A 252,385-nucleotide genomic window follows, 5' to 3' on the forward strand; every position below is an offset into this window, starting at 1 on the left:
GCTACGAATTCGGAGGTCGCGGGTTCAAATTACGTCGTGCGCAAGTAAATTTTATTTGATAAATTTCTATAATTTCACAATACTTATTAGTTTTAAATAATTCGTTCGTACCTATATGGTATATTTGCGGCAAGTTCAAGAATGGTAGATAGGTACTTTCAGTATCGCCCTGTTACGTGAATAATGCAATATTTTAAATAACTACAAAATAGTTGTTAAATTTTTCGCCGTGGAGATTGAGATTACGATCCTTGGCTACGAATTCGCAGGTCGCGGGTTCAAATTACGTTGTGCGCAAGTAAATTTTATCTGATAAATTTGTATAATTTCACAAAATTTATTTGTTTAAATAATCCGTTAGTACCTACATGGTATATTTGCGGTAATTTCAAGAATGGTGGATAGGTACTTTCAGTATTTTACGGAAATCAACAGGCATAAACCAGTTTTAAAATGAAAATGTTATCTTTATCAAAACCGTAATAATTACTAGTGTTTAATTTTTTATCAAATCTTGTATTATAAAATTCTAAATAATGGCCGAGACTCGCCAGAGCTTACCAATTTAATAAAAATTCCAATTCCATCAAGATCAACCCGCCAATCCAATTTATTCCATTTGCCCACATGTAGAACAAACATTAGAAAAAAATCCCAATTCCTGGAATATGTACGCAATATAACAAAAAAATTCACAGCATAGACATTTTTAAAAAAATCTTCAGAAATATCGAATAGAAGAAACGCGTACGATAAATTAATACGAAAGTATGAAATGTATCGGGAGCATCTTATATCCTTATCCTATATTCCTCTCCTTTTTCTCTAACCAAACATTAATTTTAAGATATAATAAAACTCCATCTCCAAACCAATATTAGCATAAGAAACTTTTTTGGCTTGACTGCAATTCACTTGTGTGAATGGATTGCAGTCGTATTGTAGGTATTTATCTCTGTATTATATATTATGTATACTGTAAGCTGTTTGTTTCTTACAAATAAATACATATTAATTCCTTATCTCACTTATTTAAGTATCGAATAAAATAGTTAATATTTATTCAGTTGTTAGATTTGAAGAGGTTTTAATTAGGACGTTTACACAGTAATTAACTAGGTTTGAACAGCTAGGATTCGATTGTATTCTCTTTACACTCTTTTCTCCATTAATCCGTGCAATATGCCTAATCCATATAAAGCGTCCACTTCTTTATCGTGTTCATTATAATAACTTTAGTCTTGCTTGGTGACCAGATATAAATACCTAGTCAGGAACCTTTACCGCTCCATTTCCTTCTCCTCGTACCTACAGTACCTAGTACGAGTAATCGTTCGTTTCGGGACACCGACTGGTTTCTGATTTGGTAGGTACCTAGATAAACAAAATACACCAGAGATTTTTCCGAAAGGCGAAATAGCGAACCTATTAGTATTGTAAGTACTGTAGTAGGTATGCGGTCTATCTTCTTTGATCTTACGAATTCGAATCAATTTACAGAATGCAACATAATTATATTCCTACCTACTTTGTACATATCTTTTCATAAATTATCGTAAAGTCCAAGTAAGTAGTGACCTAGGTAGGTACCTGCCTACCGAAGTCTAAAACATCAAGATTTGATTTAACTATCGATATCAAGCATGAAACTAAATTGTTTGTTTTGTGTATCCCTTGCCGCTGTATCTTTCTTGTGGCGTGATACATTTTAGCTATCATTGGTTAGTGGTGTTATGTCACACTATCGCGTAGGGATATATAATAGTGCTATTCCATGTGAGTTCGATTTATATGCACCACTTCAAAATTTTCAACACTCCTGATGGAGAAAATTAATAATGTTTGTGGTAAGGTTTGGTCGAGGGATAAGGCTCTCAACTAGCAATCCGGAGTTGCGAGTAAATTTTATTCAATTAATTTGTCTTATTTCACAATCAATTCATTTAAATAATCTGTTGTGCACTTGCGGCGCATCGCATAGTGAAAGGCGCTCTGAGTAAAACCACCGCTCAAAATTGAAACGTTGCTTTAAATAGTTTTAGCTATATTTAGTAACAAGATCTGAATAGCCAGTTATTTTTTTTAAAGTTTTCTTGAGAAACTGTTTTTTACCTTCCATACAAATTAAATTGGTGTGGCATGGAGTTATCAAAATCACAAATAGTTATCACAAATAAATATATTTTCTTTTAAGCTATAATATAATAAAGCATTGTATTGGGTTTTGGACATTTTGAAGTCCGTTTCTACATTAAAAAATATATTATGTTGCCCTACGAAAAGTTCCGGTTTCGGAATTCGGTTTTGTTACCGAAATATACGAACATTCTTATAATATCATATCGATTGTAACATTTCGATATTTATGATATTGTGATATTTCTACAAACCATAAAAAGTGTTTTAAGGGGCGCCCACATACTTGTCTCGGCTCGGCAAGCGTCCGCAAGCGTTTGGCTTGGCTTGAATAGGCTTGCGATAGCTTGCTGCCGATCAGGCCGGGGTCCGGTTGGTATTCTGTCCACAAGGCGCGGCAAGCGTTGCTAACTTGCGCCTTGTATATGGCAATTAACCCTGAGAAGAGTACAACTCCGAGCTGTTTATAGTAAATATCGTAAAAATGTATAACTGGACAAACGATAATCATTTTTTTAAATTATATCAAGCAGGGTCCTATGTATGGATTTATTAATTTAAAAACATATATAATTAATTCAAGTAAATTAGTTAATTTTTATATGAAAAGGAACAAGTCACAGAAAAATAAATAAAGTAACGGTTGAAACTGGGTCTCTCGTATATCCGGGACGAATGCATTATACCACTCTTTTTGTGTGTGAATACCGCACAAGAGTCTCAACAGCTCCAAGCCATCTGGAGCCAGTGAGACTATGGCATCCCCAATTGGGGTATGTTGTGATGCTGGAGGTAGTGGAGGGGGGGTAGTAAATGGGGAAGAGGAAGGTAGGGAAGTACATAGCTATTTAGATCTGATCACTAATCACGGCTACAGCCATTTCAAGCAACTTTTCTGCTAGCGAGAGCACTTATTTTTAAGTTGTTTCTGACGATTTCAAATTTCAAAATTAACAATATTATCTTCAACTATTTTTTCCCATAGTTTTGGCAGCAATCTTTTTACATTATTTTCAAATTTCTTCTCAAATTATCAATAAAATTAATTTGTCTTTTTTTTGGGCAATTTCTTCGTTTAGCTTTTAAATAGAAATAGGAAAAATGACATCTGTCACAGCTGATGTCCTCGACGTCCGCCAAGAGCGTAGATGCCAACGTTTGGCTTGCCTACGCTTACCTAGGCTTGCGTTGCCACAAGTGTCAAGTGGCAAGTGTCTGGGCGTAGCATTCACTTTTCGTCGGGACAGTTTTTTTTTCGAGCTTGTTGCCGTGAATTCAAGGTAAAAACTTTATTATTTTAGGTGATTTTTAAATTACTAAGAAAGCGGTGTAAGTGGTGTAAACAAAGTGATTTGTTTTTATTTAATTTGTTATTATTATTAGAAGTGAGTGCATATAATAAAGGCTTCGCATTTATCGTTCTCGATGGTAGTCAACGCGCATGGACTTGGCACGCGTGAATCGAATGTTACCTACAGGCTGTTTCAAAGTTCGTTCGTCGCTCAACAATATTAAAATATTTAGGTACTACTATTTCGGATTTTCGTCGCTCAACAATATTAAAATATTTAGGTACTACTATTTCGGATTTCTTTCGGAAACTGCTTCCTTGAACCCATTATTAGAACCATTTAGCGCCCTTGAGGTGATCTTTCACAAAAACGGCGCTCTACAAATTATCCAATTATTATTATTTTTTTTATTTGCCTGTGATTAATTAAGATCGTTAATTAAGCTAGTGTGTGTCGGAGTAATGTAAGCTTAATCGATAAATACTGAAAGCATGTCTTCCGTTCGATGTTTCCTGCTTTAATTAAGACAGTTACTATTGGCAAACTGCGTTAATTGTATCATTTTGTGGAACAATAAAAGAAATCAGTTTTAATCGAATACTAAATGTTGTTTTATTAATTTAAAACCAGGAATATTTCTGTGTCATTTATGAAAATGAGATGTAGTATATGCAGTTCTATTATAAAAGGTAAACAAAGTGTTTTTATTTTATTTAATGGTGTTACTAAGGTTAGGTAAAGAGATGCAACTCGGTGAAAAAACTTAAGTATTTAGAAAATAAAATTGGTATAAATAGGTATTTATCAAAATTAAAAAGTAATTATGGGAATAGAGGTAAAATCTTTTTTGTTATTTGTTTTTGGGGTGTTATGCCGTGTTGCGCTAACTCATTCTTTAGCCAACGTTTCGGACAGCATTGCAGTGTCCATCATCAGGGCAGAACCAAGAATCAAGGGCAATAAATAACACATCTGCCCTGATGATGGACACTACAATGCTGTCCGAAACGTTGGCTAAAGAAGGAGTTAGCGCAACACGGCATAACACCCCAAAAACAAATAACAAAAAAGATTTTACCTCTATTCCCATAATTACTTTTTAATTTTGATAAATACCTATTTATACCAATTTTATTTTCTAAATACTTAAGTTTTTTCACCGAGTTGCATCTCTTTACCTAACCTTAGTAACACCATTAAATAAAATAAAGCGCAACACGGCATAACACCCCAAAAGCAAATAACAAAAATACTTTTGGCCGTGAAAATCTTAAATCATATTTGAGGTATAATCTGATTACTATAACATGACGGCCACTTTTGTCTAAACATTGACGTAAATAAACTAACGTGAAGTTGACAACACGCCGAAAATGTTAAATGCTAATGAGTATTGGCACGCTAAAAAAATCGTCACCAATATAATTAGTCAAATCTTCTTGTAAAAAATTTACAATCCGGCAGGATCAGTCCCCTCCCCAGAATAGCTAGTACGATGTTGAAGCGTCGTTTTAGGGAATATTTATGAGTAGGGCCGTAGATATATTTATTTTCAAATGTATTGACTTAATATTTAATATACGTAATAAGTGTGCAAGGACATTTTGAGAAATAAAGGAAGTGAGAAATAAACTTTATATCTCCTAATGGAGAATTGTGATAAAAATTATTCATCTAAATGTTACAGATTTAAAATTTAATGTGTTTTTGTTGCTGAAGGTAAATGCTTAATTTTTTCTGAATGTTTAGTCGAATTACACATTTTTTGTCGAAATCATAAAAATATATATTTTCAATTCATAAACGTTTCCACTTCTTTAGTAAATCCTTTTTTGGTTTGCGAAGGATTACCACGCACAAGTTTCATCATGAAAAAGATTTACGCAAAAAAATTACTTTGCGAACTCCATATATTATACTTTTGCATCAAATATGCACTCACTCATTCAAGGCTTCGGCCAATAGTGTTATACGAAAGAACTCACACAATCACAGACCAAGTTTTTCTCCCCACACGATGCAATCTCTGAGAACAGGAATTGCGTAGAAAATTAGTGCGAGAAGCAACTACATTAAATGGAGCATGGAGTCTAGTATTGTATTTATTGGGTACGTACTAGGTCAGGGCTGCCTGACCAGATCTGAATAGCCAGGTACTTTCCTCTTCCCCATATCCTTCCCATCCCCACTACCTTCAGCCGCAGAACATAACCCAATTGTGGACGCCATAGCCTCACTGGCTCCAGATGGCTGGGAGTTGAGACTCTTGTGCGGCATTCAAATATCAACTGAAAACAATACAAATAACTCCTCGATTAATATTTTTTTTATGTGGATACATCACAAGAGTCCCGAGTGCTCCCAACCGCCAGGAGCCAGTGAGACTATGGCATCCCAAATAATTGGGGTATGTTTTTATATACATATATGTGACACCTCACAAGAGCGTCCCTGCCTGTGCAGTGTACCGACAGGGGAACTATGTCACCACCCGGTTGGGCGGCGTTGTGAGGCGGATTAAGGTAGGGGCTGTAGGAAGGGATTTATTAATGCGGGCCTTGAAGAGGCTCGGATTATAGGAGGGAGGAAAAACAGATGCCGGTAGCTCAAAATTGCTCGTTGATAAGCTAAAAGTATTGGAGAGAGGAAGGAGATGTGGAAGAAGGAGGTGGGGAAGTACCTGGTCACCAAACACGGCTAAAGCCATTTCAATCAAATTTTCAATTCTGGATGATGGTATTACACCAGGGCAATACTGAGAGTACCCTCCAATCTGGAACGTATCGCAAATATACCTTATATTATTTTTAAAGATAAATTGTGAAATAATACAATGCCATATCTGCTTTGTTTCTTTATCTATGGGTAAAACCATGTAGGTGCCTACCTAACACAAAAATTTAAATTTGTAACGGAACAAGGAAGATAGGCCATTAATCGTTGTTAGTTTGTGTGTAGTGTCGCCAACATCATTTAACCTAACAATGCCCTGCATCTACACTCCTACATAGTCACCAAACGTACAACCCGTGCAGTATAGTCTAAGCTCGATGACAGTTGGCAAACTTCCATGCCATATCCGCTTTGTTTCTATTATCTATGGGTAAAACCATCTAGGTACCTACCTAACACATAAGTTAAAATGTGTACCGGAACAGGGAAGATAGGCCATTAATCGTTGATAGTTTGTGTGTAGTGTCGCCAACATCATATAACCTAACAATGCCCTGCATCTACACTCCTACATAGTCACCAAACGTACAACCCGTGCAGTATGGTCTAAGCTCGATGACAGTTGGCAAGCTTCCATGCCATATCTGCTTTGTTTTTATTATCTATGGGTAAAGCCATGTAGGCACCTACCTAACACATAAGTTAAAATGTGTAACGGAACAGGGAAGATAGGCCATTAATCGTTGATAGTTTGTGTGTAGTGTCGCCAACATCATATAACCTAACAATGCCCTGCATCTACACTCCTACATAGTCACCAAACGTACAACCCGTGCAGTATGGTCTAAGCTCGATGACAGTTGGCACGCTTCCATGCCATATCCGCTTTGTTTCTATTATCTATGGGTAAAAGTTTGTTGGTACCTATAAAAAAGCTAAAATTAACAATAAGTATTAAAAATGTTTTTTTTCGAGATGGATGAAATTTTTCACTCTTACCTTTCGAAAAACTCAACGAAAAAGTTTCATAAAGGATTGGACTTGAAGACGAAACATTACTTTATCATAATGTACCAAATTCACAGCGCGTAAATATCTACATATTTGATATTATTATTTGTGCCATCTGGCGTCAAAAATATTAATAATTACACATTATTCCTTTGGAAGTTTCCTACTTACCATAGGTCGAAAGTATGCTTTATGTACACGAAACACCTCTCTGTGAAAAGCATTGTTTGAGACCACGACGGGAAATTATATATAACGCATACATTGAGGACTGTCTTCAAACTATCGTCTGTACAGAATAAAAATATGTCTTCAAAGTATGCTCTAGATGTATGTATCGATATATATATTAAACGGTACATCATAGACGTATATAGCTGTGAGGGGGTAGTTTTTAAGGGTTGATTAAACAAAATGGCATTAAAAAAAAAGTGTATATAATGTGGCTCAAAGTATGCTTTATACAAATATATATATATATATAAATTATCTTGGAATCTTAATAAATAAAAATGTTAAATGGAAAGACCACATTAAACTCACGCCTCGCAATGGAAAGTATAACAAAACTTATCTACGTCTTCTCATACGTAAGATATTAAAAACAAGAAAACTATAAAAATTGCCTCTTATGCAAATACATTCCATATTGCAATTACAGCCCATAGTTACAATACAAAGAATATTATTAAAATTATCCTTAACCATACGACTTCCCAACTTTAGAAATATTTAAGAAATTTAATGTACTAACTATTAGAGAATTGTATAAAAGAAACGCTTTATTTTAAACTTATAAACAATATTTCGTCAATAACATTCACCCCTTAGATAGCATAAGCAATCCATTTACAACAAAGGGCCTAATGGCCATCCCAATGCTAAGAACGACCATTTTTCTCACCGCAAAAATAAGACAATGTTGGTAGTTCTTATTCGAAGTATGTTACAGTTAAATATGACCGAAGGAGATAGGGTCCCATTAGCTCAGTTGGTAGAGCGGTGCCCCGGCAAGGCAAGGGTCCTGGGTTCGAGTCCTAGATGTGACCGTATCTTTTTCTGATTTTCTGTTTCAGATTTTCATTTAGGAACCGCTAATATTGTCTTCAACAATATATTATTGTCCAAAAAGAAAATTAAGGTAACAGAAACATTGAAATTTGAATAATTCAAAAAGAAATTTAACATCCCGAAATTGTATAATGATATATTGTACCTTTAATATACGCACACAATCTACACTATCTAGCAATAAAAAAAACCTTGACTATTTGTAAAAATACTATGTTATAATATTATAATGATTATTGTTAAAATACCTACTAGTTATAAAACTTGTTATAATTATGTTTGTAGTTAATTTGAAGATTGCATTATGTACGTATATCGAATTATGTTTGTAGCTAATTTAAAGATTGAAATATATTAATTTGTATGTTGAATTACGTTTGTAGTTTTTTAATAAGACTTTGAATAGGTACTGTTAACACATCACTTTTAAAACATTATTTTATTTGTGTATATACTTACTCCTTCCATACACACGAGATCCTGTAGTAGTAGAATAATAAGGATTTTTTATTTATTTATTTTGCACACTGTTAAAATTTGCAACCATGTTTTATTTTGTAATAAATAAATAACTATCTAATACGGATATTTATTTCTTTGTATTTGACTTTGGGAATTATTTCAGTGTTAATTATCATTACTAAAATTATAATTTTGCCTTATTTACTTTGTTAGTAAGATGAATTATCGAATCAATTTACAAAAAAACGACTAAAACTCGTTTTGACAGGCGTAAATTCAAATTACAAGTGACTGATTTAAGTTGGAACTCGTGATACACAAATTAAGATATATTTAAAAAAAATAATTAACTCTAAAAAAATGCAAAAGTTTGAATTATTTAATGGCTTCTACATCATAATTTAGAACAAAAAGAAATAAAATAGCACATATTCGGATTAAAAATATAATTATTCAGTTTGGTTGGGTATTTTGGAATCAAACCCTAATTTAAGGATCGTACAGCCGTTTCTCTTAGCAACGTACTTACATGTACGTATATAAATCGGGAACTTGAATCAAACATATTATGACTTTAAAAATATATACAAAGTCACGTAAATCAACGGCCGTCGATTCTGAATAAATAAGTATTATTATTCATAATTACATTATAACATACTGTCACGATTAAAACTTAAACCGATCCCTCACGCCAACCCGTGGGAAATCCACAGCGCTCTTGAAAACTCAGGAAAAGGATCAGAACGATACTTATCGAGCGTTGTGCTCGGTAATAGCGAAGGGAACGCAGAGAGTGTTGACATAGTCTCCACTCTTGAGACACTTCTGGGCAAGTTAGTTCCTCTAGACTCAGTTAATGGGGAAAGTGTTCACCATCAACAGGTAAGAAACCTGTCACGGCTTCCACCTAGAGACCTCGCCCAGGGGGACGGCGTACCACCATTAAGTCGAGCAGAGGTTGAAATCATAATTAAGGGTTTGGGTCCGAAGAAGGCACCGGGATTTGACAGATTGAACGGCATAATAGCGAAGAATGTTTGGATCCACGCTAAAGAGGAGCTTTATCAAGTGTTGGAAACGTGCTTGCGTAGAGGAGTATTCCCTACAGAATGGAAGAAAGGCGTGCTCCGGATTATACCAAAGGGGAACAACAAGCCGAGAACAGATATCGGAGCCTACAGACCCATCACTTTACTTCCAATCTTAGGTAAAATACTGGAAAAAATCATCAAACATAGGCTCCGTCTCACCCTGTCTCCACCCTGCGACCGCCAATTTGGGTTCATTCCCGGTAAGTCCACTGAGCACGCCATTAAGTATGCGCTTGAATGGGTGAGGGTTTGTACCAAGAAGTATGTAATTGGAATATTTTTGGACATCTCGGGTGCCTTCGATCATGCGTGGTGGCCGATGATTTTAACTAAGTTGAAAAGTCGTAATTGCCCGCCTTTACTGTTCAATATTATTAGTGATTATTTACGTAACAGAAAGGTTATTGTGATGTATGGTGATTTTTTCATCATACGTGACGTTAACATGGGCTGTCCACAAGGGTCAGTCCTCGGGCCTGACCTGTGGAACATCCTTTTTGACGACTCATCTAGGTTACCCTTGCCTGAAGGATGCATATCGGTCGACTACGCAGATGATAAGTTTCTTTTGGTCTCAGGGGACAGCAGAAAGGAAGTGGAGAGTAAAGCAGAAGAGGGTCTGCGTGAAATTCTTGAATGGGGTAAGAGAAACAGGCTGAACTTCGCTCCCCATAAGACCGTGGGACTCTTGATGAAGGGTATGCTCAGTCGTGCCAGAAACCCTACCATCAGAATGGGAGGCTCCACTATTCGTTTCGTTGAAAGCACCAGGTATTTAGGCGTCACTTTAGATAGATCTTCTTCGTTCCTAGCGCACGTCAAGAGCGTTTCTAGCAGGGCCCAGGCCCTATTCTTGAAATTGAGAAGGCTCTCAACGGCTGAGTGGGGATTGCGGACTCCGGCACTTCGCCTCATATACAGGGGTGGTTACGTGACGCATGTCTCGTATGCCGCTTCTGTGTGGGAGCACCGGCTGGGTAATGCATTGATCCACTTGGCCCTCAAACGGGGCCAACGGACTCCCCTGTTGGCTCTTTCGGGCGCATATAGGACTGTGGCTAGTGATGCATTACCGGTTCTGGCTGGTACACTGCCGATTGACTTGGAAATTAGGGAAGTTTTGACAAAAAAGGCATTGACAAGAGGTAAGGCCGCTGTCCACCTGGGAGTCGAACTGACACCCGGTGGAGCGGTGTCCCTTCCTGGCTTATTGAAAGCCATGCGAGATAGAACGCTGAGTGTATGGCAAGAGCGATGGGATAGGTCGACGAAGGGTAGATTGACTTTCTCTTTCTTCCCTTCAGTTAAAAGCAGAATGGAAGGGGCGCACATAAAACTGGATCACTATATGACGCAATTGGTGTCCGGTCATGGGGAGCTCAGGGGGCGGCTACATAGTCTCGCCTTGTCTCCTCATCCGAACTGTTCATGTGGTGACACTAACCAGACAGCCGAGCACATTCTGTGGCACTGCGAGTTGATGAAGGATGCCCGAGAGGAAATGTTGGATGGCTTGAGAGGGATTACAAGACCGGCATGGAATGCCGATCTCGTGTTGAACAGAGAGAATTATGAATGCTTCAAAAAGTTTGTAAAGTCCTGGGTAGAGAGATGGCCTGTGCTTAGAGTTGCTGATTTAGATTAAAATCATCTTTGTTTCAGGTGCCAAGCGTATTGTTCCTGTCACTCCACGGTTACTCCTCTATAACAACTTTAATATTGTTTATGCGCGATTGCTTTGTGTTTTATTTTTATTTTCATATACTCATTGGTTTTACTTTCTTTGTCTTATAGCATGATCGCAATGCATTTATTATTTTATTTGTTTGTTTTATTATTTCTTATTCATTTATTGTGTATATTGGCTTTTTACACCGTTTTTGCCAGTTCTTTACATTGTTTTTTTTTTTTTTTTTCTATGCACATACTTCCTTTTACTTTTGAATTTGGGCCTTATTTATTAGGAACGCGTTTTAGCTCTTTAATACTATGTTAATCTTTTTTCCCTTCTTTTTTTTTCTTTCTATTATGAACGGTCAATTTGTTGTTGATCGCAACTTATTTTCTACGTTTGTTATTTGCCTTATTTGTTACTAACAAATTGGTTTATGAATAGGTTGTCGAACTGAACTCTATCGTACTGTATTGTTCATTTCCCCACCATGGGGCGGATAGACCCTGTTCCTGCATCCAGTAAGGTGACATTAATCCGGGGCGGCTGTCCCACGAACCACGGGTGCCTCCCCCGGCATCATGAGCGGGCCTGGGGAATGTTTGCGCGAGCCCGGTCCCCTTCCGTCCTGCCTCCGGTGACCTGAGGCTCACTTCATTCCCTAGGGTCTTTGGGAGTATCTCCCCCCCCCCCTCCCCTCATTTACATTTCTTCGAGGGTACTCTCGGAAAACTGGCTAAGGGACACGAGTGCTTGGGATCGTTGTGGCCAGGCCGCTTGCCACGCTCATTCTTGCCGGGACCGCCCTGTGATAGTGGGTTAAACTGCCCTCGATACGCGGCTTGTATATTTTTATGTTTCAATCATACTTCCACTTAAAAAATTTTTGCTCCTTATTTATTATTTAATTTTAGATGCCAAACCACCAGGCGAACACATTTCATATGTGTTCTTATTTTGTGTTACTATTAATGTAAGTATGTTTACATTATTTCGTACTAACAATCATGAATGCAGGGACATTGGAGGGTCTAGAATCGTTTTAAAATAAATGTAGCTTCTTTTTACAAAAAAAAAATTAGAGTCCTGACGTGTGCGGCTAAGGAGGTTAAACAATCAGTTTCCTCACACAGCCGTCGGGAAAGGGTGGGTCCCCTCCAATGGTTCGGTCGTCCGTTCGACTTGTTTGGCTCGCCGTACTTTTTAATATAACATGCCACCACCAAATATCAGGCGAGATATTTAATAACAAATGGAATACAAGAAGGTGCTGCAAAATAATATGTGTAAGATGATGTCGTTTCTCACCCTGCATGACGCATGAAGACCCGAAAACTCTTCTCGATGGAGACTGAAGATTCTTAGCTCTCCCTCCAGAAGATAGTGTTCTGATCGACTGACGTGAGAAATGCCAATCTCAATAAATACATTTGATAAAATATCTTTGAGATTGGCATTAATAACAATCAAGTTTAATTTGTGGAACTCCATTCTAATTTTAAGTTTAGTAATTTTTCAGGTTTCGCCTTCATAATAATTACACGGCAGAACTTGTTTATAATTTTTCAGGTTTCGCCTTCATAATAATTATATGGCACTACTTGTTTATCTCCACAATATTTTTTCATCTGAAACGTATTAAAACACTTTTTTCGAACTATAAGATATTATTATTTTAATTTGGGAGGTGCCAAGCACTCTACCTACCAATAGCGTGGCGAGGCGGGTCGGAAAAGGTCGGTTGAGGAAGATCATGTAAACTGTCCAGCCGAACTCTCTCGACCCATCGCCTTGCACCGCAGTGAGAGGTAAGGATTCAAACGTCCGTCACTCTTAGGACGGGTTGTTTCGGAGAATCTGAACAATTCATCAAATTTCAACGTTCATTTTCAAGTTCTGTGAAAGATTTTTTCAAGTTCTGTTTTTATTTCAGTTTTGTCAAGCAACTAGCCTACAATGATATAATAACAGAACTTGAATAGGACTTTCACAGAACCCGAAAATTAACGTTGAAATTTGATGAATTGTTCAAATTCTCCGAAACAACCCGTCCCCTTAGATGCATACCCACCCCTCATGCCCTTTTCCTTCCCAGAACTTCCTCTTCTTCCTTGAATAATAATAACATAACGTTTATTTAGCGCCGCTTTGTGTAATTTAATCACAAGTTCCTTCCTTAAAACTAACCTTTATACAGCATACTCTAAGATGAAATAAGTCCTGAAAGAAATTATTTTTTGGAAATAACGTAAAAAAATAAATGATTGACTGTTAAGAATTTAATTCCAATAAATGCAAGAAACAGTGCGCAGTTCGTAAGGTCCCTTTTATATTGCTATTCTATTTGTGAAACTTTTGTATTCGTTGTCAGGCCAAACAGTGTCTGTGATCCATTCCAGGAACGTAGACACTCTGCTGTAGATTCCGGGGATATTGGCTCCACACGTCGGTCCGTATGACGTCACACCGATCACTCGCGAAAGGGTAGATTTTTCTATTGGTGACTGCAGTGGACCTCCTGAGTCGCCCTGGAAAATACGACAACTGCTGTTATTTAGTCAATTATTAACGGTCGATTAGACCATTTAAATAACCCATCACTTAAAAGTAAAACAAAATCTGATTATTCCGTACATATTTATATGTAAAATCCATTAGTAACAGATCATAATAGTGCAAAGGTGGTGCCAATCTAATATATTAATTTGTCTATAGTATGTATGTTTAATTACTACACATTATCGCAGCACTGGAATGAGATACGGGGTTGTATTGAAGTCAATTTTTAAAAAGAAAATATGGTACCCATATTTCAACTACGCCTTCCAAGTCACCGAAGGCGCAAAATGTAAAAATTGCATTAAAATAAACGTAGTGGGAATAAAAATGGAGCATCATTCGTCTTCAGTCACAACACGTCCAAATTTAGATCTCCGCGCTTCTAGTTCGAACGTTATTCCCTATGATTTGGTTTATGCCGCACGTTCTAAACAATCTATCAAAGTTTAATTTTATGTACAAAAATTGTGGTCCATTGTGTAATTTCTTCAATTAATAAGTTTAGATACTTAAAAATCTTATATGAGGACTCGACCAGTGTCTGCACCGGCGTTGTTCTTGGCTTCAGCGGCAAGTATATTTGATACGCAGTTCCCTGAGTATCCGTCCGTACCAAGATTACTAACTACCAACCTCGCATGTGTCTGCATCGGTGTTGTTCCTGGCTCCCTGGGAACATATTTGATACGGCTCAATCCCGTTGGGGTAGTTTTTAACCCATGAGGATTTTTTGTTGTAGTACGGAGCGCAATCGTTGGCGGGCGTCACCTCAACGTAAGCTTTGAGCATCACATTACTGGTGTTAACTGTAAACACCAAACAATTTTCAATGATCGATAAGTTTAAAAAGAGAAGTTTTTAACAAGATCCCTAAAACATTGAAAAAAGATAGTTAGAAGAAAGAGTCTTATTACGTCGTCTCCTACAGTGAAATTTCATGCTTTTGTTACTATTTACGAAATGTTTCAAATTAAGGTTAAACGTAACATTTGTTATAATCTACGGGTTCGTTTTTTTCCCGATTTTTGTTAATTTCAAGATTTTAGACATACATTTAAATAACCCTAGGGTATTAATGAATACATATTCTATATATACATATAAAATAGGAACAAAACAACTTTACCGCTGCCTTTCATATGTTTTCCCCATCCAGCAATGGACATTATGGTAGTCGGGTCCAGCTTCTCGTGGTCCAGGCAGGCCGGGAATATGGTCTGAGTGAATTTCTCCACCGGTTTGGATAACCTATTCAAAATGAAGAGCACAAGTAGACTAATTATTGTAAAAAAAATATTAACACTGCCCACCATCGTTGGCAGAGATCAGCAGAATCGGAGGCATTACCGACATTAACAACATTGATAGATGGCCAGAACTCTGCGCCACATTGTAGCGCCGATGGTGGTTAATTGATATAGGTACTATAAACTCTACTAAAATATCCGATTAAAAATTTAAACAGGTTTTCAGAATTTTGCGTGCAACAGCAGAACACTGCATAAATTAATTCATGACTACAAATCGATTCTGAGGTTTTGGAAATATTAATTTTAAACATTGTCAATTTCTTGAATAGCTACACCGCGTCCCGTCGTACTAGCCATGGAATTTGGAAAGTTTCAAATAAGTACATTTTAATGTTGATCTTAAAAGCAAACAGTTTTTTCTTAAATATATTAATTCTATTTACTGATGTCAAGCTATTGGGAAGGATATTGTATATCCTAGTGGCCTATGTTTCTTTTACCACTTTCAGTCTTTGCTGAATCTATGGATAGTTCATTATGTTGTCTTGTGTACTGTTCATGTATTTGTGATGTTTTTATAAATGTTGTGTTCGTGTGTATAAATCCATTTTGGATGTTGTAGATTAATAAGCAAATGTTATATTCGTTCACTTTTCTGATTTTCAGTAATTTCGTTTATGGTATACTTTTTTGGTGAGGGTTATAATTAAAAAGTTTTTTATGACTTTATTCTGTATTATTTGTAGAAGGTTTAAATATGTAATGTAAGTGCTTTCCTATATTTCAATTAAATAATTTAGATAGAACTGGATTACACTAAATTATAATCTCCTCTTTATTTGTGTTGGTAGATGATGGGCTATTCTATCAAATACACTATGAGTGGGTTCATTTTTTCTTTAAGTTAATTATTTGTTTTATTCTTACATTTTAATATTTAATCACCGCAGACAATATTTACCACTCTAAAAAATGTGAATCGGAAAAGACAGAAAAAAATTGGGTCGCACCTGAGAATTAAAGCCACAATCTCTACCTTTGCTCTGACCACTGAATAGATGCAAACTGTTTCACACTTGAACTAAGAACTACTCGCACCTGCGTAATAGTTACGAGATAACAACATCTTTGCTTTCAGTCATGAGGGATCTGATGTCCACTGTATCCGGTTAACTTGTATCTTTTCTATTATTATCTTTTACCTAGTAGAGAAGTTTCTCACCTCAATAGAGCGATGTCATTGTACTTCTTAAGTCTATTGAACTGCGGGTGCACTATATTCTCAGCGACCAAGTAATCAGTTATTTTTTCATCGTACGGAGCATCCTCAGTGGGCCATTTGTTGACGACACCCAGGCGGACCAGGTAGGGAACTTTGCTGAAATTATAAAGAAGTAATACTTTTATTATAACTAAAAAAATCGGTTAAACTACTAAAATACATAAATTAGCAAAAATAAAAACGAAAACACCAATATTAATAGTTCATCTAACGACTATAGACTCGGTGAGTCAATGTTATCCTGGCGGTCTAGCATGGATGATCGATAAAGCCATATGTCAATAAGATATTGAAAAAATTTGTCGTCTATGGGTAGCGATATTTGCGAGTACGGTTAACGATTGATAAGATATATTACCGACGATAGACAATTTTTAGCACGGCCTTCATTGTATCAGATAAGCTTAAATTCATTGTCAATAAAATGCAAATAAATGTAAAAATCTGGCTTATCGAACGGAGATGAACTAACGAAGCTCTCAGAATTGAAAGAATTCGTATACGCGGCGAGTTGAATCCGTACAGGCCAATGACGCAACATTGGTTTGGGCTTGCAGAAATAAAATTTGTTCACATAACAAGTGGTGAAAAAAAACTTTATTGACCAATTACCTACCTTTTCAGTGTCAAAAAGTGAATGCGGACTGTGAGCGCATATTTATTTATTTATTCGTTCACGCCCAATTAGGGCTTTTACATATAATACAATTAAAAGTACATTTGATATAATCCGAGAGTAAAAGAGATATAACAATTAAAATATGTACCAAGTATAAAAATATTAACTTAAAAGCAATTAAAAGAGTAAACTATAGGATGCACATTCCTATAAATTTAGATACATTGAAAATGTATAAACATTACAAAGCTATCAAGATACAGATTTAATAACAATGTTTTTATAGGCTGATAGACATTCAGTACCGTTGGTGTTCATGTGATATTTATTCCCTGCGTTGTGCAGTCGGTTCATTACTGAATATATTTCTGCTTTGGCACCTGCAATGTTACAATGGTAAGGTATTTTTTATACCTTCTGACGAACCGTTCTACTAGACACATGAAAGTCCATCAGTCTAAGGAGTTCAGGGGAGTCAAACATGTTATTAACAATTTTATAAAGAAAAAATAGATCAGAACATATTCTTCTTTCTTTTAATGTGGCAAGGCCCATGACTTTCAACAGTGGGGTTTCAATAGGAATTCCTAATCTATAATTTATAAAATAAAATACTTTTTTGTTTTAAAACCACGATATTTATTAATTTAAGAACCGACCGGTTTCGCTTTACTTAAGCATCATCAGGGTAAAAATTAATACTAAACAAGAAGTACATAATGTGTGTATATATATAACAAAATATAGAGGGAGACAACATGATACAAATATAAGCAACACAAAGACGGTCATAAAATATATTAACATAAGTGCACAAGTAATGGAAAAACCGCCAGATAATTATGTAGACAAATGGGTTATATCAATAAATCGGGAGAAACAAAGCATCAACTGGCATGGTGGTAAGGAAGTAAGGAGAACTGGGATTTTTTTATGGGTTTATTGGAAACAGACCTAATATTGGACTACTTGATTTGTCTAATTGATTATTAAGTATCTGACTTTTGGTTTTTACAGCTTTTTTAATTTCTAGTGCCTCTAAGTTGTTTAGTCTGTTACCATGCCCGTTTTTATGTAAGATGTTAGCACCGGTGCTATGACAGAATGTATGATCTTTATCGATCAAATGATTTGCGAATTCGGAAAAACCGTTATTATTGAGGCAACGAAGATGCTCCTTTATCCTAATATTAACATTACGTGATGTCTTACCGATATAGAAAGCCGAAAAATTATTACAATTTAATTTATAAATCCCCGAATGACTTAATTTATCGTCCTTATCTTTAGAATTAATTAGAAATTTACCTATATTGTTATTGGTATAAAAGGCCGGTTTGACTTCGGAAGGAAGGTTTTTTACACTTAAGGTAGAAAAGTGATTAATGAATAAAATTCGCCGCCATTGATAATTAATATTATTATCATTGATTTGAGGACAAGGACTAGCGAAGAGGAAGCGATTAATGGCTATTTGTTTTAGTTTTTTATTTAAGATTAAATCTATAAAATTTGATTCATAGCCATTATTTACTGCTATGTTTTTAATTAGTTTTAGTTCACTATCAAAATTACTATCGGACATTGGAATTGTGACTAAACGATGGATCATTGAATGGAATGCGAGTGCTTATGTGAAATAGGGTGATTGGAGGTGCTGTGTATGACAACGTCAGTATAGGAGGGTTTACGAAAAATGTTAAAATTAATTCTGTTATTGACGATCGATAAGGTAAGGTCTAAAAAATTTAAGGTTGAATTTATGCCTATTTCTAATGTGAATTTAATCTTATTATGAAGAGAGAAATTTATGTTTCGTAAAAAATTATGTTGGATTCGCTCCATAGATTTTTCATGAATATTGTAAAATGGATTCCAAATAGTTGAGTTGAATTCTAAATGGCTTCTGCCAATGCATGAATACAATATTTTTAAAGTTTTTAAATTCTTGAAATCTTTTGAAGTTCTTAATATGAAACCCAACATTTGCATCGCTTTAGTGGTTATATTGTTAATGTGGGAGATAAATGTTAATTTGGTGTCAAATATTATCCCCAGGTCTTTTATTTCGGGTGCAGATACTAAGACTTGATTATTCATACAGTATGTGAAAATCAATGGGTTCTTCTTCCTATAAAATCTCATGACTTGACACTTTTTTACATTAAAGGTTAATTTATTTAGGATACACCAATCAGAAAAGCTAATGAGATTTGATTGTAATAATAAGCAGTCATTAATATTGTCAATAATTCGGTAAATTCTAAAAAATATTTAGGTTAGTATTTCACTTCAACATCGCCAATTTATTAATATTTTTAAGAAACTGTGTTTTAAATGTTTGTTCGGGAGGATCTCATGTAAGATGTCAACTTGAATCAGTGCCTTCAATTGATTTGAGATGGTTTTGATTTGACAGCTATTCGATGTAGATACAAACCAATCCAGGCACCAGTTCCCACAATAAACCGATTAGTTTTGGCGGGATTTAAAATTGTCATGTACATTAATATACCTACATAAATTTTATCATTGACAGAATTCTTTTCAGTTGTAACATGAAAATAAAATAAAATCGGTACTTGGTAAAATGAGATTTTAATAATATATCGATGATTTCGACGCCACCTCCTCCGCCTCTCAAATCTAATATAACTGCGGCCAAAATCAAATGACCAATGGAGTATAAATTCAAAAACAATTTACTTAATTGAACATCTATATAGAACCAAGCGCAGAGAAATAATAATACTGAGGGTGTGTTTACATTAACGTTTTGTAAACCCCACAAAAATGTGAATATGGTCATAATTTTTTTATTTGAAAAAAATTTCAGTCAAGTTTTTCACGAATGATCACCCCCAAAGTTTCGCGATATAAGTGTGGAAACTCGGCGTATTAATATTATATATTACCAGGCACGTACCTAACGCTTCTCAGATATTATTCGAACACGGGCATTACCTAACCTAACCTAACGCTTCCCGGATGTTATCCGAACACGGGCATTACTTAACCTAACCTAACGCTTCCCGGATGTTATCCGAACACGGGCATTACCTAACCTAACCTAACGCTTCCCGGATGTTATCCGAACACGGGCATTACCTAACCTAACCTAACGCTTCTCGGATGTTAACTGAACACGGGCATTACCTAACCTAACCTAACGCTTCTCGGATGTTAACCGAACACGTCAAATAAGACTTGCAAAAGTAAAGCGAGAGTAATACACTAGAGAAATTTTAATATCAATTACAATTTTAATTGTTTAAAAAACATTAAGATTTTTTTTAGAATATCATGAATAACCTCCAAATTTTCCGATTTCCTCTTGCTTTAAGTAAAAACGACCTCTTACCTTTCTTTATTGAGAACACAGTGGGCGGCCGTCAGAACGAATTTGTCTGAGATGAGGGAGCCTCCACAACTGAAGTCCAGAACTGGGGGACGTCCGGGCAACATGTATCCAATAAGTGCCTAAAATAAAGAAAAACCAATAAAATTTAATTATTTTATTGATGAAAATGATCTTTAACGCCGAAACAGCTGTCACAAACATTATTAAATTTGAATTACATTGAATAAAAAAAAATACGAATTATATAAATATATATGCATAAAAATATTTTCAAAATATTAACACGAAAAAATAAATTTATTTCATTAATACGACTAATTTTGATACTGTCACAGGACGTACCCGAAGGATTTTAAACAGCAATTCTTGAGCATATTTGGAGTTAAAAAAACAGATATCGTCCAATGATTTTTTTTCAATTAAAAAATAAATCTCTTTCTACAACTCCCTTTTTTTAAATTTTATACAATTTGATGGAGCTTGGCGAAGTCTGTTTTTTTTATTTTGGGTTCCGGTTCAAGATGGTGGCCGTTTTAACCTGAAAGTCCTTGTCCTTTATCGCAGTAGCCGATAACCACAATAAAAAAATCTCTGAATATAAATAGATACCAGCTATTCTAAGAAAAATAGTTATTTTAGATGGTATGCTATTTTTATATAAACAATGTATAAACTTATGATAATTTACAAAATTCACGTTAAAAAACAAATCAGTTTCAACGAGAGCTTCATCCGAGTGGCGACATAGCTTCATTTCCTGTACACCACTGTAACATTAATAAACCACAAATAAACAAATAAAAATGACGCCGAATCGGTTGGTGCAACTTTACACCAATGAAAAACTCTGAAAGTTTATTCAAGAGACTTTCGGAGTTTTTCATTGGTGGATATAGTTGGTAACATTATGACGTCACAATATTCACGGTTCCAATTTTCGATCGGCGTTATGCAGTGGAGCATGCACTGTACAGACAGGAGCGTTATTGTGAGGTAAAACATTAAAAAATACAAAGCTGACTATTTCGTTATTATTTTTTTGGTAAACTAATGTTTTCAGACAAGGTTTTTTATGCATAGCACAAAGGGTAACAATTATTTTACAAGCAATAATTATTCGCCTGAAACACTCATCAATAAAAAATGTTACTAATATAGAGAAAATTTAGGTTTTGATTTAAAATAAAAGAAAATAAGAGTTAGAGAATATCTCCTTAGAGCTAGGTCTACCTCTCGCGGAACAACTAGTTTAAATGTTGTAATAAAGCCTCTGTGTTTCCTACCTCCTACAACATGGGTCTCTTCCCGTATTGATTCCTTCCTTTCTTCAAAAATACATCCCCAGAGATGACATAGGCCCTGAGGGAAATTATTTTCCTCGGGTTCCACTGTGTGGAGGTAATGTAAAAAAAGGTAAGGTTAGTAATTCAAAAATTGAAGCGTGAGATTGATTAAAAAGATGGATAGTAATAGCTCAGTTAGTAGAGGGCCAGTCCCCGTAAGCGTAGAGAACCTTGGCTCGAGTTAGTAGAGGGCCAGTCCCCGTAAGCCTAGATAACCTTGGCTCAAGTAATGGCTCAGTTAGTAGAGGGCCAGTCCCCGTAAGCGTAGAGAACCTTGGTTCGAGTAATGGATCAGTTAGTAGAGGGCCAGTCCCCGTAAGCCTAGAGGACCTTGGCTCGAATAATAGCTCAGATAGTAGAGGGCCAGTCCCCGTAAGCCTAGAGAACCTTGGCTCGAGTAATGGCTCAGTTAGTAGAGGGCCAGTCCCCGTAAGCGTAGAGAACCTTGGCTCGAGTAATGGATCAGTTAGTAGAGGGCCAGTCCCCGTAAGCCTAGAGGACCTTGGCTCGAATAATAGCTCAGATAGTAGAGGGCCAGTCCCCGTAAGCCTAGAGAACCTTGGCTCGAATAATGGCTCAGTTAGTAGAGAGCCAGTCCCCGTAAGCCTAGAGGACCTTGGCTCGAGTTAGTAGAGGGCCAGTCTCCGTAAGCCTAGAGAACCTTGGCTCGAGTAATGGATCAGTTAGTAGAGGGCCAGTCCCCGTAAGCCTAGAGGACCTTGGCTCGAGTTAGTAGAGGGCCAGTCTCCGTAAGCCTAGAGGACCTTGGCTCGAATAATAGTTCAGATAGTAGAAGGCTAGTCTCCGTAAGCCTAGAGAACCTTGGCTCGAGTAATGGATCAGTTAGTAGAGGGCCAGTCCCCGTAAGCCTAGAGGACCTTGGCTCGAATAATAGCTCAGATAGTAGAGGGCCAGTCCCCGTAAGCCTAGAGAACCTTGGCTCGAGTAATGGATCAGTTAGTAGAGGGCCAGTCCCCGTAAGCCTAGAGGACCTTGGCTCGAGTTAGTAGAGGGCCAGTCTCCGTAAGCTTAGAGGACCTTGGCTCGAATAATAGTTCAGATAGTAGAAGGCTAGTCTCCGTAAGCCTAGAGAACCTTGGCTCGAGTAATGGATCAGTTAGTAGAGGGCCAGTCCCCGTAAGCGTAGAGAACCTTGGCTCGAGTAATGGATCAGTTAGTAGAGGGCCAGTCCCCGTAAGCCTAGAGGACCTTGGCTCGAATAATAGCTCAGATAGTAGAGGGCCAGTCCCCGTAAGCCTAGAGAACCTTGGCTCGAGTAATGGCTCAGTTAGTAGAGGGCCAGTCCCCGTAAGCGTAGAGAACCTTGGCTCGAGTAATGGATCAGTTAGTAGAGGGCCAGTCCCCGTAAGCCTAGAGGACATTGGCTCGAATAATAGCTCCGTTAGTAGAGGGCCAGTCCCCGTAAGCCCAGAGAACCTTGGCTCGAGTCCTAGTTGTGACTGTCACCTTTTTTTTATATTCTGTTTCATATTTTCTCTGAGAGTTGTTGATATTATCTTTGTCAATGATCAGATATTAATTTGTTTCAATATAAGTATTGTGACGGCCTATGTGGGCAAACAGTAAGGATCTCAAAGGTCACGGGTTCAAATCCTGACGTGGGCAAGAGAATTTTAATTGTTTTTTTTGTGTTCTTTCACAATTAGATGATTAAAAACTAAGGTAGTATATTTGTGGCACGTTCCAGAGTGGAAGATACTCTCAGTATCGAGCTGGTGTAAGGCTACCGTTCAGAATTGAAACATTACTTGAAATGGCTTTAGCCGTGTTTGGAGACCAGATCTGAATAGTCAGGTTCTCTCTCCCATTTCTCTTCCCCATTTCCTTCCCCTCCGCACTACCTTTAGCTCCACAACATACCCCAATTGGGGATGCCGTAGTCTAATTGGCTTTGGAGGATTGGTAGTTGTGAATCTTGAGTTGTATTCACATGAAAAACAATGTTTTCTAAGTTTTTTTTTGTGATGTTTGGTTTTTGTGACTTTGGTGATGATTTTTGATGATGATGATCCATCCAACATCAACCATCAAATGATGTCATATATACATACACATAGGTGATATAATACTATAGGTACATGTTTTTGTGGAAACGTACCATGTGTGGGAACTCCCCATCTGCGACGCTCGTCCCTCCAAGAATCTGAGGTGTCACTGCGTTGTCTTTCCGTTTATCCACAAGCTTTTTGCACACTAAAAATTGTTGAAATAAAACATTAACGTACATTGAGCGATCGAAGTTTAGTTTGTCGAAGAACTTTGTAGTATAAAATCCATGCGTAACCGGTCCAGCTATCAAATTAATTAAATCATATCTGTTAAACAGAAAAAAAAAATATGTTAGCATAGGAGATAATAACAGTCAGCTAGACGGTATAAACTATGGAGTTCCGCAAGGATCTATCCTTGGGCCCCTTCTATTCCAAATATATATAAATGACATCTGCCAGTTGAAACTACATGGTAAAATATTTCTATACTTCAATATTTTACTTCGGAAAAAACTTAAAAACTCTATTAGAACTATCTCAGAAGGATCTTAATATACTGAACAGTTGGCTAGTAAAAATATATATTAATAAAACCGGCTACATGATCATAAGCACACATAAAATAATAATACCGTCGCATAAAACTTTAAAAATAGAAGAAAGAGACCTGCTTATTCTAGACAGCGAAAATTACTTTGGCTTACGTATTGATAAACATCTGACATTTAAACAACACGTAGAAAAATTAAAAGCAAAAATCATCCATTAATTGGTGTATTTGGTAGAATTGCCCATCTCCTACCAACAGAGGTAAAGAGGGGCTTATACTTTAGTTTAATCCAGTCCCATCTAAATTATTTAATAGAAATATGGGAAAACACATACATTACATACCTAAATGATTTACAAACAATACAGAACAAAGTTATTAAAAAACTCAATTATAACCCGGACACTCCCACAAAAAAACTATATCAGGAAATGAATCTCTTGAAAATAAGAAAATTGTACGAATACAACATATGTCTCCTAATCTACAAAATCCAAAATGGACTTATACACACTAACATAACATTTAAACAAACGTCACAAGTACACGAACATTATACTAGGCAACATAACAAATTGTACACAAATACTGTAAGGACTGAAAGTGGCAAAAGAGGCATTGGCCACGAGGGTGTACAAATATACAATCTCCTTCCAGATAACCTTAAAACGGAGAGTATAAATGTATTTAAAAAAAAAAACTTTTTAATCTTAAGTTATCAGAACAAAACTACTTGTATGTACTTATTTAAGATAAAAAAGTGAAATGTAAATTTCTTTTAACTTAATAAATAGAATAAAAAATAGTTATAAATAAAAGAGTGTCCTTGAAAGCAAATAAAACAACGCGCACATATTTTAGTATTACAAATTGGCATAAATATGCAATTAAAAATAGTAATAATTTTGAACGCGCACAAAATTAAAGTTTTCGCTTATCGATGGTTTTTATTCATTTATTTCTGTTATCAATAAAATTGGCAATGGATCTATAGAATGATTTATATATTAACACAAAATTAATAAACCTTTTGAATTAGACAAGTTATTGTAACTTCGCTTTTTTGTTTAATATAAAAATATTTATTTTGATGCTTGCAAAATTTGACAAATAGGTACTATTGTTTCATTGAATTATTTCAAAATTTTAGTAACGTTTGTTATAATTTTTAAAAATTTGAACTGAAATCGCGAAATTCCCTTTTTCTTAATATTTTTTAAATCATATTTCTCACCGTAATACTCGTACATAATGAGATAGGTTTCGATAGGTTTTTCTCTAGGTTTGTTATGTGAGAGGGATTTCTCTAGGGGTTAAGACTGCTCAATGCAATAATATTTACCGTCTTTTACAACGTGGACAGAATTTTTCCGACAGCAGAGAAAATTTCCACTCGTTATGGGTTTGGAGGGAGGTCCAAAACGGCTCACAATTCTATCAAAAGAGAAAAAACTTTTTATTTAATCATCATCCCATGATATCACAATCCAATAAAAATACAAAGATTAAAATAGGGACTAGCGCAGATCCGTGAAAAGTCACGGTATAGTGGAAATTCTTGTGTGTAATTTGTGCACGCATTCACTACAATGTTTATGAGAGATGGGAAGGCTGATAGAGATATCGAAAGAAGGGTAAATGCAGGTAACTCCATTAATATAGGACTGATCGGGGTTGGCGCTAATAAAAAAAAAATGTCAAAAGAAACTAAGCTAGTAGTCCATAATGGAATGCTGGTCTGCTGGTACCTACCCTGACGTATGGCAGTGAGGCATGGAACTGGCAGGGGAAGGATGAAAGTGGATTGAATGCTGTCGAAATGAGATCCCTGAGAAATGTATGATAGTGAATGAGGCAAGGAGTGTGTGCCAAGACTGACTTCGCCTGTTTGGTGGTCCGTCCTCTCAGCCTACCTCTGCGGGGAATCAGCTTGATGGTTAGTTAGTTAGTTTAGTTAGTTTGAAGGAGAATGATTACTATCCATCATCTTTCTCCAAGCTGATCGTTTGACTTCTCAACATGTAGTTTAAAGCTGTTAGAAAGGACCAGATCTAGAAGGTGATCACATACATTGTACACAAAAGGATGCTTGTGCAAATATAAATAGTTAGTCGTATATGTTGGATTCTCCACTCGATCTGATTTGCAGAACCCAATATGTCGGGTTTCTGAAAGCCGGATAGTGTGTAGGCAAAACCGACGACTGAATTATTTTAAATCCCTTTGTCGGACTATCGGAATAATAATAATTCGGTTGGCGGTTCAACATATTGGGTCTGCAAGTCAGATTTTACGTAGGGCTTAAATGGTCCGTAAGAATTTTCATTAGTAAAATATAACCATTGCCATTTGAGGCAGTTCAGTCGGTAGCCAGCAGGTATTCGTCAGTCTTTAGGTTGTCAGCATCTGTGGCTGGTTCAGTCGGTAGCCAGGCGGAATTCCTCAGCCTCTAGGTTGTCAGCATCAATGCAGCAGGGATTGGCCAGCCTCTAGGTGATCAGCGGCAGTGGGCAGTTCAGTCGGTAGCCAGCAGATATTCGTCAGTCTTTAGGTTGTCAGCATCTGTGGCTGGTTCAGTCGGTAGCCAGGAGGAATTCCTTAGCCTCTAGGTTGTCAGCATCAATGCAGCAGGGATTGGCCAGCCTCTAGGTGATCAACGGCAGTGGCAGTTCAGTCGGTAGCCAGCAGGTATTCGTCAGTCTTTAAGTTGTCAGCATCTGTGGCTGGTTCAGTTGGTAGCCAGGAAGAATTCAGCGGCGGCATGGTCATTTGATTATAAGAGCCGATACACGGAGACGCCCCATTATTGTAATGATGACAGATGCGTCTGGCTCAGTTGAAAGAGTGCCGGCCGTATACAGCTCGTTGCAAATAGTTGTAATCTTTAAAATTGAACAGTTTGCACTCAGGAATTTATACTTTTTAATTATAATTAACAGATCGTGATTTAACTGGAGGTGTTCCGTCCACTCGTGGTAATTTTTAAACTTGACTGACCCAATATTTTGTTTTAACTGGATATTTATAATTTCTCCAACATAGCGTTCTTGTGATATATCAATAACATGAAATAAAAAAAAAACTTGTTTACTGTTCTAAACGCAGGTGTTTATATGAATCAGCGTCAGGTGTTCAATATTCTTTTTTTTCGGCTTGAATCGCCTAGTAACCAACCTAACCTAACCTAACCTAACCTAACCATTGCCATTTGAGTTCTATTTTAAATTGTGAAGATTGTAATAGCCGACGATAATTATTTGCGATGTAGGGTATTTTGACGTAAGAATTTTAATGTCTTCACTATATCGAATATGAAAACACGATTTTTTCGCATTTAATATTATAAAATTTGCTAGTTGAAAAATTCATCAAAATAATTGGTTACTAGGCGATTCAAGCCGAAAAAAAAGAATATTGAACACCTGACGCTGACTCATATAAACACCTGCGTTTAGAACAGTAAACAAGTTTTTTTATTTCATGTTATTGATATGTCACAAGAACGCTATGTTGGAGAAATTATAAATATCCAGTTAAAACAAAATATTGGGTCAGTCAAGTTTAAAAATTACCACGAGTGGACGGAACACCTCCAGTTAAATCACGATCTGTTAATTATAATTAAAAAGTATAAATTCCTGAGTGCAAACTGTTCAATTTTAAAGATTACAACTATTTGCAACGAGCTGTATACGGCCGGCACTCTTTCAACTGAGCCAGACGCATCTGTCATCATTACAATAATGGGGCGTCTCCGTGTGTCGGCTCTTATAATCAAATGACCATGCCGCCGCTGAATTCTTCCTGGCTACCAACTGAACCAGCCACAGATGCTGACAACTTAAAGACTGACGAATACCTGCTGGCTACCGACTGAACTGCCACTGCCGTTGATCACCTAGAGGCTGGCCAATCCCTGCTGCATTGATGCTGACAACCTAGAGGCTAAGGAATTCCTCCTGGCTACCGACTGAACCAGCCACAGATGCTGACAACCTAAAGACTGACGAATATCTGCTGGCTACCGACTGAACTGCCCACTGCCGCTGATCACCTAGAGGCTGGCCAATCCCTGCTGCATTGATGCTGACAACCTAGAGGCTGAGGAATTCCGCCTGGCTACCGACTGAACCAGCCACAGATGCTGACAACCTAAAGACTGACGAATACCTGCTGGCTACCGACTGAACTGCCCACTGCCGCTGATCACCTAGAGGCTGGCCAATCCCTGCTGCATTGATGCTGACAACCTAAAGGCTGACGAATACCTGCTGGCTACCGACTGAACTTCCCATTGATGCTGAAAACCTAGAGGCTGGCCAATTCTTCCTGGCAACCGACTGAATTAGCCATTGATGCGGAAAACCTAGAAACCGGCCAATTCTTTCTGGCTACCGACTGAATTAGCTATTGATACTGACAACCTAGAGGCCAGCCAATTCTTACTGGCTACCAACTGAATTAGCCATTGATGCTGATTACCTAGAGGCCGGCCAATTCTTCCTGGCTACCGACTGAATTAGCCATTTATACCGAAAACCTAAAGGCTGGCCAATTCTTCCTGGCTACCGACTGAACCAGCACTGATGATGACAACCTAGAGGCTGGCAAATTCTTCCTGGCTACCGACTGAATTAAACATTGATGTTAACAACCAAGAGGCTGGCCGATTCCTGCTGGCTACCAATTGAACTGGCCACTGCTGCAGCAGTCGCCTACGCCATTTGATGTATCGTATGGAGCGATGATGCACAATGTGCCCCAACTGAAATTATCGCTGAAAGATTTCCAACTGTCTCTGTTTTCTATCTGTGTATTAAAACCCAGTTGTTTTTTTTTTTTTTTTTTTTTTATATATACAATAATATTATTATTGGGTTTATAAAAACAGTTTATTTTTAAACAAGTTCTGCTGTGTAATTATTATTACGCGTGACAGCTGTTTCGCCCTCTGAAGGCATTATCAAACTGTCACCCGTAATAATAATTACACAGCAGAACTTGTTTAAAAATAAACTGTTTTTATAAACCCAATAATAATATTATTGTATATATAAAAAATAAAAAAATAAAATGGAGTTCTACAAATTAAACTTAATAACAATAAACCCAGTTGTATTGAAATCCATATAACTATTTCTTGTGAATTGGGTTGGCTGTAAAAAATAGGAAGTACCTATAAGCTAAACCCCTTTGTACGTTCTGTATACCTGTACAATACTTGTAATTAAAATTTTGATTTGAATCATCTTTCTTTTATGATGGTTTGGATAGAACACCTCACGGTGTTTTACTTAAATCATTACCCAGGTTGAGGGCTGATGTGTGCCGGTGCTTATTATTTACAGTCTTTTCTTGTGCAGGCAAACACGTCCCGTACACTTCACAGTGTTTCTGTTAAGTCGGGTCTCCAGCAACCAAATGTTTTCAAAACTTCGGTTAAAATTTTTTTGATTTCCATCGGCCTCGAAAAACAATAACATTGTGGCCCTGCCCCAATGTTTCATGTTTACACAAGCATTTTGTTCAAAGTTTGTGGCAATATTACGCTAGAGAAGCTGTTTATATTTGAATATCAGAGTATGTACCTATAATGTCATAACACGGGCACTATCAACATTTGGAGAAATTAATAAACCATTTATGTAACCTACAAATCATGCCGTGGCATCAATTTATATATAAAATGATAAATAATGCATATACATCTATGTATACAGTTTGATAAGCAAAAGAATTATGGAAATTAAAATGATTTTTTAAAATTATTTTTACTATTAATTTAGTGGAATTCCAGGAAATGATAAACTGAGTTGGACGTACAATTATCATCAAGTTTATTTTATCTCCACGGGTTTCATCCTGATGACTCATTTTAAAGAGTGGGAGGCGCGGTACCAGCTCTATATTTTTGTACGGCTCATGGAGTCAATCAATTGAACGACGCGACGGCTCAATTGAATGGGAGCCGTGAGCTCAGAGCGTATGAGAAATGAGAATACTGTGTCCGCCAGATACGACTAGCCCGATTCTTCTTCCCTTGTACGGTTCCCCCGATACGGCTCCCATCGTAAGCATATGAATAATCGTACGACTCGCGGTAAGCGCCTCTTCTGAATGCTTTAAAAAGTTTGTCAAGTCCCGGGTAGAGAGATGGCCTGTGCTTGGAGTTGCTGACTTAGATTAAAATCATCTTTGACATATTTTATCTTTATCTTTGTTTCCGAACTTTTTGCTCTTGTCCTTCCACGGTTAATTATCTATTACAACTTTAATATTGCTTATGCCCGATTGCTTTGTGTTTATGTCATACTCTTTGTTTTTACTTTTCTCGTCTTATGGCATGATTGCAATGCATTTACTATTTTTCTTTTAATTATTTTTTTGTGTATATTGGCTTTTTACACCGTTTTTAACGCACTGTTTATTTATGCATTTGCTGTGACTATATATTCTTCTTTTTACTTTTACTTTTGAGCCCTATTTATTAGGAACAAGTTTTTAATTGTTAAAATGGTTCTTTTTGCGTTTTTAGCTTTTTACTAAACTACTTTTCTTTTTCTCTATTACGATCGGTCAATTTGTTAATGATCACAACTTATTTTCTACCTTTCTTATTTGCATTTTTACTATGTTACTAACACCCTGGTTCATCATTAGGTTAGGTTAGTTTACTTAATGTTGTAAAAGGCCCAACATCTTGCACACATCAAAAATGTACATGGATATACATACTTATAATTCCCATAAAGCAGCATGCGAAGCAATGGGTTTCTTGAAAGATGACTCTGATTGGGACAACACATTATCAGAAACTGCTTTTTGCAGTTCAGCTAGGTCTTTGAGGTGTTTTTTTGCCATTATCGTAGCGTTTTGTCCAGCGACCTAGCAATTCTGTCACGTACTAACAAACCTAACGAACAAGTAGGCAATGTAAATAACTTGATTCTCTCGAAGATTGATCCACCGATGCAAGCAAACCTTGATATTGCTTTTCATTTTCCTACAGTACTTCTTTTTTTCACACGGACAATTAACTATACGTAGTACTTTTGCGTGAAACATCTACATCAGTGAAATCCTGTCACCATATCTAAAGGAACTACTATGGAAAACAAAACAACAAGCCATCACAAAGGGATATGCATTTGTATGGACCAAAGATGGAAAGGTTATGGCGCGGAAAGCCGAAAAAGATAAAATAATTTATATTAAACACTCCGATGATATAATAAAGATGATCTGATTTACTATCCCAAAATCGTACACATCCATCCGATAATTTTAATCTTACCATGGCTAAACAATTAAAAATATTACACCAAAACATACGCAGTATCTCAAAAAATTTTGACAATTTCACTGTCGTACTTCAACAATTGGAGACAGAATTTGACGTGATAATTCTCACAGAATGTTGGCTAGATAAAATCTTCACACCAATACAATTACCTAATTATACGGTCACTCACTCCAAAAATATTAAAAATCAAAATGACGGTATTGTAATTTACTGCAAAAAACATCTGCATTCAATTTTAACGGAGGTAGATATCACAGACGCAAACGGCTATGAAATAATCATAAATAATGACATATGTATTTTAGCTATTTATCGATCACCTTCTATAAAAAACATATTTCCCTTTCTGAGGTCCCTAGACAGTCAACTTATCAAAATGAAAAAACAAAAAAATATCTGCTTAATAGGAGATATGAATATAAACATTTTAGAAAATAAAAAACATCCACAAAGTGACGATTACTTAAACCTTTTGTTATTCCATGGACTCTTTAGCACCATAAATGAACCCACAAGAGTCAACTTTAAACAAAATAACCTATTACCCACGCAAACTTGTATTGACCACATTATGTTAAAAACAAAAAGATCATACAAATCCACAATCCATCACTCGACAATTACAGACCACTATACACTTATCCTGAAAATAAACACTACAAACAATTCACAAGAAATACACTCCAAAACCACAAAAACCCACAATACAACTGATATTTTAAAACTAAATGACATACTACTTAATAAAAAATGGGAAGAACTCGTAGAAAATAATAAAATTAATGAAGCATGGTCACTTTTTATAGAATGTATTCAAGACGAATTAAAAAAAAATACCATCACGTCCGAACAAAGTTCTCCAACTAAACATAAACTTCTAAAACCGTGGATATCAAAAGGACTCATAACAAGTTTCAGTAAAAGAGACAAACTCCACAAACAATGCAAATCTAACCCATATGACATCTATCTCATTAATTTCTATAAACGATATCGAAACTTATGCACACGTCTTGCACGTATATCGAAAGAAATATATTATAAAAATAAATTAGATAAATGCAACAAGGACCCCAAAAAAATTTGGCAAATCCTAAAAGAAATATCCCACACATCTTCAAAGAAAAGCGATTCCATAACCGAGATTAAAATAGATAACGAGATTATTAAGACATCAGAACAACCACTAAAAGTATGTAATTTTGTGAATAACTATTTCGTTAACGTCGGCAAGGTATTAGCAAACAGAATCACTACAAATGACGATATCCCAGAATTCTCAACCCACTATACACACACTAGTGTTTCTTCCTTTAAAATTCCATACATTACCCAAATACAAACACTAAAACTTATAAACGAACTAAAAAACACAAACTCTCAGGGTAGCGACAAAATATCACCGATGACACTAAAAATAATAAAGTCAGCACTTCTTATCCCACTTACTATACTTATAAATCGGTCCATTAAAGAAGGAGTGTTCCCAACTATTTTGAAAACGGGCAAAGTAATTCCAATCCACAAAAAAGGAAACAAGGAAGAAATTAAGCGCCTTAGTAGGTTCCCATTATTCTTATTGATTTATATAATATTGTATGTAATTAATGTAAAAATTGGGAAAAATAAAGGAATTAAAAAAAAAAAAAATAAAATTAATAATTACAGACCAATTACAATTCTAAACACGCTTTCAAAAATTCTCGAGAAACATATCAAAAACCACCTTTTAATTTTTCTTAACAAAAACAATATACTATCACCAAATCAATTTAGATTCAGGGAAAATATGAGTACCTCACATGCCATAGCCTCAGTAACAGACTTCCTCAAAACAAATATAGATCAGGGTAAAAAATGCCTTGGAATATTCCTAGACCTGGCAAAAGCGTTTGACACAATTCACCACCAAAACCTGTTCAATAAACTTAAATATTTCGGAATCACGGGAACAGAACTCAAATTAATTGAAAGCTACATGGAAAATCGCACCCAATATACCTCAATAGAAAACACATGTAGTGACAAGGAACAAGTATCCTACGGAGTACCACAAGGCAGCGTACTTGGCCCAATCCTATTTCTTATTTATATTAACGATCTATGTCACCTCCAAATAGACGGGGAAATTATAAGCTTTGCTGATGACACTGTGTTACTTTTTAAGGCCACTGACTGGAACACACTAATCACAAAAGCTGAAGTTGGCCTAAATATTACAAAAAAATGGCTTGACTCTAACTTATTAACTTTAAATATAGATAAGACTAAATTCATAACCTTTAGCATAAACTCGAGAGGCCAACCCGCCAAAAACATCTACCTTAAAATACATTCCTGTCACTCAGCGAGCACCCCATGCAATTGTCCTCCAAACACACAAACCGAAAATATCAAATATCTTGGTATATACTTCGACCGTTATTTAAAATGGGACAGACATATTGAATCGGTTAAAGGAAAGATAAACAAGTTGATTTACTTTTTCAAAAACGTGAGAAATATACTAAACATATTTGATATTAAGAATATATACCTCGCAATAGCACAATCTATAATGGAATACGGCATTATTGCCTGGGGCTATGCCAGTAAAAAATACATAGACACACTATATAAAACTCAGAAAACCTTAATAAAAGTAATACTTAAAGTACCAATACTAACACCCACTTCAACCATATTTAAACAATTCCCAGTGTTGAAGATTCAAAAACTATATTCAAAACAAATACTTACTTTCCTTTACAAGAACCTAAACACATTTAAAACTTCACAAACTTCTCGCAATACCAGAACAAGACATGCACACCAACTACTAATACCAAAAACCAACACATCCTTTGGACAAAAACACTACAGATTCCAGGCTATAAAACTATTCAATTCACTTCCAACACAATATAAAACATCTAATCTTACAGAATACAAAAAACACATATGTAACTGGCTACAATCCTGTTAATATTTAATTTTTTTATATTTCACTTTTTTTGGAATAACTATGGAAAAACTACTGTTATAACTATGGAAAAATCGATTTTATATTTTAATTTTTAATGTTTCTCTGTGTAACCAACTCCACTGTATTGTTTTAGAATTATATAACTTTACAATTGAAAAAGTCCTCCACAACACAGGTGAACTCCTAGCGTGGAGGACAATATACTATACCATTGTTTAACAAATATATTAAAGAATAAATAAAAAAAAAAAAAAAACTTCTAATCAAAATATATTTGTAAATGAAAAACAGCTGTAAACATTGTACGTAAAGACATTCTGTAGTTACTGGCAGTATAGTCGGACTCAAGATAAAACTTTAAAATTTACAGTTAATATAATCTAATAAAAGTCGATAAATCATTAAGCTATGTAAAAAAAATATGTTAATCGAAAAAAAAATAACTAAAATCATTATGTAATGATTTTTTTTTTAATTATTGCTTAACGCACTTTTTGGAACTATAAACTGTCAATGTCAAATGGATCGGATTGTTCATGTGTCTAAATCACTCGGACACGAAATCATAACGCCACATTACACATTGCACCTATAACTGTTTACTTTTATTAAAGTGTCATTTTAAAAATTGGAATCAGTTGTGCGAAGAACTCAGACAAAGAAATAAGTAGGTTTGAATTTTGAGGTATTGAATTAGGCAGTCACCTCTGGTGTGGAGCCCCAAAATACCTGAAAAAAACCCTTGTCATTGTCACAAAATACAGAAACGGGCGGTCCGTTTAATGGAAAACAAGCGAATTGCAATCCTTAGAACACAGACGTCAGGTAGGTATACTGTCATTGTTCCACTGGTATTACAATGGAAGATGCTCTAAGGAAATAGCGTCATTGATCGCTTCAGCACGATAATCGTGCACGGTTGACTTTGATATTATTTTGGGATAATAAGCCATATTCACTTTCCTTTCCTTCTTGAACTAAAGTTCCTGATAGTCTAGATGCGAATATTAGTTAGAATTACTTACTCCACGTCATCTTCACAATCTTCTGGGAGAACGAACCGTCCAATGGCGCCTCCTCGTAAGATGCATTCATTCCCTGAAAATAAACGAATGTATCCATTAACATAAAATATCCATTAACATAAAATTGTAACGCAAGAAACAGAAAAAAATTCTATTTTTAACATAAAAGCAATAATTAAAAACAAATACAATGACACCGCTAACTACATAGTAGAAGTAGACAGCACAACCAGGAAGATTCTATTAAATAAAGAAAAAATAAACATTGGCTACCAGCGAGTTACGGTTGGCGACGCCTGCCCAGTAATACAATGCTACTTCTGTCTACGTTACGGACATACATCAAGAAACTGCAACCAGAAAGAGAAAAACAATTCGCCTTCCTGCTCGCACTGTGGAGCTGCTCACTTGTTCAAAGAATGTGCCTCAACAAATCAACCGAGATGTGTAAACTGCACTTTTCAAAATGACAGATTTCAACTGTCATTTCCTACCAATCATAATGCGAATGATAAAACCAACTGTTTATATTATAAAAAAATGCTGGCATTCGCACAACAGAAAATTGAATACTAATTTGGATTCAAGGTATATTTTTCATAGTAACTCATGTTTATTGTCAATATATTATGCATGTACCTGCACTTTCAAAATTTTAAAAACTAACAAAATTAATAATGCTATGACATATTCTTTAAAAAAACATGATGTTCCCTATCAATCTCCAGTATATAATAAAACAAGTATACTTACTATTAAAACTGAAATCTTATATCATAGATTACGCATTGTCCTTATTGTGACATTCTTGCAATTTATCCATAAAAATAAATATCTAATATCATGGATTACACAATATCCGTATTAGGACATTCTTGCAATTTATCCATTAACATAAATATCTTATATCATGGATTGCACTATATCTTTACTGTGACATTCTTGCAATTTAGCCATTAACATAAATATCTTATATCATGGATTACACAATATCCTTATTGTGACATTCTTGCAATTTATCCATTACCATAAATATCTTATATCATGGATTACACAATATCCGTATTGGGACATTCTTGCAATTTATCCATTAACATAAATATCTTATATCATGGATTACACAAAATCCGTATTGGGACATTTTTGCAATTTGGGAATTTGTACGAACTATTTATTTTATAATCAACACCTCTGCCATAGGTCACCCTTAGTGGTTCAGTACGTTTGGTGACTTAGCAGGGGTGCCAGGGTTCACCTCAGGATGCGCCTGCCCGCCAACCGCGTGGCGTGCCAGATCGGGAGAGGCTGGTCTGGGGAGACCCTTTGACCTCTCCGACCGGTCTCTCGACCCATCGCCTAGCGCCGCAGTGGGTGGGATATGTTCACCCCCTAGATTCCTACCTTTCCAGAACTTCCTCTCCTTCCTCTACTTACAAAAGACCCTCCACACAGTATCCCAAAAGATAAAATAAGCCCAAAGGGAAATTATTTTACTTAGAGCCTCCTGAATGAGGTTAATTTAAAAAAAAACATGATGAATTAAAATATTATTACTCTTAAATAACCTTTTTTGTATAATTATTTCCCAGATGTTAAGAATGTAAAATAAATAAATCTTTTACCTTCTGAAACTATAGAAATACAAAAAAAATAGAAACGTGAACTAATATCTCGTCGAAACGTGTTCCATTAGCGATAATCGTCTACCGAATTTTGTAGTTTCCAGTCGTTCGGGGTTAGAGCGTTGGAGGCCAAATCTGACTAATTGGACGTACGAAACCTATTTCTTCGCTCATTGTCTCATCAAAATATAATATATCAATGACTGTAACCAATGACGTAATTTGTAATGTCATTGACAGAAACCAGATAATTAATCAGTCGCACAGTAAAAAACAAATACAGAATTTAGGCCATCGACAAATAGAGGTAGGTTCTTGGGATTGGAGGTCTAGCACAGATGATCGATAAAGCCTTATGTCAATACGATATTGATGAAATCCGCCATCTATGGTCAGATAGCGATACTCGCGAACACGGTCAGAATATGATTCCGACAGTCGGTAGACAAAAGCCGGATAAGCTGTCAATATGCACAACTTTTTGCATAATGTCGTTAGTTATACAAAATCAATGGCTTACCATGAACTAACTAAGCTCTTAGAAGTAAAAGATATCGTATACACGATCCATGAATTTAATTCATTCATCTCAGACTGCTTCAGCTTCGAGAAATAAAAGTTTGTGGTTATGACTAATGACCTCACGAACTAATTAACTCCCTTTTAGGGTCAAAAAGTACATGAGAGATGCGCTAGTATTACTAACGCAAGTAGAATTTTGATTTATTGCGTTATCAACATCGGTCGGGATATCAATCAGCGTGACCGTGCTCGGAAAATAGGCATAAAATCATCGGTAGATCATCATCACGCCCATCGATCCGATATTTTAAAGTTATCGATTTTACTGCGCTAGACACCCAGCCATTTGTGTTTTTTTAGGTCTATATGGTATAGAAGCGTGCGACCTGGCAACAGAATGCATATGTTTTTTATTTCTAGCCAAAAGAAATCATCTATCATCGCTGCGAAAACTAATATTTTGAGTCATTTCATTTTTGCTGACTGCCGCCAAACTACGACCAAGCTGTACGGACTGTCGAAGCTGAGTCAATAAAAGTTATGCATTTGGCATGCAGAAACAAAGCTGGGCACGCCTCCATGAGATGCGATTTGCACAGGTATGGGTGTAGGACAAATAGTCATGGATCAACCCTGTTTCTATTATCTATAGTAGCTGCTTTTGTTATCTCTCTTTACACCTTTATATTTCCGGTCATTTGGCTTTCACTGCAGTACATAACCTAATTCAGGTATCTCCCTTTACGCCCTATATATTTCTGGCCATTAGGCTTACACTACATAGTACATAAAGTATTTCAGGTATCTCCATCAAGACCCTGTATATTTCTGGCAATTTGACTTACACAACGTATTTATTTGCGTTATAAACAATCTTAATACGTAACTATTTATCAGTGTCAGGAAGATTATATCATTAACCAATGAAATAACGACATTTAAAATTAAAGACATAAAAAACGAGATAACGCTACAATATAAAACAGTTCAGATTATAAACACATACATAATTAATAATAATTTAATAATTAATTGCTCTACGAACGTTCAGAGATACATCATAATAAATAATAACACTTCAATCGTTTCAAAGTCACCACAAAAAACCAACATGGTGATTACTTACTCTTTCAATAACATGAATAAGTATTTCTGCATAAGTTAAAATAAAGATTTGTCCAGATTATTAGTTGTACCAACCATATTGCTTCAAAATGGCGTGAATTTCGTGTTTTTACCATCCATATTTATATAAATTTAACGTAAAATAAAATAATATATTGAACATACCATAGTCTGGCGGATCTTCGGATTCTTCAGCATTTAGATTAGAGATCAACAATAATACGCCGACAATCAAAAATATCACATCCCTGGCCATCTTGAAGATTATGCAAATATTAACTGAACGTAAAACTTAAAATTAATAATGTCTAAATGACTCCTGGCAATAATGATTGGAGAGGCCAGTACAGCCTTCACCAGAGAGCAAACTCGTCGGACTGATGACGGTGTATCAATTATACAACAGTAACTGGTAGATACAGAGACGTATTTAGGTTTTTGCAATTTTTAGGGTAAAACCCATTTTGCATAAATAATAAACATTTATATTTTATAATGAGTTTTGGATTATGAAATCCTTGCAGATTATGAAATCAATTTCCTTGTTTGCAAGAAAAATGTAAACATGTAATTTATTTTTAAAGATAATTTTATGTACTAAATTATTTAGTAACTTCATACATTTTGTCTATATTATCTATATTATCACTGGTTAGTGGCAGTTTACATCATAATATAATAAATTTACAGTCAGTGGCTGAGTTGGCATCAGGCGTTGTGAGTTCAATTCCTCGGCCGGCTAAGTCTTCCATTGCAACACAAGCAACATTTTCCACTTACTGTGGTGGTATTAAGAGATTTAAACATATTCTCAGGTTAATTGTAACCCGAGATTTTTTTTTTCTTTAAAATACTTTTCCTATTTTTTAATGTGAATATCGCACAAGAGTCCCAACTGCTCCAAACCATATAGGGCAAGTGAGACTAAGGCAGCCGCAATAATTGGGGTATGTTTTGAGGCTGAAGGTAGTGAGGAGGGTAAAGAGATGGGAAAGAGGACGGTGGGGGAGGACTTGGCTTTTCAGATCTGGTCACTAAACACGGTGGAAACAATTTTAAACAACGTTTCAATTCTAAATGGTGGTCTTATACCAGGGCGATACTGAGAGTATCTTTCATTCTGGAACGTGCCGCAAGTATACGATATATTATTTCAAACTTATAAGCTGTGAAAAAACACAAATTCATAATTAAATTATTTTTTTAACTTACCAAACTTATGAAATTAAATATACTGCCGCCATGCTGCCGTCCTTGTGAAGAATGTCGCATCTTCAATTTAATATACTGCCGCCATGCTGCCGTCCTTGTGAAGAATGTCGCATCTTCAATTTAATATACTGCCGCCATGCTGCCGTCCTTGTGAAGAATGTCGCATCTTCAATTTAATATACTGCCGCCATGCTGCCGTCCTTGTGAAGAATGTCGCATCTTCAATTTAATATACTGCCGCCATGCTGCCGTCCTTGTGAAGAATGTCGCATCTTCAATTTCATATACTGCCGTCCTTGTGAAGAATGTCGCATCTTCAATTTCATATACTGCCGCCATGCTGCCGTCCTTGTGAAGAATGTCGCATCTTCAATTTAATATACTGCTGCCATGCTGCCGTCCTTGTGAAGAATATCGCATCTTCAATTTAATATACTGCCGCCATGCTGCCGTCCTTGTGAAGAATGTCGCATCATCAATTTTTCGCAAAATGTATATAATAACAACCTAAAAATATATATTGTATTACCGTATTTTACCCTTAACTAATCAATTAAAAGCGTCATCTAAACAATACTACGTTAAAAAGTGACATATCCCTTGTCGTCGTCACCTTTTAAATATGTACAAAAATCATGCCCCTTTCTAAATATGTATTTACGATTCTGCACCTTTTTGGTATTAATATTAACTCATGTTTCAACCTGTTTGTTCCAACCTAATTGATTTTCCATTTTAATTGATTTTCTTGTTCAATATGAAACAAACGCGCGGCAGGTGGGTGTGTTTGGATCGGTTCAAACTGATATATGGTTTACATAACAAGTTTACCTTTAACCAGTTCCAGTTTTGATCCAGTTCCTACCAATACCTAACCATAAACTTGCTGGAAAAGTATTTTAAATTGGAAAAAATGCAAGAACAGTTTTTAAAACAGAACAAGGATTGGTACTATCTTTAAAACAAGTTGTTGTGAAAAGTAAAATAGGAAGGAAATTGATTATCTTGGAAGTGCTTAATATCGTTTAAGCACTCATTCGTTTCGTTGTGGCGATAATTACCTCGAGGTATCACGGTGGAACTCACTGTATCGTGATTGTGTTGTGTGCTCATTTGCTTTGATACAGTGGTAAGTGATTGATTATCCTGTTTTATTTTTTTCCATACATTGTTCATTCCTTCACATACTACACCTAATTCTAACAAACACCATTATATTCATTTGGTTTAAATTATGTAGTCTACATTAATGTACATCTGAAGCTGTAATTCGTAAGCAGTTTTGGATGTAACACCTATATTGTTAACTTTCAATGATATTGAAAATGATTTCTTCTCAATAAAATGTTTTTTATTTCTTTCAGATGAATCATTAGTATTTATTATCTCTTTATTAAGCCAAATAATCTTGCATTAAAAGTGGCAAATCCTCGAATGCCACTTTTTAATTATGAAACGTATGAATTTTTTTGTCTAACCAAAAGTTGCAAATCCTCAAATGTCACCTAATGCTATTCAGAGATGAGGCCGATTTGTTTACTCACGCTTTGATCAAGGAAGTGATCTCGGCTGCTCCCCACCATTGCCCCGATATTGCCTTCGATTGCAGGGAGGTGTGTAACCTGTAAGACCAATTGTTATAATTATACTGAAAGTCCCTGTAAAAACTAGCATTGACGAAATCTTTACAATTAATAAATACTCCTTTATATTCATAAATTCAAACACAAGAAATAACAGCTAGCACGCACATCAATCCATCAAACAACCACAAATACAATATGTGGAAAAAAGAAAAGAGAAAAAGCTTCTGGTTCTATGATATTCAAATCTTCATAAAATGCCACACTCAACTAATAAAACTCTAATAAAATGTTGGGTACGAAGCAGAAAGAGATTAGAAATAGAAAACATACTGATACCAATTATAGTACATATTATATATATATATATATGTAAACACCTCAGTACGGGAAATTCCAGTGTGGATATCAATTATCCACTTGCAAAGAACAAGAAAGAAAATAAAAAATATTATTACTACACAAATTTATAACATTTAAATTACAATGGGCAATGATAACTTCGAAGTTCGCCCCTTGTAAATTGACCCCAAAAAAAGATATGTTGTCTTTGGTTATTAGCAACAGATAAAAAAGTGTTCTTTTGCTGCAGTATCTACCTACTTTACGAGTTTTTGATATTTTGATCGGATACCGAGGCTAAGCTGGATGTGAAGGTATCCCACTAAGGTCTCCCGGAACTGGTTTTCCTTGACAGGATGAGTGAAGGTTACGACGCGAAACACAGGTCATCCAAAATACTGAAATCTTCTTTCGTTTTTTCTTTTTAATTTTATATATTTTTAATAAATATTTTTTTGAGTGGCCCAGTCACGTCATAGTCATCTTTGATGAAACAGTTATAATAATAGTTTTTAGTGTTTCTCCGGGTTATGAAATCTTCAGAGAATTTATTTAAGTTGCCTTTGTGCTATGCATAAAAACCCTTTCTCGTAAAAATTAGTTTAACATAGAAAAATAAGTTGATTTTTCAGCTTCTGTGTAAAATGGAACGCATATTTTCAAAATTCTTTCTAAAATGGCAAGCATATTTTACAACTTCTATGTAAAATGGAAAGCATATTTTTAAACTTCTGTGTAAAATGGAATGAATATTTTTCAACCTGCCATCCTTGCCACTATTAAACTCCATGTGCCGACTAGGAATACAAGACAAAATATAACATTCTTCTGCAATACATACACGACCAACTATCAGACACACTCACTGACCAATAGGATGCATGATCTGGGCAACAAGTATGGGGGTGCTATTGATTTTTTTATTGACTCCATTTATAGAATCAAGCGAAATCTATACCAACACTTTGTCGAATCCTACAAATTAGAGTAGCGTTGGTAAATTAGTTTTAATGTTTTGTCTTACATGTAGTGTTGTTGTAATTTCTTTTTTACTTTATGTTACTCTTACGTTTTAATAATATTGCTTCATGTTTAGTTTTTTTTTCTTTATTTTGTTTTTCTTTTAATTATTTCTTAATATTTTCTCATTATACTTGTAATAATAATTCTACAATTGTGTATTTTGTACCTACTTTACAACGGATTACATCTATTTACTGTCAGTATCTCCTGTATAATACAGATATTCTCTTATGTACACTGCATCATGTATCACTTCTATGTAAAAGCCCTTTTCGGCGTATATATATATATATAAAGATATATAAATAAATAAACTTCTGTGTAAAATGGAACGCACATTTTTGTGTCTGTTATCTTCACGAGCCAGATGACAACGTTTCTGTAAACCAAATTATTGTCCTCATTTTATTTTTTTAAACCAACAGTTTATTAGAAAACGTTTGTAAGATTTAATTTTAATATAAAATTGTGGTACTTATACCACACGAGCTTACAGACTTACACATCAGGAGCCTCGATATATAGGTAAACAAACCATGTTTTTAATATTTTACGCATATTAATTATTCAATTAAATATGCAATATACTGAATGCAATAGATTTAAAATATTCTAGAATCTCAAGGAACTGGTTTCCCCACCTTTAGTATACTTTTATAGGTTACCGAACTTTATCCTCTGGATGTAAATACTAAATATACTACACTGAATGCAAACTTTTCCATAATATGTTGTTATATTGAATTTAGATACTTGAGGAACATGTAGGCCCCCTCTCCCCTTCACTCTTCACTCTCTTCCAGGTTCTCGGACTAAATCCCCCAGATGAAAATACGTACTATCTGAATGCAATTCGTTCCAAATACTGCTTATTGAATATTCCAGAATATCCATTCCAAGTGTCCTTAATAAATAATAGACTTAGGACGGGTTGTTTTAGAGAATGTGAACAATTCATCAAATTTCAAAGTTAATTTTCACGTTCTGTTAAGGTTCTATCCAATTTATGATATAATCTCAGTTTTGTGAAGCACCTGGCCAATAATGATATAATAATAGAACTTGGATAGAACAGGATTTGACCGGTCAGTGTTTCGGTCCCATCGCGTTTGGGTCCCATCCAGGCGAAGTGTGTTCGATTCCTCGGCTGGCTAAGTCCTCCATCACAACACAAGCAAAATTTTCCGCTTACTGTGGTGGTAGTAGGAGGTTTTCAAATATTTTCAGGTTATCCGTAACCCGGGAATGTTTGTCTTTCTTTTTTTAAAAAAAGAAGCTTCACAGAACTTGAAAATCGACTCGATGAATTGTTCAAATTCTGTGAAACAATCCAACCTCAATGTTCATTCGTCTCCCACCGTTAAAAACAAATTAAATTACTTAAAGGTAATGATTTGAGATTTTTACGGCCAAAAGAACTATAGTGATTTGTTTTTGGGATATTATACCGTGTTACGCTACCTCCTTCTTTAATATAATTTAAAAATTTAATTTTGTGCAATAATTACACATCTGCCCTGATGATGGACACTGCAATGCTGTCCAAAACGTTGGCTAAAGAAGGAGGTAGCGCCACACGGCATAATACCCCAAAAACAAATCACTATAATAAATTACTTAAAGTTTGTAAATAACAAATATCACACAACAAGGAGAAAGAAGAGTTAAGGTTTAAAGGAAAAAAAAGTGTTGAACTCCATATTTATCGATTTTAAGTATATTTATGGCATTAGTATTTTAAGTACCTAAATGAATGGCTTTAGTATTTTGGTGGGTACTTGTCATAGTTTGAAAAATGTTTTATTTTTATTTATATTAATATAAATTTTAGAAGTCATCTGCGAAGCTGATGTCTCCTTCCGGCCAGACTGTTTTTGTGATCCAGGGCAAGTACTTTGTCACTCTGGTGAAAATATCAGGAGAACCCATTCCACAAGTTTTTCCGTAGGATTGTAATCCTATCACAGTATAAAGCGAGGAAGTTTTATCTACTGGAAGATGGATTGCTCCCATAATCTGAAAATAAAAATAACAATTCCATTTTAAGACTCATTTTTAAAAAGCAAGATTACCGGATAAAAAAGAACATGATACGATTTTGTATGAATGCTTAGTTTCATCGATATAAAGTTTAGGTTAGATTAGGTTAGGTTAGGAAGTTAGGTTTGTTCTGTTTTATCATGAAACTGGTGTTGCGGAAACTCTCCTCTAAATTTTATGGAAAATCTTGGCTTGTCCACGGAGAAAAATGAGTATTGCTAATTTTTTACAATTATCTTCGTATTATTGGTCGTTGAAGCTTTTAGTAAATTCAAAGAACACGTGTCCATGAATTTTCATTTACGTTGATAATATATAATGACAAAATGCGAAAATATTAGGATTTTTACATTCGTTTTTTACTAAAAGTTTATCAGGCCGTTTCCTGATAAACTTTTACCAAATTTCTTACATATCGGAACACGTGTCTATGCACCTTCATTTACCTTGATGCACCTATGCACCTTCATTTATATAATGACGAAATGCTAAAATATTAGGATTTTTACATTGTATTTTAATAAAAAATTATCACGAATCCTATCAATTCATCAGTCAAAGGCCTACAATTCTGTTTTTAATCGGATTACGAATAATTTGAAGAGATTCTCAATAAATTATAATAATACTCATTTTCTTGGTGTTGGATTATATGAATTTTTTAGTGCAAACTGGCTTAACCCATAGCACTGCAAAGGATTATTACTATTAAATCAAATTATTATTATTTTTAATTTGTAAAATACACAATTTACACACCATACAGTTGTTTTTCCAGTCTTGACTTTGGGTGATCGAAGCGCACATTTGAGTCTGTGGTAATCCCTTCGGGTTATGACGCCTGAAGATTGCGCTAGTATTGTAACTTGCTACGCACTCCCTATGGCTCACTGTCTCCATCGAGGATTTTCGCATAGCCATCCCTAGAAAAAAAACTTATTATGTATGCAACACACAACAGGAAATATTTACACAGTGTTCGGAAACTCTCAGTACAAGCGGAATACTGAAGAATCAAAAAAATCACAATTTTTAAGTCAAATTTAATAAATCAAAATGATTTTTTTAATTTAATATTTCTTTAAAAGAAGAAAAAAGTTTTGGGCAAAATTATACATTTTAAATAATTTACAAAGTTGCCGCTAAAATCATGAAGAACCAACTTTTTAATGGCCTACATTGTATAATATGAATCACAAATAAAAAAGTAGTATTAATCCGTACTAGATATGCACCTATTTAGTGGCCTAAATTGTATAATATCAAACACAAATAAATAAGTATAATAAAAAAGTATAATAAACAAGCCCCCAAAGGGCACACAAACTCCAACGGCTCGGAGGGCTTTGAAGCAGAGAATGGACGGTTATCTCGAGAGTATTTCCTCCTGGGGTAAAAGTAATCTCGTCGAATTTAATGTTTCAAAGACCCAATCCTGTCTGATTACGTCTAAAAGGGATCTAAATGATAATCTAGTCTCCTTCAACGGAAGCAATCTTCCGAACAGGCCTTCCATTGATATGCTTGGTGTAACTATAAGTGACCAGCTCAGGTATGGGGGCTCCATCGAAGCCAGAGTAAAGCTGGCCTTTCAGAAGCTGGGCGTACTGTACAGGGCCCGCAAATACTTTAATAGTACACAACTGCTGACCCTATACAAATCGCAAGTGCGCCCTACTGTCGAATTTGGCAGCCATCTCTGGTCCGGAGCCCCTAAATACCTGAAAAAAACCCTTGACTCTGTGCAAAAACGGGCGGTCCGTTTGATAGATTCCCCAATCTTAACAAGCGGACTGCAATCTTTAGAGCACAGGCGTCAGGTAGGTATGCTGTCCTTGTTCTATCGGTATTACAATGGAAGATGCTCTGAGGAACTAGCGTCATTGATCCCTTCAGCACCGGTGCGTAGTCGGGATACACGCCAAACGCGCGCCCAACATTTGTACACAGTTGACACTTGTCACATGAGAACGGGTCGCTTCTACGATTCGTTCTTAAGTTCAACAGCTCGGCTGTGGAACGAACTGCCGGCCTCTGTGTTTCCTCCCTCCTACAACATGGGACTCTTCAAGACCCATGTTCACTCCTTCCTCTCCACAAAAAGACCCTCCACACAGCATCCCCAAAGATGACATAGGCCCTGAGGGAAATTATTTTCTTCAGGGCCTCCCGTGTGGAGTTAATATAAAAAAAAATAATAAATAAAATAAAGTAGTATAAATCCATAGTAGATATGCACCTTTTTAATGGCTTACGTTGTATAATATGAAACACAAATAAATAAAGTAGTAAAAATCCGAACTAGATATGCATCTTTTGATTAAAAATGATAATTTTTCAGAGTGGTTTAGTATTTTGGTCCCAAATTTACGTTTTGTACGAAAAGTAGTGCGTTTCTCTAATAAACTAGATTTTTTTGTTATTGTATTGCATATTTTTAACTTTTAAATTTTTTATTTCAAATTCCCCCCATTTTAATGATTTGAATGTCAACTAAATTGGGATACAAAGTTGTCATTAAAAATAACCAAATGCTTACTAGCTGAGCGAAAAGAAAGAAATCCTGTTTTACTCGACTGTTTTGCATTAAGTCTGTCTGTTAATTTGTTTATGCATTCCATTCCGGCCAGAGTTCACATTGTTTCTGAATTTCTCATCTAAATTATCAATCATATATGTTACCCATCTTAGGAAAATTAGAAACGCCTGCTACTTTGTAAGCGAGGTGAATTGTTCACGGAAGTACTATATATAAAAGTATGGTAATAAATTGTTCTGTTTGAAAATAAAATTTTACTTACCGATTGGCTCAAAGCCAGCAAGAATCATAGTAGTCCGTGGATCTTCCAAACCAGAGTCCAGACAAGCTGGGTGGATGGTCTTGCTAAACTTCTTCACCTTTCTTGCCAACCTGGAAAAACCATCTTATTAGTGCACTGTGTTTTACATTTAGGTCTTTATTTTGTTTACATTTAGTTCTTTATTTTATTAGCGAAAATTTACACCATCACAATGCGACACGTCGATTGCGTTGCACCGGCTAAATAAATCAAATATTGAACGCAATATTTTAAGCTTTGAAGTTTGAACTCAGAACTTTGATCTTTGAACTTTATAATTTCTATCACACTTCGCTACTGATCATATTGCCATGTGAATATGTGACATGTAATCCGTCCGGCCTAAGGTGATGCTGGAACGAGACGGGTGCAGATCACGTGGTGCGCTAGGTTGTACCCAATTGATATAACAATTTTTTTTTTAAAATTTCAGTGTTAGTATTTGAAACGTTTTAATACGTCTGGTGTCTCAAAATTTACGCATTTGAATGCTGATAATCATAGATTTATAATAATATGTTTTGTTTTTATTATTGATTAGTATTAAATTAACATGAACACTACTTTACCTTAGAAGGCCGATATCATTTCTCTTCTTAATTCTATCGAACTCCGGATGATGTATACTTTGAGCTATCAAATAGTCAGTGTAGTTGGTGTCAAATGACCCCATCAGGTTGGTGGTCCCGAGGCGGACCAAATAAGGTTTTAGAGAACTAAAATCAGAAGCATTTGATGTACAACCTAAGAAAACAGCACTTTTGGTCGTAGAAGAAACAAAGTATGTAGGGCACGTCATCGAGAGTAATTTGACGGAAGACGATGACATCGACCGGCAAAGATGAGCGCTCAGCATAAAGTCGAATATTATCAGTAACAACGCCTACTGCATGATTATAAGCCTCCCCAGATACTGAAGTGCTTCCAACATGCTCATGGAAGGGCAAGTACCAGGTTTTGCAGCCCTCATAAGAGTCCGGGAAGCAAGTTTTAAGGGAGAAGACAAAAACTCCAAAAATATCCTTATCGAGGAATCCCGCAATAGTCCAGACTCAAGAACCGCAGCACTCTGGACAAGTTGTTGGCCCTGTCAAATCTAAAGCTTAACTTAATCTTTTTTGTTGTTGTTCTCATTATTTATTTTTTATGGGATTTGTGAGATTACACAAATCTCCACACATTTTGGAAAAAAGTCGTTATTTTATTAATAATGATACCTATTAGCATTTTTCTAGTAAAATAATGCTACCAGTTGCGAGGTTTACATAAAAGAAAGAAACAATTTTAATTTCAAGGATTTGTTAGGAGCAACGCTGGTCAATTGCGGTAAGTATCAGCTAGAAAAATAGTATTAATAGATTAAAATATAAAAAAAATTTCTTACCGATCACCAGGGAATAAACAATGAGCTGCTATCAGGACAAATAAGTCGGACACGAGAGTACCCGGACAAAGAAACTGTAATTTTGAATCCGATTCAGACTTGTACCCTACAAATGCCTGAAAAACAAATTATATTAAGTAGGTAATGTATATAGTTTCGACACCAACCGGGTCTTCTTTAGGACAAATACGTATTAAGATAATTATGATTCTAAAATACACATCACCGGGTCCACTCTTTAACGCATTTAAAAGACATTAAAAAGCTGATATTAAACCACATTTTATAAAAATAAACTTTCCTTTAATATCTAACTAAGCTCTACAACAAAAACCCACTCTCATTCAATACTTACAAAAATATTATAACATTCAAATCTCAAATAAAATGATGGATGCAAAACATAGGGAGATCGGAAACAAAAAATATACTGACACCAAATACAAACGGAAACCAAAACCAATCAACTGAACAAAACTAAAGGATATTGAAAATAGATAATATACTGACACCAAATACAAACGGAAACCGAAACCATTCAACTGAACAAAACATAGGGATATTGGAAATAGATAATATACTGACACCAAATACAAACGGAAACCAAAACCAATCAACTGAACAAAACTAAGGGATATTGAAAATAGATAATATACTGACACCAAATACAAACGGAAACCGAAACCATTCAACTGAACATAAGATAGGGATATTGGAAATAGATAATATACTGACACCAAATACAAACGGAAACCAAAACCAATCAACTGAACAAAACTAAGGGATATTGAAAATAGTTAATATACTGACGCCAAATACAAATGGAAACCGAAACCATTCAACTGAAAAAAACCAAGGGATATTGAAAATTGATAATATACTGACATCAAATACAAACGGAAACCGAAACCATTCAACTGAACAAAACTTAGGGATATTGGAAATAGATAATATACCGACACCAAATACAAACGGAAACCGAAACCATTCAACTGAACAAAACTTAGGGATATTGGAAATAGATAATATACTGAAACCAAATACAAACGGAAACCGAAACCATTCAACTGAACAAAACTTAGGGATATTGGAAATAGATAATATACTGACACCAAATACAAACGGAAACCGAAACCATTATACTTAACAAAACATAGGGATATTGGAAAAAGATAATATACTGACACCAAATACAAACGAAAACCGAAACCATTCAACTGAACAAAACAAAGGGATATTGGAAAAAGATAATATACTGACAACAAATACAAACGGAAACCGAAACCATTCAACTGAACAAAACTTAGGGATATTGGAAATAGATAATATACTGACACCAAATACAAACGGAAACCGAAACCATTCAACTGAACAAAATTTAGGGATATTGGAAATAGATAATATACTGACACCAAATACAAACGGAAACCGAAACCATTCTACTGAACAAAATATAGGGATATTGGAAAAAGATAATATACTGACACCAAATACAAACGGAAACCGAAACCATTCAACTGAACAAAACATAGGGATATTGGAAAAAGATAATATACTGACAAAAAATACAAACGGAAACCGAAACCATTGAACTGAACAAAACATAGCGATATTGGAAAAAGATAATATACTGACACCAAATACAAACGGAAACCGAAACCATTCAACTGAACAAAACCTCGGTATATTGGAAATAGATAATATACTGACACCAAATACAAACGGAAACCGAAACCATTCAACTGAACAAAACATAGGGATATTGGAAAAAGATAATATACTGACACCAAATACAAACGGAAACCGAATCCATTCAACTGAAAAAAACATAGGGATACTGGAAATAGATAATATACTGACACCAAATAAAAACGGAAACCTAAACCATTCAACTGATTAAAACATAGGGATACTGGAAAAAGATAATATACTGACACCAAATACAAACGGAAACCGAAACCATTTAACTGAACAAAACTTAGGGATATTGGAAATAGATAATATACTGACACCAAATACAAACGGAAACCGAAACCATTCAACTGAACAAAACTTAGGGATATTGGAAATAGATAATATACTGACACCAAATACAAACGGAAACCGAAACCATTCTACTGAAAAAAACATAGGGATATTGGAAAAAGATAATATACTGACACCAAATACAAACGGAAACCGAAACCATTCAACTGAACAAAACATAGGGATATTGGAAAAAGATAATATACTGACAACAAATACAAACGCAAACCGAAACTATTCAACTGAACAAAACACAGCGATATTGGAAAAAGATAATATACTGACACCAAATACAAACGGAAACCGAAACCATTCAACTGAACAAAACATAGGGATATTGGAAAAAGATAATATACTGACACCAAATACAAACGAAAACCGAAACCATTCAACTGAACAAAACATAGGGATATTGGAAAAAGATAATATACTGACACCAAATACAAACGGAAACCGAAACCATTCTACTGAACAAAACATAGGGATATTGGAAAAAGATAATATACTGACACCAAATACAAACGGAAACCGAAAGCATTCAACTGAACAAAACATAGGGATATTGGAAAAAGATAATATACTGACACCAAATACAAACGAAAACCGAAACCATTCAACTGAAAAAACATAGGGATATTGGAAAAAGATAATATACTGACACCAAATACAAACGGAAACCGAAACCATTCAACTGAAAAAAACATAGGGATGTTGGAAAAAGATAATATACTGACACCAAATACAAACGGAAACCGAAACCATTCAACTGAACAAAACATAGGGATATTGGAAAAAGATAATATACTGACACCAAATACAAACGAAAACCGAAACCATTCAACTGAAAAAAACACAGGGATATTGGAAAAAGATAATATACTGACACCAAATAAAAACGGAAAACGAAACCACTCAAATGAAAAAAAAAAAACAATAATAATATATTTGTAAATGTTCAAATAAAATATTCCTTAATTTTTTCATAAATACTCATCATCTATACTACTAAATATTTATAGTTTGTAAATGAAATCCTCAGCACGGGATATCCCAGCGAAGATATTTTATTTTATTTCTCTATTTGTTACAAAAAGGTAGATATTAAAACACTTATTATTATTATTGCTAAAATTTTTTTTTCAAATTTGACTTTAAAATACCAACGTAATGTTTCTTGGAAAACTTACAACTTTAGAAAAGATTTATTTACGTATCTGTTTAATTAGAACATATATAATTTTAAGTTGCTTTATGATGATCATTATTTATCGAAACAATTTGAATGATGGTATTTATGTATAGGTAAAAAGAATAGTGCTTCCGGATTTTGAGCTCTGAATATATTCGACCTTAATACATTATTTTGTTATGATAGATAGAATCTATTTAACAGTATAATCTTTTCATTCTGATTCTCTTAATCTCTGGTAAGGTTATTATACTTTAGTAATTATAAGTCTTAAGGCATTAAAGAGGAGTATTTATTCAAAAGCACTATTCCTCGTGTTGTTTATGTTTTTTTTCTTATTTAATTTTTTGTTTAATTACTGTATTATTATTTTTTCACAATAACCCCACACATGAGGAAAATGATTTCCGTCAGGGCCTATGTCATCTTTTTGGATGATGTGTGGAGGGTATTTTTAAGGAAAGGAGGGAGAGGAAATTCTGTGAAGGTAAAATATATGTTGGGTAAGAATCTAGGGATTAGTGTGTCAGGAGTGAGGGACATACGAATATATCCCTCCCACTGCGACGCAAGGCGATGTGTTGGAGAGGTCAAAGGGTCTCCCCAAACTAGCTTCTCGTAGCGAACCACTTGGGTCGATCTATGGTGGAGGTGTTGGTTATCCAATAAATGGTTCCCAGGGCGGCGGTACCCAAGCCCACATCCCAAATTGAATAGTGCTAGAACATCTGTTCTGCCGTGTGGTATCTTGAAAAAGTCATAGCGACGACTACGCTGAAGCTTTCGGGCATGTATAGGACATAGTATTCCAACTGGTTTCTAGGCTTAACCTATTTGTTGCTTCAAGTAAGTTTGTATGGTACACAAACCTCGGATAAGTTCCACGCGTCCGCAAGTAAGTCTGTATGGTACACGAACCTCGGATAAGTTCCACGCGTCCGCAAGTAAGTCTGTATGGTACACGAACCTCGGATAAGTTCCACGCGTCCGCAAGTAAGTCTGTATGGTACACGAACCTCGGATAAGTTCCACGCGTCCGCAAGTAAGTCTTTATGGTACACGAACCTCGGATAAGTTCCACGCGTCCGCAAGTAAGTCTGTATGGTACACGAACCTCGGATAAGTTCCACGCGTCCGCAAGTGAGTCTGTATGGTACACGAACTTCGGATAAGTTCAAGTAGACGTAGCTGAGATTTTTTTATGGATTTGTTCCAGCATGTTTAATGTACCAATGTATATTGTAAATTGCATGTTTGGATTCCATACTTCGCCATTGATAATAAAACAACTTCAGTTCTGATCGGAAAATATTTTTAAATTACAGTTTGAACTTAACAAAATAGAATAATGTACACTTAATGGTGAGTTTATGCCGTAATCCGTCGAGGCTAGTTCAACCTTATTGCCACAATCGTAAGGGGTACGTGGCCACTGGTCATTCTTTGGCCAATGAAAGAAATTTAAAGAAACTAGATGTTATACAGAATAGAGCTATGAGATTAATCAAATGAGAGAGCAGCTTAATTGGATTCTAATAAAAAATACACTTATTTAATGTGTTAATTTTTGTGCATAAAGTCATGATCAACCAAATGCCAAAATATTAAGTTTTTATTAAGTAAACGCACACTACATCGGAAGAAGTCACCAAAATTGTGTCCAGTTCACTAAACAAACAATGTGCTTTAGACCCAATCCCAACGTGGCTTCTGAAAAAGTGTCTGAAACATATAGTACCGTTCCTAGTTTACTTATATAACAAAACTTTTGACCTAGGCGAGGTACCCCAAGTGCTTAAGAAGGCCCTTGTCTCACCAATTTTAAAGAAACTCCAACTAGATTCTGAGGATTTAAGTAATTATCGTCCAGTGTCAAATCTACCGTTTATCTCAAAAATCCTAGAAAAAATTGTGATCAGGCAGATAACCGCCCATCTGGCGAAAAATGAACTACTGTCAAAGTACCAATCTGCTAATAGGAGGTACCATTCTACAGAGACTGGATTACTGCGCGTGTTGTCAGATTTGATGCTTGCAAATGAGTCAGGTAAGCTAGCTTTGCTATCATTATTAGATCTGAGTGCAGCATTTGACACCATCGATCACAATTTCCTGATCGACAGACTGGAAAAAACTTTTGGACTGTGTGGTGAAATTATTAAGTGGATAAAATCATACCTCTGTGGCCAAACCCAATCTGTACAAGTGGGCGGTAAAAACTCTCCCTACGTGACCCTGACTTCTGGAGTCCCCCAGGGTTCAGTCTCGGGGCCCCTACTTTTTATTTTGTTCATCAATGATGTTGCCAAAATTATAGATTCATTCGGACTTCTTTCCCATTGCTATGCTGACGATCAACAAATCTATTTCTACTGTGTACCGAATGAGAAAGACAAATTAAAAGATATCACTGTTAAATGCATTGGTGCCATAACAGAGTGGATGTCTTCGAACAAACTTAGACTAAATCCATCCAAAACAGAATTTCTCTGAACAGCAACAAAAAAGCGCCAGTCAATGTTAGACAAAACTCCTCTCATTACCTCTGGCTGCAACATCATCCCTAAAAATGACATTAAACTCCTAGGTGTTCATCTAGATGAAGATCTCTCACTCAAATCCCAAATTAACAAAACAGTAAGCGCAGGTTTCTTTCATCTGCGTCAAATCAAATCTATATAAAGAAATATTCCGGCTAACGGCACAAAGATGTTGGTAAACTCCTACGTTGTATCACGACTCGACTATTGCAATGGCATATACGCAAGTCTCCCTAAAATATACACTGACAGACTTCAGTCAGTTTTCAATGCCGCAGCAAGGCTGATAACTGGCGTGTCCAAATATTCCCACATCTCACAACATTTGCGAAACCTTCATTGGCTTAAGTGCCCTGAGAGAATCCAATTCAAACTCTGCTGGATGGTTTTTAAAGCCTTACATGATATGGCGCCAGCCTACTTTTCGGAACTCTGCATTCCAAACGATGTTAACGTTAGGCAAGCAACGCTTCGATCAGCATCTTCAACAGCCATAGGTAGACTTTCAGTACCTATGCGCAATCACAATACCAATTTTGGAGACCGAGCTTTTGCAGTAGCAGGCCCAACAGCTTGGAACAAACTCCCTTCATATCTGCGAAAGATCGAAAGCTCATCTGAGTTCAGAGCAAAACTAAAGACTCACCTTTTCAACTTGTCGTATCCAGAATGATGACCTTTTTTATTTTTTTTTTCATCAGTAGTATTTCATTGCTCAGTCCAGGGGATTTTTCAACTTGACTTTTTTTTTCACCGTTTTTAACCGTATATTACGCGTAAACAATTTTTTTAATAATATTTTATAACTGACACCACGGGCAGAAATCATAACAATCGGTATTTGAAAATACAAATTAAATATGTATGTTAGTCGTAAATCTCTAGTTTAAGCCGTAGTTGTAAGTCGTATTATAGCGGTATTGTGTAAATGCCCACTTGGTCATAAAAATATGTATAGCTTAAGTAATTAGTTAAAAGTCTTAGTTGTAAATGACTCGACATTAGTCTTAGTTATAAGTCTCTCTCTATCTATGAAACTTAGTTATAAACCAAAAGTAATTAAGTCTAAGTGATCAATGCATAAATTAAGTTGTTAAGCGCCCTTGAGGTGATTTTCTCACGAAAACGGCGCTATATAAATAATCCAATCATTATTATTATTATTTTAAGGATGAAATTATTTTTAATAGAGATGTTCATAATTACGAAACCAGAAATGTAAATAGAATTCGATTGCCACATATGAAGAAATTAAAATCACAGAACTGCCTAATGTACAAAGGACTAAAGATGTATGATGAAATGCCCGAAAGTCTGAGAATGAATGTATTTAAAAAGAAATGTTATGATTATTATAAAAGTTTCAAAAATGCAATATTATCTTGTTTATATTAGTTACCACGTGAGGAAAGTCACCCAATTCGACGTGGCTGCCTGCGAGTGTTTGTACTCTAACGTTTTGGTCCTTTTCGGTGAGACGTTCACACACTAGAAAATAAGTAGGTATTATAATATTACACAATGTATAATCTATAATATGTCAACATCGTTTAAGTTGGAAATGTATCAGTACCCTTTTCCACCATGTAAGTGGAATAGTTCCCGCAGCAAGCAAATTGTCCACTTTTATCCATCAGTGGTTGCTCCGTTTGACTGTTGAAAAAGAAACATACAATGTAATTGTGGTTGAAATTATAAATGTAATTGTAATGATATTTGTAATTTTATTATATTTACAATTTTAATTGCGATTTAAAATAAAATTATAATTATGAATTTATTTGAAATTGTAAATTAAAATACTGCAGCCTTGAGTGCAAGCACAGTATACTCCTTGAGGAAGATGCTGCATCACTTATGACGGCATGATAACACTTTATATAAAACATGCGCGGACACCCAGTACAGGTTCTAGTGAGGTGTTTACTAAACGCCACCAATAACCTATAAAGTTGCTGATTATTACTATTTTTTGTATTACTGGTACTTATTATGTAAACTGTATTTACGTGAATAGAATATAAATAATAAAACAAAAATTATACTTATAATTATAGTATAAATTTTATTGAAATTGTAATATTAAATTCAATTGTAATTGTAATTACAAACTATTATTATTATATGTAGCTGTGCAAATATAAAAATAATATTTTTTTATTCCGGGTGAGGAGGTTTGTGCAATCTCATATATAAAGTATACAATAATATCAAATGCACTTGTAATTGTTGTAGAAAGTAGTCGTTTTCGTCAAAGAAATGATTGAAAAAAATTGTAATCAATTTGATTGTTTTAAGTTAAAACCAAATAATGTCTCAAAATCAAGCAAGAACTGAAACAAAAAAACTGTAAAAAGGAACGAGTTATGAAGAGATGGGTAATTTATTATAGAACTTTCTACAAAACTTTTGACTTTTTAATTACAAATTATAAGCCATAGAAAGAGTACGCAAGTCAACATAACTTGTAAAATTCAAAGAAATCATTCGTCGTCGTACTCAAACACAACAACGAACCCGCTAAATTTGCCACTAATCTGGCTAGAAGGAAATGAACTACTCGTGTTAAATACCAGCGACACATCCTTACATAAGATATATTATTAAATATCTAGAAGATATGGAACCACAAAGATTAAAAATTAGTGTAGGGGCCGGAACGCTCTCAAGGTGATCATAGCGCTGTAGCAAAGATATCAGGTAACTAATTCTTAAGACACTTTTTCCTTTCTTTTTTATATTTTTCTAATCTTTTTAATGTGGGTAAAAATTTTAACTTTGACAAATGGTTGTTTTTTTTTGTTTTTTTTGTTGTTGGTTTTTTGGTTATTTTGTTAAAGGAGTTTTACTTTACTTTTTAACTGTTTGATGAATCATATTGAGTCTTGGATAAATACCATTGACACAAACATTTACTTGCCGTAAAATCCGACCTGCTGTAACATCTGACCAGATGTAACTTAATTTTTTTTTTTTAAATATTTTTCAATCATGTCTTTTGAATTGTAATTCAGTAAACATTGTTTATTTTTTCAATTTTATTTTCTAATCTTCTACAAAGATAATGTATGTATGTGAGTAAAATTTTAACTGTTAATAAACACAAGTATACCCACAAACTGGCGATGCCTATGTGGGATTTTTTGGATAATCTGCTAAATGTATTATTATTTACTTTTTAACTGTTTATATAAAAAAAGTTGTTCCTTTATTGTAAAATTATACCAATGTATGTACCAGAAAAAATATTGATAAAAAAATATTTAAAAAAATATTTTGAGTAAAAATGTAAACAAAACTTTAGAATCCGGTGACATGTTTTTTTTCCAATTTAAAATATTAAAAATCAGTTAAGTAGTATTGGGCAGTTAGGATTGGGTTGAGGGATTGGTCGGTTACTAGGCTGAGTGACCAGTGATGACATGATGAAAAAAAAATAATTTGAAAAAATCAATACGTCCCTTAGCAACATGTATATTATATTGCACTATCGACCCATGTTTCCTGGATCAACATAGACATAAAATAAAATAAAATAAAGATTTTACCTTTTATAAATCGTTTTGTTTATAAATGATGAAATGTCACGAAAAACCCAAGAAGTGAGTTTGAAAGAGAAAAGACATAAAAAAATATCACGTTGGCAGTTTGGAAATTCCAGAATAATGTTTTCTAGATATAGTTAACAATATTTAATATGAAATACAAATATAATAATAATAATATAATGTTATTAATAATATGTGTTATTTAACCTCCCTTATCAATCTTCTTCACCTTTTCACATAATACTGATAACATTTAAGCTATTGATGAAAATAATCACGAAAACAAATAAAATGAAACAGCCATTGATGTAACATTATATACCACAGTGGAAACGGCCAACTGCTAACATTAAAAGCGCTGAATAGAAAGTATCAATTTAAAAAAATATATCTTAATGCAGTTGTTTTTAATTATGAGTAATTTTCAGTTTGATTGTAACAAATCTCTTTAATTTTTACACTTTTTATACGTAAATATTATCAGTACGTTTTGTTTCTAATTCTAATTCTAATAGTTTAATGTTTCACTTGTTGTATGTTATATTTTAGTTATTAATATTATAGATACCTAGATATTTGTTTTCATGATCTACTTAGACAGAAAGAAAAAAAAATATAGAAAAATTTGCATGTCTCGAATTATCGGTCCAATATCCATAAAAATAGCAAAAGAAATAAAAAATGCGGTCTAAATATAGCTTTCAAAACCAATAATAACATAGGAACAAACCTTAAAAACTTTAAAAGTAGAAATCCTAAACTTAATAATAGTGGCACATATGAATTAAAATGTTCGCACGCCCACTACAACGCTACTTATATCGAACAGACGGGAAGGGCTTTCTCAACTAGATTCAAAGAACATATAAGATGTTATAATAATAAAAGCACCTTTTCAAAATTCGCAGAACATCTCTTAGTAATAAATAACGTCCCGCTTGCCAACAATGAACTTAAACCCTTGCACATAGAAAGAAAGGGCCTTAGATTAAATTTACTTGAACAATTAGAAATTAATAAAAGAACCAATAACATTTTGTGACTTATTAATTTGAAACATTTGTCCTTCTCTATACCTAGTAAAAAATTATGGTTCATAGGGCTTTTGCATTCTGTGTTCCAGAAATCATCCAGCGTTAATTGGTAATCTACCGTACTATGAATGTGGAGAAACATTTTTTTCAAAAATCAATTTTAGAACACGGAGTTGAATCTTTTCTATTTTATTTAATAACGTTTTGTACGTATGTTATTCATAACTATTAACTCGGTATCCTATAATCGATTTGCTAAAAAATTTGAGCAACCGCTTGCCTTAATGTTCCAAATTTATGAAACCTAAAAATATGGCATTAACGGTGAAAACTAGGTGGATTTATTGACTTTAAGCCACAAGACCTATCTACACCTAGACCAGAAACAGAACAATGAATTTAATTAACATAAGACCTAACTACACCTAGACCTCAAACAGAACAATGAATTTAATTAACATAAGACCTATCCACACCTAGACCAGAAACAGAACAATGAATTTAATGACTCAGTGGCCATTTTTTTTACTAAATTATAATATTGACACTAAATTAGAAGATTTTCACTAAATTAGAAGATTGTTTCTGGGATAGTTCTGATATAATAATAATGATAAAGACAGAAGATTGTTGCTGGGACAATTCATTATACTAATAATAATATTTGTCACTAAATAAACACAGAAGATTGTTGTTGGGACAGTTCAGATATAATAAAAATAATATTTGGCTGATATGCATCGTCCTCAAGGACGGTGTACACTGTGTACAATCACGTGTGTCACATACGCGGTGCATGCAAATTCGTGCGCGACTCACCTTCGCCTTTTCCTCATTTCTATAGTGCTTTAGGTTGTCTTGAATCCGGTGTCCGTGGTCGAGGGGTAAGGCTATCGACTAGCAATCCGGAGGTTGCGGGTTCAAATCCCGTGGTATGAAAAAATTGAATAATTTGTGATATTTCAAATTTTTTTTCATTTAAAATAATATGTAGGATATTTGAGGAACGTTCTAGAGTGGAAGATAATCTTAGTACCGCCCTGGTGCAAGACCACTATTCAGAATTTAAACGTTGCATAAAGTGACTTTAGCCGTGTTTGGTGATCAGATCTGAACAGCCAGGTTTTATTTCACCAACCTTTCCCTTTACAATACCTTCAGCTTCTAAACATTCATCATGCCATAGTCTCACTGGCTCCAGACGGTTGAGAGCAGTTGGGACTCTTGTGTGGTATTCCATTAAAAAAAAAAAAAATTGACACATAAACTAGTCTTTTATCATGGTTTTCTTATTCGTTTCGCCTCTATTTCAAATGGGTGCTATTGTGTATGTAAATGAAAATTAAAAAAAAGTAAATAAATTTGATTCAGCAGGTTTTTGCAAACTAATTTACAAGCAGATAAAATGCCAAACGTTCGATTTGAAACAGAACCTTGCTACTCTTAGCAAATAATAACAAATAATAGCTGAGTTGATAAAAGCGTCAGGTTACCGCCCGGCTTAGTGGGTCAATGATAATTTGTCTGCTATCTAATACCTTCACTATGGAACATGCAACATTTCTGCTTACTGTGAGGGTTCTTTGTAACTCGGGAATGTTTAACGAAAAATGTCGGGAAAAATAAAATAACCATCACGCTGTTTCCCCACCAGGGTAGGCAGAAAGGATGGACCGCCAAACAACTCGGTCTTGGCACACGCTCCTTGCCTCATTCACATTTATATATCGTCTCATACATACTCTTATCTTATTGTAACTCTTGACATGGCCGACTCAAGTATCGGATTTCCTTGATCGTGCCAAGTATTCCTGAGGCGTCCCCGGCTTCTTCTACCATTGAGATTTCAAAAATTATATTTAATATTTTTAATACGAAAATTTATAGAGTCGTTAATATTGTCTTCATTGATTGAAAAATCAATCATTAATTTTTTCATAAAAATAAAAATATTTATCCAAGACTTATGAAAAAGTCAATAGATGTCGCACATTAAAATAAAAAAAATGGATATATATATTTATCTAAGACTATAATCTTACAATCATACATAAAATCAGCAATAAAAAAATAAATGTTGTTAGCTCGCAGTCAGAGTAAGACACAGTTAAAATGATGTAGGTTTATATTGTCGAATTAGCTCAGAGGTCAGAGCACTCTCCCGGTAAATGAAGAGGTCTTGGGTTATCTGTTTTGCAATTTTCGTTTGAGAGTAGTTAATTTAGTCTTATTTTATTAGATATTAAAAAAATAATAATTGCCTCACCTGAGAACATCTTCACAATTATCGCCTGATAAATACGTCCCGCGTGACCCGTCTTTCAAATCACAGGACTTTCCTTCTTCCGTTGTGTTGGTAACGTGGATTGTACCCATAGTATCTAAGATTCAAATTCAAAATTAATATAACAATCATTTTCTTACAAAAACAATAGTTGAGCTGCTCGGGTGTAGACTATGTTAACTGACAAAAACAATAGTTGAGCTGCTCGGGTGTAGACTATGTTAACTAACAAAAACAATAGTTGAGCTGCTCGGGTGTAGACTATGTTAACTGACAAACACAATAGTTGAGCTGCTCGGGTATAGACTATGTTAACGGACAAAAACAATAGTTGAGCTGCTCGGGTGTAGACTATGTTAACTGACAAACACAATAGTTGAGCTGCTCGGGTATAGACTATGTTAACTGACAAAAACAATAGTTGAGCTGCTCGGGTGTAGACTATGTTAACTGACAAACACAATAGTTGAGCTGCTCGGGTGTAGACTATGTTAACTGACAAAAACAATAGTTGAGCTGCTCGGGTGTAGACTATGTTAACTGAGAAAAACAATAGCTGAGCTGCTCGGGTGTAGACTATGTTAACTGACAAAAACAATAGTTGAGCTGCTCGGGTGTAGACTATGTTAACCGACAAAAACAATGGTTGAGCTGCTCGGGTGTAGACTATTTTAACTAACAAAAACAATAGTTGATCTGCTCGGGTGTAGACTATGTTAACTGAGAAAAACAATAGCTGAGCTGCTCGGGTGTAGACTATGTTAACTACAAAAAACGATAGTTGAGGTACTCGGGTGTAGACTATGTTAACTAACAAAAACAAGTTTTCAGATATAGAAAGTTTGGATGCATAAAATTTACATACAACTTTAAACGATAGTATTGGAAGCTTTTGTGCCAAAATATTGTATTTGTAGATACTCGTTGGATATATTTTTGACCCTGAGAACTAGCGCTTTTAACATACGCGTTAGTTGTTATCTTATTGTGTTTTGTATTTATGTATGCAAAGGTAAATTGTTTTAGAATAAGAGTTGAAATTAGAGTTGTTTAATTGATATGACGTTAAGTTTGTTGAATTTTCGTCACTGGAAGAATTTGAAATGATGGCCTTGAACAGCCTTGAAGGTTGAAAGTCAGAAACAATCGAAAATAAAAGTTTTCGTAATGCAATGAAGTAATTGAATTAAAATTTTTAAGCCATTTAAAAATTTCCCTAAAACCTTTGAATAGGTTGCCAGAAAACGATTTGAAGTTTGAGCACATTTTTGAAAACCTTTAACACATTATCGTTTATTCTACTTAAGTTAATGTTATAGAATAAAACATAATTGGTTATACGTGCATGAAAAGTTAAATATTCCTGCCTCAAGTTATTCACGTTCAATGAACTGAAATTGGCTTTGAATTTCAGTGTCATTTTGGAAATAGGAAGGTCCAGACAAGCTGTATAGTAAATTTGGTCCTTGAAGTGTATTTCTTTTAAATAAAATTTTGACAGATTTCGTGATTTTCAAGTTCTGCTATTCATTCGAAATGTACGTTTCTATCTATCTATCTGATTTTTCAACCAAAAATACATATATTTTGACAATATTTGTTTTTGAAAGAACCAATTTTTTATAAATATTTTCAGCTTCACAAATCCTACAGTTATAATATCTCATGATTTATAATGACTGTTAGTTTAACAAATTCGACATTTATATTAACCCGTGATTTATCACTGGTCTGCGCTAGTATTTATTACAAAACACGACAAGGAAAGAACAATCTTACATATCCAGAGGTTTTAAGAGGATAGATAAAATGATAAACTTGTCGAATTCCTTTTTATTGTTTTATTGAAAAAAAAATGTTTATAAGACAGTTGAAAATATCTCCCGAGTAAAAATAAATGCCGCCGACGGGAATTGAACCCGCGCCTTCTGATGTCCGGTCAGACGCTCTGAACCACTGAGCAACGTCGGCTTATTCAGGCGGCATTTATATTTTACTCGGGCGATATTTTCAATTTGTATTGATATTACAGGCGACTAATTATTGCTTATAATAATTTGTCGAATTCCGCTGCACGATTGATTCGTAAAAATATATAAATAGCACTTGGTTTCAACTTATCTATTTATGCGGTGGCAGACGATTAATGTTCCATTTTTTCCCAATCAAAGTTATGTTTGAAGGTCAGGAAATACGAATAAATTATTAAAGAAAATAAAACTATCACCATAAAAACCCGTTTTCTACATGTTTACTCAAACCCCCGACATAAATAGTTGTCTCCAGTAGATATTTAAGTTGAAATCAAGTGTAGTGTTTCCAGAGATTTTTGGTAAAAATTAATAAGTATGTATAGCATTAAAAGAAGTTAAAACCAACATTATTATTTTGTGCATAGGTTTACGTATATATCAAAGCACCCTACATTACATATATTAAACAAGATATCATTAATAGTAACTGTGAATAGCTACATACCAATAGAGTCTTCGTCCAACTGCGCATATATTCTCGAGACTAAAAAACACATGACAAGAAACAAACACCTGACATTTGTGCCCATCTTGAATTGTTTACAGGTAACGTTTAGACTTTGTCTGAAGGTATCACCTTGGTTTCAAAGACACACGTCTGACTCGAAGAGCGCTCTGCTTGAAAACATTATAACTTATATATTATTATTATTATTATTGTTGGGTTATCTCAGAGTAGAACGCTGCTTGACCAAGTGGTCGACGCAGAGGTGTAGCTAACATCTGGGCAAATGGGCAATGAGCTACAGGCTGCTCTTAAGTCCGGGAATGGTTGGGGCCCGCATTGGTTAGTAGGGGTATACACATTTAAGGCGAAGCACTAAAACGAAAAAACACAAAATGATGTGTTTTTGGTTTGAAAATTTGATCGCTTAGAAATATTAAAGATGCTTTGATTAAATACTGCGAATATAACAGAAGAGTTGGCCTTTGAAACAATCGAAAAATTATTTAGATAAGTCTTTTTGTGAGCTTAGAAAAAAATAAAGCATCAGGCCAATAAAAACTATTTTAAAATTCAAAATCTCCTTCTAACGAACTTCTTTTCGGTTATGGTATTATTCTATGATGTAGAAATTTTAGTTCTTTAGAAAATTATCGTAAAAGATTTAAATAGTTTGCCCGAACATCGCAAAATAAAATAAAAATAAAAATTTTGGCGAGGTCTTTTTCTTGCATAATTTAAATCGGCGGCAGTTTATCTGTTTAGCCATCTAAAAAAGTAGTGTTATTGTTGACGGCCCGATTTCAAATGTTACACTAAATGGTGCGTTGGGTGTGACTTCATGTTTTTTGCGAATTTTTATGTTTTGTTCGTATTGTAACTTTATCATTTTGGGAGGCGGTATGGGTACCACTTTCTCGGGAACTATTCGTTGGATACACCTCTCCCATGGGTGATTAGGGTGTCTGGGTTCTTGGGGTAAGGTATGTCCAGGTGTTGGAGAGGGAGCTGGGGGAGTGCTTCTCACCTCTCTATCCGGACTCTTCCTTCCCATAACCTCCTCTCCTTCAATTCTTTAAAGGACTTCCACAATATTCCAGAAAGATAACATAGTGACACAATTTTTTTAAATGTTATTAATGCATTTTAATAGAAATGAAACTGAAAATCTCTTTAAGGCGAAGCACCACGTCGCATCGGAACATTTGGAATCGGGCCTCTAACAATAACACTCGTTAATATGTGTTTAATTTACCGCTTGAAGACGTAACGCATTACTTCTGCACTGGAATGAGATACGGAGTCGAATTAAAGTTGATATTATGAAGTTTAAAAAAAAAATAGATATAGACAAATATTTCCGGGTTACGATTAACCCAACAATATTTGAAAATCTCACACTACCACCAACAGGAAAATATTGCTTGTGTTGTGATGGAGGACTTAGCCAGCCGAGGAATTGAACACATTACGCCTGGGTGGGACCCAAACGCGATGTCAACTCAGCCACCAACCGGTCAAACGAAGTGGTTTACAGTAGTGAATGGTAGAAAAAGTCGCCCGAGGAAGACTTAAAGCATTATCTCTGCACTGGAATGAGATACAGAGTCGAAGAGTTTTTTAACAGTGTGGCGTCGAGAATAATCCATTGAATAATTAATAATAAACCACTCGACCTACTTAGGTACGTACTCGCAGTCGAAATCAAAACAGAGCAACCTACGTACATCAAGCACCTACTTGCCTATCGACGACAATAACATCGCAAGTCCGTCTTTCACATTACGAGAACTCGCCAGAAGGTTTGAGTCTCCCGCCTAGGCATAATTTCCGCGCTGTCGAAGGTTCCTGAAACATACAGTCTGTGCGAGTGCCTAGGATTTAGTTGCCATCCACCTACCTACTGCTGCCGTCGGCCGTGTAGTATAAATATGCCCGACGCAGCGAGTCAGTCAGTCAGTCATCTATCAGCCGTCAGTTAAATCAACGAGTGATCACTCGCGCTCTTCTTACTAGCGCGAAGGCCAACGTACCCGGCTTCGCCCGTACCACTATGGACTCCATCGGAACATCATCATAGCGCCTTGTCCAGATCGCCGTTCCTGGCAAGCGCTACTCGGATTACAAGTGCCCTGGTTCCAGTGTCTCTGACCAGCGCTTTTTCCACGCCATCATGACATGTACACGTCAGCTAGTGATTTATAAGGATGTGGAGCGCAGCTAATTTATGTTTTTATTCTTGTTTGTAGTCCTTTAATTCAACTTTACGTATAGGGTTGCCAGATGGTCCAGATAAAAAAAAACCGAACATTTTTTATCAAAAGGTCCCCCTTTTGATTTTTTTTTGGTAAAATTTGTCGAACATCGAAGTGTCCTTTAAATCAAAAACCCCTTTGATTTTGGCCAAAAAAAACAGAGAAAGTTACCGAAAATTTCTGAGGGTAAATACAATGAAACACTTAGTAAACATTAAAACTTATATTTATTATTGGTAAGCATAACATCACTTTTTAACATATTTGCCACTAGATGCTACTGCTTTAAATAATCGTTTATTGCCTGAAATTGTATCTTTAAATTTAGTGCAACTGACATTTTAATTGAAGATAACATACGAGTATAATTTATTATTCTTCATTCTATTTTCACACCTAGTAGATTTCTTTCGTCAATCCATACATTACCCATTACACTAAAAACTCTTTCTACGAAGGCATTAGAGGCGGGAGCACTGCACACATATTGTACCATTTTCAATAGATTTGAGCAAGTCTTACCACCAACCGCCAGAATCGCTCACGGCTTTTGCTCTGTTAATTATCTCGTGATTTAGATATATATGTCGCGTATTTTCAAAAAACCGCACATTCTATTGTCCGGTTCTCCAAAATGTTGTAGACCGGGCAGCCGTTCAAATAACCGTACTGTCCGGTCCACAACATCTGGCAACCCTAGTTACGTAGCGTCACGCCTTTACTTTATAAGTAGGTATAATATTGTAGGATAGAAAAACATCAAAGAATTCATTGTTTGAACAAAATTATACATGAAACCTATTTTAAATGAGTCAGATAATAATTTATTGTGGAGTAGATACGACAGATAATCCATTGGGTTTTCAAAAAATTAACATAAGATTTATGAAACGCTGACGGGAACACAAGGAAAAGAAGCATAATATATTATGTAATGTAGCCTTGATTTAATACTTTAAAATAAATGTGAAAAAACACACCCAGGTTGTCAATGTTGATAGGAATAATACTATAATGTTGAACTATAACCATATTAACTTAACCCATCAGGCCTCTGGCATATTGACTGTTTTATTTCTTAAATATGCTGTCAGAAAGTCCGAAAATTTGTGTGTATTTCTGCTTCTCTATAAAATCAATATAAATGGAATATATCTGAACGTATCCGAAAACTAAAATCTGTTTTAAAGGGTGATAAAATACGCTTTAAAATTTTATTAGTAGAAATAAACACAATATTTTAGAAACACTAACATTTTAAAATCAAACATTGACAGATTTGGCATCGTGTTTGGGTCCCACCGGAAAGTGTTCAATTCCTCAGCTGGCTAAGTACTCCATCACAACACAAGCAACATTTTCCGCTTACTGTGGTAGCAGTAGGAGATTTTCAAATATTATCAGGTTATTCATAATCCGGGAATGTTTGTCTCTCTAAAGTAAAAAAAATAAAATGAAACGTTTTAGAATAAAAGTTTAAAAAATTGCTCACTTTACGTTTTTTCGTCTAAACACTGAATTGAAATTATGATAATTAAAAGAAATATCTATTTTATTAGACAAATGTATTATAAACATTACAGTAATGTAATTTTTGGTTGTTTCATATAAAAATAATTATTTAAGAATTCACAAAGTTTCATAAATTTTTCTCAAATTACGGTCTGAACCTTTGGTTTTATAGAGGTTTACATTTTAATTATTCTGTAGTTAATTTTCATATTTGAAGCTAAAGCTTAGTATTTTCTCTTTCTAACACAAACAATCTTTAAATGCTTACTACGGAGCCTTAGAGGGACTTGGTTACTGTTAAAGAAAATGGTGAAGGTTTGGGTTAAAACTTATAACAAAGCTATGTAAACAGTCCGTCGTCTCAAGTAGCCTACCAATATGCTACAATTTAACTTAGACTAACCCAAAATCAATCCACGCCTTTTTCACTAAATCCTTTCTAACGTATTCCGGTAAACGGGTAGCAGATGCGAATGCAACTCGCGTAGCGCGCTACCAGCACTGTCAGTAGCGTGTGACTTACGTCAAACCCGTTGTCGACGCGTCGCGTCGTATATGAACACTATCAAATTAGTATGGCAGATACTCACCAGCGGCGCGTATACTACGCGCACAAAACTCCAGTCGCTTGTGTACGAATGCTCCGTGTACGAATGCCCTTACCGTAATTTTTTTTAAATACATATAATAGTTTTTTATAATCTAAAAACTATAATTTTAAATCAAATGCGTAATTGCGTTTCTCTGTAAAAACAAAAGATTTATAAACAATACGTATTTAGAACTCTTAACCATCACGTTATCTGTTAACAAAACATTCACTCACCTGTAAAAACAAAAGAAACAACATTTAAAGCCCTTATTTCAGGTTTCTTAATAATGTGAGATATTATATTCAGGTGTATTCGGTGTATTTAATGAAATAATGATGACCCTTTTACTTTTATATCTCGCTTTAATTCGCAAATGTCAAAGCTGTCAGCAGTGACATCTAGTGGGCCACCAACTAACTTGTCGGTAACGCGGCAAATTCAAACTTAAGGGAAGCACTCCTAAGTGGTTTTCTTTACATCTCCCCCCTAGGGAGAAACATTTGCAAAAGAGTATGTACGCGAATGTTCATTTACTAACAAACACTGGACACAGTTTTGTAATGTGGTAGAGGTTTGATTCTGCTTTCCTGTGTCCGGCATCAACTTCATAGATTGAATTTGAGATCTTCTTTCAAATTTTGTATGGTCCAATCCGCAATTCCTCCAATTTCTTCCTATTTATTCGATTTCGGTTTTCCACGCAGACTCTGTCTCCCACTTCTAATTTATATTCTTCCCTGTGCAGGTCGAATATTTTTTTATTATAGTTGTGTGATTTTATTGTGTTCTTAAGAGCTAGTTCCCTATCTCTTTTCAGGTCTTCACTTGTATGTCTTGATTTCAATTCAAGTGGTAGAATATTCACATTTTCGCCTTCCAAGGTATTTTGGAGCAAACTTGGTGACTGTGTGTTCTGTTTCGTTATATTTTTCTACACATTTCTGTGCAATCGTAGTCCATGCTGTTTTCTTCACTTTCATTTATTTTACATCTTATCTTATTGACTAAAGTTTGATTTAGCCTTTCATTCATCCCGTTTGAAAATGGTGCATCCACAGCAGTGAAAACCATTCTTATGTTCTCCTTCTTCAGAAATTCTTTAAATTCTTTGGAATTTATACCAGGGTATTGATCCGTTCATACCATATCAATGTTGTATCCTTGTGTCACATTTTTTATTAATTTTATAAAATCACTGGAGTTTTGATTTCTTGATGTGACAATATAAGCATATCTTGTGAAATGATCAACCAGAAGATGTAAATATTTCTTTGTTGAGCGTGACCCTCCAAAGCCTCCAATGGTATCAATAGAAATAATTTCAAATGGGCGTGTTGCTGGACCTAAATATGACATTAAACCATATTTTGGCTTCCTCCTTGATTTGTTTTTTATACAAATTTCACATTCAACACAATTTTTTTTAATGTTTTCCATGATATTCTTTGCTGTGTAGAATGGTGTTATTTTATTTGTCATCTGGGTTCTCCCAATGTGGCAGTAAGTATCGTGGACATTCGTTATTAGACTTTTGCTAAGTTTTTCTGACAGTACATTTTTTTTCCTTCTTTTAATCTTTTTGTAGTATATTTCATTCTCCAATATAAGTTTTCCATTTTGTAAGTCTAGATTGATGTGTTGGTCTTTTTTTATATATTCTAGGTTTATTAAATTTACTACTTTTAAAAAGTCGTCAGTATTTTCATAAGGTTCTAGAACTGGATTTCTGCTTAAACAGTCTGCTTCTTGGTTTGATTTTCCTGGGTTATATTTAATTTTAAATTGATATTGGGATAAATAATACGTCAAATCCCCTAGTTCTTCGTCATTTCTAGCCTTTATGTTCATATTTTCTAATGGTTTATGATCTGAGTAGACGGTAAATTCTTTTCCCATAAGCCAGTGTTGCCAATATTTCACAGCTTCTTTTATTGCCAGACATTCTAGGTATATTGCTTTCTTCTTTTTTTGAGCTTCAGTCAATTTTTTTGAAAAATAAGCAACCGGCTTACTGACCCCGTTTTTATCTTTTTGTTTCAGCACTGCTCCCACTCCTTTGATACTAGCATCCGTGTAAATGCTTATTGGTAGTTCAGGGTCAAAGATATTTAGAAGTGGCTCTGAACATAGCAATGCTTATATTTTATCAAATTTTTCCTGACATTCTGTGGACCATATGAATTTCACGTCTTTCCGTAATAAATAGTGTAATGGGTCCAGGATAATCGCGATAAATGGTGTGCCACAAATTTATGATGAAAATTAATTTTTCCTAGGAATTGGCGTATATATTTTTTTGTTTCCGGGACTGGAAAGTTTTTGACAGCGGTTAAATAATCTTTCAGAGGTCTGATTGAATTTTTTTTCTATTATGTGACCTAAATATTTGGCATAATTTTTTGCAAAAGTACATTTGGAAAATTTTAGTCTAAAACCTTCTATTAGAATTGCCTCCATTAGTCTTGATATATGTAGCATATGTTCTTCAAAAGTTCTTGAAAAAATTAATATGTCGTCTATAAAATTTACTGCAAAACTGGAGAGTTTGTATTTTCTTATGATGTTGCTCAACATTCTTTGAATAATGGCTGGGGCCGTCCATAATCCAAACGGGAGACACGTCTATTGAAAATGACCTTCTTGTGTAACAAATGCAGTTTTGTATCTGTCTTGAATTTTCAAAGGAATTGACCAAAATGCCGAATTTATGTCAAAAGTAGAAAAATATTTACAGTTTACGGTTTTAACCATCAAATCCTCAATCAACGGAAAAAGTTGTGATTGAGGGACGACAATTTTGTTCAATTCTCTGAAATCTATACATAGCCTTGTTTTTCGTTCATCTTCTTTTTTATATGCCATAGTTACTGGAGCAGCAAATGGGCTATAAGATTCCTCAATTAAATTCTTCTCTAATAGTTTTGATATTTGATATTCTATTTGTCTTCTATCTTCCGCTATGCATCTGTATGAACGTTTGTAACAGTATTTATCCACCATCAAGTCAATATGAGCTTCATAATGTTTTACGGTACCGACGTCATATTTGTCTTTGGCGAAGACTGGTTTGTATTTTTTTTATCAACTTATCAATCTCTGATTGTTGATATAAATCTAGATGGTTTATTATCAGTTCAAATCCATCCGTGTTTATATGTTCGTTGAAATTTATTTCACCTTTGTTTATGTTTTTGGTGTCTTGTTCCTCAGAATGTAAAAAAAAAATTTCATCATTTTTTTCACCTAGTAAGTCAGGAATTTTGATATTTGTTATATTTGAAGTATCATTTTTTGAGTAGTTATTGTTTTTTATATCCTTTTCATTTGAGGTCACTTCTTCTGGGTTGTTACATTGTATGATCTTTAATTCTTCGTTTTGCATTAATTTGAAATTTTTGATACAATCCAAACCAATTAGAAAATCGTAATTAAAATGTTCATTATCTACTACAAATATATCCACAATTCTTTCTATATTTTAGATTTTTTTAGTGTTACCATACCTTTTGTTTTCTTCTCACCATTAATAGTCTTCAAGTTAACTATTTGTATATCACTTGTACATGCTCTTGGCTGTATCTTAAATAATTTTGCATTAATCAATGAAACATTTGAACCCGAATCATAAATTCCAGAAACTTTTAAAGTATCATTTAATAGTAACTTGACTTTTATTAATGGTGGCACCTCTAGTTTTTTGGATTCTTCTCATTCAGTTCAATTTCTAATTCAGAGTTATTTACCGTTTTCACAACCGCTTTTTGATTTTTCTCCCTAAACCAGCAATTTTCCTCACGATGGTAACGTTTCCCTTTTTTCTTGTTAACACAGATTCGGCATGGTTTTTTTCTTCAATTTCTTTAGATTTAACGTTAGAATAAATATTACTTTTTTTCATACTTATTCTTCTCAACAAGATGTTCTAATTTTCCTATTTTATTGTAAAGATCTTCCGTTCCTTGTAAGATTTCTCTGTCAAATTTATCAGTCACATAATTAGGTAAGCCAAATGCTATGAGGTCGATAAGTGTCCCAGTATCAAATGATTTCCTTACTTCCAGCAATAATTTTTCTTTTTTTAAAGCATACTCGAGCAACGAACCTGCTTGATATTTAAAGGCAAGAGCATATCTAATGGGTGACCATCCTTTGTTAGCAAACGTATCACAAATTTTTTTCTCCCATGTGTCCCACTCCGATTCCACTGTAAGTTTAATTAGCATGCAGCTGTACCACTCTACACCGGAGTATTCCAAAAAATGTTTTAAAATTTCAATTTTCTTTTTGTCTTCGTTGATTTGGAAGCGTTCACATTCTTTGTTAAAATCTTCAATCCACTGGTTTGCATTTGAGCTTCTGCCAGTGAATTTACCAATCATGAAATCCTTTGCAATTTTCCCTAAATTTTTAGTTTCAGATTTTGTTTGTTTACCTTCAAGAAATTTCTCTAACAGTTTTTCCAGCGTTTGACTTGATCCACTAGGTATAGACTCAGCATTATTTGTGTTTTCCGTATTTTCTTCTAGGTAAATATCATTAAACTGTAAGTTTTTTTCTGTATCTAAATATATTTTTGACATATCATCCGTCAAGGTTATCCATATTTTCCTTGTTTGATGTCTTTTATTTAATGTTTTTTTACCTTAGCATAGTTTGGAGTGTTTGTAATTTCTTGGTGTAGATTTGTAGGTTGGGATTCGAGTGGTATTCCAAAAATCCGACCATCAGGTGTAGCGATTGAGGTTATGCATATGACGTTTGATTTTCTATCTGCCGTCGGTCTTACAGCAAAATCAAAATTCAATTTTTCCATGTTTCGTTAAATAGTTGCAGTAAATGTTGTTTTATAATTTTTTTTTTATAATCTAAAACATATAATTTTAAATCAAAGGCGTAATTGCGTTTCTCTGTAAAAACAAAAGATTTATTAACAATACGTATTTACATCTCTTAACCATCACATTATCTGTTAACAAAACATTCATTCACCTGTAAAAACAAAAGAAACAACATTTAAAGCCCTTATTTCAGGTTTCTTAATAATGTGAGATATTATATTCAGGTGTATTCGGTGTATTTAATGAAATAATGATAACCCTTTTACTTTTATATCTCGCTTTAATTCGCAAAATTCAAAGCTGTCAGCAGTGAGCCACCAACTAACTTGCCGGTAACGCGGCAAATTCAAACTCTAGGGAAGCACTCCTAAGTGGTTTTCTTTACATACATTGAATCAAGCTAGTGGATTGCCTTGATTTCTTAGCTCGTGCTTGTTGCATCGTGTTGTTGCGATATGCGATGAACAGTTATTATAATAATAATAAAATCATAAGTTTATAACATCATATAAACCTGTTCATATTTTGCTGACATTATCTCAGGTCAACTATCGAACTATGCTTGTATCACGAAGATTGGTCAGGGTCGGATTTACAATAAAACGGCATCAAAAGAAATTTAACTTTTCATGTATTCTTTCTGCTAGTACTTTATTTCGCTTCTTTCGTTAATTTGTATTTATTGTTCATGTTATGTATCTTTAAGTGAGGTAACAACTCGGCATAGTAAATTTAAAAAAAAAAAATTGATGTAGTTACTTTTTTTTACTGTTTTTTTCTTTCACAAAGCCGTGTATCACTCTTTCAAGGTTAAATAATAAATATTAGAGAATTCTTGATAGTAAGAGCAAGTTCAGAGAAGATTTTTTTTTGCCTAATGTCATTTTCTTTTTAACCCCTCGGGCCTCAAAATAATATCATTCCATCAAATATTCCCGCTTGACGTTCAAATCTCAATGGATTCGCTGTTTTTTAAAGTTTTTCAGAATAAAACACCTTTTTTGAAAGCAGAAGATTCTTTTAGTATTAAAAATTGGTATGTGCAATTAAAAATATAAAATTTTTGCAAACATAAATAAAGTTTTTAAAGTGGCTTACCGATGGTTTTTATCTTGTAAACTGTAATTATCACTGTGCGCCAATCTAAACACAGATTTAATTAGTTAAATTTATGACAAAAGTTGTGTCATTTTACATTAAATATATCTTTTATTATATTTGTAAAGCCTTGGCCAATATTTTAAAAATGCTGAATGTTGCTTCAAAGAATTGTTTAAAAATTTTCAATTTTGTTAAATTCTTAAAAGAAAATACAAAGAGTGGTGTTCCTCTCTTTTCAAGACTATTTAAATTATATATTTCACCGTAATACGATATGAGACAGGATGACTTTTTTTATCTGTGTCAGTCTGGGAGAAATATTTACCAAAAAGATTCTAGGGGTTAATATTTTCGTGACTACCCAACACCACAGCATTAAAAAAAATCTTCGCAGGTTTAGGAAGAGATGGTGAACCACCACATAAATAGCGATGGGCCATGACACGTTTTATTAAGAGCGGGAGCCACGGTAACAGATCAATATTTTCGTACGGCTCAATGAGTCGAATCAATTGAACGACGACGGTTCTATTGAAAGGGAGCTCAATAATAATGCTGTGTTCGCCCGATACGAGTCGCCTGATACGGCTCCTCCGCTACGGCTCCCCCTATACGGCTCCCCCGATACGGCTCCCAGCTCCTAGCCGTGTACGCCGCCTTATCAGGTGTAGGTACATAGTTTTTCCAGATGTCGGACTACCTTTATATCTATATGTCAGACGCCGTTTGTCTCTATGTCTCTGAGTATGTAATGGCAATTAATATGTGGATAATTTTAATGGCAATAGTATTTATTAAATATAACAACATGTAATATTAAAAAAGTAGGTAGTATATAAAAATAAAATAAAATCATTTATCAAATAAAATACATTCAAAACAATAATAAGTACCATTTATAACAAATCACCTAGAAATAACTTTAATGCATAGTTTCAATTTAATCTAAAAACAAGTCGTCAGGCCAAACAGTCTCTACTATCCAATCCAGGTAATAGGAAACTCTTGTATAAACTCCGGGATTTCCAATATCACAAGATTTTCCATATGAAACGATGCCAATCACCTTGAAGAGGGTATAATTTTCATTTCCAATTGAAACCTTCATTGGACCACCCGAATCTCCCTGAAAAAGATAAAAAATATGAACAATGAAAACAAAATTTTCCAAACAACTTGAACTCACAGAAATTGATTGGCTTAGAAGCTTGTCGACATGAAATGTTTGACCTCAGTATCGAACTCCCGCTACTCTTTATAGAAAACTCAAAGATGAAATTGACAATATATTCAAAATTCCAGAAGTAGAATTTGCGCGAAGATTGTATTCATTATTGCATTAATATTGTGTAAATCGATTTTAGTTGAAAGTTGGGGGAATATCTTTGGTATTTTCCAAAATTGATGCATTTGTAAAAAAATATGATATTTAGTTGTAGGAGACGACCTCATTCCAAAATCGATGGCACAGTAAGCCAACAATAAGCTGACATTGCTTGTGTCATGATGGAGGACTTAGCCAGCCGAGGAGTTGGCCTGGGTGGGACCCAAACTCGAAGCCGACTCAGCCAGTGACCGGTCGTTTCAAAGATTATGTTTAGAGCGGAAAAGTACAAACCGGGCAAGCGTCAGCGTGGCTGATTTTATTTTCAGCGCAGATCTGTCCCTCTGTCGGAAAGGGTTGTGGACGGTTCAGTTTTTCAGAACATTCTTCCGGGGGCGTTTTAAACACTGAAGCTTTCAGCAGAGAATTTGACCCCACTCCTAAATAATCAGAATAGTGATTTTTTAACATGAAATAATGTTTTAAGATTTTCACGGACAAAACTATTATAGTGACTTATTTTTGGGGTATATGCCGTGTTGCGTTACCTCCTTCTTTGGCTAACGTTTCGGATCGCATTACAGCGTCCATTATCGGGGGAGATTTGTAAAAAAATGTGGTTAAGCTATGTAGATGCGATATCACGTTGCCAGCCCCAATCCTTTAAGGACTTTAGAGGGGACCCCACCACTTTCCTAACGGCGTTATAAGGAGACATAATAACCTAGTTTTTTTTGTTGAACGAAGTTACATTTTTGATGAACGACTCTAGACCCTCAAACAGTACGCAAGTACTTAAATTAAACATAAACAAAGAAAAGAAAAGTTTAAACAGCATTCCATTGAAGAATAATTGAAGATAATCTCGGAGCCCTGTCAAATTTCAACTGAGTAAGTTACGAGAGCGAAGGGAGTGGAAAATTAGTTAATCCAACAAATACACGGAAAAGCACTGCAAAAATCACCGAAATCTTATAACCTACGCCAAAATAAGGCAAACTTTGTACGCCACTATACCAAATATTTGATGCCACGTAAATAGTTTACAGTAAATTTTTATTTTATTGATCGTGTATTTCTCTAACCGTTCGCTTTTAATTGCATTTATAAATCCATTCGTAAAACAGATTTTGTCTTGATTGTCTTAAGTTACTAGTAATGCAATATTGTGTTGCGAATTCTATAGTTTAGTTTCGGCTTTTGACTAGAAAGTAGTTGCATTTATTGATTTTTCGCAGTTATTCTTAGTTATACCCAATATTGTAGAATAGCAAAATATTGTGTTTTTAACATTTTTTAAATGCTGCTGAGTTGGTGTGAAAAAGGCCTTGAATATAAAAATGAATTTGCGATATTGCCTAACACTGATATATTCGTCTGCCGATATTATAATATATTCACCTTACACAGACTTAAAAGTAGCCCCCATCGCTAAAACCTTGTGCCGTGGGTTTCGTATACATTTTTTTTGTTTTTAGGTTTTGGCATTTACCTTGAATTTTTCCGTCTGTCTGTCCCCACCCGGCAATTTGCATTTCCGTCTGTGGATCTTTAACATCTGTCTGCAGGCAAGCCGGAAATTGTTTATAAGGCTTAAAACTGATCTCTTCTGCCAGTCTTAAAAAATGGTGGTTATTATAATATTACATTATATATTTTTTTATTTAAGTTTTTATTCCAGCAGGACTAGGAGGGTTGTGCAATCACAGTCTGCCATATTACATGATATTTATACAAGAGAACAATAAAATAATGAACAATATAGCTAATTGATATAGATATAGATTAACAAATTAATATAGATTAACAAAAAATCATTATAGGTAGGTAGGTTTCTAATAAATAAATTAAAAACTGAGAGAAAATATCAAAATATCAAATATTTTGAAAACAAATTCGTTTTGTTTAGGGAATTTGTAAAAAAACTGTTTCTTTACTTTTGATCTCTCTCATGAATTATTCACTATCGCCATTTTTCGAATTTTTTTCATGGCATCATGTAAACATATTTGAGGCAAGCTGGAAGGAACTATTATTTATCTTTCTGAAGTCGAAAAAAATATATTTCCGCACGAAAGAAAAAAGACATATTTTTTTTATAAAATATGGATGCCCGGTCATATATGACCCTAGAATGCTGGAGGTGTTAACCCACCAACTAAGTTTTTTTTTAAATCGACTCCAAATGTAATATAGATATTATTTATTGTTATTAACTTTAATTTGTTGAACTTCCTTTTATATATTTAATAATATTATTATTGAATTTACAAAAAAAACAATTAATTTATAAACAAGTTCAAGACAGGTGTTTTGCCCTCTGAAGGCCTTAATTCTCTGAAGACAGTTTGATAATGCCTCAGAGGGCGAAACAGCTGTCACGCTCAGTAATAATTACATAGCAGAACTTGTTTGTAAATAAACTTTTTTTGTAAATTGAAAAATATTGATAATATTGAGTATATAAAAAGAAAAAAAAAGAAAATTATTTAAATTCACCAGTTTTCCTCTTGTACCACTAGTTTCCGAACGGCGTATATTAATATTTATTAAGTAACGATGATTTTTTTTAAATGATGGAAAACTCCATTACGAATAATCTGTGAGTGACATTATTTAGAAATATCTTTTAAAGTAGTTTTTTTTCATCAAACTTTTCTTCAAATGTAATTTTTCATCATTTATAACTTCATCAAACAAAAGTTTCACTTTTAAAAAGGGAATTATGTTTTTGTTTGAATGCTGGAGGGGGGGGGGGGGGGGGATTTAAAAATTATAATAATAAATACCTGAAGAGAGCGATATCATTTTGAAAATTAATTCTATTGTATTTGGGATGTTCGATCACTTTATCGACGGGGTGGTCTGAATAATTGTCATAAATCTCATCGATTATGGTGGAACCAAGGCGGGCGTGGAATTCTCTGAAAAGGTAATATAATACAAACACATTTTTAATGTACCTAAATAATACCTAAACGCACTCTTATAGAGATCTTCGACATCTAAGTACATACATAATCTGATAGCAATTTAAATAGGAATCATAAACACCATGCTTAAGAGCCTATCTTTAAAAAAAGGGTTTCATCACAACATCAGCTGGCTATTATTAATGGTAAAACAGTTTTTAAATAAAGGGCTTCATCACAACATCAGCTTGGTATAAATGGTAAAAACAGTTTTTAAATAAAGGGTTTCGTCACAACATCAGCTTAGTATTAGTAAAAGTGGTAAACACAGTTTTAAAAGTGTTTAAATTGGTCATTAAAATGTCTATTTTATTATTAGAGCAGTGTAAATTGTGTGCATTGTGTTATTAGTGTACATTGTGTTATTAGTGTACATTGTGTTATTAGTGTACATTGTGTTATTAGAGTACATTGTGTTATTATTTCTTAATGTTCGCGGTAAAGGGGAGAAATAACCGGTATTTGTGTGATAGGCCTTCATATTGAACATTTCTTTCATCCTCCTTGTTGATTTTCTTGATTGCGTGTTAATGCTTATTTGGGATAAAATATTTGGTGTATCAACTGATGCATGTAGAAGCAATATATCAGAAAGTTTACGTCTAGCGGTCAGAGAGTATAGTTTAAAGTGCAAAATTCGGTCATTATACGATCCAAATTGATCAGATAAACCTTCACGATAAGTGATTACACTGCGACTGTAAAACGTAAAACAATGTAAAAATGTATCAGATGTAACACAAATATGTACCAAAAATATAATACTTAAACTATTTAAAAAAATGCAACCATCTACTAGACCGCGTATACATCACACTAGATCAGCGGTTTCCAATAAGTTTTTTCCTGAATACCCCATGGAGAAAGAGACTAAACTCGCGTACAATAACAAGTGCAATTAAATCTGCATAAGTCAAGAATTAAAGTCTGGGTGAAGTATGTCAATGAAATAACATTAAAGCAACCCTAAAACGCCAAGGAAGACGCATCCAATTAAATGAAATTACATAACTTTAGTTCACCTCAGCACAGGATCTCCCAGTGAGAAGAGCTAAGAAAAAACCAAAAATATTTAACCTAATAATAACTTGATTAACAAGATTTTAAAATAGTTTTCTAGTCGGTCCTCACGTTGGGCGCCAGTTCATAATAATATTTGTTAGTAATAATTAATTTATATGCGGGTTCGAAAACAAATACCTTTATTCAGTAGTAACAAAATAGTAATAATCAATGAACGGTGTAACGTAGTTACTTCAAGAATATGTAGATGAACCTTGTTTTTGTTCGATGGCAAGGTGAGTGTGGCGCAAGTGGACACAGCAGAGGCTGACGGGGAGAGGGGAGGCAAGGTGGTAAGGGATGTTTATTTGTATGTCGGTCCTGGTGGTTGCTTTTTGCGACACTGAAACCTGATGTTGCCTTGAATATAGACGCAGTGCAAAAGGAGTGTTTTATTTTTACCTAGCAATGTGTAATTAGAGGAGTTTCAAACAAGTTCGCGGATCCTCCCATTGACAGCGTGATCTCCTGCGTTCTCTTTCTGGTTTTATATTGATAGATGTTAGAAGCCTTTATTCTTATTTAACACTTTCATTAATCAAGGAAATGAAATCCTCTCCCCTCTGACTGAAAACAGTATCGATTTGATCCACGAATCCTGAGTTCAATTTGTTCATGATCTAGTTATATATATCACAGATAAAAAGGTGAGTGACATTTTTCTTTGTCACATTATTATACGTGACAACAGTCATAAATAAACAAAAGATCTACACTCGCGGAAAATGCGACACGGCGCGTTATCTCAGCCTATATTTGGATGACAAAAATCTTCTAGGTACCTTTTGACATCGATGAAAAGGACGACACATCTTGCTATCAGTGTCAGATATGGAGCCTAGGGATCGATCTGGATACTGCTCGTTCAAGGCCGTGCGTTCGCTTATATTGGCCGTCCATGGTACATCATTCGGTGGGTAGCGGGGAACCGGTCACTGTTTAGTTGGTTTATAATTTGCGTGATCAGTACGAGATCTACAATGTCCGGCGTTTGTAGATAAGGATACCGTATTAGTTGAGAGTGAGAAAATTTTCGAGTAAGTTCGGTTTTCTTCCCGTCACACTTAATTACCAATTGTAATTTAAATTATTTTTATGTCAATTGTGTGTTAAACGAGTTATACGGTTCGGACAAACGACACCACTTCAATATAAATGTGGCTGCTGCCTTAACGAGTACCTAGCCAGAATCCGATAAAAAAATAGTTGCCGAAATTAGAAAACGAGTACCCACAATTTATATTCACTATTAATATGAAGAAACAAATATCCAATATTTTTTATTTCAACTATACACACGGTCCAAAAAGGATTAAATGACATCCATTACTTAGATGAGATTTATTCATCTTAAAAATAAATACCTCTATTGAAAGAAATTTGCAACTATAACTACGGTTGGGTTGTTTTAGAGAATTTGAACGATTCTTCAAATTTAACACTTAGGACAGATTGTTTCGGAGAATTTGAACAATTCTTCAAATTTCAAGGTTCATTTACAAGTTCTTTGAAAGATTTTTTAAAGTTCTATTATAATGTTAGTTTTGTCAAGCAACTACCCTATAATGATATAATAACAGAACTTGAATAGAACTTTCACAGAACCCGAAAATGAACGTTGAAATTTGATGAATTGTTCCAATTCTCCGCAACAACCCGTCCATAATTGTCAAGTTTTGTGAAAGTTCTTTTCAAGTTTTGATATTATTTCAGTTCTGTCAAGTAAATGGCCTTTAGTGATATATTAACAGAACTTGAAGAGGACGTTCACAGAACCCGGAAATGAACGTTGAAATTTGATGAATTGTTCAAATTCCATGAAACAACCCATTCTAAGAATACAACAGAAGTCTACATATATACTATTCCCCCAATAAAAACCTCAATGGCACAAAGACAATTTAACTTTCTTGCTCCAAAAATATTCAATAATTTAACGTTATAAATAAAATCAATAGCCAAATACGACAGTTTCAGGAAAGCGCTCGGGGATTTTTTGATGTGTGATTGTTATAGTGTTAGTAGCCTATTCCAAGTACTCAGATAGAGGTGTATATATTGTTTATATGCGTGAGGATGCGTCATATGGGTGTATGTATACATGTGCTGTTATATGTATATAGGTATGTCTGCTGCTATATACACATGTGTGCTTGCATGCACACATATTAAAAATTATATATATAATTATGTACATTTTTACAATCTAATGCTAATTTACTTCTTTCTCCTTTCTAATTTCTATCTTCTACTTTTTATTACAATTTTTCCAAAATTTTAGCTTCATCTATAGTTACTTATTTCATATGTTTACACTAGATTTCATATTTCATACAAATTAATTACACTCAATTGGTCACCATGAAACAGGCAGCCGCCTAGTATGGTGATTCATTATATCTACTTTATGTAAATTTCATAATAATGTAACATGTATTAAATAAATAAAATAAAAAATAAAATACAGACATTAGATATAAATAAAATTAACAATAGAAATATTATAGTATATAAACAATAGGTAGTATGTAATAAATAAAATTTATGGTTTCTTATAACCTGCCTCACTAGGCTAGCCTGTGTTGAGGCAGTAATTTTACAGGTTAATTTAAATGCATATGTGTAGGGAAGTAAGAGCTTTACAGATGTACTCATAGAAGGCAGTGCATAGAGCTTGCATGGAAGTCCGCAAGATAGAAGCCAGTGTCCAGTAGTCGTCAGGGCCAGTGGGAATGCTCCCAGACAAACTTACTGTTTCAGATCTCAATTAGCCAGCTTCTAGTAAGATTGAGTCACCGTAGTCGAGTAATACGAGAGGTATTAATAAATCCCTGATTTATCACAAATAACCATTAATTTATATTCTTCTTCTACGACGAGTTGAAGAACTGTTTATGTGAACACAACAATATGGATATACCCATATTGTAATATAAGACAATGTAATCACTCAACAGTTTTGTTGTTCATCATCAATCATTTTTGGTGAGTGTACCGGTAAAGTCCCCATCATTACCTTTGATCCAAATTCTAATGTTATTTTTTAAATTTGTTTGTGCGTGAATTTTTGTTATGCTCTTTGTCTTGTCGATGTATCTTGTCTTAATCAAATATCCTCTCGCAATGTACCTAACATTTATTTGACTGAAAGTAGTATGCATTACAGGAATTTGGAGTATATCTTTGTCATTGTTTCGAATACAGAGAGTATTTATATAGGGTTTTATACAGGTGTATGAGGATTGTCTTCGTATACCTGCCGAACGTCAAACACATTCATAATATTCAAGTCTGTAATAAGAGATAGCCTAAAGATATAATTTTTGGCTTACGGATCACGCAGTCCAACGCAGTGAGCAGCTGTCAAAATGAATCGGGAAGAAATGAGAGTTCCTCCGCATATAAATTGAATTGATTTTCCAGAAACAATACCCAACGCCGCCTGAAAATTTATAAAAATATGTTTACGCGTTCCTAGATAGTGACAATAAATTAATTTATTACATGCTTATGCGTTCCTAGATAATAACAACAAAATTAATTTGACAATTACAATTTATATGCCCTAAACTGAGAGAATATTTTTTAATAAACTTAATAATTTTTATACACTTAATTTAATTGTTTTTTTTGGTCCGACATCTTGAAAAAACATCGATATTTTACTTAAAGTTCCACAATTTTAACAGCAATAATTAGTCGCTTGAAATATCAATACATTTTAAAAATATCTTACGAGTGAAAAAAAAATGCCGCCGACGGGAATTGAAACTGCGCCTTCTGATGTCCGGTCAGGTGCTATATAAATAAATCTATCCGACAACTTACAAATGAAACACTAAAGAATCGCCTAAAAACATACAAAAACAAACTTACTAATATAATAAAAAACACAAAAGAAAACTATTTTCGGAAAAAATTAGAAGCAACGGAGAGCGATGCAAAAAAAGTCTGGCATGTTATAAATGAAATCATAGACAAGAAAAAACATTAAATAAATGAAATAGATAACATCACACATAAGACTATCAAAATACAATGTATTTAATTTATTTATTGTTATTAAGTTTAATTTGTAGAACTCCATTTTATTTTTTTATTTTTTATATATACAATAATATTATTATTGGGTTTATAAAAACAGTTTATTTTTAAACAAGTTCTGCTGTGTAATTATTATTACGCGTGACAGCTGTTTCGCCCTCTGAAGGCATTATCAAACTGTGGGTAGCCCACTTACAGACGATAAATTTATATTATTTCTAGGTAGGTATTTTAATTTCATTTACTGATTTCTTAATTGATTTCTAAGTAAAATATCAAAAATTATTAATGGTTTGCTGGGGTAATAACCATTAATAATTTTTGATATTTTACTTAGAAATCAATTAAGAAATCAGTAAATGAAATTAAAATACCTACCTAGAAATAATATAAATTTATCGTCTGTAAGTGGGCTACCCACAGTTTGATAATGCCTTCAGAGGGCGAAACAGCTGTCACGCGTAATAATAATTACACAGCAGAACTTGTTTAAAAATAAACTGTTTTTATAAACCCAATAATAATATTATTGTATATATAAAAAAAAAAAAAAAAAAAAAAAAAAAAAAAAAAAAAAAAAAAAAAAAAAAAAAAAAAAAAAATACAATGTAATGAAAATCCTTTAGATGCCGCCAACATATTCAACAACTTCTTTGCAAATGCTTTTGCAAATCAAATTCAAAAAATACCGTCCAATGACGTACAGAACCTTAACATTAATATCTCAAACAAAATTGACATGTTTCACCTTACTTCAGCCCAGGAAATCGAGCAAATCATTTCAAGCATGAAGGGAAAACCAGCACCAGGTTTCGATGGAATTACTGTCACACTAAATAAACAAACTTGTCTGAAACACTAAAAGCTATCAAAAAACAAAATCTCAAAACCCTTAACACATTTGATCAACATTAGTCTCCAAAGCGGAATATTCCTAACTATATATATACAAACCATCATCACTCCAATTCTTAAATCTGTCAACCCAGAAGAAGTGACAAATTATCGTCCAATATCGCTGATCTCAAACATTGCGAAAATCTTTGAAAAAATTATCAAAAAAAGATTGAATGACTTTATTGACAAAAATTACGTAATTTACGGCAACCAATATGGATTTATGAAAAATAGAAGTACCCAAGATGCAATTGCCAAATTATCGAACATAAACGAGGACAAATTAGACAAATCTTTGAAATGTCTCGGAATCTTCATAGATCTTAAAAAAGCTTTCGATAGTATTTCTCATGATAACCTTATTAAAAAATTGAATTGTGTTGGGATAAACGATAAAGCTCTAAAATGGATAAAAAGTTATTTATTTGAACGATACCAAGTAGTCAAGATAAACAACTCACTTAATCAACCACTAACAAGTAATTTCAGGATACCGCAAGGCACAGTCCTAGGCCCCCTACTATTTATAATTTATGTCAACGATATTTTAAAACTACCACTTAACGCAAATATAATATTATATGCCGGCAACCCAGCTATCATAGTGAATGAGATCGACTGGAATGTAGTAAAAGAACAAGCAAATAATAGCATGAACACATTGAAACAATGGTTTGATAAAAATCTTCTCTCATTGAACACTAACAAGACATACTATGTACATTTCTCAATTAACAAACTACAAACACTCCCTAACACTAACATAATTATTCACAATAACAAATGTAATAAAAACACATATATCTAAGGCTGTTCAATATTGAACTCAGTATCAGAAATTAAATATCTCGAAGTGATAATAGAACAACATATGAAGTGGAAAAGACATATCCGTGAATTGGTTAAGCTTATCAAAAAGTGTGTATATATATTCATAAGATTAAGAAATATTTTAAAAAGAAGTAACCTAAAAAGAGTATACTACGCACTAATCCAGTCGTTAATTCAATAGGAATTATTGAACATATAACATGAGCCTTGTATGATACTAGTTGAGAAAATCACCGAATGGTAATTTTTTAAAGTTTATAAAATAAACATAGACGAACGAGATTTATGTTGGGGTGAAGGGTGTTCCACTCATTGTCTGCTCTGTTCATATTCATAATGTCACTTGACACTTTTCATAACTAATCATTTTACTGAGCCACAGGTTAATCCAGTTTGGTTGAGTTGGAAAGAGCGCAGTTGTGCATTTGAGAAATATTAAGTCATCATTTTGGCTCAACAGATGATCAGTAGGTTTGGGAACAACAGCCGTTAGAGAAAAGTCGCAACAAATATTTAATAATAACAATGTATAAATTTAATGTTAAACATATTACCATGTGCGGATATTCTCCTTCATTCACTTCATCTCCCATAAAGATTTGTGTTGCTACTTTCTTGGTTTTGTCGTCTTCGAGTTTTTCTACATATCTTCTACACACTGCAAATATATCAATTCAATTTCATTTATTTATTAATTTTTAAAACACTACAAAACTGTTCATTTTAATTCGATTTAAAATCGTTGGTTAAGGAAAATTCTTACGTAAATAAAGACAGTGGGGTATATCAACTATATTAATAATAACAGAGCTAGCCTTTATAGGCAGTTAATGCTAAAAATGTCGATAACCGAATTGATTTTGTTCAACAGCAAGATTCCTCTCCCCGCCGGTATGACCATTGACACGTCAGTCCTGCAGGCTGGGAGATAGGGAACATAGAAATGAATGCTCTCCACGATTGACAAGTTTTCAAGACATCCACGAATCAATCTGACTGGAGATGGTTCATTACGATCATACCCAAAAAATCTTGATCGGACGATGGGAATTGGTTCAATTTCTACTTCATAATTTTTATTAATTCATTCATATAAACCAAATCGAAATTCAAAGAGATGTATTTAAAAAGGTTACGGTTTCTGGACTTTTTTCACTTTAAACCCAATTCATTTTTTTTAATAAAATAAAATACTTTTTGTTTTAAAACCACGAGTTTTTAATAATTTTTAGAACCAACCCGAAGATGCTTGAGTAAAGCAAAACCGGTCGGTTCTAAAAATTATTAAATACTCGTGGTTTTAAAACTAAAAATATTTTATTTTATTGAATATGTCAAACCAAAAAGTGATTGCTTTCTACAATAATAATTTTTAATAATTTCATTTCAGTTTTCGTTAACAAATGAACGCAAATGTTGGGAGTGAAAATTAACTTACTTCGCGGCATCAGATAGAGCTGAAACTTGGCAGATAGACTCATTATCAATGACAATGCCGTACACATGCTGTATCATACGTATCCAGACTATCCACCATTTTCCAATGAAATTCATATTTACGTAAAAACACTCAAACCCCGAAACCGCTTGATACCGTGTCGCCGACACACAATTACTCTATCAAATGCTCTGAAAATAAACATCCACCACCTCACTCGGAGCCACCAGTCAATGAAATGACCACCGCTAAGGAACGGACTTAGTATTTACGTTAATCCTCCTCCACTACTCACCAGAGGGAATTCCAAGATGGCCGACACCTCCAACCAATCACAGCACAGCATAGCCCATTGATATTTTCATCGAAAATGATTACAAATTCAAAAGTGACTATTTTTGATAACATCGGACTCAATTTACGGGAAAATGGTCGTAAATATAACCACGAAACAAATATCCACACCAAGAAATGATTATATGCTAACATAATAACATGAAAAATCACATCTAAATATATTTATTGCTCTTTGGGAAATGTTCAAACCAAAGATGTCTAACTTCAAACCGTATATGTAAATTTTGTATATTTTATTATAAAATAAACAAACGAGACTTGAGGTGATGGTTTAGGTAAATTGAACTGACTTGGTTAACGGTATCACCCCACAATATTAAATTCCTCTCAGCAAGCCAACCACTGAGAGGAAAAATACCTAACCAATTTACTCCTCACTAAAGAGGGGAACCTCGTCCGGGAGGGCCCGATTTGTATTTGTTCTATAAATAGAGAACCGGATTCGATGAAAAGTCAGTTCAACAACTACCTCTGAAAGGGAATCCTCTCCACCGAAGAACCATCGCCAAGTCTCCAACAAATATTTTAAAGTGTTTTACTTGGTACTAAATTCAGTTTTGCCAGTATTAAATTCCTTTCTTCATAGCCCAGTCAATGAAGGTTTTGTGTCGGAACTAATTCCCCGGAAGCTGAATTTTTCACAGATGTTAGAAAACTTTTAGACATGTATTTTTACAAAAGTCCCCGACTTTCCCCTTTGTGCTTCCTTCCCCACCCCCCCTTGAATATATTTTTCAAAGCCTTTCGGAATACGCTAATATCTCCTTAATGGTTTTATAAAATCAGATTATTTATTTTTTGTTTAGTTTCTTATTAGTTATTCTAAAAAAATGTATTCTTTCATTTTTGCAAGAGAAGCTATACAATCTCTACAATTTATTAGTAAAGGAAAAATATCAGTTTTTAAAATAGTATTTCAGAATATATTTGCACATAACTTTTTTCTGAGCCTGTTAACGAAAAAAAATAAATCAACAAAACTTGTAGACAATATTTCTAGCTACAAAATAATGTATATAATAATGGGTTTTAATTTATAATAAGGCACATAGGCTGTTAATAAGGAGCACGGCGCGCGGCGGCTCGAACGCGCAGCGGTTCGCGGCGCAGCGAGAAATTACAAAAACCTTAGGAAAGTAATGATTAATTCATGTGTTTGCTTTTTTTATAACAAATTCATCTAACTTTGAAGAGTTTTATTCTTATTTACCAGTTTTAGTTCCGAGGGGAGGGGGGTAATATAAATATTTTTCCCTGCCCAATGAAGCGCTTTCATTATCCACCAACCGCCGTGACCCGGTCTGGCTAAACAGTCATATAATGTTGTATGATTGTTTGAACTTATTATTTAAATAAGCCAAAAATACCTACAAAAGCGTAAGACTACCCTTTCACAACATTAAAATATTGCAGACCTTATGTTATGGCGAAGTTCTAAAAAATCTTTTGTGGAAATTCTCACTTGTTTTATTATGAGCACCTATCTACAATAAAATACCGAAACAACAAATCACTTAAAATAGTGCATAGATCTAAAATGGTTTACTTTCAAACAAGCTTCTTAAAATATACCTCAAAAAATATTATAATGACAAAACGGTTTGGAAAATATATTATATACTTATCAATATTATCTATGACAAAGTTAGGCAAATATTTAAATAATTTTCTAGTCAAGAGAGTCTTCCATTTATTCGTCATATTGGGGTGTGTTCAGACATGATAATCCGTTACGGTTGTAGCACATGGCAGAGAAGGTAAATCCAGATTTTCTGCAGCCACAGTAATTTCCACATCCAGACTTGCAGGAATAGGACACCAGAGAAAGAAGGTCATCAGGAGCAAATGGTTTCAAAAATTTCTTCTTTCCACCATTTTCATTTACATTTTCATACCTCCATCCACAGTTGATAGGGTTTAGTTTGTTTCGTAACCAAAACTGTACTTGCAAATAAACTGTCAACAAATGTTGATGACACGATTCTGAAGTCGGTGGTAGTTTTGCAATTTGCAAAGTTTTGCAAATTTAGATTTAAAAGCTGATTTTGTCGTTAGTCTGGTAAACTTATAGTATCGAGCTTCGTTTCAATTAGAGTAGCTACCAAGACCATACATGGCGAGAGCGAATTTTTTTCCATTTTGCAACAAGTTCTCTTCAGTTGCATCTTTTTACAGAAATGCCTCAGCTGCGTGTTTTGCTTCGGGATTGTTTTTCATCATGTCAACAACTTTTATCTTTCCTAACCCATATAAAGATGGGGTCGTATCACAGCCCGTAATGGCATGGGTAAATAGCATGTGTTTTCGAATATCTTTATGGTACATTATAGGTTTCTCTATGATGTAGAAAGTTCTTGAAGGGGCCTTTCCACCAACATCTTTACAGAAAAAAATAGATTTTCCTCCAGGAGCAAGACTTACAAGTAATACCAAAAGATCACTATCCGTGCCAACAACAATCACTTTTGAGAAGATGTTGAGTTGTTCGATGCCGGTTAGTACAATGTCAATATCGGCATCACCTGCGGCCGTGACTGTTTACAAACCAGATTCACTAAATTCATGACACAGTGCTTCAATCATTATTTTTGTTGTTTTTCTTATTAGATAAGAAAGCTTCCTTCTTAGTCAAACAACGTGTAGTACAGTTTAATTCAATATCGCACGATGAGTTGCTAGCCGACCTTCGTCTTTGCTCTCCATATTTTACAGTTGGTTCTTCAGGGTATCCATCGAAAACGACAATAGAATGTTTGCCAAATTTAGTATGGACGAAACGTGAGTATGATTTAATGATGTCTCCGTAAGTAGTTTAAGTTTGCCAAACAACAGAGTGTAGGAGGTATCCCCCATCGATGACTATTGCAGCATTTTCCAAATCAACTTCGTCATGAATACTTTCGATAAATACTTTTGCCATACATGATTTTGTTCCTTTACGAAGGGAGACTTCATCAAAAATAGAAGGGGTCTTGAAGCCAATTCATATCCTTAGTAGGTCTAAAGCTTGCTAGGACTATCACTAATGCACAGTATTCTGTTAAATAGCTGCTGAGGGTTTACTGCAACTTGTCTCGTCCTAACAGTTGCGGATTTGAATCTTGCTGGGTAGTCACCATGTCTTTCCTTTTCAGTCGTATATCTCCAAAATTACATCCTTTCATTTTTTGCATAGCTGCCAGGCTCACCTCATAAGCGTTATCACAATTGACACTATTATCTGAAATAAACCCTGAAGATAAATACACCAGCTCCCCCGAGAGCTTGGTGAACGGGCTGTGCTGTCTTAGCCATGATGTATATTTTCCTATATCTAGCTCATCCCTTTTCTTCCGTGATTCGCGCAGCTCAACATGCTGTTCAGTAAAATTAAATTCTATTCCGATGAATTCTTCAATGCTCTGTTGCACTTTCACGCAGTAAGTGGTTCCAAGTTTCCACTTTGACAAAGCGCTGTCAGTGATTCCACGCCCATGTGTCAAACCTCATACTGACTTCATTGGTCGCATGAGACACTGCTCGATGATTATGCCCGTCCACGTACCGGACCAATATCTGTCGCTTCTTCTTATTGTAAAGTACCCATTTTCAGTGAATAGTTTATATTCTTCTTTAGTGATTCTTGATTCGAGTTGCAACATACTTTGAACGTACATATATGCTGATTTTGCGTATGGTAAATGTCCTGCTTGGTGGAAAAATGGGAGCATATTAACAATAGTATTTAAGTGCATTTTCCGATTCCCGGACTTCTCTGCAAATATAAATCTAAGCATGAGGTCGATGCAATGTAGAAGGTAAAGCCACAACTTGGCAGTTCTACTCGATGATTCCTTAATCCTGTCTTCATTTGCTTCAGTATATGGAATCGTCTCTTTTAGATTGTCATCATTATTAACCTTCTCCATATCTTTTTTGTACGTAACACGTAAAATCTTGATACATATTTTCTATTTGTCTTAATTTCCCATCAATATCTCGGTATTCTTCTCTGATTACGTGGACAAGAGACGCTGCTGTTAAAGTGTAGGCTCTGTTTGCCCGAGAATATTCATGTACCTGGAGCATCTGGGTTACTGTTGAGGACGCGTAAACTGATTCCCATAAATTTCCCACATACCTTTATTTAAATAATAAGTTACAAACAATCATACAACATAATATGACTGTTTAGCCAGACCTGGGCACGGCGGTTGGTGGATAATGAAAGCGCTTCATTGGGCAGGGGAAAATATTTATATTCCCCCCCTCCCCTCGGAACTAAAACTGGTAAATAACAATAAAACTCTTCAACGTTAGATGAATTTGTTATAAAAAAGCAAACACATGAATTAATCATTACTTTCCTAAGGTTTTTGTAATTTCTCGCTGCGCCGCGAACCGCTGCGCGTTCGAGCCGCCGCGCGCCGTGCTCCTTATTAACAGCCTATGTGCCTTATTATAAATTAAAACCCATTATTATATACATTATTTTATAGCTAGAAATATTGTCTACAAGTTTTGTTGATTTATTTTTTTTCATTAACAGGCTCAGAAAAAAGTTATGTGCAAATATATCCTGAAATACTATTTTAAAAACTGATATTTTTCCTTTACTAATAAATTGTAGAGATTGTATAGCTTTTCTTGCAAAAATGAAATAATAAAAATTTTTAGAATAACTAATAAGAATCTAAAAAAAAAAATAATTTGATTTTATAAAACCATTAAGGAGATATTAGCGTATTCCGAAAGGCTTTGAAAAATATATTCAAGGGGGGGTGGGGAAGGAAGCACAAGGGGGAAAGTCAGGGACTTTTGTAAAAATACATGTCTAAAAGTCTTCTAACATCTGTGAAAAATTCAGTTTCCGGGGAATTAGTTCCGACATTGGGTCTTTTTTTCCCTTCATTGACTGGGCTATCAGTTCAGATTTGGAAATAAATTCCTTTCTGAACTTGGCTTCAAATTTCACTCCAAAATTTCGCCACACTCGCCGAGACTGAAACGTTGACAAGTGTACCCAGCCTCCTATTCATATACAGTAATTGTGCAGACGGTTAATTGTCTCGTACACATGCGAACATTTACGCCCTTCTTTAATATTCGATGTTGTTATAGCAGTTGACAAACGAAATAAATGTCGGTCCTACCCAATAAGAAATCGGTCACTGAGGAGTATGGTTCAATCCTCAGTCAAACTAATACAAAATCTATTTAAAAAATATACATCTATTATAAAATAACAGGGACATCCTAGCATAGCAGGTGAAATAATACTAAAAAATGAAACTATTACATTTTTTTTTTGTAGAAATAAAACCAAAATAAACATAAAATAGTTTGTGTTATTCTACAAAATGCAAACCAAAATGTATGTGAAAGGTGAAAACCGGTAGATTATCTTCGAACCTCCTAACTAATTTAATATGAAATCGTTAGATTAGTCATTCCTATTTGTCTTGATATGTATTACCCGCTGAAATTTAAAATTGTCGAAATAAAACATTTCAAAAGTTCACAGCAAAGTTAGAACCCTATCCAACTAAAGTGACGCACAATCAACTGTCAGATTTAAGGTTGATGATAAACATTCCCAGGTTACGAATAACCTGACAATATTTGAAAACCTCCTACTACCACCACAGTAAGCGGAAAATGTTGATTGTGTTGTGATGGAGGAATTAGCCAGCCGAGAAATTTAACACTGCGACAAGGTAGGAAAACCTACCCAAACGAACTGAAAGAACTGAGCAAAAGAAATGGTTTTGCACTCAAAGGTAATTTTTGAAAACAATGTCAGTTAGAAGCTTATGTAATGACGAGTTGATGAATTTATAGACTTGGCCAGCTGAAAGAAATTATTGTTTGTTTTCGATTATATCTTTTCCAAATTTTTCAAGCTTTCACATCTTTTATACACTAAACAATTTTTTTTTACCTTCTTTTGCAACGTAAGTCGGAAAATGGCGGCAGCATACTTTATTATCAGAACACACTATGGGCTCTAGGGCATTCTCGGAATAAGGTGTAGATATATCTCTGAAAGAAAAAAAGTTTTGCTATATCGCTGAGAAAAAAATGTCACATTACGAGGCTCAACAGTTATTCGTTATTAACAATATAGAAGCTGACAAAAATCTTAATACAAGAACAGATCTCTCTCATATAGAGATATGAGCTGACTGTGACGGCCAAAATAATTACTTATGGAGGGTTGTTTCGAAGAATATGAACAATTCATCAAATTTCAACGTTCAAGGTTCTGTGAAAGTCCTATTCAAGCTTTTATTTTACAACATTATAGGCTAATTGCTTGGCAGAACTGAAATAATAACAGAACTTGAAGAAGTCTTTCACAGAACTTGAAAATTAACTCCGAAAAAACCCGTCCTAAGGGTCCGTTTTTTGAGTGACCTTTACATTTGACACCTCAAAAATAGACCATCAGCACTATTTTGCAATTAGAACGGTCCCTGAATCGACAATTTTTGGCTTAAATGCGGTTTACAATATTTTTTTGTTGGGTTGTCTGATTAGTTGTAGATAAAAAAATAAACATATTAATTTGTTTGAATGGTTTGGTGAGCAATATTTTGAGGATGTAAATTCCAGTATACCAGAAAACTGGGTGTAGTTTTAAAGTGGAAATAATAGTATTATTAAGATTTGAAAAGCTTATTTTTTAAAGTATATATTTAACATGATCTCGCCATTTCTTACTCGGGAGTCCTCCACTTCTGCTACCACCCACTTCCTCGTAATACATTTTCCTTACACTCCGTTATTCGTTCATCACATACCCCCTCTTTTACCACACATAAGTTTTTGATTCACTTGATCTTGCCATGTTTTTCTCAAGCGTCATTAGTATGATGAAGAATGCCACATTGTTAATTTTTTAAAAATACAATATATTTACTAAAATTCGACTCCATATCTATTTCCGTAATCCGTAATAATTAAATAAATAAACGTACATTGTTACAAATCGAAAATATCGAGAAATATAAGATGGTGCTGATTTGTGACAATGTCAAATGTGACAATGTCAAATGTGACAATGTAAAATGTGATAAATTCAAATGTGACAATATCAAAAATGACAATGTCAAATGTGACAATTTCAAATGTGACAATTTCAAATGTGACAATTTCAAATGTGACAATGTCAAGTGTGACAATGTCAAATGTGACAATGTCAAATGTGACGATGTCAAATGTGACAATGTTAAATGTGACAATTTCAAATGTGACAATGTCAAATGTGACGATTGGTAAAACGTGTTTCGAATTAAATATCATAATTTATAATAATAAGCGAATATTTTTTAAAGAAAAATATGAGTACCTTGCTGAACAACACACCTACACTACAAGGACGAAATCCTCAAATCTACTAAACATTCCAAAATTAAATACATCTTTCGGCCAGAAGAACAACTATTTACATGCTATAAAATTATATAATGCCCTTCCTATTGAAATTAAGAACACCATGGATATAGAAAAGTTTAAAAAAGACATCAAACTATGGCTAACTAAACATGAGGGAGAAGATGAGGAAATCATTAAATTTATGAAGTAACCCCAACGCAACCTACAGACAACAAACATAAATACTTTTTGCTTAATTTATTTTATATTTTGTGGGAACCAACAAATTAGGAAATGAGACAATCATGATCAATACACATACAACAACCGCCTCGGAACAGGAATACCTAGTGAGGAGGACTGAGAACAAACTAAGAAACGAAGAGCGCGTGATACAACAGAGATATGTGACGTGTGTATTCTCTGCCTAGCAGTGCTGAGAAATGGCGTAACATCTAGTTAAATTTTATCAAATGGTAAGGTAAAAAAATCAAGATTATATTTACTTGTAAATATTGTCACATTCTTTGACATGGACGCATTTTCCTAGAGCTCCGCCGGGCAAGTAACAATCATCTAGAAATAAAAAAATGATAGCATATATTTTTAGTGTGGTTACTATATGGTTAGTAAAATAAAAAAAGAGTCGATGGTATCAAACATAAAAATGTATTGTGTAGACAATAACACACTCTTAAACAGTTACTGTCCACAATTGCATATTGCTGACGCTGGAGGTTTGCCCTTTTTGATTCTTGAAAAAAAAATTAATGATTATGATATTGAAAGATTCTATATTTTATTATTAACTTGACAAAAAAATATTTTATGAGATTTGAGCCATTTTCAATTTGTCCCCAAAACGACATGTTCGGTTTTAATCGTGAATTCGGCGATTTTGACTTCACGCCGGGCGACGCTGGTGACTGCAGTCCTACCAGTTATTGGCGTTTTCTATATCAAAATGACGTTGTAGCCAGTTGGAACTGTTTCAGAATGTGCGGTTTTAAATCGTGTATCAATAATATTATAATTGAAAATATTAAAATTACATATTTTTAATACGAGAATCATAATCAGAAAAATAAACTTTAAATCTTCAATTCGTAATTTATAGTGTGGTGTGGGTGTGTAAATACGGTCCAGCGTATGTCGTATACGCTGGGCCGTATTTATTGTTCCAGCGCCTTTGTAGTGTGGGCGTGTAAATACGCCCCAGCGTATGTCGTATACGTTGGGTCGTATTTATTGTGCCGGCGCCTTTGTAGTGTGGGCGTGTAAATACGCCCCAGCGTATGTCGTATACGCTGGGGCGTATTTATTGTGCCGGCGCCTTTGTAGTGTGGGCGTGTAAATAAGCCCCAGCGTATGTCGTATACGGTAAGATATGTCTATTAAAAACGTTTATTCAAAAACATATTGATATTGCTGAAAAGCATGAATACCTCAGTTACATGTGAAGTATATTTGTATAATGCCATAAAGCAATTAACTCCTCGGGCTAATTCGTTCGCTAAATTGGTAATCAAATGTTGTTAGAAAGAGAAAACACAAAGCTTTATATTATAAAACAGTTTACCACAGAATAACTAAAATGTACACCTCTATGAAATCAAAGGCTCCGACCACAATTTGAAATTTTGTGAATTTTCAATAAATTAATTTTATATGAAATGACAAAGAAGCGAGGTGCCTGTAATGTTTGTAATACATGTTTTTTCGTTATCAATCATTTTAAACCAGTGTTTCAAAGGAGTATACGTTTGATTTCAAAATTTTAACATTAGAAAAATTAAATGTTTATTATTAATAATAAAATTAAACAGCGTATTTCATCACCTGCTTCATGAAAAACTGTTTAATTTCAGATATATTCGGAAATTTCCCATTTAATTGGGAAGCGGAAATACTCACAAATTCTCTGACATTCTGACAGTTTCTTTAATAATATTCCAGAGCCCTAAAGAGTTAAGATATTTATTTATTTACTAGGCACATCCACATAAGTAAGGTTTAAACATATTTTTAATGTGCCTGTCTCACTAGAGATATCCAAGGCTAGTTTACAAATGTTTTATTTTACTGTGTCTGTCTCACTAGAGATATCCTAGGATAGTTTACAAATGTATTATTTGAGCATAAGTTACATTTAAGGTTAATTTCAACAGTTACATTATTTGATAAATTAGAAGTAAATATATTTGATAGAATGAAATCAGTTTTATTTTGAAAATACCCTAGTATTAATAATACGTTCAACTTCAGTAAAATATTGGCAGTAACAACCGCTGGAGGCGTTGGTGTAGCACATTTATGTTGAAATTCCTTTCAACGTCATCATATTGAATTTATTTAGTACTTGATGGCATTATTTTGGGCTGCATTATTTAAATTTTGATAAAAAAAATCTATAAAAGATCCAAAAGAGTAAGTTCTCTGTGTGCATTCTCTGTACGGATGTAATAATCACAAACACCGATAACTTCCTGGTGCCAAAAAGCTTATTTAATTTGCAATGTGTGTAGTTCTCATTAAATTAAATTCATTTAATTAATAAATAACAAACAAGTGAAATCTACAAAGAAGAAATTAAAGAAAAATTCTCACAATTATATAAGTATTTTATTATCTTTTTAAAACATCAAAGACAGAGTTAATATCCGTTTTAGTATTTTTTTATGTATGACCAAAAAAGAAGTAAAATGGTGTTGAATTTTCTTTTTTGATTTCTATAATTTATGAACGTAAAATAATGTAAGAATTTAGAGGTATTATTCATATTAAAGGGTATTGGTATTGGTGTATGTTTCAATAATGGTATTAGATAACTTTTATTTCAGACTAGTAGATACCGCAATGCTTCGCTGTTATTAATGTATTTCTCGAGCGTCTCAGACTTATTCCACTATTAACTCCTCTATACTACAATGTTACTGTTAAAAACTACATTACATCGAATTTAATTCCACTCCGTATCTCATTCTGGTGCAGAGATATTGCATTATGTATTCGTCGGGCGTCCCCGACTTTTTGTACCATTCAACCCACTCTTTTAACACTCCTGGAACTAATAAGAAAAAACTTTCAGCGATATCCTGAATATACTGTTCGACGTCCGGAAGCACAAACATACGCAGGATGTATTTGTATATATTAAGAATTGAGTGAGATGACTAATTATTGCACTACTGATATTGATACCACAATGATATTTATATATTGATACACGTTCAACAAAATCATATCGTAATCTCTTGTTAGTAAAAATGTATACTTACTTTCCACAACGGCAGCAGATAACATAATCATTCCAAAGGTTATGAACAGGTAAAACATGATTCACGTGACTATAAAATAAAGTTGATTTGAGTATAAAGTTATTTCGCATAAGCTAATTATAAATAACGCTACCAATAATCGCTTAAGTGTTTAAGGTGTTTTTCAAGTGATCTGCCACTTTTAACTATCGTCTATCAACTGCCAATAAGCTGTTTGCACAATTTGTCAAGGATAAGGTTGTTAGTTGATCCGACATCTCAAACCGGTTAACATTTATTTTCCTCGTTTGAAATATTTACAGTGATCACTTTTCCCCTCCTCATTTTCAATCGTTACGGTGTATTATCTAGCTACACGAAACGTAACGTAAGGTTAAACGTAACGTAAAGTCAAACGAAACGTACGTTATAATCTACGCGTTCATAGTGGCTTTCATTTACATGTTTTAGGAAATACGATTTTGGAAGTTATGCTTTAAAATATTATGACGAATTATTTATTTAATATAGGAGATTATTTGATGAAGCCGGTCCTGTGCAGTAGTGTTGAGTACGTCGTAGAAGATTCACTACAAATGTCCCATAGAAATTCGCAAAATGTCCCACCTTCTCACAATATGTATTTGTCCCACCTCTTTGTATTACTACAAATGAGGTGTGAGGTGGTTGGTGTGTTAGCACTACATTTCGTGTTTGGATTATTTTTGTACCAGAGTCGTGAGGTGGTTGGTGTATTGGCAGTACATTTCGTGTATGGGACATTTTTGTACCAGAATCGTGAGGTGGTCAGTTGCTTGTTGTATTGGTACTACATTTTGTGCACGGGACATTTTTGAACCAGAGTTTTGAGGCGGTGAGGCGGTTGGTATATTGGCATTACATTACAATCACATCACATGGGAGGGAGTTGACTGGTGGTGAGGGAGGGTTGAGGGAAATGGAGAGAGAAGGACGTTGAGGGAGAGTTGGAATGAATGGGGTTAGTTTAGAGAGGTGTGGGGGGAAAGGAGCGGGTGGTAAGTTGGTTTTTTTATTATTATGTGAATACGAGTCCCAACTGCTTCCAAACTCAGAGAGAGAGGCTCAGCATCACTCAAACAACAGTAATACATGCATAAGTATGACGTGTTTGACGCTTAGTATCCCTCCCCCCCTCGGATACGAAAATATTGCGACATCTCACGTTATTTAGGTGGGACACCTCAATACCCCATTTCCGTATTTGAGTACCTCATACAAACTCATTCTGATTTTGTGTCCTACCCAACAATTTTGTGCAGACGCAATTGGAGCTATGCGTTTCGTGGGGCAATTTACCAAGAAGCCATGACGCCATAGACTAAATACGAATAATACATCAATGCATGACGCTGAAAATACCATAAAACAGAGCTTTGGAAGTATTAGTATCGCCAGTCGCAGTTTGATTCAGGGCTGGCCCTGGAAGCAGTCAATGATGTAGTGATCGGTTTGGCACATTCTAAAGTTTTAGCTCTATAACAAAATATAAAAAAATAAGTACAATTATTTAATTTAAAATATATGTATATTTAGGAAAGTATAGTACAGAATCTGTAGTAGGTGGAAGCGGGAAACTGATAAATCTACATCACATTTGAAGTAGATTTTGTGGAAAATATAATTTTTTTGTTTCGGTTTTGAATTTTTTGTTGTGAAATTTTAAATATTCGGTGGCTATGTTTATTTTATGTATTTAGGTTTATTTTTTCAGTTTGTTTAGTTTTTACTACAAGGCGTTTATTGTCCTTTAAAATGCCACCCGGCTGCAATCGTTTTTTTAAACATTTTAGCTGATGAAAAAAAAAGATAAAATAAAAACGTTTTTTGGGTTCCCGACTTTTTTTTTATAGACTAAAATACACAAAGTTACAGTAAATAATAAATGGTTTAGTGAAAATCTAGATGAATGAGAATTTAATAATTACAACAAGTACAATAATTACAACAAGTACAATAATTACAATAAGTACAATAATTACAACAAGTACAATAATTACAAAAAGTACAATAATTACAACAAGTAAAATAGTTACAACAATTAATATAAGTAGAATAATTGAATTTACAAAGGGATACTAGAAGTATACAAAATATGAAATGAAACATTTGAAAAAAGGGAAATTCCCGAAGAAGTATACAAAAAAACAGATTTGGAACTATGAACCAAAAAACTTAGAACTGAACACCCGTAACATCATCAACAAAGGCCGTAACTTCAATATTTCATACAAAATTTTTGTGTTTTTTTTTTAAATGCATCATCATACTTAAGATAAGTTATTATTGTTTACTCTATAATATTGCACCAAACTCGGAGGCTAGTTCCCTTCATTGACTTCGTACTGACGGGCCGCATAACGCATTCCCAACTATCAAATAAATCAAAAGGGCAACATGTATGAAATCAATTATTGTGAATATAATATTGTAATCGGGCCCTCCTGTCGAGGGATCAGACCTTTTGACGGCGTGAATGTTTCGTATAATGATATCATTATTATTATTTGCAAACTTGAGCAGAATTATTCCTTGCGCCAAGGTATCACTTGAGCATTTATAAAATAGCCAAACTAATACATATCGGTCAAACATCACCTCATACATTACCTCGACCCTTTGCCATAAACGCATGTAGCCTGGGTCATTCAGGTAAGGAAACAATAAACCTGGGTCTTTTGAGAAAAGAAAAAAGTTAATTTTGGTACATTAGCTAAAAAAAATAGTGATCCTAGGTTTTTAAGAAGGGAAAAGAGTTAACCAAGGTTCTTCAAAGATACAATAAGTAAAGGAAGAAATGAGTCTGGAAATTTCAACGAAAAGAAGAAGTGAATAAGTGGCTTCAAGGGAAGGCAGAAATAAGACTGGGAGTTTTAAGGAAAAAAAGAGAACCAGGGACTTTCAAGGAAAGGAACAAGTGAACCTGGGACTTTCAAGGAAAGGGAGAAGTGGACCTGGGACCGTTAATGAAAGGGAGAAGTAAACCTCGGACTTTTAAGGAACGGAAGAAGCAAACCCGGGCCTTTCAAGGAATGGAAGAAGGGAAACCGGGACTTTTGAGGAATGGAAGAAGTGAATATGGACCTTTTAAGGAAAGGAATAAGTGAGCCTGGGACTTTCAATGAAAAAAAAAGTGAACCGGGACCTTTAATGAAAGGGAGAAGTGAACCTCGGACTTTTCAGGAATGGAATAAATAAATCTGGGTCTTTTTTGGATGGAAGAAGTGAACGATATTTTAAGGATTGGAATAAGAGAAATTGGTCATTAGGAAAAAAATATGAGACGAGGAGAGAAACAGGATCTTTTATAAAAAAAGAATAGTGAATATAAGTCTTACAGGATGAACGGGATAAATAAAAGATCATTTGCATTTTAAGGAATGGAAGAACAGTTGAGATAGGGAGGTATTTATCCAACTACAAATCCAAACAAATAACAATGATTACTTGACCCCTTCTGGCCATACTGTCTTCACTATCCAGTCCAGGTAAAATGAAACATTCGAGTAAACACCAGGATTTCCGATTCCACAAGATTTTCCATAGGAAGTCACGCCGATCACCTTGTACAGATTATAATGTCCGTTTCCGATTGAAATTTTCAGCGGACTACCGGAATCTCCCTTTAAAATACAAACAGTGTACAGTATTTAGTAACATATTAAAAAGCAGTACAAAACGCGTAGAGTATGTATTAGAAATTTATACCACAAAAAGGATTCAACTTGGCGAAACAAGGCCCTTTTCCATCTTGAGGCCTACAGGGAAACAAGGAGGAGTGAAGAGGAGAAATAAGGTCCTCAAGCTGGTGGGGCCTTCAAAGAACCAAAGGGAGTGGAAAGGAGAGGGGAGACCTGGGAAGACAGATTGTGGAACCAGTAGATATAGTCTCATATTTAATGAAAACCCCGGTGAACTTTATAAATGCCACCGGGTGATTGTTAAGGGAGTGCGGTAAATTGGAAGATATTACAATGGGTCTATAACCTAAGTGCTCACGGGAACAATATGTAAACCGTTTCCGTTCTATAATAAATAATAATTACGAAGAAAAAAATACACCTTCACCGTATAACACTTTCTTGTATATTTGTTTCGTTACGTAATTTATGCTGTGTTTAAGCTTATCATACAAGTTTAATTTATTTGACACACACCAACACCAAAACAGCCTTTAATTCCGACATTCATCAGCGCAAAGCATGATCATAAAATCAAATACACTCATCATCATCTACTCACATGACTGAATTTGGAATTAACTCCAAATACATCGCATATACACAATACACGCATTACGTAATAACCCAAAACATTCAGTAACAATCATAAAAATATTGAACTCTTAAAAGATATTTCCCCTGCAGCTTTATTAACCACCTTTCTTTGGAACTGCTTAGTTCTGCTCTGTGTGTTTATAAAATATTTTTCAATTAACTGTGTTAATTGAAATGTCTGTTTAAAATCTATTTACACTTTCATTGAACTCCCCTTTTAATTCGTAAGCTTCTGTACAAATAATTTCCATTTTATTCTATAATGTTGACTTTCCCGAATATAAATTGAGAGGCGGGTTTGGGAACCATTTATTGAATAACCAACACCTCTGCCACAAGTGAACCCAAGTTGCGTGTTCACGATGCGCCTGCCCGCCAGCTGCGTGGCGGGCCAGATCGGGAGAGGCTGCTTTGGGGAGACCTCTTCGACCTTCTCCAAGTGGTATCTTGACCCATCGCCTTGCGCGGCAATGAGAGAAATATATTCATATGTCCGTCACTCCTGGATACACTGATCCCTAGATTCCTACCCACCCATTTTTATTTTTTCTTTCAGAGAACTTCCTCTCCTTTCCTTAAAAATACCCTATACACAGCATCCTCAAGGAAGACATAGGCTCCGAGTAAAATAATTGCCTTGTGTGGGGTTATTAATAGTTAATTGCTGTAAATAATTTAGTTCCATGTTCTTGTCAGGACAGTAACACGACAGTACCTACCATATTATTATTACAATTCGTTCCAATATGTTTCAACACTGTTAATGACTTTGTATCTCTTTTCAAAAGTGTATTGATATGCTACTATCCCGGGTTGCCATGGAACCATAAAATCTATATACAGGGCCGGACCTATATGGGCGCAATTGAAGCAGTCCGCACCGGGCGCCGAATTCTTAAACGCTAGTTATACCTAACACCTAACAGTCCTAACACATCGCCATTCCTCCATAACGACACAAGCAAAATTTTCCGCTTACTGTGGTGGTATAGAAGGTATTCAAATATTTTCAGGTTAAAAGATTGTCTTCCTTTAAAAAAATATTAAAAATCTACCTCGCACGTGTCAGCATAGGTCGTTTGGTTCTCTGCACAAATCTGACCCTCGGATAATATTGCTTTATTCAATTTTTCCTTGCAATAATTCAACGATGTTCTGGTTACTGTTGCCTTCAGAAGTAAATTTGAAGTTTCTGAAAAATAATTTTAAAAAAATATCTCATTTGCTAAAGACCTCGAAAAAAATTAAATAAAAACATGTGAACCAAAAACAGTATCAAATTTTAAAAAAATGGCAATAATATATGTAGAGGTTTTTGAATATTGTAAATTGATAAAATATTTCATTGAAAATCAAAAGCCAATCTGGGGTATTCGATGTTGATATCTTTAATTGCTATATTTAAACTGGCGACCGGATAAATCATCACCATCATAATACATCACATCTTTAAAAAGTTATATAAAGTCATGGAAAGTAATGAAAAAAAAACTTTATTAACTGGGTTAAGTAGGTTAGGTTAGGTTAGGTTACAAAAAAAATATTTTTAAAAGTGTGTTGAATTGTCACTGTGTTGAGTTATCATGGAACCGTTTAAACTAGTTCAATTTTCCTGTCAGGACAGTAACAAGACATTCAAGACAATATCTAGCATATTTTTTATTAGAATTCGTTGCAATATTGGTTCCATGGCAACTTTTCATAACTTTATATCACTTTTCAAAAGAGTATTGAATTGCTACTATCCTGAGTTTCTATGGAACCATAAAACCAATACACGGGGCCGGCTCTACGTGGGCGCAATTGAAGCAGTCCGCACCGGGCGCCTAGTTACTACACAAACATACAAACTATCAGAAATATTATTGGCGAGTACAATTAATAATACTATTAATTATTAATTACATCAGGAATATTATTGGTTACCGTGGCGTCTGTCAAAACATAATGACATATATTATAAAATATTCATAAATAAGTTCGTCTTACTGCCTTTTGGTGCAGTCTTTCCCCACCCAGCTATTATCATTTGTGTCTCATTGGGTTCAATATCCGTGTTGAGGCAGGCTGGGAACTTTAAGTTGGGCATTAAGTCCACCTCTGTCTTCAACCTACATTCATTAGAACATTAGAAGTCACTTTAAACAGATTTTAACTGAGATATTGTACAAGTCGTACTGGAAAATGTAGGGAAAACAAATATATCACCTTTCATCGGTAAATAGGGTTTTACCTTAATTAATAGTCAAGTAAATTGGCTTTCATTCGTTATGTTCGTTCGCGATAGGAAAATTCGGGCGACATTGACATCCACCACACCCCTCCCCCGTTCAATATTTTACGCTGATTTTTCAAGGAATGTAGACTCTATTTATGTAACTCAATGGTCCAACATCAAATCACAGACTCAACTATCAGCTCTTTTAAATGCTACAACATTTCTGTTCGAAATCACAATATGGTTGAAAAGTAAAAGGTTAAAAAAATGTTTTTGAATATTTTTCAATATCAAAAATTATTTGGTATGTTTTTTAAAATTACTAGACTCACCTAAATAAAGAAATGTCGTTGGTTCTATAATTAAAGTTGTATTTGGGGTGATTTATGATCTTATCTACAGGGATGTCAGTTGTTGAGTTATAAATGTCGTTGATTTCAATGATGCCAAGACGGGCGTGATAATTTCTGAAAATATATTTAAAAAATAATAAAAAAATAATATTATATATTTATGTACCAATATTGTATCTTTAATTATATTAAAAAAACTCACTTCATATCCTGTTTATCACAATGAGCAGCAGTCAGGACAAACTTAGCTGAAATTAATGTTCCTCCACACTGAAAATCTATCGTGTTTGTCGAAACTTCTCCTAAAGCAACCTGAAATAATTAGCAAAAATTCTAAAAATTACTTAATTAAATATTATTTATGGCTTTCGACAGTTGTTCCATAGAGAAAACGTCTGGACTCTAGCAGGGGTGTACAATGTGTACATGTACAAACTTGTTCCTGTGGAGATCGACTTACAAATTATTAATGGTTAAGCGATCGACTTGTTTTATCCACTATACAGTGAATACCTTATAGTTTAAATGTAAGGTACAGGTGGTATATAAGAATCAAACAATTTTTTTTCATGTATCAGTTTACATATTTTTTGTGGAACAGAATGCAATATACTTATAAAAAGTTGATAGTTTGTCACTTTTTGTGGAACAGAATACAATGTTCTCATGAAAATGTTGGTATTTTATCACTTTTTGTGGAACAAAATACAATAAGCTCATAAAAAGTTGGTAGTTTGTCACTTTTTGTGGAACAAAATATGCTCATAAAAAAGTTAGTAGTTTGTCACTTTGCCTCATCAAAAAGAGACAGGCTAGATAATAGTGAGGATATCATTATTTATATTTGTTAAGTTGTATGAAAGTAACTTTAAAAAAAAGTTAAATAGCACAATATTAATTAGTATGAAAGTCACTTTTGTTAAAAAGTTAAATAGCATATTATTAAATTGTATTAATATTACTTCTATTAAAAAAACAGTTAGCTACGTATCTAAAATTTTGATTTAGAGCCTTTCTTTAATTTTTTAGTGTCGTTAAATATTTTTTTAAAAGTATTATTACTAAAATATTTAATTCTCAAGAAAAGATAATTGTTTTGTTTTTGCTTACTGTTACATTTAGGAATGTTATTGTTGTATTGAGATCTCATTGATAAATTAGTATCAGATTTGTTAATGCCGTTTTCTTTGCAGATTTGGATAATTGAAGGTTTTGGGCATATCTACTGCTACTTTTGGTACTTAATTTTAATATTACAGACTGTTTTGGTTGGGAACGTCTAGGGTTTTTTAAAGATAATTCTGATAATAAGATACTTTGTGACTTACCATGTGAGCGAATTCCCCAGGTTCAACAACCCTTTCTGCGTTTGTAATATACCGTCTCACTGAGTTCACCTTTTCGAGAATGGTAATATATTTTCTACAAGCTGCAAATATTCAAACCAATGAAGGCAAGTTGTAGCGATTTTAGAGAATCTCGTTAGTGAAATATTTTCTCGAGATTTAAACGAGCTTTATTTTTCCCATCGAAATTAATTCTTTTTTTTATTACTTACTTTATTAATTTACTAATTTTATTTGTCGAATTCATTCATTTTATTTGTCGAATTCATTCATTTTATTTGTCGAATTTATTCTTATTTTTATCGAATTTATTCATTTTATTTGTCGAATTTATAAAGCGGAATTAGAAACTTAATCAAGTTGTAAAAGAGATGTTGAGTATCTCGTGTGGATACATTCAAGTAACAAAAATCAATAGTATTCTAATATTGCTTATTCAGTCAACTAGAGTTGTTTATCTGTGGTATGAACTTGAAAAAATAATAATTTCTCTTCAATTTTCGGAATTTTTCCAAGGTGTTGAAATTTTGAAATAAATTTAAATTAATTAATTTAAACTTTTAGTTTTTTACATATGAAATAAACTGTAATATTTAAAAAGTGCAATATTTTAATTTCAAACTAAAAAAGTTAAAAAAAAAGCTTACCACCAACATTTTTGATCAAAACGTCCCAAAATATCTGAGAAATCAAAATTCTAAAAACCCTGTGCTTTTATTTATGAAGTTTGCAAGAAAGCTATCCTCTACTTTTAATCTTGTTGATACAATTTAAAATTGTAATAATTATTCGAGAGAATAACTAAAAAAAATTGACAAATTGTAAACATTTTGTCAAAATGTTAGCTTTTTTTTTACAATTTTAAATTTACCTACACAAGCGTAAGGCATTTAAATTATTTAAATAAATCAAAAGTTTAAAACATAAAATGTCTGACATAACTTTGCTTCTGAAAATAACATGAAATCATATTGACAACATGACATTAATAATGGATTAAAACTGACAAAAAAACACAAATAATAGTATTAAAATACGCATATTAAATATTAAATACGCATATTAAATATATTAATATTATTATTAATATATTATTGAAATACGCCACTAAAATCATTTATTTTTTTTAAGATTTCTTTTGCAACCTCAAATAAAGTCTGGAACATATTTACCTTGCTTAGCAGTATGGGTTGGGTAGTTATAGCAACAAACCTTTACACTGCCTTCACAATGTATCGGTTTCGGGTCTACACGAAACCGGCTTGCTACTTTGCTGAAATAAAAACAGTTTTTTTTTAATAATCTTGCTAAACAGACCATGTTTTTATCATTTGAATGTTTTCCATTACTTTATTATTATTTATTTATAAGACTCCACCAATACCAGAATAGAAGAAGTGGGTTTTTTTTATTTTCTAAAGCTAAAACGCCGGTGTGTTAATTTATTTGGTAGGTAAAAACAATGGTTATTTAAAAATCGTTATTTTAAGAAAAGCGAAAAATAATAAACTTTTGTCATATTTACTTAAAAATGTGGTCACATTCGTCCATGGGAATGCATTTTCCTATGATCCCACCTGGTAGCACGCACTGTTTAAAAACTGGAAAAGATGAATTATTATATGAGTCCAAGGACTACGATAAATATGACACATTTTTTTGCTGTAATTTTAAGACTAATTTTAAAAAAATATATTCGAAAACACGACACACGTGATAGTTACAAGAATGTTTGTTAATAATATTGTCCACGTATGGTAAATGGATACTTACAAGAATGTTTGTTAATAATATTGTCCACGTATGGTAAATGGATACTTACAAGAATGTTTGTTTATAATATTGTCCACGTATGGTAAATAGAATAGTTACAAGAAAAATATGATTTAAGATTTTCACGGCCAAAAGTATTTTTGTTATTTGTTTTTGGGGTATTATGCCGTGTTGCGCTAACTCCTTCTTTAGCCAACGTTTCGGACAGCATTACAGTGTCCATCATCAGGGCAGATGTGTTGCACATCTGCCCTGATGATGGACACTGCAATGCTGTCCGAAACGTTGGCTAAAGAAGGAGTTAGCGCAACACGGCATAATACCCCAAAAACAAATAACAAAAATAGTTACAAGAATGTTTGTTTATAATATTGTCCACGTATGGTAAGTGGAATAGTTACAAGAATGTGTGTTAATATGTAACCAACATGAACATGTTATTCCTTTGTTTGGTCATTAGTACAGCATAATTCAGTGGGGAGATTATTATAGACAGATTATTCTAAGATCTTCTTTTAATGATAGCATAATCAATACCAACACGTTATTCCTTTGTTTGGTCATTAATACAGCACAATTCAATGGGGAGATTATTATAGACAGAGTATTCTATGATTTTCCTTTTATAATCTTAATCGATACCAACATGTTATTCCTTTGTTTGGTCATTAATACAGCACAATTCAATGGGGAGATTATTATAGACAGAGTATTCTATGATTTTCCTTTTATAATCTTAATCGATACCAACATGTTATTCCTTTGTTTGGTCATTAATACAGCACAATTCAATGGGGAGATTATTATAGACAGAGTATTCTATGATTTTCCTTTTATAATCTTAATCGATACCAACATGTTATTCCTTTGTTTGGACATTAATACAGCACAATTCAGTGGGAAGATTATTATATACAGATTATTCTATGATTTTCCTTTTATAATAGCATAATCAATGCCAATATGTTATTCCTTTGTTTGGTCATTAATACAGCACAATTCAATGGGGAGATTATTATAGACAGAGTATTCTATGATTTTCCTTTTATAATCTTAATCGATACCAACATGTTATTCCTTTGTTTGGACATTAATACAGCACAATTCAGTGGGAAGATTATTATATACAGATTATTCTATGATTTTCCTTTTATAATAGCATAATCAATGCCAATATGTTATTCCTTTGTTTGGTCATTAATACAGCACAATTCAATGGGGAGATTATTATAGACAGAGTATTCTATGATTTTCCTTTTATAATCTTAATCGATACCAACATGTTATTCCTTTGTTTGGACATTAATACAGCACAATTCAGTGGGAAGATTATTATATACAGATTATTCTATGATTTTCCTTTTATAATAGCATAATCAATGCCAATATGTTATTCCTTTGTTTGGTCATTAATACAGCACAATTCAATGGGGAGATTATTAAAGACAGATTATTCTATGATTTTCCTTTTATAATAGCATAATCAATGCCAACATGTTTAAAACTTGCTCTTTTACAAAATTGCGTAAAAAGCAGATTGAACCAACCATCTTTTTCCAATATTTTTATAATAATCCTAAGATAGCTCATCACGGCGTGCACTTTACGTTATTTGGCAAATGAATCAGTAAACATATATCTAGAAATGAAGGAATACATATATATTTAAATTTAAGAAAAATTACAAACTCAAAATCAATGATTGTGGCAGACTTTTTTTTAAATTTTCTTTTTAGAATCAAATTTATTTTTATCTTTGAACGAAAATATAATACTTACAATCTAAACTAAAAGTGAAACAGAACAACACACAGAAATAAAAAAAAGATAACTAAAATTAAATTAACCACTCGATCATTGGGACATAATTATTTTATATCATATTTCAGGATTAATAATACATGTCTTTACAATAGCGGCAATGCTATGCATGAACTTTCCTTGTTTGCAATCTAATTTGATATGCATTTCTCGTCCCGTTTCGGCCTATCTCGCGTTTGCATAATTTTTTTGTTCTGTTGTTCTGTTTCATGTTTCATTTAGATGTATAAGTATTATCTTCTATTTCAATGATTTGTTGATTTATTTAAAAATATTACCTTCATATTCAGCAGAAGCAAACGTGACTCCACAAGTTACTATGAAAAATAACCGGATATTAGACACCATCATGAGTGAAAAATTGTCCGGTTTTTTTTATTTTAACTAGTTTGAATTCATATGAATGTCGATTCGTATGTAAACTTTTCAAATAATTTTCCTTGCTATTAAATCACTCTTCAGTATTCTTCAAAAAACAGTCCAGATTTTAAGTTAAAAAGGTAATCAATGTTAAATCAAGAAATAAAATGAAATAATGGATTACTTACATTTAAATGTAGCCTCTATTTTTAAGGAAAATTAAAAACAAGAGTGCGTTCGACTCGAACAATTAATTTAAAAAAAAACTTTAATAAATCCTTTGGACAAAATGGATTTGACTGTTTTTCGAATAAACAAAAAAACTTAATAAATCATTTGGACAAAATGGACTTGACTGTTTTTCGAAAAATACCGACGAATGGACGAGTTTGAATGTATAAGAAAACGCAGTGCAGCCTCCGTCTAGAACAGATGACCTAGTCTATAAGCCTCTGAACCTAAACTGACGATTGACTAGAATCATAAATAAACATAATAATTACGTCTAACGCGGTTTCGCCCTCGGAAACCTGTTTAAAACAGCTCGAACAATTATTACACTAACAAAGCAGTGGCGCAGTAATTAAAACGAGTGTTTTCTTCCGATATTTGCTCTGCATCGAATCCCCGCTGTTCGTCACAGGCCCAGTATATTAGTTGGTCCGTATCTTCGCTATATAAATAGGCCGCCCAATCTTTGCTCTCGTTCAAGTTCCTTTTATAGACGCTTAGACGCCATGTCAAATAAGGCATTTACGTAAATAAATGCAAATCTAATACAGTCTGGTAAGGTTTTATAAGAAGGATTTCAAGTAGTCCAATGTGAGAACAGTTTGTTTTCAGCGGTTGATTCGTCATAATTTCATGAATAGTGCATGAAATCATAAACTTTATGAAAAATTAATTATCCCGTGTAAAAATAACGGGGGTCAACCAGATACCAGATAATCGGGCAATGTGAAGAATCAGAATAACTGAAAAGTATTCATGAGACGATGCATGAGATATGCATCTGCCTACCCCTGAGGGAAACAGCGTGATGTTGAGTTAGTTAGTTTATTCTAGGCTTAATTGGAAGTTGTCTGACCGGATATCTACACGCCTTTGTGTTATTCCTTGAAGGTTAACCCGTGTCAGACTAGTTACCAAGAAATATGCTTATACTGCTGCTTGAGAATCTCTTTCTTGCATCGACCATATAATTGGTAGAACGAAACTATCTACCAATACTATAATATATGAATCCACAGTAACAGACCACTACTCTACAATATTGGAAGAAGGAAATGAAAATAAAAGACAAAGTGACAATGTTAATGTACCTATTATGAAAAATAAAATCGACTGGAATAAAATTGTATACAACTTAAAAAACGAAAAATGGGAAAATTTGTACTCAATTACTGATAATGTTACGGCATGGAATTATTTCACTAATTTCATTGAAAACCAAATAAATTTACACTCCAACCATAAAAAGGTACTAAATAAAAAAAATACAATCACGAAACCATGGATTACACCTGGACTCTTAAAATGTATTAGGAAGAGAGATAATATACACAAACAAATTAGGAATGATCCAAATAATTACCTACTTTCTATATTTTATAAGAAATAAAATCGACTGGAATAAAATTGTATACAACTTAAAAAACGAAAAATGGGTAAATTTGTACTCAATTACTGATAATGTTACGGCATGGAATTATTTCACTAATTTCATTGAAAACCAAATAAATTTACACTCCAACCATAAAGAGGTACTAAATAAAAAAAATACAATCACGAAACCATGGATTACACCTGGACTCTTAAAATGTATTAGGAAGAGAGATAATATACACAAACAAATTAGGAATGATCCAAATAATTACCTACTTTCTATATTTTATAAGAAATACAGAAATATATGTACAAAGTTAATTAAACATGCAAAGAATAAATACTACTCTAGAAAAATTATTGAATGTAATAATGACTCTAGAAAGATTTGGTAAATTCTTAAAGAGAAAACACATTCAAAGCAATTTAGAGGTCAAATCGAGGAACTTACAATTGATAATCAGAGTGTGAATTTGAACTCTGACCCGAAGACTATTGCCGACCATGCAAATACCCTTTTTACGAATATTGGATCAAAACTGGCCAGTAAAATAAAAGAAAACATCAACTACAACACTAAAATTTTTCCATTAGACGAGGATCTCCGAGAAGAAACTCAAATAAAATTCTCTCTAAAAGAGGTATCAATTGAGGATATCACCAAAGAAATAGACTCACTTAAAGAGAGGACATCACCTGGATATGACAATATACCAAGTAAACTACTAAAATCACTAAAATCTCATATAGCCTTTCCGCTTAAATTTCTAGTTAACAAGAGCTTCACTCAAGGTTGTTTTCCAAATGTATTAAAACAAGTTACTATCTCTCCAATTTTTAAAGGTGGAAAAAAAACTGAAATTACCAATTACAGACCAATTTGTGTTCTAAGTTCACTTTCTAAAATTGTAGAAGGTTTACTAAGAGATCAACTGACTACTTACCTTGACTCTAGTAAAATATTATCAACCAATCAGTTTGGTTTTCGCAAGAACTTGTCAACCTCAGACGCCATCGCTAATGTTACAGACTTCATAATAAGTAATGTTGACAAAGGAAATAAATGTTTAGCAATTTTCCTTGATCTTGCAAAGGCGTTTGACACTGTGAACCATAAAATAATTTTAGATAAACTTAAGAGGATAGGTATATCAGACTCAGTCCTGCAATTATTTCATAGTTATCTAACTGATCGAACGCAATGTGTTAAAATAAACAGTACCTGTAGTAGTCCACAAAAAACGGTTTTTGGTGTTCCACAAGGTAGCATCTTAGGACCCTTATTATTCTTAATATATATAAATGATTTATGCAACCTACAAATTTGTGGACAAATCACAACTTTTGCAGATGATACAGTTTTGCTATTTTATGCTAAATCTTGGGATGATGTCTTTCAAAAAGCAGAAAATGGCTTTCGTACTGTTAAAAATTGGCTAGATACCCACATATTAACCCTGAATACAGATAAAACAAAAATTTTAACATTTAGAATATCAAATAAGCTCACACCTTCACTACAAAGCCTCAAACTACATAGCTGTAACCCCTTATTAATCCCATGTACTTGTCCTTCTATAAGTAGAGTTGATAGCATTAAATATCTTGGTATTCAATTAGACGATCGTCTTAAATGAAATCTACATGTTACAAACCTAACGGCAAAATTGAGGAAACTCATCTACTTCTTTAAAAATGTTAGGGATATCTTAAATAGAAAACAACTGAAACAAGTTTACTGTGCTCTTGTACAATCATCCCTTGAATATGGTATTATCAGTTGGGGTAGTGCCACAAATACTTGCCTGGATCCTTTAGCAAAGATTCAAAAACTAATTCTGAAGGTTATTCTCAAAGTCCCATTGAGGACGAGCACTGATTTTATTTTTAACGCACTACATGTTCCTAACTTGGAAAAATTGTATTAAAAAAATATCCTACTTCATCAATTTAAAAATGCACATATGTTTGAAGAACGAATAAGCACTAGAGCCCTAAGACAGTCACATGTAAAATATTTTAACATCCCAGTTTGTCAAACCTCTTATGGCCAAAGAAGTTTTAAATACAATGCTACAAAACTATTCAATTCTCTACCTACTGACATTAGAAACACGCAAACAAAAAGTTCATTTAAAAGTAAAATCACCGATTACCTCCAATAAACATATCCATTGAGTATTTTTAAACATATTGTCTTATAATACTTGAATTGTATAATTTAAAAAAAAAAATATAATTCTATTTTATTTTATTATTGTGTCATGTTTCATAGTATGTTAACAACCGCTCTGTAAATTGCCATCTCAACACAGGCGTTTTCACACCTAGTGAGATGGGCAATACTTGATCACTCTGTTTATATGTAATATTATTTTATTATTGTGTCATGTTTCATAGTATTTTAACAACCGCTCTGTAAATTGGCATCTCAACACAGGCGTTTTCACACCTAGTGAAATGGGCAATACTTGATCACTCTGTTTATATGTAATATTATTTTATTATTGTGTCATGTTTCATAGTATTTTAACAACCGCTCTGTAAATTGGCATCTCAACACAGGCGTTTTCACACCTAGTGAAATGGGCAATACTTGATCACTCTGTTTATATGTAATATTATTTTATTATTGTGTCATGTTTCATAGTATTTTAACAACCGCTCTGTAAATTGGCATCTCAACACAGGCGTTTTCACACCTAGTGAAATGGGCAATACTTGATCACTCTGTTTATATGTAATATTATTTTATTATTGTGTCATGTTTCATAGTATTTTAACAACCGCTCTGTAAATTGCCATCTCAACACAGGCGTTTTCACACCTAGTGAGATGGGCAATACTTGATCACTCTGTTTATATGTAATATTATTTTATTATTGTGTCATGTTTCATAGTATGTTAACAACCGCTCTGTAAATTGCCATCTCAACACAGGCGTTTTCACACCTAGTGAGATGGGCAATACTTGATCACTCTGTTTATATGTAATATTATTTTATTATTGTGTCATGTTTCATAGTATGTTAACAACCGCTCTGTAAATTGCCATCTCAACACAGGCGTTTTCACACCTAGTGAGATGGGCAATACTTGATCACTCTGTTTATATGTAATATTATTTTATTATTGTGTCATGTTTCATAGTATGTTAACAACCGCTCTGTAAATTGCCATCTCAACACAGGCGTTTTCACACCTAGTGAGATGGGCAATACTTGATCACTCTGTTTATATGTAATATTATTTTATTATTGTGTCATGTTTCACAGTATGTTAACAACCGCTCTGTAAATTGCCATCTCAACACAGGCGTTTTCACACCTAGTGAGATGGGCAATAATTGATCACTCTGTTTATATGTAATATTATTTTATTATTGTGTCATGTTTCATAGTATGTTAACAACCGCTCTGTAAATTGCCATCTCAACACAGGCGTTTTCACACCTAGTGAGATGGGCAATACTTGATCACTCTGTTTGTATGTAATATTATTTTAATATTGTGTCATGTTTCATAGTATGTTAACAACCGCTCTGTAAATTGCCATCTCAACACAGGCGTTTTCACACCTAGTGAGATGGGCAATACTTGATCACTCTGTTTGTATGTAATATTATTTTAATATTGTGTCATGTTTCATAGTATGTTAACAACCGCTCTGTAAATTGCCATCTCAACACAGGCGTTTTCACACCTAGTGAGATGGGCAATAATTGATCACTCTGTTTATATGTAATATTATTTTATTATTGTGTCATGTTTCATAGTATGTTAACAACCGCTCTGTAAATTGCCATCTCAACACAGGCGTTTTCACACCTAGTGAGATGGGCAATACTTGATCACTCTGTTTATATGTAATATTATTATTTATTTTTTTGTATTAGGCAATTCACCCTAAAGAGAGTGCTATGTGCCGTTAAAGTTAAGGGAGATGGTTATAATTTTATGGGAAATCTAAACGGGAATAGGAAATCTCAAATATTGAAGTCATTCAAGTCTATGAACTTGTATAGAACTGAGAAAATGCGAGAATTGTTGAGAGAAAGTAAATAAGGAATACTAAGGCGAGATTGGTGGGTGATTTTTATAAGTACACGATAAATGCCTTTGAAGGATTTTACAATTAAAGAAAACGTGATCAAGAGTCTCATTTTCCATGCCGCACTGGCAGAGTGGACTATCTAGGACCCGGATTTTAAACAAATGGGATGCAATGGAGCAATGACCAATTCTCATTCTCGAGATACAGGATATAAATCTTTTGGATTTTTTCTTGCCGTGGAACCAAGGTTTACTTGGAATATGATTTTGTATTCCAGCATAAAAAGCACCAGTTCGGGTTTTCGTATCAGTCCAATTTTCTTCCCAGGAGCGGATCATGTTGGATTTAAGAATTGGGATGACGTCAGAGATAGGAATTCTAAAATCTAAAGGATTAGAGCCAGAAATTGTTCCAAGTTTAGCTAGAGAATCGGCTTTCTCGTTACCCTCAATTCCTAAATGGCCAGGGACCCAAACCAATATTGTCTCGAAATTTAATTCATTTAAAGATTTAAGGGTGTTTGTGATATTATAAATAATATAGTCTTCAGGTTTATGGATATTTGAGGAAATTTTCAATACTGCGCTTAGTGAGTCAGTGCACAGTAAGGCTCGTCGAATATTGAAAATCTGGATTTGGCTCAAAGCTTGTTCAATTGCGAAGCATTCTGCAGTAAATATGGAAATTTCTTTAGGCAATTTATAAGACAAATCTAAATCGAATTCGGGAATGTGTACCGCAGCTCCACAATCTTTGTTATCAGACTTAGAACCATCTGTGTAAATGAGAGAAAATTCTGGAAACTTAGAAGATGTAATGTTTTTAAATTTTTCCTCAACATTTTGATTAGATGAGGTTAAAATATCAGTTCGGAAGTCTGAAGTTATAACGTTGGGGATATAATTGATAGAATCAAATGGGATGGTGAAAATAGGAAGGATAGGATCTTTTTGTAGATTTTGGAGGGAAGAAGACAGAGATTTGAATGAAAGAAAACTTTTTAGAAGGAGAGGAAGTCGATTTTTATCTGTCGATCTTTTTTCGTTATTTAAGTAATTGAACAAATAATCAAGGCTTTGTTCTAAAGGGTGACGCGATATAGAAAAAGATTTAAAAATATATTTATCAGCTAGGAATTGTCTCCTTAAAATTAAGGGGGGATCAACACATTCTACCTGGAGAGAATTAATTGGAGAAGATTTCATCGCTCCAATAATTATTCTGAGCGCTTTGGACTGAATTCTTTCAAGTTTTTTGTCCAAATATTTAGGAAGAGGATCAAAAAGGAATGTTCCATAATCCAAATGGCTTCGCACTAGAGCACCATACATCAATTTAAGAGTAGTAGGATGAGATCCCCACCACACTCTGGAAACAGCTCGCATAATATTTAGCCCCTTTTCACACTTAGCCGAAATGTTCTGAATATGCGGGAGCCAGGAAAGTTTATGATCCAAAAGTAGTCTAAGAAATTTAATTTGCTTAACGATTTGAAGAGGGACATTATCAAAGCAGACAGAAAAGGGGGGTATTTTTCTTTTGCGCGTAAAAGCCACTACTTTGGTTTTAGACGTAGCTAAATTCATCCCATTTGTCAACAACCAAACTTTAATATTATGTAAAGCCAAATTCAATTCCTTCGCAGCGCGCGATAGATTTTTGTGTGATAAATATATAAGGAAATCATCAGCAAAATAAAATCGCTTGATATATGAAGGAATTACACTGTCTAAATCACTTATATATATATTAAATAATAATGGACTGATTACGGACCCCTGAGGTAACCCCTTCCATAGTTTGCGATTTATAGTTTTTGAGGAAAAGTGGATAATAATGGATCTGTCTGTTAGTAAATTAATAATAAATTGAACTAGTTTTAAGGGAATTTTTATTTTAATTAACTTTTCTTTCAAAATGTTAATTAATACATCGTCGTAAGCTGACGAAAGATCAAGAAATGTGGCCAGAGTGCAAGAATTAAGGGACTGAGATATACGGATGTCTGTTGTTAACACACTTAAATTATCTATGGTTGATTTCTTTTTGCGGAAGCCATATTGATTAGGAGAGATAATTCTGTGATTTTCAACAAACCATTCCAATCTGTTCTTTATCAAGTGTTCTGCTACTGTCATTAAACATGACGAAAGAGCAATAGGACGATAGGATGAGATTTCAGATGGATTTTTGCCAGGTTTTAAAATCGGAAGGATTTTTTGAACTTTCCAGACTTCCGGAATAAATCCCGTTTCGAACATGTAATTAATTAGGGATAAAAAATATTCAACCGACACGTCTGAGAATGCTTTAATGAAACTATATAAGATTCCATCAGGGCCAGGAGAAGAGTCTGGAAGGGAATTGATTACTCGATTTAATTCACTTATTGAGAAAGGAGAGTCCAGCCAGCTAGAGTGAGATGGATAAGAAATAAAGGCATTTCCTCACATCTGGCAACTGACGGAGGAGCTATCTTATCAGCAAAACCTATAATAATTTCTTCTGGAATATGTTTAGAACGCTGCGGAGTATATGACGAACCGATTTTTTTTAAATTGGACCATACGGATGACTGGGGAGATTCAGGAGACAAGCGTTCACAGAATTTTCGCCATCCAGACCGCTTTTTGTTTTTCAAAACGCGTTTCGCTTCTGCCTGGGCGCGTTTCACAGAAAGGTAATTTTCGAAAGACATACATTTACGGAAAATGGAAATTGCTTCTCTTCTGGATTTAACGACACTAGTGCATTCTTCATCCCACCATGGGGTGGAATGTTTTATCTTAATGTTAACATTACGTTTTTTAAGTGTTTTTTCTGCAGCTTTTATTATCATGTTAGGAAATAATTCACATTGTAAACTAGTGTTGACAAGGGAAGACTTAGATGCTTGAACAATGGAGTCTAATTCTGAAGAAAAATTTCTCCAATTCGCGTCTTTCGTTTTAAATTTAAAACTATTGTTTATCGAAAAGGAATGCGTGGAAGATATATGGTGGAAGGTCATTATTATAGGAAAATGGTCACTGGAAAGGGGATCTTTAAGGATGTTCCAAGAACATATGGGAATCACCGAAGATGAGCAAAGAGATAAATCGACTGCACTTTTCCGATGTTGAGGGGCAGTGAAACGAGTTGGAGATCCATCATTTAGTATACATAAATTATAGGTATCCATAAAATCTAATAGATTATGGCCAGAACGGTTTGTTAACTCACTGCCCCAAGAAGGAGAATGAGCATTGAAGTCCCCAAGTATCATATACGGGGGACGAATCTGGGATATAAATGTTGACCATTCGTTTTCAACAAAAATTGTAGAGGGAGGGATATATATTGATAGTAATGTAATATCAGATATAACAGCAGCTACTATCTGAAAATTATTGGAGAGAGTGTGGAAAATAATTTGTTTAAAAGGGATAGAATTATGTATAATAAGAGCAGTGCCACCTTTGCCATCCAGTCTATCATGTCTTAGACAATGATATCCAGGAATATTAAATTGGTATGAGGGTTTTAACCACGTTTCGGAGATGGCAACAACTGAAATATTATGTTCATCAAGTAATTGTACAAGATCAATGTTGTTGGCGAATAGACTTCTACTATTCCATTGAAGTATTTTGCTCATTTGCGGATACATCGGGAAGGCTAGAGAGTAAAGATTTCATATAATCGGCAGCGTTGGACTGTACTTTATTGTTATTTGAAAGGATCGTAATTAATAGGGTAATTAATGTTTGAATAAAAGAAGAATTTTCAATCGTGACTTTAGGGAAGATATCGGAAGTGGAACAGTTTTTTAAGGCAGTCCCATTGGAAGCCTGGGATTTATTATTCCCGTTCGGGTTAAGTAAAAGTTCATTATGTAGTTTTTTATCGAAAGAAGGAATAAATTTTGGATTAGATTTTATCGGTTTGAAAATTGTTTCTTTGTGGGAAGATGATAGAGGGGATTTAGGGGAAGAAAAATGAAAGAGAGAAGCGTTAGACGTTATCTCTGCAAAAGATTTTTTTGTAGGAGCGAATAATTTAGAGGCCTGAAAGTAGGAAATATTGTCTGCAGCCATTGACTGTTTGATATTTCTCTGTCTAGATAACTCTGGACAGGCCACACTAACAGCAGTATGGTTGCCCTTACAATTAATACAAATAGGGTTATTCATTGTATTTTGACACTGTTCAAAGGGATGATCCTCTCCGCAATGGAAGCAACGAGGAGGGGAACGACAAATAGGTTTTGAATGGCCAAAACGGCAACAGTTGAAACATTGGATAGTCGGGAATCTGTATATTTCAACGGGAAGAGAGTTGTAATAAATAAATACACGGGATGGTAATGTTTGACCTTCGAAAGTAATAACAACGGATTGGGAAGGTTTCCATATAGTGGTGCCGGTGGAAGTATCCTTGAAATTCAAACGACGTGCTTTTAAAACTTTTGGAGTTAATTGGGAGTCATTAAGAGCATCTACTATTTCTGTTTCTGATAGATCGGTTGGGATACCTCTTACTCTGCCCATTCTGGTTAAATTGAATGTAGGTATGAAAGATTTAAATTTATTATTTGAAAGAGAACCTATTTTTTTAACGAAATCATTAGCTAATGTGGCTGATTTAAATTCTATGGATAGTTTGTATCGACCTTCCGGTTTTATTGATCCATTTATGATACCGAGGTTATTGAGTTTTGAGCTAAAAATAAATTTACCGAAATCCAGGGGATGAATTATTTTCCCCTGTTCAGTCCTTTGGACATTGACAATAAATGGAGCTGAAGATGAAATAGAATACATAAGCTCAATGGCTTTTGCTTCTGGAGGAATTGTATCATTATAACTTCCATGAGAGATTGGGGCTTCGTTTGATTGAGAAAGAGATTTAATTTTAGGAGGTACACTAAGGCAAAGCGGAGGACGTCGTTTTCGTGAAGGAAGGGTTACAGAAGTCTGGGTATCATCAGTATCGTAGTCGTCTACAATATTAGAAATGGGCTCAGGGTCCGGAGGTAAATTTTCATCTTCCTCCATTTCAACAAATTTAAAAAAAAATTAAACAATAATTATTATTTTAGAAATAATAAATGATAGAAATAATACACGCAACTTCGTCGCAAACCAATAACACAAACAAAAATAATTAATAGGAAAAGGTAACAATAAATAAATCTTATCTGTACGCCGCGCCGCCGTCAAAGTAAGCCGTCAAACACAGAGCACTGGTAAACACGACTGCACACAACCGAGGTTCGGTGACTAATCATCTAATATTATTTTATTATTGAGTCATGTTTCATAGTATGTTAACAACCGCTCTGTAAATTGCCATCTCAACACAGGCGTTTTCACACCTAGTGAGATGGGCAATACTTGATCACTCTGTTTATATGTAATATTATTTTATTATTGTGTCATGTTTCATAGTATGTTAACAACCGCTCTGTAAATTAACATCTCAACACAGGCGTTTTCACACCTAGTGAGATGGGTAATACATGATCACTCTGTTAATATGAAATATTATTTTATGATTGTGTCATGTTTCATAGTATGTTAACAACCGCTCTGTAAATTGCCATCTCAACACAGGCGTTTTCACACCTAGTGAGATGGGCAATACTTGATCACTCTGTTTATATGTAATATTATTTTATTATTGTGTCATGTTTCATAGTATGTTAACAACCGCTCTGTAAATTGCCATCTCAACACAGGCGTTTTCACACCTAGTGAGATGGGCAATACTTGATCACTCTGTTTATATGTAATATTATTTTATGATTGTGTCATGTTTCATAGTATGTTAACAACCGCTCTGTAAATTGGCATCTCAACACAGGCGTTTTCACACCTAGTGAGATGGGCAATACTTGATCACTCTGTTTATATGTAATATTATTTTATTATTGTGTCATGTTTCATAGTATGTTAACAACCGCTCTGTAAATTGGCATCTCAACACAGGCGTTTTCACACCTAGTGAGATGGGATATACTTGATCACTCTGTTTATATGTAATATTATTTTATTATTGTTTCATGTTTCATAGTTTGTTAACAACCGTTCTGTAAATTGCCATCTCAACACAGGCGTTTTCACACCTAGTGAGATGGGCAATACTTGATCACTCTGTTTATATGTAATATTATTTTATGATTGTGTCATGTTTCATAGTATGTTAACAACCGCTCTGTAAATTGCCATCTCAACACAGGCGTTTTCACACCTAGTGAGATGGGTAATACTTGATCACTCTGTTAATATGAAATATTATTTTATGATTGTGTCATGTTTCATAGTATGTTAACAACCGCTCTGTAAATTGCCATCTCAACACAGGCGTTTTCACACCTAGTGAGATGGGCAATACTTGATCACTCTGTTTTTATGTAATATTATTTTATTATTGTGTCATGTTTCATAGTATGTTAACAACCGCTCTGTAAATTAACATCTCAACACAGGCGTTTTCACACCTAGTGAGATGGGCAATACTTGATCACTCTGTTTATATGTAATATTATTTTATTATTGTGTCATGTTTCATAGTATGTTAACAACCGCTCTGTAAATTGCCATCTCAACACAGGCGTTTTCACACCTAGTGAGATGGGCAATACTTGATCACTCTGTTTATATGTAATATTATTTTATTATTGTGTCATGTTTCATAGTATGTTAACAACCGCTCTGTAAATTGGCATCTCAACACAGGCGTTTTCACACCTAGTGAGATGGGCAATACTTGATCACTCTGTTTATATGTAATATTATTTTATTATTGTGTCATGTTTCATAGTATGTTAACAACCGCTCTGTAAATTGGCATCTCAACACAGGCGTTTTCACACCTAGTGAGATGGGATATACTTGATCACTCTGTTTATATGTAATATTATTTTATTATTGTTTCATGTTTCATAGTTTGTTAACAACCGTTCTGTAAATTGCCATCTCAACACAGGCGTTTTCACACCTAGTGAGATGGGCAATACTTGATCACTCTGTTTATATGTAATATTATTTTATTATTGTGTCATGTTTCATAGTATGTTAACAACCGCTCTGTAAATTGCCATCTCAACACAGGCGTTTTCACACCTAGTGAGATGGGCAATACTTGATCACTCTGTTTTTATGTAATATTATTTTATTATTGTGTCATGTTTCATAGTATGTTAACAACCGCTCTGTAAATTAACATCTCAACACAGGCGTTTTCACACCTAGTGAGATGGGCAATACTTGATCACTCTGTTTATATGTAATATTATTTTATTATTGTGTCATGTTTCATAGTATGTTAACAACCGCTCTGTAAATTAACATCTCAACACAGGCGTTTTCACACCTAGTGAGATGGGCAATACTTGATCACTCTGTTTATATGTAATATTATTTTATTATTGTGTCATGTTTCATAGTATGTTAACAACCGCTCTGTAAATTGCCATCTCAACACAGGCGTTTTCACACCTAGTGAGATGGGCAATACTTGATCACTCTGTTTATATGTAATATTATTTTATTATTGTGTCATGTTTCATAGTATGTTAACAACCGCTCTGTAAATTGCCATCTCAACACAGGCGTTTTCACACCTAGTGAGATGGGCAATACTTGATCACTCTGTTTATATGTAATATTATTTTATGATTGTGTCATGTTTCATAGTATGTTAACAACCGCTCTGTAAATTGCCATCTCAACACAGGCGTTTTCACACCTAGTGAGATGGGCAATACTTGATCACTCTGTTTATATGTAATATTATTTTATGATTGTGTCATGTTTCATAGTATGTTAACAACCGCTCTGTAAATTGCCATCTCAACACAGGCGTTTTCACACCTAGTGAGATGGGCAATACTTGATCACTCTGTTTATATGTAATATTATTTTATGATTGTGTCATGTTTCATAGTATGTTAACAACCGCTCTGTAAATTGCCATCTCAACACAGGCGTTTTCACACCTAGTGAGATGGGCAATACTTGATCACTCTGTTTATATGTAATATTATTTTATGATTGTGTCATGTTTCATAGTATGTTAACAACCGCTCTGTAAATTGCCATCTCAACACAGGCGTTTTCACACCTAGTGAGATGGGCAATACTTGATCACTCTGTTTATATGTAATATTATTTTATGATTGTGTCATGTTTCATAGTATGTTAACAACCGCTCTGTAAATTGGCATCTCAACACAGGCGTTTTCACACCTAGTGAGATGGGCAATACTTGATCACTCTGTTTATATGTAATATTATTTTATGATTGTGTCATGTTTCATAGTATGTTAACAACCGCTCTGTAAATTGGCATCTCAACACAGGCGTTTTCACACCTAGTGAGATGGGCAATACTTGATCACTCTGTTTATATGTAATATTATTTTATGATTGTGTCATGTTTCATAGTATGTTAACAACCGCTCTGTAAATTGGCATCTCAACACAGGCGTTTTCACACCTAGTGAGATGGGCAATACTTGATCACTCTGTTTATATGTAATATTATTTTATGATTGTGTCATGTTTCATAGTATGTTAACAACCGCTCTGTAAATTGCCATCTCAACACAGGCGTTTTCACACCTAGTGAGATGGGCAATACTTGATCACTCTGTTTATATGTAATATTATTTTATGATTGTGTCATGTTTCATAGTATGTTAACAACCGCTCTGTAAATTGCCATCTCAACACAGGCGTTTTCACACCTAGTGAGATGGGCAATACTTGATCACTCTGTTTATATGTAATATTATTTTATGATTGTGTCATGTTTCATAGTATGTTAACAACCGCTCTGTAAATTGCCATCTCAACACAGGCGTTTTCACACCTAGTGAGATGGGCAATACTTGATCACTCTGTTTATATGTAATATTATTTTATGATTGTGTCATGTTTCATAGTATGTTAACAACCGCTCTGTAAATTGCCATCTCAACACAGGCGTTTTCACACCTAGTGAGATGGGCAATACTTGATCACTCTGTTTATATGTAATATTATTTTATGATTGTGTCATGTTTCATAGTATGTTAACAACCGCTCTGTAAATTGCCATCTCAACACAGGCGTTTTCACACCTAGTGAGATGGGCAATACTTGATCACTCTGTTTATATGTAATATTATTTTATGATTGTGTCATGTTTCATAGTATGTTAACAACCGCTCTGTAAATTGCCATCTCAACACAGGCGTTTTCACACCTAGTGAGATGGGCAATACTTGATCACTCTGTTTATATGTAATATTATTTTATGATTGTGTCATGTTTCATAGTATGTTAACAACCGCTCTGTAAATTGCCATCTCAACACAGGCGTTTTCACACCTAGTGAGATGGGCAATACTTGATCACTCTGTTTATATGTAATATTATTTTATGATTGTGTCATGTTTCATAGTATGTTAACAACCGCTCTGTAAATTGGCATCTCAACACAGGCGTTTTCACACCTAGTGAGATGGGCAATACTTGATCACTCTGTTTATATGTAATATTATTTTATGATTGTGTCATGTTTCATAGTATGTTAACAACCGCTCTGTAAATTGGCATCTCAACACAGGCGTTTTCACACCTAGTGAGATGGGCAATACTTGATCACTCTGTTTATATGTAATATTATTTTATTATTGTGTCATGTTTCATAGTATGTTAACAACCGCTCTGTAAATTGGCATCTCAACACAGGCGTTTTCACACCTAGTGAGATGGGCAATACTTGATCACTCTGTTTATATGTAATATTATTTTATGATTGTGTCATGTTTCATAGTATGTTAACAACCGCTCTGTAAATTGGCATCTCAACACAGGCGTTTTCACACCTAGTGAGATGGGCAATACTTGATCACTCTGTTTATATGTAATATTATTTTATGATTGTGTCATGTTTCATAGTATGTTAACAACCGCTCTGTAAATTGGCATCTCAACACAGGCGTTTTCACACCTAGTGAGATGGGCAATACTTGATCACTCTGTTTATATGTAATATTATTTTATGATTGTGTCATGTTTCATAGTATGTTAACAACCGCTCTGTAAATTGGCATCTCAACACAGGCGTTTTCACACCTAGTGAGATGGGCAATACTTGATCACTCTGTTTATATGTAATATTATTTTATGATTGTGTCATGTTTCATAGTATGTTAACAACCGCTCTGTAAATTGGCATCTCAACACAGGCGTTTTCACACCTAGTGAGATGGGCAATACTTGATCACTCTGTTTATATGTAATATTATTTTATGATTGTGTCATGTTTCATAGTATGTTAACAACCGCTCTGTAAATTGCCATCTCAACACAGGCGTTTTCACACCTAGTGAGATGGGCAATACTTGATCACTCTGTTTATATGTAATATTATTTTATGATTGTGTCATGTTTCATAGTATGTTAACAACCGCTCTGTAAATTGGCATCTCAACACAGGCGTTTTCACACCTAGTGAGATGGGCAATACTTGATCACTCTGTTTATATGTAATATTATTTTATGATTGTGTCATGTTTCATAGTATGTTAACAACCGCTCTGTAAATTGGCATCTCAACACAGGCGTTTTCACACCTAGTGAGATGGGCAATACTTGATCACTCTGTTTATATGTAATAATTTTTTATGATTGTGTCATGTTTCATAGTATGTTAACAACCGCTCTGTAAATTGGCATCTCAACACAGGCGTTTTCACACCTAGTGAGATGGGCAATACTTGATCACTCTGTTTATATGTAATATTATTTTATGATTGTGTCATGTTTCATAGTATGTTAACAACCGCTCTGTAAATTGGCATCTCAACACAGGCGTTTTCACACCTAGTGAGATGGGCAATACTTGATCACTCTGTTTATATGTAATAATTTTTTATGATTGTGTCATGTTTCATAGTATGTTAACAACCGCTCTGTAAATTGGCATCTCAACACAGGCGTTTTCACACCTAGTGAGATGGGCAATACTTGATCACTCTGTTTATATGTAATATTATTTTATGATTGTGTCATGTTTCATAGTATGTTAACAACCGCTCTGTAAATTGCCATCTCAACACAGGCGTTTTCACACCTAGTGAGATGGGCAATACTTGATCACTCTGTTTATATGTAATATTATTTTATGATTGTGTCATGTTTCATAGTATGTTAACAACCGCTCTGTAAATTGGCATCTCAACACAGGCGTTTTCACACCTAGTGAGATGGGCAATACTTGATCACTCTGTTTATATGTAATATTATTTTATGATTGTGTCATGTTTCATAGTATGTTAACAACCGCTCTGTAAATTGGCATCTCAACACAGGCGTTTTCACACCTAGTGAGATGGGCAATACTTGATCACTCTGTTTATATGTAATATTATTTTATTATTGTGTCATGTTTCATAGTATGTTAACAACCGCTCTGTAAATTGGCATCTCAACACAGGCGTTTTCACACCTAGTGAGATGGGCAATACTTGATCACTCTGTTTATATGTAATATTATTTTATGATTGTGTCATGTTTCATAGTATGTTAACAACCGCTCTGTAAATTGCCATCTCAACACAGGCGTTTTCACACCTAGTGAGATGGGCAATACTTGATCACTCTGTTTATATGTAATATTATTTTATGATTGTGTCATGTTTCATAGTATGTTAACAACCGCTCTGTAAATTGGCATCTCAACACAGGCGTTTTCACACCTAGTGAGATGGGCAATACTTGATCACTCTGTTTATATGTAATATTATTTTATGATTGTGTCATGTTTCATAGTATGTTAACAACCGCTCTGTAAATTGCCATCTCAACACAGGCGTTTTCACACCTAGTGAGATGGGCAATACTTGATCACTCTGTTTATATGTAATATTATTTTATGATTGTGTCATGTTTCATAGTATGTTAACAACCGCTCTGTAAATTGGCATCTCAACACAGGCGTTTTCACACCTAGTGAGATGGGCAATACTTGATCACTCTGTTTATATGTAATATTATTTTATGATTGTGTCATGTTTCATAGTATGTTAACAACCGCTCTGTAAATTGGCATCTCAACACAGGCGTTTTCACACCTAGTGAGATGGGCAATACTTGATCACTCTGTTTATATGTAATATTATTTTATGATTGTGTCATGTTTCATAGTATGTTAACAACCGCTCTGTAAATTGCCATCTCAACACAGGCGTTTTCACACCTAGTGAGATGGGCAATACTTGATCACTCTGTTTATATGTAATATTATTTTATGATTGTGTCATGTTTCATAGTATGTTAACAACCGCTCTGTAAATTGCCATCTCAACACAGGCGTTTTCACACCTAGTGAGATGGGCAATACTTGATCACTCTGTTTATATGTAATATTATTTTATGATTGTGTCATGTTTCATAGTATGTTAACAACCGCTCTGTAAATTGGCATCTCAACACAGGCGTTTTCACACCTAGTGAGATGGGCAATACTTGATTAATCTGTTTATATGTAATATTATAATAATTAAATTTAAAAAAATAATAAATAATGTTTTTCCTGTATGCAATGTTATTCGCTCTGTAATTAATGAAATGCCTTGCCTTATATTTATCTTTCGAAGCCAATAAAGTTTATGGTCAATTTGGAACAAATACTTACAATGATCCCACTTCGACCATAACCCATTCTCTCTGACATCCAGACGTTAACCTTCTGGTATGTTGCATTTACACAAAAGTATACATATGTGCACCAAACATCTAATCCTAAATTAACCTCAACACAGCACATCTTCAACATGGTCTTCAAGGAGGCAGACATTTTATATATTAAAGCCGACATAACGGAACATTTCTCTCATTTACCGGGGATATTAACTAAAACTAATAACTGTAAAAGGGTAATCATATTTTTTTACTTGAAGATTAATCATCTGTCAATTTTACTAACACACATTAAATACATTTTTCATATTTGTAATAGACATTTACTTTGTGGCTAGTCATAGTTTACAATAAAAATATATAAATTTGTTTTAGACCACTTTAATTTTAATGACACTCTACCGGTTTCGAAAGCACCCTTCCTTCGTCAAGAGAATATTAAAGAGATAAGAATATTAATATTAAAAATTTTAATATTCACCTGGCGAAGGGTGCTTCCGAAACCGATAGTGTCATTAAAATTAAAGTGGTGTAAATCAAATTTATATATTTTTATTGTAAAATACATTTTTGTTTACGACTGTTTCAAATGTGTAAGTTGTTTTATAAAATCGCTTTATGTAAAAGATTTAATAAAAACATGTTTGCAGTTTATAGTAGGCATTTATGTATTTTTTTAAAGATTGTAACATTAAGACTATCAAAACTTGAAATCAAATTTCGCGTTAACCTAAATCTCAAAAATCATTAAAAATGTTAACTTTCAAGGAAAGGAACAAGTGAACCTGGGACTTTCAAGGATAGGGAGAAGTGGACCTGGGACCGTTAATGAAAGGGAGAAGTGTACCTCGGAATTTTAAGGAACGGAAGAAGCAAACCTGGGCCTTTTAAGGAATTGAAGAAGGGAAACCGGGACTTTTAAGGAATGGAAGAAGTGAATATGGACCTTTTAAGGAAAGGAATAAGTGAGTCTGGGACTTTCAAGAAAAAGGAAAAGTGAATCGGGACCTTTAATGAAAGGGAGAAGTGAACCTCGGACTTTTCAGGAATGGAAAAAAAATAAATCGGGGCCTTTTTTTGGATGGAAGAAGTGAACGATATTTTAAGGATTGGAATAAGAGAAATTGGTCATTAGGAAAAAAAAATATGAGACGAGGAAAGAAACAGGATCTTTTATAAAAAATAATAGTGAATATGAGTCTTACGGGATGAACGGGATAAATAAAAGATCATTTGCATTTTAAGGAATGGAAGAACAGTTGAGATAGAGAGGTATTTATCCAACTACAAATCCAAACAGATAACAATGATTACTTGACCCCTTCTGGCCATACTGTCTTCACTATCCAGTCCAGGTAAAATGAAACATTCGAGTAAACACCAGGATTTCCGATAACACAAGATTTTCCATAGGAAGTCACGCCGATCACCTTGTACAGATTATAATGTCCGTTTCCGATTGAAATTTTCAGCGGACCACCGGAATCTCCCTTTAAAATACAAACAGTGTACAGTATTTAGTAACATATTAAAAAGCAGTACAAAACGCGTAGAGTATGTATTAGAAATTTATACCACAAAAAGGATTCAACTTGGCGAAACAAGGCCCTTTTCCATCTTGAGGCCTACAGAGAAACAAGGTGGAGTGAAGAGGTGAAATAAGGTCCTCAAGCTGGTGGGGCCTTCAAAGAACCAAGGGGAGTGGAGAGGAGAGGTGAGACCTGGGAAGACAGATTGTGGAACCAGTAGATATAGTCTCATATTTAATGAAAACCCCGGTGAACTTTATAAATGCGACCGGGTGATTGTTAAGGGAGTGCGGTAAATTGGAAGATATTACAATGGGTCTATAACCTAAGTGCTCACGGGAACAATATGTAAACCGTTTCCGTTCTATAATAAATAATAATTACGAAGAAAAAAATACACCTTCACCGTATAACACTTTCTTGTATAATTGTTTCGTTACGTAATTTTTGCTGTGTTTAAGCTTATCATACAAGTTTAATTTATTTGACACACACCAACACCAAAACAGCATTTAATTCCGACATTCATCAGCGCAAAGCACGATCATAAAATCAAATACACTCATCATCTACTCACATGACTGAATTTGGAATTAACTCCAAATACATCGCATATAGACAATAAACGCATTACGTAATAACCTAAAACTTTCAGTTAAAATCATAAAAATATTGACAAAAACTCTTAAAAGATATTTCCCCTGCAGTTTTATTAACCACCTTTCTTTGGAACTGCTAAGTTCTGCTCTGTGTGTTTATAAAATATTTTTCAATTAACTGTGTTAATTGAAATGTCTGTTTAAAATCTATTTACACTTTCTTTGAACTCCCCTTTTAATTCGTAAGCTTCTGTACAAATAATTTCCATTTTATTCTATAATGTTGACTTTCCCGAATATAAATTGCGAGGCGGGTTTGGGAACCATTTATTGAATAACCAACACCTCTGCCACAAGTGAACCCAAGTTGCGTGTTCAGGATGCGCCTGCCCGCCAGCTGCGTGGCGGGCCAGATCGGGAGAGGCTGCTTTGGGGAGACCTCTTCGACCTTCTCCAAGTGGTCTCTCGACCCATCGCCTTGCGCGGCAATGAGAGAGATATATTCATATGTCCGTCACTCCTGGATACACTCATCCCTAGATTCCTACCCAATATTCATACCTGTTACCTTTCCAGAACTTCCTCTCCTTTCCTTAAAAATACCCTATACACAGCATCCTCAAGGAAGACATAGGCCCTGAGGAAAATAATTGCCTTGTGTGGGGTTATTAATAGTTAATTGCTGTAAATAATTTAGTTCCATGTTCCTGTCAGGACAGTAACAAGACAGTACCTACCATATTATTATTACAATTCGTTGCAATATGTTTCAACACTGTTAATGACTTTGTATCTCTTTTCAAAAGTGTATTGAATTGCTACTATCCCGGGTTGCCATGGAACCATAAAATCTATATACAGGGCCGGACCTATGTGGGCGCAATTGAAGCAGTCCGCACCGGGCGCCGAATTCTTAAACGCTAGTTATACCTAACACCTTACAGTCCTAACACATCGCCCTTCCTCCATAACGACACAATCAAAATTTTCCGCTTACTGTGGTGGTATAGAAGGTATTCAAATATTGTCAGGTTAAAAGATTGTCTTTCTTTAAAAAAATATTAAAAATCTACCTCGCACGTGTCAGCATTGGTCGTTTGGTTCTCTGCACAAATCTGACCCTCGGATAATCTCGCTTTAAACAATTTTTCCTTGCAATAATTCAACGATGTTCTGGTTACTGTTGCCTTCAGAAGTAAATTTGAAGTATCTGAAAAATAATTTTTAAAAAGATCTCATTAATGATTAAGACCTCGAAAAAAATAAAATAAAAACATGTGAACCAAAAACAGTATCAAATTAAATAAAAATAGCAATAATATATGTAGAGGTTTTTGAATATTGTAAATTGATAAAATATTTCATTGAAAATCAAAAACAAATCTGGGGTATTCGATGTTGATATCTTTAATTGCTATATTTAAACTGGTGACCGGATAAATCATCACAATGATAATTCATCACATCTTTAATAATTTTAAGTTATATAAAGTCATGGAAAGTGATGAAAAAAAACTTTATTAATTGGGTTAAGTAGGTTAGGTTAGATAAGTTAGGTTAGGTTAAAAAAAATTTCAACGTTCCTAATGACTTTATATCACTTTTTAAAAGTGTGTTGAATTGTAACTGTTTTGAGTTATCATGGAACCGTTTAAACTAGTTCCACGTTCCTGTCAGGACAGTAGCAAGACAATATCTAGCATATTTTTATTAGAATTCGTTGCAATATTGGTTCCATGGCAACTTTTCATAACTTTATATCACTTTTCAAAAGAGTATTGAATTGCTACTATCCTGAGTTTCTATGGAACCATAAAACCAATACACGGGGCCGGCTCTACGTGGGCGCAATTGAAGCAGTCCGCACCGGGCGCCTAGTTACTACACAAACATACAAACTATCAGAAATATTATTGGCGAGTACAATTAATAAATACTATTAATTATTAATTACATCAGGAATATTATTTGTTACCGTGGCGTCTGTCAAAACATAATGACATATATTATAAAATATTCATAAATAAGTTCGTCTTACTGCCTTTTTGTCCAGTCTTTCCCCACCCAACTATTATCATTTGTGTCTCGTTGGGTTCAATATCCGTGTTGAGGCAGGCTGGGAACTTGAGGTTGGGCATTAAGTCCACCTCTGTCTTCAACCTACATTCATTAGAACATTAGAAGTCACTTTAAACAGATTTTAACTGAGATATTGTACAAGTCGTACTGGAAAATGTAGGGAAAACAATTATATAACCTTTCATCGGTAAATAGGGTTTTACCTTAATTAATAGTCAAGTAAATTGGCTTTCATTCGTTATGTTCGTTCGCGGTAGGAAAATTCGGGCGACATTGACATCCACCACACCCCTCCCCCGTTCAATATTTTACGCTGATTTTGCAAAGAATGTAGACTCTATTTATGTAACTCAACTATCAGCTCTTATAAATGCTACAACATTTCTGTTCGAAATCACAATATGGTTGAAAAGTAAAAGGTTAAAAAAATGTTTTTAAATATATTTCAATATCAAAAATTATTTGGTATTTTTAAAAAAATTACAACGTTAATATATTCTCGATATTATTTTTGAAATTGTAATCTTAAAATCTTTTGTATTTTATGTAATTTTTTGTACTAGTTTGTGTGTTTTTTTTAATTTAAAAACAATTTCATGTGAGTACTTTAATTTTTTCCATTTCTGTATTTATTTGTAAATTATGGTAATTTAAGGAACGTTTTAAATAAATACACTCACCTAAATAAAGAAATGTCGTTGGTTCTATAATTAAAGTTGTATTTGGGGTGATTTATGATCTTATCTACAGGGATGTCAGTTGTTGAGTTATAAATGTTGTTGATTTCAATGATGCCAAGACGGGCGTGATAATTTCTGAAAATATATTTAAAAAAAAGAATATTATATATTTATGTATCAATATTGTATCTTTATTTATATTAAAAAAAACTCACTTAATATTCTCTCTATGACAATGAGCAGCCGTCAGGACAAACTTGGCTGAAATTAATGTTCCTCCACAGAGAAAATCGATCGTGTTTGTCGAAACTTCTCCTAAAGCAACCTGAAATAATTAGCAAAAATTCTAAAAATTACTTAATTAAATATTAATTATGGCTTTCGACAGTTGTTCCATAGAGAAAACGTCTGGACTCTAGCAGGGGTGTACATTAGGGTGTCCTAAAAAAATAAAGGGTGTTTATTTTTTAATGCATACCCTCTAATTTTGTTTAAATAATGACAAAACACTTATAAAAAAAAATTCGTTTACTTTGGACAACTGCAACCCGTGCCGACTTGCATCGAAAGATGTCAGTACTTGTACATTAAGACGCCCGCGAGCAAACGTGTTGATGAGCTTGTAGTAACTTGCTATTTTGTGAGTAAACGAGGCCCTAGTGTACATGTACAAACTTGTTCCTGTGGAGATCGACTTACAAATTATTAAGGGTTAAGCGATCGACTTGTTTTATCCACTATACAGTGGATAACTTATAGTTTAAATGTAAGGTACAGGTGGTATATAAGAATAAAACTTTTTTTTTTCATTTATTTATTTATTGGATGATTTTTATAGCGCCGCTTTTGTGAGATATCACCTCAAGGGCCCTTTACAGTTAATGCAGATATTACAAAAAAATATAAATATTACAGATTGAAATTGAAATTAAGTTAAATAATATGAAGTACAGAAACAGGTGACACGGAGATGGAGAATCTGCTGCGAGAATCCTAGGTGGTGAGGAAACTGGACCAGCTGCTACAGCGAGAGAGTCCACCGCGTCCACCAACAGTGCCAGCACGAGGTTCGTCACCCGTCCAGGTATGTGTCTGCTGCTAATAGAGCGCTGACACAATGTCCTCTCATGGATTCCAGACCTTAGCAGCGCCGCTGTGACATTCGACGAAGATAGAGGATGGAGACTCTGCAGCAAGAATCCTAGGTGGTGAAGAAACTGGACCAGCTGCTACAGCGAGAGAGTGCACCGCGCCCACCAACAGTGCCAGCACGAGGTTCGTCATCCGTCCAGGTATGTGTCTGCTGCTAATTAAGCGCTGTCACAGTATCCTCACATAGATAACAAACCTTGGCAGCACCGCTGTGACGTTCGGCAAGTCCATCTCCTTGTACACTTGTTTCTGGTGATTATGTAAGTGGTGCATTGTCCCACAATAAAAGGCGACGGACGGGATAATAAATCGCCCTGGGCACTTGTTAGGGCTTTCAGAGTTTCCAAGAATAACATTGAAAACATCTGGCGTACCTACAGTTACCGATTCTCGTCCCAAGTTCAACTTCAAGAATATTTTTAGCACAATTTTCGATTATTCATTTTTGAAACACTGCACTCTAATCACATTACTATTAAGTTCGGATTACTAATTGGTAAGTTAATTTGAAATGTTGATTCACTGATTTTTAAAATAATTTCAAAGGGATGTTGCCTCGTTTCCCTTGAAAATACTAAAAAAACACAAAGCGGTTGGAGACGGCATGACGCGTCCAGCTGCCACAAAGGGCGCTAACTAACTAGTATCAGTTTACATATTTTTTGTGGAACAGAATGCAATATACTTATAAAAAGTTGGTAGTTTGTCACTTTTTGTGGAACAGAATACAATATACTCATGAAAATGTTGGTATTTTATCACTTTTGTGGAACAGAATACAATAAGCTCATAAAAAGTTGGTAGTTTGTCACTTTTTGTGGAACAAAATATGCTCATAAAAAAGTTAGTAGTTTGTCACTTTGCCTCATCAAAAAGAGACAGGCTAGATAATAGTGAGGATATCATTATTTATATTTGTTAAGTTGTTTTAAAGTAACTTTAAAAAAAAGTTAAATAGAACAATATTTTATTTTTTTATTTATTTTTTAATTTTTTATTTGTGTATTACAGACTGTGTGTCCATTTACAATACACATGTAACATTAAGTACACAATGTAAAGAATAATAAATAAATGATACGAAACAATGAAAGAAAAAGAATAGAAATAACAAGTTATAAATAGTGATTTTTTGCATTCATATGCCTCTTGAATTCTTCAAGGCTACTATTAAAAATATCGATAGTCTTGGAGACGTTGTTTAACAGCGCCATACCTCGTGTCATGCTATGCCGAGCCAGTACGTCTGTTCTGCCACGTGGGATACATAGCAGATCATGGTGCCGTCCCTGGCTGTAGTTGTTCGGTACGTATAACTTATAGCATTCTAGAAGGTATGGGCTATCTATTAAATTATTGAGAATTTTGTACGCCGTTACTGCAAGGGCCCCACTCCTCCTCGAGTGGAGACTTTGGTAGCGCGTTTCGGCAAGCAATTTGAGTTGCAATTTAATATTAATTAGTATGAAAATAACTTTTGTTAAAAAGTTAAATAGCACATTATTAAGTTGTATGAATATTACTTCTATTAAAAAAACAGTTAGCTACGTATCTAAAATTTTGATTTAGAGCCTTTCTTTAATTTTTTAGTGTCATTAAATATTTTTTTTAAAGTATTATTACTAAAATATTTAATTCTCAAGAAAAGATAATTGTTTTGTTTTTGCTTACTGTTACATTTTGGAATGTTATTGTTGTATTGAGATCTCATTAATAAATTAGTATCAGATTTGTTAATGCCATTTTCTTTGCAGATTTGGATAATTGAAGGTTTTGGGCATATCTACTGCTATTTTTGGTACTTAATTTGAATATTACAGAGTGTTTTGGTTGGGAACGTGTAGGGTTTTTTAAAGATAATTTTGATAATAAGATACTTTGTGACTTACCATGTGAGGGAATTCTCCAGGTTCAGCAACCTCTTCTGCGTTTGTAATATAGCGTCTCACTGGGTTCACCTTTTCGAGAGTGGTAATATATTTTCTACAAGCTGCAAATATTCAAACCAATGAAGGCAAGTTGTAGCGATTTTAGAGAATCTCGTTAGTGAAATATTTTCTCGAGATTTAAACTAGCTTTATTTTACCCATCGAAATTAATTCTTTTTTTTATTACTTACTTTATTAATTTACTCATTCTATTTGTCGAATTCATTCATTTTATTTGTCGAATTTATTCCTATTTTTATCGAATTTATTCATTTTATTTGTCGAATTTACAGCCGAATTAGAAGCTAATTAAAGTTGTAAAAGAGATGTTGGGTGTCTCGTGTGAATACATTCAAGTAACAAGAATCAATAGTATTCTAATATTGCTTATTCAGTCAACTAGGGTTGTTTATCTGTGGTATGAACTTGAAAAAATAATAATTTCTCTTCAATTTTCGGAATTTTTCCAAGGTGTTGAAATTTTAAAATATTTAAATTAATTAATTTAAACTTTTAGTTTTTTACATATGAAATAAACTTTAATATTTAAAAAGTGCAATATTTTAATTTCAAACTAAAAAAGTTAAAAAAAAAGCTTACCACCAACATTTTTGATCAAAACGTCCCAAAATATCTGAGAAATCAAAATGTTAAAAACACTGTCTTTTTATTTAAAAAGTTTGCAAGAAAACTATCCTCTACTTTTAATCTTGTTGATACAATTTAAAATTGTAATAATTATTCGAGAGAATAACTAAAAAAAATTGACAAATTGTAAACATTTTGTCAAAATGTAAGCTTTATTTTTTTACAATTTTATATTTACCAACACAAGCGTAAGGCATTTAAATTATTTAAATAAATCAAAAGTTTAAAACATAAAATATCCGACATAACTTTGCTTCTGAAAATAACATGAAATCATATTGACAACATGACATTAATAATGGATTAAAACTGACAAAAAGTAACACAAATAATAGTATATATATATTGAAATACGCCACTAACATCATATATTTTTTTAAAGATTTCTTTTGTAACCTCAAATCATGTCTGGACTATATTTACCTTGTTTAGCAGTATGGCTTGGGTAGTTATAGCAACAAACCTTTACACTGCCTTCACAATGTATCGGTTTCGTGTCTATACGAGACCGGCTTGCTACTTTGCTGAAATAAAAACAGGTTTTTTTTCAATAATCTTGCTAAACAGACCATGTTTTTATCATTTGAATGCTTTCCATTACTTTATTATTATTTATTTATAAGACTCCACCAATACCAGAATAGAAGAAGTGGTTTTTTTTTATTTTCTAAAACTTATGGCAGCGTGAACGTCGGGATCACCAGTATGGCAGGATAAATGTAATTTACGATGGCTGCCGGTATCGTAAATCTGTGTTCAAGGAATTCTGATGATTGAAAGATAAAGGTCTGCGATCTTTGTTGAATTTATTTGCGAGAATGAATTTACAAGTTATGTGAACGCAGAGACGGTGGTAGTAGAGAGTGGTGGTTTGGTCGAAAGTTGAAACTAGAATGCCAGAGAGTTGCGTTCCCGTCCGCGCCTGGCTCTCCCGGGGCTTCAGGCGGCGGAGTAATTATTTAGTGTTATCATATGTGGAACGAGTTAAAGTAGTCCCCATAAACTAAAACGCCGGTGTGTTAATTTATTTATTAGGTAAAAACAATGGTTATTTAAAAATCGTTATTTTAAGAAAAGCGAAAAATAATAAGCTTTTGTCATATTTACTTAAAAAGCTGGTCACATTCGTCCATGGGAATGCATTTTCCTATGATCCCACCTGGTAGCACGCACTGTTTAAAAACTGGAAAAGATGAATTATTATACGAGTCCAAGGACTACGATAATGATGACACATTTTTTGCTGTAATTTTAAGACTAATTTAAAAAAAATATATTCGAAAACACGACACACGTGATAGTTACAAGAATGTTTGTTAATAATATTGTCCACGTATGGTAAATGGAATAGTTACAAGAATGTTTGTTAATAATATTGTCCACGTATGGTAAATGGAATAGTTACAAGAATTTTTGTTAGTAATATTGTCCACGTAATACAGCACAATTCAGTGGGGAGATAATTATAGACAGATTATTCTATGATTTTCCTTTTATAATAGCATAATCAATGCCAACATGTTGAAAACTTGCTCTTTTACAAAATTGCATAAAAAGCAGATTGAACCAACCATCTTTTTCCAATATTTTTATAATAATCCTAAGATAGCTCATCACGGCGTGCACTTTACGTTATTTGGCAAATGAATCAGTAAACATATATCTAGAAATGAAGGAATACATATATATTTAAATTTAAGAAAAATTACAAACTCAAAATCAATGATTGTGGCAGACTTTTTTTTAAATTTTCTTTTTAGAATCAAATTTATTTTTATCTTTGAACGAAAATATAATACTTACAATCTAAACTAAAAGTGAAACAGAACAACACACAGAAATAAAAAAAAGATAACTAAAATTAAATTAACCACTCGATCATTGGGACATAATTATTTTATATCATATTTCAGGATTAATAATACATGTCTTTACAATAGCGGCAATGCTATGCATGAACTTTCCTTGTTTGCAATCTAATTTGATATGCATTTCTCGTCCCGTTTCGGCCTATCTCGCGTTTGCACAATTTTTTTGTTCTGTTGTTCTGTTTCACGTTTCATTTAGAGTTATTAGTATTATCTTCTATTTCAATGATTTTTTGATATATTTAAAAAGATTACCTTCATATTCAGCAGAAGCAAACGTGACTCCACAAGTTACTATGAAAAATAACCGAATAATAGACACCATCATGAGTGAAAACTTTTAGTTTGAATTCATATGAATGTCGATTCGTACGTAAACTTTTCAAATAATTTTCCTTGCTATTTAATCACTCTTCAGTATTCTTCAAAAAACAGTCCAGATTTGAAGTTAAAAAGGTAATCAAAGTTAAATCAAGAAATAAAATGAAATACTGGATTACTTATATTTAAATGTAGCCTCTATTTTTAAGGAAAATTAAAAACAAAAGTGCGTTCGACTCGAACAAATAATTAAAAAAAAACTTTTATAAATCCTTTGGACAAAATGGACTTGACTGTTTTTCGAATAAACAAAAAAAACTTAATAAATCATTTGGACAAAATGGACTTGACTGTTTTTCGAAAAATACCGACGAATGGATGAGTTTGAATGTATAAGAAAACGCAGTGCAGCCTCCGTCTGGAACAGATGACCTAGTCTATAAGCCTCTGAACCTAAACTGACGATTGACTAGAATCATAAATAAACATAATAATTCCGTCTAACGCGGTTTCGCCCTCGGAAACCTGTTTAAAACAGCTCGAACAATTACACTAACAAAGCAGTGGCGCAGTAATTAAAACGAGTGTTTTCTTCCGATATTTGCTCAGCATCTAATCCCCGCTGTTCGTCACAGGCCCAGTATATTAGTTGGTCCGTATCTTCGCTATATAAATAGGCCGCCCAATCTTTGCTCTAGGCATTACGTAAATAAATGCAAATCTAATACAGTCTGGTAAGGTTTTATAAGAAGGATTTCAAGTATTCCAATGTGAGAACAGTTTGTTTTCAGCAGTTGATTCGTCATAATTTCATGAATAGTGCATGAAATCGTGAACTTTATGAAAAATCAATTATCCCGTGTAAAAATATCGGGGGTCAACCAGATACCAGATAATCGGGCAATGTGAAGAATCAGAATAACTGAAAAGTATTCATGAGACGATGCATGAGATATGCATCTGCCTACCCCTGAGGTGATACAGCGTGATGTTGAGTTAGTAAGTTTATTCTAGGCTTAATTGGAAGTTGTCTGACCGGATATCTACACGCGTTTGTGTCATTCCTTGAAGGTTAACCCGTGTTAGACTAGTTACCAAGAAATATGCTAATACTGCTGCATTATGTTTTTCCTGTATGCAATGTTATTCGCTGTGTAATTAATGAAATTCATTGCCTTATCTTTATCTTTCGAAGCCAATAAAGTTTATGGTCAATTTGGAACAAATACTTACAATGATCCCACTTCGACCATAACCCATTCTCTTTGACATCCAGACGTTAACCTTCTGGTATGTTGCATTTACACAAAAGTATAGATATGTGCACGAAACATCTAATCCTGAATTAACATCAACACAGCACATCTTCAACCTGGTCTTCAAGGAGGCAGACATTTTATATATTAAAGCCAACAAAACGGAAAATTTCTCTCATTTTCCGGGGATATTAACCCTAAAAAGTTAATCATATTTTTTTTTTACCTGAAGATTAATCATTTGTCAATTTGACTAACACTCATTAAATACATTTTTCATATTGGTAATTAGCATTTACTTTGTTGCTCGTAATAGTTTACAATAAAAATATATAAATTTCTTTTACACCACTTTAATTTTAATTACACTCTACCGGTTTCGGAAGCACCCTTCCTTCGTCAGGAGAATATTGAAACGATAAGAATATTAATATTAAAAGTTTATGTGTAAGTTTATAAAATCGCTTAATATAAAAGATTTTGTTTGCAGTTTACAGTAGGCATTTATATATATTTTTTAAAGATTGTAACATTAAGACTACCATAACTTTTTGAAATCGAATTTTGCGTAAAACTAAATCTCATAAAACCTTAAAAATGTTAACTTTTGTATGATGATGTACAAATTCATATAGGTACCTTGTATTCTCCACAGACTGGACTAACATGGGTATCGTGCACACGGTGTCTGGCAACTCGTAATCCAAGCTGTACATCATCATATGGAGAACCCAAAAAAAAAAGTTTTTTTCGAACATGTTTTTCGGGAAATAAATGTTACAACTTTTAGAACCTAAAAAATTCCATCTTCGTACTTGATTTACTCAAATATGAAAGCTGATATCAAAAAAAATTATACTACAAAATCGATGTAGGTCAAATCGATCAAAAATTTGATGTAGATTCCTCAGTTTTTCTGTACACTATGCGATCCTTCGTCAGCTATTGAGTTGGCAGAGATTAGAGATATGTATAGCAGAAAATTTACAATGTGTTAGTCGAACTGACTTAATTACGTATTAACGAATGCCAAATTTTCTTGTACCACCTTCTGCAGCCACTTAATATCCAAATTTTTCCTCTTTATCATTTTTATATTTTGCATTTTTTTTTAATTGGTTTTCAAGCTACAATCCCGTTAAACTGCGATAAAGCAGTTTGTCAACAGGATGTTAATGATCAATTACATACATACACACATACTATTATTACTATAACTATACAATTAACACACCTAAATTAATATAAACTATCTCTATTTAGTAACCATTGTTTCAGCATATATCTCAATCTATTTGTAGAATCGCAATTTTTTATATTAATGGGTAACATGTTAAGCATTTTTGGTACGTTAAATTCTAGGGTTCGCCGCCCGTATTTATTATTATATTTTGGAACAAGCATTTCTTCATTCTTTGTAAACCTTGTATTATATTCATGTTCCACTTTCTTTTTATAATCAGACTCAGATATATTTTGAATCAATATTTTGTACCATAATAAGGCCTGCACCGGTAATATTGTTAAATTCCGATACAACAATGATATGTTTCGTCTCTGTGAAAAAATATGTTTTTGAGCTAATAACTTAACCATAGAATTTTGTACTGATTGTAGGTGGTTTTAATTAGTTTTACAAGAGTGACCCCAAGTAGTTAAACCATACCGTAAAGTTGATTCTGCGAGTGATAGGTAAATAATTTTTAAAATATTCACCGGAACGAAACATTTCAGTTTGTATATCCTACCCACTATCGCTCTCAGCCGCTTGCAAGTTTGGTTTATTTGTGTATCCCATTTGAAATGACAATCAACAGTCACCCCCAAATAAACGTATTCATTTACCAGTTCAATACTTTCACACATACAGGGCTGTAAAATGTTTTGATGAATACATATAAAGTTATGTGAAATTATTTTAGGCATGATCTGAAATGAAGCATGTGGAGACCGTATGTGCATTAATTTAGTTTTCTTGGTAGTAATGATTAGACCTGCGTCATGTGACCATTTTATCAGGGACGTAAAGTCATGTTGCATATATTTAATCGCAATGGATAATTGTTCATCAGATATGACAAGAGCAGTGTGGTCAGCATATACAAAGTGTCTTACATATTTAAATATTTTTTTCATTATTGATACAAATATAATATAAAGGGTTGGACCCAAAATCGACCCCTGCGGGACTCCAGCATAGATTTTTTTCCTCCCATTTCCACCAATTTTTTCTAATATTTTTACACAGATATGCCTATTAAATAAATCATTTTTAAACAAACCTCTAATTCCAATTGCTTCAAAGATTTTTAATAATTTCTGTGGGTCAATTGTATCAAACGCTTTGGAGTTATCTATAAATAGTACTAAAACATGTCTTTTATAGTTTAATTCATTATGAATATAATTTGAAAAATCCTGTAATAAATTTTCTGTGCTTTTTTTCTTTTGAAAGCCATATTGTTTTTGGTCTATAATGCCAAATTTTTCTAAGTATTTATTTAATTTTAAGGAAATATATTTTTCAAAAATTTAAGTAATTTAAATTAATTAAATAAAATTAAATAAATTAAATTAATTTTAATTTAATTTAATTTAAAAAAAAGTGCAGGCAAGATACTGACTGATAGGTCGATAGTTTCCTATTTCTGAGTGCTTTCCTCCTTTTTATATAGGTCTAATAACAGCACATTTAAGATTTTTATTTTTTTTACATTTTTAAAAGAAAGACAAACATTCCCAGGTTACGAATAACCCAACAATGTTTGAAAATCTCCTACTACCACCACAGAAAGCAAGAGTCAAGAGTCTTCCTCCACTCATCTCGGTCCCGCGCCAGCTCTCTCCAGTTTCGAAGCTCCAAGGCAGACAAATCTTTGAGGACGTTGTCGCTCCATCTTAACCTTGGCCTTCCCAGGCTCCTTCTCCCTATCGGTCTTGAGCTCAGCAGGGACTTTGGTTCTTTATGCTCGGTCATTCAGTTTTATGAACTTTGTGACGTTTAGCTCCTTAAACAGAGTATAGAGCTCATTGTTATAACGTCTGCGCCAAAATCCATTTTCTAGAACTGGTCCGAAGATGCGCCTCAAAATTTTCCTTTCAAAAACATCCAGTGCTCGCTCATTCTTCTTGGTTAGTTCTTCTAATATCTTTGGTTAGAACCCATGTCTCGGCTACGTACGTAAGAACTGGTCTAATTAGTGTTTAATATGATAATTTATTCTGTGCTATTAATATGATAATTTATTACAACCTCTCTGGTTACTATACTTAAGTATTTATTTGAGTAATGATTGAAAGGTAGGTTTACATACGTCATTTTTATATTTATTCCAATTTGAATGCAGTTTGTAAGAAATATTGGGTAATCTAAAATATTAACAATAATGAATTTCGTCAGAATGAGTACTGCAACACCTCTATTATTATTTTTGTTTATTGTCGTCTGAATATATTAAAAATAAGAGTGCCGCCGCTGATAATCAATCGGCAGTGACTCATGATTTGTAAAAGTCTTGTTTAACACTATGCCGTCAGGCTGAATATTTAAATTATTGATTTTAATTAATATAGTTAATTTATTCTGCATTGTAGTCGATTTTTTTGTTTGGCAACTTTTAACATATAATTTCTAAACTTACATGCTATACTATTTGGTAGGTGATCCGTAGGGAATTTTTTTTGTTTCTTTTGATTAGAATCCCAGCAGTTGGCAAATTTGGGGGGGCAGTCCAGAGATTTACATTCCCGGTATTGGTGGTCTCCGGCGCAGTGCATACATCTTGGATCCTTTATTTTATCTAGGCATTTATGTGCAGTATGGCTGTGCATAGCAAAGCTATTAACCTATTAACCCTGTGCATAGCAAAGCTACACTTACCATTTGTCTTTTTCTCCTAAATTGCACTTTAGGTAAACACCAATTCAATTCTTGCTTTATCACAAGGAGCTGGAACGGAACTTATCTTATTATTTTGTATTGTTCTTCACCCTATGAAGGGGGTGGACTAGACCCAGTCCCGGCATCAACCAAGAAAAAAATAATTTAGTTTTGTGTATTTGAAATAATTTTCAGAATTTTTCGTTTTCCAATTTTTGGTATAACTTGCTTTTTTTATTATCGATTGTATCCAATAGTTCAGGTGGTAAACAATTTTATTTATTGACATATGATTTTGTGATTTATCTCGACCGAACAAAAGTTTTCGCTTTCGGAGAATAAAAAAATTACAGAGAACAATTTTTTTTCTCACATATCCCCTGATGATGGACACTGTAACGTTGTCCGAAACGTTGGCTAAAGAAGGAGGTAGCGCAACACGGCATAACACCCCAAAAACAAAGAATAAACATTCTTTTGGCCGTGAAAATCTTAACTCATATTTTACAGAGAACAAATCCAAGCAATTTTTTTGCACGGGAGATAATGACACGTATTGTGTGGGATTTGAGAAAGAGAGTTACCTCGAAAAGAATTTAACTCCGAGGTCTCTAATGTCATTTTCACGTAATAATTATTTTTTGTTCATGTGGTAGGGGAACAGTAATGTGTCTTTGTTTCTTGTTAATTTGACGATAATTCATTTCTGGGTGCTGGAGTGTAGTTATTCAGTTCCGGCCATTTGGCAAGGGAATCAAAATCATTCTGCGACAGAATGGAATTGATGTGATCTTTGCTAGCTTCAAAAATTTTGATATCATCAGCGAAAAGGAGATATTTTAATCCTTTTATGGTTATGGAAAAGTCGTCAAATGATTAAATGAAAGAGAGCCTAGGTTCAAACCCTGGGGAATTTTAACTTTATTTTTGTTTTGTATTTTTTGTAAAAATATCAGTTTTTGTTTTATTTTAGTTTGTTTATCTTTTATCATAATATTGTGGCCATTCTTTAATGATGTAAGTATTATTTTACAACATTAATTTGACATTATCATACTATAAATATAATATTAAAAAATAAAAGAGCTTACATGTATGTATATATTTTTAATTTGTTTTTTTTTTAATTCGTTTTTATCTCTCAACTCTACTTCGGAAATTATGTTTTTCCTTTATCATCTGTAAATAGTATAAAATAAAGTCGATATCCGCATCTGTCTGTGCGTTTTTCTTCTAAACTACGCAACGGATTTTGATAGGGTTTTTTTTCACTATCATTCAGAAAATTTCTTCTGGAAGGAAGAAATTTTTTATATATATAACACATGCATATTGTATTTGTCACTCAAATAAAGTAAATACAAATATTTTTTAAATCCGTTAAATATATGATAACTTTCCGTAGGGTAAGAAAGGTGATAAAAGACAAAAGTGGAGTATTTTAAGAATATGAATAGTAGACTGCATCTTAAGGGAATACATGAGAGAGAGAGAACATAGGCAATTTAAGAAAAATAAATATTAACCGGTGGACTAAGTAGCTCTTTATCCAACTATAAATCCAAAGTAACGGGTGACGATGATGAGATGCTGGAAGGTGGATAAATGGTTACTTGACCCCATTAGGCCATACTGTCTTCACGATCCAGTCCAAGTAAGGTAAAACCCTCGTATAAATACCAGGATTTCCGACTCCACAGATTTTTCCAAAGGAAGTCACACCGATCACCTTGTACAGATTATAATTTCCTTTTCCGATATAAATTTTCATCGGACCACCGGAATCTCCCTTTAAATAAAATAAATATTTATTAATGAAATTTATAGAATAACCAAACACTTCGATTCCTCACAAGTCATCAAACTTTTATACACATGTGTCTCTGGTTAGGAACCTAATTCGCTTTATAATTTACCTCCTGTTATATTTTGACACGCTAACAAAATTAACTTACTAAAAGACTTGACCAAATTTATAATTCACACAGATAACCATGTGTAATGTGACCTTAGAACGGTCACATTCTTTTCAACTGTTGTAAAAACTTATTTAAAAAATAAAATAAAAATAGTAATTGATCACAACTTGGTAGTTTAGTGTCCCTCTTACAAACTGTTATATACATATATCTCTGGTTAGATACCTAATTGATCACAACTCGGTAGTTTAGTGTCCCTCTTACAAACTGTTATACAAATGTATCTCTGGTTAGATACCTAATTGATCACAACTCGGTAGTTTAGTGTCCCTCTTACAAACTGTTATACACATGTATCTCTGGTTAGATACCTAATTTATCACAACTCGGTAGTTTAGTGTCCCTCTTACAAACTGTTATACTCATGTATCTCTGGTTACATACCTAATTGATCACAACTCGGTAGTTTAGACTTCCTCCTACTTTAGGCACTAACATAGAAATATTAATTTTTATATATTTAGATAATAATAATTATTATTATAAACCTGGCATGTGTCGGCTTTGGTGGTTTCGTTATTAGCACACATCTGATTCTCAGATAACTTAATACTGTTAAAATATTTCTGGCAGTCATCCAACGGTGTTCTGGTTACCAATGCCTTCAGTAGTGAAGTTGAAGTTTCTAAAAAAGGGTAAATAGGCTAAATAATAATGACGAAAACAAAAATTTAAAATAAAACGTTTAAATAAAAATTGATGCGGAATAATAATATAGAAATAAATTAGTCTTACTTCCTTGTGACCCAGTTCGTCCCCACCCAGCTATAATCATTTGTATCTCTTTGTGTTCAATATCCGTATTGAGGCAGGCCGGGAACTTAAGGTTGGGTATTAATTTCACCTCTGTCTTCAACCTACATGCATTAGAAATCATTACAAATATTAATTATACTTCTTCTTTCGTATGGTGGGGGGGGGCATCTAGTTCAAGGAGCCAGTCTAGGCCTCAGGCATCGCCCTGTGGACTTCGAAAATCCCGCCGGGGAATGAATGCAGCGGCCACATATTTGGTCGATCCACCCCATCGCATTCACACATTACCGACTCTCTCAGTGACTTGACCCGTGCATTATGTGGGCACAGCGGCTGTGTGAGGACCTTATCCTATTGATCGTGAACTGGAGATTACGAGGCAGTGAGAATCCAGGCTATTAGAATTATTATTTTACACTAAAGCAAGGTCAATTAATCACTAATATTTTATCTATTTTAACATAATAAATCTCGGAATTAACTAAACACAACATTAATCTAAAAAACATGCATCAAACGTAACAAGAAGGTACGAAGGAATGTAACTTTTAAAAACTGAATTTTCACATTGGGATGATAATTTATACTCTTTTACAAAATTTTTATTGGATTAATTATTACGAAGGGCGAAAAATATGCAACTATATGCGACGACAAGAATTCGAACATAAAACAAAATAACACTTGTTTTGGGCTACTTCATTCGAATCTTCTTCTTGCTTTCTTCGAAGGTAAGACCTTTATGGATGGAACAAAACTAGGAAAAATGTAATTTAGGTAGGAACTGGAATGTTGGGAAAATCATAAAATTGTTTCGATAGTAAACAGTGTACCTAATTTAAACGTTTAAAAAATATATATATACACTCACCTAAATAAAGAGATGTCGTTAGTTTTCAAGGTAGCGTTGTATTCGGGGTGATTTAGGATCTTATCTATGGCGATGTCAGTTGTCGAGTTATAAATGTCGTCAATTTCATTGGTGCCAAGACGGGCGTGATAATTTCTGAAATTTTTTAAAAGAATAAACAAATGAAGATAATTAATTATGTACCAACAATGTATCTACATCTTTATTAATATTAAAAAAAAACTCACTTAATAAAATGTTTATCACAATGAGCAGCCGTCAAGACAAACTTAGTTGAAATTAGTGTTCCTCCACACTGAAAAATTATCGTGTTTGTCGAAACTTCTCCTAAAGCAACCTAAAATAATATGTGACATTTTAAAACACTGCACAATTAAATGTTATTCAAGACTTCCGACTAAAATTCTGACGGCAGTTCCATTGGTCCTTTGCCAATCGCTCTTAGCATACGGTATTATCGGATGGCAGTGCAAATGACAACATCCTAAAATCAATCATTAAAACCTAAAAACCATGTAATATATTTATAATTATTTCAGGAAAAACATAATTTAATACATTTATAATTACTGAAAACTAACCATATTAATAAATTATGTAAATGAAATCCCCAGCTTGGGAGATCCCAGCGAGGATATCTTCATCAAACAAGGAAGATAATAAAACTTTTATATTATTAGAGAGAAAATATCTAGACTCTGGAGCAGGAGTGCCCAAACTCGTACTCATAGAGGTCAACTTACATTATCAAGTGGAAAACATTAATTTGGATTTGAGACAAAAATTTAAGCCAAAACTGAATAATTATTTCTTTTATCCAAAATTGGATAAATAAAACAATTTTTTCCATTCAAATTTGTATGGAAGGCACTTCTAGTTTTTTTCTTCTACGAAATTGGCGCAATTGTCATTCTTCGTATCTACGAATTTAATTTCATCACTGGGAACATACTGAAAGAATCCGCCACTCTTTGTACAATTGCCCTTCTTATAATTATCTACGCATCTAATTTCATCAATAGGAACATACTTAAACAATCTGCCAATCTTTGTGCAATTGCCGCTCTTATAATTATCTACGAATTTAATTTCATCACTTGGAACATACTGAAAGAATCCGCCACTCTTTGTACAATTGCCCTTTTTATAATTATCTACGCATCTAATTTCATCAACAGGAACATACTGAGACAATCTGCCAATCTTTGTACAATTGCCGCTCTTATAATTATCTACGCATCTAATTTCATCAACAGGAACATACTTAAACAATCTGCCAATCTTTGTACAATTGCCGCTCTTATAATTATCTACGCATCTAATTTCATCAACAGGAACATACTTAAACAATCTGCCAATCTTTGTACAATTGCCGCTCTTATAATTATCTACGCATCTAATTTCATCAACAGGAACATACTTAAACAATCTGCCAATCTTTGTACAATTGCCGCTCTTATAATTATCTTCACATCTAATTTCATCAACAGGAACATACTGAGACAATCTGCCAATCTTTGTACAATTGCCGCTCTTATAATTATCTACGAGTTTAATTTAATCACCAGGATTACGATTAATCGTAGCTATAGTAATACAAAGTTAATCGTGTCCACTTACCATATGAGGGAATTCTCCAGCTTCAATAACCTTTTCTCCGTTTGCGATGTGCGCCTTTACTAGGTTCGATGGTTCGAGTGTCGACATATATTTTCTGCAAACTGCAAATATTCAAACCAATGAAGACATGTTGAAGCCATTTGACAGAATCCTGTTAAAACAAGCTATGTTAATTAACAAAAAATATATATTGAAATGAAAATTACAATCTTTTTATTGCTTATAATTTTTTTATTTTTTATTTTTTTATTTTTTATTATTTAACATTATAAATGATAACAATATGCAGACTTATAAATAATTTGTTCATTATTATTCTATTTCTCCATAAGTTGAGCTCCAGGAGCTCGTGTTTATGGGAGGAGTCTTTACATTTAGTTCTAATGATTTTTTAAACAATAATCAAAAACTTTTGAAATAAATACAAACATAATATTAACATAGGTACACAAATTAGAAAATTGTTTTTTTAAAGATAATTAAAATAATTCATCTTTTTACAGATTAAGTAAGCGTGAGGAAATTAAGGGTACAATATATCAAGAAAAATTTAGAAAAGTAGTTTTTTTTAAAGACAATCAAATTAATATATATTTTTTACAGATTGAGTAAGTGTAAGAAAATTAGGGGTACAATATATCATTATCCAATTTTAGGGACTTAATTAACTTTTTGAATTGTTCATAATTCACAGTTTCGGTTACACTAATTTTATTTTTGGACAATAATATATTGTACCATCTCACACCTAAATACGAATAGTGGTGCTGAGCCGTGGTCGTTCTAAGCATAGGAATAGCTATTAAGCCATTTGTTTTGAATCTATTGCTTATGCTATCTGAGGGGTGAATTTTATAAATAAAATATTCTTTATAAATTTGATATAAGGCGATTCTCTTATACAATTCTGTTATAGATGGTACATTAAATTCCTGAAATATCTCTAAAGTAGGGGAGTCATATGGTTTTCTAAGGATGATTTTTATAATTATTCTTTGAATTGTAATTATGGGCTGTAAAGAAGCCTTAAAAGCCCCTCCCCACCCAATAATCCCGTACTGCAATAAGGACTGAATTAATGCATAATAGACAATTTTGATAGTTTTCTTATTTAAAATATTTCGTATATTATAGAAAATATAGATAAGTTTTCTTATTCTTTCAACAGTGAGATTAATATGGTCTTTCCATTTAACATTTTTATCTATTAAGATACCAAGATATTTTATATTGGATTTATGATTTAGTTTCGCGCAGTCCGTATTACATGTACCGTCATTTACACAGTTTTTAGAATGAATTGTTATGTTAATTAGGTTATTTGGCACATCTTCTTGTAGAGTGAAAGGAATACAATATGTTTTTTCTGTGTTAAGTGATAATAAATTGCCATCGAACCAATTTTTTATAACCTTCATATCCTGATTCGCTGCATTGGTAATTTCGTTCCATGTCTTTTTTTCGATAATTATTGCAGTGTCGTCAGCAAAGGATATAAGTTTACCATTAAGTGATAATTTAAACATATGGTTAACGTAAATTATAAATAAAATTGGTCCAATAACAGTCCCTTGGGGAATTCCAAATTCTAAAGTTTCATCTACGCTAAGTGAGTTATTAAGTTTTACTTTTTGGTTTCTTTGAGTTAGATAGCTTTGCAGCCAATACCTTACCTTACCAATAATACCGATATCATTTAATTTATTAATTAGTTTTGTATGGGAGATACTATCAAAAGCCTTACGTAAATCAATGAAAATGCCAAGGCATTTATTTTTTTTTATCTAATGCACGGTATATAGTTGAAGTTAGTTCTGCAATGGCATCATGAGTGCCTAGTTTCTCTCTAAATCCAAATTGGCTAGGACTAATTATTTTATTATTTTCAATATAGTATAAAAGTTGCTTTTTTACGATCTTTTCGAAAATTTTTGCAATGTTTGAGACAACAGATATGGGTCGATAGTTTGATATTTCTTCAGGGCTGCCAGATTTAAAAACGGGTGTTACAATAGATTTTTTATAAACGGAGGGGAATATTCCACTATTTAAACTAATATTTATAATGTGTGTAATTGGAATTAATAATTCATTATAATTTTTCAACATTTCTACTGTGACTCCATCAAACCCTGGTGCAGATGCACCTTTTAATTCACTTATAATATTTTTTATGTCATCTGTTGTTACCGGTTTGAAAACTGACAGATTATTTTATTTGTGACAGTCCTTTTCGAAATTATCTATTTTATAATTTTCATCAATCCGTGTAGCTAAATTTTGTCCGACGTTAGCGAAATATTTATTGAAGGCATTAGCACATTTTGTCGGTTCCATTAGGGCATTAATAGAATTTTTTCCGATATTAATTTTTTTAATTTGAGTTTTTTTGTTTTTTCTACTATTTATTTCATTTATTGTTTTCCATATATGTTTTACATTTTGTTTAGCCACATCAATTTCATTTTTGTAAAAGTTTTCTTTAGTTGTTTTTAGTAAACAGGTTAATTTGTTCCTAAATTTTTTATAATCTGTGTATATTTTTTTATCTAAGGGAAATTTCTTTGTCAAGCGATATAACTCTTCTTTTTTTCTAATAGACACGATTAAGCCATGTGAAATCCATGGTTTTATTTTTTTGAATTTTGATTTAATTTTTATGGTTTTAATATCTGTTGATGCTGTAATATAATTGCATAGTATATTATCAAAAATATTTGCGCATGTTTCAGCACATGTTGATTCTAATACGGAACGCCATGTTTCTGTTTTTATTTTTAGGCTTAATTTATGATGGTTTAGTGAATTTTTTGTAAAAGTATTGCATTTTGAATCAATATAATTATTAATATTAAGTTTTTGTATATAGATGCAAGTGTGATGATCAGTAATATTATTTTTTAATATTATCGTGTGTAATTTGTCGGTATCTTTAGTGTTACTCCATATGTGGTCGATACAAGATGGACGTTGACCCGTAATTTCTCTAGTATATTTATTTATACACAATATGAAATTCATTTCCGTCATATAATTGATAAATTCAGTTTTTATTCTGTTACTATTTTCGTTTGAAACATCTATGTTGAAATCGCCGATTATTGTTATGTTCTGTTTATTTTTTTTTTGATAAGATAATGCTTCTCAATTCATCCATAAATGTGTACTCGTTTGATCCGTGTGTTCGGTAAATTGCAATAATATTAAAACACATTTTATTTACATTTAGATTAATATCTAAGCAATTAACTCGCTGCATATGTACTTCTTCCACTGCGATGTTTGAATAGCAAGATTTAACAAATACAACAATACCACTATTTCTATTAATAGCACAAGATGTTGCGAAGTAGGTATATTCTGGTATGCAAAATTTATTGTATACGTTGGTGAATGCTTCCGTTAAAACTATAACGTCCGGTTTATGATTTAGTAAATTAATTGAGAGTAAAAATTCATTGAAATTTTGTTTCATTGATCTGATATTTAAATGGAGTACAGAGAATGAATTTGTTATTTTATCCACGATTTTATTACAATCTTTTAAAGTATGACAAATATATTCTGAAATATTAAGCGTTTTATCTAATTCCTCAGTGAAGAAATTATTCATTTTAAAAGAAATAAGGAAATAATATTGTTATAACTAATTGTCAAAAATGAATTTGATTTTGATGACAAACTATAAATTAGCAGCATATGTTCACGGATAATATCAAGGTTGACTTGAAATAGTTTTGGTGACAATATTGAACAACTTAGCATTATATTACTAGTGATGATATTATGAAGATGATACATGCTATGTAGTATATTAATTTTGTTTTGTATAAATAATATTTTACAAACATTAACACTTTGAGAGTAGGCTAATATTTTAATGTTGTGTTTTTGTCTTAAAATTTTACAGAAATAGTTAATTAAATATTTTTTGGATATTACTGATAAATCGTTATCTCTTCGATGGTAGATTAATAACATTGAAATGTTTCTCAATTGTTCGAAAGTTTTAATATTAATAGCTAAATTGTGTGAAAAGTCAGAAAAGTGTGAAAAGTCAGAAAAAAAGCGTATTTGAAACAAAAATATAAAATTTGGTATTGAGTTTTTAATCTTGTTAAGAATTTTAAAGTTAGTTATTAAGAATGTTAAAGTAGGTACATACCTATTCATAATTTATACGCCCTTGGGCAATAGTCATCATTTTTTTTAAATACATACAATTTTTGCTATTTGCTTTATGATTTGTATCGTTTGTTGACTTGAAAGTGTTGTTTTGGAAATCACAATTTTTGCATTTCTCTTCTTTGTTTTTATTGGGACAGTCTTTCCAAGGATGGTCCATGGCGCAGTGCAGGCACGAAGCATTCTTGTCCTTATTAAAGCAGTTGACAGCTGAATGTCCAAATCTCAGGCAATGGAAGCATTGCATTATTGGATTAGCATCCTCCACCCGCACTCTGTGGTATCCAATATTAATTTTCTCTTTAGATATGAGATATTTCCTAAGTTTTCCACTTGTTTCGACTATATAGTTTGTAAGATTGTTTTGTCCTTTTGGTTTAAGCATTTTTACTAATTTTACTGAGTTTTTCGGATTTTCATCCATGATGATTTTAATTCCATCATTTTGGGTTATTAATGATTCTATTATTTCTTCTTCTGATAGGTCGATAGGTAGGTTTCTGATGAATAGTTTAGGATTTTTTTTTTCTAATTCTTTCGCGATCATAGTATTTTTGAAGACTATATTTATTTCTTCTGTTAGTTTTTTTGCGTGATCCTTTTTGGGGCAAGAGATGATTAGTTTCTTATTTGATGCTTTTTGTACTCCATTTACTGCAATCCCCAAATGCGATGTTTTAATTTTTTTAACTATCATGTCTCGAATATTATCAGATGTTGTATTAGTATTTTCACTTGCAATTATTAATGAGTATTTGGCCTCTGGTATAGGTATTGAGAGGGTTGACTTGTTGTACGTAGTATTAGTTGATTCCTTTTTTTCCTTTAAATAATTTTCAATTTTTTCTGAATGTTTTTCTTCATTTAATATAAGTTTATTTTGTAGCTCAATTATTTTTTCTTGTAGTTGAAGTTTTTCCTTGCACCATATTTCCTCTAGCTGGTGTATATCTTGTTCTATGTTACTCCTTTGTTTTGCCTCTTTGACAGATGAGCATTTTCCTATTTCAATTTTAATTGAGTCAATTAATGATTGGACACTTCGGTCCATAATGAGTTATTTTTTTTGCGGGCTGTCTGGTGACTAAACGCAGCCAGCCTGCTTTATTTTTGCAACAACAATATGTTAAACTGGGTATCACTGTGGTTTGTGGTTACTGAGTTTATCGAAATTTCTGTCCGTGCGAGCTGCACGGCAGCAGAAACTAGACTATACTTTTTTACACTAACCCCACACAGGAATTTCCCTCATGGCCTATGTCATCCATTGGGATGCTGTGGAGAGGAGTCTTTTTAAGGAAAGTACGGAGAGAAAGTTCAGGAAAGGAAAAACGTATGAATGATGAATAGGAATCTAGAGATCAGCGTGTCCAGGAGTGATGACCAGTTGGAGAGATCAAAGGGTCTCCCCAAACCAGCCTCTCCCGATCTGGCACGCCACGCAGCTGGCGGGCAGGCGCATTCTGAACACACCTCACCCGATGAACGCGAGCACCCCTGCTAAGTCACCAAACGTAGCGAACCACTCACTGTGACCTATGGCAGAGGTGTTGGTTATCCACTTAATGGTTCCCGGGGCAGCTATACTAACACAACGATTCACCAAACAAACCGCACAAAAGCATTACTGTTTTAAATCAAAATCTTTTTATTTATTTTTACCACCAAATTTAATTATGGTATTATTAAGTTCGGCAAGTATTTTAGTGTTACTATCGTTTCGCTGAGTAGAATACAAATAAAAAATAAATTACTCAAAAAAAAAAAAAAAAGTAAACTACGAAAAAAAAAAATTTTTCAATAGAAATGTATGAACGCGTAAAGGAAACAACTTTAAAAAAATACAGTATTATAGTTAAGATTATCTGTGACAGTTTCAATTGATTAACTTTTTTGCTTTCTTATAAAATTATTTACAAAAAAATAAAAAACAGTTTTGTGATTGAAATCGAACGTTTCTAGACTCCGTTTGTCTATTAAATAACTACCTGATAACACACCCATGCTAATAGAACTAAGCAAATATTAACATTTTAAAATGCAGATGAAGTTATAGTGATTTATTTTTGGGGTATTATGCCGTTTTGCGCTATGTTCTGCTGCTCTGCCCTGATGATGGACACTGTAATGCTGTCCTAAATGTTGACTAAAGAAGGAGGTAGCGTAACACGGCATAATACCCCAGAAAATCCATCATGGGAGCAGGACACTTTAATGATGTCCGAAATGTTGACTAAAGGAGGCAGCGCCGCATGGCAAAATACCCCAAAAATAAATCATTATGATGCTTTTGGCAGTAAAAATCTAAAATCATAGTGATTTATTTTACGAATATTTTTTGTGACTTATGCAAAGAAAAAGAGATTTATTTATTTATTTATTTATTTATTTACACATATACGGCACAACACGTGCCATTAACATAATTGACATACTTATAATAGTACAACAACATGAAGAATAACAGTATAATGTTAGTAAAATTTAAGAAAATAGGTAAAAAGTAAGGTAATAAGTAGTGTATAAAAACTATAATGTATAAAAGTAAATTGTAAAGTGAATAGTTTAAAATATAAAGTATTAAAGTACAAACCATAATTTATTAGGAAAAAGTATAAATAAAAATAAAAATTTAAAGATTGAAATAAAACAATAAAATGTACCAATAAGATACCTATCTCAAGGTACCGACAATGATTTAAATATAAAAAGTAATAAATCCTGGATTATGTTAACCGATATGATAAATTTTACAAGTACTTATGATTTCAAGTGCATTAATAGTTTTAGAAGTACTGGTAGGCATATTATGTTTACATGATGTATTTACGTGGTACTAGCAAACAAATTTAGTTTAACGCATCTTTTGTATGAAGACAGATTACCGGCAGCGTGATCAATATTAGCATATTCATTGCCTAAAATATGCAAGCGATTGATGGTTGAGTTTTGTTCTGCGTTCGTCATAGTATTGTCACAGTGAAAAGGTGTTTTGAGTCGAGTCGGTCTACTAGGTACATGGTAATTTATTAATGAGACCAATTCAGGGGAGTCAAACCAGTTATTGTTTATTTTAAATAAGAAAATAAGATCATTGAGTATTCTTCTATCTTTTAACGATAAGAGTCTCATTTTTTTTAATAAAGATTCATAGTTTATGTCAACCGCAGGAATACCTAATTTGAAATTAATTGATCTGAGAAATTTGCGTTGGATTCTTTCAATGGAGTTTGCATGGCTTTTGTAGAAAGGGTTCCATATGGGGGAATTGTATTCTAAATGACTCCTAACCAGAGTTGTATATAGTATTTTAAATGTTTGGATATTTTTAAAATCTTTACAAATTCTTACAATGAAGCCCAGAGTTTTCATTGCTTTACCCGTTATTATATCAATGTGATTGGTAAATAGTAGTTTAGAGTCGAAGGTTATTCCAAGGTCCCTTATTACAGGTACTGACAATAAACTGTGATTGTTAAAAGAGTAACTATATTTGATAGGGTTTTTAATTCTAAAGAAACTCATGATTTGACATTTTTTTATATTAAGTGTAAGTTTGTTAATGGTACACCATTCTACGAATTTTATAAAATTGGATTGGAGGGACAAGCAGTCGTATATATTTTTTATGATTTTATATATTTTCATGTCATCGGCAAATAATAATATGTTAACATCAGTGAATATGGAAGTGACATCGTTTATGAATAGTATAAACAATATTGGACCAAGGTGCGAACCCTGAGGCACACCACTAGTGGCTTCAAATTCGTAAGATAAGTGTTCTTTAATACAGACAGTTAGTACACGTTTTGATAAATAATTCTTAATCCAACATAATAAATTACCACTTATTCCTAATTTAGACAATTTATTTATAAGAATTTTAATGCAAACCTTATCAAAGGCTTTACTAAAATCCGTGTAAATTGAATCAACTTGTTCTCTATTAGCAAGAGCACCAGAGATAAAATGTTCATACAGTGTAAGGTTAGTTAAGGTAGATCGTCCAGAGATAAAACCATGTTGAAATGATGAGATATTAAATTTTATGCAAGAACATATTTTTTGGAGAATTAACTTTTCAAAAATTTTTGGTATTGACGATTGTATGCATATTGGTCTGTAATTTTCAACTAAAGACTTGTCTCCGCTTTTGAATATAGGAGTGAGAAAGCTATTTTTCCATATTTGTGGGAACTTGCCTGTTAAAAGTGATTGATTAAATAGTAGGTACAGAGGGTAAGAGACACTACTCCCACAGTTTTTTAGAAATACGGGGGGAATTTTATCTGGCCCTGAGCACGATTTAGGTTCCAGTAGTTTGATACATGCTGCAATTTCTTTAATCTCAATATGTATCCGAGATAGTTGTAAATTTATATCGGACTCAAAGTTTGGAATGTCTTCATCAGGGATATCTGTTTCATATACATCCTTGAAAAAATCTGCAAACAAATTGACAATATCTTTGATTTTACAGGAAGTTTTCAGTTTATAGTGCATAGTTTCAGGTATGCCAAGGTTGTTGTTATTTTGAGCTTTACAATAGTTGAAAAAATATTTTACATTGTTACCAATCGAAAATTCCACATTCTTAATGTAATTATTATAACAAATGTTTGATAATTTATTACAATCTTTTCGCAGCCTGCTGAAAATTATAAAATCAGAAAGATTTGTTGTTTCTTTGTAAATTTTATGCGCTTTTTTCTTCTCAATTACTATGTTAATGAGGTCCTTGCTAAACCAGCGAGGGAAATTTGAAGATAGTTTATAACTAATTGGGACAAAGTTTTCTATGGTTTTATATAGATGATCGTAAAAGGCTTTAATATTCTCATCGAGATTACCTCCTTCTAGTATAGACCAGTCAGTGTTATAAAGATAATCGCGTATTGCAACATAATTGGCTTTATTAAAGTTAGGATATTGTGTCTGGTTTTTAATTTGGCATTTTATAGGGTTACATAATACAGTAATATCTAAAGGTGGGTGATGAGAATCAGGGGGAAGAACTGAATCGAGTGACTTTCCAACCGCAGTTGACAAGTCGGTACAAAGAACAAGATCTAGTAATCTATTATTGTCATTTTTTACATTGTTTAATTGAACTAGGTTAAGGAAATCACATAATTCAACTATTTCTTTTTCTGTGTCAGTTAAGCTAGAGTTTTGAGATAATGTAGAATTGTCGCGGGTACCCCAGTTGATTTTTGGTAAATTGTAATCACCGATGATAGTGATTTTACTATTTGGAAATTTAAACGACAGTTGTTCAATATCCTCGAAATGACTTTTGTATACACTGATATCTGATGATGGCGGAATATAAACACTGCCTATGATATTTTTTTGATTTTTGCCGTTTAGTAAAATGTAAACTTGTTCCACATTAGAATTTTTGGTTTTCAGAAGTTTTGAAGGATGTATCTTGTTGACAGCTATCATGACGCCACCGCCTCTAGATTTAGCGCTGGTTTGTTGACTTCTGTCAGACCGGTAAATATGATGGTGGGGTAGACCAAGCTCAGCAGAGTTGATGGATGGTTCCAGCCAGGTTTCCGTAAGAATGAGGATGTCATGTGGCAGTGTTGGGGCATGTATTTTAAAGTCCTTAAGTTTAGTTTTCATGCCTCTGACATTTTGGTAATAGCACTTCAGTTTGTTTACATTGTGTCGTTTTTTGGAAGGGTTGTAACAATAGTTGGTTTGGAGTTTATGTACTTTATGGTAAGGTTTGGTTCACCATTCTCTTGACGGAACAATAACTGCTTTCTAAGCTCCACCAATTGATTCCTTTGGAGGATGGTTAAGTCATTACTTGCTTTGATTCCGTCTTTAAATTTGGTGCTATTACGTAGGAGAGTTCTCGGTGCGATATTGTTTGTAAATTCCAATTTAATTGGACGATTTTTGTTGGCAATTTTCTTGGCACCCAGTCGGAATACTTTGACGTTGATTAGATCTAATGACGGGTCGATAGCTTTTATAGCCGAAGAAACTTTGTCTCTATCTTCCGTAATGATGACTGCCTTTTCATCAGAAAAGCTCTCGGGAACGTTATATAATATGACGTTGTTAGATCTGATGGCCCTATCTTCCATTTCGGTGACAATATCACCCATATTAATGTCAATCGGGTTGGTCCTGCTGAGTTGCGTATTATTTTTCATTGAATTTAATTCTCCTTGCATTACTCCAAAATCGACTACCAATTCTGCAATCGTAGCCATAAGTTCGGTTGTTTTTGGTATTATTTTTACGATATTTTCCTTAGAGAATTTATTGCTAGGCTCATGAACGATTGAGATCAATCCACTGATTATCGCATTTACTTTGGTAATGTACTGCGAAGCTTTATCACTCAGAGCCATTGTTATTTTTTTTTTTTTTTTTTTTTTTTAAACAGTTGTGAACCCCTGGATTTTTGGTAGGGCGTGTAAGTACTACCGCTGGCGGCGCGGGCGGTGTAGATGCGGGCGCGGGGGGCTTATAGCAACTGTCACTTGATTACACTAATCCTTGTTTTAAACACTTTTAATGCACTATATACTTTTCTGACAATTAGTAAACTTTAAGCCAGTGTTAATTTAATATAATTAGGTGAAACACTTTAAATTTAATACTTTTTATGACTGCTTTAGATGATTTTGTTAGGATAAAAATAATGCGTGTGCACTCTCCGTATTGTTGTTGTTGTCAATTCGTTGATTCGTCAATTCGTTAGATGGGAAAAATAAGTTTTGTGACTTATTCTAAGAAAAAGAGAAGGGACAAATATATTTTATGACTTATGCAAAGAAAAAAAGATGGACAAATATGTTTTGTTGTGGGACTTATACTTTACTTTATTTTTTGTGTAGGAAATTTGTAGTGCATCTTATATGATGTATTCAATACTGTCATAATAAAATATGATTTCTCCGTAAAAAACCCTATATATTGTAAAATTTTTCACAAAAACTATAAATTATAAGCACTTCGTGAATGAATTAAAATTATTAGTACTCTCAGAGAGAAGACTCGTTTCAGACTGGACTTTTAATTTTAATACTGTACATGGAATTATTGACAGCCCTGATTTACTCAGTCTAATTACCTTCCGTTTACCAACTAGAACTAACTACTATATCGAAAATTATTTTTAAAAACTTAATTAAATGCAGTTGGTAGATGTGTTCAATCTCAGGGAATATAGTTACAAGAAGGCTATAATAGCATACCTCAATAGTAAAAATAATGAAAGTTGGCAAAATACTATTCTTATGGGTTATGTATAATTTTAAAGCAAATTTTACTTCTTGATGTCCGTTTGACTAAATCATTATTTCCATATCATATGTTTGTAAAAGGCCGAATGGGCGTATACGTGTACTATAAAAATAACAAGATTTGATTGTGACCTAAAATGAACACCATAGGGAAAACAAGGAATGTCAGCTAAAATCCCAAATTGAACTAACAATACCGTCTAGCGGCATTACTGTGTATCTTTCGCCGTGCAAACTTATTTTAGTAACAATCATATTTGATTATTTAAATAGACAAAAATCAATGCTGATGAGGATGCAAATAAGCATCAATAGTAAAAAATCAATGCTGATAACGATGGGAATAAGCATTAATAGACAAAAATCAATCCTGATGACGATGGGAAAAAGCATTAGTAGAAAAAGCAATAATAGACAAAAATCAATGCTGATGACGATGGGAAAAAGCATTAATACACAAAAATCAATGTTGATGACGATGGGAATAAGCATTAATAGACAAAAATCAATGCTGATGACGATGGGAAAAAGCATAAATAAACTAAAATCATTGCTGATGACGATGGGAAAAAGCATAAATAAACTAAAATCATTGCTGATGACGATGGGAAAAAGCATAAATAAACTAAAATCATTGCTGATGACGATGGGAAAAAGCGTTAATAATGAATGTAAGTGACAAAATACAGACTTTTAACAATTAAATGGTGATATATCATTGCATAAGTAGATAATACCAATAAATCCAAAAGAAAAATGAAACACATATATTTTAATGTGAATACCGCACAGGAGTCCCAACTGCCCCCTAACTTTCTTAATGCCAATTAATGTTGTCTTTCTCGAAATGAGTTTTTTTAACTCTCTGGGAATAATATATTATTATTATTATTGTAATATTAATGTATTATCATTATATAAATTTTAAAAATACAAAATAAGTTCAAAAGAAAAAGTTGTTACTGAATCAAATGATGATTTTTGCAAATTTGTCTTGAATTGAAATTCCTTGTTTTTCCCCTATGTTCTCCAAATCAAGTAGGAATCTACTTTACCTTGTTTAGCAGTATGTGTTGGGTAGTGAAGGCAGCAAACCTTCTCAGTGCCTTCACAATTAATTGGTTTCGGGTCTTCTCGAAACCGGTTTGCTATTTTACTGAAATCAAAACAAGTTAACAACAATAAAAAATATATACAATTATATTTAAAAAACAAGTTAACAACAATGAACATAGAAATACAATTTTATGAAACAAGTTAACAACAATGAAAAAAAGATATACAATTATATATAAAACGAATTAACAACAATGAACAAAGTATTTTATGCCTGCATATAAGTACAAAATAAGTTGCAAATTCTACAAAATGAAAAATAATTAAGCGCGATGATATTTATACATAAAAATAACAAAAAACATGTTAGCAAAATACTTTTCGAACAAAATTATGTACAATAAGAACATTCACAGGCATAGCACAAAGACGTGCGATGGCACCATAAAATCTACGATCTATCAATTGCGAAACAACTTTAGTCTAAGTAAATTCAAAACAGATTTTAAGAACCACATTTAAACAAGAGAAAATATATAGTTTGTAAGATATGATAAATCAGTTATTTTTTAACTTAAATTTAGAAATATCTAGTGTTTCGTGACGCTGAATTGTTTTAACACTTTTAAGGCGGCTAGGATTCAAATTTACCTGATTTGAATCTGCGCAGTGTTGCTTTGAGTTGAATCGAGCCGCCCGCGCCGTAGCAAAAACGTCATCTAATGACAGTTGACGAAAACACCGTACCGAGAAAACAACCGATGTGTCAAGTCGATTTTTACCCTGAGTTATAATTATTTCAATCTTATACGAGTGCCTGTGAATTCCTCCACCATATAAGCGCTACCAAAAGTACCATATCATCGAACATCACAACCAAATCTTCCGTAAGTCACATTTGCGAATACCTATCTTTTTAGTTCGGCGAACGGAGTCTGAATTTACACTTATAATTTACAATTGGCACATACCTGCCTAGATTATAACCATTATAATCTAACCCATGTGTCGATAGTCTACGCGATTATCGCACAACAATAGTAAATTAATAAATAAAATAAAGTATTCGTTAAGATAATTAAATGTTGTCATACTTACTTCAATAAGTGATCACATTCGTTCATGTATATGCATTTTCCTATGACCCCACCAGGTAACACACATTTTTTAAATACTAGAAATAATGAAAAACAATAGATAAATATACGAATGGAAACAATGCACAATTTAAAATATTTTCAAACAATTCAGCTCTTCAAATAATGTTTTCTTAGATACGGCTATGGTTTGCGATCTCGCAGCCGGCAATTCCGCGGCTTTCAGCAATATTATGTCCCGCGGATAAGCGGGATTTTCATGTGCAGGATTTGTGGAATTATAAAAAATAATTTACGCACAAAAATCTGCTGTTTCGAGGTACGAATCACGTAATACGCGAGCGCTAGAATAATTTTACAGCCCAATTTTTTTTATTTTTTTTTTTTATCAAAGTCTTCTTAAAATACTTTTAACTTTACGTTTTGTATGTTTTTTTTTTATGATATCAACGCTTTTGAAAGTATTTGTTATGTTACCAACATACTTTTATAATATTACTAGTAACAAAGATGAATAATACAAAAAGTCCTCTTAAATTACCCAGTTGTACCCTTTTAATAACTTTTAAAAATATATTAGTATTAAAGATTGTTCCATCACGACGTTTGTCGAACCTGCTAGGTCACACCAATAGCTTCATTATGTTTCCACCAATCAAAGAGCAGGATTCAATAGTACGTGAAATCATGCTTCATTTTGATCTTGAAGAACACAGTTATATGCGCCGTCATAGGTCAACCTCCATCTTCTCAACATGTAAGGAGATATTCACCGAAGTAAAAGCCGCTGTAAAACTCTGTTTTGGGGCAATTATTCATTATCGAACATTAATCGTCCGGGCATCATTAGACATATCAACATATACAAGAATAATCAAACCTGAAGTGCCGAAATCTTGCGTTATTAATCTGTGTGTTGGTCGGGGCATCGCAATCCTAATGAAATTCAAGTTTCCTTAGACACAGAGAGGATCTAACTCCTCTCTCTGTCCCTTTACGGTGACGCAACCTAAGGCGTCATCGTACAAAGATAATAATTTTTTTTGACAGTATTTTAATGTAGCCCCTCAATAATATTCCAAATAATTACGAATTGAACAAGCCAGCCGCAGGGTGTCGGCGGCGCGGTATCCAGGCTTATCGGGGTGAGAAATTTCGCGGATTCTGACTAGAATAAAAAAGAGATAGATAGGATAGATGGAGAGAGATTGCGTAGTTTATGGATTTTGCGCAGTTTGAGGATTTTTCGTGGCTTGTAATATAGCCACAAAACTGCTTCCGTCTGGCTTGTGTTCACACAGCCAGGCCCCAACACCTCACAGCCTGCCGGAGATATCCAGCAGGCCTGGAGCAGGCGCACGCGCCCCAACTGCCCTTTTCAAGGCAAACTTCGCAATTCACTTACGTCGTCCCAACTGCCTTTTTCAAGGCATTCAGCAAAATACTCAAATAACATTAATTTTTTCTCGTTTCAGAACAAACAACATAAAATGCCTTACCACCGCACACCACGAGGAACAGCGACATTTAAGCGCAACAAGCCCCTGCCCACGGATTTCCCGGAGGGTGCCACTGGCTGGAGATTAGATCCAGATACGCACGAGCAGGAATTCGTGTATGGATCCTCGCAGATCGGCTCCGGCTCGGCAACCGGATCACCAAGAGCCTCATAACCCATGGTAGAGGAATGGACGAGGGCTACGGCTTCAAAGCGCCCCCATTCCCCCCCAAAGCCCATTTTTCGCGTGGTTCACGAGAATAAATATGAAACCTTACATCAAGTAAGAGAACCAGCCCAGGATATCTCGTCGCCACCGACGAAGAAACGCCCGACGCTACCAGGACCAGTGGCGTCCACCAGCAGAGACCAGGCGCCCACCAGCCGAAAACCAACGACTACTACGACTCCTGGGAAGAGTACTCAAGTCCCGCCCGTAATCATGACCATAGGGTCAATGACGCACGGCGACATCACGAAAGAAGTGCAGAGGCACATTGGGAACGCCAATTTCAACTTTCGGTATGCCAAAGGAGGCAAAATCAGCGTTGTGGTGAGCTCAGTAGAAGCCCATAAAAAACTGACAGCAGCCCTACGTGGAGAGGAGGAGCCGTTCCACACCTACACCACAGAAGCGGATAAATTGAAGAAGACCGTCATCAGGGGACTCTCGAAGTTGTCACCAGAGGAGATAATGGAAGACCTTGAGAATCAAGGCTTCCCGGCAAGGACTGTGGTCAAGATGACCACCCCGGGAACAGAATACCCGCTTTACCTGGCACACTTTGGCCAGGAAACAAACATGGGCCACCTGAGAGCCGCAGTGGTCTACCTGTGCCACTGCAGGATTACTTTGAGGAAGTATAGAAGCAACCACCTCCAACACGGAACACAATGCCACAGATGCCAAAATTTCGGACATGGGTCCAGAAATTGCGCACTCGTTGCCCGCTGCGTCAAATGCGAAGGCAGTCACGCCACACCGGAGTGCCCCAAAACCGATCGAGAAGAGCCGGCCGTCTGCTGCAATTGCGGCGGAGCCCATCCCGCAAACTACGGCAAATGCCCCAACAGGGTGGCATACGTAGCTGCTCTCCAGCGCAGACAGGAGCAATCCAACGCCCAGAGGCGCAAAGAGGCAGAGCCCCGGGCACAGAGACCCGCGGCCCGAGTTGACGGCCGGTCCTGGGCGGACGTAGCGGGCCGAAGCAACCACCAGCAACAGGCTCCTGAACAACAGGAACCACGAAGAACCACACCGGAACAACGCCAAGCGCCAAACACCGGATCCTCTGATGACGAGGACATAATGATCCTACTGCAAGGCCTCATCAGGGTACGCGAAAAACTGGCCTCCTGCTCATCCAAGACAGAGAAACTGATTATCCTAATGGAGCTTCTCAAGGAGATCACACCGTGAAGCTCCATGAGAAAAAATGACAGCGACGGCGAAGAAATAGTATCCTTTTTTAATATGACAAAATGTGTTTTTTCTTCCATAGGAATTCTCTCACAAACTTTTTTGCAGGACCACCGAAGCGAAAAGGACGCAGCCAAAACATGAAAAAATGAAATACTTAAATTCAGTAAATCACAAAGTCAAACAGCGTAAAAAGTTCAGAACTTATTGTTTTTCTTTTTCTTGTCATTTGTATGAGGTTTTTTATCCAGTTAAGAATTTTTCCTCATAAAACTTATTAATGTAACATAAATTCAGTCAATTAAATACAACCATCAGATGGTAATAGTAATAAGGCTAATCAGCCGCAGTACTAGTTAGTTAGAAATATGAAGGGTATTGTTATAAGCCCTAGCTAGTTAGAGGATTACGAAAGAATCCAAAAAAATAAAATAAAAAAAAATTCTGACTAGAATTGAGGTTTTTTTATCCAGTTAAGAATTTTTCCCCATAAAACACATTATTGTAACGTAAAATCAGTCAAGTAAATACGACCATCTGATGATCCGCATAATGAGCCGCAGGACTAGTTAGTTAGAAACATGAAAGGGTATTGTTATAAGCCCTAGCTAGTTAGAGAATTACGAAAGAATCCATCAAATCAAAAATTATGACTAGAATCTGCATGGAATTGGCAAGTGGTGAGAATTGAAAACATATTAGCAAAATTAAAAAAAAAATGATCTTATACTTTCAAAATAAAATTAGTTGATTTTCTTTTCTATAATACCTAGCAAAACCTATAGCAAGATGTATTACACTAATCATTGCTCTTTTATAAAAAAAATAGTAAAAAGCATACCGCCAATCAATCACATATTTAATTACTGAATCCACATTAAATAAAATAAAGTACAACTAATACAACTTTGTATGCACCACTATTTAATCAAAAAAGAGCGACATGTTTAAAAACCAATAGTTTCATTGTTTAAATTACATTACATTTGTCCTCACGAAAAAACCATTGGTTTTGAAACATATTTTGATTAAATAGTTGTTTTTACAAAGTTATTTATTCCATTTAAAACATTAAATTGACGCCACAAAGAGAATTGTAAATATTTGAAGAAAACATAAGAAAAGAAAATAAGATAAAAAATAAAAAGAAAATATTTGAAGAAAACATTTATTTGATGACATTCAGAAAAAAATGTTAATACTTTACCTTCATATTCGGCGGAAGCAAACAAGACTCCGAAACTTATGAGGAAAAACAACCTGATAGCAGACACCATCATAAGTGATTCTCTAATTCTAACTCAACTGGTTTTATATTAGTATAGTTTTAATTCGCGTAAAAATCGAATCATAGATATTTTAAACAATTTTCTTTACGATATAAATAAATACTACATTCACAAAATAATCGTCACGAAACCAAAGGTTTCTTCGTCTGGATTGTCACATGAAGTTTGTTTAACCTATTTCGATTATTTTTATTAAATAGTGGTGTATAAAAAGTGTTTTATTTGAAAGTGACGCCGCAAATTGAATTTTTGAACACCCAAAATTTTCTTTACGATTTGCGGATGTGTTCGAATTATTTTTGTTGACGGTATAAGACAGAACAGATGTCCTAGTATAGACTCTGGACCTAAACCACCGACTGACTAGAATCATAAAATCAACATGTTTTTTGGGCTTGCTTGTTTTTTTCCTGGGAAACTGGTTTGCAACAGTTCGAAAAATTGTAGTAAAAAAGCAGTGGCTCAGCAATTTAAACGTTTTTTACAGTTATTTAAGCTAAACCATCTCACATGTGCTCAGCGTCGAGCCCTTGATACTCTTCATAGAAAGTTTGCAAATCTGGTGGCTTGGGCGAGCATGTGCCTACTCAGAAAGCCAGAATATTAACCCCTCAGGCCTCTGGCATATCGACCGTTATATTTCTTTAAAACGCTGTCGGAAGGTCAGAGGATTCAAGCATATTTCCATTTTTTTAATGTTTTATCTCACAAGAGCGCCCCGGACTGTACAGTGTAAAGACTGGGGAGATATGTTGCCACCCGGTTGGGCAGCGTTGTGAGGCGGTATAAGATAGGGAGGGATTTATTAATGCAGGTCTTGAAGGGGAAATTCAATTGTTGGCGTACTTGAGAATTGTGTAGGGTTAGGGGCTGGTTACTATTAAAGAATCTGCTAGCCCTATACGAGACGCCCAGTTTCTTGTGCGCCAGGTTGACTCGGTTTCTATAGAGCTCCGATACTTGAGCCGGTCTGATATACTTACTCCAACCATTTCAATGTAGTCTTTATTGGGGAAGGTGCTTCCGTCAAATTGCACCAGACAGTCATTGATCTCCCTCTTTACCAAAATCAGACACGATTGGGTTTTTGAGAAGTTGAAACTGACCAGGTTGGCCTTACCCCAGGCACAAACCTTGTCGAGGTGGTGGTCAACTTTTGTCTCACAACTTCCCGAGCTATCAAGAGCGGATATCAAGAGTGATAAAGGACTCGTCAAAAAGATAATCCTCGTATACGGTGCTGTTGTTGCATAGCAAGGAATTGGTGCACATTCAACGAGATCGTTGGTGTGCAACAAAAAAAAAGTCGGTTACAGCACAGATTCTTGTGGCATCCCCGCATTGATTTGGTGCAGAGTGAAAGAAGAGCCGTCAACTATGGTTTGAACTATTCTTAATATTTCTTCAATAATGCAGGGTCGGATGGATCTCTAACGATGGTAAAAGCGCCCAGTGCCAGACCCTGTCAAAGGCTTTGGAGATATCTATCCCGACGGTTTAAGTTTCTCCAAAACGTTCCAAGTACCGCTCCCAAATATGCGTTACGTACCCGAGCAGATCACAGGTTTCGACGAGATCCATATTGTCGATCTCTTAGGAAGTTGTTATTCTCGAGGTATGTGAGAAACTTGTTATTAACCACCCTTTCCAATACCTTTGAAAGTATGCAAGTGATAGCTATGGCTTGATATTTGAGGGGATCGAAGCGGTCCCCTTTCTTAGGGATTGGGTGGACGATCACCCTTTTCTAAATATCTGGCACCTTTCCCCTTTTGAGTGAGAGTTTAAATAATTTTGAGAGTACCAGGGTTGATTCTGCAGAACACTTCTTAAGGACGAGTGCAGGTATTCAGTCTGGCCCGCTGGCTTTATCGATTTTCTCGTTCAAGTCCTGGAGAATCTCCTTATTCTGGATCATTGGTTCCTCCATTTGGAAACTGCAGTGCGGAAAGAAAGAGGAAGTTTCTCCGTTTTCTGGAGATTCTTTTCGAGAGTCGAGTTTTCCGCTAAAATTTTGCCTAATAACTCAGCTTTCTCGCGGGCCGAGTTAGTTAGCCGGTCATCGAGCTTGGTCAGATGTGGAATGTTGTTCTGCAGAAATTTCTCTCAAAGAAATAACGGCTGCCGGTAGGTCAGTCAGCCAGCTTTTGGGCAATTCTTTAATCGTGGTCACTTTTAACTCTATTAAAAGTTCTCTTGCAATATTTTGCCCATTTTCGATACTATCGACGGAACCAATTTTCCGGAGTACATTATCAGCCGTGTTTTTTTAGTCTGATCGTTCCAGCACGGCGATGGTCAAGCCACGGCTGTATGGCCGCTCAAGAGGATTTAACAGAGAAGGAAATGTAGCAATCCATAGAAGATGTGATTACCTCTTCCACCTCGCATGTACAGATTGATGGATCCTCTAAGCTAAAGCAGACTGCACTCCAAGGAAAGGTGCTGAAGAATGACCGTATGCCATCCCATTTTGCTGCTCTGTAGTGCCATACCTCTTTACACGATTGCCAGGTTGACTGTTCATGAAGGATGGGACACAGGTGGTCATCAGGCAGTGGTCGGAGGATCCTAAAGGTGTTGTAACCTCCACTCTGTCCTAGTCTAGGCTGGCCAAATTATTATAATCAATAATTAGTCGCCCGAAATATTCATACAAATTGAAAATATCTCCCGAGTAAAAATAAAAGCCACCGACGCGAATCGAACCCGCACGTTCTGATTGCTGGTCAGGTACTCTGAACCACTAAGCTAAGTTGGATTATTTCCATCCCGCCAAAAGCTTCAACAGTTATTGCTTACTATATATATCACCTGTAAGCAACCAACTTTAGTTTTGTTGGAAAGGCTTTTTTAGTGCTGAATTTCCACCAGACATTTTATATCTACATTTGTTGGTGAAATATTTTGACTGCAAATATTACTATTCATTATGATAACATAATGATTATAAGATAAGGGTTTTTATGCATGGCATAAAGGATAACAAATTATTATAAGCAATAATTACTAGCTGCTAGCTGGTGTGAAATAAACAAATTATTCCTAAATGTGAAAAAATGTTTCCACATGTTATAAAGTTTAATGTTTACGGAATATCCATTAATTCCATTAATAATAACGAAATTATATTGGTACCATTCATCAAAGACCTCGGAGTTATTTTCGACAGGAAACTTACCTTTGATCGCCATTGCGTAACAATTTCCAATAAGGCAATGCAAATTGTAGGTTTCGTAATACGTAATACAAGGACTTTTCATAACGTTGAGTCAATGAAACGACTTTACTGCTCCCTTGTGAGATCAAAGCTAGAATATGCATCTGGTCTCCAATGTATACCTGTAGTTTACACCACTTGGAGAAAGTTAAAAGGAAGTTTCTTAGACGTGTTCAATACAAATTGAGACAACCTGTGATTTGGATCTGCTTCAAAACATTAATGTCTAATCTAAAACTACCGCTACTTTCTACCCGGAGAACTACTAATGATATTCTTATAATATTTAAATTAATGAAAAACTTCATAGACTCTCCTCAAATTTTAAGTGTTATTGCGTTATTACTGTATATATTGTAGTTATTATCATTTATTTATATTTTCTGCCTGCAGATACGTAACTGGGAGGTCACTTGAGATTTTCACTGTTTATTGTGGAGGACATAATTGGAGTACGTGTAAATAGAAATACAATTATAAATTCTGGTAATATATGTTTATGATCGAGTTAAGGAGAAGAAAAGTAGATTTTATGTTGGGCGGTACAAAAGTTCAAGGATTTGATTAGAACTTATCTTCCTAAATGCGATTCGTCTTTTGGGATGAAACAGATTGAGGAGTAAGGCTTGGAATATTGTAAATCCTCATGTTATCTACATCATATTGTGTCAAACTTTTCTTTAAGCAAATTAATTTGATTAGTAAAATATTACTCCGGGCTTAAATGGAAAACATTTCTGCCCGAATGTCGACACGCCTTTGTGCAATTCCTTGAAGGTTAAATTGAACGCATGTTAGTCTAGCTACTAAATAATATGCCAATATTCCGTGATATTTTTCCTGCTGAAGTTAATTATGATGTTATAATGTTATTCGCTGAATCATTAATGATGTTACTGGAATTTTTATAAATGTTTCAAAGCCGATAAGGTTTGTGATCAATTTGGAACGTACACGTATTTTAAGGAAATATGTATGTACACTGTGCACGTACAATGTTCCAACTTCGCATTTTAAACAATATTCTGTGTTTGATGCTCGATTGGCATTTAAAATTGACTGTATGTAAATGAAGAGATAAGCTCAATCAATCATGTTATTTTGACAAGGAATAAGAGAAATAATGTTGTAAAGAAAGCCTTCTGATGATATTGGTTTCTTTTAAGTCGTGCTGGTTTTTTTAAAATTCAGTAGGTAACTTGGAATTTATGGGTAATACACCTTGTACAATCACCACTTATGTTACATTTTCACGACAGGAATCGGCTTAAATTCATCCCACCACGATATTTATTTATTTTAAATACATAAACGGCTATAATAAACATATAATAGAGTACAAAAGTAAGAAAAATAATATCATTACATAATAGTAGTTTTAAACTTTAAAATAACATACAATTATTTTGTGTATCACAACCAAAAATAACAAAAAAAGAACAATGAGAAATATCATCATTTCATTACAACATGTCCATATTGCGTATATAAAGTTACATTATGGAAAAATAATTTTTGAGTGCATGTTTATATTGCGCTAATTTTAAGAAATAAATGTCGCCGATGTTAGCATGTTCATTTCCCAAAATGTGTAATCGACTGATTGGTGAGTAATAATGTGATAATGTATGTGTGTTATTATAGTAGAACGGTAGAGTCAGTCTATTGTTAGCGCGACCAGGGCAATGAAATCGTATTAGTTCTATTAAATCAGGGGTATCCAGGACCGAGTGAATTATTTTATATAATATTAATAGATCACAGATTTTTCTGCGATCTGATAAATTTACGAGATTAGTCCAGTTTAATAACAAATTATAGTCCACGGATTCTCTTGGAATACCTAATTTAAAATTAATATACCTAAGGAATCTATGCTGGATTTGTAGTTGTGATATAGAACTTAGAGACAAAATTGAAAAAACTTTTCACGCGATTATTAATATGAACAGCAAAATAATATGCAATCTCAACGATAACGAGAATTCGAATCGTAAACAAATGACTTAAAAATCCCTCAGGGCTTATGTCATCTTTTGGGATGCTGTGTGGAGGGTCTTTGTTTAAGTAAAGGAAGGAGAGGAAGTTCTCGGAATTTAAATGGTATGTGGGTTGGGTAAGATTCTTGGGATCAGTTTGTCCAAGAGTGGCGGACATATGTATATATACGATGGGTCCAGAAACCAGTTGGAGAGGTCAAAGGGTCTCCCCAAACCAGACTCTTTTTATTTTGTGCATATCTATAGTATTATAGTTAAGATTATCTGTGACAGTTTCAATTGATTAACTTTTTTGCTTTCTTATAAAATTATTTACAAAATAAATAAAAACCAGTTTTGTGCTTGAAATCGAACGTTTCTAGACTCCGTTTGTCAAGCGATATTAATGCCTATTACCTACAATATAAGGTATACCAAGAGTATACTCATTTTTGGCTTGAAGCTTCCTCCAACGCCATATGCACGATGTACAAACAACTTTGTCGTATTTGCGACGATACAAAAATGGTGAGTTACGGAAAATTTATCCGCCAATATAAAAAAAAATTGCTTGCGCGCCGGGATTAGAATCAGTGATCTTGCGGACTGGTGATCGAGAATCTAAGCTCATATTTCAAAGGCTTTTATCTTCTGTATCGAAGCTGTTTTGGTTTAGTTTTCTACTGTTCCGCTATGTATATTATTCTAAGTATAATAAAAACTGTGATATTCTAGATAATAGTATAAGAGGTTACCCATAAATGGCACATAAATGTCGATAATGCGGGAATCGAGACTGAGATAAATACGATTGCAAACCCAGAATCATTCCTACGACCTGCTAAATAAGTTATACAAGGTTGTGATATGATTGCCAACCCAGGATCGAGACCCAGAATCATTTCTACCGCCTGCTAAATAAGCCATACAAGGTTGTGATATGATTGCCAACCCAGGATCGAGACCAAGAATCATTTCTACCGCCTGCTAAATAAGCCATACAAGGTTGTGATATGATTGCCAACCCAGGATCGAGACCCAGAATCATTTCTACCGCCTGCTAAATAAGCCATACAAGGTTGTGATATGATTGCCAACCCAGGATCGAGACCCAGAATCATTTCTACCGCCTGCTATATAAGCCATACGAGGTTGTTATATGATTGCAAACCCAGGACTCAGAACAGAAATGATTTCCGGGCGGCGGTACCCACACCCACCTTTCAAATTGATACTCGCCTCCTAAATTAGATCATGGGAGTAATTAGAGATTAGAGTAAAATGCAATATTTTATTGTATTAATTTTAGATCTGGAATTCCTTTAGAATCGATTAATTTTAGACAATTTCTTTAGAATCAATTAATTTTAGACCTGGAATTTTTTTAGAATCAATAGATTATGATTTATTATTACATTTATTGAAATTGTTTTAGTTTTACAGCCCTGATATATTAATGTTGATTTACATTTATTTTCCTACCATTATCCCCAGTATGTATTATTGTGACAATTTTATTACGGTTTCAGGCCGCATTTCTGTTACAAATGAATTACACAACATCGGTTACTCTAATGCTATGTTCGCTGTTGTTTTAATATATCTCTATTGAAGTATACTGCTGTACTAATGAAACATTTTAGAAGTGCATATTTTAACGAGGTCACTGCATTACAGTTTTGTTTTTGTTTATTTTTATTTTCTTTCATTAACTTTGTACTAACATTAGTATATACATATATTATAATATACATATATTCTTTTGTCCTGTTTAGTTATATAATCTCATAAATTGTATTTTCTTCCTTCTTTCTATATGTACTACGACTGTCAATAACTATTATGTATGTAAGTAGCACTCGTACCGTAAATTCGAAGGCGTTTTTTTGTTTGTTACTAAACTCGTAGAACAAAACAGTATCCTACCAAATTAAAGAGTTGCATGAATAATAAAACACGAAAATGTTTGTTTTTGCTGTTTATTTTTTTTGTTCAATAAATAATAGTTTGATTACAATATTTAGGTTCCACCAGTTGGACATGAAATATGATATTAAGTTAATGTGGACAGTATAATAAAGTAATTAAAACAACATTTTAGAAGTTTTTAAATACGGTTTAAAAGTTTTAAAACACGTTCGTTCGTCGTGAGAAATAAATAAAACCGGTATACATACCTGCATACATATTTTCAGTATAAATTAGTGATGGGCACTGTCGAGATATCCGTTTCGAAAAAAATCGATTGAAAAAATATCGAATTCACTACAAAAAAGGCTTTTTAGTGAATATATTTCTGATTGTGGGCTCTCTTTCCGGTTAATAAAAGGGAGAACCCTTGAAAACTAGATCCCCCACTTTAAATTCGTAATAATACAAACAACACCACTGTTGAACGAGCTACCCTTTGATATGCGAGTGTCCTCTTTCGCCAACTTAAAGACAAATTTAAACAGGAATTTTTATTGCATCTATCTTAATTTTACGTTTCCAGGAACAATTTTTTTAATTTATTTCTAATTTCGAAACAGTTGCCTAACCTTTATCCACATTTTAAGAAAGAAGTCGAAAAAGTATCAAAGATTTTTACTGAAAAAAGTCTCGTCATTTTCGAAAATTTTTCGATTATTAAAATGTGCGGAAGAGTTCTCACTTTTTTAAATATTCCGTACGTGCCCATCACTAGAGCACATTATGTGCGACATCTAAACAAATTCTTAATTCTATTTACATTAATTACATAATCACAATATTAAACTATATATTAATTATTATTTTACGTATACTATAGTAGTTGCATATTTATTTGAGTTATAAAAAATAGAACTAATTTATAAAACTATTTTATAATGACTTTTGATCTTTAAAAAAACTAGAAATTGTCTAAAATAAGACAAAATACATATGTTTCGGATCATTGAGGTAATCTTATTATATATTAATATGTAAGTACAGTATTGAGCCCGTAAGAGGAAAACAGTTGGACTGTTTTTTTTAATATTGGCAAGAATTCGTACATAAACTAACTATGACCAAATATTGCATGAAACAATTGATAAAACGTTTTAAATACTACACGGGGAAGACGTCTCGGGCTTTCTCAAATGTTTCTGGCTTTCAACTTTCAGGGGTGTTCTAGGCCATCATTTCAAAATTATATGGAAGATTGAGCCGAATTCAGACTAAGAAGAGATGAGATGTTGAATGAAGGGGAAGTAGTTTTATTTATTATAGGTTAGCTTGATAGAAGAGAGGATATTTGTTTAGATATGAAAAACTGATGAAAAACGTTGCAAATTTATAAAGAATCTCTTCAAATTATTCGTAAACCGGCTAAAAACGGGATTGCAGGACCTAAACAAATGACTTGATAGGTTTCCTAATAAACGATGCAAATACAGGGGCATGAACACGTGTTCCGATATCTTAGGAATTTACTAATAATTTATCAGGAAACGGCTTGTAAACTTGTTTTCAACCGGATTATCAATAATTTGAAAAGATTTTTAATAAATTTGCAATACTCATTTTTTTGCATGTACTTGTCTATTATAGGTTATAAATATCTTATGAGGACAGCAAAATTTTTTACATAAAATACCAAACTTTTCAGTTTTTATCTGTCTAATATCTAATGATTACAGAAATCACAACTGACCGATAATATATTCAATTCATTCAAATAATGTGAGCTTATGAATTGTTCTAGACTTGTGGGATTTCACTTGGTAAAATATTGTATTTTTTCTTAAAATATAATAATGTACAGGTTTTCATCATCTATTAGTAAATTCCTCCACAGGAGACTATATTATAACAATTTCACCACAGTTTCTACCAACTGCAATGATCTATGGCCATACAATGCCTTCTATCCAGTCTAAGTAGCTTGACACTCTCGTGTAGATACCGGGTGAGTTGGTTCCACACCTCTTTCCGTATGAAGTTATTCCTACAACTTTATAAATTGCTTCCACTTCGTTGACAGCCAGAAGAAGTGGACCACCGGAATCTCCCTGTAAATGAAAAACAACACGTTATATTTTTGTGGCAATAGATAATTAACATAAAGAAGATGTACAAAGATACAATCTACCAATCTACCTGGGTTATTCTAAGAGAGAAATCATAGAAACGTAAAGGTTAATTGCATAGATTAAATAACCAAAGGAAAAGGGCTATGCCACGAGCCATAAACCATTATTTGTATGATTCCGCTACTTGGAGAAAAAACACTACTCAGGGACAAATTCAAAAGTGGAACTGTTTCCACGCAGAGATGCAATCTATCTATTAATCTATCTGGGAGATTCTAAGGTCCAGTTGTTACGATAAAATTTAAAATTATCAGGTAATCAGCATTGATAACAATCAAGTAGTTAAGCTTTCAGCTTATTAAAATTTGATAGAAAGCTGAAACGCACCTAGGATCAGCGTTTAATGGCCATTTGGTGGTTTTGTTAGAATTATTAGTATGAAATCGCACGCACAAATGTGTAGCTAGCATCGTTCACCTTTTGTTTCTGGTAATATACCAAACGCATTATTTGTAATGCATAGACGTTTTGATAGCCTGTGCAAGGTTGTAGCTCGGTAACATATATCTTCCATTATTGTTTGAAGTGTCATCAATAACGAGATACATAAATCCGGGCTCTCAACGGAGATCTGGGACCGTACAAGAATGTGTAGACTTGCTGTATTATCGACTGTATCCCTGTATAACTACACACTAAACCTAAAAAGCTTTAACTTCTAAGTTGCGCTTTGTAGCTGCGAGGCATCTTTGTATACTTCGTAAAGTTTTTTCGATGTTTGCATAAGAAAGTCAAAATTTGTAACATTGTTCTGACAAAATTGAAATTTAGTTCGACTGATGGTTTAGTTAATAAATCAATCTAAGTGGTTTGACTAACACTCATTATCACAATTCATAGCCCTGGGCTAGTAATTTAAGTAAATCTAAGTATAATTTACTCAGTATTTCATTTACAATCAACATCTATTTTAACTATGTAGGTACTTCTCCGAACCATAGTTTTGCAATTCATCTCAGGGATATCGGCACCAAATTATATGATTTTCATTAATTGCTGTACATTTTCGCAATTGCTAGCAAAATTTGTTCAACAGAGAGACAAAAACATGTACCTAATCATCAAAACTATAAGTTGTTTGAAATTAGAGAAGAAACAGAAGTTGTCATTCAATTATGAACTAACGACCGTGGACTTAAATAAGTAAATTTAACTAATTCCTGCTAGAAGAAGTGTGATCTATTCCAATTTAAATTAAGACTGATATCTCCGATTTAAAATCGACCTTTCAAATTGCCAATGTAATAGATAACTTGTTCATTCAACGTTTTTTAATCAATTTTTGATCAATTTCAAAATGACCTTAATCGACACATTGACACTTAGGGATGCGGGTATAGGTACCGCCACTCGGCAACCATTCATTGCAAAACCAATACCTTTACCATAGGTTACCCCAAGTGGTTCGCAACGTTTGGTGACTTACCAAGAGTGCGCGTGTTCACGGGGTGGGGTTTGCCCAGATCTTGGCGGTGGATGCATCTGCTCACCAGCAGCCTGAATTGGTAGAGGCCGGTTGAGGGAGATCCTATGACCTCTCCAGCCAGGCTCTCTCGACCCATCGTCTTGCACCGCAGAGTGAAGGATGGATTCATAGGTCTGTCAATCCTGTACACACTGATTCCTACCCAGACCCTTTTCCTACACAAAACCTCCTATCCTTTCCCTCGCCTCTATTTTTGTATTCTTATCTAACCTCGTTTATTTCAGAGAATACATTCAAGACCCATCCAGGACTCCTGTGTGGAGTTAATGTAATAAAAATCGGACACGTGGACAAATTTCTACCGGTTTATTTCAATAGGGGACAGTAATCTCATTTTGTCGATGTTGGTTGCTGTTTGAATTGTTTATTTTTGGAAAATGATGTGTATATCATTGTATTTGTCTACTTGTTTATATAAAGTGGGAGTACTTACCGGGCAAGTATCAGATTTGTTAGGGCCAGTCTGGTCTTGGGCGCAGATCTGCGTGGGCAGGATGCCGTTGGGGTTGTGGGTTCGGAAGGATGAGACGCTGTTGAAGGTGGTCGTGCACACATCGTCACTCACCGCAGTCACCTCAGCCTTCAGAAGATCAGGGCTGCGTTGACCTGCAAGAACACATCCAAGAATTGATATATTGAAAACAATACAAACATAATTAACTGTAGTTTAAAAAAAAATCAACAAAATTCGTTTAGTTCTTGATGAGCAAATCAAACATGCGACTCTCGACATCATCTCTGTTCAAGTTTAAGTACTGATAATATATTTATTTTTGGAATAACATTATGAATAAAACGTCAAACTGTAAATATTCAATCATTGAAGACAATATTAGTGATTGTCAATTGAAAATTAAAATAGAAAAATCTGTAAAAGATACGGTCGCATCTATGAATGAACCCATGACCTTAGCCTTGCCGTGGCTCTGCTCTACCACAGAACCAATCTGACCATATTTCTTTCGGGATAGATAAATACAAAAGAGATGCATACATTTTTATGAGTCCCACAATTTGTGCTGTAAAGTACACAAGAATACTATACTGCTATCGATGTATTATGCACTAAAATATTTAAAAAAAAACCAAAAGGCTTAACTATTAAGTACATTTTAAAAGTTAAACGACTAGAGCAGTGGCTGAAAATAAAATAATATCAATGGAAAAGCTACCATTCTCCACCATCCCCCATCCCGCGATGTACATGGCTTCCTGGGGGTTCTCCGCTTCCGTCTCCAGGCAAGCAGGGTAGATCGAATTAGACAGCGGAGCAGCTCTCTTCAATCTAATAAAAAATATTTCATTAAACATTAGAAAATTTAGAAATTTAGCAAATGAAAATTTTAGCAATAAAAAAATTGCCGTCACGGAACGCTTGGCAGAAACATCGAAATTGGTTTTTATTGATGGAAGTAAAAATGAAAGTAAACAAGTCTTTATTATTATTTTTTTAAACACAAAGAAATGCATTACAAATTAGAAATATGTACACTGCAGTTAAGTTGTATCGTCAATTAACAAATCATTTTTCATTAAAGAAATACCACAGATTGATCGAGAAAATATTGATCATTTTAGTGAAAATGTTGATATTGAAGAAGACCTAATTGCACAATAACAAAACATCCCACAGTTTACTCTTTGACGAGTCTTCCCCGCACAGAGTTTTGGAGGCCGGGCGGAAAGAGCCGACGAGTCATGAGACCGACCAAATGCAACGTCGTCCCATATTGCTTTACCCCCCTAGGTGGTTTGCTAAATTAATTTTTTGTAAATTGTCTCTTCTTTCTAGATAATGGGTTTGTTATTTATGAAAATAATATGTAATCTACCGTAAGTGTTTTACCCAGGATAGCTAGTGACATTTAGAGAAATGATTTTTTAAAAGTATCCAATAAGATAAGGTGAACAAGAGATTTCAACACTCTAAAATGTAATACAAAAAGGGAAGATCATAATTATTACCTAAGAAGAGCGATGTCGTTGTGCTTTTTCAATCTGTTGTATTCGGGGTGAACAATATCCTCCACTTCGTAGTCTGTGTCAGTTGTATCGAACGTTCCGTTGAGCTTTGTAGTGCCGAGACGAACTATGGTTGGTTTAATGCTGCAAATACAAAAAATTCTATTATTTCCAATAATAAAATAACGAATTAAACACACTGGTAGATTAATCATTAGATATTTCTATATTTACTCCGCACGGGAAGCTCAAAGAGAGACCTCAAAGCAGAAGGGAGGCACACTTCACAACGGAGGGTGGTGGGACTAATTCAGTTATTTTAAAGGGGTCTTTAAAGAAAGGAAGAAGTGAGTTAATATTTTGAAGAAATCCGTGATGAGGAGGAAGTAAACATAAAAGCTTCCAAAATAATCTAAAGACGAGTTCTTGAATCCAAAAACAAAACGTGAAAACGACCAGCTCTCGTATTAAAAATTTCAACAGCCCCGTCCAGTCAGTCAACACAATGAATTACACATTTTCAACAAGTATTTCCGTGAACAGTTGACATCCGTTCATCAGTTGTTCCGTGAACATTTAACATGTTCCGTGAACAGTTAACATGTTCCGTGAACAGTTAACATGTTCCGTGAACAGTTGACATCGCATATTGAAAGGGTATGCTTATTTCCTCTTATTTTAACCAAATTTTCCTCTGAAATCACAACATTTGTAAGTGTGATTTAATTACCTTCCTATTTAATTAATACACAAATTACAAAAAAACCTTTACTGAACCATTACCCGTCATAAGATACTTAATTTTCGCCATCGTCAGCTGATTCTATTTTTGTAATACCTTGTAAAATGATGTTTTTGTAAAGTGTACCGTATTACCAGATAACGTATTTATATATATTTTAATATAACCTAATAATAACATTTTCCACACATAATCTACTTTTATTCTAATTTAATTTTAAGATCTTTTTATCGTGCATATTGGCTACTGCGGCGCACGACAGTTTAAAATGAGCACCATCTTGAACCGCAACCGGAACGTAATAAACAAAACGCTACGCTCAGTCAATTAAGCCGTCTAAAAGGCAAACTAAGATGTATGAAATTATTAAATCATTTATGACTATAACAATATTTTCGGACATTTATATTATTTTCCACTCAAGCGATAGGTGTTCGATTTAATTCATTAAATCATTAATTGATTCATCATTAATATTAATTTACTCCTCAAAATATTAATACGGAAACATACGCACTGCTTACTGCGGTTTAAAGCCAATAAATCCACCTAGATTTCACAGTTTATCACATATTTTGAAGCTCTTATAAATTTGGCACATCGCAAGAGATCACTCAAGACGTTTTGCAAACTTGCCATAATATACCAATAATCGTCCGAGTGGGTATTCACCTATCAATCGCTATCATAATACTTGTTCTCACTTGTCTATGTGATGCATCGCACGTCTCTAGCAGTCTTGATGAGCCTAACCAAATGAAGTAATGTTTCTGCTCTATAATAATTCAGATTGGGATTCAGTGAATTATTATGTCCAATGTATCAAATCCAACGATGTTTGCCTTTCTTCGAATTTGATTAGCAGTTGGTCCAATGTTGCTTCCACCGAGTCTCCGAGTCCGAGTTCCTCATTAACGCATTTCTGAACGAGAGCTTTCAGCGTCAAATTCCGTTTTATATTAATGTTGAATGACTACTTACTTAGAATTGGTGTTTATGCAATGGGCAGCTGTGAGGACGTATTTATCGGAGATCAGGGTGCCTCCGCAATCAAAAGACAGTCCAGTGTCAAACACGTACCCAAGAGCAGCCTAAAAACATAATAAAATGTAGTTCAATATTTAAACCAACAGACGTAATTCACGGACGCTCATCACCACCATCATATACGAGTATATATATATATATAAGAATGAATGTGTCTTTGTTTGTATAGTAAGTTGAATGATATATGCGATGAAAATTAAAAAAAATATATGGTTCTTATTAGTACCAGGATTGTTTAGAGATGGGTTTGAATGGTAGATATCGGGAAAGTCAGAGGAAGACTCGTCGAGTCAGAGAGATGGATTCGAGTTAAAATCGACATAATGTTGTTTTTTAACAGTAACAACGTGGATATCATTATAGTACATGAAGTGAATGGTATAAATAGTCTCGGACGCCCGAGGAAGACATGGCGCAATCAAGTGTTAATAATAATTAATTTCTAATAGACTTAAAATATCATTTCTTATTAAATACTCTAAAAATTTGGAAGACAGGCGTAAAATAAACGACTTAACTTTTTTATTAAAAATTCTAAACTCTAATTTCGACTGTTGCGAACTTCTGCAACTCATAAACTTAGGAACACCTACAATAACAACACGACAAAATACACTATTCCACTGCAACACACATAAGCGCAATTACATTGCGAACTCCCCAATACAACGGTTTCACACTATGGGAAACCAATATTTAGGTGATGTCGATATAAATCGCTAATTTATGTTCTTGTTATTTTTAATTTTGTTTCGTGTATACATGATTTTTTTAATGTAATTTTATTTTTATTATTTCTTTCTTATGTTTCAAAACTGTCATTAAAATTGTACCACCTACATGTAAAAGCCCTCTGGGCGTTAAATAATTAATAAATACTTATTACACTACAATAATATTATTTCCACCTTAAAAAGCTCCCAGTTGTCAGCTAGAATTCACAATCTAAAACTATTTATAAGTCCCAGTGAAGAAATTGAAAATGAAGAAATTACCTTGAAACGTAAACGAATATTGAATGTAAAATATATTTACCATGTGTGGGAGATCTCCTTGTTTGACCAGTTCTCCCCCAAGGATATTATTTTGTATGGTAGCAAGCTTTTCTTCCCTCAACTTCTTGCAAACTGAAAATACAAATACAGTTTATTGGTATATAACATCAATAACCATCAAATAAAAATAGTTTTTGGCCATTACTGTCTTTCTTATCCGCCTTTACTCTTAAAAAAAGATTCTTTGATTATTGAAGAAGAAGATAATGCTAATGAAACTAAACGAAACATGAAACAGAACAAGACACGGAAAAAATAAAAAAGGTAACGATCTCAACTGGAAATTGAACCAAGGATCTTTGTTTTCAGGTGGAAAAAATGTAATAATAATTAGTGAATGAAAAGAACATATTATAGAATTATTTGGCGGGATTGAAATAATCCGATGTAGCGTAATGGTTAGAGCAGCTAACAATGAGAAGGCTGTGGGTTCAATTCCCGTCTGCGGCATTTATTCTTTCTCAGTATTTCAGGCGATACAATAATTTGTCATCCTTTATGCTATTGCCTAACCTTATTTATAACTTTACCTAACCTAACCTTATCTAACCTTACTTATATCCTTGTCTGATAAACATTGGTTTATCACTAAAATATCAATACAATAAGTCTCATATGTTTAGAAGATGTTTGGAATCAATTTGACCAACCGGTGACTGATTTCCTTTCTCCATCATTAAAGACGTAAGGTGTTTCAGGTGCAGCCGTGGTTGTCTCAGTGGTGGGCTTGACTCTGGAGACAGGTCGTTTCGTTGACCTCGGGTGGTAGTAACTGTCATCCTCCTGGAAGACTATTTGACTGTCGTCGTATGGATCTACAATCAGACATTACACTAATTATACTTTCTGAGTACATTTACATTAAATGGCGAGATACATGGCTTATTTTAACTGTTTTGTTAAATCCGTTTATAACAAGTCATTTAATGTTATTTTTTTCACAGAATTAGAATAAATCATAATTTTTCAAAGTTATTTTTAAAGTACTATGAAAGTTCTATTCGACTTAACTTCGACCTTAACATTGTCGGAAGATCCTTACAGGCTGTAAGAGAGGTGTTTGACCCTTTGGAGACTGCAGCAAGAGAGGTGGGCTTGCAAATCAATGAGAACAAAACTAAAATCATGATGCAAACCAGAACCCCACACCGCAGAATAAAAGATAAAGTGAATTTTAAAAACTCCTATAACTTTGAAGTGGTCGAAGAGTTTGCCTACCTGGGCTCCATCATAACGCAGGACAACGAAGACCCAGTAGAAGTAAGAAAGCGCATCACAGCCGCTAACAACACTTACTTCGCGTTGCTGCCAGTGTTCAAATCCCGAAACGTCCATAGGAAAACCAAAATAACCCTGTATAAAACAATTATTAGAACGGTCTTGGCCTATGGATGTGAGGCGGGAACACTGACAGCAAAGTCCGCGGAACGGCTGGACACCTTCGAAAGAAAGGTACTTCGAAGAATCTTAGGAGCGGTGCGAGAGGGAGAGGCATGGAGAATCCGCCACAATAAGGAGCTATATGACATCTACCAAGCTCCCAGACTCTCTACTCATTTACGGCTCCAAAGACTAAGATGGGCCGGACATGTGTACCGAATGCCAAGCACACGTGTACCAAAGAAGGTTCTAACAGGACACCCGGGAGGCAAACGAAAGGCGGGCAGACCTAGGCTGAGATGGGAGGACGATGTCAGGAAAGATGCCAGAGGACTACTCCATGTTGCAGATTGGAAGACGACGGCCGAGGACAGAGGGCGGTGGAGGCTCATGTTAAAGGAGGCCAAGGCTCGAAATGGGCTGTAGCGCCATTGAAGAAGAAGATGAAAGTTCTATTCGATTTCTATTATTATTTAGTGAATGGTCAGTTGTTTCTTGAATAGAACCTTTATAGAATTCGAAAATTAACGTTAATATTTGTTGACTTGTTCAAATTTTGTGAAAGATTTTATGTCCTATAAAGAATTTAAAGAGTTTTTGACATATAAAAGGTAAAATTATAATTATTTAGACTCATATCTGTAACGTTAAAAAAATTTAAATACTGAATAATAATAATACTAAAAAAATATATATTTCACAGCGCCCTTGAGGTATGTTTCACAAAAACGGTGCTGTACAAATCATTCTAATATTAAGGATAACAAATCATTATAAACGAATGATTATTAGCCTGAAACACTCATATAAATTGAAAAAATCGACTGAGAAAAAAAATTTAAATTTTCAATTATTTAAGGCTAATAATTATTGCTTGTAAAAATTTTCTATCCTTTGTGCTTTTCTTAAAAACATTGTCTTGTAAATATAAGTCAATCATTAAAAATTATCATTCCAATATTATTATTTCATTGAATTATTGGTTTTCGTGATTAATACTACTGCTTATATCTTGAGTAATGTTTTCGTGTGCACTTTCTTATAGTCGTATAGTGTTAACTATGTTCAATTTAGTTTGTAGAACACCCTGTCCGGCAATATAAAGGTTTGCCAATTACAAACATACTTTACAACAAATTATTCATGCTTATTTCAATAATAATAACAACAAACTACTTCTATAGTGCCTGCTTGCTTCTTTTGTACATTTGTTATTATATACATTATTTAAACTCCTTTGTGTACAAATGAGATTGTATATAGATTGTATAGCAATGAAACTTATATCTATTTATATCTTAAATTCCTATCATAATATATACATGTAAGAAACATGTTTACACCTTCAAGGCGTAAATAAATAAATGCATAATATTGTCTAAGTAAAAACTTTGTGGGTCTCAAATAAGAACTTTCAGAAATCAATCTCGGGAGTTGACCAATAGTACAAGAAAAATAATTTTTTAACAATTTTGAAAAAAAATGTTGAAAATGTTTTTTAAACTACTTTCTGGGAAAGTTTCAAATTTTACTTGCGATTAAATCCCCCCCCCCCCCCCCCTAAAGTTCCAAGTAGAAAGAAAGGACCATTTCATAAAAATGTAAAGGTTTTCTTTGTTTGAGTATAACAAGGAAACATGTTGAAAAGTATTACGATTAAAAGTACCCCGAGTTTTAAACATAGAGCATGTTCAGTGAATGGTGTTAAATATTAGTTATGTCACATATTTTAGTTAGGTAAGGAAGAAGAGTATTGCTAATCTATGTTGAAGCTTTATTTTCTTTTGTATTTGTTCAAAATAAGGTTTTTACAACATTAGGGAAGTTCAACGCGTAGTATAATTGAGTGGTGATGTCCTGTTTTCATTTTATCCGCCTGTAATTTTTCCTAATGGTCATTGGAATCAATCCATATAAATTTGAGGAATGGTGCGAGTTGGAGGACTCCTGCAGGCAGGTTTTTGGATTAAGAGGAAGCTATAAGCCAAAAATGTGGATATTCTTTGTATACCTTAAATTGTAGGTAACAGGCATTAAAATCGCTTGGCAAGCGGAGTATAGAAACGTTCGATTTCAACCACATAACTGGTTTTTATTTATTTTGTAAATAATTTTATAAGAAAGCAAAAAAGTTAATCAAGTGAAACTGTCACAGATAATCTTAGCTATAATACTGTATTTTTTAAAAGTTGTTTCCTTTATGCGTTCATACATTTCTATTGAAAATTTTATTTTTTTAGGAGTTTACATTTATATTTTTTATTGAGTAATTTATTTATTTATTTGTAGTCTACTCAAGCGAAACGATAGGAAAACCTTCAATTTATCTAAAGCATATATTTTTGGTATTCATAATGTACACCAATTCGTTATAAAGATTAATCAACATAGTGGCTTAGCATTAAGGCCTTAACGGGGATTTTGGAATTAGTTCCAACTTCAAGCTAATCTAGCTTTCATTAATTGATATATTATGTGAGGGTTGTTATTAACAAATATTAATTATTGATTTATATATTTATTAAAAAGACTTACACTTTTTGCTGTAATAATACTTTGAGAAACCACGAACTGAAAGAGGAAAAGAAAATTTTCATAAATATGGGAATCGATTTTAGTCTAATAAATTAGGGGAATATATATAATATTATTAAGGGAAATTTAATTAATAATTGTTTATACATAATAATACATACAATACATAATTATAGTTTTTACTGGCTACCTACATGTTTTCTTTAACTAGGTACTTATTCTCTTGTACAGTCTGTCAATAAATTCTAGAAAAAAATGGAAGGATCTACGATCGTTTAAATTGCAAAATCAAGATTGTTTAAAGGAAAATTAGTGTAAGCTTCGCGACCGTAAATTGTATACATGCAGAAAAACGACTATTGATATTTTATTAAGAACCTCTTTTTTATTAAGAAAACGGAAGAAATGAAAGGCAATTTTCCGATGAGGATCGAACAATTCAAAAATATTCTAATTTACATAAACACGTTGTCCGTAATTATGATATTATTCTGAATTTACTAAAAGTTTATCAGGAAACCTGTTAAATAACTCTCGTGAGATCCGATTATTAATAAATTAGCTATAGTAATTTTTCTCCGTGTACTTTAGTCAATTAGGCCATTTTAAGGGGAACGACAAAATAACCAACCAACTCAATTGGTACATTTTTATTTAAAATATTTATTAAATATCTAGTACGGGTATATATCAATTATTAAATATCTAGTACGGATATATACGATATCTTATATTTGTTTTTTTTATACAACAATTCGATTTTTCATGATTTTAGAAGCAGTCGTGTGAAAAACGTAAATTTGTCATTTAGAATTTAAATTAAAGTCTATCAAAAAGCTTACTTAGATCAATTATATTTATTTCATGTTTTTAATGAAAAAATAAGATAAAATAAATTTTTTAATAATTAACATAAACTCGCAAATAATTGCTAAAGTTGCCTATAAAAACATGAAACACTAATTCCTTAATGAGCTACACAAATAAATAAAATAGTTTATAGGTACCCATACTAAATATTAACTACACATTTTTATATCAAAAAATATTATTCAGTTTAGTTAGTTTTGTATGAAAAGGTCTGGGCAGACCTTTATCCCACCATTGAAATATTTGTTCTAAAGTCTGTATTACTCGATTTGTCGTAGTGATTACCAAAACTTTTATTAAATTTATAGATTTTGTGACTGACTGTGGCTTTCAATTTATTATTTTAATTTGAATATGAATACTTAATGTTGAATACAATATCGATGAATATAACTTCTGGGCTGAGCACGTCCTTGTTGCAGCAGACCACGGCGATCCGATCGATGAATCCACAGCGTCCTCGTGAGGACACGCTTTAACCCAAAACGGTTCTGTTGTTTAAATTGAATACAATATCGATGAATATACCTTCTGGACTGACCACAGCGTCCTTGTGAGGACACGCTTTAACCCGAAACGGTTCTGTTGTTTAAATAGAATACAATATCGATGAATATACCTTCTGGACTGACCACAGCGTCCTTGTGAGGACACGCTTTAACCCAAAACGGTTCTGTTGTTTAAATTGAATACAATATCGATGAATATACCTTTTGGACTGACCACAGCGTCCTTGTCGCAGCAAACCACTTCGATCCGATCGATAAATCCACACCTTTCTGGAGGGACACGCTTTAACCCAACACGGTTTTGTTGTTTAATTTGGCTGAAAATAATTACATTAAAATTTAAAAAAAATCACGAATAACTTATATTTAAGACTTCTTAAAATTCATTTCACGGGGAACTCATAAAACTTATTGCAATACTACGGCAATCTACACGGAGAAAAGTGAGTATTGCTAATTTATTAAAATTCTCTTAAAAAATTTGGTAATCCAGTTAAAAAGTGATAGCAAACCGTTTCCTGATAAACTTTTAGTAAATTCCGAATAATATAGGAACACGTGTTCATGCACATTTTCCTTAATAACATGTAATTATGAAATGCGAAAATATTAAGATTGTCATGAAACTGCAATCCCGTTTTTAACCGGATTACTAATAATTTTAAGAGATTCGCAATACTCGTTTCTCTTCGTGTATTCAATAGTACCTATATAAGAAATAAAGGAAGTGACAGTTTTATTGTTTTGAGATTTCAACGGCTAAAAGAATTATAGTGGTTTATTTTTGGGTTATTATGCCGTGTTGTGCTACCTCATTTAGCCAAAGACTCGGACACCCTACACATCAATATTTAATGGTTGTAAAATAAAAACAACCGTAAATTTTTTCTCAATAACTATATAAATTTCACATACCTACATAGGAAATATTTCTATAATATGTATTAAGGCGATGCACTACGTCGTGTAATATTTTAAATTGAGCCGCTATCAAAAACAACCCTTACGTAGATGGCGATAAGGTTTAAATTCGCACTTAACACCATCCGCCTGTTTTGATTTATGCAAGAAGAAAACATGGCCAAAAAGTGCCTTTTATTTTATTTTGTGGATGTTCAGGCATAAATATTTAAAAAAATTTCGATCATTTTATAAATAAATTAATTTACTACATTATACAATAAAATCATAACCGAAAATGGGTTAGTAAGTAGGAGATTTTGAACTTTAAAGCAGTTTTTATAGGCCTTATACATTTTTTTCTGGGCTTATAAAAAGACTTATCTAAAAAATACTCGATTATTTCAAAGACCAAGATGTATTCTACTCGCACTATTTAATTAAAGCATCTGAAACATTTCTAGGCGACCAAATTTTCAAAACAAAAACACATAATTTTGCATTACTACGTATGGCATCACCTTAATGATATTAAATACAGTCATTACTCTGTTATCAATTATGTTTATATATTGGATTAATGAACACTGCTTGTGTTAAAAAAAATAGCTTTTTGAGGCTAGTTTGAGGAACGCAGGTTCAATTTTAAATACATCTTTGAGTACAGTTATGATTATTTATCAGTTCCGATGTTACTGACATCTTTGAAATTGTATGGTTGTTATTTGAAAAGAAAATGTAATTACTTGATGACTTCCGGACAATTATAGCTAAGGCGGCACTCTCCCACATCCCCGTTTGGTAAATTGCATTCACTGAATTCTGGAAATAAAACAATTAAAAATGTTAAAAACAAATTTTCTTTTATTTTGTTTGGAATAAAGCTGGATTCTTTATAATACGAGGTTAACAGGTTAACTAATAAATTTTTATAAAATACAAATATATCGATGGCTTAGGGCACACATGTGTTAAGTGCAATTTGAAAATTAAATTTAAAAGAATACTAAATGTTATTTATAAGATTTAAAGCAAAAACATTAATGTGAATATCCACTTTTTACCCATTCTAGATTAAATAAGTAATGTTAATTTCCAATGAAACATGTATTTAAAAAGTAAGTAATCTTGATAAATGCTTTTCAAAACAGGTAATTGTTTTTTTCTTCGAACTGCTTGAACACATTCAAAATTCAAAAAATTCTTATAATTCAAAAAAAATGTTTTAACACATAAATTAAAAACTAAACTTGCCTTTCTCAAATTATACCGAATCCATTAAATTTCATAATTTCAACTCCCTCCAAACACGACGTCTAATTTTTGATCAAATCCTAAATAATGGTCTGGACTCACCAGAACTTACCAATTTAATACATTTTCATATTCCGTCAAGATCAACCCGACAATCTGATTTATTTTATTTACCCTCGTGTAGAACAAATATTAGAAAAAATCCCCAATTCCTCGTGTATGTGCACAATACAATACAAAATTTCACAGAATTGAAATTTTTAGTAATAACCTAAAAAAATATCGATATGAAGTAATGTGTATGATTGATTATTACATATATGTGAGTATGGAATGTATCGGGAGCATCTCCTATCCTCTTCCTATATTCCTCTTCCTCTCCCCAAAATTAATTTTTAAATATTAAAACTTCATTTCCAATGAACTTTAGCATAAGAAACTTCTGTGACTTGAATTTAGTTCACTTGTATATTTATCATTGCATATTTTGTAAAAGTTGTTAGTTTCTTACAAATAAATAAATAAATAAAACACATGTGTGCGCTAGGTCATCGATATTATCATGATGTCGGAACACGTGTTCATGAAAATCCGAATATTTTTACATTACAACCCAAATTCTTTGTATCGTCATGCTATATTGTCAAGGCTAATCGATAAAAAAACTTAAATTGATGTTTTATTAACAAGGCCAAGTTAATTTATGGTGAGGGAAAAAATCGATTTCTCCCCATGTTTTAATTAAATTTATCAGATCTCTCTAATCTTCAACAAAAAATATAACTATACGAATTATAAAGGAAATAGACAAAACATATTATTTGTTTCTGATAGGCAATGAGATTCACAAAGCCTACAGCTATAATATCCCGTGATTTTGCACCAGCAATATAATAAAAAGGTCAACAAAGTTGTAATGTTTATAAAAAAAAATTCTCTAAAGAAAATAAAAATAGTAGAGTAATATTCCGATAACTTAAAGAAAACTGGTATTAAATAGTTCTGAGTTAATATTCCGATATCTTGAAGAAAACTGGTATGTAGTTCTGAGTTAATATTCCGATATTTTGAAGAAAACTGATGTTAAATAGTTCCGAGTTAATATTCCGATAACTTGAAGAAAACTGGTATTAAATAGTTCTAGGTTAATATTCCGATATCTTGAAGAAAACTGGGATTAAATATTTCTGAATTAATATCCCGATATCTTGAAGAAAATTGGTATTAAATAGTTTTGAGATATTATTCCAATATCTTGAAGAAAACTGGTTTTAAATAATTCTGAGTTAATATTCCGATATGTTGAAGAAAACTGGTATAAAATGAAATAATTTTCAATGCGTAACATGATATACCAGGGCCGTCCGGAAGCAATTGGTGCAGGTAACTCAGGTGCATATACCAGCATAACAAACCTGCCTGTACACCACACAACATTATCTTACCAAAGTGAAGTCATTGCAATTCATGAACAAATACAACATTGACCTAATGTTCATATCGATATCTCGTTCCACTGGTTTCAGGCACATTATCTCAATTTATTTATTGTAAATACATTATGGACAGGTAGAAACGAATTAAAATTCATCACTGCAGCAGATGCTTATTTTTAATCAGTGATTAATCGAGAGAAAAACAATTTACGACTTTATAAGTTGAATGGGTGTTCGGAAAAGCTGTTCATCAGCGAGAGTTGTTCACTTATGAACATGTACATGATTTATCTTTCTCCTACTTTCTCTATGATTATTTAAAAAGTAATTACATATGAATAAATTAAATTGATTTCTACGATTAAGATAAGTTATTGCTGGAGAATTGCGGTGTTTTATACAATTGAATATTTCGGATCAATGTGACAGCAAGTAGGTATATCTAAGCATGCGTTTCTAAGCAAATTGCAAAAAATCAACAATTTAGTCTGCTGTTTTCTTTTTTTTTATAGTGAATACCTCACAAGAGTCCCAACTGCTCCCGTCTGGAGCCAGTGAGACTATGGCTACCCCAATTGGGGGATGTTGTGAGGCTGAAGGTAAGTGGGGAAGGGAAGGAGGAAGGTGGGGAAGTACCTGGCTATTCAGATCTAGTCACTAAACACGGCTAAAGCCATTTGGAGCAACGTTTCAATTCTGAATGGTGGTCTTACACCAGGGCGATACTGGTAGTATCTTCCACTCTGGAGTACATATTTGAACATAAACATCTAAAGAAAACTATTAATTATGCTGATTAGTAGTTCTCTAAACAGTAGACCTCGCGTCCAAAAAAGTAAGCAAAATTTTCTCAGAAATCATAAGATCTGTGAGTAGGTACTTAATTACCTACCTACTTAATTATACATTATATATTTTAAGTAACATTTAAAAAATATTCAAATTAGCATTTTTTAAATTTGCCAAAGAAACGTCTTAGAAAGAAACGATTTAAATATAAATTTTGAAGGTAGAGTACAGGTTTTTAGTACGTTGTTCAATATGTAGAACAATATTGTACCTACTTAATATGAAGATAAATGGTAATGTATGTAATTATATTAAGTATTGCCCGGCGAAGGTTAAAAACAACTTGGTATGTACTGGCGAAAATGCGATAGTCATTGACCCATACTGTGATAAATTCCGATCCAAGCTAGAACTACAATAATATCATACTATATAATGATAAGTTATGCGTAAAAAAATACTTATTATCCTTCGGTACTTATATCTACATCTTATGTTGTAGAAATCTATTTATAATAATACTTATTGCTGTTAATCGAGAGGACTGAAACGTAGGTACGACGTACGCGTTTGAATTTCTTAATACAAAACAATGCTTTTAGAGCCAGTTCGACTGAGTTTTCTTTAATTTATTGTAACAATTTACAAACTAGATCATTGCATAGTTCTTGTACCCAGAGGCGTGCATTTCATATAGTCAGATGAGTACTGCCTAAACTACATTATACGTAAAAATATTAAAATTAATAAAATTATTACAAGAATACGCGCGAAGTTCCAGCTACGAATTGCAGTGCCTTTAACTTGGATTTGCTTTAAATTTAAGATTCGTTTTAAAAATTGGAATTGATCGTGAGAACAATTATTACTCTGACAAGCGATAAACTAGGTACCAAAAATATTTTATTTAATTAATTAATAATTCCATGTTTGAATTGCGTCTTTCTTTTGTTTAAATTTTTGAAAGATTTCGATTTTTTCGAATTTACTAACGGCGTTCATTCGAAAATTCACATTAAAAATTTGTTTGTTTCGTTTTAATCCTTTAATTACAATGTGATTAAATGAAATGAAAATACTTGGTTTTTGGTCACTTTATTGATAAATTTTATTGTCTACCGGTTTCAGTACCTCCGAACCATCATTAGACAGTTATAAAGTGACCTAAAACTAAATATTTTCTTTTCATTAATTCAAAAAGTCAGAATGTGTTTGCGCCTTTTGAAAAATTAAAAAGTGATTATTCTAGCTTCCGTGCTAGTTACACTTAATAGGCCGATTGTAAAATAAAACCAAGATTTCTTCATTCTTAGCGCACATTTTAACCTTCCAGCGGGCGCGCTGTCTTACGACAAACGCGCCTTATCGCTTCCCCCACTCTTGCGACTTAGTTGTAAGCATCGAGCTTCGAGCTATGCTAGAGTCAAATCAAATGTCAAACATTTACCGCAAGATATAAATGCTTTTCTCAAAGTGAATTACGGTAGGGCAGTTGAACCGATAACAGAAGAATAAAACAGAAGCTTTCCAAAATGCGGTGTTTGTTGGTTATGTGCACTGGATAAGAAAAGATCCTCAGCATCAATGAAGTGTTGCCGTTACCAGTCCTTTACATGCAATATCCATTCGTCAGTTGAGGTGGTTTGTAACAATCGTAAGGATGAGAATATTGATTCTGACTAAATAGGTCGATAAAATATTTAGTTTTGAAATATTAACATGTTTAGAGTTTTGTTTCGTTTTTTTTAAGAAAGTATTTTTTTTTTAAAGTACTGCCTATTATGATTTTGAATATCCTTAAAGAAATTCCCTAACGTTTGTATAAAGAAAACACCACTTACATGGAGAAAACTTGATGACGTAAAATTTACGACAAGCGCCCGCTCAAGGGAAATTTCTCAACGCGCCCGCTGGAAGGTTAACCCTACCACTGGTTAGAAATCTGGAGATATTAACTCTGGTACAAAAGAATCTGCTCCAGTCGATTGATGAAATTAACAAGTTGAATCTTCAGAAACCGGCGTATTTATACGTATATTTACTGATAATACCAAGTAAACCATGGCCGAATCGCGCATCTGTTATCAAAATAATATTTGGACATGACTAATCGTAATGGCTTGTAAATCAGGACACGGATGATCAAGTCCTAGATATATCACATATTATAATGTAAAGAAAAAAACATTACCACAAACCGATCTGATCTAGCTCTCTCAAAAAATGTTGACTCCTGGTGTAATGATGTTTACTCAGCAACTACCAAATCCCATCTTTGATTTCTGAGTAAACGCAACTATTCTATGCTAAAACGTTACACCACGAGCGGCGGGCTTTAAAATTAATTGTATGTTTATGTCAAAATATTATAGAAGACGGAGGAATGTTTTTTCCCCACTAGTAAGTAACAAATCGAAAATCAGAAATCTGATAAAAATCTCAAAGACAAATTTATCAAGAACAAAAAACTCTTTCCAGGTGAATAACTCTTAAAAATAACCCATATCACCCATTATCTGCATAAAATAAAATATAACAAATCGAAAATCAGAAATCTGATAAAAATCTCAAAGACAAATTTATCAAGAACAAAAAACTCTTTCCAGGTGAATAACTCTTAAAAATAACCCATATCACCCATTATCTGCATAAAATATATATCTTATCGAATATATCACATTTACCAAACATATAATGTAACTATTTTTTACTTTCTCACTGCAATTTACCTACTTACTACAACACGTAATACCTATCATATTATTAATTACTTGTAAATAACTACAATAATGTACTGTGCACTCCTCTTCCAAACACAAGCTAACGCTTCTATGGAAGAGTAGTATTCAAATCTCTTAATAAGTAATTCAAATGTAATTTATTTATTACTTTAATAAATAAAAAAAATCACGGGACGTAACTATTTGCCATTATGAAATCAATATGCCTTTGATTCCGACATACACCAGCACAAAACACGATCACCAAATCAAATACACCTTTCGTTATTTACTCATACGTCTTAATTTGGAATGAACTCCTTACAATACACCGCATATACGCAATACAACGCTTATACGCAATACAACGCATATACGCAATACAAGGTATTGCTTGCAACCTAAAACTTCCAGTAAGAAACAAAAAAACATTGGCAAAAGCTCTTAAAGAATATTTTCTCAGCATCTTTATTAGCAAGTGACACAATCTTTCTTTGGAACTCTCAAACTTCTGTATAGAAATATTTTTCATAGGCCCTAAAGTAAAAAAATTCCCTCAGTGCCTATCTCATTTAAGAGTGAATCATGTCTTATTATATATAATGAGTACGTTAAATAATCATTACAATGGCGTTCCGCTATGGTGAGTTTGTGATGATATTATTTTTTTTAATAAGCTTCGTACTTAATATGTATTTAGGCAGCTATTTTAAGATGCGTAATTTTTATGAATTTATTTAAAATATGTTTTAAATGCCTCAATATTTAAATTATCTGTCACTTTAAATGTTAAAATCTGTTCGGTTGGTTTGGGTGAGCAAATCAAAAGATTGATGGAGGAAAAATTTGCTGAACATTTTTGTCGTGAAGTAACAATATTAAAAATGTATTGCTTGATTTATGAATTAAATTTAATTAATTCAATTTTGTAAAATGTGACCTTAAGAACACCATATAAATATAAAAATAATATTAAAATTATCATTTTGAAAACGTAGTACATAGCTTTGCGTATAGATTGAAAAAATGTATGTAATCTTGAGTTGCATTATGACAATTTAGCACAATTAGCAAGTAATTTAAAGATGTGACAAAACTAACCTATAAACCTGACCTACGTAACTCACCCGGAGAAAAAAGAATACTGCTGATTTATTAAGAATTTCTTCACATTATTGGTAATTTAGTTAAAAATGGGAGTGCAGCCCGCTTTCAGATAAACTTTTAGTAAATTCGTAATAATATCTACACATGAATGTGCGTTTGTCCTAATATAATAACAAAATGCGAAAATGTTAGGACATGTGTTCCAACATCGTGACAATCCATTGGTATTTTACTAAAAGTTTACCTGGAATCCCATCAATTCATTCGTTAAAACCCTGAAATTTTGTTTATTAACCGAATAACGAATAATTTGAAATTTAAAATAAATTGGCAATATTTTTTATCGGTATGCATTTAAGCTATTTTTTGTTTCAACACTTTTCGTGACTTCATATCACTTATTAAAGGTGTGTTGACTTGTTCGGTTGCTGAAAATGTATTCCAATTTTGAGGGTCGTATGTTGGAATATAAAAAGATTGTGCAATAAAGAGTGAAGAATGGAAAAAAGACCTAAAATATTTTATAAACATTTTTGTAAGTTCCCACGGCCAGCTCTGTAATGAGGTTTTCAAGTATATTATTATTAATTATGAATGCGATATTCAGAATAGGTATGCGATATAACATTAATTTGCAATCAAGTTGTTTCGTTTTAAGCTTATATTTTGAAAAGAGAGTTGAAACTTGACGTTTTAATTTCATACTAAACTACTTCTTTTTAAAACGATTACATTAAATTTAATAATAAAAGCTTGATTTTAGAACAAAAAGTTTAGCTAAAAACAAAACACTATCAGAACTAGTTCTTCCACCAACTGTAATTTTTGAGTACTCGTGTACCAAACGATCTTCTAATATTGTTTACTCTAATGAATTTAAAAAATAAAAATAAACAGTTTTATTATACAGTTTACAGACCCAGATTTTCAAAAAGTTCAAGATGTCTAACATAACAAAGTTTGAAGAGGCCAAACTAATAACATTTTCGACAACTAGAACAGAATTATTTATCACTTTTTAAAGGTTACAAGAAATGCTTCTTCCATCAGACCATGCTGATGAGCTATCCATGTGCTAACTTACTAACAATATTATTATAGTGCCTTTTTTATTACCAAGAGAATCCGGTAAAACTGCTCCAAACATGGCCCACAGCAATACAACGATGGGTAGATAGAACATGTTGATATTTTTGCTAAATAAACTGGTTTCACTCACAAACCGAGTTCACAGCTCCGTGTACACTTAACAAGGTTATTAAATTAAACTAATTATGTTTTGACAACTATGATTATTTTGAATTGTAATTAAAACACAACAACAGACACTGAATTTCCCGCGTTTTTACGATAACAATGCGATATCTTTAGAATAACAAAAAAAAACTTTAAGGATATCCTTGAGGTCTGTTATTTTTGTTGTCGGCACAGTGCAGAAAAAACGATCCACACAATATTTTGACCGTACGAACGTTATTATTTGATGATAACTGAGTCTTTGTTAAAAAGAACTGTGTTCTGTCGTGTCTTGGACTGTACTGATTTCAGGTTTTGCCGCCCGGAGTATTTATAGGAATTTAATCTGTGATGAGGTCTTTAAGAGACCACTGCCTACTCATCGGTAGCCAAGTCGACCGCACTTGCGGTGTGCATCAGAATTTGAACAACGTTCAATCACGGTAATCCCTACAATTAGATAAAGGATTTAATGTGTAGCCCTTTTTCGGCAAATTCATTGAAGAGTGAGTTCAAAGTCTGCAGAAATTGCACAGTTTTTTTGGAAAACGGGTTTATCGGATTGTGTATTTTTTTATAATTATTATTAAAAATTACAGAAGTTTTTTGTAAGGATACGATCAGCATAAGATTTATTCCGTTGAAAGTAGGCCAAACCCTTTAACGAAGTTCAGTTTTTTGTCAGGTAATTCGTAACATTGAAATATTTACGTAAATCTATATACATAAAAATAATAATTCTTTGTTCGTGTCTTATAGACTACTGGAAACTACTAAAACTACTGGACCGATTTGGCTGAAAATTTAAAACATTATTCTTATTAGTGCCAGGAGTGTTTAGAAAGTGGTTTGGATGGTATATGAAGTCGGAGACGCCCGAGAAATACTTAACGCATTATCTCTGCACTGGAATGTGATACGGGGTTGAATTAAAGACGATATAATGTAGTTTTTAATACTGACAATACGGTATACAGTAGTGAAGACATTGCAGGATGGAATTGATCAATCACTTAAGTGTGGTTACGTGTGGGTATGTAATGGAAGAAGAAAGGGGTGTAAGGAAAATGTTTGACGTGGAAGTGAATGCCAGAAGAATTTGAGGACGCCCGAGGGAGACAAATACTTATTGCAATACAATCATAATATATTATTTCCACATTCAAAATGCACCCAGTTTTCAGATGCACTAGAATTCACAACCTCAAAACTTTACTTCGAACCATTCATAACCCCGAGCAACGTCTGGTACACGTCTGTTAGTAATTTTATAAAAATGGAAACAAGAATGGATTACTGATCACAAGTTTTAACTTTTCAAAACGTTCGGACGTGCCTACTCTGACACGGGTAATTTAGTAATTAATTTGTAATTACATATTTATCCGCCGTTAACAATAAACTGACTTCGAAGAAACAGTTGTGGTAGTAAACGGAACGATAAAACTATTTTCCAAGCTTAACAAAGACAATTTTTTTTCAAAAAAAGATCTTACTGAAAAACTCCATCTAGAAAATAAGTCAATCTGTTTGGTAGATCGACTTAAATTATCTAAGAATTAAAATCAACAGATCATAGATGACACGTCGAAATGCTGTGTTTATTACAGCGGTATTTCAGCAGAAAGTGTTCCCAAAAATGACTTTTTTACACTAGCTCCACACAAGAAGCTCTGAGGAAAATAATTTTCCTCTATCAATAATGTCATCTTTGAGGATGCTGTCTGGCAGGTCTATTTATGGGAACGAAGGTGAGGAAGATTTCAGATAAGGCAAAAGGTATGAGGGATGGGTAGGATTCTGGGAGTCAGCGGATCGCGGCTCGAGAGTGTGTTGCTGGAGAGGTAAAAGATCTCCTTCAATCAGTCTCTTTAAATCCGGCCCGCCACACATCAGATGGGCAGATGAATCCGCCGCCAAGACATTGAAAATCTTCATCCCATGAACCCGGGCACCCCTGCTAAATCACCAAACGTACCGAACCACTCGGGGTGACCTACGTCAGGTGATATAATGAATCCAGTGATTGGTTGCGATGCACATGACATTCATAGCAATTCGTTCATAATTAACGTTACCGCATGCGAACGGGTCGGTTTTACGACTCTTTATTGTGCTACAAAGCTTGCCTACAGATGAGCTTTTCAACCGTGTGAGTATGCCCTGTAAGTAATAGTCAGATACACCCCAATCATCCACTTTCTCTTCATAAATTTAAAAATGAATTTACTTTAAAAGAAAACTCTTAATTTTTAACTGTCCTTAAATCTTACACGCGTAAATTTGTTTCACTCAATACTTTACAAAAAAATTTGAATATTGTTCCCCTTTATATATCTTTGTAAAGGCGGGTACATAAAAGAATTATTAAATATTTAAGTTAAAAATTCGAGTGGTACATATTACTAGTAGATCTTTGGACATATCGACCAAAAAATTGATAATTTTCTTATAAATAAAAACACATTTCCTATGTGATCATAAGATTTGTAAATGGGTACTTAAATACTTCTACTCATTTATGGATACTATATGTTTTTTTTTCAAATAAAGCATTGAACAATTTATCTAAAGAAACGTCACCATCTCAAAGAAAATTCTTTTTTCAAACTTTCTGCAAGAATTTAGGTTTCATAATATTGGAAAAATGCGATTAAATTCAAGTGAACACAACGATTTCACATTTGAAAATAGACCAAATGAACACGAAGATTTCACATTTGAAAATAGACCAAATGAACACGACGATTTCACATTTGAAAATAGTCGAAATGAACACGACGATTTCACATTTTAAAATAGTCCAAATGAAAACGACGATTTCATATTTTAAAATAGTCCAAATGAACATGACGATTTCACATTTTAAAAAAGTCCAAATGAACACGACGATTTCACATTTTAAAATAGAATCTTTACTGAACTATAGTAAAAGTTATCCACCTAGTCAAAATTAGGTTGGTTTGAATAATAAAGTGGTTGCATCAGATTTTCAATAGCGGAAACGGAACATTAAAAAAAAATGTTATAAATTAGGGGATGGAAAGTCGAAGATTCCATAGATAGATTCCACATGTTTTTACCAGGTATAGTGGCACCAGGTATGGGGCTATTAGAATTGAATTTAAAAACAAAATTTGAAGAATTTGGCAGAACCTCACTCACAAGGCACTTCTTTTCTAGTGATTTATTTTTGGGGTATTACCTCCTTCTTTATCCAACGTTTCGGACAGCATTACGGTGTCCATCATCAGGGCAGATGTGTAAATATTGTGTATCCTCTAAGAGCTGGCATTACAGTATAATTACGATTGGAGTTGGCAACACGGTATGTTTTTTTATGTGAACCGTCTGGAGCCAGTGGGACTATGACCTCTCCTATGGGAGTATTTTGTGAGGCTTAAGTTAGCGGGGAGGTGATGGGGAATAGGAAGGTGGGGGAGTACATGGAAATTCAGATCTGGTCACCAAACACGGCTAAAGCAACTTTTCAACGCTGAATGGTGGTCTTACACCAGGGCGATACTGAGAGTATCTTCCACTCTGGAACGTGCTGCAAATATAGTATATATTATTTTAAATTGATAAATTATGAAATAACACAAATTTATCCAATAAAATTTTCTTGCGTGCGCTGGGATTAGATCTTGCGACCTTCTAATTGCTAGTCGAGAGGCTTACCACATAGATACACAAGCACAATCTTCACAACAATCTTTAAACATCTGCCCCCATGATGGAAACATTAATGCTGTATGAAATGTTGGCTAAAGAAGGAGGTAGCGTAAAACGGCATAATACCCCAAAAATAATTTTTTAATTAATTTTTAATTTTTTTTAAAAGAAAGACAAACATTCCCAGGTTACGAATAACCCATCAATGTTAGAAAATCTCCTACTACCACCACAGAAAGCCGAAAATGTTGCTTGTGTTGTGATGGAGGACTTAGCCAGCCGAGGAATCGAACACGCGACGCTCGGGTGAGACCCAAGCGCTATGCCCACTCAACCACTGACCGGTCAAAATCACTATAATACTATTATTGGCCGTGAAAATCTCAGAGCACTTCTTTTAATTTATGTATTCATCAAAAAAATATGTTTTAACGATAATAGTAATAAAATTATGTTAGAAATTTACAGTCAAAACAAATTACATCTTCAACCTGTTTATTTCAATTTTATCTCAATGGAATCAGGAATAAATTAGTTAAACTGGTTTAAAGCGCAAATTTACGGCGAAATAACAAAAAATACAGAAATGTGGGTACCTAATTTTAGTATATAAAGGAGAAATATTAATATGATAAGAATTAACTGATGACTTAAGCATGCAGTATTTATCATCTATGTATATAAGAAAAATATTGTATAAATTCGAATCGTAGAGATTAACAAAAAATACAGAAATTGAGATACCTACTGTATATAAAGGAGAAATATTAATATGATAAATATTAATTGGTGACTTAAGCGTGAAGTATTTATCTCCTATGTATATCAGAAAAATATCAAAATGATAGTTATTAACTGATGACTTAAGGGTGAAGTATTTATAACCTATGTATAAAAATTATACTGCATGATATATGTTCATAATTAAATCCATATGTAACTTTGGTGTAATATTAATATTCTTAATTAATTATACATAATATGTAAAAATGAAATCCTCAGCACGGGAGATCCCAGTGAGGATATCATTATATCTATTTGCTACACAAAAAAAAATAATAAAACACTTCTTATTATTATTATTATTATATAAGAAAAATATTGTATAAATTCGAATCGTAGAGATTACCTAGATAATTAAACAAATTAAAAGAACTTGTATTAATAAAACACCTTTTTAGGAATTTTTAATCGATTTGCCTTGATAATATATCATAACGAAAGAAAGAATTATAGTTGTAACGTTTAAAGTTTTGACGTCATGATAATATATTCGTAATTTACTAAAAGTTTAGGAAACGGGTTAATTTATTCGTAAGGCCTGCAATCCGGTTTTGATTAACTCCCCAAGGAAAATAATGAGGGACTTTTTGAGGAAAGGAAGTAGTGAAACTGGGTCTTGAACAGATCCGTGTTGTAGGAGTGAGGAAACACAGAGGCCGGGAAATCATTCAACAGTCGTCGAGCTGTTGAATGAACGAGTCGTACAAATACAATACTATTGCTGATTTATTAAAAACCATACGTAATCCGTATAAAAAATCCTCATATCGAAACACGTGTTCATGCACCTTCATTTGCCTTGATAATATATAATGACGAAATGCGTGATAATAAATTAAAATTTTACTAAAACTTAACAAAAAAACCAATCAATTCATTAGTCAATCCTGCAATCCCGTTTTTAACCGGATGATGAATAATTTAAAGATATTATTAATCAATTTGCAATACTCCGTGCAATATTATTACGTGCATGCTATTTTTTTATTTAAGTACTAACTGCCTATTTTGATATAAGTAATGACGTTTTCCGTGTTTTCGCGGTCGGGGGTAAGTCTCTCTACTAGGAAGCCGGAGGTCGCGCGTTATATTCCGGCGTGCCCAAGTAAATTTTATTTGATTAATTTGTGTTTTTCCCAATTTATTTATAGTATATTTGCAGCACGTTTTAGGGTAAAAGATACTCTCAGTATCGCCCTGGTGTGAGACCATCATTCAGAATTGAAACATTCAGATGTGGATACCCAGGCACTTCTCCAGTTTCTCTTCTCCATCTCATTTCTCCTTGATGCAACCTGTCTAAAATGCACCTGATACCTTCCATGGCTCCCAATTGTATATTGTGAATTCTTTTCGTCCTAAAATGTGTTTTGAAACTCATATGGATTGATAGTAACTAAATAAAATTGATTATTATTTTTTTTGGTAAACTAATGTTTAATACAAGATTTTTTTATGCAAAGCACAAAGGGTAACAATTATTTTACAAGTAATAATTATTAGCCTGAAACACTCATCCACATTGAAAAATCTCCGCCACTGAGCTATGGCGCAATAAGCCGCCATAGCTGAGTGGTCAGAGCTGTCGACCGGAAATCGAAAGGACACGGGTTCAAGTCCCGTTGGCGTCATGTATCTTTTATCAGGAGATTTTTCAATGTGGATGAGTGTTTCAGGCTAATAATTATTACTTGTAAAATAATTGTTAAATAAAATTGGTTCACTTGATTCAGTTATGTCATTTCGGGGCTTTGTCGGCTTTATTTATGATTTCCTTTTATGATTTGCGTTCATATTTAGTAATGTAAATAGTATTCTCATGAAACAAATGGTTATTTATATAATTAACTTATTATTTACTAACCAAAACCGCAAATTCGAACAGCGTAACATAACATTCACCCAAACGTCACACACCTACGTACGTACAGCACGTAGTTAGTCGAAGAATTTCTCTTTAAAACAAATACTTTATTGAAGGGACTTTCGACGGATTGCGTTTCTTCGGTTTAGTCATTTTAAAAGAAAAAAATACAAACCATTAAAAAATGACCGTATTTTTCCTTGATATACATACATAACATTGTGTACATAGATACCTGTAGTAATAGCCTGTTGTACGCTGATGACGTGAAGCTGATTTCTAACAGTATAGAAGGTCTATAGTCTTTCATGTCTAGGATGAACGAAGTATGCATGAAGAATAAGTTAATGATGAATGTAAGTAATTCTAAAATCGTGATAAGTGAATGAAAGAGAACGAAAACAATGTGAAATATAGTCGTGAATGATGAATACTTGGATCAGGTTGTGGGATGAGTTTGTGTATTTGAGAAGTAGGTTTACGAGAGATGGGAAGGCTGATAGAGATATTGAAATAAGGGTAAATGCAGGTAACTCCATTAATGCAGGACTAATCGCGGTTGGCGCTAGCAAAAACTTGTCCTAAGAAGCGAAGCTAGCAATTCACCGTGCAGTGTTGGTACCTTCCCTGATGTGTGGCAGTGAGGCGTAGAACTGACAGAGAAGGGATGAAAGTAGACTGATGATGTAGAAATGAGATCCCTGAGGCGTACGTGTGGTAAAACCATGTATGATCGTGTGAGAAATTTCGGAATGAATGAGTGTCAAGAGTCAGAATAACAGAAGAGTGTGTGCCAAGACCAAGTTGTTTAGCGGTTTATCTTATCTGCCTGATGCGCGGGCTGATGGTTAGTTAGTTAGTTATATAAATATGATAATGCTAACTAGGCACCTACACGACATAAACATTTTTTTCATTGATTAGCAACAACTAACAGAAGGTAAATAATTTTATTATTAAAGACCTACATTCAGAATTGAAATGTTTGAAAAATATATATCGCTCACTAAGCAAAGATGACGAATTTAGTCAATATTGTATTGACATAGGGCTTTGTCGATTGTCCGTGCTAGACCTCCTGCAGGACTCTCTCGACCCACCGCACCGCACCCTCTGGTAGGGATGGATTCATACGTCCATCACTCCTGGACAAACTGACCATCAGATTCCTAGCCACCCCTCAAACCAGAACTTTGTCTTCTTTTCATTAATGTATCTATTTTTTCATGGCCTCATGTTTGGAGTTAATACGAATAAATACTCAAAGTAGCTAATGAAACATTAAACATATAAGCTCTTTTAAGATAAGCCATTTGTACCTTCTTGCAGGAAATCCATAACGAAGTTTTCTGAAAATATTCAAATTGGAATTTATGTGGATTTGCAATACTAAAATGAAGTTGAATGAATGCACTTGCGGTCAGTGCTCCCCTCTGGAAAGGGGACTTTTGGTCAATTTCCGCATGAAAATGCATCAACGAAGTTTATCTATCGGATATGAATAATAATATATCCGATACTCGTTCTCCAGAAGTAAGAACGATTACTAATGCTAGAATTAGGTATTTTTTTTAAATAAAACTGTTTCACATTTGTTAACGTATTCACTATTTGGATATTATAAAAATAAATAACTATTTAATTAGCAAAACAAAAACTTAAGAAAGAGTAAAGCCACACGGGATGTAAACACTTCAAAGGTTTATTGAAGGACATAGGAGTCATTTAGCAGTTAGGATACCAGTTTGCAAGTGACTGAGTAGTTAATTGAAGCTCCCATAGGTAATTCAGTAGTTGCACCCTTGAGGTGAGTTTAAAAAAAAAAGACAAGAAAATAAGCCCAATTATTATAAATATTTTATTATCCGTATTCAGCTTTACGTGAGTCAAAAATTAACATTATTTATTTTGAAAAGATAAATTACATTACATAGAAGGAAGCTTTTGACTGTCCAACTAGGAAGTTTTCCCGTTTTAAGACAGTCAAATTAACAGATTTTAAATTATAATACATGTACATAATAACTAATTACATAACAGTAACATTACAAAACACATAATAGTAACACAATTACATAATAGTAATACTATCTTGTTCAATAATATGATAAGCAAATTGAGTAGGTAATACACTAATGGCAAATATAAGAAAAATAAAAATAATAAAAATAAAAAATTCAACAGAACTTCGGTTTAAATAATTAAAAGTCTAAAACTAAGTGCGTTATACTTCTACCATGCAACATTACAAATGTACAAAGATAATATTCTAAATAAAACTGCACCCCAGACAAACGTCAACTCTCCCAACTCCAAAAGGTAAAAAAAACAATGAGGCAATTTAACTATAAATATCGTAATTTTTTAATTCAATTCGAAAGTGTCAAAAATATAAATAACATTTAAAATATTGTAAACACATTGAAAAAAAATCACTGAATCTTTGACATATAAATAAAATAAAATAACAACATGCCCCATACACCGGAGACCAAAATTTAATTAACATTTTTTACTCCAAATAATGACAGAAATCATAGGTTAAAGTAAGTCAAGTGCGTCCCTTAACACCCTGTATAGTATATAAATATAATCTACTGAAATCGTTAACGATATTACGTATTGTCGTAGTACAAGCTGGTAAATTTACATTACACATAGAACCCATTTTTGTATCGATTTTAATCTCGGCAATAAACGAAGGTTAAAACATTTGTGGCCGGGTTTAAGCTTCGCCGCATTTTAAAATACATTTAATTAAACAGCTGATACTAATACAAAATAATACCCGTACTTTTTGATTTATCGATTTCAACTCGATTTAATCGAAAACGAAAGCTAAAATCAAACAAAGTTACACCAAAAAATCAACTGCAATTGTGATCTAGTTTCACGAGTTTTCGCTTGTACTACGAGTTTCCGGATACCGTGTATATCATAAAGCTACTTATCCATTTATTTATTAATATTCTCTTATATACAGTTTACATAATAAGTAATATTTATACAAATAATGTTAATTTCAGTATCTGTATGGGTTGGTAGAAGTATTTTGTGAACACCTTACTACGTGAAACTGTCCTGAGTTGTGCTGTGGTGTTCTCATGTCTTAGGTAATTTTAGGTGTTATTATGCCATGTCATAAGTAATAAACCAGCATCATCCTTGAGATTCTCAAGGAGGATACCCATTGCGTGGCTACACCCATACATGCAGTATTGTATACATATTATGTTAGTGGCAGTTAAATTACATCATAATATTACATAGACACAATGTACTAACAATTAAGTAAAAATAAAGGTACACTACATGAAGGGTACTCAAAGATGCAGTTAAGACAAAAATAGATTAGAATTAAATAAAAGTAAATAATAATTACCTAGTAAAATTGTTTAAAATACAGGTATTTCAAAATATTACCAAGTAATTATAGAACAATAATCTATCTGGTAGAACTAATAACACGATATAAACGTACGGAGAACAAAAGAGTGGTGTTAATTTATGAAGAATCTCTTCAAAGTATTAGAAATCCGGTAAAACACGGGATTGCAGATCGTTTCCTGACAAACTTTTTTTAGTAAACTCCTAATATATCGAAACACGTTTTCATGCACCTACATTTGCCTTGATAATATATAAATATATACTTATATATATTTTTTATGAACACGTGTTCCAACATCGTGATAATATATTCGTACTTTAGTAAAAGCTTAACAAGAAGCCTATTAATTCATTCGTTAAGGCCTTGCAATCCCATTTTAACCGGATTGCCAATAATTTGAAGAGATTCTTAATAAATTGTGTTTTGTTTGGTTTGAGGTGAATAGGTTTTGAAAGAAAATTGTGTACCTTTAATTTTTATCTATTCTGTGATCTATTTTTTAGTAAATCTTTTTTCCAAAGGTAAGCCTTTCATCTTACATAAAATTACGCATCTAGGCGCCATGGAATTTCTCAGTTTGGTTTTATCATAAATACCGGAAATTCTTAAGAAATCATTTCCTATTTTCCAGCGAAAATTATCTTGTGGTTTTTACATAGCTTTATCATAAATGGCTAACAATGAAAACGTTTCTTGGCTCTAATTTGCGAAGATATAATAAATCACATCATAGTAACATAATAACGTGTAAGTTGTATGGTTCCCGGATGGTTGGGCAGTACAATTTATTGACATTTTATGCATGGAGACCGGAATCTGTCAATGATTTTGCTATAATATGACTGTGTTGCCTATTAAAGGCAAACTTTTGATCTATGTTGGTATTTTCGCATCCTATTTACATGATTAATTTCTGTAGAAGTATTTGTCCATGCCGAGTTCCGCAAATCCTTTAATATTATTATGGTCATGTTATACTTGCAAATACTTGTACATTAAATAGTTTTAATAGCAACGAAAACGTTTTAGTGGTGAACTTAATAAAGATTGCACATATTTTCTCTCTTTTGGCATCTTCCGTTGAAATGTCTTTCCATTGTGTAAGAAAAATCCGTACACAATGAAATGCACTGGCGAGGCCGGATAGTCATTATTATTTTTATGGATTCTGTTAAAACAGTACATGTAATTTCTTATAATAAGTCAATTTTACGGTCGAGTGCCTCTTGCACTTTTACAGATCTATTCTGCGAGTTATTTCAACTATTCGTCTTGTGGTTACCTTTGCCTACAAGAACATTGAATTCTGTGAGTTATTTTAACTACTCGTCTTGTGTCTTGCCCACAAGAACATTTCAACAAAGTCTATTTTATTTACATACGTATTATGTGTCTTATAAAATAGTGAAATGGGGCCATGTAATGTTTAAGCCCCCCTCAAACCCAATTTCTATAAAGTTTCTCGTTAACTCTTTAAGTTTGTAAGTTCCAAAAATAAAATTATTTTTGAAGATAATACTTATAAACACGTTTTGTTCTCTTATTTAATATGTTATAGGCATGAAAAAATTCACAGTGTATCTTTAAATTAAACTAAAGCATTTATCGAGAGATTTTTGCTTTATTTCAAACGAGTTGTGTGTGTGTGTGTGTGATATTCCCACCGTTTTCGTTTAATTATTATCGTTTTTTTAATATTAGTGCGCTCCCTCTAACGTTCATATTTACATATCTCCCTTTCAAACCATCTTTGAGTGCTTACTACGAGGCCCCAATGAAAAAATATTACAAATATATCAATAAAAATTTAAAAAAAAAACAAAGAAACCAGGTGTACCTACATAGTTACTAGTGATGATCTAATCGAATTTTGAGAAATTTGCTAGCTAACCTTTCTCGGAACGAGAAAACAGATTTTAATTCAACCTGGTCCAAAATTCACAGAAATTTTCACATTAGGTACCTACATATTTTATTAAATTTTTGAGAGATTATTTTTTTAGGAAGAACCAACATTAATACTCCTGCAAATCCTTTGTTTAAAGGTATTAAGGCACTGGGCTCCACCGGAGCCTGAGTCAACTCCTGCTGGGCCTAAGCTGGGCGTATTTACAGAGCCCACAGATACTGCAGATAGTACACAACTGCTGTCCCAGTACAAAATTGCAATTACGGCCCACTGTTAAATTTGCCAGCCACCTCTGGTCTGGAGTCGCAAAATACTTGATAAACCCCCGACTCCGTGCAGAAACGGGCGGTCCGTTTCATAGATAACTCCTAACATAACTTAAACAGTTACAATCTTTAGTACAGGCGTCAGGTAGTTATGCTGTCATTTTTCTACCGGTATTATAATTGAAGATGCTCCGAGTAACTAGCGACATTGATCCTTTGAGCATAGTTGAGAAACACGGCAAGCGCGCCCCCAAGATATGTACACGGTTGTCATTTGTCACATGAGAACGGATCCTTTCTATGACTCATTCTTGAGTTCAACAGCTCGGCTGTGGATTGATTTGTCATATGTCTCTTTAAGACTCTCCTCAAAAAGATCCTTCTACAGCATCCCCAAAGATGACATAGGCCCTGATTGAAAATTTTGTCCAAGGGGCTTCCTGTGTGGAGTTATTGTAAAAAAAAATACAGGCTTAGCAGCATATACGTTTTTGGGCTGTCTAGGAAACGAACCCTTCCCCCTCTACACACAGCCAAATTCATCGTCCATTATGCCACGATATTTCCCATTTCACTCAACATCTATTAAGGCAGTAATGATGGCAATATACGTGCCAATTTTACCGTTCATTCGCCAATATAAATGGTCAGGTTTGGCCAATGAAACTGGGTTTGACAATAATCTTAATAAGTATAATCATCGCTTGTCTGTTAATCTTATTTAGATAAGATTAACAGACAAGCGATGATTATACTTGTTTAGACAAATATTCAATATTTCATAAAGTAACCCGTTTCTATCAATGAGATAGAAAAATGCTTCTCAATATTGAACCTACTATTTACGTCATGTTAGGATTTCCAAGAACACGAAGAAATTATGAGAAATAACCCGTGGTTTCCAAGTAGTGCCTACCTACTCGAATGGTGACTTATCTTTTTAAATATATCAACATCTATATTAATTGGGTTTCTATGACTTTCAGTTGAGAAAGCGAATATTGGGATTTATAATGGTAATGTGCTAAACACCTACGTATATTTCAAAGCTGACCAACGATAATTGTGTTAATACATAGTTGTTGACTGTGAATCATTGGTACAAGTATTCGAGTTTGTGTAGTAAGGAAGTTTATTGTTCGAGAGAGATGGGAAGTCTGATAAGGACATTGACGACAAAACTGTAAATGCTGGCAATTAGAGGATTGTTATTAATCACCTTTAAAATTTGTTATGCAATTGTGATGCAAGGTTAGCAGTCCACTAAGGAATTCCGATACCAACTCCGATATATGAGCATGGCAGTAAAATAAGAAACTTACAAAGAAAATATTTAGGCTGGAAGCAGACGATATTGTTGAAATTTCTCTCCAAATTGGAGCAATGGTGATACTGATTGAGTTAGGTAAAATATTATTATGTATTTATTTTATTTTAGCAATTTGTACATCGAAGTTCACAAATTTCTAATTAATTATTAATTATTTTATTTGGTTTTATGCTCAGTCGTTAATACATGGATTTTAAGAACAGAATATACCTAGAGTAAAGTGATAAACTGAATATGAAGTTAGTAAAAATAGTAACAGTAGCATAAAATAATATAGAAACTAGAACAATACTTCGTAAAACACAAATCACTAAAACTACATTACCAACGCTTCTATGATTGAGTGCTGGTATAGATTACGCTTGGTTCTATAAATGGAGTCAATAAAAATACCCATTGTACCTCTAAACATGTTGCCCAGATCATGCATCATATTGGTTAGTGAGTGTGTCTGATAGTTGCTTGTGTATGTATTGCAGTATAATGTTACATTTTGTCTTGTGTTCCTAGTCGGCACGTGGAATTTAATAGTGGCAACGATGGCAGGACTGACAATCAAGTTATATAAATACATTTTTATTATTTATTACATTTTATTTTAATGAATATGGCTCTTACAATCTATCTTGAGTCTATCAATTGTGCAGACTTTATGGTTTTCGGCAGCGCTTTATAATACTGTATTCCTTTGTACATTAAGCTATATTGTATATTGGCTTTGTCCTTTTTTGCTAGCCTAATTTCATTGCATTTTTTGTGTAATGCTTGTGAATGTATCACTTGTACGTAATTTTCTTTGGTAATAGGTTGTTTATTATTTGAATATAAATATCATTATATTCAAGGTCTTCTAGTTACTTTTGAAAATCTATTTCACCTGAGTATTATTCTGATTGCTCTAACTTATTTTATTCTCTGTCGTTAAATAAGAAAAGAATCATTGAGCATTAGTTAAAATGAGAAGCAATAATTGAAGTTTTTCAGGAATTGTTCTTTTACATATTTTCCCAAAAAACAAACCTTCTATCCAATTTTCTTTTGTCTATACTCATCACGCCTATTAAAGGTCAGTTTAAGTAGTTCTTCTCCCTTTCAAATCCATCTTTGAACGCTTACTACGGGGCCTTAACACAATATCTCAATACGGAGTTGAATTAAAAACTATGTAATGTAGTTTTCTAACAGTAATATTGTGGTATATACAGGGTTTTCCATTAAGAGGTGTTATTTTGATATTCAATCGTAAAAGATCAATGGTTTCGTTGCTTGTGTGGCACGTAGCGCCGTCTTGTTGAAAGTAAACGTTGTCCAGATCGATACCATCCAATTCCGGCCATAAAAAATCATTAATCATCTCTCGATAGCGCAATCCATTCACCGTAACTGTTGCTCCAGCCTCATTTTACACACGCGTATTCGACTACAAAGTTGTGTCAAAATTTCAAAGCATTCGGTGAAAATCTTTCGCGGATTTAAGATTTTGATCAAACGAACATTCACATTTTTATTTATATAGATTTGAACAGCGACTTGAAGTGATTTTTCACAAAAAACGCCACTTTAAAATCGTCCAAATATTATTATTATTATATATTAATATCAAAGTAATGGTGTTTGAAAGAGAGAGTATGAAAAAAGTGTGCAATATACTTGTGAATGAGGAATACTTGGAGCAGGTGGATGAGTTTGTATATTTAGGAAGTATGTTTACGAGAGATGGGAAGGCTGACAGAGATATTGAAAGAAGGGTAAATGCAGGTAATTCCGTTAATGGAGGACTGAACGCAGTTGGCGCTAACAAAAATTTGTCAAGAGAAGTGAAGTTAGCAGTCCACAATGGAGTGTTGGTACCTACCTTGATGTATGGAAGTGAGGCATGGAACTGGCAAAGAAAGGATGAAAGTAGAATGAATGCTGTTGAATTGAGATCCCTGAGGCTTATGTGTGGTAAAACCATGTTTGATCGTGTGAGGAATGTGGAGATCCGCAAAAAGTGCAAGGCTACTGTAAGCGTAATGAGTAAGATTAAGAAAGGGACGCTTAGATGGTTTGGGCATGTAGAGCGAATGAGCGAAGATAGGAGTGTAAGGAGAATATATGATGCAAATGCGAATGGTAGCAGTCGGGGATGCCCGAGGAAGACATGGCACGATCAAGTGAATCAGATACTCGAGTCGGGCCATGTCAAGAGTCAGAATAATAGAAGAGTATGTGTGAGACGATGTATGAATTTGCATGAGGCAAGAAGTGTGTGCCAAGACCGAGTTGTTTGGCGGTCCATCCTCTCTGCCTACCCCTGCGGGGAAACTGCGTGATAGTTAGTTAGTTATTAATATCATAAGATAAATTATTAGTAGGTGGACGCCATTACTGGAATATTGAAAACGCTGCGAAAATATGGTAAGTTGCAAGGATAATAATATAGATTTGTATTTTTTTTTTATTTCTGCGTCAGATTGTAGCATACTTTCCACGCTTGAGCAAATGACTTGATAATGTCAGAGAATTTGTATTCCGGATATGGTCTTGAAATACGTCGTAGAATCGTCAACAATGCAAAATAATTTTAAGAAAGAGATACCAACAGACATAAAGAGAGAGAGGGCAAGGTCGATCAAAGAGAGGTGAACGAATTCAGTAGTTATTAGTATACGCCATATTACGTTATACGTCCGGTCTATAATGGATACAACCTGGTGTAACTTGTATGAAGGACACAGGTGACGAATATTAAAATTGATTTCAAAATGCAACTGTAGCATTTAAGATGCGTTTTTACCAAAATGATAATCTTTGGTGAATCAGAGACATTTCGATTAATTCAAGCAGAGGTCAGCCCTTTCTTATTGCACAATATAAGGTTGTACATATTACATTAAGGCGATATAAGACTCTAATAACAGGGTTAGTTCGACACCCAAATAATATTTTTTTTCTGATGAATTATATTCTGTATTACTAAATGCGTAAGTTAATTACATTAAAATATTTTGTGTAAAACGGTTTGAAATTTTTATAAAACGTTATTCAACTATAAAATTGGATGTAAGCACCAGATGTTATTTTTTTAAACGATGAATTAGTAACTTTGCTATGGTTCCCTCTAGAAACATTTGTGAGTTTAGTAATACGTTCATCAGAAAAAATAATAATATAAACCCCTCGGAAAGATCGATATTCTAGACCTGCTATTACTATTATTCTAGACCGTAAGTCCGTCCATTACGCCGAGCCGCGCGCCTGATATTGTTTTTACACGACTTCGTCAATTATTTCGTTAAGATTCCCACTTTATTTTAGAGATTTGATAAGGCAAATTCAACTTCAGGTCTGTCCAATACCCCAGAGTCGCGACCGCATATTTTTGTGCACGGCTTCTTCACTTACGCCATTACGATTCTGACTTTATTATAGGGTATAGTACGGTCTTAATGCATTGATCTTGTCATACGAATTCATGTCAAGGTTTTTTAGGTATAGGGCATGGGTTCAAGTGGAAGAACGGATAATGATTAAATATTTTGAAATGGGTAAGCATAAAATATTGATAAGTAATTTCTCAGAAACTGGACATAACCGTTGATAAAGTTATTATTTTTATTAATACTCGTATATATTATCGTGGCTTCTGACTCAAATAATAAAAATAATATTTGATGATTTGTTTTTTTTTTAAATTAACCACACACAGGAGCCCCTGAGAAAAATGATTTCTCTCGGGGCCTATGTCATCTTTGGGGATGCTGTGTGGGGAGTATTTTTAAGGAAAGAAAAGAAAGGAGAGGAAGTTTAAATTAAGGTCTCAGCACGGGTAAGCCACCCAGTGAGGCCAACGTTACTGAAATGTAAAAAATATTGTTCCAAAAAAAAAAAAAAGGAATTAGATATTAGGGGCGGTAAGAATCTTGGGGTCAGTGTATCCAGGAGTGACGGACGAATGATATATCCCTCTTGTCAAGAGAGAACAGTTGGAGAGGTCAAAGGGTCTCTCCAAATTAGCCTCTTCCGTTCCGGCATGCTATGCAGCAGGTGAGCAGGCGCACACCTTCCCGATGAACCCAGGCATCTGTGCTGAATCACCAAACGTAGCAAAACACTTGGGATGATCTATGGCAGATGTGTCGGTTATCCAATAAATGGTTCCCTGGGCGGCGGTACCCAAATTGATAATGCTATCTTCCAATTAATTAACAAGACGCTGTTCTAAACAAACTTCTATCATGTTTATTCTAATCAATAAAATCAAACTTTTTTTCAAAAAAAACTTATATTAAAAAAATATATGGATATATTATATTTATATTTTACACATAACATTGAATCACTGAAGTAAGAATCGTGGCTCCCTTATCAGGCACAAGAGCTCCTCTTTTCTGATAAGGTATACATGACCAATTATGTACCTAAATATTATATTTTGCAAAAAAATGTATGTATTAATGTAACTATGATCTATATTAAAATAATTAAAAAAAAAAAAAAAAAAAAAAAAAAAAAGTATTTTTTTTGCAACTTAAGTATTCTATTTTGTAAAATTATTGTCACGAAAAAGAATTTGATAATTTTAGGATTAATATGGGGATTGATACCTACCTTACAGAAGAAATAAGAAAAATAACGAAACGTAGTAATGACCTGCTTTAGGATTAACATGGGGATTGATACCTGCCTTACAGAAGAAATGAGAAAAATAAAGAAACGTAGTAATGACCTGCTTTAGGATTAATATGGGGATTGATACCTACCTTACAGAAGAAATGAGAAAAATAACGAAACGTAGTAATGACTGGCTTTAATACGAAAAATTTCTTAAATAATTAAAGTAAATACAGCACAGGAGTCCTGACTGCTCGAAGCCAGTGGGGTTATGTCACCCCTGTTCGGGGTATGTTTTGAGGCTGAAGGGAGCACATGAGATAGGGAAAAGCATCTGGCATATCACTATTCAGATCTGATCACCAAACATGGCTAAAGCCATTTCAAGCAAAATGTTCGCTTGTGAGTGGTAGTTTTACATCAGGTAAATGCTGAGAGTATCTATGACTCTGGTTGCATTAGAATTAGTATTTAAAAAATTTATGTCACACCGCACAAGAGTTCTTAACCGTCTGGAGCCAAGGACACTATGGAATCCCCAATTGGGGTACGTTGCGAGGTTAGAGGTAGTGCGGAGGGAAAGGAGATAGAGAAGAGGAAGATACCGAAGATAGTCACAGAACACGGCCAAAGTCATTTCAAGCAATGTTTCATTTCTGGATGGTGGTTTTACCAGAATGATACTGAAAGTACCTTCCACTCAGGAACAAGCCGCAACTATACTATATATTATTTTAAAAGAGCAATTTGTTAAATAACATATATTAATCAAACAAAATTTACAGGATTTGAACCCGTGACCTCCAGCTTGCTAGTAGAGAGCCTTAGATACCCCACGACAACAGAGGTCATCAAAATTAGTCAGAGGAAGAGATTTATTTTATATTATTAATCATATGATAATATCAAGACGACAGCTGGTATTCATTTGTTAAAAATGATTTTTTTAAATTCTATTTGTACATTCACTTTTGATGTCTGTTTTCCAGCTATTGGTGAATAAAATTACTAAACAACATTTACATAAACGAATTTCATCCAAAGATTTCAATGCCTCTGATCAATTTTATCCATAAATAAAAGTTCCAAACATAGACATATTAATTATTATTTTTTTGGTAAACTAATGTTTTTAAGACAAGATTTTTTATGCATAGCACAAAGGGTAACAATTATTTTATAAGCAATAATTATTAGCCTGAAACACTCATCCACATTGAAAAATCTCCTGATAAAAGATACATGACAAAACACTAGTATATATTGAATTATTTCGCGGATAAGAGATAAGCCGCCATAGCTCAGTGGTCAAAGCTGTCGACCGGAAATCGAAAGGACACGGATTCAAGTCCCGTTGGCGTCATGTATCTTTTATCAGGAGATTTTTCAATGTGGATGAGTGTTTCAGGCTAATAATTATTGATTATAAAATAAATAATAGATATATTAGTATAAATTTTATTGAACTGATTCCTGCTATGGACGAATTTCAATGTAATGACGTGAAAATGTAATTTTAAGAAACGTGATACAAATGCTGTAGATCCTTTTGTTGACCACGTAAGAAAAATGCATGGAATCCGGAAGCTTTCCAAAAGCTATTTCAAGGCGCCAGGATACATTTTTATTCACAGAAAAGGATCAATAGTATTGAGTAACGACACAATACAGATTCTTGTATTAAAAAGAGTCATGCAATTACATAAATACATAAATGATTTGTCCTTTAGTAAAGACGAGTTCCACTCGTGGGGAGGTATGTTATTATTCATACAGCAAGCAGTTCAAAGCTAATACTTAAATAGGGAAAAAGAATGACATAGGTAGCCGAAGTCTTTATGAATAATGAGATGTATATGAGTGCTCTATTTACTTGCATATAGTTTAGATGAAACTGTTCAGGATCTCGAATTCCGGAATGTTCCCAGAGTGATTCATTCGTCGCGCGTCGTTAGGAACTTGGAACTTCCGTAATGCAGTTGTAAGTTGTAGGGTTGGTAGCAGCACCGGATCCGCAGCACGAGTAGATACAAATTGAACGTGTAATCATTGCGGAAATTATAAAAGGAATCGCTTATCACTTTTCCGAAGTTATCACGGATTTGTGGAAATATTTCGCTTGTAATCTGCTTGAACAATAATAATATCCATTTTCCTGATTTCTAATTTGAACAATATTTAATTTTGGGAATAAATTTTGAAGTTTTACACGTCAATGTAATATTTAATAATTAAGAAATGAATATTTGAATATATTGGAACAATTATAAAATACAGAATTATATGACATAAAAATAATAAAAAAGAATATTTTTTTTAAATAATCCCATAAATGTAATGCGTTGTGTATTATAATACTTTTCAACATATTTCTATGATTAAAAATATTACAATTATACTCAAAATATTAAGTGTTACATAAAGTCTTAGTTTTGTAAGAAACATCATATGGAATGGAGGTCCGAAATAAAATTAAAATAAAAAGAAAAAAATGTAAATTTCTATCAAGGAGTAATACTGACTTGTAAGAAAAATATATCTTGTTACATTGAAGAAGGAGATATTTAAAAAAAATGTGTGAAACATGAAACAGAAATGGACATAGAAAATAAAAAAAAGGTAATGGTATATTATTATTAATATGGGAATTAATAGAAAATATTACTAGTAAATATTCAAACTCAAAAGAGCTAGCTTTTAGAAGTTCCAAGTGTTGTTTCGGTAAGACAAAGAACCTCGATTCATTTCCTATTTGCAACAGTCATCTGTGTCTTTTTCTGTATTAAATTTAATTGAGATTTGTTAAAGAGATTTAAATTTGTTTTTCGTCTTCATTGTGAACAGTATACATTAATGTTAAAATAATAAATCTAATTTTGTTCTGTAGCTGCAGCTACTACAATAATACCTGGTTCATCCTCAAAAGATCTAAAACATAGATACATGCAACCCGCATCACATTGGAACTTACGAGATGCGCGGCAAAAGTTCATCGAGCCCCTATAATCCTATTTCTTATTACTTCACAGGATCTTAATTTGCGTTGTTATTAACTCGTATGTTTCGTATACCATAACTATCACAATATGTTGATTGCATAAAAATAAATATGTTTGTGTGAATTGTTATTTACAGATTTCAAAGTTATTAAAAATCAGATCTTCTGCGGGCTCTTATGTATTTTTATTATTATTCATTATTAACATTTGCATTAACTTTCCAAAAGTTTGTGTAATGCTGGCGATTGGAACAACGGACAATAATATAATTTAGAACTTCACGAATAGTTTTCAAGAAGATTGTATCATCAACCGTCACACTTCGTACTTTCTGCAACGGTTGAAAAAATTCCTGGAACCTCTGGATACTCAGATCTAGCTGAAGTTTTCATGAATAATAAGATGAATCTGCTCTATTTAAATGAATATGGTTTAAGTGGAATTGTTCAGGATATCCCAGTCAGGAATTTTCTTTGCGTGAATCATACGTCCTTTAAGGATCTTTAGCTACACCTGGAGGACGCTAGACCAGACAGGTGGGCAGATTAAAATTCTGACTAACCCATTTCCGTTTGATTTCAGCATTTTAACCTTCATATTTTCCAAGTAAAGCAATTTATTTTTCTTGGAACATCTTTCTGCCCAAAACAAATTAGAATTTTTTTAATCATGTTTATCGAAATGTTATGTTTTTTTACAAATTTTCATTTTTCTAAGAAAATAATAAAAATATTTAACTTTCCTTGACTACCATTATCATCATCGGTATTATAAACATTGAAGAGTTCTTGCCAGCTCTAGGAAATGTAGATATACTACCCTTGTTCTACCGGTACTACAATAGAAGATGCTCTGAGGAACTAGCGTCATTGATCCCATGGGCACCAGTGCTTAGTCGGAAAACACGCCAAACGCCCAACAAACATATTATGTAGACGTTTGACATTTATGACACGAGAACGCTTCTATAACTCGTTCTAAGTTTAACAACTCGACTGGGGAGCGCTTTGTCTGATTTGATTGTTTTCTCCCTCCTACAACATGAGTCTCTTCATACCCATGCTAACTCCCTCCTCTACTAAATAAACCCTCTACACAGCATTCCCAAAAATGATTTAGGCTCTAAGGGAAATAATTTTTCCTTAGTGCCTTCTGTGGGGGGTTAATTAAAAAAAAATGACAGAAATTCTTCATTTTAATAGTCTATCAAGCGTGATCAATGACCTGTATTGTAATAGACACGAAAAATACGCGATAATATATTAAAACACAGCGTAAATAAAACGGGATTTAAATTTGCATAAGTAATCATTAATCATCACTAATCACCGTTAATGTACTTTGCTCATAAAACCCCCGAGATCTTGTATTGGTTAATTTCTTTATAATATATTTTGCATCACGTTGGCCTAACTTGCTATGCAACTTTTCATAATTAAATTGACTTCATTTCAATTTATTCGTTTTAAAAATGTTACAAAAATCATATTTTACAATTGACAGATTCCAAATTATTTAATAAAACAGAATGATGGTATGCTATATTGTTTTTGCGTTCATATTTACCTAATTCAATAAGATTTTAAAATAATGTTTATTATTATTGTGTTGTCAGAATTTATTATTGTTTCCAAAACAAACTAATGAAAATTGACGATTGGTGTTTACAGGAAATAGCAATAATTTAAATAAAAACAGGCATGGTGTGAGGTAATGTATTAATCATACAAATTCATATAATTTATTTATTTAACGCCATTTTTAGCGGCATTTACGTGGGTACATTAAAAATTATACAGTTTTCTTTCTTTATACACAACTGAAATGCGCCAGTAATAATCTTTGGTATTTTTAGTAACAAATTGAATCTCCCCTGACTCTGCATAATTATTTCCCTTCTTTAGCATTCTGGGCAATGAGGAATACATATGGTTGTTAGTCCCAGAATTCTACACTGAAATAAATCCTGACTTCTAGTATTACGTAATGGAATCCGAAATCTTATCAATGCAAGCAACAAAAAACAAGATCCTGCCAAATGTCACAACTGCACCAACAGAAAGGGTTATTACCATGAACATCCAGCCAACAGTCACTTATGTGAATTACAAAATGCGCAAATACGAATTAAATGTTATAATTAATATTAAAATATTTACAAATAAATATGAAAAAAAAATTAGATAAAATGTTAATATTTTTGAATACTACCACTGTGTCCCACTGTAAATGATTGTAGTAACACCGTAGATAAAATACTAAACTCATTCTCAATGTTAGATTTAAATATCAAAGCAATGACCATAAATTAATTTCCTAAATGATAAACCGGACATTATCGTGTTAAACGAAGCATTTTCCAGTGAGTAAATGTTATAATCAATTTAGTAAAAAATTATCCTCTTTATTAAAAACAACAAAAGAAAAATAAAATGAAATTGACCTGGAAAACAAAAAAAAATATTGAAAAACAATCTATTGACGCCATAAGGAAACCGACCAAAGGTGCTCATGCCTTTCGAAATACTTCACTAACGTCGGATAACACACAAGCCAGACAGATTGATGAAAATTATAAAATAGATAATTTCGAATAGTATGTAATATGTCTGAATTCCATCGGGTAACTATAGATGATATTGAAAATATTATAAATGATTTAAAAGGTTGACCTGCACCAGGAATTGATAAAGTGACAGTGACAATATTGAAACGGTAAAACAGTTTATGAAGTACTCAAATTACACATATATATAAAACATATAAGTTTGAATAGTGGAATATTGTCACCAGCTTATAAAAAATGTATCGTAACGCCTGTTTTTAAATCAGGCAGCCTAACGAAACATCATACCCATATCTCTTGTTTCAAATATTGCAAAAAGTTTTGATAAGATAGTAAAAAAACAACTCATTTATTGAAAATAATAAAATATTTAGTTTCTAGCCAATTTGTATTTAGAGAAAAGGTACTCATGATGACATGGCAGAACTTACTTCAACTATATACTATTGTGTGTATATTGAATGATGTTTGTAATTAATTTGAATCTTGAAGTATGTTTGTAGATAATTTGAATATCGAATTATGTTTATTTGTTTGTTGAATTAAGTTGTAGTTATTTAATACGTCTTTGAATGTTGTTTACACATTGCCTTTTAATCATTTTTTTTCTTTTTGTATATACTTACTTCTCCCATAAACACGAGCTTCTGGAGCTCACACTATGGAGTAGTAGAATAATTATTTTGCATACTGTTATAATTTGAAATCTTATAATATTTTGTAATAAATAAATAAAAAATCAATTTTCGCATATTAAAAGCATAATTTAGAATTGTATACAGGGTGTATCGGCACGTACCCGACAAACTTTAACCAGCTATTCCTTAGCATATTTGGAGTAAAAAATCGTACGTGCACTTTGCTGTCCGGTAAATACCAGAATTTATTTTGTACCTATTTGAACGTAGTTAGAATAGGTCTAACAATGAGCATACTCCTGAAAAATATGAGCGGATGTGGTCAGTTTTGTATTCGAGGTCCAATAATCTGTTTTTAAGAAAATAAAAGCTATTTCAATTTTAGTATCGACGTTATATCTTACTTGGTACAGTCTCCGTTACGATTAGTTTATTAGGAAACCTTGCTTTCGCTAATCAGAAGCGGGATTGGTCATAATTTATTACGGAATTCTTTACATTATTTTAATTATACCCAGAAATTGTTTATTGGTGTAATCCAATATGTAATCGGGAAGGTTGCCGGTGCGTTGACCTCTGTTTTCTTCAGAAATCAATGTCACATTTCTAAAAATTGATGAGGTGAGAGGAAATAATTACTTATACCATAATTGTAATATTAAATATTGAAGACAACATTAGTGATTTCTGAACGAAAATCTGAAACATAGGGTCCCATTAGCTCAGTTGGTAGAGCACTGTCCCGGAAAGACAAGGGTCCTGGGTTCGAGTCCCAGATGTGACCGTTTCCTTTTCTGATTTTTCTGTTTCAGATTTTCGTTTAGAAATCACTAATATTGTCTTCAATATTTAATATTACTATTCTTGAGGTTTTACTCAATAAAGTTATTCCGAAAAATAAATATACCATAATTGACTCACACTCGATGAAATTTGAATCCAGGCTAAGCAATAATAGTCAATTAATTTATAGACATTATCAATTTATTATTATGTTTAGTTTTTATGGTAGCCATTTAACGTTTAGGAATGTCAATCCATAAACAGATCTGCCATTGTTACCACCGTATAACGATTTCTTATTTATTTCGTGTCAATATCGGTTCGGCTATCGATAGCGCAAACGTGCAACCGATATAAAATCGCCGGAAGTTGAGCCTATGATCCGATATTGTTAAGTTATCAATCTGACCCGCTAGACCCCCAGATGACAAGAAACAGGAGATCAAGTCGGTCACCCATTAAGTATTATACATAACATAAATATTTTCATCTTCTTGGAGTCAGCTAAACATAAACTAGTTTTAAATTGTAGAAGCCATTTCAAAGTATGTTATAAAGATAAGCAACTTATCGATTAGAAATTAGATGATGACTCATGATTTAATAACAAGAGATAATAAATACGGCATTGCGAAAAATATAATATTTTCAAAATAATTTAAATAAAACACGTTTACCACAGTGCTATCTACTTTTTATTCCCTTGTTTTAAAAGACAATCATTCCCGCGTTAAGAATAACCTGACAACAATTAACAAATATTCTGTTATCATCACAGCACGGGTAAAATATTGGTTGTGTCGTAATGGAGGACTTAGCCAACCAAGGAATTGAACTCGCAACGCCTGGGTGGCATAGAGATACTGGGTGGGTCCCAGATGTGATGTCAACTCAGCCACTTTTTAGCCAGCTGGTTTATTGTAAGTTAAAATGTATTTGTTTTACAATACGAATAAAGAAGTAAGATGTCACCATGATAACGATTTGGGTCACTTTTTCCTTAGCTCATTGTTTAAACAATATAAATAAATGAACTAAAATATACCAAATGACAGTTTAGGGTTAAGTGGCCTATGACTATTTGAAAGTCAGCATCTACGTTCTATATTGACTTGAACCAAATTCCCCCGATAAGGAACAGTATTTTGGTTAAATCAATAGAAAAAAGTTTTTTTTAGGTGACGATGTTTCCTTGCTAACTGGAATTGACGGTGGGTTTAGGATTGCACAATAGCTCATTAGCAGAAACTATAAACCTTTATTTGAAAAGTTAGGAATGCTGCTAAATAAATGTTAAGATCCTTTTGATAGATGCTTCTCTACCCACTGGAATAGGAGATTTTGGTACGTTTATTCATTCGCCTGCGCTCATTCAAAGAATCATACTTCCAAATATTGATACAAAAACTGTAAAAATGTTAACTGTCATTTAAAGCCAATGAATTTATCTATATTTTGAAATTGATTTTACAGGTTTAAAAATTCATTAAAATGTTAAAAAAATGGTTTGTAATAATTGTAGGTACTCATCACAGAATATTTGTGCACATATAAAATTAAAAACAAGGTTTAAAAATATGTTGAAATAATAACATTACGCTTTACTCTTTAAATTAAAAAAAAATGTTCTTAAAAAATCAGGAAAAATCGTTTGCTATGTTTTTCACTTGACATATAATTTTTAAATCATAATTTATCAGACTAAAAATTATCCCAGAATAAAAAACGTTGTATTTATTTCTATTTCTACGAATCACTCTAACTGAATTAGTATTAAAAATCATATGATTTACAATATTAGACCTTATTAACGATAATGTACATACGGCACCGAAAAAGTACAAAGTAAAAGATTTTTACAGATGCAAATTAAACTTCACTTTTACGTATCATTTTTACTTTTAGGACTTAGACATACTAAAAAAAGCAGAAAATTCAATAAAGAATTCATTAATATACAATACATAACGAAGTTTATGTAAAATAAACATTTACGGTAATTTAGGCCAAAAACGCCCCAGTGGCCACAGCGTTTATTGATTAAATTTATAAAATTACGTAATAATATTTTTTTAAATCTTTGAGGTACGAGTATATGATAGGTTCTATTTCAGTCGCTTTAGTCTTTTGTGGAAGTTTAATCACCTAACATGACATATTTTATCGTAGTTATTTAATACTCGTAGATATTATAATTAACTAACTAAAAATCACGCCTTTTCCGCAGTGGTACGCAAAGAGGACGGACCGCCAAGCAACTCGGTAATTTTATTCACTGTTTTGTTATTCCGACTCTAGACATGGCCTACTCTGTATCTGGATTACTTTCGGCTTTCTTCGTTCAATCGCTTTTCATGTCCACACCACCAATTACTTCAATTTCTTCATTATACTCACTACGCTTACATCAGCCTTGCATTATTATTTCTCACACGATCATACATGGTTTTACCACAGATATCTTGTATTTAGTGTGATTGGCGTGTTTTAGATATATCATGGAGAGATGTGCTTTATTTCAAATAAATCCATTTCAAATGGAAATGCAAAATGCAAAATAGGTAGTTTCCATTTTGCATTTTAAATGCTTTTCTAAAAACCTTTTTGCATTTTAAATGCTTTTCTCAATGCATTTTCCATTTTAAATGCTTTTTTGCAACATTCTTCCTATTTATCTACACTCATCTTTTTTCCATAAGCCCCAAATATCAGTCGGTCTTCAACCTCGCTACGAGAGATAATTTTCATTTGTCAAGTTGCTCCCTGGCAAATGAGTGATACCATTACAAAAAATACTGAACATGGGGCCATGACGCTGTAATATTAAATGTGAGATAGCAGTTTTTATGTTTTTGCGTTGGCAACATTAGTCCCGCGCAAAATTTTTGTGGTTTCATAATCTGTAGTCGTGGTGTTTTTGGATTTCCATCATGTAATATGTTTGTTCTACATTGATGTCCATTATTAAATGACAAAATTGTTTAAAAATTCTTTAATTATTTTGATTGTTTGACGTGAGAAACCATTTTGCATTTTCAATACATTTTGTAAATAGGTATTTTGCATTTTGCATTTGAAATGCTTTTCTAAAAACCATTTTGCATTTTGCATTTTCAAGTGGAAAAGTTTTGACCCATTTCCATTTTGCATTTCAAATTGTTTTGGGTACCCATTTTGCACATCTCTGATATCATGTAATGTATGTAGGTACTTGTAATTACTACTCATTTTTATATACACCTAAATACCATCCACAATCATCTCAACTGACACTGGTTAGAATAGGTACTCCTTTCGGGTGATAAGCCATTAAAAAAATCAGTTCCAATTTTTAAATGACACTCAAATCAAATACCCTGTAAAATTAATAATACTTACAACTCCAATGAAATATTGGCAATATCCAAAACTCGGGTTGCTAGTGGCCCTAGTGTAGCATATTGACATTGACATTCAAAGGCGCAAATTGAATTTATTTAGTACCTTGTGGCGGTGTTTTGCGCTTCCTCAATATTCAATAAAGATCAATATTGATATAGAAAATATTTAAAAATTGTCCCAAAAAGTAGGTTCTGTGGTAGATGTAATTTTTACAAAGAACAAAAAAAAGTTGTTTTTCAGAATGCCAAAAAACGTAGTAAGTCATCATTAAACCTCACATAAATAGAATTAATGGAAATTATTGTTAAATTTATTTATAAAATATTTCATATCCTTTCTAAACCAATGTCGTTTGTAGGTAACCTATTTTTGTTCGCGTTCCTAACGTAAAATAAAGATTATATTTGACATAAAATCCATTCAAATGTGTGAAAGAAAGTGCACAGTCTGATAAATTTTCTCCTGAATACTTATGTGTAAAATATGACATCTGAATTGTATACATGCAACTTGTTTTAATGTGACAGGTGTAAAGGGTTCCCCTTGAAACCTGTGTGAGCTTGCGGCGATTTCTGCGCCTGGTACCAACCAATCTGTCCATTACCTGTTCTCATTTCACTGACTCACTACACGCAACGAGATGACTTGGTAGGTATGCTTGATGGCAGGTACACAGGTAGTGTACTGGGTACTTAATTAGGACGTTGATCTTTTGACGGACATGATGATGATGATGGCCAAAATGGTTTTTTGATTTTTAAAATTATATTGTCGGTTTATTTAATCAAATGCACCAATTCGTGTAACATGTGGAATCGGCCGCTTATAATAACCACTCTTTATGTATAAAGAGTTTATTTAATAAGCATATTTGTATAAGGAGAACATGTTTAAGGAGTTTATTTAGTAAGTAGGTATATTTTCAATAAGCGTTCGCAGAACTTCAATGAACGTCAATGGTTTAGTCCAGAGGTTCCCAAAGTGGTCTATATGGACACCCAGGGGTCGATATCGGCATGCTGGAGCTCTGTCAGCGAGAAAAAAATTTGGGGGTCCACGAGATTCAAATGGGGGTACCTACGAGCGGACCCCCATTTACTTCAAGTCAACATTTAGACCTAATACAAATATAATAGACTGAGAAATTACTTATTTGATATTTGTATTTTTATATTTCGTTAAGTTGTTAATTGAGATGTATAAATAGAGTCTACGTTCCTTTTCTCGTCAGAATTAATATAATCAAGCAAAACATTGCACATTGGAAGCCGCGAATTTTCCTAGTTCCCCAACTTGTTTTTGATAAACGTCCAGGGTAATAATGACGTTCAACATTTAAGCACTTCACACAGATTTCAAAACTAAGTTTGAGAACATTTTGACTATGGAAATGCAACTTTGAAGAATCGGATATCATGTGACAAGAAGAACTGACCGGAATAAGCACTGACAAAGAACTTAAGGGGCAGTTCTGCAGGGCCAGCTACAGAAAGAAATTCCCGCTGCTTATCCTGCTTCATTTTCATTTGATGTAATACCTCACAAGGGCGCCCCTGTCTGCGCAATGTAAAGACGTAGCAACTATACCGCCACCCGGTTGTTGGGCAGGCAAGGGAAGGGAATATTTTTACTAAAAAAATAAATTATTTTTACATGGGACGTTAATAGTTTTGTGATAATTCAATATTCGGTTCTACGGGGCAAAAAAGTTTGGGAACCTCTATATTAAAAAGAAAAACTGTTTTTGTAATTAAAATATTTTATTAGTATCCTTAAAGCAATAATCAACAATTTATTTTTTTAATACATTTATTTATTTAAGACGAGACAATAACCTAAAATAAAATTAGATTTTCAACGTAAGTGAAGAAGTCACGCACAAAAACATGCGACGCGCGCCCGTGTGTATTGGACGGACCTACGGTTGAATTTGCTCTAACAAATCTCTAAAATAAAGTCGGTATATTAACGACATAAATCATGGAGTCGTGTAAAATCAATATACGGCGTGCGGCCCGGAGTAATGGATGGACCTACGGTCGAATTTGCTCTAGCAGGCCTAATAAATTTATCTTTCCGTGGGGTTTATTTTAATTATTTCCGGTGAAAGTATTTAAAACTTCTCAGATTTTTATAGAGGAATCTCTCAAGAAGATACAAATTCACCGTCTAGAAAAATAAAATCTGGTGCTTACTGCTAATTTCATAGTTGTAAAACGTTGTTTAAAATTTCAAAAAATTTAACATGAAATATTTTAATAGTAAGGTACTGTTTTTATTAATCTTAAATTTAAATAACTTTTCATAGGGATCGTTCCAAAAATAGTTATTCTAAAATACCTTAATTTGCAAAGTTATAAAATAAATCCTTAACCGAAAAGTGGTTCATTAATATAAGATTATGAATTTTAAAGCAGAATGAATGAATTTGAATTTTATAGGCAAAGTTCTCAATTATTTGAAAGGCCGTAATGTGTTCTACTCGCAGTATTTAATTTAAGCATCTTAAATCTTTCTAAGCGTTCAAATTGTTCGAAAAAAAACATGATTTTGCATTACTTCGAAGTGCTTTGCCTTACTTCTACAATACTTTGTCAATAGGTAGGTGCATCATCTTATCATACATCTTATTCTTTACAGGTGGAGGCAGTTGGTAGAGGTCAAAGTGGGATGCTGATGTCATCCAGCCACTCGACGGAATCGGGAATCACTTGTTTCAGAACAGATGTGCTCCGGAAACTGGTGAAATTAATATTTTTCTGGTGGGTTCTGTTGTATAGTATGCCCACATTCACACAATTCAAGAGTCCCTTATGTCCCGTTTGTGTAACATACTCGTGAACGCACGGCGGCTGTGACTGCACCGAATGCAGTTTAATGAGGTCCACATCTTCAAAGGGAGAGAGAATCTTGGAAGTTTAACAGATGGGTCCACAACAGTAATATAGATAATATGGTACAAAGATTGAAAAATAATAGAACAAATCGGTAATAGGGAACACAATCATTCATTACACTGATTAGTTGTAAATGATGAATACTTGGAGCAGGTGGATGAGTTTGTGTATTTAGGAAGTATGTTTACGAAAGATGGGAAGGCTGATGGAGATATTTAAAGTAAATGCAGGTAACTCCATTAATGGAATACTGAACGCGGTTGGGGGAAACAAAATGTCCAAAGAATCGAAGCTAGCAGCTCACAATGAAGTGCTGGTACCTAATCTGATGTATGACAGTTAGGCTTGGAACTGGCAAAGCAAGGATGAAAGTAGAGTGAATGCTGTTGAAATTAAATTCCTGAGGCGTATTTGTGGTAAAACCATGTTGGACCGTGTGAGAAATGTGGAGATTTGTAAAGAATGCAAGGCTGATGTAAGCGTAATGAGTAACATTAAGAAAGGCACTGATAGTTTAGGCATTAGACCGAATGAACGAAGAAAGGAGTGTAAGCAAAATAAATGACGCAAATGTGAATGGAGTGTGTGCTAAGACAGAGTTGTTTCGCGGTCCGTTCTCTCTGCCTACTCCTGCGGAGAAACGGCGTTATGGTTATTGAGTTAATCAGAAACCGAACACGTAAGCTTCTGATAGAATGTCTTTTGCTGCAAATGCCATGAACTCTGAAAGAATTAGTGTTTCTACATTCTAATTCAGGGACTTCTCTTATCACCGACAAATAAAAATTTGTCATAGACTTGTTCTCAGAAATTAGCATAGATTCTGTCTACCAGTAGAAAATGGAACGATTTGGCAAATCATGGAACATATTTACATTCTTAGTTATGTTAATTAGCTAAGATCACAACCGAGAATTGAAAACAGGAAATCTTTATGATGGACTCCCCTACGAACAACGGCGTCTTATGCTTAGAATAATTTATGTCAATGTAATATAATTGTGTATCGACAAGAAATCTCTCGCACGGACTAATAATATTCTACACCAATTTGTTACGGATTGTTTCTTTTACCACTTTATTTCTATTAACTTTATTGGCAATTGTTTTTATTTTCAATATGCACTTATTTTGTAAAAAAAAATACACTGCGGTGTTAATAGAGTTAAATGTGGTAGAATTATTTTTTTGAAGAATTTTTACGTACGTGACTAGGTATTTCTTTGTAAAAATGTCAATTTTCTTAATCTTAATAGTTATAGAATCCATTTAATTTAATTGACATAAATTATCTCATGCTTATATTATAGGTACCGATGGCGATATATCTGGTATTCACGGTACGAACCATAGAACTATGAACAGTGAATATCTGGATATCTCCACGCGGTAATTTGAATAAATGTAAAAAAATCTCATACTCGATACCGGAACAAACGGCCGATAAATAAGTGGTCACAAAATATTGCTGTGTTTTATCCACTTAGAAGAATTTATGTCAATGGTGGTATGAGACTGTTGTGTTTGCTCCACTTAGAAGAATTTATGTCAATTGTGGTATGAGACTGTTGTGTTTGCTGCACTTAGATGAATTTATGTCAATTGTGATATGAGACTGTTGTGTTTGCTGCACTTAGATGAATTTATGTCAATTGTGGTATGAGACTGTTGTGTTTGCTCCACTTAGATGAATTTATGTCAATTGTGATATGAGACTGTTTTGTTTGCTCCACTTAGATGAATTTATGTCAATTGTGGTATGAGACTGTTGTGTTTGCTGCACTTAGATGAATTTATGTCAATTGTGATATGAGACTGTTGTGTTTGCTGCACTTAGATGAATTTATGTCAATTGTGGTATGAGACTGTTGTGTTTGCTCCACTTAGATGAATTTATGTCAATTGTGATATGAGACTGTTGTGTTTGCTGCACTTAGATGAATTTATGTCAATTGTGGTATGAGACTGTTGTGTTTGCTCCACTTAGATGAATTTATGTCAATTGTGATATGAGACTGTTTTGTTTGCTCCACTTAGATGAATTTATGTCAATTGTGGTATGAGACTGTTGTGTTTGCTCCACTTAGATGAATTTATGTCGATGGTGTTTGCTCCACAATCTCACATAATTTGTTTTTTTTTTTGTGAATATTGCACCAAAATCTACAGTCGGAACCAGTTGGACAATGGAATCCCAATTTTAGAATGTCGTAAACTGGAGATAGTGGGAAGGGAAATTAGTGGGGAAGAGGAAGGTTATGAAATACCTACCTAACTATTCAGATCTTGTCCCCAAAAAATTCAAACAAGCAACGTTCCGATTCAGAATGGTAGTCTTTTACCTGAGAGATACTGAGAGTATCTAACACATGGCGGAGCAGAGATTTAAGTGCTTCTAGAACTAGATATATTATACTAGGTTAACATCTTCCTTTTCTTTAAAAAAACCCCACCGAACAGCAACCTCAAAAATAATAAAGGGCAACGTGGAGTTAATGGCCGTTATAAAGCCTAGTCCCCGCGTTCTTTCATGCTCGATGGTTTTAAGCTCCTTCCAATATGTCTCGTCTCGTATAGATATTTTGTTGATTGGTAGCTCACATTTCGATTGAATCATGTATCGTGCAATACTATTATGTTTAATTTGTTTATAAACTACTAGTAATATCAGCAGAGATAAGGCGATGAATGGAAGCGTGGTTAACCCCTCAGAACTCTGGCACATTGACCATTATTTTTCTTGAAAATTGGAGAACTTGTGTGTGTATAAGTATATTCGTTTCGCAATAAAATTAGAATAAATTAGATATATCTGAACGTATCCGAAAACTAAAAACTGTTTTTGAAAGGTGATGAAATACGCATTCAAATTAATGAACCATTTTTGATGTATTAATACTTGAAAATCAAACATAAAAATGTTTTAAAAATTGCTGAAATAAAATTACAGATTAAAAAAAAAAAAAAAAAATTGTTATTTCTTTTTGGGGTGTTATGCCGTGTTGGGCTAACTTCTTCACTAGCCAACGTTTCGGACAACGTTACAGTGTCCATCATCAGGGAAGGTGTGTCACATAGACATTGTCACATGATGTGTCAACTCAAATTGTGGTCGAAACCTTTGGTTTCATAGAGGTGAACGTTTCAACTATTCTGTGGTTAATTTCTAGATTTGAATATAAAGCCTGGTATTTTCTCTTTCTAACACCTTTTAGACCATATTTAAAATCATGACAGCAAGAGAGACATAACGAATTCTGTGAGATCATATAATCTGTTCCCAAATATAGCTATTTGTTCGCAAAACCGAACAAATTAGCCCTGAGGAGTTAACTAATTGGTTATGAAAATTATTCATTTTACTTTAAATTCGTTAACATCGTTGTAATTTATATAAAAAATTTAAACTAATAGAATGTACTCTGTAAAAACGACATCTAGAAAAACAGACTTTACCGGATTTGTGGTTATTTCGTTGTTTAAGATCAGTGTACTCCGAAGGTCACTTTCATTTTTTTATCAATCATTATTATTTGATTGAAATGTCACGGTGACGTAAATAATTGAGAATCGTACAATGAGTAAATATGAACAGTCATCAAATTAGCACCGTTTAAAGATTTTCTGTAACAAGTACACCGAGTTGAGTGACTTGTAGTAAACCACTGGAGAATATTGTATTAGGTGACCTCTTCATATAAAAAAAAATCATGTGAAGGTATTGTGTAGATTACTTTAAATCTTCATATTTAAAAATTCGCTGAAAATTTTAAAGTTTGTTCTTATTAGCGCGAGGAATGTTTATAGATTAGTTTGGATGGTAAAAAAAGTCGGGGACGCTTGAAAAATACTCAACGCTATATCTCTGCACCTGAATAATATACGGTCTCGAATTATAGTCTATTTAATGTAGTTTTTTAAACAGTATCACTGTAGTACATAGTAGTGAGTGATGGAAAAAGTTGGAGACGCCTGAGAGAAACATTAGCAGTAGCGTTACATTACCTACAGGGTCCACTAGTAATTTAATATTTATGTTTGCTGCAGGCAGAGATGTGGTTTATTTCAAATAAATCCATTTCAAATGGAAATGCAAAATGGGTATTTTCCATTTTGCAATCCAAATGTTTTTCTAAAAACCATTTAGCATTTTGCATTTTAAATGCTTTTTTGCAACATTCTTCCTACTTTCTCCACTCATCTTTTTTTCATAAGCCCCAAATATCAGTCGGTCCTCAACCTCGCTATGAGAGATAATTTGCATTTATCAACTTGCTCCCTGGTAGGAGCCCTGGCAATTGAGTGATACCATTACAAAAAATACTGAACATTGGGGCCATGACGCTGTAATATTAAATGTTAGATAGCAGTTTCTATGTTTTTACGTTGGCAAAATTAGTCCCGCGCAAATTTTTTGTGGTTTCATAATCTGTGGTCGTGGTGTTTTTGGATTTACCATCATGTAATATGTTTGTTCTACATTGATGTCCATTATTAAATGACAAAATTGCTTACAAATTCTATAATTATTTTAATTGTTTGACCTGAGAAACCATTTTGCATTTTCAATGCATTTTGAAAATAGGTATTTTGCTTTTTGCATTTTAAATGCTTTTCTAAAAACCATTTTGCATTTTGAAATGGAAAAGTTTTGACCCATTTCCATTTTGCATTTCAAATGGTTTTGGGTACCCATTTTGCACATCTCTGACTGTAGGTACAGCAAGCTTGATGTGATTTTGAAATAAGCATCCAAATATTCTTATTATTATTACGTCTGACTTTTATGAGTTCTCAAAGTACATGTATGATTTGAGATTTTCACGGCCAAAAGTATTATAGTGATTTGTTTTTGGGGTATTATGCCGTGTCGCGCTACCTCCTTCTTTAGACAACGTTTCGGACAGCATTGCAGTGTCCATCATCAATAATTGACAATAATGATTACACATGTGCCCTGATGCGTATAGTGATTTCACGATTATTGAAGAATTAAAACAAATACATATTATAGTGATTGCTATCTCCTTCTTTAGCCAACGTTTCGGACAGCGTTACAGTGTCCATCATCAGTGCAGGTTGTGATGAATTGAATACTCACATTACCCTACGATAGATAGAATCACGTAGCTAGCTGGGGAGCAGGCGACTTAGAAAATAAGGTTTATAAAATAGCTTTAAAACACAGCGGTAATGGATTCAACTCACTCTATCTCAAAAGAACCGAGGGATACCACACATACATAGATAACTAGGTTTCTATACCGAGAAACAAAAAACCAACACAACGTTCGGTGAAGCCTTTTTATACTGAACCGTCACGTGAAATGATTACGTTCAAGATCGTAAACCACGTAGACAAACTAGGGTGCACACACTTGAAGGGGTGTGTAATAAAGAGAGGAGCAAGGGTTTGTAAAGACGGCAGGGAGGACATTCCTACCCCGGATATATACATAACCAAAGCATTATGGAAAAGTTACCTATGGGACTTAAAGAAAATTTATCGTAGAAAGAAGAGAAGGAAAAGTTTGATGAAAAGGGAAGATCACAAGGTGTGTAAAATATATAAGATATATTTGTAAAAAGCATAAACTTTGTGGCTCACCATAATTTACAATATAAACACATAAATTTGTTTTTCACCACTTTATTTAAATTACACTCAACCGGTTTCAGAAGTACTCTTCCTTCGTCCTACTGCCCTGGCTTAACAATTCTATTTATATACTTATTTGTGTGAAAATGTGTATGTTGGCAATAAAATGTGATGTACCTACCAACTGTTATAAAAAAATAACTTTTTTTAGAGCTCCATTCAAACATTGGTCCGGGGGGCCAATCTACTAAAATCTTTATCAATGTTCACCGTTCGGCATTTGATTACTAGATAAAGACGCTGCTTTGGATATTCCCGTTAAGATTATTGATAGTTTTTACCAATAAATGTAAACACCGAAATTTCCTGATACTCTACAGCAAATAACATGTTTAAATGATTGAGGTTAATCTCCATAAATTGGATGGTTAATTAGGCCATCGCCGATAATTGCTTTGACGTAATTTCCAAATTGTTACCTGTCTAATTATGTTAGCCGCTAAGACAAAGGTCATTGGATTCGTCGATATCAACAAAGCATTTTTATAGGACTCTACGTGACGTTTATCCCGTGTTGCTCGTGTTATGAATGATTTGGAGTAAATTTTTGAGGTTATTAAATTAGTATTAAACTAGTATTTTATAATAAATTATTATAATCAATAATTAGTCACCTGTAATATCAAATTGAAAATATCTCACGAGTAAAAATAAATACCGCCGACGGGAATTGAACCCGTACCTTCTGATGTCCGGTCAGGTGCTCTGAAACCACTGAGCTACGTCGGCTTATTTCCAACCGGCAAATAATTCAATATGTACTAGTATATAAATCAACAATTACTGCTTATTATATTTTTTTCACCTGTAAATTTATGATTTTGATTTTGACAATCTTGTGTATAGTGTTTTAGTTTTAAAGGAAAATATTTATAAACATTATTTTGCTCTAGCTGGTTGCATATGGTTCTATCTCCATTTGTAGATATATTCTTAAATGGTAAGTAATATATATAATATTTTCCAATAAGAGGTGTTATTTTGATATTCAATCGTAAAAGATCAATGGTTTCGTTGTTTGTGTGGCACGTAGTGCCATTTTGTTGAAAGTAAACGCTGTCCAGATTAATACCATACAATTCCGGCCATAAAAAATCATTAATCATTTCTCGATAGCGCAATCCATTCACCGTAACTGTTGCTCCAGCCTCATTTTCGAAAAAAAGTAAGTTCCAATGCCTCCGCCGGACCACAAACCACACTAAACAGTCACACGTTGAAGATAAAAAGGCTTTTCAACAATAACTCTTGGGTTTTCCGAGCCCCAGATGCGACAATTTTGCTTGTTGACGAAGCCACCGAGGTGGAAATGGGCCTCATCACTCAAGATGATTTGCATTTGATTCACTCAAGTGAATTTTAATAATTTCAATGCGTTGTTGAAGAGTGTATCGTTCCATTTTTATTAATGGCGTAGTTTCTACTTGTCTAATGTCAAAAAATGACAGCTTCAAAAGTAACATCTACCGAAATAGCGGGCAATTCAAAATAACACCTCTTATTGGAAAACCCTATACTTGAAACTAAAATACTTCATACGATATTTAACATATAAATCAGAAATGGTTTTCGCAAACTTTGACACCTTATATCTCAGAACAAAGTAAAGGGAAATTACCCTGTAAAACCAAATTCTTTGATAAGCTTAATTTCGATAGGGACGTTTTTTGATTATCCATTGTTTAGTCAAGATTTTGTATTGGCTTAGATATTTTAATTGCCTTGTTTTTTCAGGTGTATTTGTATATTTACGTCGCAGTGGTTTTTAAATTTCTGTATCCAAAAGATTTCGGTCTTTCAGTACAAATTCAAAATCAAATAGAATGGCGATATATGATGTCAGGAAGTGTAAGAGAGACAACGCATCCAATGTTGATTGGGTATCTCGATTTAACAGTCAAAAGGTAGTAGGTCAGTGGCGAAATTGGTTTCTATTCAAATATACGTAGTATGAATTTCTATTTGAAGCTTTGCATTATCTATTCAGTGCTGGAAGCGATGTTGTAGCATAGTGAGACCTCTCCAAAAAACTTATGATAATCCTTTGGAACTTTATTAAAGGGACTGCGCTAATGTTACGTGAAACGTGCATCACAATCATTATTGTTCTTATAACTATACTCTTCGATATGGATTGCTTACGAAATAAATTTGTTAAACAAAGATTAATCTTTGCAGCGAAGTAAAATCACTCACAAACCCAGAGGTCACAGGTTCACAACCTGGCAAAGAAAGATTAATCTTGTAGGAAGTTAAAATCATGCGCAAACCCAGAGGTCACAGGTTCACAACCTGGCAAAGAAAGATTAATCTTGTAGGAAGTTAAAATCACGCGCAAACCCAGAGGTCACAGGTTCACAACCTGGCAAAGAAAGATTAATCTTGTAGGAAGTTAAAATCACGCGCAAACCCAGAGGTCACAGGTTCACAACCTGGCAAAGAAAGATTAATCTTGTAGGAAGTTAAAATCACGCGCAAACCCAGAGGTCACAGGTTCACAACCTGGCAAAGAAAGATTAATCTTGTAGGAAGTTAAAATCACGCGCAAACCCAGAGGTCACAGGTTCACAACCTGGCAAAGAAAGATTAATCTTGTAGGAAGTTAAAATCACGCGCAAACCCAGAGGTCACAGGTTCACAACCTGGCAAAGAAAGATTAATCTTGTAGGAAGTTAAAATCACGCGCAAACCCAGAGGTCACAGGTTCACAACCTGGCAAAGAAAGATTAATCTTGTAGGAAGTTAAAATCACGCGCAAACCCAGAGGTCACAGGTTCACAACCTGGCAAAGAAAGATTAATCTTGTAGGAAGTTAAAATCACGCGCAAACCCAGAGGTCACAGGTTCACAACCTGGCAAAGAAAGATTAATCTTGTAGGAAGTTAAAATCACGCGCAAACCCAGAGGTCACAGGTTCACAACCTGGCAAAGAAAGATTAATCTTGTAGGAAGTTAAAATCACGCGCAAACCCAGAGGTCACAGGTTCACAACCTGGCAAAGAAAGATTAATCTTGTAGGAAGTTAAAATCACGCGCAAACCCAGAGGTCACAGGTTCATAACCAGGCAAAAGGTCAATCAAAGAATATTCTTGCAGGATTATAAAATTGCTCACAAACCCAGAGGTCACGGGTTCACAACATGGCGATGTATAGAAATATATATTTCACAATTATTTTGCAATCCGAGAAGAGAGTAAAATTATGAATGAGTCATATTTATTTGGATATTGCAGTTAGTCATCTATCGATTTCAAGATGTGCTCCCACATCTATACTGCACATATTATGTGGCACTTGAGGCATTACGCTCAGATACACTTCCACCTGACTAATGTATGAAGTTAGTATCTGGGGCACGATTTCAAGATGTGCTCCCCACATCTATACTGCACATATTATGTGGCACTTGTGGCATTCCGCTATGATCCACTTCCATCTGAATTGTGTAGTTAGTATTTGGGGTACCATTACCAAGACAGAAATAGTCGAGTTTTATTTTCCAATGTCCATTTGTCACTTACACAACCGTGTCAATAACTAGCAATCTTAAAACGAACTTAAAAATTATACAAGTACAGAAATATTAGATTTTATTAGGTGGGGGTAGTGGGTGGGGTAATTTGGGGGTGGGGGAAGGAGGGAGAAAGGTGTGAGGAGTCATCAAAACAGGGAAACATTGTCAATAAAGGTGACTTACAGGGTGCTATTATTTTGCTAACTATTTTTTTGTTACTTTCTAGGGTTTCTAAAGCGCTCAAATTGAAATATGAAATATAAATATTCAAGTGTTTAAATTTACATTTTTTCTCTTTTTAAATGGTTAGCAAACTCGAAATAGTTATTATTTCGGAAACAGAGTTCAAGCTCTCTGATTCTAGTTTTAAAATTTCTAGTAGTCATACCTACACACTGTGCGTTACATTCATTACACTCTAAAGTTTATATCTCATTTTTTCGAATTTATTGGAAACATCTTTGTTATTAATTAAAAAAAAATTAATATTAGTGTAGAAAGTCGGAGAAATATGATTTGATAACATGCGGAATATTTTTAAGGATAAGTCACCTGTTTAAAGAAGTTTTTTAATATATTAGGTTATTACTAGATTGGATGTTATTATTTCCACTATAAATGTAATTTTTATATATTAGGTTGTTACTTGATTGGATGTTATTATTTAAACTATAATTGTACTTTTTAGTAAAAAAATTGGCTTGTTTCTTATTGACTAACTGGTTAATTATTTCGGTTTTGTAATAAGAACTTAATTTTTGAAGTGAAACTTCTTTAGGCGCGTAATGGATTTTCGATGGACGGAGTAAAACCGAGTCAGGATCGACACGAAAATGCGGGTACCCCCACCACCGCTCACCGTTCACTGTCCCTCTCTCACCATATGCGCTTGTTGAGGTGGGGGAGCCGCTCACGAACGTTCTCTCTCTTCTCTTCTTTCCTCTCTCTCAGACACCAGCGAACTGCGCCACGCCAAGCATCAGCTGCTTGGTTAGTATACTGCGTCGTGAGTGTAATACGAGTGAAATACGTAATTGATTGTGGTTCATACGGTTTAACAAAAGAAGTTTCACTTCTGTCTTGCGTAGGCTTGACACACCCACTTTTTTTTGTTAATGCAGCGAATGGATTTTTCGAAAAGTTACTCCGTGGTTAGGTGGGCCGGTCCTTTGCCGCGGGTTCAAATCCCAGCGTGTGCTATTTCATTTATTTATATTCCTGTGCCATATTTAAAAAAAACGTATCTTATTTGCTACACGTCCCATAGAGGTATATACGGAGGTACATAGTTTCGCCCTGATGAAAGCATTGATGAAATGGCTTTAGCCATGTTTGTTAATCATCTGAATAGCCAGGTACTCCCCCACCTTCTTCCTCCCCATCAATGGCGGCTCGTGACTTTTGCGTGTACTAGAATGCTAATATTACAAAAATGGCATTATCGATGTTGTTGTAGCTAAAAACGAATTTTATTTTTTTCCAAAATTAAATTTTTTGTACGAAGATTTTCAGGAAATTTCAGTTTGGCAGTGCGTTTTTCAGCTACAACAACCTTAGTAATGCCATTTTTTGTAATATTAGCAATCTAGACACCCATAAGCCATAAGCCGCCACTGTTCCCCATCTCCATCCTCCCCCTGCTACCTTCAGCCTTACAACTTACCCCAATTGGTATGCCGTAGTCTCTCCGTAGAAAAATTAAAAAAAAATGCTTTTCATTAATACTTTAAGGGAAGATTTTTCCTTCAAAGTAGGTTTTCTTAAAGATGACGTAGGTGTCATCTTTGAGAATGCTGTGTGTTTTAAGGAAAATAACAGTACAACAGGTTTGTTTAAGACACCCGCATTGTAGCAGATAATTCATAAACTGGAGCTGAAATTGCTTAAAACGAAAATATGTTTAATGCACAGCCCATCTATAGACCAATGACTTATGAATAATGCGTTATTAATCTTTGTGATGTAGTTATTCCGGATAGAACTGGCACAAACTCGTCCATACAGTTCTAATTGGTGACGAATTAACTACTTTAATAAATCGGACCCATAGAAATCTAAATCGTTTCCGGATTGAAAGGAAGCAAAAACTGCACCGGAGTTCCCCGACATTTTTTCGGGAGTAATTTATAAGCATGAATGAACAAAAATCACCACACGACCACGTCATATGTGGTTAAAAGCTTCATGAGTCATACGTTATAAGGAAACATTTAATTTAAAAACATTATGAATTAAACTTCAACTTTGATTCTGGATAAATGATTATGTGGTTTCGACTTTTTACGTCAAATTTTTTAGAGTTTCTTTGAAAATTGAGGTAGGCAAAGTTTTTAAGACCATAAATCATACTTAACTATTTCCAAATTGGAAACTGCCCGTAATTTATTTAATTAATTTGATGATTCAAACTGTTGTAGGAAGCTTTCTTTGGTCGTTTGTTTAGATCAGCACGTTTTTTAGTTTGATCTGAAATATTTTCTAATTATTTTGAGGTTTTTCTTGGGACGAAAGATCTTAAAGTGTTTAAACGGTTCTGGGAGTACGTTAAATGGCCACGCTACCATTTTTTAGTTGATTCGTAAGATGGTCAGCGCTTTTTTCTGAGAAAGCTATCAAAACAATATTTTTGTATTGCGCGAGCATTTTCGATGTTGATGTCACTCTGATTAGAATTATTGTTAACAAAATTCACAGATTTCACATCGCGAGAAAAAGTTAAATATTTATAAACACTATTTTATTTATCAATTTAAACAGATATGAAAAATTATTATTTATTTTTCATTTATTTATTTAACGCCCAGAGGGCTTTTACATGGTTGGTAGTATAATTTTAATTTGACAAATACTTTCAAACATAAAAAATAAGAATAAAATTACATTTGATAAAAGCTATGCAACAAGTCATACAAACACAAGAAACAAAAACAGAAAATTACAGCTATTTGTTGGTTTACATGATGTGTTTAGGAGTATTGTTGAAACAAATGTTTTAAATGATCCACAAAACTTGCCAAGTTGGTATTGAATATGTCAACATCACCCAAGTAATGATTTCCCATGGTGTGAAGTCGTTGTATCGGAGAGTGGGCAATGTAGTTACGCTTATGTGTGCTGCTGTAGAATATTGTATTTTGTCGTGTTGTTACTGTGGGTGTATGTATGTTTATAAGTTGCAGGAGTTCACAACAGTCGAATTTAGAGTTAAGTTTAGTATTTTGAATAAGAACGTTATGTTTATTTATTTATATATTATATAAAATTTCTGATATTTTATTAGAATAAACAGCAATAAATGTAGTATTTATACAAATTATGATACATATTATTGATTACTTTTAGGATTTTGATCATTGTACTGAAAATGTGAAAATTTAATATTTTCATCCAGGAGTTTTATCATTTTTATCAAAACTCGCACGTTAAGAGACAGGCTACAATTTTCATTCTTCATTTTTCATGTGCATACCGCACAAGAGTCACAACTGCTCCCAACCGTCTGGAGATAGATAGACTATAACATCCCCAATTGAGAGAGGAAAAGTGACGAAGAAGAGGAAGGTGGGTAAATACCTGGCTATTCAGATCTGGTACCCAAACACGTTTGAATTCTGAATGGTGGTCTTATACCAGGGAGAGTATCTTCCACTCTCGTTATGACGTAGAAGATGCCAACGTGCGTGAGCGTGACGTCAAAGCCGCCGAATTCACGAATAAAAACGAACATGTCATTTTGGTGGCAAATCGAAAATGGCACATTTTTAATTTATTTGTCATTATTTAGATTTTTTTAAATACCCTATGGTGATTAATTTAGACAGACAATACATTATTAAACCACCGGTCATCCCCTGTAATCCATACCCAGTCAAGAAAAAGTTCATTGTTAATTTTTTTATTTAGTAATAAAAGTAGGGGAAATATTGTCTATTAAACACAGCCTACTCATTTGAATTGGAGAATAACTCATCATTCAGTCCCAGTCGTTAAAATGTGGAATGGATCTTCTTCAGTGGAAAATACTGAGACCCTTTCAAGCTAGTGTTCTTAAACACGGATGTTAGAGAATTATGGATAGTCCATTGAATTAAAAAATATATTCCCTCTGATACCTTCGTGTATCAGAGAGTATAAAATTAGTACAAGCTCTAGAAGGATATATAAATAAGAGATACAAGTACATTCAATACATATAAATAGACTTAGGTGAATAAATATTGATTGAAAAGATATGATAGTATAACCTTCTTGTACCTACCATACGTGCAGTTAAATAGATCCGCCACTTCTGCGTATCTAGTAATAACTAACTTCTTTTTTGTAATTCATTACGAGAGATTGAAAGAAGGGTAAATGTAGGTAACGCCGTTTGGCGGGAAAAATTGTACGAAGAAGCTAAGCTAGCAGTCCACAATGGAGTACTGATACCCACACCGATGTACAGCAGTGAGGCATAGAATCAGCAGAGGAAGATTGGAAGTAGACGAGTGAAAATGAGATCCCTGAGGGGAATGTGTGTAAAACCAGGTATGATCGAGTTTGAAATGCGGAGATTCTCAAAGAATGCAAGGCAGATGTCAGCGTAGTGAGTAAGATTAAGATAGGGACGCATTGAGCATGTAGAGCGAATGAAAGAAGAAAGGAGTGTAAGAATGACGTGAAGAAGAAGAAATGGCATGATCAAGAGAACTAAATACTTGAGTGAGGCCATGTAAAGAGTCAAAATAACAAATATATATGAGATGATGTATGAATGTGCCAAGACCAAGATCTTTGGTGGTCCATTGTCTCTGCCTAACCCTGCAAGGAAACAGCGCGATGGTTAGTTAGTTGTGTACGTAATAGATACGCAGAATGTAGATTCTCCAGATTCCCGCTTGTACCACTAGTTTCGGGACACCGTGTATAATATCCATCAATAGTGTGTTTTTATTTTATTTACGTTGAATACCACCACTAATTATCAGTTATAAAATTAAAGTCAAAATTAAACCATCAATAGATTCAACAAATAGCTGAATCCATATCCCTTGAGCGCATTAGGTAATTCAATTTTCATAGACTTCCGAAGAAATACATTAAAAATAACTAATGATTTAAAAGGTAAATTGGTCACACATCGTTATTATATTTATGTTGCATCTATGTTAATATCTGATATTGTTTATATAGATAGTATCTATGACGTTAAAAGCACATGCGCAACGGAAGTTACACAATAATATACCTTAATACGTAACAAGGAAACATAAACGGGAATTATTTAAAATGTTTACGTAAATGTCACACTAATATCTATAACAGGACTAAGTACCTACCTTTATGTAAATATTATTAAGTCTTAAACTACTTTCGATTGTCTGTGATGTGCGTCAGTCCTGCGTGAAATCTTTTTCAACGAACTAAAATTAGTTTTGAATTTAAATGTTTTTTTTTTTAAATTGGAACTGATTGGGTGAAATTCTCAAACAAGCGAAAATGTATAATTCTTTTATAAAGATTAGAGAAGAAAGATTACGTTACCATTATTTTTACAGGTAACTGGTAACATCATTTTTAGGTTAGGTACCTACTTATTGAGGTGATTTTGCACAAAAACGGCGCTATACAAGTCATCCAAATATTATTATTATTGATGTTTGCGGAATTCAATTTAGAAAATAAATCTGGGGTTCCAATTTTTCTCCGAACCTAAAATGTCTAGTGGAATTTAAACCGATTTAAATGAAAATTTGTGTCGACAATTTGCATAAAACCTTTCAACTCCTAGGCTCCACATATGTTAATGTTGTTTATTTATACAATCTACAATTTGCGTGGTGGGTATGGGTACCGCCGCCTCGAAAACCATTCATTGGACCTCTGCCATAGGTCACCACCAGTGGTTCGCTACGTTTGTTGACTTAGCAAAGGTAACCGGTTTCATGGGGTGAGGTTTGTTCATGTCTTAGTGGTGGATGCGTCTACCGAACGCTAGGCGGGCCGGATCAGGAGAGGTCAAGGGATGGATTCATACATCACTTCTGGACACATTGACCACCAGATTTTTAACCACCCTTCATATCTATTTCCTTCCCAGAACTACCTCTCCTTCCTTCCCTCCGACCCTCCTCCCAGAATCCCCAAAGATGACACATGCCCCGAGGGAAACATTCCAGCTGACATGAACCCAGCGTTAGGAGTAAGGTTTTGAGGGTTGTGAGAATTATAGTGTATCTGAAAACTGGATCTACTTTTAAGGTGGAAATAATAATAATAATATAATAATAATAATAATATCTTTATTTAGGAAAGTTTACACATTACAACTATACATACATATTAAGGTGTACATTAATTTGTAACTTTTATATTTAAGGTTATAAATTTAACAAAAATTAAGAACTATTTATACAAACATAATATTTTGAAGGTAAATAGAAAATAAAAGCACAGTTGTGGTTTCTCAAATACCGCCTCACTAGGCTAGCCTGTGTTGAGGCAGAATTATTTGTGTTAGTTCCTAATACCATTGAACATACCTATACTTGTATTAAGAAGTATTCGCTCAATAATGTGGTGACTTCAATAATTGCAAATTTGGGTGAATGCACCGGTAAAGGCCCTATTCTTATTTTTAATCCAAATTTTTACATTATCTTTGTAATTTTTTTGTGAATCACTTTGTTTTATGCTGTCTGGAAGAATGTTGTAGAGTCTTGTCGCAAAGTATTTAAAATTTCGTTGACCAAACGTAGTATGTGTTTTCGGAATTTGTAATAAGATTTTGTTATTGCTTCGAGTACATCGTGTATTTGAACTTTTTATGTAGTAATTATTTATATTTGAGTATAGATGAGTTAAGATAGTTTTTGCATATAGCTGCCGAACATCGAATACATTCATAATATTAAAAATTAGATTTGAGTCTGTAATTATAGGTAGCCTTAGAATTATTTTTAAAATTGTTTTCTGAGCCTTTATGATTGGGTCTAGTGCAGATGAAGTGCCGCCTCCCCATGCTATGATACCATACTCAATAATAGATTGGCAGACTGCAAAATAAATCATTTTCAGGTCTTAAAAGCCGAGAAAGTTTCGTATGATTCTAAAAAAGTGCATGGTTTTTCTAATTTTGTTTGCAATTATTTGGGTATGAAGGTTCCATTTGAGATATGGATCAATGGTGAGGCCGAGGTAATTCATCTGAGTAGAGCGCTCAATGTAGGGGCACTGACAACATTCATCGGAATTCAAACACGAGTGTATTCTGATGGAGGCATCATCAGGAGGTTGACCAGTAATATTAATACTAGGTGTGACATATTTAGTTTTCTCTGTGTTCAGTGTGAGCGTGTTTATATCCAACCATTTTTTTACCATGCTTATGTCCGTTTCAGCTTTTTTGTAGACAGCTAGCCAAGTGTCAGCTTCAAACAGTAAGACGGTGTCATCGGCAAAACTAACGATTTTCCCCTGAATATTAATGTTGCATAAGTCGTTAATATACAACAGGAACAAAGACGGACCTAATATACTACCTTGTGGTATACCGTAGTTAGATGAACAAGTGTTGCTAAGTATGTTATTTATTTTAACTTGTTGCTTGCGCTCATTAAGGTAACTTTTAAAAAAGTTAAGTTCGTTTCCCGTAATACCGATTTGTTCAAGTTTGTTTATTAATTTACTGTGTGATATTGTATCAAAGGCTTTGGAAAGATCTAAGAAGATTGAAATACATTTTTTCCTTTTATCAAGGTGTTTTACAATGAAATCTGTGACAGCGGCAATAGCGTCCGAGGTGCTCTTGTTTTCTTGAAACCCGTATTGATTTTCTGAGATCAGTTTATGGCTCACGAGGAATCTTACCAGCTGTGAGTTGATGACTTTTTCAAATACTTTTGATAGGCTTGTTAGTAGGGTTATTGGTCGGTAATTATTTATATCAGTCTTGTTTCCTGTTTTATGTATAGGAATAACGATACCTTGTTTAAGATTTGAGGGGAAGTGGCCCTGAGTGATACTAAGGTTTATTAAATGTTCTAGGGGCAATGCAATTTCCGTAGACAGCGTTTTCAAGATCTTGGTTGTTATGCCATCAACCCCGGCTGAAGAAGTGATTTTTAGGGAATTGATAATTTTTAGAATCTCTTCTTCTGACACCGTTTGGAAATTGAGTCTTCTGTTGGAGTATTGAAGTCCTCTTTCAGTAGGTTGAACAAACCCATAATTTGGTAGACGAGAAGCAAGATTTGAACCAATATTAATAAAGAAATTATTGATGTAATCCGCAACGACCTTAGGATTTTTTGATGTGTCAATAATTTTTCCATCAATGCAGAGTTTTTGTATGTCCTGTTTGTCTTTGGCATATTGAGTATTTGTGGCTTCTCTTAGAATTTGCCATATTTTTTTGGGATCGTTATTGCTTCCTTTGATTTTGTCTCCATAGTAGATTTCTTTTGCCTTTCTAATGACTTCCCCCGCACGTATTTCTGTATCTTTTATAGATGTTTAATGAGATTACGTCGTAAGGATTGTCTTTCACTTTTTTGTGTAGTGCATTTCTTCTGCGAATGCAGTTGATGATTGAATGACTTATCCATGATTTCAAGGGTTTAATTTTGTTTGGAATTTTTTTTGACAAAGTTGTGGTATTATTACTTAATTCATTTTTCAAAAAGTCAACAAAATATCTCCATGCATCATCTGAGTTTTTTATTTGGAAAAGCTCTTGCCAAGATTTATTTTTAATTGAGGTTTTTAAATTTTCAAAGTTAATATTATTGTATATAAGAGACTGATCTCGTCTATTTTGTGTGGTGTTGGATTGCAAAGTGAAGATTGTTGTGTAATGATCTGTAATTGTTGATTTGTAAACGATGCTTTTGTTTTGTTTATTAGTTTTGACCATTATGTGATCAATACATGAACTTGATTCATTGACTATTCTTGTTGGTGTATTGATGGTACTAATTAATCCATGGAATTCTAACATGTTCAGGTAGTCGTGACATTGGTGATGTGGATTATTTGGGAGTATGTTGATATTTAAATCTCCCATAATTATCAAATTTTTAGTATGGGAAAGATTGGATAATATGCTATTAAGACTGTTTAGAAATGGTGTGATATTACTATTCGAAGGAGAGCGGTAAATTGCTAGAATGCAAGTGTCATTATTGTATGTTATTTGCAAACAGTTCGCGCCAATAATGTCTATTTCCGTTACAATGGGGTTAAGATCATTTTTTGTGTATACGACGACTCCATCGTTCTGGCTATCATGTTTTGTCGAATTGAAGGAAGAGTAGTGATTTATTAATTAATTTTATTATATTTATAATATTATTCTAAAGATTTTAAAAGTTTAATTTTCATAAGTTTTTGTTTCACTTGATCGTTTCATGTCTTCCTCGGGCGTCCCCGACTTCCACCATTAACTACTGTGCGTCACATTGTTACTATTAAAAAAACTACATTATATCGCCTTTTATTCGTCTCCTTATCTCATTCCTCTGTAAAGATAATGCGTTAAGTCTTCCTCAGACGTCCCCGAATTTTCCTACGGTTCACTACATTATACCACATTGTTAATACAAAAAAACTAAATTGTATCATTGAGGTATATAGACAGAGCCAGCTTTGGCGTTCGAAGTATGGGCCACGCATATCGGATCATTGTCCGATGTGAGATATCCTGGGCATCAGTAGGTTACAAGCGCTCGCCGAGCACAGGTCTCCGGCGATAACTTCAAAATGTCGACATGCACGCTGAGATATTGTACAAGTAGTACTGGAAAATATATGGAAAGCAATGGTGTAATCTTTCATCGGTAAGTAGGGTTTTACCATAATCGGTAGTCGTATAAATTGACTAATTAATGTTAAAAACTCGTGGAGCAATTGCGCGGCCGCTGGCCTCCTACGACTCGTTCATCGATTTGGTTCGTGGTCGGAAGGATTCGGGCGACATCGACAGCCGCCACACCCATCCTACTTCCCGCACAGGAACAATATTTCACACTGATATTGCAAGGAATTTAAACTCTATTTATTTATAACTCAATGCATTATTAGAGCAACGCCGGGTACACGTCAGTTGGTAAAGGATAAATCAATGATGAGGTCATGAAGGTAAATATTACTCTTGACTCATACAATATATTGTGAAATTCCGATAAAACTGGACAAAACATTGTAAGACGAAGGTCCATTAGGAAATTAATTATTTTCCTAGTAAATAATTTTTCTATTTTAAGAACACCTCGGGAAAATGTGACATTCCCTATCTAGTAATAGACGCGTTGTCCTACCTACGTTCAATTATATATATAAATAATTTAAATATTGAAGACAATATTAGTGATTCTTAAACGCAAATCTGAAACAGAAAAATCAGAAAAGGAAACGGTCACATCATGTTTTCCATCAGGTTTCCTTTTCTGATTTTTCTGTTTCAGATTTGCGTTTAAGAATCACTAATATTGTCTTCAATATTTAAATATTATAATTTGAGGTTTTACTCAATAAGTTATTCCGAAAAATAATAATTCATTTTCTAGACTTGCAGAAAAAGTCAATAGATGTCGCACATTAAAAATAAAAACAATAAGATAGGTTTATCTATAAGACGCTGTCTAGGATTGCATTTAGTTCGGGTTGAATCTTGCGATCATACATAAAGATAGTTGCCAATAAAAATGTGCGGTGAAAAAATGAAGACAACGTTGGTAGTTCTTATTCGAAGTATGATACAGTTAAAAGTGACCGATGAGGATAGGGTCCCATTAGCGCAGTTGGTAGAGCATTGTCCCGGAAAGACAAGGGTCCTGGGTTCGAGTCCCAGATGTGACCGTTTCCTTTTCTGATTTTTCTGTTTCAGATTTGCGTTTAAGAATCACTAATATTGTCTTCAATATTTAAATATTATAATTTGAGGTTTTACTCAATAAGTTATTCCGAAAAATAATAATTATATATATTTTTAAAATATTGAGATGGCCCTCCACATTAGCGACCAAAAATTAAAAATGAGCCTGGCCTAAGCCGGAATTCAAATGAATTAAATCGACATAAAAAATAATAGAATACAACACAAATTAATAGAATAAATTGCGCACACCGGGGTTTGATCTAGTGACCTCTGGATTATTGAATGGAGAGCCTTACATCTCGACCACGGACCGATTCACAAGTATTGGCTTTTAAAAAGCTTAATAACAAGCTTGAAACGTGCAGTTTGCAATCAATGTATATGTGGTCATGTCAACTTTTGTCGCGATACCTAAAACTAGATAATACCAATAAGTAATATATAAAACCACTACCCTGCCACCTCTATGCCACCTTTACCCATCCATTAACCACTCTCACGACACCCGCCACTCACGGAGAAATCCAATTGTACCACTCACAACTAAAACATCTCTCGCTCAAAGACACTTCTCATTCTTAGGAATCTTAGGTCCAATACTATGCAACTTCATACCTGATGCTTGGAAAAAGGAAAACACAGTTGTTCTTCATAAATTTACCACTAATTGGTTTCATCAATTAGGTAGAAAGAAGAGTGAACTTTTACTACACAAAAAGTGAAATCAAACACAAACCAAAAACAACAACAAAAACTCAAACAAAAAATAAACCATGTAAAAGATACCTTTATGTTCTAATCTTTATCATTATGTGTATATATGTACCTACCTAGTACTTTTAAATTAGAATGCTACCCAAGCAGCAGTTAATCTTATGTTTAATTGGATATTTTATTTTATTCTATTTCTTCTCTTTGTTATTCATATTTATACAAAATATGTTAGTAGGCTAAGGCACCAAGTAAAAGTACATATTCCTATTATTTCATTTTTATTTAATACTATACTTATCAAACAACTTATCAAAATGTTAATACTCATCCTAATTTGACTGTCCTAAAACGGGAATCCTCCTTATATTAGCTTAAATACTTGACATATCATTTTAGTATTTTACGTATTCCTGCGCAAATACACAAGTTACCATTAATAATTGACTGAATAATTGGGATTTCTATAGTTTAAAAGCCCATAAGACAGAAAAATGCACGTGGTCGTCGGAAGACCCACTTGGTTACAAACGTTTTTTTTTGGCATCTTGGCCTGTCAAGAGTTAACTAAGATGTTATTTCACAATATTTTGTTAAACCATTTTCCTTATGTTTGCGAATCATCTATGGCGTTTTATGTTTTCTTTTGCTTACTGTGAGAAATAAAAGATAAAATTTGAGACTGTTAACCTTACTTATTAATTTTTTCCTGGAATATTTCTGTTCGCCAAAAAAAAATATTTTTTAAATTGATCCGTTTTAAAAATGGACGTATCTTCTTTTAAGATTACCTACTGCTTGAACTCTCAATTGTTTCATGTATTTTCAGTTCGTTTTTTGTATTAATTATATTTTATTGGGATTTCGTTCATTCATTTATAATGACACTACATTTCAAGAAATTAATTTTAAGTTTTTAAAGCGATTAAGTAATTTCATCCTTTTAGCGACTAGCGGCATCCATCTTCAATTTTTGAGTTCTTTGTCGATTTGGTTTAAAATCGATTAGGGAGTTCGGAGGCGAACTGAACTCGAAAATAATGTCCAAATGCGTAATTTCGGCATCCATCTTGAATTTCTTGAGTTCTCTATGGATTTGGTTCAAAATCGATTAGGGAGTTCGGAAGCGAACTGAACTCGAAAATAATGTCCAAATGCGTAATTTCGGCATCCATCTTGAATTTCTTGAGTTCTCTATGGATTTGGTTCAAAATCGATTAGGGAGTTCGGAAGCGAACTGAACTCGAAAATAATGTCCAAATGCGTAATTTCGGCTTCCATCTTGAATTTCTTGAGTTCTCTATGGATTTGGTTCAAAATCGATTAGGGAGTTCGGAAGCGAACTGAACTCGAAAATAATGTCCAAATGCGTAATTTCGGCATCCATCTTGAATTTCTTGAGTTCTCTATGGATTTGGTTCAAAATCGATTAGGGAGTTCGGAAGCGAACTGAACTCGAAAATAATGTCCAAATGCGTAATTTCGGCATCCATCTTGAATTTCTTAAGTTCTCTATGGATTTGGTTCAAAATCGATTAGGGAGTTCGGAAGCGAACTGAACTCGAAAATAATGTCCAAATGCGTAATTTCGGCATCCATCTTGAATTTCTTGAGTTCTCTATGGATTTGGTTCAAAATCGATTAGGGAGTTCGGAAGCGAACTGAACTCGAAAATAATGTCCAAATGCGTAATTTCGGCATCCATCTTGAATTTCCTGAGTTCTCTATGGATTTGGTTCAAAATCGATTAGGGAGTTCGGAAGCGAACTGAACTCGAAAATAAAGTCCAAATGCGTAATTTCGGCATCCATCTTGAATTTCTTGAGTTCTCTATGGATTTGGTTCAAAATCGATTAGGGAGTTCGGAAGCGAACTGAACTCGAAAATAATGTCCAAATGCGTAATTTCGGCTTCCATCTTGAATTTCTTGAGTTCTCTATGGATTTGGTTCAAAATCGATTAGGGAGTTCGGAAGCGAACTGAACTCGAAAATAATGTCCAAATGCGTAATTTCGGCATCCATCTTGAATTTCTTGAGTTCTCTATGGATTTGGTTCAAAATCGATTAGGGAGTTCGGAAGCGAACTGAACTCGAAAATAATGTCCAAATGCGTAATTTCGGCTTCCATCTTGAATTTCTTGAGTTCTCTATGGATTTGGTTCAAAATCGATTAGGGAGTTCGGAAGCGAACTGAACTCGAAAATAATGTCCAAATGCGTAATTTCGGCATCCATCTTGAATTTCTTGAGTTCTCTATGGATTTGGTTCAAAATCGATTAGGGAGTTCGGAAGCGAACTGAACTCGAAAATAATGTCCAAATGCGTAATTTCGGCATCCATCTTGAATTTCTTGAGTTCTCTATGGATTTGGTTCAAAATCGATTAGGGAGTTCGGAAGCGAACTGAACTCGAAAATAATGTCCAAATGCG

The 252,385-nt window shown here is 33.8% G+C and overlaps 7 protein-coding genes across 13 annotated transcripts; all 7 read right to left on the reverse strand.

Annotated features, from left to right (window-relative positions):
- Nucleotides 1-13,675: 13,675 nt before the first annotated feature.
- On the reverse strand, nucleotides 13,676-39,329 carry LOC149420156 (serine protease persephone-like). Its single transcript, XM_089636008.1, has 9 exons — nucleotides 39,115-39,329; nucleotides 35,681-35,753; nucleotides 25,730-25,821; nucleotides 23,945-24,039; nucleotides 20,483-20,601; nucleotides 16,443-16,598; nucleotides 15,097-15,218; nucleotides 14,604-14,776; nucleotides 13,676-13,939 (listed from the first exon to the last, which is right to left on the reverse strand). The coding sequence occupies exons 1-9, from the start codon at nucleotides 39,203-39,205 to the stop codon at nucleotides 13,739-13,741; spliced, it is 1,122 nt and encodes a 373-aa protein (XP_089492134.1). The 5' UTR covers nucleotides 39,206-39,329; the 3' UTR covers nucleotides 13,676-13,738.
- Nucleotides 39,330-44,798: 5,469 nt separating this feature from the next.
- LOC149420157 (serine protease Hayan-like) lies at nucleotides 44,799-64,667 on the reverse strand. The gene is made up of 9 exons (XM_089636426.1): nucleotides 64,472-64,667; nucleotides 61,976-62,090; nucleotides 56,701-56,780; nucleotides 56,527-56,615; nucleotides 49,374-49,489; nucleotides 48,559-48,705; nucleotides 47,951-48,060; nucleotides 45,909-46,072; nucleotides 44,799-45,125 (listed from the first exon to the last, which is right to left on the reverse strand). Exons 1-9 carry the CDS (start codon nucleotides 64,554-64,556, stop codon nucleotides 44,937-44,939), a joined length of 1,095 nt encoding a protein of 364 aa, XP_089492552.1. The 5' UTR covers nucleotides 64,557-64,667; the 3' UTR covers nucleotides 44,799-44,936.
- An 8,048-nt stretch (nucleotides 64,668-72,715) lies between these two features.
- On the reverse strand, nucleotides 72,716-73,465 carry LOC149420158 (uncharacterized; the record flags this gene model as incomplete). Its single annotated transcript, XM_089636287.1, has 1 exon — nucleotides 72,716-73,465. A coding segment is annotated over one exon (750 nt), but the record flags the coding sequence as incomplete, so codon positions are not given.
- A 2,245-nt stretch (nucleotides 73,466-75,710) lies between these two features.
- Nucleotides 75,711-98,440, reverse strand: LOC149420159 (serine protease Hayan-like). The gene is made up of 9 exons (XM_089636313.1): nucleotides 98,330-98,440; nucleotides 95,558-95,627; nucleotides 93,616-93,716; nucleotides 86,455-86,558; nucleotides 83,461-83,570; nucleotides 78,884-79,018; nucleotides 77,587-77,711; nucleotides 76,389-76,534; nucleotides 75,711-75,896 (listed from the first exon to the last, which is right to left on the reverse strand). Exons 1-9 carry the CDS (start codon nucleotides 98,385-98,387, stop codon nucleotides 75,711-75,713), a joined length of 1,035 nt encoding a protein of 344 aa, XP_089492439.1. The 5' UTR covers nucleotides 98,388-98,440.
- Nucleotides 98,441-100,194: 1,754 nt separating this feature from the next.
- LOC149420160 (trypsin-1-like) lies at nucleotides 100,195-140,153 on the reverse strand. 5 transcript variants are annotated; one of them, XM_089636012.1, is made up of 10 exons: nucleotides 140,004-140,153; nucleotides 139,566-139,732; nucleotides 138,550-138,625; nucleotides 137,866-137,966; nucleotides 136,756-136,856; nucleotides 133,930-134,039; nucleotides 133,715-133,849; nucleotides 132,994-133,115; nucleotides 132,029-132,165; nucleotides 129,480-130,317 (listed from the first exon to the last, which is right to left on the reverse strand). In XM_089636012.1, the coding sequence occupies exons 2-10, from the start codon at nucleotides 139,636-139,638 to the stop codon at nucleotides 130,138-130,140; spliced, it is 1,035 nt and encodes a 344-aa protein (XP_089492138.1). In that variant the 5' UTR covers nucleotides 139,639-139,732; nucleotides 140,004-140,153; the 3' UTR covers nucleotides 129,480-130,137. The 5 variants fall into 5 exon arrangements, with proteins under 5 accessions (XP_089492140.1, XP_089492138.1, XP_089492139.1 ...); XM_089636013.1 differs by having other exon boundaries at nucleotides 140,000-140,153; XM_089636011.1 differs by having other exon boundaries at nucleotides 139,983-140,153.
- A 6,140-nt stretch (nucleotides 140,154-146,293) lies between these two features.
- On the reverse strand, nucleotides 146,294-168,163 carry LOC149420161 (serine protease persephone-like). Of its 2 annotated transcripts, XM_089636015.1 has the most exons (9): nucleotides 167,731-168,163; nucleotides 163,607-163,682; nucleotides 162,508-162,608; nucleotides 149,994-150,094; nucleotides 148,601-148,710; nucleotides 148,374-148,508; nucleotides 147,482-147,603; nucleotides 147,235-147,371; nucleotides 146,294-146,556 (listed from the first exon to the last, which is right to left on the reverse strand). In XM_089636015.1, exons 1-9 carry the CDS (start codon nucleotides 167,801-167,803, stop codon nucleotides 146,377-146,379), a joined length of 1,035 nt encoding a protein of 344 aa, XP_089492141.1. In that variant the 5' UTR covers nucleotides 167,804-168,163; the 3' UTR covers nucleotides 146,294-146,376. The 2 variants fall into 2 exon arrangements, with proteins under 2 accessions (XP_089492141.1, XP_089492142.1); XM_089636016.1 differs by lacking the exons at nucleotides 162,508-162,608; nucleotides 163,607-163,682.
- A 6,828-nt stretch (nucleotides 168,164-174,991) lies between these two features.
- On the reverse strand, nucleotides 174,992-198,424 carry LOC149420162 (serine protease persephone-like). Of its 2 annotated transcripts, XM_089636017.1 has the most exons (11): nucleotides 198,017-198,424; nucleotides 190,341-190,416; nucleotides 188,896-189,011; nucleotides 187,316-187,351; nucleotides 184,051-184,215; nucleotides 183,381-183,472; nucleotides 182,280-182,389; nucleotides 180,560-180,700; nucleotides 179,767-179,879; nucleotides 179,028-179,200; nucleotides 174,992-177,027 (listed from the first exon to the last, which is right to left on the reverse strand). In XM_089636017.1, exons 1-11 carry the CDS (start codon nucleotides 198,081-198,083, stop codon nucleotides 176,863-176,865), a joined length of 1,254 nt encoding a protein of 417 aa, XP_089492143.1. In that variant the 5' UTR covers nucleotides 198,084-198,424; the 3' UTR covers nucleotides 174,992-176,862. The 2 variants fall into 2 exon arrangements, with proteins under 2 accessions (XP_089492143.1, XP_089492144.1); XM_089636018.1 differs by lacking the exon at nucleotides 187,316-187,351.
- Between the last annotated feature and the right edge of the window lie 53,961 nt (nucleotides 198,425-252,385).

Source organism: Hesperophylax consimilis, chromosome 10 (assembly GCF_061612785.1).
Source record: "Hesperophylax consimilis isolate HC1 chromosome 10, BYU_Hcon_1.0, whole genome shotgun sequence".
In the NCBI taxonomy this organism is placed as follows: domain Eukaryota; kingdom Metazoa; phylum Arthropoda; class Insecta; order Trichoptera; family Limnephilidae; genus Hesperophylax; species Hesperophylax consimilis.

Coding starts and splice junctions, on each gene's coding strand:
- LOC149420156 (XM_089636008.1), bottom strand. CDS start 39,205: ATGGCCAGGGATGTGATATTTTTGATTGTCGGCGTATTATTGTTGATC. Junction 35,754..39,114: donor CGAAGATCCGCCAGACTATG/GTATGTTCAATA, acceptor GTTTATTTTCAG/GGAATGAATGCATCTTACGA. Junction 16,599..20,482: donor TGTGTTCTCAATAAAGAAAG/GTAAGAGGTCGT, acceptor TTATAATTTCAG/CAAAGTTCCCTACCTGGTCC.
- LOC149420157 (XM_089636426.1), bottom strand. CDS start 64,556: ATGGGCACAAATGTCAGGTGTTTGTTTCTTGTCATGTGTTTTTTAGTC. Junction 56,616..56,700: donor CACTTACATGGTGGAAAAGG/GTACTGATACAT, acceptor CTTATTTTCTAG/TGTGTGAACGTCTCACCGAA. Junction 49,490..56,526: donor TGGGTGACTTTCCTCACGTG/GTAACTAATATA, acceptor TTTGTTTTTCAG/GCATTTGTAGGGTACAAGTC.
- LOC149420159 (XM_089636313.1), bottom strand. CDS start 98,387: ATGTTTTACCTGTTCATAACCTTTGGAATGATTATGTTATCTGCTGCC. Junction 95,628..98,329: donor ATCTGCTGCCGTTGTGGAAA/GTAAGTATACAT, acceptor TTTTATTTCTAG/ATGATTGTTACTTGCCCGGC. Junction 83,571..86,454: donor AAGGAGAATATCCGCACATG/GTAATATGTTTA, acceptor ATAAATTTTCAG/GCGGCGTTGGGTATTGTTTC.
- LOC149420160 (XM_089636012.1), bottom strand. CDS start 139,638: ATGATGGTGTCTATTATTCGGTTATTTTTCATAGTAACTTGTGGAGTC. Junction 133,116..133,714: donor AACGACATTTCTTTATTTAG/GTGAGTGTATTT, acceptor TAATGAATGTAG/GTTGAAGACAGAGGTGGACT. Junction 132,166..132,993: donor AAAGACTGGACAAAAAGGCA/GTAAGACGAACT, acceptor ATTATTTTTCAG/ATACTTCAAATTTACTTCTG.
- LOC149420161 (XM_089636015.1), bottom strand. CDS start 167,803: ATGATGGTGTCTGCTATCAGGTTGTTTTTCCTCATAAGTTTCGGAGTC. Junction 150,095..162,507: donor AACACATACTGCTAAACAAG/GTAAAGTAGATT, acceptor GAATATTTGCAG/TTTGCAGAAAATATATGTCG. Junction 148,509..148,600: donor TGTGATAAACATTTTATTAA/GTGAGTTTTTTT, acceptor AAAAAATTTCAG/AAATTATCACGCCCGTCTTG.
- LOC149420162 (XM_089636017.1), bottom strand. CDS start 198,083: ATGTTCTATCTACCCATCGTTGTATTGCTGTGGGCCATGTTTGGAGCA. Junction 189,012..190,340: donor AATTGTCCGGAAGTCATCAA/GTAATTACATTT, acceptor AATTATTTTCAG/CCAAATTAAACAACAAAACC. Junction 177,028..179,027: donor ACAAATCTGATACTTGCCCG/GTAAGTACTCCC, acceptor TTTCATTTACAG/GGAGATTCCGGTGGTCCACT.